The 288,358-nt window shown below is 37.5% G+C and overlaps 1 protein-coding gene across 2 annotated transcripts; it reads right to left on the reverse strand.

Annotated features, from left to right (window-relative positions):
• Nucleotides 1–3,789: 3,789 nt before the first annotated feature.
• Nucleotides 3,790–220,933, reverse strand: LOC149851219 (calcium-transporting ATPase 5, plasma membrane-type-like). Of its 2 annotated transcripts, XM_089999263.1 has the most exons (34): nucleotides 220,462–220,933; nucleotides 189,945–190,061; nucleotides 189,813–189,858; nucleotides 186,806–186,921; nucleotides 186,589–186,720; nucleotides 186,372–186,461; nucleotides 160,892–160,961; nucleotides 88,443–88,513; nucleotides 88,281–88,364; nucleotides 87,981–88,058; nucleotides 87,833–87,904; nucleotides 78,906–78,989; nucleotides 78,728–78,810; nucleotides 78,535–78,643; nucleotides 78,397–78,452; nucleotides 78,243–78,285; nucleotides 77,611–77,694; nucleotides 77,280–77,417; nucleotides 55,014–55,079; nucleotides 54,832–54,930; nucleotides 40,381–40,491; nucleotides 40,132–40,302; nucleotides 36,024–36,083; nucleotides 13,898–14,062; nucleotides 13,698–13,814; nucleotides 13,503–13,601; nucleotides 13,267–13,404; nucleotides 13,095–13,195; nucleotides 12,875–12,920; nucleotides 12,649–12,783; nucleotides 5,139–5,246; nucleotides 4,964–5,055; nucleotides 4,149–4,237; nucleotides 3,790–4,041 (listed from the first exon to the last, which is right to left on the reverse strand). In XM_089999263.1, exons 1-34 carry the CDS (start codon nucleotides 220,609–220,611, stop codon nucleotides 4,001–4,003), a joined length of 3,261 nt encoding a protein of 1,086 aa, XP_089855389.1. In that variant the 5' UTR covers nucleotides 220,612–220,933; the 3' UTR covers nucleotides 3,790–4,000. The 2 variants fall into 2 exon arrangements, 1 of the variants encoding a protein (XP_089855389.1); XR_016430781.1 differs by lacking the exons at nucleotides 3,790–4,041; nucleotides 4,149–4,237 and having other exon boundaries at nucleotides 5,016–5,055; nucleotides 12,741–12,783.
• Between the last annotated feature and the right edge of the window lie 67,425 nt (nucleotides 220,934–288,358).

The following is a 288,358-nucleotide window of genomic DNA, read 5'->3' on the forward strand; positions in this document are numbered from 1 at the left end:
TTATAATTATTTGCATTCCTTTAGTTAATATTTGTTGTTCTTGTTTTAATATAATAGGGCTAGGGTTCACTGTGCACAAGCATTGAAAGAGTTAAAGTACACTATTGTGTTGGTATAATGGAGCTAGGGTTCAGTGTAACTGCGAGATCGATCATAGGCTTCGTATCGTTGTCAGAGGCAATGTACTACATATATACATATTTATTGTGTTTTTTTCTTCAATTCATCTAACTTTTTTTTACCTTCGACACCATAACACTTGTCATATGCTACACCGCAATCTTGCTTTTCTCAAAAAGTTTCATCAGCATGAGACGAAGTTTATCAATAAGTAGAATTAAGGACTTGTTACGTATGGCGAGAATCTACAAATTGAAGCTCTCCACTATATTAGATATTAAGCAGTCATATTTTTTCACTAAAAAGTGACAGTTATCCCAATGTTTCAGATCCACGTCATTGGCAGCATAATTCTATGTTTTGTTCCTTAATTTTGTCAAGAAAATAACTGCATTGTTCTCTCCTAGCTGTACTCCACCAAAGTGCACTAAATGGTGAACCAAATTTTTTTGAAAAATTCTTTGTCAAATGCATCATACAAAATCTAACATGACACATAGGCCATGTGTAGGAAATAACATACTTTAAACTTAGATGTTTATCTAAGATAATTGTCAATACTCCTCTCTCTAAACTCGTCGAAGTATTTCACTTTGTGCTTTAGACGCTCTAAAAACCATGTCCATGAATCATTGAACTGCTTATCAACAACTGCAAATGCTATAAAAGATATCTCACCACAAAGATCAAAAGTTTGCAATAATTATAACCTCAATAAACCAATAATTATATTTTATTCACCTAACCTTCATTGGCGTAAAGCTAAGCTATTTGGAGTCAACAGTTCTATAGTTTCTATACTTATTATGTTTCAAGAAAATTAAGCCGATATTGTTAGCCTCATCAAGATGTTCGACATGTTAAATCTCCATCTCTCATTATCTATTTGACATCTAGGAATTGTGATGGGTGTTAATGCATTTGGCAAAAAGTTGGTCAAAACTTTTGATCCTTGTGGTGAAATATTTTTGGTAGCATTTGTAGTTGTTGATAAGGAGTCCAATAATTCATGGGCATGGTTTTTAGAACATCTAAAGTACATATTTATACACTTTGACAAGTTTAAAAAGAAATGAGTATTGACAGTTATCTCAAATAAGCATTCAAGTTTAAAGTATGTTGTCCTCCCCACATGTCCGACATGTTATGTTGGATTATACATGAAGCATTTAACGGAGAACTTTTCGAAGAAATTTGGTTCACCACTCGGTGAACTTTGGTGGAGTGCAACTCAGGCAGTCAGGAAAAAACAATATAATTATATTCTTGACAAAATTCAAGAATAAAGCATAAATGCATACAATTATGTTGTCATTGACGTAAATCTAAAACATTGAGTTAATTGTTACTTTCGAGTGAAAAAATATAGTTGCTTAACATCTAGTATAGTGGAGAGCTTCAATTCATGAATTCTTTCCATATATGAAAAGACCCTAATTCCACTTAGTGAAAAATTGTCTCATGTGAGGCAGCATATGACAAACATGTAATGCATTGTCTTCGACAATGGTATGAAACCCGTGACCGATCTTATGGTTACATTGAACCCCAACCCCATTACACCAACACAATAATGTATTTTAGTCATTTTAATGCTTATACATAGTGAACCCTAGCCTCATTACACCAATACAAAACAACAAATATTAACTAAACAACAAGCAAACACGTATAAATCATCTACAACAATATACATTTATGTGAAAAAAAATCATAAACATAGTAAAGTCTAAATGGTAAATCTAGTTGATGGAGAAATCGATGACAATACAAGAAAACATAAAAAAAACATCTATAACAACAACCAAACACAAATATGCATGAGAATATTCAATGATCGTGAATTGGATTTGTTCACACCCCTGATTGTATGCTGCCATATTAAACAAAAATATGCATGAGGATATACATATATATTATATGAAACTCACATTTCAAACCTGTAGACGAAAAAGTCTATCACAAGGATGAGGAGTGATACCGCAATCTCCTCAAAATATAGACCTAAATTACATGAAAATCACAATAAGAGTTCAACAAAGAAGTTATTTACCGATACAAACAAAAAGAAAAAACCCTTAAATAAAAAATGAGTATATATATGATTTAAGAACTTTACAAATATTAAGAAAAATCACATATATTAAAAAAAATCACAAATATTTGAGTAAGATATCTGTGATTTGGTTGTTTCCCTTTGAGTGGAGTTTTACACATAAATTTATGTGCTTTCATGAAGTATATGAAAAAATGTAAGATATTTGCAATAGGTGTTTCACAAATATATTTATGTAAAATATTAAGATATATGCAAAAGAGTAAGATATTTGTGATTTTGATGGTTTCAGTTTCACAAGAAAATCGCAAATAAATTTATACAAGTTCATGAAGTACAACTTTAGATTTAAGTGAAAGTTCATAACAAATGTGTGATTCTAAATTTAAGTGAAAGTTAAACCTAACTAACAAACCGTACAATTTTTATCACAATAAGGCCTCATTTGGCAATTGTGAAGGGTAAAAGGATCCTGCCGATGTCAAATATTTGTAATTTTAGACATCGAAAGAATATAAAAAATTGTCAGGTCTTTAGAAAATCGTGTCAAATCAACCATACAGTATGATCATTTTCCGCATCAAATAACCAATGTTCATAGCATTTTTACTGACCCTCTTGCAACAAACTAACCATTTTAAGAAATTCAAAGAACTATTCTTTAATCGTTTAACTTGCAAATCAAGCTGCTGCATTTCGACAGCGGTCATCAGATGAACTTTTTTCAGTCTCAGCCTAATTGTAGCAAGAACTTGAGCACATCTCTAACAATAAATTTAAAAAAAAAGAAATATAATAGTATTTACTAGGCAACTCATCGACTTGAATGATAGAGAGAATTGATGTTCCAGTATGCTGTACACTCATTAGTTAAGCCTCTAAAATCCTTTCCTCAGAGGCTCCATGAATTCGCAAGTCGCTGCCCAACTCAGCTTGCTTCCTTTTAAGCATTGCTGTAAGAATCGTTGCAAGTTGACCTGAATCAGTGGATTCGTACCTACAAGGGGTCAATTTGGTTTAATATTTTATATTATTTTTAACCTTTTAAAATTATTTCTAATGTCTTATTGTTTTTCAATTCTTTCAAGGACATGTATCATATTCTGGAAAAAAATTGGACCCATTCTGATCGATTAGGCTTCCTTTTAAAATCTATTCAGGCCCAAAACCTATTCCGACAACGTTGTTTTTAAGAGCTGATGCTAGTGCACCTTGGCCTATTTTGACAAGGATGGGATAAGCCAACACAATTCACACCAATGTTGTCACTTGCCAGAATCGGATTCTGAACAGAATTGGATCGAATAAGTTTGGATCAGATTATTTTAAGATTTGTTCTAAGAAAACAAAAAATCATAAAAAAATAAGAAATAAAAATCTTCAGCAGAAATAAAGTATAAGACATCATAGAAATGGAACATTCAAGTACATAGTTAATACTTCGATTTTATCCGGTTTTAACAGCTTTGATTCACTATTTGAACATGGAAGGATAAAGGGAAATACCAGTTGGAAGTTTTCAGGTTTTTATCACATGAACCACATCTGAAGAGTTGACAAGAACGATGGTTAAGTGTGGAAGCACCCATGAGAAGAACTAAGGGAACCCAAAATTGCCTAAAAGCCAGAATTATGATTTAAAGGATAAACAACACACGATTCCGTGAGAGATCTACAATAGATATACATATCGACAGATCAGAAGAATCAAACAGAAATAGGAAACAAGAAACTGCATGTAGATCTTATGCATCATTTCCTTCTTGATCTGCATGAAACCTGGCATCGGAACTCCAAAGCAAGATTTTACGGTGAGGCACTCCTTTAGTTGCCTTCTTGACCAGCCTCCTGAAAATCCCTACGTCCTGAAACATAGGGACATGACACATATTTACAAAATCAAACTGGAAATGTTGATACATGATTTACATAAGCTTGAAATATCAACACAAGCAGAGAATATAGTGAGAACCTCGTTTGCAACACCATATCCGCTTGAAATACACAGCAAACGGGGTTTCTGGAACAGGTATAAGTTTACCAAGAAATGCCAGAGGCCAGCTGCACTCACAAGGCAGCAACGTTAGTTCTCAAAGCCTGATATATGATAAAATTAGAAATCAGTAGTTAGAATTTCTATTCCTTTCATAAAGACCATAGGAAATGTGCACACAATGAAGAAATGGCAAAACTGCATGTTGGAGATGAAGGCCAAAAACAAAATAAGCAAGTAAATCTGGTCACGTACAACAAATTTTGGTTTTGCATCTGTATAAGAGCAAAACTTACAAGAAAAAACACGCATGATCAGGAACATCTGTCTACTTATGGGCGCCCCACTTAACTCCATGTACATTTTTGTTGCATTAAAGCAAAAAGAATCAAAAGCACTTTGACTTCCCCAACATCAGTTGAATTATCTATCATTTAAAGCAACATAACTCAATGCAGTTCTCACGAACTTCCACAATAAAGGAAAACAACCTTCTCTGAGACTTCAGAGAAATCTGGGTCCATTGGAATTCCATTATCTCTTCATATAGCAGTAGGACAGAGCTCATGACAACTATTGCAGATGAGCAAACAGGTAGTTCTGGCAGTGTTCGAGAATTTCATGACAATGCATATTGTGTTGTATTTTTTTTATAACAGACCCTTGGAGTAAATTGAAAAGTTGGACATAACATATCCAGAAAAATAATTGACAATCTGTGGTAAATGATCAAAATAAAGAAATAGTTGGTTCGCTGACAACCATCCAGCATACAAAAATATAGTATCACCAACCTTATGAAACCAAGAGCAATGGACGCAAGCCACAACTGCCAAGTCAACTTGACAGTGGAAGCAAATTTCCCAAGGAATTCAACAATCAAAACCTACAAGAGGTTCTGCCGCTGTGAGAAAAATAGAAAATACAAACATGGAAACATATGAAACAAAAAATCCCACAAATACTTGCCTGAAAAATAACAGTAATCGCAATTATCCCCATGAAGAGGGAGTTTCTTGTGATTCCAGAAAAGATATTTAGCTCTTCAGGTTTCCGACTATTGAACTCATTGAACACCTGCAACACACAAAGCTTGCTAACAACTTTACCAGACAATTGCTCAATGACCTTGAGAACAGAAGTTATGCAGATAATTGATGGCAAACAAACTTCGAGATTCATGATTAATGCCAAACAAAAGGTTAGTTGATATGCCTATCAGTGTTTCATGCATATAATGCTATACTAGACAATTTCTTTTTTGTTTCAAATGATTCAATATGGAATGTGAAAGAGGTCATACCCAAGTTTCTCATGCTCACCACCTAAACATGACAGAAGTAAGCAATTTCCAAAAACTCTTGCTAAAACAAAACCAAGTTTAGACATGACCAACTAGAACAACCGCAAGTTATCCAACAACAGGAAGTGGCTGAAGTTTAGGCATTCGGTGGATATCAACATCTTCATCAAATGTTTTGCTCCTAACAAACTATGAGGCACCATGGTGGCTCTTTTATTAATTGTCACCACAAAAGAGAAAAAGAACGCACATTAAAATATGCCTTTCCCCAATACACAATTAAAGAATGCTTACTCTTGAAAATCACATTGCTCCCATTGATGAAAAAAACAGCAGTGGCATTTCAAATTTTGTTCACAGCAAAAAAGCTGTGAGTGACTGTGTTTGTGTTTGTTCGCGTGCGTATGCATGTGAATGTGCTTCTTGAGTTAATCACACCTCATGAAAGAATAAGTTGCCACTTGCTAATTATTCTTCAATTTCAGCCACATTGGTGATGTTTGAGAACATTTATGTCATGCACTAATTGGACATTCATAGGAATGATTGTTCTGCGAAAACAGTAGGGCAGGGAAACGAGACAAGCAGCTCGCTGTTCGGATCGGCTCGGAAATTGAGCTTGGCGAGCCAAGCTACAAGCAGGCTCGTTTAGGTAAATGAGCCGAGCACAGACATCCCAAGCTTTAAACCACCATAAAAACTAACTTTTAGAAAACAAGGCAGCTCTTGATCAGCTCATAGCGAGCTCAGACTCAGGTCAGCTAGTGACAACCTCACGAGCTGAGCCCGAACAGCCCAAACTCAGTTCGTTTACCATCCCTACATACCACTAGGAGAAGACATTAGAGGCATGGAACAAACACAGCACAGCCATGTTAGAAAATAATACATATATGTATATACTTGAATATATATATATATATATATATATATATATATATATATATATATATATATATACATACTCTTCTTAATACAAGAGTATATATATGTATAAGTATATGTATATAAATACATATTTAAAGTATATACGTATATTCTTGTAATTTTTATTTTCTTATTTCTATAATTTCTCATTTTATTTATTTTGCTTTTTCAGTTTTTGTTCTCTTTCTGTACATAGTCAGTGGCTGACTGTGTACAGTGTACAACAGTCAGCCACTGACTGGAAGAGCCGTTGAGCTGTTGGGAATAGCCCAACAGCTCTTTCAAACTGTAATGCATTATAAATAAGGGCAATGAGCCCATTGTATGTACATATGAATGAAAGGGTTTTATCCCCTCATTGCAATAACACATGCATTTGAAGCACTTGTTCTTTCTTGAATATAAAGTTATTTGGAAACTTGATTGTGTGTGAGACTTTTCACATGGTATCAGAGCTTGGTGTATGATCAACCGTGCATTGGTGGGTTGCCTCAAAAAGCATGCTTATTCTCCTTTGTGGTGGTGATTAGTTTTTCTCTTCTAATTCACTATGGGTGAATTTTTTCCACACAAACCAAGCAACTCCAACTTTATTCCGCCATTCAAACTTGAAGGAAGCAACTATAACATTTGGGCGGGACACTTTGAGACACTTATCAAGGGTCAAGGTTTGTGGGGATTTGTAAGAGGTACTATTCTTGAACCTACTCCCAAAATTACATTAGGTGAAAATAGGATTGAGACTAGTCTTGACGAAAGAAACAAAGCCATGGAAGAATATTACAAAAAATTGGATGAATGGGAAATGAAAAACGCTAAAATTCTTTCATGGATGCTAAGTGGAGTTGAGACAAAAATTGCCTCAAATCTATTAAGCTATAAAAAGACAAATGAAGCATGTGAATATCTTAGAGGTATGTTTACCGAAAAAGATATGGCTCACAAGTATTATCTCCAAGAAAAAGTTAGAAATATCAAACAAGGAGATAAAAATGTAAGAGATTACTTTATGGAGTTATCTTCCATATGGACCCAACTTGCCCAAATTGAACTCAAATGAGAAGGTAAATGTATAAAATTGCGAAGAGTTCAAGTTGAAGAAGATAGACTATTCGCTTTTCTCTATGGTTTGAGACCCGAGTTTGAACAAACAAGGGCCTCCTTGCTATCATCTTCGTCTCCTCCTCCTATTCATGAGATTCTCACTAAACTTAGTGGAGAAAAAACTAGACTAAATATGAGTAAAAATGTTAGTGTGCTTGCTACTTCTAGCAATGATCAAGAAGAGGAATGCGCACTTGCCACATCAAAACCAGGGCATCATATAAAGTCATATAAACCTCCTCATTTTAGCAAGAATAGAAGAGAATCAAAAATCATTTGCTATAACTGTAATGAACCTGGTCATGTTAGGCCTCAATGTCCTAGATACAAATATAGGCCTCAAGAAAAACATGTTGCCGCTGCACCATCAAAACAAGACGAGGATACTTTGAATCTCAAAGACCTCACCAAATCATTATCTCAACTAACGGAAGCATTGCAACCATTACTCAAAGGAGCTACTTCAAGAGCGTCCATTGCATCCTCTTCTACTCTTGGTATGTGCTCTTGGCTTCTTGATTCAGGAGCTTCTTTTCATATGATCCCACATAAGTCTATATTATCCGAATGTCAATCTAATTCGAATGCATCTTTTGTTTCCACTGCCGATGGCACTGCCTTTGAAATAGAGGGTGTTGGAACTTTTAAAAATGATTTGTCAAAACATAACAAATTTTACATTTCAAAAATAAGACATACCAAAACTTCATCTTAACCTACTTTCAGTTTCTCAAATCTCGGATCATGGATATGACGTCATTTTCTCATCAAGTAAATGTTGAGTGCAGGATCGTCAGTCTGAGAAATTGATTAAAGAAGGTTCTAGGCAAGGAAATCTATATTATATGGATTTTCTTTGTATTCCAAAGAAATCATTTTGTAACACTGCCCAAACAAAAGATATACAGACTTGGCATCATAGACTTGGGCATCCAAATATAAGAAAATTAAATTTTGTACTGGTTACCAAGAATCTTTGTAAAGATAATTTTGAATGTAAAGAATGTTAACTCGGTAAAATGACAACCTTGCCTTATGGTCAAAGAACATTTTATTCTTCAATGCCTTTCGAATTAGTTCATTCGGATATGTGGGGTCCTGCTCCTGTTGCTTTTAAAGGAGGATTCTCCTACTACGTTGTGTTTATCGATGACTTCACTAGATATCGTTGGATTTACTTTCTTAAGTTTAAATCAGATGTATTTGTAACCTTCAAAACATTCCATAACATGATTAAAAATCAATTTGAAAGTAAGATCAAAATTCTCAGAACTGACTTTTGAGGAGAATATTTGTCAAATGAGTTTAAACAATTTTTAGAAAACGAAGGAATTTTACATAAAAAATCATGTCCTAGAACCCTACAACAAAACGGAATTTCAAAAAGAAAACACAGACATATTATGGAAACTACAAGAACCCTTCTTATTGCTAGAAATGTTCCTATAAAACTTTGGGCTGAAGCTGCATTAACTGTAATAAATCTCATAAACAGGATGTCTTCAAAAACTTTGTCAAATGAGATTCCTTTTGAAAAATTATTCAAATATCAACCTGACTATCAGAGACTGAGAATCTTTGGTTGTAAATGTTATGTTTTAAATGATAAAGGAGATAAACTATCCTCTAAGGCTATCCCCTGTGCGTTCATTAGTTACTCTGAAACACAAAAAGGATTTAAATGCTACGATATCAAAAATGATAAACTTCTTGTCTCAAGAAATGTTAATTTTGTTGAAAATGAAAGTGGATTTGAAGGAAACACGTCACAAGACAAATTATGATTATTCTTTTTTGTTTAAACTGTTGTCTAATGATGAAAATAGTTATGTAGAATCTCCTATTGAAGATAGAACAACAATTGAACCAATAGTATACACTAGAAGAAATCAAAATGCAACCAATGAAAGTGTAAATCAAAGTAACAATGAAGCATTAGAAATTCCTTTAGAACAAACCATCATTCGTAGATCTGAACGAACCTCAAGAATTTCAAATAAATTTGTGTCTTATGAATCATTCTCTCCTAGACATAGAGCATGCCTTATAGCTATTCATTCATATTTTGAGTCTTCATGTTACAATGAAGCAAACAATTTACCCGAATGAAAAAAAGCTATGCATATAGAATTAGACGCTCTTAAAGAAGCTAACACTTGAAAAAATCTAAATTTACCCATTAGAAAGAAGACCATAGGATATAGATGGGTTTTTAAAGTAAAAACCAAAAGTGATGGATCATTGGAAAGGCATAAAGCTAGGCTAGTTGCCAAAGGATATTCTCAAGAATATGGAGTGGATTACGAAGAAACTTTTGCTCCTATTGCCAGGATGACCACTGTTCGAATGCTTGTAGCTATTTCAGCTATTAAAAATTGGAATATATTTCAAATGGATGTTAAAAATGCCTTTTTGAATGAGAATCTTAATGAGGAAGTATACATGGATGTTCCACCCGGATTGATAATTCCTTCAGGTAAAGTACTTAAATTAAAAAAAACATTGTATGGTCTCAAACAAGCAGCTAAAGCTTGGTTTGATACTTTTTACAATGTTATTGCAAGATATGGTTTTAAACCATACTACACTGATACAACTTTATTTATCAAGAATTCTTCTACAGGTATTATAATTTTACTTTTATATGTTGATTACAGGGAGTGACAAAGAAGGAATCAAGAAAGTAAAACAGTTTTTAAAAAATTCTTTTGAAATGACAGATCTTGGGTTCCTAACATACTTCCTTGGTATAGAAGTATCCTACTCTAACAAAGGGTACATATTGTCACAAACAAAGTTTGCTTCAGATATTATTGTCAGGTCAGGACTATCGGATGATAAAGTTGTTGACACCCCAGAGACTGTTGGAATGAAAATGTGAGCCGATGATGGAGTTCCTTTAGACAATCCAACTCCCTTTAGACAACTCGTGCGATCTCTTATGTATTTGAGTATTACAAGACCAGACATAGCTCATGTTGTAAATATAGCAAATCAATTTCAACACGCTCCAACATCAGCTCATATGAGTGCAGTGATGAGAATTATCAAATACATTAGAAGTACAATAAATAAGGGAGTTTTTCTATCCTCTTCTTCCTCCTTAGATCTTATTGCATATTCTGATGCTGATTGGGGAGGGGATCCAAATAATAGATACTCAACAACTGGTTTTTGTATGTTTCTAGGTGAATCTTTGATTTCATGGAGGTGCAAGAAACAACAAAAGGTGTCACTATCATCTACAGAAGCTGAATATAGAGCAATGACAACTAGTATCATGAAAATTGTGTGGCTCCAACAACTAATTTCAGATATGGTAATTCATCTTCAGAATCCTACAAGATTATGCTGTGACAACAAGAGCTCCATATACATTGCTCGAAATCATACATTTCATGAAAGAACCAAGCATATAGAGATGGATTGTCATTTTGTTCGTGAAGAATAGTTAAAGAAGACTATTGATCTTCCCTACGTGACATCAAAATATCAACTTGCGGATTTTTTCACCAAGGCACTGTGCTCACCAAGATTCAACTTTTTACTTGACAAACTTTCGGTGATGTCACCATAAGTTTGAGGGAGACTGTAAGAAAATAATACATATATGTATATACTTGAATATATATATATATATACATACATACATACTCTTCTTAATACAAGAGTATATATATGTATAAGTATATGTATATAAATACATATTTAAAGTATATACGTATATTCTTGTAATTTTTATTTTCTTATTTCTATAATTTCTCATTTTATTTATTTTGCTTTTTCAGTTTTTGTTCTCTTTTTGTACATAGTCAGTGGCTGACTGTGTACAGTGTACAACAGTCAGCCACTGAGCCGTTGGGCTGATTCCCAACAGCTCTAAGGAATAGCCCAACAGCTCTTTCAAACTGTAATGCATTATAAATAAAATGAGCCCATTGTATGTACATATGAATGAAAGGGTTTTATCCCCTCATTGCAATAACACAGTGCATTCGAAGCACTTGTTCTTTCTTGTGGTGTGAAGCTTTTTAATGTTATTTTGTATTGGCATATGTTTTGAATATCAAGTTATTTGGAAACTTGATCGTGTGTGAGACTTTTCACAAGCCATATATGGAGGCTCTAAGGACGATCTTAGAAGATTTTGAGACTTTTCTTGTGCAAACCTCCGAGTTTTTACACATTGTTTTGGCATCTGTGAGCCTAAAATATGTTTTGATGATCATGATTGAACTTCTTCTGCATGTTGAGTTAAACTTTCCATGCATAAGAAAAAAGGTCATAGACAGATTAGGCAGATGATCAGTCGAAAATCCTTTCACTAGTGGATAGCAGATTTATAATTTATTATGGCTAAGGGGTATAAATATTCTGTTACAAAAAGTTTTATTTCTTTGTTAGTACCTTTCTTATTCTGAGCAAAATCAAGTAATAAGGCCTGAACCTTAGGCCATGATCATGGAATTCTGAAGCATTCTCGAAATTTCAACCTTTGGCAGTTCAAATAGAATATGAATGAGGGTGCAACTTAAATCTGTGTGCTACTTGGCAATGCACAACTTGAATGTCTTAGCACAAATTGCACCTGCCTGAACCTAGATGACCAAATCAGACCTGAATCATGCACAGTTCCGGTTCATTTTTGACATCAAGAAGATTAAACTCGTAGCTACGAGCCACATCAACAACTCGATCAAAATCTAAAAGAAGGTCATGCAACCTCCTCAAAATCATCTCAAGTCATCGTGTGTTTACACTTTTTTAGTATCAAATATGGGTCACATCAGTTTGGATAACACCAAATCTTTTTATTGAATCGTCTAGTGTCACCTGAGTCTGTTGTTCTAAGGAGACAGGCAAGTCCAGATCCAGAAACAGGTAATACTGAATGCGGATGCTCTTCCTCATAGACTTTTGAGAAAAAGGAGGCAGTTATTCATTGTGACAGCACATGAGTATTCTAAAGAACATAAACAGTTTCTATATTAACTGTTCATTAACTTGTGAATATTATGTGGCAGCACAACTGCATAAAAATGTTATTCATCATGTGCTAGTACAAACGCAATAAGAATAATCAATCCTGCCTGTAAATCTGATAAAGCATATGATACATTTCAATATAAGAGTTAATTAACTTACTTGGCACATAACGAATGTGTTAAAGATAAAGGTATTCTTCACATTGTTAGCATCAGTACTTGGCTTATTTGTAAGGTGCAATATGTGTATACCAGCAAAGTTGAGAGCAAGGAGGACTGTGACTTGATACAGTGCCTGAAACTCCAACATGCCAATAATCACAACCAAATATAAGAAAATAAAACTATTCGAGCTTTCAGCCCTTCATAAATACAAGTTCACGTACTTGGATGATGATGTTTCTCCACATAACATTGGTAACAAGAGGATCCCTGAGAAAACGATATCCACAGTATAGGATTACACAAGTAATTGTGGATGTCTTTGATAGATCCAAAAACAAAACAATGGAACTATTATGATTATTCTAACTATTTAAGCTAAGTTAATAACTGCCAACAAATCAAGGAATAATGAACCAATCAGTCAAAGACAAGTTTTGTCACCTTCTACCAACTGGGCCTCTGCGCATAAGTTCATCCATAGGTGGTTCAGTAGCCAATGCAAGTGCTCCAAGAGTATCCATTATGAGATTAACCCACAGAAGCTGGAGATAAAACTTTGTAAAAAAATCATAAGACAAACAACCAACATGAATGAATTCGACAAAATGAAAACCTGCACAGCTTTTAAAGGCACATTCCCATCAGAAATCGCAGCAACCACATTTATTACAAGAGCTGCAACATTGACAGTGAGTTGAAATTGTATGAATTTCTGAATATTCGCATATACAGAACGCCCCCAACGGACAACCTGAAGTACAAAGGATAGAAAATTTATCCATTAGGAATTCACAGTTCAACAAAAAATGAAGATTCAGCATCAAAAATTTGATATTACACCATGCTGACCTTTACAACTGATGAAAAATTGTCATCTAAGATAATGATGTCAGAGCTTTCCTTTGCGACTTCAGTTCCCTGAATACCCATTGAAAGACCTATATCTGCCTACAAGCCATAAATGGGATACTGTGAACATGAGAACATGAGACCACATCTGATAAAGTTGAGTACTGAAATATCAGAAAAACAGAAATGTCTAACCTCATGCAATGCAGGAGCATCATTTGTACCATCACCTGTAACAGCCACAACATCTCCGTTTTTCCTTAAAGCTTGTACAAGTAGAAGTTTGTCATTAGGGGAAGATCTTCCCATTACCTGTATCAAATGTCAAGGCAATGACTGATCACAGGATGGAGAAACGCAATGAAAGATTCAAAAGAAACTAATCAGGGAAATACAGATATTTGTGTTGCAACACGCTGCCTTTCTGTTTCTGAAAGGGTGCGAAATCTTTTTCCCTCAATAACAGTTGGCTCCACTGCAGATGCCTCCGAGTCAAGAATACCACATTCCAAAGCAATAGCTTTTGCTGTTTGAATATTGTCTCCAGTAACCATACGTACCTACAAGGATGCACATCATGTTATACAAAGAATGAAAGCACAGCATACACACACACATATACACATTTGACTGTACCATACTCTCCAGTAAAAACTGCCTATTTACAATGATTTCTTGATTTTTTTGTGGATCAAGCCCTATAGGATAAAACTACATGATTTGATTAGCAAAAATATGTTTTAGATCATCCACGTGTGTTTCCTACAAAACACACCATGTTGAATGCATATATGGATTCATATTTAGCGAAGAAGCTCACACCATTGATTTCCCACTAGTTAGTGTCGTACTAATGACATGACCGCATATTACACACATATATATATATATATATATATATATATATATATATATAATATACACGAGCAAAACATGGCTACAAGTGAATTTTTAACTCATAAGAAGTGCTTATATTATAAAAGATGGGAGTATTTTTCTTCACCCTCTCAATATGGTACCATCTCAACTCTCAAGCACTTTAGATCATTAAATGATGAGGATGATAGTGTGTGTGTATCTATGTCACATGGGTAGGGGTGCGGGTTACAGTAAGGGTTCGAGGTTATGACACGGAAAATTGAAAAAAATGTGAGTTCGGGGGCACGGCTATATATTATATATATATATATATATATATATATATATATATATATATATATATATATATATATATATATATATATATCAGATATGGGTTTTGGATTGGGTTATAATCCAAACTCATGTTTTTGGACATAAAAGATTGGGGTGGAGGGGTCAAAAAGGATTTCGCACCCATCTCACTCTCTCTCTCTCACCACCCCCCTCCTTCCTCTTTCTCCTCCTCTTCTTCTTCTTCCTCCACCCCCTCTTTCTCCTCTTCATGCTTCACTTCCTCGTTTATCTTATTCTTCCTCCTCTGCCTCTTTCTCCTTCTTCCCCTCTTCCTTCTCTTCATCACGCCGAAGGGAATGGAAAAGGAGAGAGAGGGAAAAGATGCCACAACCCCCTTTTGGCGTGAGTTTGGTCATCCCTGCCAGTTGACCAAATGAAAAGTTATATAAAAAAAAACTTTTCAAGTCAGGAAGGGCAAGGTTTAGACCTGACCCGACCAAAGGGCACACCTGGTGCGTGGGTGGTACCTGCTCCCATCCGCCACAGCCATGTGTGTGTGTGTGTGTGTGTGTGTGTGTGTGTGTGTGAACATACATTCATCTTGGACTAGTTTCAATTCCATCTAAACATGCTGGCAAAGGTCAGTCAGCTAACCATGCTAAGAACCAAGCACTTAGCTTAAGTCATTTGGTTGCTCAAAAGAAAATGGCAAGTTCATCTATGCCTGCCAACATCCTATCCCACGTGATGTCAGCCCCTTGAACTTAAAGACCCACGTCTGAGACCTTTCATTTTGGTCAACAAAGCTCAGAACCCATCAAGAACCATACAATCACATTTCTGGTATTCAGCATTGATGTTTGACTTTGAAGAAATGAGACCTCTAAGCATGTGGGCATGCTCATCTCCAATATGTTAGCTGCACGCACATTTCCTTGGGTCCTTCATTAATATCTTGTACGCTGGCATGCTTCTATTTAATTTTCACTTAGAAACTGCAAAATGTAAGCTGCTTACCTCTTGGAGCAAGCTCAGATTTATAGTTTTTCCCTACTCCATGGAATCAGCAAAAACAAATAATACATTGGAAAATTGTAAGAGGTCCACTAAAGCACAATACACAGAAAATCATATTTTGATACCCAACCATCTCCATGTTTTAGTTTCTCTAAGATTTTTTATTTTCCTTTTTTCAGAAATATAAACCAATAAGAAGAAAGGATTTTTAATCCCTCTGGAGCCACCAAAGTCATCTTGTTATACTATTGTGCTTAGGAGTTTGGAGGTATACTACGTCAAAGACTATGTCCCATGAGCATGCCATTTTGGCCACGTGTCCCAGGGAACACCAGTCAAACACTGACACAAATGGGATATACAGAAACATTATTTTAATATTTTTAATACTTTTTAATTATATTTTAACAAAATACATTTGATATTTTAAAATATTTAAAAAACATTCACTGATTAAAAAGTTAAAAAAATCTGTCATAATGTCCTTTTTTTTCTGAAAACTTATAAATTTGTGTCAAGCATTGGGTCATGTCCATATCTTTGACACATAGGTCACAGATAACATCCAATGTCAACAACTATCATCTATCTCTTCTTGTTCCAAGGATTGATCATCAAAAGATAACAATGGAAATTGATCCCTTAACTCCCCTATATGTTTGGGCTGTCTACTGCACATGAAAAGTCATGAAGTTTCACAAAAATTGTGTTAATGTTTATGAAAAAAAAAAACGATGTTGATTTCATAAAACTGGAAATATGCCATGTTGGACCTTGATCGCGCTCAAGAATAAGGGCAATATAATCTTAACATAAAATGTTCATTTTGCCTTTTTTCGTTAAATTTTCCACAGGTGTTTTGGTCATTTATGCATGTAACCCTTGTAATAAAAGTGTAAAAATGTCTTCAAAGAGACAATTGTGCACAAAGGCACTAGGTCTTCAATATGTAATGTGTGCACAAAGGCACAAAACTAGAACTTGAAATAAGTGTGCACAAAGGCACAACACATAAATGAGAACACAAATGCTCAAAGGCATACAAAATAAAAAGAATCTTTATTGAAATGAATAGTAGCTTTTGCTAAAAAGTGTGAACAATACAAAGGGGGTTCACCCATATATATAATACACAAGGAGCAAAGGAGGGGCTCCAAAATAGTCGTTGTACGGTTAGAAATCTAACCGCTGGAGGGGTCCCAACGTCTATTTGTGGGGTCCCTCAAAGATGAAAAAGAAAAAGAAAAAAAGAAAAAGAAAAAAGAAAAGAAAAAGAAAAAATTAAATTAAAAACATATTCAAAAAGATGAATATGCGCAAAAGAAAGTGAAAAGACAAAATTACCCTTATCAGGTATTACAAAAGGAATGCACTTCTTTTATATATATAGAATATATATGCATATGTATCTTATATATTGTTGAGAATAGGTGGTTTTAAGTTAAGTCTTTTTATATTAGAGGCTATTTGAAATTTTGTTTTCATAATGGGCTTTGATGTAATTATTCTTTTTAGCCTCTCTCTATTTAACATAGAGAGAAGCCCTAATAACAAAGTTAACGAGTTTTCTCTTCCTGTACAGCCGTCTCTCTCTCTCTCTACCTAGGGTTCGGTGCATCTTTCTACATGGTATCAGAGCAGTCGATCATGGGAGCGTGATCGATCGTAATCAAACTACGATCCAACGAAAATCTTTTTCCAATCAGGTCAGCGGTTTATTTTTTTTTCTGTGTAAGATCTGTCATCAAATCTAAGGGAGCAGGATGCGTGCTGCTGGTCATGGATGCTGGCTGTTGGTCTGGTAGCTCCTCGGTTTTTGTTTTGGCTTTGCCGTGACTCCTTGTTGCCGAGTTTTTTTTTCTCTTTGCTGTGAGTTCCTGCTGTGATTCTCTGTTGCCGAGTGTTTGCTTTGCCGTGATTCCCTGGTGTCGAGTTTTATTTCAGCTGTGATATCCTGATGTTTGGGCCAACTGCAATCTCCTTGTCGTGGGTTTTTTTGTTCTGTTTCGTGATTTCATGTCGTGACTTCCTGGTATTTGGGAGAAACAGCAATCAAACTCGTAGTGGTGTTGCCCGTGATTGAAATATGACTGACTGTCGAGCTATATATGTCTAGGGAGCAGCCTCTGTTATGATTCGGGTTATGCGTATGCAGAGTTATGTTGGTCGTGATTCACTGATGTGCTGAAAAAAAAAAAACTATTATTCATGCTTGTGGGCTGCTGTTCACTACTGTCGTGGAAACTGCAGGCTAGATTCCCTGCTGTGCTGCGAAAGTACTCTTGTTGTGGGCTGTTATTCCTTACTATCGTGGTCTTTTTGTGTGTGTGAACATCTGTTGATTGTCATATCGGTTGATGTGTGAGTGTAACACACGTTTTTCCCTGTGTTGATTGAAGTCTGTCCAGTTTCTTTTTGCCGAAACAGAAGTATATCTTCAGTATGGCTGAAACTTCGAAATGTGAATCCAAATCGGAAAATATTGGAGAGTATAAGGCATTTGTCAATCCCTTTTCGTACGGCTCTTCTATAAGGTTGAATGAAACTAACTATGCCAGGTGGTCCAGAACATTTATGATGTCGGTATCTGGACATCGTAGAAAACATATCTTGTTGGAAGACGAACCCACTAAAAACGTGGGAAAATATGTTACCTGGGATGAAGATAATGACATAGTTATGTCATGGATTATGAATAGTGTCGAACCCCATATTGCAGATGGTTTAATTTACTATAATACAGCCAAACAAATGTGGGACAATCTTCGAGATACGTACTCACAAGAGACTAATGTGAGTCGTATCCTGCAAGTTGAACATGAAATATATAATTTACAGCAGGGAGATCAGACCTTGGCCCAGTACTATGCCTCCGTCAAAGCTGCCTTTGAAAGACTTAATGCTCACAGACCCCTCTGTTGTTCGAAACAAAAGGATCATCAAGAACAAACTATGGTTGCTTGGTTTCTTACAGGTTTATCTTCAGAATTCTCTGTTGCAAAAGTCCAAATGTTGACTGGTTCAGATGTACCTACTCTTGCTGAGGCATATAATCGTCTGAGTAGACTTGTGATCTCTCTTCCACAATCTCAGCCTGTGACTCAGTCATCTGCTCTTGTTGTCTCATCTGGTTATGGGCGTGGAAATATTCAGAATATCAGAGGACGAGGTCGTGGACGTGGTATGGGAGGCAGAGGAAAGCTTCAATGTACATTCTATGGAAAATCTGGACATTTAGAAGATCGTTGCTGGGATAAGCATGGTCGGCCAACCTCTTCTTCATCAAAGTCATATACTCCTAAAACAAATATTACTACTATCGAGGCAACAAATGTACAGGATAATATCTCGGCAAGTGACAGTAGTATCACCCTCAGTCGTGCTGAATATGATGAGTTGATAGCTCTTCGTCCTTTGAGTTCCACCCCTCCTGTAGCTGATGTTGCCTATTCAACCGGAAATCATCTTCATCTGACTGACAGTAAGTGGATTATTGACTCTAGTGCATCTAGACATTTGTGTGGAAATTCACTTGTTTTTTCAGATATAAAGGATATTAATGCTCATCGAGGAGTCTCATTAGCCGATGGGAGTTCCTCCCTGGTTGTTGGTCAGGGAAATATTTCTATATCCTCCTCATTACAGTTGCAAAATGTTCTTCATGCTTCAAACTTTCCTCAAAGTTTACTCTCTGTTAGTTGCCTTATAAGAGAACAAAACTGTAGAGTAATATTTGATCCGATGGGTTGTCATTTTCAGGATTTGCTGACAATGAAGAAGATTGGTGGAGGCTATGAAGAAAATGGAGTTTACTACCTACATCATCCAATGGGTAATGTTCATGCTGCAGTGGAACACTCATTCAGTCCTGTTCAGTGGCATCGTCGTCTTGGTCATCCTTCATTGTCAAAGCTTCGTTCGGTCTTTCCTCAAATTCCTTCCACCACATCATTTCAGTGTGAAGCATGTCAGTTGGGAAAGCATCATCGAAGTTCGTTCCCTTCGAGTCAGAGTCAGTCTAGTAATAAAGTTTTTGAACTTCTTCATGCAGATGTATGGGGTCCCAGTAAGATTCCTACTAGGACTCAGTGTCATTACTATCTTGTTATTGTTGATGATTTCTCTAAATTGTCATGGGTGTTTTTAATAAAGGAACGATCTGAAGTTCCAAGTATTATCAAATCCTTAATTCTTGAAATAAAAACTCAGTTTGAATCTGTTGTCAAGATTGTTCGCACTGATAATGCTCTCGAGTTTAAATCAAAAGGTCTGTTACAATTTTACCAAGATAATGGCATCTAACCCCAAACTTCCTGTGCCTATTCATCTCAACAAAATGGGTGGCTGAGCGAAAACATCGGCACTTGCTTGATGTTGCCAGGACCATTATGATTCAATCCAATGTTCCTGCGTTATACTGGGGTGATGCGATTACCACTGCTTGCTATCTGATCCACCGTATACCTTCGTCTTCTGTGGGTGATCAAATTCCATTACATATCCTAAAACCCAATACCCCACTTTTCTCCTTCTCGCCCAAAATATTTGGATGTGTTTGTTTTGTACACAAACTTGGCCCTGACCGTGATAAATTAGTTGTTCAAGCTACAAAATGCATATTTATAGGTTATCCCAAAAATCAAAAGGGATATCGATGTTATGATCCTATTTCTCACCGAGAGTATGTCAGTGCGGATGTATCTTTCTTGGAATCCACTCCATATTACTCTAGTACCGGTTCCCCGCTGCAGGTTGATCCAGCTGAGTCTTTTCCATTACCTATACCTCTTTTTCCTTTGGAATTTGTGCCCTCATTACCAAACCAAACTTCATCATCTTCTAGATTTCATAATCCTCCATTGGTATATGTGCGTAGAGCTCCACCTCCGCAAGTGCCTTCATCTTCTTCTTCCCTTGAGGTAAGTTCTACTGACAATAATGATCTTCATGATGATGATAACAGGCCTATTGCTCTACGAAAGGGGACACGACAATGTAGCTTATATCCCATATCTCATTTTGTCTTCGATGCTAGAATTGGAAATCAGATGAAGTCTTTTATTTCAGCCTTATCTGCTGAAACTATTCTTCTGAACTATCAGCAGGCAGAGCTTGATAATCGTTGGAAGCTGGCTATGCAAGAAGAAATGGATGCTTTAGTATCTCAGCATACATGGGATCTAGTTGATTCCCCAGCAGATGCTGACATTGTTGGATGTAAATGGGTATATACAATAAAGAACAAATCTGATGGTTCTATTGAAAGGTACAAGGCCAGATTAGTAGCAAAAGGGTATACTCAGACATATGGTATTGATTTCTTTGAAACCTTTTCTCCTGTTGCACGGATGGGTACCATTCGCCTTGTTCTCTCAGTAGTTGTTCAGCATGGTTGGAGCTTATACCAATTAGATGTGAAAAATGCATTTTTATATGGGGATTTATCTGAAACCGTTTACATGCAACAACCTCCAGGATTCGAGGTTGAGGGGAAGTGTCAGAAGGTGTGTAGATTGAGAAAGGCGATTTATGGCTTGAAACAAAGTCCTCGTGCATGGTTTCAAAAGTTGTTTGAAGTGATGTCACGCTTTGGCTTTAATAGGTCAGCAGCAGATCATACACTATTTATAAAGAAAACTAGCTCTGGCATAGTTGTTATGGTGTTATATGTGGATGACATCATTCTGACAGAAGATGATGTGAAAGCTATTGAAGCCACAAAGGCTCATCTTCAAAAACACTTTGTTACAAAAGACCTTGGTTCACTCAGGTATTTTCTAGGTATAGAAGTTGCCAGGAGTCGTGAAGGGATGGTTTTGTCTCAACGGAAATATGTTCTTGACTTATTAAAGGAAACGGGAATGTTGGGAGCTAAACCAGCAAATATTCCCATGGACCATAAAGTTCAGTTGTTTGAAGAAGGGTCAAAACCGGTTGATAGCAAAAGCTATCGCTCCCTCGTAGGGAAGCTACTGTATGTAACTGTGACCAGGCCGGATGTTGCTTTAGCAGTAAGCAAAGTTAGCCAGTTTATGGACAAACCAACTGAGGTACACTGGAATGCAGCTATTATGATTCTCAGATATCTAAAATCTTCTCCTGGAAAGGGGTTATTGTTCAGGAAAGGTGGAACTCTTGAGATAGTGGCCTATTCTGATGCTGACTATGCAGGATCTGTAGTGGATAGAAAATCTACCACAGGATTCTGTGTGTTTCTGGGAGACAACTTGATTTCTTGGAGAAGTAAGAAACAAAATGTGGTTTCTAGGTCGAGTGCAGAATCAGAATATCGGGCTATGGCCCAAACAACTGCTGAATTGATGTGGGTTTGTACTGTTCTTCATGATCTTCAGGTGAAGGTTTCCGCTCCCATGACCATGATGTGCGATAACAAAGCTGCAACATACATAGCGAACAATCCTGTATTCCATGAGAGAACAAGGCACATTGAGGTTGATTGCCACTATGTAAGAGATATGGTTCAAGCCGGTCATATCACTACCAAATAACTAAAGTCGGAAGACCAAGTTGCAGATATGTTTATAATGTTAAAATGTAAACTGTAATATATATATATATATATATTATTTAATATTATTATATTTTCTTTTATTATTTTCTTTTTATATTTTTCTTTATTTTCTTTTTTAGCATCTAGTTCAATAGAAACTAGATATTTGATGGAACTTGACTGTGTAAATAGTTGTTGGACTGTAGTCCAACAACTATAATAAATGTTGTTGGACTATAGTCCAACAACTATAATAATAAATGTTGTTGGACTGTAATCCAACAGCTATATTAAGAGACGTTGGTCTTCCAACGTCTCTTTTGGAGAGCTCAAAATGAGCTCTCCTCTCTCTTCCACTTTTTTGTATATATAGGGGTGAACCCCTTCAATGTAAACTACTATGCTTCTTAAGCATTTTGTTCATGAATAAAGTATTATTTATTTTTCAAGTGTTCTTCCTTTTATACCCTTTCAAGGGTCATGCTTGTAGTGTCTCCAATAGACACTTGTTTGTGAGTTATTCATGCATTTATTGAAGCCCACCATTTCATTACATGCTATCAGAGCTACGAAATCCTTAGATCTTGAAGTGCTTTCGCCTCGATTTCCGTGCCACATTTACAAAAGGTGTTTCATCACCTTGTTCTTGGCTCAAAAAGATTTGTTTGAACAAAGGCGAACTTGTGCTACAAAAATTTTTGGTTTTATATCCTCTCTTATTCCTTTGTCTACTCTTTTTCTTTTCTTTTTATTTTTCTCTCTCTCTCCTCCTATTTATTCCTCTCTTACCCTTGTAAAAGATGGATGACAATGATAAGATCACCATCATTCCTATGAAGCTAAATGATACTAACTATGTAATGTGGGCTTCGATTATGAAGCACCACATTTGGGGAAAAGGTTTATGGGGTATAGTGGATGGTTCTGATTTGGAACCTAAACTATCTCTTACCAAGAAAGAGGGTGATAAAGAGGTTCCTCTAACGGAAGAAGAAAAGAGTAAGGCGTTAGCCACATATGAAAAGAAATGGAAAGAATGGAGGATAGGGCATGCAAAAATTATGTCATGGCTCATCAATAGCATAGACATTAAAAAATGCTCTAGTCTAGCTAAGTTTGAGCATGCCGATAAGGCTTGGGAATACCTCAAAAACATGTATTCCCTTAAAGATATTGCACATGTATGCAATTTACAAGATAAAGTTCGGACAATGACTCAAAAAGATAAAATTATTCGAGAATATTATAATGAGTTGTCCGAACTTTGGGAAGAGTTGGCTCTTCTTGAGCCCAAATGGCATTGTGCCGAAGATATCGAGCTTCGCCAAAAGCAACTCGATATGGAACATTTCTATCAATTTGAGAATGGTCTAAAGCCGGAGTTTGAATCCACCAAATCGACCCTTTTACATCGTGGAAAAATTCCTTCTATTGTTGATACTATAGAAGAGCTCACTAAGGAGGAAAATAGACTTAGAAAAAGTACTCCAAAAGTTGATGATGACTCTGTTTTAGCTGTATCTAGACCGGGGAATCATACTCGTACTTACAAGTCGCCTCATTTTGGAAGGCAAAATGGCGACTTTGATAAAAGAAAAGTTATTTGTCATCATTGTCATGAACCGGAGCACTATAGGCCTCAATGTCCAAAGTTAAAAAGAAAAGAAGAAAAAAGAGTTGCATCTGTTGAATCCGAGTCAAAAGATCAAGATGCACTTGTGTCTATGGCTCAACTGATGGAAATCCTTCCACCTCTTCTCAAAGGGGTATCCTCCTCAACTGAAGCCTCAACTGGAGCGGCAGTTGCATCTTTCTCCGGTCCAGGTAACTTTCCTTGGCTTTTAGATTCTGGTGCTTCTTTTCATATGACCCCAAATGTTAATAGTCTATCCGAATGTCTTAAAAATAACTCAAGTGTGTCAAAGGTTTTTACAGCCAATGGCACATCTCTTGAAGTAAAAGGAATAGGATGTTTTGAAAATCTTCAAAAATCCAAAAGATTTTTTATCCCAGAAGTTAGATATATCCCTAAACTTAATTTGAATCTCTTATCTGTCTCGCAAATATCTGATTATGGATGTAATATCTTTTTCTCTTCTCATGGTTGTTGGGTACAGGATCGCCAGTCAGGGAAGCTGATTGGGGAAGGCCATAGAGAAGGAGGACTTTATTACATAGACTTTTTGGAATTACCCAAGAATGCATTTTGTTATAATATTCAGAAATTAGAATTGGATTTATGGCACAAAAGGCTTGGCCATCCTCATATGTCTAAAATTCAATATTTTCCAAGTTTGGAAAAATTTTGTAATTCTGAAAATTTTTCTTGTAAAGACTGTATTCTTGGCAAAATGAAAAGGTTACCATTTCTTAGTAGAACTTTTGTTTCCTCACGACCACTTGAGTTAATACATTCGGATGTTTGGGGCCCCGCACCAGTTATTTCCAAAGGTGGTTATACATATTATGTCATTTTTGTTGATGACTTTTCTAGACATACTTGGATTTATTTTCTTAAACATAAATCTGATGTCTTTGCTAACTTCCAAATATTTCATAAAATGGTTAAAATAAGTTTCAAAATGATATTTTTGTTTTTCGCACTGATTCAAGGGGAGAATTTATGTCCAACGAATTCAAAGACTATCTCAATTCACATGGTATTACACATCAAAGATCATGTCCACACACTCTACAACAGAATGGCCTAGCCGAACGCAAACATCGGCACATTATGGAAACTACTAGGACATTGCTAATTGCAAATCAAGTTCCAAAAATTTTTTGGGCTGAAGCGGTCCTAACTGCCACCTACCTCATTAATAGGATGCCATCTTCCTCATTAAAGAATACAATTCCAATAGAAAAGCTTGTTAATTTAACTCCAGATTATTCTAGATTAAGAGTCTTTGGATGCAAATGTTTTGTTTTCACCAACAGAAATGACAAACTCTCTCCTCGTGCAATCCCATGTGCCTTTTTAGGATATGATGATAATAAAAAAGGCTACAGGTGTTTCGATTTTCAAAATGACAAATTATATGTGTCAAGAAATGTATTTTTTTTTGAAAAAGAAAGCTTCTTTGAATTTGAAAAATCCAAGGATGTCACTGAATACTCGTTTTTAATTGATCCAACTTCAAAATCCAATGAATGTGATGTTGGATGTGACCTTGACCTTGATCAAAGTCCTATTGTTGTTGAAAATGATGATAATGAAGAGCAAATCCATAGGGATGTTAGTCTACAATATTCAAGACGTAGAGAGCAAAATTTTCTATGTGCATTACAAAAATACTCTGAAGTCTCACCTAGAAGAACGTCTAGAATCTCTAAACCTCTAGAAAAACTTGTGTCTTATGAACCTTTTTCACCCACGTATAGGGCCGCCATTACATTAATACAATCATATGTTGAACCATCATCCTATTCTCAAGCCAAAAATCATATAGAATGGATAGAAGCCATGAAAATAGAATTGGATGCACTAGAAAAGGCCAATACTTGGACGATACAAGATATCCCTCCGGGTAAGAAACCTATAGGTTGTAGGTGGGTATACAAAGTCAAAACCAAAAGTGATGGGACCCTGGAAAGATATAAGGCCCGTTTAGTAGCAAAAGGATATGCCCAAGAGTATGACATCGATTATGAAGAAACATTTGCTCCTGTGGCCCGTATGACCACTGTTAGAACTTTAATAGCCTTGGCCTCCATTAGAACATGGCCTATCTTTCAATTAGATGTCAAAAATGCTTTCTTGAATGGGAATCTCGTTGAATAAGTATACATGGAAGCCCCACCTGGTATTAGTATCCCTAAGGGTAAAGCTCTTCGTCTAGAAAAAGCTCTTTATGGTATTAAACAGGCTCCAAAAGCCTGGTATGACCGATTTAGTCATGTTATGCTTGATATTGGTTTTCAACCTTGTTTAACTGACACTGCTTTGTTTGTTAAGAAATCTGATGCAGACATCATTATTCTTCTTCTCTATGTAGACGATATGATCATCACCGGAGGCGACAAACAGAGAGTTGCAAATATCAAATCTCTTCTTAAAACTCACTTTGAAATGACTGACTTAGGTTTATTAAGATATTTTTTAGGCATTGAAGTTGCTTATTCTCCTCGGGGGTATTTGATATCTCAATCTAAATTTGCTCTTGATATCGTTTCCAGGTCTTGAATTACAGATGATAAGAAAGTAGACACTCCAGAAGTTGTCAATGTTAAAATGAAAATTGATGATGGAGAACTTCTTGATGATCCTACTCCTTATAGACAGCTTGTTGGAGTTCTTTCTTATCTTTCCATTACTAGGCTATATATAACTCATGCGGTTCATACAGCCAGTCAGTTTCAGCATGCCCCCACCTCCGTGCACATGGAAGCAATTTTGCATATTATTAGATACTTAAAATCCTTTCTTTCACGAGGACTCTTCTTGTCTGCTCCATCTTCATTAAATTAATTGCATATACTGATGCTGACTGGGGAGGTGACCCCAATAATAGACACGCAACTACTGGTTTTTGTGTGTTCCTAGGTGAAACCTTAATTTCGTGGAGGTGCAAGAAGTAGCAGAAAGTCTCTCTTTCCTCCACCGAAGCTGAATACAGAGCCATGGCAACCACCACTATGGAGGTTGTTTGGCTCAGACGATTGCTAGCGGATATGGGAGCTAAAGCAACGTAAGCTTCAAAGATGTGCTGTGACAACAAAAGTGCGATCTACATTGCAAGCAACCGGACATTCCATGAGCGTACTAAACACATTGAGATGGACTGTCACTATGTCAGAGAAGAATACTTACATGGAACCATTGATCTGTCATATGTTACATCAAAATATCAATTAGCAGACTTCTTCACCAAGCCTCTCGCTGCTCCCAGATTTCACTTCCTCTTAGACAAACTTTCGCTCATTGTACCGTAAGTTTGAGGGGGGAGTGTTAAAATGTAAATTGTAATATATATATATATATATATATATATATTATTTAATATTATTATATTTTCTTTTATTATTTTCTTTTTCTTAGCATCTAGTTCAATAGAAACTAGATATTTGATCCAGTCAAGTTCCTGTTGGAACTTGACGGTGTAAATAGCTGTTGGACTGTAGTCCAACAGCTATAATAAATGTTGTTGGACTATAGTCCAACAACTATAATAATAAATGTTGTTAGACTGTAGTCCAACAGCTATATTAAGAGACGTTGGTCTTCCAACGTCTCTTTTGGAGAGCTCAAAATGAGCTCTCCTCTCTCTTCCACTTTTTTGTATATATAGGGGTGAACCCCTTCAATGTAAACTACTATGCTTCTTAAGCATTTTGTTCATGAATAAAGTATTATTTATTTTTCAAGTGTTCTTCCTTTTATACCCTTTCAAGGGTCATGCTTGTAGTGTCTCCAATAGACACTTGTTTGTGAGTTATTCGTGCATTTGTTGAAGACCACCATTTCATTACATACAAAACCTCTTGCTAGACCAAATTTCTCAAAATGTTGTGACAAGCTGAGCATGATTGAAATCTATGCTCCAGCTTGAGGGTGAGTGTTGAGAATAGGTGGTTTTAAGTTAAGTCTTTTTATATTATAGGCTATTTGAAATTTTGTTTTCATAATGGGCTTTGATGTAATTATTCTTTTTAGCCTCTCACTATTTAACATAGAGAGAAGCCCTAATAACAAAGTTAATGAGTTTTCTCTTCCTGTCCAGTCGTCTCTCTCTCTCTCTCTCTCTACCTAGGGTTCGGTGCATCTTTCTACATATATATATATATATATATATATATATACTTTAACCCCCCCCCTCAAGCTTACAGTGCAATGACCGAAAGTTTGCCAAGGAGAAAATGGAAGCGCGGTGAACACAACGCCTTAGTGAAAAAATCAGTTAGTTGATATTCTGATGTCACGTGAGGCAGATCAATGACATTCTTTAGATATTCTGCTCTAACATAGTGACAATCCATCTCGATATGCTTCGTGCGCTCATGAAAAATATGATTCTTTACAATATATATAGCACTCTTGTTGTCGCAGCATAGCTTTGTAGGCCCCTGAACACCAACCCCCACATCTTTCAATAACTGCCAAATCCAAATAATTTTCATGGTGATGGTTGTCATGACTCGATACTCAGCCTCTGTGGAAAATAACAACACTGTCTGTTGTTTCTTGCATCTCCACGAAACCAAAGATTCTCCTAAAAAAGCACAAAAACTAGTGGTGGAGTGACGGTTATTTGGGTCACCTTCCCAATCAGAATCAGTGTAAGCAATTAATTTTAACTCAGAAGACGATGATAGAAATACTCTTTTATTTATGGATCCCTTCACATATTTGATGATTCTAAGCACAGCACTCATATGAACTGCTGTAGGTGCATGTTGAAATTGACTTGCGACATGTACTGCATGGGAGATATCTGGCCTGGTAATACTAAGATACATTAATGAACCAACAAGTTGCTTGTAAGGAGTAGGATTTTCTAGAGGAATCCCATCATCAATCTTCATTTTTGTTCCTACTACTTCAAAAGTATCACAAGTTTTGTCATCTGAAATGCCTGACCTGTCAATGATCTCACAAGTAAGTTTAGTTTGAGACAAAAAATACCCCCTGTGAGAATAGGCAACTTCAATGCCCAAAAAAAATGTCAGAAATCCTAAGTCTGACATTTCAAATTTTTCGGTTAGAGTAGATGTAATACTTTTTATCCCTATTGCATCATCCCCTCTTATTAACATATCATCAACATATAACAACAAAATTATAATACCTGCATCAGAGTTCTTGACAAATAGAGCAGTGTCAGTGTAAAATGAGACAAAACCATTTTCTACCATTACACTGATAAATCGATCATACCAAGCCTTAGAGGCTTGCTTCAATCCATAGAGAGCTTTTTGAAAACGAAGAACCTTACCTTTAGGCACATTCATACCCGGAAGAGCATCCATATAAACTTCATGTAAATCTTCATTTAAAAATGCATTTTTAACATCTATTTAATATATGTTTCATTTTTTAATAGATGCAATTGTGATTAGGCACCTAACAGTAACTATTTGTGCAACCGAGGCAAAGGTTTCATCATAATCAATACCATATTCTTGACTATACCCATTCGCAACAAGACAGGCTTTATATCTCTCAAGAGACCCATTACTTTTGGTTTTAACTTTGAAAACCCACCTACATCCTATGGTTTTCTTTCCTTTCGGCAAATCTAGGAATTCCCAAGTTTTGGCTTTCCTAAAGGCTCTAAGTTCATTATCCATTGCCTCCCTCAACTCTATCATTTTATTAGCTTCTTCAAAAAAATTAGGTTCTATATAAGAATGAATAGCACTAAGACATGCTCGATATTTAGGCGAGAAGGATTCAAAGGAGATAAATCTAGAAGGATTTCTTCTAATTCTCTTGGTTCTACGAGAGTTATTTAAAGAAAGAGATTCACTAGATTCACTGTATTTTTCAATTGCACTTTTAAAGTTATTTTTATCTCTATGAATATAAGTAATAGGCTCACTAGATGTTCTTTCGTCTATGGGAGGATCAGTAGGTCAATAAGAAGGATGGTTGTCTTCATCTATATTTTCTTTTTCACTAAACTCATTGAATTCATCATCACTAGAAATATCATCATCTCTAGATAGTAACTCAAACAAGAAAGAGTAATCCATATTCTCTTTATGGGATTCATCCTTCTCAAAACCACTAACGTTTTTTAAGAAAGTCACATTCCTAGAAACATACAGTTTGTCGTTCTTAATATCATAGCATCTAAATCCTTTTTGAGTTTCGGAATATCAAAAAAAATACAAGGAATGACTTTTGGTGAGAGTTTCTCATTTTTGTCAGTAAGGACAAAACATTTACATCAAAAAATTCTTAACCTATTGTAGTCGGGTTACTTTTGGTATAAAATTTCAAAAGGTAAAGTTTTGTTTAGATTTTTTGAAGGAAGGCGATTTATAGGATAAACGAATGTAAGAGCTGCCTCTGCCCAAAAACTTTTTGGAATGTTTTGAGAAATGAGTAAAGTTCTAGTTGTTTCAATAATATGAATATGTTTTCTTTTGGCTAAACCGCTTTGTTGTGGTGTTTTTGGACAAGATATTTGATGAACTATTCCATGGTTTTCAAGATAGTTTTTAAAATCATTTGAAAGATACTCTCCTCCGGAATCGGTTCTAAAGGTTTTTAAATTACCATTAAATTGATTTTTGAACATCATATAATATGTCTTAAACGATGCAAAGACTTCATGCTTATGTTTAAGGAAGTATATCCAACAAAATATTGAATAATCATCAACAAAAATAATATAGTAAGCAAATCCTCCATTAGATACCACGGGTGTCAGTCCCCATACATCCGAGTGCACAAGTTCAAAAGGTTTGTTTGTAAACATAGATTTTTGTTTAAAAGGCAAGCTTCTCATTTTTTCAAGAATGCAATCATTATAATTGAAATTACTTTTACAAAGATCCTTAACAAAATGCAAATAAGAAAGCTTGACGACATTGAGATGTCCAAGTCTTTTATGCCAAACATTTATATCTTTATGTTGGGCAATAATGCAAAAAGAATGTTTTAGAATTTGTAGAAACTCCATATAATAGAAATATTTTCTAGAGCCTTCCCAATCAACTTCTTGGACCGACGATCCTGTACCCAACATTTATTTGATGAGAACTTAACATCACATCCATGGTCCGAGAGTTGAGAAACCGAAAGCAAGTTTAAATTCAATTGTGGTATAAATCTAACTTTTTGAATAAAGAAATCTTGTTTTTTAAAATATCCAACTCCTTTGATTTCAAGAGAAGCACCGTAAGCGGTTGAAACAAATGATGAAAAAACATTTTTTGAATATTCGGAAAGTGCACAAAAAATTGGAGTCATATGGAAAGAGGCACCCGAATCTAAGAGCCATACCGGGAGGAGAAGGCATAGCGGCACCAGAGATAGATCCTTTGAGGAAGGGTTGAAGAGCCTCCACGATTTGATTTAAGGACAATGCCCCATTATTGAAAGTAGATGGACTCTCTTCTCTTTGTGGTTGAAATGTAGTAACATAGCTACCTTCTTCTTCAACTTAGGACAAACCGGCTTAATGTGTCCCGGTTCTTTACAAAAGTGACAAATGATTTCTTTATACTCCCTTCGCCGATTTCATCTTTTACTTTGTCCTCCTCTTTGAATTTGATCTTTGTTGAAATAAAGAGGCTTATATGACTTTAAATTGCTTATAGGTCTAGAGACGGCATAAGCACCTTCATTTTCATCTTTTTTTGAAGGTATGGCAAGAACACTTGGGTTTGATTTACTTATTCCCAAACGAGTCTCCTCTCCACTTAATTTGGTAAGAATATCTTCAAGAGGAGAAGTAAAGGCCGATAAGAGAGAAAACCTTATTTGTTCAAATTTGAGCCTAAGTCTATTAAAAAAGTTAAAGAATTTGTCTTCTTCTAATTGTTTGTGGCGAAGCTCAATGGCTTCTCCACTTCACTTAGGTTCGAGCATAGCAACCTCATCCCAAATGGAAGACAATTCGGCGAAATACTCTATAATGGTCATTTTGTCTTGTTAGAGAGTCATTTCGCCAGTTGTCTTCTCCTTTATGACAACCAAAGTTCTATTCAGATATCTCTTAATCCTAATCATCAGAGCAAGACCAAGCACATTGAGATTGACCAACATTTTATCAAGCAGAAAATTGAAGAAAAAGAGATTGAGCTCATTATGTTCGAACAGAAGATCACGTGGCCGATTTGTTCACTAAGGGGCTAAACCCCTGAATGTTCTTTTCTGTTACGGTTGCCTTGGCCTGTGTGTGCACGCAGGATAATTAAATATAAACATTTGAATTAGATCACCTTAGGTATCACATCTGAGTAGGTAGTGACAGACTTACAATTGTACACATTAACAGTTACTTTTGACATGCGGGCATTTACTTTTAGAATGCAATGGAATCTATGGTTATGAGATGTTTAAATTCTGCTAATGATGTTATATGTTAGTTAGTTTTCATAAATCGTTGTTGTCATAATATAGATTCTTTACTCGTTCTTGTATATGCTGAAAATCACACACGGCACCTACATCACATACTTGACACATGATATACCCGCAAGAAAAATTACAGTATTTCCTACTTAGACAATTGTAGTCTAATTCATATAAATTTACCATTTTTCAGGCGAAGAATAAAGTTTATGAGCGGCTGCGGGATTAAGCTTCGATCGAGATTTGATTTACTGTTCCTAGGATAATTTGATTTTCATTTGATTTATTGGTTCATGTCATTGAAACTGTGATGTCATTATTTATTTGATAATGAAATAAAATAAGTAATGTTGCTTGATTATAGTATCTTGTTGTAGATATTTTTACAAAAAAAAAACTCTGATAAAATATAATAATTTATTCATGTATTGCACTGAAATCATGCATATTCCTACTATGCATTAGACCATGCATCTTTACTTGTTTTCCTTAATTGTGATATATTGGTGAATGCATGATGTTTGTTCCCTAATGCATGTTAAATGTCCTTATTGCTTAAATTGTAGTCCTTGTTGTTTATTAAATTGTTCCCCCATGCTGAATAATTGTGTCCTATTGTATAAATAATTAATTGAGTTATGAAATTGTTATAATTGCATCCCTCTAAAATATTGCATGAATCTTATATATGTTTTTTTTACATATTTGTTTCATTAGAGGGATTTATATACAGGATTCTTTGGATTCAGACACCCTACTTTTGTGTTTTTCACAGTCTTAGATGCCTAGTGAGGCGACTTGCTTTTAAGAGAAGCTATGAGGGGACTACACGATTTCTTGACAGCTTCTTTTGGATAGTGTGACTTTTCTTTTTTTTTATTTATATTTTATTTACTTATGTCTCAGACTCCATGCACTGTAATTAAATAAAGTATGGTTTGGTTTGGTTTGAAAGAAGAGTATAAGATCCCTTGTGGTGGTGGTTGTGTTTAACTGTAAGGGCCCTGGGTTTCTGAAAATGTTTTCACACTTGTTTTAAAAAAAAATTGTCACTTTTTCATGGATACGAGTTAGGGTCGTTACAGGAATCTCTGTTGAAATTGTGGGTCGGTCGCTGGAAGCAGGGAGGTGGATGAGGAGAGAAGGAAAGAAGAGAAGTCAATCAATGGCTCCCCTTCTCGTTTTTTATGAAAACATCTTTTTTAATAACATTAAAATGGTCCAATAGGGCCTTTGACCCTATTTGACCAGATCATATAACAGGTGTGTGCCGCATCTGTGAGGTGCGCCTTGAGGCACATGAGGTGCACGCTTCACACATCGCAACATTGTTTTGGTGTGCGTTAAGGCATAATGTGTTTCACCTATCTTTGATGCGCGCTTTTTATGCCTCAAAGCACGCCTTTAACAACCTTGCTATAAACTTTCACAACCTCCTCAAATTGATTTACCATGTTCATACATGTCTTGCAATCCTTGCACTTCTCACGCTTCTGGTTGTTATCTATCAAACCAAGAGAATTTCATACATGTTGCATTTCTGAGTAAAAGTCTTGAGTGGACTTGTTCTCTTGCTTAATCGCCCTCAAATCTTGCATGAATTGTTACTGGTGAGCCTAAAATCTTGCATCCTTAGATTCTAAAAAAAAAATCATGGCAATTCTTTGTCCCACCGATCCAAGAATCCAAGATTTCACCTTTTACATTATTCATCTTCCACTCCATTAAGGTGTCATGGTTTGGGTCTCCAACCTTGAGCTTCATACTTGTTCCACCTAGGTGTCCTCTCAATCTCCTACCATCAATCACAACTATCATAAAATCTAACCAATATGCGTAGTTGGTCTCATCCAACTTCACTAAAAATAGTTGAATAGGCTCGCTTTTCTCAATTTTCATACCAAACCCCCAACTACAATATTAAAATGCTGCACAAAACCACAAATAGCACAAGAAATATGCTGCAGACCAACCAGTAGCATAAGAACAAGAGTAATAGGGAACACGACTCCAAAGGAAAAGATAATAACAAACTGCCGACCCTCAATACTCAACAAACATCAACATAAACCCTATCAAACGTGTAGACCAAATGCCAAAACAGATATATTGACACTCCGAATAGCACAGCACAGAACTTCAACTATCAACATCCGATTCCCAAAATATGTGAAATCTACGTGTGTTGTATCCTTGTCAAAACCACATCAAAGCTTCAAAACTGCAGCAAATCTGGCCAAGAGAACACTATCAAAGTGTTCTAGACTTAAATGTGATGCAATCTCACTCAATAAAAGCATTCTAATAGTTCAGAAATGAGATTCCTAAACTCAGGCCATAGAAATCCATGATATCCCTAAAACAGAAGAAAAATCCTAGAAAATCCAAAACACCTATTTCAATGAAATTTGGTTAATAAATCTTTTAAATCAAACTTCAGTGAATCCCCAAGTCAGATATCAGAAAGTCGAACCTTCAGAACCAGTAGTTCCAGTAAGGATGATGTCAGCTAGCATGACCCAAGACAAGAATGAACCCTCGATCTTCACCCTACAACGATCAGATCTCCTTTCTCCTATGCTAATATGGCTCTGATACCATATTTGTATTCAGATGCACCATGAAAATGAATAAAAGAAGCAGAAAGAGAGAACTCTACAAGTTTCACTAGAAAGAAAGTAAAATGGTTACACTCGCGCTTCAGAAGCGCGAAACGTCGCGCTTCCGAAACCCGTGGGGAAGCGTCCCCCTTTTTTGGGAAGCGTGATTCCCTTTTTTGGTAAACACGCTTCCCCATGCTTCCTCCTGGCTTCCCCCATGCTTCCCCATTTTTCATTTTTTTTGCTTCCTCCTCGCTTCCGGTTCGCTTCCTAGGTCGCTTCCGAGACGGTTCGTAATTTTCTTCTAAGTGGTCCCACGCTTCCTAAATTTTTGAAAGTGCCCCGCTTCCCGCTCCCACTTCCTTGACTGGTAACTCTGAGTTAAACTCCCTTTGCTCACAAAAAGACAAAAATGGTTGACTACAAAACCTTATGGCTAAGTACAAGAATACCCCTCTATAATAATAATATGTACAAGAGAAGAAGGGTAGCACAAATACTAGTACACAGGCTACATTAATCTCTCTACAAATGATCATGGATATCGAGCTGCTATTAAGTCTCTTTACAATCAGTTTTTCCTAGAGGCTAGAATTTATACCAGAAAACACTTCAGAAACTTATGCTCGCCCACTTGCTACATTTTATATTTCATGAAATTAAAGTTCTTTAAAAAAATATCAAAAGATATCACTTGCTACAATTTTATTTTTCACAGAAACAAAGAACCTGCGCTAAGGACTCAGCCAAGATAGTCTTGGTGAAGGATACAAATAAACTAACAATTTCATATTTCATAAAATCAGAGTTCTTTAAAAAAGTATCACTTGCTACATTTTACTTTTCCCACAAACAAAGAACCTGCACTAGGGACACTACGGCATGATAGTCTTGGGTTACCAAGCTCCAGGGGATAGTACACACTATCCAAGCTCTTACAAGAATACGGGGGATTTAAACAGGCAAGATTCACTTTCTCATAACCAGGACAACCATAGTCTCCTAGTTGAATAAGGTCATGATCACTAGCTTTCAATACCTTAAGACTTCAACCAACAAGGTCAAACACAAGAAAACACTAACAATGCCAATGTTCAAGATTGATAAAGATGGACAAGCCATCCTATACCAAATATCAAATGCTGCATACCAAATCCTAACCATTGAATGTCAAATACTGTTAATCAACAGAAAGAGAGCATAAAATTTACCTTCACTCCAGCATTTTGACAAAGGTTAACTGCTTCTTTCACACCTGGACGACAAGGATCCTGCAAGAAAATAAAGCACATTCAGGTTAAATACTTGAGGACCATTTCAGCAGCAGCAGACATAAGAAAGAACCATGTTGAGTTTATTTGGCTGCAAACAAAATGTTATTCATATGGCCAAGTGTTAAGAGGAAGAAAATATGAAGTTATCCATTTATTGTCATTTTTTGTTTCAAGGTTGCAAGAAGAGATATGAAGCTTAAAATTTCATATAGTCCATGAGTGGGAATGATTATGCATGGGCAGAGAGTAAAAGCTAGATCCTTTGTCTATAGCTTCTATTCGATTTATGAATTTATTCCTTAAGTTATCTCTTTGTTTTTTAGTGGTTGAAACCCATTCATTAGACAGGTCCTCCGCAGGTAGTTTTTCCGATGTGCGAAAAAACATCCTTTTTTGTATCATTTCCAAAAAAGTAGACAAACTGGGTGGATATGTGAAAGATATTATTTGTTTTCCATCACCTGCGCATGTGTTAAAAAAATATAGAGGCATTTCATTTCTTACAGCCTATGTCACATGGGTGCGGGTGCGGGTGCGGGGATTCGGCACTTCCAAAAAACTCGGGTGCGGGGGTGTGGCAGGGGCAAAAATGTAATATATATATATATATAAAAGGGGTCGTAAGCTCATCCATCACTATCGCAAATAGGAAAGGGCTTAAAGCAGATCCTTGATGAGTCTAGAGCTGGGGTTAATGCTAAGTTAGAATTATGGAGACAGACATTGGAAGCTAGAGGTTTTAAGTTGAGTAAGAGTAAGGCTGAATATATGGAATGTCGATTTAGTAAGCAACCAAGTAGTGATGGGAGTGTAGTGAAGCTTGGTGAGCAAGAAATACCGGTGAATGATTATTTCAAATATTTAGGATCCATCATTTAAAAGTATGGAGAAATTGATGGAGATGTAAATCATAGGATAAAGGTTGGGTGGATGAAATGGAAAAGTGCAACTGGAGTGCTGTGCGGTCATAGAATGCCATTGCAGTTGAAGGGAAAGTTTTATAGGACGACTACTAGACCCGTTTTACTATATGGTACGGAATGTTGGGCTGCCAAGAGACATCATATTCAAAAAATGAGTGTAGCTGAGATGCGGATGCTTAGATGGATGTGTGGAAATACAATAAAAGATAAGATTCGGAACGAGGAGATACGTAATAAGGTAGGTGTTGCACCCATTGAAAATAAGATGCGAGAGAATCGTTTACGGTGGTTTGGACATATTCGGCGAAGGCCTAATGATGCTCCAGTTAGAAGGTTGGAGAAATGTGAAAATATATTAGTTAAAAGCTATGTCACACGGACTCGGCTAAGGAGGTGCCGCACCCGAGTCGACACGCCCCGACACGGGTGCGGACTCGGGTGCGGCTTCGGACTCGGCCCGGACTCGGTCAACGCCGAGTCGGACTCGGTCAACGAGTCCAGGCCGAGTCCGTCCACATTTTGGACTCGGTCAACTTTGACCGAGTCCAAAAATGTCTCTAAAAAACTAATTTTTTATATTTTTTTTTAAAAAAAATATATAAAAAAGGCACTGTGACTGTGCAGTCTTTGCAGTGTGCACAATCACAGACTGTGCACAGTGCACAGTCTTTGCAGTGTGCACTGTGCACAGTCTGTGACTGTGCACAGTGCACAGTGCTGTGCCTGTGCACAGTCACAGTCTGTGACTGCACAGACACCTGTGGCATTTTAAAAATAAAATAAAATTATATATATATATATATATATATATATATATATATATATTTTTTTTTTTTTTTTGCCGAGTCCCCGTGTCCAAAAATTTTAAAATTGTGCCGCACCCGTGTCGCACCCGCACCCGCACCCATGTGACATAGGTTAAAAGAGGTCGCGGGGTAAGCCTAGGAAGACTTGGATGGAGATGATACGAAAGGATATGAATGCTTTGAACCTCACCGAGGACATGGCATTGGATAGAAATGATTGGAGGAAAAGGATTCATGTGGAAGACCCAAAATGAATTTCTTTTTTGGTTCATATCGCTGACCCCAATTGTTTTGGGATGAAGGCGTAGTTGTTGTTGTTGTGTTTGTTGTATAAAGGGGGTAGGGGGAATAGGCGGGTTTTTTTTTCAAATTTTGCAGTTGTCAGCAGCTGACAGACAGCTGCTGCAGCTGACAGAACAGCTGTTGTCGGCAGCTGACAGACTGTCAGCATAATTTTTTTTTAAAAAAAATTCGAAGCCCATTTGGGCAAATTTTTTTAAAAAAGAAAAATGGACCTTAATGATCCTGGGTGCGGTCAACGCACCCAGGATCGGGTTGACCGCACCCGGTGCCGCACCCGCACCCGCGTCGAGTCGCGTTGACGCGGGTGCGGCACCCTGCTAGCCGAATCCCTGTGACATAGCTTACAGCATTTGAAAATCGATCGTTTTCTATATATCATTGCCCCAAGTGCAAATAGGATTCAAAATGAAATTTCTGACCTCCAGAATTTGAACTCATTCTATTGAGATTCAAATTTTGGAATGCAACTTTTTCCCACTCATTAAAATAGCTACCAACAACCATAGTATGCCAGCTAATTTCATGGCAAAGCCTAAATTTGAGGTGAAACAGATGATCAATGTTTGGTTGGTTCATAGTAAGTGGATTACAACCTCAAGCATTTGAGAAGGGTGGGTTAAGGTTTTGAAAGTGTTCAAACATGTGGTATGAAGCTGTGCAGAAGTGAGCTTATCAAATTGTGGGATGATCTACAGATCATCAAAACACACCACAAATAGACATTCTCAAGGCTATATGTTCTGGCCACATCTAAATTCTATACGACGGCCGATTTTTTGGAAGATGTGGGGAGTTGGCAAGTGAATATTAGAAGAGGGTTTACTCAGGTGAATTTGCAGAATGGCTGAAACTCATGCATGCATTGTGTGTGTGTGCATGTATTTGCATTCACAACCACTCCACTTTCTAAATCATGATAATTTTCGTGGTGAGGCTCCAATTTAGTTTCAATGTGCTTGCCCAACAAGCTGAAGACATTGCACATCTTCTTAAAGCCAATTGAACCTGTGTTAAGAAAGCCATAGCAACAAGATACTTTCAAAGAGACTTTTGCCTCTGAATTTCTTTCATGGAATAAAGGGCCTCTGGTGCCTGCCTTTGACTCTGATTATCACATCACAGGTTGCTTCCAAAGAGTTCACTTCCAAGCAACACATGCCATCTTCAGAAGGGAAGCGGCATGAGAAGCTGATTTCATAGAGAAGCTGTCCCCATTCAATCATACAGATCCTGAATCTATGTTGTGGAGATGGATGCACCGATCATACTCACCAATATCAATCTTGGCAAAGGTTTTTCTTGGGGGTTTTCTTTTCAAAAACTTGTTTTTCTTGGGAAAATATCAGAAATTTTAACATTTAAAAAATACAAAATCAATAAAAAAAAGAAATAATTCATTTTATAGCATTTTTCTTGCAAAAATATAAAAAACAATTAGAACAGTTGTTAAAATTTAAAATAAGCACAAAAGAAAAAAATACTCAATATATATAAAAATAGAAGTTTTTCGAAAATCTTGAGAATATCTCAGGAAAAAACTGCGATATTGTATTTTCTGGCAATATTTTGAAAATTATCACGAAAATATCAGCTGACATTGAAATACCGCTAATGCCACAATATTTTCAGAATACCAGCAACTATGGTTCCAATATGTGCACACCGCACTAAAACAAAGATCACAATAGGTCTTAAGCCACTCAAAACACTGGAATGGTCCACAAGCCTTTTCCAACTTCATTTTTGGACAAGGTTCACCTAGGCAAAACATGCTTTATGAAATGCTATCAAGGGAAAACAGTAGCTTCAGCAATAGGATAGGTATCAAATAACCATCACAAGTGCAACCACATTCTATGTTAACAAATTCATTTCAACAATGGCAATATTTTTTTGCTAACCACTCACTATAATCTTTTCACAATGATTGATACTTCTGTTATATAGTGAGAACTGAGAAAAAATAATGGATGAATTCAGAAATAGTTACCACTATAAAATTTCTCGCTTTACCTTAATTCCTACAATTGCCAATAAAACAAGTTCATTTTCTGGTATCACCCACTGTTCCCGCTGCTCTGTGCCAATTGGAATATCTTTTACATCATAGTATCTGAAAGCAAAGGCAACACAGCGCAGGCTCTCTCCTGACATCCTTTCAATGACATCCTTGAATTCATTCACCTGCAATGAACAAAAAATTGATCTTCTTAAATTTGTCTCAAATAAAACCAATTTAATGAAATGAAAAAGGATTTTGACCTTATCATCAGTACACTGCTGAAATGAACCATATTCGTCAAGCCAATGGGTGCAGGAGGCAAGCACCAGCTCTGCAGCACCTTTCCAGTGTAAATGCACATCTGACTCAGACTGCAGCTCACAATAAATGTGTTATGTAGAGGACGATAAAAAACACCCTATCTGGAGAGCAGGAAAACCAATAAAGATCACAGGCAAATTTTGAAAGACACTCCTTTACAAAAAATCATATTTGAACCAGAACATATTACCTCAGAAAGTCAGTTATACCATACAAGTGGAAGATCAGGCAGCACATATCACACAACACTACCTAGGAAAAGAAAGTTACTAAATCGTACCACAATGGCACACATAGATCAGAAAGATCTACACGTTATAGCAACCATTTATAACATAGCTGAGCACGAGCATATATAAACTTGCAAGTTCCACATTTAGATGTGTATCCTTCATGTTCCCACCATTCTTTCCTTGTTGTGAATAGATCTTAAGAAGCAAAATGACTATGACACATGTTAAGAAATGTGTAATATTGATACTGTCTTGTATTTTTTTGTATATACCTAAGTATACTAAAGTATACTTATAAGTATTTTTCATGCATTTATTTTGTATTTCTGCTGTATTCAAGGTATACTAGAGGTATAGCTAGAAGTAATTCTGTTTATATAGTTTTTGTATGCTCATGTTATACATGCTACATTAGATGAGGTATACTTGAGGTATACCAATGTGATTAGGCAAGCATTAGGTTACTTGTAAATAAGCTTACCCTAGGGTTATTTATGGAATAATGCAACTAGCTGTTAGGATTGTGCCTAACGGCTAGTTGGAGGAGATCCAACTAGCCATTGGATGTAGCCTTATATAAGAGGCAAAACAAAAGCCTCATTTGAATGAGTGAGAGTGATGGGTGGGTGTGTGTGTATAATGTAAACATGAGATGTGTGTGTATGACGTGTAAGTGTAAATATGTTATTTATTATTCATTTTATTAAATCAAGATATATATTTTATTCTTTATTGTTTTTAAACCAATTTGTAATTTTTTTCTGCCCTTGTTAAATAGAGTGTGATAATGCATTTTTGTATTCATTTGCAATCCTTATCACAAAAACTTTATTATATTTAGTTTATGTTTCATGCCTCGGGTTCTGTGCCATTTCATGACATGATATTACAGCCAAACTTTTAGATCCTTTATACTCATCTTTTCTTCTCTTCGTGAGCTGAGATTTGTGGAGTAACACTCATCTGACACACCGGATCTCATATAAACTCTGCAGTCAAGCGTGCAGATGGATGACCTCCTGGTAAGTTCACTTGGAACCTATTCTGGTATGTTAATTGATAAATTTTCCTTTTATATCAGTACTCATGCATTCTGCATGAGAGTTCACTGTTTTTCTTATACATTTTTTATTTTTTTAGAAATTAATAAAAAAAAATTATTTCTTGTGTTTTATGTCCTTTTAGCCTTGTTTATGTAAAACCCCATTTAAAAAAAAAAAATTGTTCTTTTGGACCCGGACGCAGGATCCCGAGCGCCGCACCCCCCCCCCCCCCCTCTTCTCCCCCCTTCGTTTTCGGGTAGATTGGGGAAACCCACCGAGGTTTCCCCTTTCATCGCACCCCGAGCTCTTTAAGAGCATTGCAGGAGGGTGAGGGGAGGCACGCCTCCCCTCTCGAGCTTCCTCCTCCTCGTGCCGACCTGCTGTCGCTGCGCCCCGCCGCCGACGCCGGCCACCACTCCCAAGTACGTCGCCCTCTTCTTCTCCCTCTTCTCTTCTCCTCCCTCTTCTCTTTTTCACCCCCCCTCTGTCACCTCGCCGGGAGGCCGACATGCGGCGCACGGCCCCTCCCGCGTCCCCTGTGCCTTTCGGAGGGTCGACAGGGAGCCCTCAGGCCCTGTCGCCATTTTTTTTTTCTTCCCCTTTCTACCGGGGCTGTAGAAGGGCCGGCAGAGGTCCAGTCACCCCTGCGGCACCTGTTGCCGTCATCGTTTTAGGGTCGCCAGGACTCGGTCTGGCAGGGGCTGGGGCCCCTGCCATTCGTTGACTCTTCCAGGCAGGGGCCGAGGCCCTGCCACCTCACCGCCATCGGCAGGGGCTGGGCCCCTGCCGGCAGGGGCTCAGCCCCTGCCACTTGACGTTTCTGGCAGGGGCTCAACCCCTGCCACTCTTCTTTTGCCGGCAGGGGCTCAGCCCCTGCCACTTCATCATTGCTGGCAGGGGCTCAGCCCCTGCCACTTCATTGTTGTTGGCAGGGGCTCAGCCCCTGCCACTTCATCGTTGTTGCCTGCCACTTTCATTTTGTCGGCAGGGGCTCAGCCCCTGCCACTTCATTGTTGCTGGCAGGGGCTCAGCCCCTGCCACTTTCATTTTCTGCAGGCAGGGGCTCAGCCCCTGCCACTTGGTTGTTTCTGGCAGGGGCTCAGCCCCTGCCACATTTATTTTGCCGGCAGGGGCTCAGCCCCTGCCGCTTCTTTGCGTTTGGCAGACGCTGACCCCCCTGCCGCCTCGGTATTATTTTTTCGACAGAGGGCTAAGCCCCTGTCACCCCGCGGTTGTCTGCAGGCAAGGGCTCACCCCTTGTCGTCTTTCTGATTTCGGCCAGCAGGGGCACACCCCTGCTGCCTCTCTCTTTTGGCAGGCTTGTTTTTTCTCTCTCTCCGCATAATAATTAACGTAGCTCTGTTGCAGACCTCGCATCGGACCCCCGCTCTGGCTCCGCGGCCCGAGCCTCGTATCATCTACACGCGTAGACGCACGCAGCTGCACGACATCCCGAGGTAGGGGAAAGTCACACGAAGGGTTTGAAAGAATGAAATAAAATTATAAGGATTCTGTGATAGAATAGTTTATTTGGCATGCATTCTCACTCGTAGAATTTCCTAACTGGTGATTGTCTGTGTTGTGTTTCTGCATCCGTATTCTTTTGAAATTTCATGCTTATTGTTGAGCTCTACGAGTAGACTCATTGCTAGAAAGACCTTATTTCTGTATTTTCGCCTTGCTCACTGTTATAAGTTACTATAAATGCCTTATTGATTATTGCCTGATGAATCTTGGATGCAACTTCTTGATTCTTAGTATTCGAACATGCCAAGCATAATACAGACATTTATAAAACCTTGTGATGGGTTATCTATCGAGAACCCACAAATTTACTTTCGTAATTAGACCTGAAGATAAGTATGATACAAATAGTACGGGAGGTCATTGAGTACCTCAAAGTGATTAAGAAACTCCTTATTGATATCCATGAGAATAATACCGGCCTCCACAGGCCCATCTGCTCAGAGAGCAATTCATGTCATGCATGAACCAAAAGAATCATAAAACTTTATATTGCCCTCTCATCGTAGTTGTACCTCTAGGAAGGTACGATCGTACTTTTGGACAAGTACGTCCCATGTGGGTTACGATGGTGGGATGATGAGGTTGTAGAAACCTCGAGAAGTGCAATTAGCACAATGCTGAGATCACATAAATAGTGACTTGTCGCCTTCACAGGCAAGATGCTCGAGTGGGTCTAATAGACCAGAGCATGCAGGATGGGGCGGCGGTTAAGAAACCCCCGTCGTACCCATCCGATCTTCACGGTTCATCAAGGGAGAGGATGGATGGTACAAAGACTCCGATGGACAGGTTGTTAACAACCACCCCACGGGCAAAAGACTCGGTTTCCCCAGTCATCGGAGTTAGGGGAATTGGGATTACCATAAATTATCTTAGGTGGTAACTCCCAGGCATTTCTGCAGAAGTTGGATGCATCCATGGGCCACGAATGCCTTTGGGGATTTATTCTCTTTGTCACTGACCGTCCCCTTAGGAGCGGACTCAGTCAGTCATCCGGGTTAATGAAAACACCTGACATAATAAACCCCTGGATCGGTCTCGGTTGTTTCTACGTTTCGCGTCTGTGCGTACCCACAGGCCAGTTAATATCAGAACTTAAAGAATATTTTCATGAATAGTTGTAGATGACTGAGACTTACACTGCTTCAACTAACAGCTCTTTGCACTTATTACATTTGTTAGAATAGACTACAATTGTTTGAATTGCTTAATTATCATAACTGCTTATCTCATGAATGTCCTGTTTTATTTTCATTCTACTTATCTGTTCGTGCACCTACTGGTTTGTTATGAAACTGACCCATTTTATGGGCAGTGAGGAGTAGGACTTCACTGGCGGCCGATGGCGTGGTGCAATATGGATCAAGATTTATCTTCTTTCTGCTGGTGGCTTGGCTCTGAGTCTTTTTGGAGTTTTGTTTAGATTTATTGAACTTTGGAATAAAATGTTCATTTTGTAATAAACTGCAGATTTTAATCTATTGCCTTATTTCTTAAATTTCTTTAAGCTGTTGTAAATGTGAATGATGGTTTTTCAGCTAACGTACCCAGAATTGTTGACTTGTGTTCCTTTCTAAATGTCTTCCGCTGTCGTTTTTAAAAGTTAAACTTTAAATCTTTGAAAGGTTTTCGATTAGATTTTCGAAATCACAAGTCGAAATTTTGGGGCGTTACAACTTGGTATCAGACCCAGATCAGAAAGAGGTGAAATCTTGACTATGGAGCACCCCATCGCGCTGTAAGTAAGTCTTTGATATTTTATAGCATGTTTAGATTGAGTTATGTTCTTGTTTTATTCGTAGTACCTTTGGATAGATGGACCCGTTTACTAGTGCTAGTGGTAGTCGCGGTAGGGGCACGCGTAGAGTGCGTGGCCGTTCCGTAAGGGAGAGGGGCGGACATGAGATGTTCTGGGCTGGTTACTGGGCTAACCGCCCTCCTCTACCCATTTTTACGGATGAGCAAGGCTTCCCACTACCGATCACCTACCAGATACCCTTTGCAGCAACGTGGGCTGAGGTGCATGCTCGAGAAGGTGGTTTTGCGCCTTCACACGTTCGGGTGCACCATCAGACACCACAGGAGTCATCGGGAGATTTTGTTCCCCCGGAGTTAGCAGAGGGGTGTGGTTTCTGCGGAGAAATAGGGCACACCATGGATGCTTGCCTCCACAAGGCCGAGCATGACGGCAAGATCGCAATTTCGACTGCAGGCGAGCAACCGCCCCCTCCAGCAGACCCAGTTGGCGGTGTATCACCCACATACACACCTGCGACGGATTCTTCAGATTATAGTCTTGGCTCATCGGAATATACTCCGGCAACGCCCCTTTACGGGCAGGAACCCTCCTACGAGGAGTCACTTCCCTTTACCCCTAAGCGCAGATTCAGGCGCACAGGCAATAGAAGAGAATATCTTAGGAAGTACTCTAGCCGTCCCTAAGGGGAGGTAGCACTTACCCAGTTTTGTTGGAGTCTGTGAACTCATTTATAATTACGAAATAGAACTTTTGCTTATGTACCAGCACAGCTGGATTCTAAATATTTGACTTTCGTAATAAAGATCTATGTTTTTTTGCCTTTGCTCCTATACTTATGCCTGCGTGTACGTCTTCAGTATTTTTTGACCTTAATCTTGGTTGCTTTTTAAGGATGGCGGGAAACTCAAGCAACAGCATGGCCGATGAGTTGCGTGAGCAGAGGGGATTCATGATGGATATCCTCAACTCCTTAGCTGAGGCGATTCGTAACTAGGGTCGCCCCCATCAGGATCCGGGTTCCCTTGTTGGGAATGCACCAACTGCCACCTATGAAAAATTTCTGAAGCTGGACCCTCCTACTTTCTCTGGCAAGGTTGATCCTGACTTGGCGGAGAGTTGGGTTAAAGAGGTGGAACGGGTGTTCCAAGTGTTGTCCGTCCCTGATGATAAGAAGACGATGTTCGGGTCCTTTCGATTGAAGGACGATGCTTGCGAGTGGTGGGACACTACGCGGGAGGTGCAGTTTCCAGGTGCTGAGGTGATTCCGTGGGAGGCCTTCCGAAGGGTTTTTCTCGGAAACTATTTCCCTCCTCATGCGAGGGAAAAGAAGAAGGTGGAATTTCTGGAGCTGTGCCAAGGCAGCTTAAGCCTGAACGAATATATCGCCAAATTTCAACGGTTGGAGCGCTATTGTCCTCACCTATTCGAGGATGATCATGAGCGGGCCGGGAAGTTCATTCGCGGACTGAAGGAAGGACTCAGGCATAGGGTTCTCACCAGTATGCCCGCGACTTTTTCTGCAGCGGTAGCAGCAGCCACCTTACTGAACGAGGATTGGGAGCGTTCAAAAAGTGTGCAAGCCAAGAAGTCAACCACGTCCGGTGGTGATCAGAAGAAGACCTTTCCCGGTGGCCCAGGGCAACGACCACCATTACCAGTGAAGATTGAGGGAGGGAAGAAACAGTTCTCTCCGGCAAAGCGCCAACGACAGCAGGGTCATCCACCGTCCAGGCAGCCGTCTGGTGATAACTGCCCCAGGTGCAAGAGGCCACACGTGGGACATTCTTGTCCGCGGGACACTGGCGGATGCCTGTACTGTGGCAAGATGGGTCATTTCATACGCGACTGCCAGAAGAAAGCAGCAGATGACCTCAAGCGAACCGGCAACGTATCTCAGCCTCCTCGACCACCTCATCAGCAACAACAACGAGCACAACCAAGCAGTGGCAGGGAGCAGGGTCGAGTTTATGCAGCCACGGTCGATCAATTGACCAAAGGGGATCTCGTTCAAGGTACCATTCTTGTTGCTGATCAAGCAGCTTTTGCACTCTTTGATTGTGGTGCTACACACTCGTTTGTTTCAAAAAAATTCATAAGACAATTGCACCTAATTGTAAAACCACTTGATAATGCTTTAGACGTGTATAACCCCGTTGGGAAGAACACAGTTTGCACCACTTACATACCTGAATTGGATGTAGTGGTGGCAGAGCGGCACTTGCCTGCTTGTGCTATCCTGCTGGAGATGACCGAATTTGACGTCATCCTAGGCATGGATTGGTTGCACAAGTATCATGCCAAGATCTTTTGCCGTGATGGCAAGATCGTTTTATCACCTCCAGGCTCTTCGAGAGTAGAATTCAGAATTCCCAGACCTGTTCGAGCAAGCCGGATGATCTCGGCGCTTAAGGCACATAACTTTTTGCGGAAGGGATGCACTGCCTTTTTGGTTAGTGTTATCCAGTCAGATCCAATGCCTATTCCCATCAGTGAGCTGGAAGTAGTTCGCGATTACCCCGACGTTTTTCCTAAAGAGCTGTCGGGACTTCCCCCGTCTCGTGAGGTAGAATTCAATATCGAATTGCTACCAGGTACGACGCCAATCTCCAAAGCACCCTACAGAATGGCGCCAGCTGAACTTGAGGAGCTGAAGAAGCAGTTGCAGGAGTTATTGGATCAGGGATTCATTTGCCCCAGCGTTTCTCCTTGGGGAGCTCCTGTGCTCTTCGTGAAGAAGAAGGACGGGACCTTGTGTCTGTGCATCGATTATCGAATGCTCAACCAGGCCACGATAAAAAACAAGTACCCTTTGTCGCGTATCGAAGACTTGTTCGATCAGTTGCAGAAGGCTAAGGTTTTCTCGAAAATCGATCTTAGGTCTGGATACCATCAACTCAGAATTAGGAATGATGATATTCCTAAGACAGCTTTTCGGATGAGATACGGTCATTACGAGTTCACAGTCATGCCGTTCGGAGTGACCAATGCCCCCGCAGCCTTTATGGACTTAATGAATAGGGTGTTTAAGCTATTTTTGGATACCTTCGTGATCGTGTTCATCGATGACATCTTGGTGTACTCAGAAAGTCGAGAGCAACATCGAGAGCATCTAACGATTGTTTTGAAGACTTTGCGAAAGGAACGTTTGTATGCCAAATTCTCTAAATGTGAATTCTGACTCGAGGAAGTTATGTTTTTGGGACACGTTATTTCTAAGGAAGGAGTGTCCGTGGACCCCGCAAAGGTTGAGGCTGTGCTTAGTTGGCAGCAACCAAAGAACGCACGAGATATCAGAAGTTTTTTGGGACTAGCAGGCTACTACAGAAGATTCATTCAGGATTTTTCTAAAATTGCATTACCCCTAACGAAGTTGCTGAAAAAAGAGGCTAAATTCTTATGGGACGAGAAGTGTGAGGCGAGTTTTCAGTTATTGAAGGAGCGACTTACCAGTGCTCCTATTTTAACCTTACCTTCTGGTAAAGGCGGATTCGTGATTTATACTGATGCCTCTGGGTCAGGCCTAGGGGTTGTACTGATGCAGAATGGGAAAGTGATCGTTTACGCTTCTCGGCAACTTAAAATTCACGAGAAGAACTACCCAACTCACGATTTAGAGTTAGCTGCGGTGGTGTTCGCATTGAAGATTTGGTGACATTACTTGTATGGGGAGCAGTTTGAAGCATTCACCAATCATAAGAGCCTTAAGTATTTATTCTCGCAGAAAGAATTGAACATGAGACAACGACGTTGGCTTGAATTCCTCAAGGATTACGACTTCACCCTCTCCTACCACCCAGGAAAGGCGAACGTAGTGGCTGACGCCCTCAGCCGCAAAGCACCAGAAGTTTCGATCAATGCCTTATTAGCTGGATGGAGGTTGGTCGAAGACCTAGCCTCATGGGAACCTTTCACGATCACTCAAAGTTCAATCGGCTTATCCCACCTTGTTGCTCAGCCTGAGCTATTAGCGAGGATCATCAATGGGCAGAAAACTGATGCACGCTACGAGAAGTTGAAGGCTCAAGCGATATTGGCATAGACACCTTTTCGTCTGAAGGAGGATGGAAGTATATGGTTGAAGGAGCGCCTTTGGGTTCCTGACGACCCGATCCTTCGAGATGAAATTTTGGCAGAAGCCCACAAGTCTAGGTACACAATTCACCCTGGTAGCATGAAGATGTTCAAGGACCTACAACGCAGTTATTGGTGGAACGGTATGAAGCGAGACGTGGCTGAGTATGTCTCGAAGTGTTTAACGTGTCAGCAAATCAAGATCGAGCACCAGAGACCCGGTGGGGTCATGCAGCAGATAGAGATCCCTCTATGGAAGTGGGAAGATGTTACCATGGACTTCATAGTCGGTCTTCCGAGGACGTGGAGGAAGCATGATGCGATTTGGGTGATCGTCGATAGACTCACCAAGTCGGCTCACTTCCTACCTATTCGTCTCAACCAATCGTTGGATAGTCTCGCGGATCTCTATGTTAGAAAGATTGTGAGATTGCACGGTGTTCCAGTCTCGATTATCTCAGATCGTGATCCTAGATTCACTTCAAGGTTTTGGGGACAACTTCAATTGGCGTTGGCACAAAGTTGAAGTTCAGCACTGCGTTTCACCCTCAGACTGACGGGCAGTCTGAACGTACGATTCAGACCTTAGAAGACATGCTTCGAGCCTGTATGATGGACTGAAAGGGAGAGTCGGATTCCGACATCAGTCTGGCGGAGTTCGCGTATAACAACAGCTATCATGCGAGCATCGGGATAGCCCCATACGAAGCTTTGTATGGGAGGCCATGTCGATCACCTGTTTACTGGTACGAGGTTGGCGAACGAAGTTTGGAGGCACCTATAGTCTTGCAACACTATACTCAACAAGTGCAGATGATTCAAGAACGACTCTGTACCGCTCAAAGTCGGCAGAAAAGCTATGCAGATAGACGCCGATGAGAGCTGACCTTCGATATTGGCGAGATGGTTTTTGTTAAGGTATCTCCGACGAAGAGCGTTTTTCGGTTCGGGAAGAAGGGAAAGCTGAGTCCTAGATATGTCGGACCGTTCGAAATCCTAGAGCGGATTGGAGAAGCAACTTACCGTGTGGCGTTACCTCCGCAGTATGCTCAGAACCATAATGTTTTCCACGTATCCATGTTGAGGAAGTATGTTCACGATCCATCGCACATCATTCATTATGATGATTTGGACATTAGAGGGGACTTGACATTTGAAGAAAGACCAGTGGAGATCGTCGACCGTCGTGACCAAGTGCTAAGATCAAAAACCATTTCCTTTGTAAAGGTTCGGTGGCAACATCATGGAATTGACGAATGTACTTGGGAACCAGAAAACGATATAAGGGAAAAATATCCTGACCTGTATTTTGATTCTTCAAGGTAATAAATATTTCGCGGACGAAATTCTTTTAAGAGGGGTAGGATGTAAAACACCATTTAAAAAAAAAACAAAAAAATTGTTGTTTTGGACCCAGACCGGGTCGGGTCCGGACCCGACCCGAACCCATTTTCTTTAGGGTTTTAAGTAACCCGACGCAGGATCCCGAGCGCCGCACCCCCCCCCTCTTCTCCCCCATTCGTTTTCGGGTAGATTGGGAAAACCCACCGAGGTTTCCCATTTCATCGCACCCCCGAGCTCTTTAAGAGCATTGCAGGAGGGTGAGGGGAGGCACGCCTCCCCTCTCGAGCTTCCTCCTCCTCGTGCCGACCTGCTGTCGCTGCGCCCCGCCGCCGACGCCGGCCACCACTCCCAGGTACGCCGCCCTCTTCTTCTCCCTCTTCTCTTCTCCTCCCTTTTCTCTTCTTCACCCCCCCTCTCTCACCTCGCCGGGAGGCCGACAGGCGGCGCACGGCCCCTCCCGCGCCCTCCCGCGTCCCCTGTGCCTTTCGGAGGGTCGACAGGGAGCCCTAAGGCCCTGTCGCCATTTTTTTTTCTTCCCCTTTCTACCGGGGCTGTCGAAGGGCCGGCAGGGGTCCAGTCACCCCTGCGGCACCTGTTGCCGTCATCGTTTTGGGGTCGCCAGGACTCGGTCTGGCAGGGGCTGGGGCCCCTGCCATTCGTTGACTCTTCCAGGCAGGGGCCGAGGCCCTGCCACCTCACCGCCATCGGCAGGGGCTGGGCCCCTGCCACTTGACGTTTCTGGCAGGGGCTCAACCCCTGCCACTCTTCTTTTGCCGGCAGGGGCTCAGCCCCTGCCACTTTCATTTTGTCGGCAGGGGCTCAGCCCTGCCACTTCATCGTTGATGGCAGGGGCTCAGCCCCTGCCACTTTCATTTTGTCGGCAAGGGCTCAGCCCCTGCCACTTCATTGTTGCTGGCAGGGGCTCAACCCCTGCCACTTTCATTTTCTGCAGGCAGGGGCTCAGCCCCTGCCACATTTATTTTGCCGGCAGGGGCTCAGCCCCTACCGCTTCTTTGCGTTTGGCAGGGGCTGACCCCCCTGCCGCCTCGGTATTATTTTTTCGACAGAGGGCTAAGCCCCTATCACCCCGCGGTTGTCTGCAGGCAAGGGCTCACCCCTTGTCGTCTTTCTGATTTCGGCCAGCAGGGGCACACCCCTGCTGCCTCTCTCTTTTAGCAGGCTTGTTTTTTCTATCTCTCCGCATAATAATTAACGTAGCTCTGTTGCAGACCTCGCATCGGACCCCCGCTCTGGCTCCGCGGCCCGAGCCTCGTATCATCTACACGCGTAGACGCACGCAGCTGCACGACATCCCGAGGTAGGGGAAAGTCGCACGAAGGGTTTGAAAGAATGAAATAAAATTATAAGGATTCTGTGATAGAATAGTTTATTTGGCATGCATTCTCACTCGTAGAATTTCCTAACTGGTGATTGTCTGTGTTGTGCTTCTGCATCCGTATTCTTTTGAAATTTCATGCTTATTGTTGAGCTCTACGAGTAGACTCATTGCTAGAAAGACCTTATTTCTGTATTTTCGCCTTGCTCACTGTTATAAGTTACTATAAATGCCTTATTGATTATTGCCTGATGAATCTTGGATGCAACTTCTTGATTCTTAGTATTCGAACATGCCAAGCATAATACAGACATTTATAAAACCTTGTGATGGGTTATCTATCGAGAACCCACAAATTTATTTTCGTAATTAGACCTGAAGATAAGTATGATACAAATAGTACGGGAGGTCATTGAGTACCTCGAAGTGATTAAGAAACTCCTTATTGATATCCATGAGAATAATACCGGCCTCCACAGGCCCATCTGCTTAGAGAGCAATTCATGTCATGCATGAACCAAAAGAATCATAAAACTTTATATTGCCCTCTCATCGTAGTTGTACCTCTAGGAAGGTACGATCGTACTTTTGGACAAGTACGTCCCATGTGGGTTACGATGGTGGGATGATGAGGTTGTAGAAACCTCGATGAGTGCAATTAGCACAATGCTGAGATCACATAAATAGTGACCTGTCGCCTTCACAGGCAAGATGTTCGAGTGGGTCTAATAGACCAGAGCATGCAGGATGGGGCGGCGGTTAAGAAACCCCCGTTGTACCCATCCGATCTTCACGGTTCATCAAGGGAGAGGATGGATGGTACAAAGACTCCGATGGACAGGTTGTTAACAACCACCCCACGGGCAAAAGACTCGGTTTCCCCAGTCATCGGAGTTAGGGGAATTGGGATTACCATAAATTATCTTAGGTGGTAACTCCCAGGCACTTCTGCAGAAGTTGGATGCATCCATGGGCCACGAATGCCTTTGGGGATTTATTCTCTTTGTCACTGACCGTCCCCTTAGGAGCGGACTCAGTCAGTCATCCGGGTTAATGAAAACACCTGACATAATAAACCCCCGGATCGGTCTCGGCTATTTCTACGTTTCGCGTCTGTGTGTACCCACAGGCCAGTTAATATCAGAACTTAAAGAATATCTTCATGAATAGTTGTAGATGACTGAGACTTACACTGCTTCAACTAACAGCTCTTTGCACTTATTACATTTGTTAGAATAGACTACAATTGTTTGAATTGCTTAATTATCATAACTGTTTATCTCATGAATGTCCTGTTTTATTTTCATTCTACTTATTTGTTCGTGCACCTACTGGTTTGTTATGAAACTGACCCATTTTATGGGCAGGTGAGGAGTAGGACTTCACTGGCGGCCGATGGCGTGGTGCAATATGGATCAAGATTTATCTTCTTTCTGCTGGCGGCTTGGCTCTGAGTCTTTTTGGAGTTTTGTTTAGATTTATTGAACTTTGGAATAAAATGCTCATTTTGTAATAAACTGCAGATTTTAATCTATTGCCTTATTTCTTAAATTTCTTTAAGTTGTTGTACATGTGAATGATGGTTTTTCAGCTAACGTACCCAGAATTGTTGACTTGTGTTCTTTTCTAAATGTCTTCCGCTGTCGTTTTTAAAAGTTAAACTTTAAATCTTTGAAAGGTTTTCGATAAGATTTTCGAAATCACAAGTCGAAATTTTGGGGCGTTACAGTTTAAGCTCTTCGAGCTTTATGTATTTTTGGCTTCTATTTACGTTTGTTGTGCATTTACTCTCATGAATTGCACATGAGTCTTTATTTTATTGTGAATTTTTCAAAAATAATAATACAAAAATGTTTGCCTTTTGAGGCCATTTTGGATGCATGCATTGTGAATTTTCTAAATCACTTTAGTTTTAAGTGATGTACGTGCTTTTGTGCCCTTTTGTCAGCTTCTGTCCTTATGAGTTCCATGTGATTCTAAGGATATTTATCGGTTTTTGGTGTCTAATCATGACTCCTGAATCTATGCATTCTTTTATATGTCATGATTATCTTTCTAGTGAGGGTTCTTTATGATCAATCTTTTATGAGCATGTATCTTTATTTGCAAGAAAGATCGTTTTTATTATATTCATGAGGTCCTGTGAGTTTCTGAATCATTATGCTGGTATTTCTTCATGCATTATATTACTTACCTTATACATGCATGTTATTGCATTTCTTTCCACTACATGAATTTGCTCAAGTCTATTGTTTGAAGCCTATTTGAGTTTTTCTAAAGATACTTTCTCGAAACTCTACTTGATTTGAAATTTTTAAGATTAAATGACATTTTAAATACACAATGACAACATCTGCTCACATAAGATGGTAAACATAGAGCACAGAATAGGACAAGCATTTATTGAGAAAATGAGATCCAAAATAAACTGCAAATTTGAAATTCCCAGTATGAAAGACCTGTTACAAGACAGGTCTTCAAGAACCCAGGCAAGTGAAAGACGCAAAAAAAAAAGAAGGTACCAAGAGCAAACACGGAAAAGTTTTTGTCATCATCATTAGGATACCTAATATTACACTCAAGTAGAATGTGCAGCTGAGAAGCTTTTTGTGCACCAAATCCTAATCTTAGACTATTACTTATTCCTTGCATCAAATTCAGGGGTCATCCTGGTATTAAACTTGTTAATATATGCCCATCCCATGTTAGCAATGTTTTAAATGGATCAAATGAAGCCACAATTTTCTGGCAGTAAAATGAAGATACAGAGAATATGCACGCAGATGTATCAGTAAAGCATGGTGTAAAAGCAATGAAAAGAAAAAAACATAGATTAACCTGGTATTATATTTTATTCTGCACCCAATGGAAAAAAGGACATTATTGGAGAACAAACTATATCCACAATAAATAGCACTAACACGCATAGGCAAGAAACAATCTAGTAAAACTCAATAAGAAAAGCAAACCAAAACTACATGAAGATACATGTCAATCATGCAAGAGGATGGTTGGGGGTTAACACAAAAACCCTAAGAAATATGCACAATTCCAGTAAAAGAATAGTATCAATTTACCAGTTGTATGGCAACCCCACCACGCTTTTTCTCTGAATTAAAAGGGAAAACTTGGATAACTGATGATTTTGAACGCAACTCCTCAAACTTCATACCAAGCTTAAAAACCAATTCAGTGGACACAAGTGAATATCAAAATGCAAATAAGAAAAAGCTAAAACAAGAAAAAGAAGCAATCAAACCTCAAGTCCCCAAGAAAGAAGAGCCTTTTCAGTAGGTGAACCAGTTACTTCGACAGTCCCACCATCCTATTGAAGACATGATGTAAGCAACTGTGTAAGAACGCATATTTCACAATATAAAAACATGCCATTTGCACTAAAAAGCTTGTATCCAGATTCACGTGATAAATCCAAGGATAGTGGTTGTACAGCAACCAAGCCAAGTAACTTATACATGTAATACCAAGCTGATCAGAATCACACCTAATGAGAGAGAGAGTTATATCAATTAGAGATAGTGGTTTAGAAAGTGAACTTATTTTACTAACAGCTTTGAATTCAGATATATAAAAGGGAGAGGGCATTAAACTATTAGTTCAGTGTACCAGAGTGAGAGACAATAAAAGGCCAGCATTGCATTCCTATAATTCTTGTTAAATTGTACATATAGACATCTATATATATGTGTATATATTTATATTTGATGTATATACTTTTTATTTTTATTTAATTTATTTTTCTTTATCTAGTTCATTTAGAACTAGATCTAATCTAGTTCTTTTTGAACTAGCTCTTGACTAATCAACACTTTGCTGACTGGTCAAAAGAGCCATTGGAGCTAGTCCAATGGCTCTATTTAGAGCCGTTGGACTAGCACTAACGACTCTTTGAGTCTCCTCTCCCTTACCCCTTCATTGTATACAAATAAGGGTGATTCCCCTTTCAAGGTATACTTCTTGCATTCTATGATTTGAATAAAATATTTGTTTTTATATATTGAGTCTTCTTGTGTATGCCCTTTTATGGGATTTGTTGATATGCCATTGGACCGTACTGCCTTCCCTTTATGCCCATAATACCTTAGTGTGATACTTATAAAGCCAGTCCATACCCAAGATGGCATCGTACTCAGTCATATTAAGTAGGATTACATCGGCAGGCAGACATTGCCCATCTAATACTACGTTAATGTTAGGTACATAATTTACGCATATTTTTCTATTTCCCAAAGGGGTGTATACTTCTAGTTCATGACTTAGAGATTTAGTGAGTACACAACATTTTATAGAATTCTATAGAAATAAATGAATGTGGCAACACAATCAAATAAAATCAATGTTGCTAGGTTAGCGACTAGCATGGTACATTGCACCAGGTCGTCTTTAATGAGTTGTTCGACCTTGGCAGTATATACGCGACCAGTTGTTGCCAGTTTTTGTTGTTGTTGCGGCTGGGGCTGTTGCTCGGGCTTGGATCCACCAACACCCTTCCTCCGGCCATCTATAATCTCTTTGCAGCAATCTTTGATATAGTGGTCTGTCTTGCCACAATATAAGCAACTTTCAGTCTCTCAATAACAAGGTAATCCTAGATGGCTGTGATTACAGGTACGACATAACTCGGTCAACTTTTGTTGTTGCAATTGTTGTGGTTGAGCTTTGTTTTGTTGTCTCTGCCTCTTGGTAGGAGTAGCAGACTTCTTTTCTTTAGATCTCTTCTTGGGTTAGCTTTTCTAGCCCCACTAATGGTGGTTCAGATCGACGAGATTGTTGTTTCTATGTCTCTTTTCAGTCATCCTGAAGTATTGTGGCCACTTTAACGACCTTGTCCAGTGTTTCTGACCCATGGGTGAGAACTTTAGTTCGGAGGGTTGGTTTTAGACCACAGGCAAATTGCCTTGTCTTCCTCAGTGGTGAATACATGGGGACAGTACTTTTCCAAGTTTTGGAACTTCATAATATACTTTGCCAATCTTAGTCTCCCTTGTTGCATCTCGAGGAACTCCAGCATCTTGCAGTTCCTCTCGTGCTTAGAGAAATATGTAGCATAGAACACTGCAATGAATTGATACCATAGTAATGGCTTGTTGTTGAATTTAATTTCTAAGGTGGTTGTCCACCAATGCTCCACATGATCTCATAAACTATAAGCCCCGAAGTCTACCTTCCTGTCTTCGGGAATGGCCAGTACTCAAAAAGTCTTCTCAATCTCGCGGATCCGTGTTTCGGTGGCCTCATATGTAATTATTCCAAAGTTATGACATGCCTCTGGAGCCTGCTTGGCCTATGTCTGTTCTCTGGTTGTGGTAGCCAGATTATTGAGGGTCTCCATGATAAACCCTTTCTAATCATCCCGCTCGTTAGGCGGATTCTGATTCCTTCTCGTGTAGCAAATCATCCTTCACGTTAGAATGACCTGAAAATAAACAAATATTTGCAAGGTAATATCAAAATAGTACATCATATCTGCAACAGTTACAAAATTACTAGCAGGTCTGGTTAACAGTACAAAAAAGGTCATCTAACTATTTGGAGTTCAACAAACAAACTCCAAAACAACCCGTCATATTTCTTCCTAAGGTATCCCCCCTGAATTTTGCCATATACTTTCTTGTATTTCCCGTGCATCTTGGGATTGGAGACGGAGGATATCTAGGAATTGTCGTTGTGTATTTCAGCGAAATAAGAGGAGAGTCAGATGAAGATGAAGCTGGATGATACTCACGAGATGCCGGTATCGACGAATATGGATGTTAGTCAAAAGCAACAGGTAACTCTAGATTGTAAATCGGTAAAGTCGAAGTATAGACATGTGATATAGGTGTCAAATCCTCAAAGGAGTCTGAAAAAAATTATATCAGCTCAAAGGTGGTTGTTGGGGGTCATTGTCAGGTAATGCCTCGTTAGGGAGGCATTGGTTTGCAGAGGGTGACCTACTTGAGGCCTCATCCGAGAGGACGTTACCTGCTTGTTGTCTTCTGCCATGACAGTGCTTGATTTGGCATTTGTTGATGATATGCCCTAATTCTCCACAAAACTCACAGATCTCATAGTCTATAGGACAAAATTGTGCTATGTGCACCCGATGGCACCTACAACATTTTCCCATTCGGGGGTTGGTATTCATATGAACCAATTCCTGAATTTGTCGCCTCATTTAACGTGTTTTTGTTCGTTGTTAATCGATTGCCTTAGTAAAGGCATTGATAACCTCAATCATGTCGTTGTATAACATTTATTCAAAACAAGCATCAGTAATAGACAACCTACTATTATTTTATATGCACAAAAATTTAAGCAAAAACTTTGGACCAGTCCTTTCGGACCAGGGCTCTGATACCAACTTTGTGATGCCCCGAAATTTAAAACCATAAAATTTACTGAAATTTTTGAAAAAAAAAAATTATTTTTAAATATTGACAGCAAAAAATGTTTTAATATTGAGTCCGGATTTGATAATTTCGAACGAGCCATAGGGGTGAAATAACATAAAGTTATTATCAGATTGAAAACCAAAATATTATTTACATCATTTTTGACAAAAACTACAGAACGTTCAGAACTTGGGAATGCAAAATATTATGAACAAAAGTCCCAAGCGGAGCCCTGGATCCTTCAGAGAGTACTAGTCCTCAATGTTGCTCCTGCCCCTCTGCATTCATTGTCCTGTACCTGAACAAAACCCATTAAAGGGTCAAACTTCTGACAATCTAGTAAGTCTATCAATTCCGGTAAATCAAAATATTAAACATATTCAATCAATTCAGATAGAGCATTTCCACTGAAAAGTAAGATAAAATACAAAATAAAATTGTTTGCATAATTAAGGCATATTTTCATTTCAGATTGTGATTAAAAAGGTATTTGTTTCGATAATTAACCATCCACCCTGATACATGGGAGAAGACAATTACAGACAGCTGAGGCATTCTGAGGGTGTATTATTCTCAGAAGTTTTAAACCCAAGTACCTGACTGTATCGAACCCAAAGCAGGTGGTTTGTAAACGTCAGAATCACAGCTAAGGCAGAACAGAAGGTAGGATGCATCATGGACTATTGCAGTACTTGGGAATCTATCATGTAAGACACGTGGATAGCCTCGGCCTCTGAAGACCTACGAGTCAGTGGAGACCACTGGGATGCTTCGCTCTAAAAAATTAGAACAGAATCACTCGATGTTGTACCATCTACCGTCTCCAAGGTAGAAATCAAGACATAATGGGTCAGAAGGGTTATCTTTATTACAGAGATTATTTTATGTGCCTTATACTGTATAGGCCAGAATAGGATTCAGTAATCCAAGTACCTGCTTCTAGGGTAAAAACCAAAGTATTGTATATGTACCCAACCCAATCAATACTTGCTTTGTATACATGATTACTTCGCCAATGTGGCGAATTAATATCTTAAGTTTTGTGTGTAGGCATGTTTTATTTATCAGATAGTGATTTGTTTTGCACTTTAAGAGTAAATTTATTTCAAGCTCGTATACGAACTAATCCTAGAACGAAAATATGCCCTATACACTATTGTGTACTTGTGACACCGAAAAAGTCTCTCCGAACCTTAGCCTCATTTGGGCCGCAACCATTTTCTTTTTGTTCAGAGCAGTCTACTCTATTGTCAATAGGGTTCTCTGAACCCAGAGCTCTATTCTTAAGCTAAGCAGATACGCACGTTGTTTTATACATGCTTCAAATATTTTATCTTTGAAGAGGTGAGTATGCATAAAGTCTTACTTTATCTGAAGTATAATGTGTGCATCTTCAAAATATTTTATTTGAAGTATGATGCGTACCAAACTATTATTTTATTTAAAATACGATACGCATATGCTATTTTATTCAAAAAGAGCGTATGCAAAAACCATTATTTTATTCAGAAAAGGGTCTGCAAAAAGTATTATTTTATTCGAAGAGGTGTATGCAAAAACTATTAATTTATTTGAAAAGGTGTAAGCAAAACTATTAATTTATTTGAAAACCATATATATATATATATATATATGATTAAATCATAAGCGAGCATGTATGTACTAAAGCTATATTTAACTATGCAGAATTTAAACGCATTTGACGATAGAACTTACTTTGGAAGCGCGTTGGTAAAAGACGGAAAAATTCCCAAAAAGTCCTTGGGGAATTTTTCCTCCAATATAATCTTTGAGGCATGAACATGAATCGGACCGCGTTGCTGGTTGCAGTTGTTCCGAATAGAGTCAAGGTGGCGAAGAAAGCAACCGAACCGAGTTGCTTGAAGAGAATAGTTAGAGAGAACCGAGTCAGCAATCGTGCTGGGACAGAGCCGGGCTTGGTACCACAAGGATAAGGTGCAGACTGGGTGGAGTTGTAGTGAAGTGGTTGCAGCCACCAGCAAAAGAGCCGATGGTGGTGATAGGAGAGAAGAAAGAGGAGGGTGGCTAGTGGCTGGGTTAGCCAAGAAAACAAATGGTGGTTTAAGAGGAAGAGGAAGGGCCGAAGAGGAGAAGAAGGAGAGAGTGAAGGAGGGAAGAGAATAGTGAGAGGTGAGAACGAGTTTCAAAGGAGGGAATGAGCCCTATTTATAGGAAAGAGAGGAGGGACTTGTGAGCTATGGTGTTGCCAATTGGCAACACCAAAGACCTCTCACTGAGACCTTGGCTATTACAAGTGTTTGAACTTAGTTCAACACTTGTAATAATAAAAATACTATAGGCTGAAAACGGTGGGCACCCCTTGCTAGGATAATATGGGCCTTGGGTTGGATAAATGGTGATCCAACCCAACGTCCAAGGCCCATCTAGTTCAATTGGCTGAACTGGAATAACCACCAATTAGTTACATTGACTAAGCCTACTTAGTTAATGTAACTAAGCTCTCTCTCTCTCTCTCTCTCTCTCTCTCTCCCTGTGTGTGTGTAATAACCTCTTTTTTTTTTAAATTTACCGTAATAGCTACGTAAAATTTACCGAAATACGTAATAGCCTGAGATACGTATTTCGGATCCAGGATTCATAAAGGGATCCATATGTAATATATATATATATATATAATATATATCACATAAATAAATAAAAAAATTAACGGGTGAAATCCGCTGTTGGATCCATTTGGATCCGACCTACGGACCCACTTCAGTAAGTCATCACGGATCCAACTCTAAGGGGGCTTTCGGGTTTCGGGTCCGGACCCGAGCCACCCCCCGTGAAATGGAAAAAAAAGAAAAGAAAGGTAAAAAGAAAGGCCCGATAAGTGGGCTGTTCGATAAAAACCTGTTGGGGTTCTTTTAGAACCCTAGCAGGAGTCCATAATGTTGTTGGGGTGAGGGAGCGTTGCGCAGCCGCCGGGGAGGGTTCCTCTCTTTTCGGGCAACCCACCTACAAGTAGGGGTCCCGAATCCTTCATCCTCCCTCACTCTCCTCTGCCTCTCTACCCTTCGGATCACCCTCCGAGCTGCGGCCTGCTGCTCGAAGCCCTCGTTGGAGACGCCGACCTCATCTCCACTGGTGGTGCTGTCAAGGCTGGCCGACCTTCCCTCGTAGTTGTCGCAACCTTTTTGCCGGAAAATGGTAGGATCAGTGTACCTGTTCTTTCGGGTATGTCATGATGCTCGTTTGTGTGTGGGAGTCCAAGAAATCCAAAAAAAAAAAAAGGGGTTCAAGATTTTCCATTAGAAGGTTTCAGGTTTTTAATATGAAGGGGGTTTGCATGTGGACATCAAGGGGTTTCAGGGTTTTAATTAAGGAGGGTGCTGCGAGGGTTGTTGGAAAACCCCAAATCGCTCGATTTGGGGATTCCGACTACCAAAGAAAAAAAAAACCCAATTTGCCGATTTGGGGGTTTTCCAGATTCGGTTAAGAGTAGATACCTTTGATGTTTGGTTGTTAATTCTGTTCGAGTATTACCTTGATCTTGTTGTCATGTGTTCAGGGTTGAACTGTGCAAACAGTAAATGCTGAAATGTGGGTATGCGTTTTAGCTGATTCTCGTATCTGAAATTTCTGTTTAGATTGTGCTTATCATAAATATGTGGGTGTAAAGTTCTCTGATTTAAGTAGTATGCATATGACTGAGTGATATGCATGTTAATTACTCTTCATGGTTGCAGCACACTCTGTTCCTGTCCTATTGCTTTAGCAGTGTGATATTGCTTGGCACCGTGATTTAGTTTGTGTAGGGGTTTTCAAACAATAGCCCTTGTGCAGTGCGGTGGAACCTTTTAGCAAATAGCATATTTGTCTTACAGTCGCCTCACTCTTAGATTTGTCTTACAGAGTTCAGATTAGTTCACGCCAACTGTATACCTTGTTATATGCTGAGTAGATAACGTGATTAGCATACCTTATTTTATTCAGAGTAGATGTCGTTAACTGTATTCACAATACTGATTTTATTGTACCATTATGATTTATTTTCACAGTCCATGGCTTAATCTAAGTAGTCTTCCTTGTATATAGTAATAGTTGTTTAAGGTCATCTCTGTGGTTGGCTGAAGGTAAGTGTGATACAGATGGGCTGTGTGCCAGCTAAAGAATCACAGGGTCTGAAAGTTATGCTACAGTAGTGCGGCTAATACTCACATGTTCAATGCAGTTACATGCTTGAGTAGCTCTGAAATTGTAACCTGCTATGTAGTTGCTGTAATCATCATTGCATTCATCATTGTACACTTGCAGCTTGTTGTATCACACACGCACAATAGATTGGCTATATCAGGATTGCAGCCTCCAGGTGTTAGTTATTTAAAGAGCATTTGTTGGTGACAATACCCTGTACATTATGCTCAGCATATGCTGATGTGCTGGTTATGTTTTATTAAAAAGACCCACATGCATGCGAATGTTTCTAGTTACGGGTTACATTATGTCTTACACATAAGGGGTTTTGATTTTACCATAGTTCTTGCTCATTATGTTTAACCTTGGTTAGTGTCCAACATGTAAATAAATATATGGAAATACATTTCCGTTTCAGGGCTGGTATAAGTATATGTTTTGAGTGGTTTGGGAAACCCTGCCTAATGGGCAATATGAGTGATTACCCGATGCGGGTACTTGGGTTGTTAGCATGTGTGCTAAGGCAATAAAACTGATAAAAAACTTAATATTAAATGTTGAGTGCCCGACTGGTTTAAAAGTATTGAGGTCTGTGTGCTTGACTGGTTTAAAGGCACCAGAGCACTCTGAGTGGGTTTGTGCAAATAATATAAAAAAAATTTGAAGGTATGTGTACCTTAGTAAAATGACTAAGGTTGAGAACTTACTACTATGGTAGTAGGAGGTAGATGGGGAAACGCCCCCATACTTCGACAAAATAATTAAATGAAAAGATTAACTCGCTCAAATTCGAGCTTACCTTGGAGAGGGTAGGTGGTACAAAACTCCGGGGACGTGTTTAATTGTTTCGAGCTAAAATGAATCGTTGGTCCCCAGTCCTCGGAGTTGGGAGACCCAGACTACCAATATGTCCTATGTGGTAGCTCTTTGTACTTCTGCAGAAGTTAGAGATGCATCATGTTTTGGTTTTAGCCTTTGGGAGGCTCTCTCGGTCACTGGCCGCTCCCTTAGGATTTACAGTTTCGGTTAGAACGTTCGGGTTAATAAAACACCCATGAATAATAAACCCCCGAATGTTCTCTTCCGTTACGGGTGATTCGCCCCGCGTGTACCCGCGGGATAAATAAAGATAAACATTAATTAGCACAATTTAGGTATTACACTGAGTAGTATGATTGAAACTTGTAGTTACAGTTCAATATTTCTTCCTGAATGTAATTCTTTACCTGCAACATACTTTAGAAATTGTAACATGCAAGAGGTTTAAATCATGTTGACGTGTAGCTAAATGTTATCCTTGCAAATGTTGTGGTTGTTGGTTGACTGATATACATGTTACTGTTATTGTAGAGTTTCTTTATTTGATCTTATATATGCTGAAAATCACTCACGACACCCACATCACATACTTGACACACGATATATCTGCAAGAAAGGTTACAGGAATTCCCACTTAGACAGTTGTAGTCTAATTCCTATAATTTATCATTTTTCAGGTGAAAAGTAGAGTTTGTGAGCGATTGCGGGATGAGGCATCGATCGAGACTTGATTTACTTGTTCCTGGGCGGTCCTCACTTTCAAATGTGATTTTGTTTGACCCATAATGTGGAAACTCTGTTGTTTGAATTTACTATTACTGAAATAAAAATAAATGGTGTGGTTTGCTTTTACCTTCCTGTATCGTTCCAGAATGCTTAACCTTGGAATTATTATTTGTTTTCGTTGTTTTAAAAAAAAAATCCTCAAAAATCTGAGTTAAAATTTCAAGGCGTTACTCTCTCTCTCTCTCTCTCTCTCTCTCTCTCTCTCTCTCTCTATCTATATATATATATATATATATATATATATATTAAATCAGGGTTGACTGAACTCAGGTGGCTGGACGAGTATGAGCTTTTGACTATAAATATTATTGTGATATTTATAAAATAACCATTTTACCCTTGAAACTTGTCAAGCATATTTTAAATGCATTACAACTTTGATTTCAACAAAATCAAGATCAACTTTCTTAGAATTTTGATATGAATGCAGCAATGTGTTCGAAACTTATAAAATAAATCTTAAAATTTATGATTTTGCCCTTTGGGTTGTTGGGCATGTTTTACGAGTGTACGAGCTCCTTTTTACGAAATCACTTGCGTTCTTCTCGAAATTTTGATACGGTCACAACCACATATTTGAAAATTACAAAATAGGTTATAAAAAATATTCATTGCCTTAGATATTTATATCCAAACAAAATCTCTGAAAATTTGTCAAGTATTACAGTGGTCTTGCTTCTCTCCTACACTACTTTCTTTCTCACCTCATCTTGTCTCTCATTTTCTCTTTATTCCTCTCTCTCTCTCTCTCCTCTTTGTAAGAATGGATGACAATGATAAAGTCACTATCGTGCCCATGAAACTCAATGATACAAATTATGTAATATGAACTTCAATTATGAAGCACCATACTTAGGGAAAGGGGTTGTGGGGATTAGTGGATGGTTTCGATCCGGAACCAAAACTAATCCTCATTAAAGTAGAAAATGAGAGAGAAGTACCTCTCACGAACGATGAAAAAACTAAGGCATCAGTTACATATGAGAAAAAATGAAAAGAATGGAGAACGAGGCATGCCAAGATTATGTCTTGGCTAATTAATATCGTTGATATCAAAAAATGCTCTAGCCTTGCAAAATTTGAGCATGCCAATAAGGCTTGAGAATCCTTAAGAATATATATTTCCTTAAGGATATTGCACATGTGTGTAATTTGTAAGTGTAATAACCACAAATTTTTAGGCATTTATTTAAATATATTATAATATAAAATTTCATAACAATGTGATTTGGGCCTGGGATCCAAGTCGCGGATCCGGGACCCATAAAGGGGTCTTTACATATATATTTATCTCGTATAAACTTATATGTACATATATAAGTGCAAAAATTTTAATTAAACGAATTATTCAAGTAATAGGTATGTATATAATGCATAAATGGGCTTGGGACCCACATTCCGGATCAAAGACCCAGATAGGATCCTTAGGAATATAGGTAAAATACCCTATATATACGTATAAATGATTAAATATATATATTATACGAGTAGTTTTAGGGGATCCATGATTGGATCCATTTGGATCCAATCCGTAGATCCATACCGAGTGGGAGGCGCGGGTCCAGAATCGCTACCGGGTTTGGATCCCGAGTCACAGGTCGTAGACCCGGACCCGACCCTCTCGTTAAAACGATAAAAAAAAGGGGGGGGAACTCTTAGACCCGGGTCGGACCCGACCCGGATCCGTAACCCAGTAGGGTTTTTAAAAACCCGATCTCGGGCTACAGTTTATAAAAGGGGGGAAAACAAGAATCGTGCCTAGGGCACGATTCCTGCAGTTACCAAAAGGGAGGAGGGGGGAACGGTTACAGAGGGAGTAACTGAACCCCGTGCCTCTCGGCAATAGGGAGGGGGGTTTGGGCGATAAAGGGGGAGTGGAGAGGGGGACTCGCCCTCTTCCCTTCTCTTTCTCTCTCTCTCTCTCTCTCTCTCTCTCTCTCTCTCTCTCTCTCTCTCTCTCTCTCTCTCGTGTGCGCGCGACGTGAAGGGCGCACAACCCTTGTTCGACAGCAGGGTCACCGGAGGCGGCGATATCAACCCCTCACAGTGTGCGATCGGGGTCTGCGGGATCAACCTCACGCTGTTGCAGCAGCCACCTAACGCCGGATAGAGGTACGGGTTTTCTCTCTTGAAATCGGGTGAGAAAGGGGGTATGGATTGGATTCTATGTAATTTTTTTGGGGAAATCTCATCTTGAAATTCCTGTCTTTTTCTCTTTTGGGCTTTCGGTGGGTCGAATCACATGGGGTTAAATTGCGAGTTTTTCACATGCTCATATCTTCACATGTTCCTTGAGAAGGATTTAGTTTCAGCAAGCTAGGGAAATTTCAGCTCGTATGGGTTTAAGGTTTCAGGATGGCTTTTTGAACCTATTAAGAACCTGGTTCTTGAATTTAAAACTTATTTTAAGTTCGATCGGTGATTTAATATGAGTTTGGGTATCATTTGTTTTGTTGGGAGTTCATAATTAAGATATGGATACATTGATTTTTTCTTGTTGTGTGATGTCCAAATTTGTGGATTAACCCTAATTCCAATTTAAAGTTATTCAGATTTTTTTTATTTATTCAGCATGTTTCAATACATTTTTATGGGTTCACGATTTGATGTTGTTCAACAGACCAAATTTTTGATTCATTTGTTCACCTGTTAGTTTTGGATCCCCTGTTGCATAAGGGATTTATGGTACGTATGAGTAAGGTCTGCCAAGAATGTGATGTAATTGGATGCACGCATGGTAGGATCCTGTTATGTCAGGACATACTGATTTTTTTTTATTGCATGTATCTCGGTACAAAGCTCTTTACCCAGAATAGTGATCTGTGGTTTTGGTAATGGAGCGATTGTTGTCATAAGCTCTCTACCCTAGCAAGTTACCGTGACTATTTCATCTAGATATGCATGTTTATCATACGTAATGAGCATTCATCGGATTTAAATTACGCTTTCTTGTTAATACATTTATTTTATTGCTTAAGATGCATATAGATCTATTTATCATCTTCATATATGGGGTTCTATTATAACCATGAGTGGTCCAGTAGGTGTTATTTAGCACAAGCATGTAATTAAATTGATTCTGAACTTCTGGTTATGTCTATATATATTGACGTGGAGCTTTGGGGGTTTAATAAAGGTTACTTCAGATTTATTATGTCAATCTGAATCAATTATTTGAATCTAATTTGTTAGAATGAATCGAGCTTGCATCTATTCTTAAATCTGATATGTTTTGGTTAACTAAATAATGTATTGAAAAAATGATTTTTTTATTAGAAACTGTTAAAGCTTAATCGTTTTGAATATTTAATTAAACCTGAGACTAATAGGGGTTGTGCCTAGTAGTTGTCAAACGACTCAAAGGTTTTATCTGAATTACGTTTAAAAAGCCTATTATGGTCGAGATAGGTTTTGTTTAGCATAGGCAATTTATATTGGAACTGTGAAAAAAACCAAACATATGAGATTGTTAATGCATTTTTAAATCTGCCTAAAACTCTGCAAATCCCTTGACGTGAAAAATCGTGTTCCTTTAAAACCCATGGCAATACCTGCCAAGAATGCACAGAATGTGAGCACTGTGCACCCTAATATGATCTGACTTTTCTGTTATCATGGGTGCAGCGATTCTTTTACAAAAAGGGGAATATATATAATATGCAATTTGGAGTGGATCTGTCCAAATTTTTTTTGCTTATGAGGGCATTGATGGTCAATTGGATCATCAGGGGCTGGGTGAGCCTCGAGAACCAGTTGTTCCCTGCTTTAGTTATCTTCAGGTATTGCGCAAATCAGAAGTGATATTATGGTTTCTACTGCACTGTTCTGTGTTGCTACGGACTATGGTCCCGTGAAGAGCTTGGGCAAGCTTATGTTATTAATTTTTACATGTTGATTTGCAAATGTAAAAGAGATGAATTAATAACAAGATAAAAGAAAGTAAAGAACAGTGTAATTCATATTCTCCTTGATGTCCCTTCTTTATTGTGGGAATCTTGGAGGTTGCGGTTTGGGGGAAACCGTAAAGATACAAAAACTCTGTGCGCGTTGTTGTTGCCCCTGAACCCAATATTGAGGTTCTTCTCCTGACCACGGTTTTAGGGAGAGTCAACCACTTTGCCTGGGGGTGGTGTGCTTTGACACAGCTGTTATTGTTTTGGTATACCAAGAAAGTGGCGTCAGTGGATGCTGTTTTTCATGGTGTCTCCGACATTGGATGTTGTTTTCCAATGTTCTGATGGATGGTGTTGTTTCCTGATATCGGTCGAGGGCTATGTTTGAAACCCGGTAATAAAATACAAATTTTGTGCTAAGTTACCACGGGAACCCTACTTGACCTAGGGGACTGTACCCGTTTGGTATATCCGCGGGCAATGGTAAATTAAAAAGAGAAACTTAAAGTTATGTGCATTTAATAAGACATGCATATGGAAAGAGAGAAGCTTAAATAAAATATAATAAAGGGTTCATGCATTGCACATATAAATCATGCATATTCCTGTTATGCATTAGATCACGCATATTTGATTATTCCTTTAGTTGTTATATATTGATGATTGTATGTTGTCGTTCTCTAATGCGTGTTAAATGCCCTTATTGCTTAAATTGGGATCTATGTTGCTTAGTTAATGTTCTCTCATGCTTGATATTTATTTTCTTCTTACAAGAATGGTTAATTGTCTTATGAATTGGTTATAACGGTATCCCTCTAAACTATTACATGAATCTTATTTATGTTCTTTTTCTTATTTGATTCATTAGGGGAACCTGTACGCAGAATTCTTTGGATTTCTGACCCTCTACTTTTATTGGTTTTTCCCAGACACAGGTGATCAGTGAAGTCGACTCGCTTCTGAGAGGATACGAGGGTCACATTTTCTTCAGACTGCTTCACTTACGGACAAAGTGGTTCTACTTTTGTTTCTTTTAGTTATTTTTATTTTCTGCAGTTGTTACCTCACTTTTGAGTTGAGTATGAGACTCTTATTGATTCATTAATAAAAGGGTATGAGTTGGGGTCGTTACAGCAAGACAAGGTTCGTACTGTAACCCAAAGTAACAAAAGTATTAGGGAAATATTATAATGAGTTACCAAAATGTTAGAAAGAGTTGGCTTTTCTTGAGCCAAAATGGCATTGCCCTGAAGATATCGAGGTCCGCCAAAAACAACTTGATGCAGAACACTTCTATCAATTTGTAAATGGTTTGAGGCCGGAATTTGAAATGACCAAATCGGCTCTCTTACATAGAAGTAAAGTTTCATCTATTGTTGACAATATGGAAGAATTAAGTATGAAGGAGAATGGGTTAAAAAAGTGTACTTCAAATAATGAAGATGATTTCATTTTAATCGTCTCTAAATCGAGAAATTACATGCGTAACTATAGACCACCTCATTTTGAAAGGCAAGGAATGATTATGACAAAAGAAAAGTTATTCGTATCATTGTCATAAACTGTGACACTATAGACCTCAATGTCTAAAACTAAGAAGAGAAGAAAAGAAGTTGGCTTTGGCTGGCTTACAACAATTGTCAAATGATACAAGTAATCAAGACGCACTCGTGTCCATGGCTTAACTAATGAAAATACTTCAACCTCTTTTTGAAGGGGCATCTTTTTCAACCGGAGCATCAACTCAAGCCGTAGTTTCGTCCTTGATCCCAGTAAATCGCTTGGGTTTCTTGACTCGGGTGCTTCTTTTCATATGACCCCTAATAGAGATATTTTATCCAAATGTCATTAACAACTCAAGTGTGCATATTTTTATAGCCGACGGTACATCTCTTGAAATAAAAGTGGTAGGAAATTTCGAAAGTTCTTTTTAAAACTCCAAAAAGTTTACTATTCTAAAAGTTAAATATATTCTCAAGTTAAATTTAAATCTTTTATCCATCTCTCAAATATCTTACCATGGATGCAATGTCTCACTCTCTTCTAATGATTGTTGGGTACAGGATCGCCAGTCAGGGAAGCTGATTGGGGAAAGCCTTAGAGAAGAAGGTATCTACTATATGGACTTTTTTTTAGATACCCAAGGATACATTTTGTTATAGTGTTCAGAAATTAGATTTGGGTTTATGGCACAAAAGACTTGGTCATCCAAATACATCTAAAATCACAAGTTTGAAAAAAAATTGTAGTTCTGAAAATTTTACTTTTAAAGACTTTATTCTTCATAAAATGAAGAGATTAGCATTAACTTTTGTTTCTTCTAGACCACCTGAGTTAGTACATTTGGATGTTTCGGGTCCGACACTAGTAATATCAAAAGGTGGATATGTATATTATATAATTTTTTTATGACTTTTTTAGGCATACTTGGATTTATTACCTTAAACATAAATATGAGGTTTTCTTACATTTTCAAATATTTTATAAATTGGTCAAAAATAAGTTTCAAAATGATATTGTTATTTTTCATATTGATTCAAGGAGGAAAATTTTTATCAAAAGAATTTTAAGGATTATCTCAATTTGCATGGCATCATACATCAAAGATCTTGTCCTCTTGCAACCACAACGAAATGGTTTGGCCGAACGAAAACATAGATACTTTATGAAAACTACTAGAACCTTACTAATAGCAAACCAAGTACCAAAAGTTTTTTGGGGCTGAAGCAGCTTTAACTGCTACTTATCTCATTAACAGAAAGTCATTTTCTTCATTGAAAAATATGACAAGAATTGAAAAACTTGTTAAATTAGTTTCTAATTACTCCAAATTAAGAGTTTTTGGATGCAAATGTTTTGTTTTCACTAACAGTGAATGATAAATGTTCTCCTCGTGCCATTCCTTATACCTTTTTATGTTATGCAGATAACCAAAAAGACTACAAGTGCTTTGATTTTGATAATAAAAAATTGTGTGCTTCCAGAAATGTACCATTCTTAGAAAAGGAAAGTTTCTTTGATTTTGAAAAAACTAAAGTAACTGAGTATTCCTTTCTATTACATTTGACTTCAAAGTATGATAATAATAGATGTGGTTATGAATGTGATCTTGATAACGGTCAGGATATGATTGATACAAAACAAAACCATGATGATATTAGTGAAGAGCAATCCCATACGGACAGGAATTATTTGCAATACTCTAGGCGCAGTGATCCCAATCACCCATGTGCACTCGAGAAATATTCTAATCAACCTAAGATTATCAACACCAAGATGCAAATTGATGATGGAAAACCACTTGAAGATTCTACTCGTTACAAACAACTTATTGGAGCACTCTCTTATCTTTCAATTACTAAACCTAATATAGCACACATTGTACACACAGTTAGTCAATTTCAGCACAATCCCACTTTTGTTCACATGGGAGCAGTTTTGTGTATTATTAGTTAATATTAAGACTTCTCTTTCTCGAGGCCTCTTTTCATCTGGTTCATCTTCATTAGATTTATTTGCTTACACTGATGTTGACTGGAAAGGTGAACCCAATAACAAGCACTCAACCAAGAGTTTTTATGATTTTTTAGGTAAATCTCTTATTTCGTGGCGATGCAAGAAACATCAGAAGGTTTAACTTTCGTCAACTAAGGCAGAATATCGGGCCATGGAAACCACAACGATGGATGTGGTCTGGCTCAAGAGGTTGTTGGCTGATATAGCAGTTCAAGTGACTGGAGCCTCCTACATGTATTGTGACAATAAGAGTGTGATTTAAATTGCCAGCAATCGTACTTTTCATGAATGTACTAAACATATCGAAATTGATTGTCACTATATTTGAGAGGAGTATCTATATAGGACCATTGATCTGCCTTATATTACATCAGAATACTAGTTAGCATATTTCTTCACCAAACCTCTGATTACTCCCAGATTCCATTTTCTTTTAGACAAACTTTCGGTTATTGTATCGTAAGTTTGAGGGGGAGTGTTAAATTGTACATATATGCATCTATATATATGTGTGTATACATATATATTATATATGTATATATATTTATATTTATATTTGACGTATAAACTTTTTCTTTTTATTTATTTTCTTTTTCTTTATCTCGTTCATTTAGAACTAGATCTAGTTCTTTTTAAACTAGCTCTTGACCTATGTCACAGGGATTCGACCAGCCGGGGGCCGCACCCGCGTCGATGCAACGCGATGCGGGTGCAGGTATAATAACCGCAAATTTTTTTTTTGGTATATTTTTATTTGGGTCTAGAATTCCAGCTTTGGACCCAGGATCCGTAATGGAGTCCACATAGAATATCAAGTATAGTTATATATGTTTATATATATATAAGTATGAAAACTAGTATGTGGATCCGTTGTTGGATCCATTTGAATCCGACCCCCACCCGGACTTGCAATCGGACCCGGCCCGCACCCTGCAAAATGAAAATAAATAGGGGTTAAAAAGGGCAACCCGATATGGGTTGCCCGATAAAACAGAAAGGAGAAACCCCCCTCCCCCGATAAATCGCATGTTAGGGTTCCTTTGAACCCTAACACGTTGAGTGTGAGGGAGATAGGGGAACCGCAGCAGCCGCTCTTCAAAAGGCTGGTCCGATTCCTCGCGTGACCCCACCCACGACAACCACTTTCCTTCCATCGTCGGAGCAGTTGGGCCACCGGAATCGGCGACCATCGCCTCGCGACCGCCACCTACAGAGTGCCAGACGAGGTAGGATTTTTGTCTCTTCTTTTGGGTATTCTATGGGTCAAGCATCGACAGGGGGTTGTTGTAAATCCATAGTGGATTAGGAGTTTGGGGGTTTGAAATGTCGGGAAATCCCCAAACTTCGGATTTTCGACAGCAAGAATGGCCACAGTTTTCTTTTTTCTTTTTTTTTGTGGGAGTCGAAATCCCCAAACTCCCGATTTGGGGGTTTCAGACTCTGTTAAGAAGGGGGGGGGGATTTCGGATTCTGCTATGGTTCGGTTCCTACAAAACTACTTGTTAGTCTGTTGCCCATCATATGGTTAGTTGCCTATTAGGATGATATTCTACCTGTTAATCTGGTACTTGTGTAACTGCACATAAAGCGGAGGTCCAGCTTCATACAAGACTGCATATTAAGCGGATAATTAAAAGGTTTTTTTTAGATGCATATTGAGTATTATTCAAGTTACGATTTAGCTGCATTTAAAACTGATATATATATATATATATATGGGGTTGTAATATTATTGAAATAGAGTTTTTGCATGATACGTTCTTGCATATATAAATAGTAACTAATATGCAAATCTTTTGTTACTGAATATGAAGCGTCCATACTGAAAACTTTCCACTTCACAACCTACTGCGAGCTAATTAGTTTTTCCTGTATGTAGTACGAATTATTTAAAGTTACCCCTTGTGTCGGCTGAAGATAAAAAGTGGTACGGGGTGAGATAAATCGTGTGCCTGTTAAAGAATCGCAGGTTCTGAAAATTTAGGCTACCATAATACGGTTAATACTCACTTGTTAAACTTAGTTATATGTCTAAGTAGTTTTGAATTTTCAATACTTAATCTGTTAAATAGTTGTTGAATCCATCATTTGCATCCAGTAATGTAAACTCGCAGCTTGTTGTAACACACACGTACCCTAGGTTGGCTATATCATGGTTGCAGGTCTGTAGCCTCTATGGGTTTGTTATTGTAGGAGCATGTGTATGTGTTAATACCCTGTACATTATGTCCAGCATATACTTGCATGTTGGTTATGTTGTAATTAACGGCCTACCTGTGTGTGATTGTTTCTACTTATGGGTTACATTATGCCCAGCATATGCTTGCATGCTGGTTATGTTGAAATTAACGACCTAAGTGTGTGTGACTCGTTGATTATGCTGCCATGTCAAGTCTTTTTCTCAGCCTCAGCAACATATACTGCTACTGTCTTCGTGCTGTAACATTTATGATTGCTTGTGTTTCAGATTTTATAGTGAATAGTTGGTTGACTCTTATAGTGATATGCAGTTCGTTCATTAGAACTTTATTTATTTCAGCTTGCTCAATAACAAGATAGTCGTCGGTTAGTGAGGGCATTCTATTTTATATAAAGTTGCACATGGATATGATGCTACTGTCCATTAGGAGAATATTCTGTTTTCATAAGAAGCTGCATATAAATTTGATGCCAGAGTATTTGGACATTTTAGTAGGCATTTAAATTCATGATAGGCTGCATGATAACCCTATAAAGTATGCCTGTTTAGAAACATATTAAGTGGTTATTTGAATTACTATTTAGTTGTGCATCAAATTTATATGAGTATAAATTGGTTATAACACCATTGAGATTACATAGTATGATTCCAAAATGAATCAGTTGGCTCAACATAACAAATCGGTACCCGATGCAGATACTTGAGACTGATAAATTGTTTAAAATAGAAATTTGATATGACAAGAAAAACTTAACTCAATGGTTGTGTGCTTGACTTGTTTAAAGGCACCGGAGCACTCTGTGTGGGCTCATGAAAATCAATATGAAAAAAGGTTTAGGGTTTGTAAATGACTAAGGATGGAATCTACTACTATGGCAGTGGAAGGAAGTTGGGGGAAATGCCCTGTACTTCGGAAAATAAATTAAATGAAAAGATTAACTCACTCAGTTCTTGAGCTTACCTTAGAGAGGGTAGGTGGTACAAAACTCTAGGGACATGTGTTTTGGTTTCGAGCGTAAAGCGACTTGTTGGTCCCAGTCCTCAGAGTTGGGGGACCCAGACTACCGAATGTGTTCTAGGTGGTAGCTTCATATTCTTCTGCAGAAGTTAGGATGCATCCTGTTTTGGTTTTGGCCTTTGGGAAGTTCTCTCGATCACTGGCCGCTCCCTTAGGATTTTCAGTCTCAGTTAGAACGTTCGGGTTAATAAAATACCCTTGAATAATATACCCCCGAATGTTCTCTTCTGAGATGGTTGTCTTGGCCCGTGTGTACCTACGGGATAAGAAAAGATAAACACTAATTAGAACAATTATGTATCACAGTGAGTGGAAATACTGGAGAGATATGTTTATGTTCTTTAACATGCTTTATATTTTGAGCTTGTGATGATATAAAATTATGAAGCATGTAGATATGAGATGGTTGAAGAATTATCTAAGAATTGTACATGTTATTGTTATAACTGTTGCAATACACATTCACTTGCTTATTAATGTTGCACACGATGTTTTATCGGCTCAGTTAAGGTTGTTAGATAATTATTTAAATGCTCATGTATAAGAATGTTGGTTTATATGGCATGAACTGCTTACTTGTTTAGACACATGTTGAGAATCACATTTGACACCCACATCACATGCTAGATTCATGATATACCTGCATTGAAAGTTTCAGTTTTCCTACTTAGACGTGGTAGTCTAATTCCTATCTTTTTAACATTTTCAGGTAAAGAGTAGTCCAATGAGCGACCGCGGGGAGGCGCTGACCAAGACTTGATCTACTTGTTCCCGGGTTGTTTTATTTTTCTTTCAGATTAGATTTTGCTTGAGGCTCTTAATGTGGAAACTCTGATGTTTAATTTCATTATTTTGAAATGGAAATAAATGGTGTGGTTTGTTTTTACTTTCATGTATCGTTCTGGAATGCTTAACCTTGACATCATTATTTGTTCCGCTATTCAAAAAAAAACGGGGTTAAAATTTCGGGGCGTTACAGCAGGTGCGGCACTCGGTGCAGTCGAACCGATCCTAGGTGAGTTAACCCCTGGGTGCGATCAACACACCCAGGGTCTTAATTGTCCAATTTTTGGACTTAAAAAAAATATATATTGCCCAATGAAATGGGCATGGAGGAGGATTAGGGCAAAAACAGTTTGCCCCCTAATCCCGACCATGACGCCTCCTCTGCTCCGTCTCTAACCCAGCAGCAGCAAGGTGACCGGTCCTGCATGGCGAGGAGGTATGTTTCCTCTCTCTCTCTCTCTCTCTCTCTCTCTCTCTCTCTCTCTCTCTCTCTCTCTCTCTCTCTCTCTCGCTCGCTCTTCTCGGCTAAACCCCTACCCCCCTCTCTGTGTACCCTCGTCTCTCTCGCTCTTCTCGGCTAAACCCCCACCCCCCTCTGTCTATGTACCTCTCTCTCTAAATCTCTCTCCCCTCGCACACTTTTTTTTATCATGTGGTTATTTCTCAAGTATTACTAATTTACGATGTTATATACCGCAGTCACCCCCTCATTTTACTAAATTTGGCCACTGCATGCTGATCTAATTTGGATGATAAAAATTTTCATTGTGTAAAAAGCTACAAATGCCTCTATTCCGTGGGGTGATTATGTTGAACTCATCCATTTTGTATGATTTATAAATAATGTTTAACCATATAATTTGTGTGTGTGTATTATGCCTCCCAACCACCTAGTGTTGGGTCTTTTCTTGACCAATACTTGGTCCATATATGTGTGATTCAGAAGCCCATTAATTGATGAAAATTTTGTAAACTTTCTTCATCTTTGTCGTGCGATTTTTGTGGATGCATGATGATGAATTAATTTGATGATATTATGATAATTGTTTTTTATTTCATTAGTGTTACTGTTAACTATTAAAAATTATATATATAATTATATATATACCTTCCCGCACCCAAGTTTTTTTAAAGTGTCGCATCGCCGCACCCGCACCTATGTGACATAGCTCTTGACTAGTCAACACTTTGTTGACTGGTCAAAAGAGTAGTTGGAGCTAGTCCAGCAGCTCTATTTAGAGTTGTTGGACTAGCTCCAACAACTCTTTGAGTCTCCTCGCCCTTACCTCTTCATTGTATATAAAAAGGGGTGATTCCCCTCTCAATGAATGCTTCTTGCAATCTATGGTTTGAATAAAATATTTATTTGTATATATTGAGCCTTCTTGTGTATGCCCTTTTATGGGCTTTGTTGATGTGCCCTTAGTGAGTTAGTGGACACTTGTGAACTTTTGTGTTGTTTGAAGGCCCCTGTTTCATTACAATTCTTTGATTGATAAATGACGTAAAAAAAAAAATATTAGAACTTCAATAAGCATGCAGTTTTAATGTAAGATAAGAAACAATAATCATAAAATATATGCCTCAATTCAGAACCATAAACGAAAACCTGACACTAAGATCACAAAAAAATGTGTCCACATGTGCCCATATAAGGGTCAGAAACATATGTACTGACATGAAATGTTTAGGTGGCCTGTTGGAGTGTCCAATCAAAATAGCTAAAGGGAACATTATGCTACCAAAAATATAAATGCAAAAAAATAACACAATATAAAGAAATTGCTTCATTTCTCACTCTAAATACCAACCAAGTACATCAGCTTGATAAGTTAAGCTTGGAGTGCAGATAATTATAAAAAAGGATAAACAATTTATGTTATCGTGGAAACCTAATATCATGCTAATTACTTCCACATCTTAATTACACTAACTGATTATGTATGAATATTACCTCTGAAATGAAAACACTTCCGGTAGTATTCTGTGAAATTCCTTCAGTTAAGAGAGAGGAAGCTTTAGCTGACAACAATTTTATTCTGTCAGGTGCTTCTAAGGTTTTCCCACCAACAAAAGCCTTAACAATGGTCATCTGAAATTTTAATAAAAAATTGAAAGATAGATCCTTCTCATTAAAATAAAGGAGATAAATATAAACTAGCAATAGACAGTATATGATTGTCAGAGCAGAAAAAAACTGAATGATTTGCATTCATGCCATAGTTATTTTAGTTTTTCTCCAATCAAGCACCAACTTAAATATAGCTGAAAGGAGAAAAACTGACCTGATTCAAGGTAAGTGTTCCAGTCTTATCACTGCAAATTGTTGTTGCAGATCCCATAGTTTCGCAAGATGAAAGCCTGCGCACCTGTATTCCCACAAGTCAAAAGGGAAACTGATCATCTCTCTTAATTCAAATCTCTGTTATCAGGATATTCCTAGAGTTCTAGAATGTCCACATCCAGCTGTATCTGACACCGACACTGCACTTCACGACACAGCTTGAACATGTCTATTTCTTAATTTCAAAGTGTTCAAAACTATTGGACATAATGGACATGGCGTATCAAATGTTCAGACACATCCAGAATAGTGTATAGACATTTTAAAAATAAAGTGTGATATTTTATAAACCACCTTTTGTTTTCTCAAGTATTAACTATATGCTGAACAGTGAATACCTCTAGCACCAAATAGCTTTTTGAGCTTCATTCTCTAAAAGAGCCTAACCATTTTTCATCCAACGTTAAAGGATTTTACAAACAGCTGCCCAATCCTCTAGCTGAAAATTGATGGCTTTCCTTCTCTTTTTCAAAGTGTGTTTGACACTTGGTACCCATGTCCCACATCAATACTCGTATCACTGTCCAGGTAGCATACATTCAGTCACTAAACATTAACATAAAATATACATACCAGGGCTTTATCCATCATCATTTTCCTCATTGAATATGCCAGGCTGAAATAAAGTAATATAAGAAAGGGCACACCCAAATGCAGTTGGTCAATATAGGAGTATTAAAAGCACAATAGTCCCAAAGTACATGGACGACATGAAAATAAAACTTACGTTAAGGTCACAGCCAGTGGAAGACCCTCAGGAACAGCAACAACCACGATAGTCACCTAAGAAATTCCAACTAGCCCTTAGCAATACGGTGTAAAACAGAGAAAATAACAGCTATAGTGCTCCAGATTTGTCACAAACCGCCATCGTTATGATCTTAACAATCCCATTTAGTGCACTATCCACATCGTTCTTTCCAAATCTAAATTGTACTGAACCATCTGGATTTCTCGTGTGACCAGATAGGTATCTGTAACATTCAATGAGATAAAAGTTAACAAAAGAGTTAAAGAGTAGAATTCCTCCTCTTACAAACAAGAACAGTTCATCACACCTGGCCAAAAGAACCACAAGAACAATAAAAGCCACAGCAAGCCCCACAGTGCCGATAAAGGTGGCCACACCATTTAAACGTACCTGTTAAGTCCTTACATAAATATTAAAAAGTTAATAAAAATAAACCATAGCACGCAGCAGTCACACAAAAGGAGAACATGTGTAACTACAAAAACCTGCAAAGGTGTTTCTTCACCATTATCCTCTGATATACTGGCCATCAATAATCCCCATTCAGTGTTCAATCCAACACCAGTTACCTGTAAAATGGTTAAAATAAAATAGCAAAACATAGTTGGGAAAGTCAAAACTCATATATATAAGTTGTTCAAATCAGAAACAGCAAGTAAACAGGCACATTTAAAAGAAACTAGTGACACCACATTCTTTCATGTCACATCAGCTCAAATCAGTATCCCTACATGTGGCCAATCATCATCAAATCTTCATTTGTCAATAGGACTGCAAAAAAAACAAATTGCTGGCAATTTGAGATGGTTCGCTTTGGCACCAACTTGTTCAGTTTTATAAAATATGGTTGCTAGGTCAAACAAGGCCTGTTTTACAAACTCCTCAAGTTTAATGAGCTGAGTTCAAGCAAGGGCTACTCAGCTCAGTTTAGCTAAACTAAGCTCATAAAAGGATACAACATGTGGTTCATACATCACTTATCAATGTGTAGAGTAGGTAACTAGGGTGTGTAAATCTTCAACATGCAAAGTAGCCGATTAAGGTCTATGAATCATCTCCGCATCGCTCTTGTTCTATAACATCAAAAGATAAAACTTAAGAAATTCATTTAACTTTATCTATATATATATATATATATATATATATATATATATATATATATATATATATATATATATATATTCCTCCTTCTGTCCTCTAGGAGCCTGATTTAGGGGTGTTAGAATATGATAAATCGTTGTTTGAAGGTTATATAACCTAATTGCAATGGTACTGTCCTCAGGTGGCCTGGGAGCAAGAGATATTACCAATTTCTGTTATACTTGGCCAGTCTATTCTTACCCCTAGGAACCTAAGGTGACTGTTACTACATAGATGTGCATCACTGAGTGTTTGTCCATATAGGATTTAAGCAATGTGCAGCACTAGAGTAAGGGTGGTGAAATACTAATCGAGAAATTTGAAGAGGGGGAGATAAATAGAGAATTTAGCCAAGCTTTGTTCAGACTCAACTTGTCTTGACTCAATGCCTGCATGGCCTTGGGCTTGGCTTACCACAAGGTTGAGCGAAGCTTGAACCAGCCCAAACTCACTCAAGATAGTGCATGCCTGTTTTTTCTGAAGTAAATAAAGCAGGCCCTTCGACTCCTTGCACGATCTATATAAGTAATGAGTTATAAAGGATCAACAGCTTCACAAACAAATCCCTCTATAATACATTTCCTCACACCTTACAATTTCGTCCAAGAGAGGGATCAAATGGTCATAAGTGTGCTCTTTATTCTCGAAGCCTTTGTGTGGGGTCAAAACAGCAGAAAGCACTGGTTCAAATCCAGCTAGTGGCAAGAGAAAGTTTTTAATGCATCAATGCCTATTGGATAAAACTCAGTCAGATCCCAATATGTGTGTCTGTGTGTTTTTTAATATAGTCAGTTTTCTTATGTCTCAAAAGACTGGTCTAGTGTAGATCTGACAAAGCACATAACAACAATGACGATGATCAGGAGGCAGATATAAACACAAGTGTGTGCATTTCTTTTAGCATCTCATTCATGATCACAAACGCTCATTGATAAAGCTGTTTTCCAGTAAAAAACTCAAAAGCCTCAACTCATTGGCAATTTAACTGCTTATAGATATATCACAAAAAAGACCATGACAATGGAAATAAATAAATAAATATACAAATAAATTTCTGACCAAATCATAAACACAAGGTTTATGTAAAATATATCACAATTTTCTTTTATAGAAAATCTTATTAGATCTTTCCTGAGAAAATCCCAGAGATAATTCTTGGATTCTACCAAGCAATCACCCCATAACACCGAGATTGCTAGACCATTTTCCCAATAGCACATAACACATTTGAAGAACAAAGAAGAACATGGTTATAAAAAAGTGTGACTTTTTCCAAAGTTCTAAGATGATGCCAATATAAGATTTCTATATTCTCAGGATTTTGTCATTATGGAAAATTCCAGCAAAATAGTACATTATTTTTATGCCATCAAAAATTCTGTTTCTTATTGTATATTTGCATGGAGCAAGGTTGCCAGGAAGGGACACTGATAACGGAAATGTATTGAGAAACAGAAAGAAAGGATACCCTTTTAGGCTCATGTAAAATGGGAAACATGAGAGGGAGAGAGAGAGAGAGAGAGAGCAAAAGAGCAAATATGGTCATATGCATAAAAGGTATTATATGTTTACACAAGCTTCACCATTTTACTAGCATCATGATTAGTAAGATTTAACAAACTAATTTCTTTCATAGAATATGTGAATAAATCTGTTACAACTATAAAACAATTACACAAGTTCTTTATACTTCCAAGTGAATGAGTGTAGAGTTGGTTATTTTTAATAATTTAAATTGGCTATTTTTAATCATTTAAAAAGTGTCCAAATTCAACAGAGTTTTCGAGTTAGAATGGATTCAAGAAATAAGGAAGAAATAGCATGGTTACATTAAATTCTTATGAGATTTCTCCATTTCATCCAATACAATCTGTAACATAAAAAATATGTAAAAAAAAATACATATATTTTTCAAAAAAAAGTAATTAACATTTTAAACAACAAATGTGACCCCATTCTTTTACAAAGAAAAGAAAGATTTCTTATCTAAGGGAAACATGTAGGAACATATAAGAAACAGGTTTCCCAAATAAGGGAAATGAGTTTTCTCAAATGAAGTAGGTTTCCCATGTGATGTGAAATGGGTTTCCCATGCATCCGTTACAAATTTCCCCCAAGCTTTGCAAACGTTAAGTTTCAGGCTTTGAAAATGGTTCCACAGTTTCCCACATATAAGAATAGTTTCTGGTAAACCCAGGCCCAAAGCAAGGAGGGGTAATGACATGCAGTGGGTTCAAATTTTACCACTTACTAATTCAAGCACGACATGCAATGATTTTCAACATATCCATATGAAATGGATAAACGTAATTAAATAATTCAAACACATATTTCAAATGGCGTACACAAATATGCACAAAATGAATACTCCTAAATTAAATATGCTTTTTGGACCTTAGATCCCACACCTTTTTCCTCCCAAAGGCCCTATTAGTCTAATTATCTTTCCAGTTTGTGCCTATCATAGTTCATCCAATTTTATCAAATCTTTGATTTGCACATACATAAGTTGGTGTGTCATCATTTTATGGTGAGGTCACTTATAATCCTTTAGTACCAACTGATATTGGATACAATTTAGTTTTAGACCACAACAATTGTAACGCCCGTGAAAAAAAAATCCGTGTCGGACACGCGTCAGACACGTGTCACGGTCGGCCCGTCGTGTCGAACCCGGATCCGAGCTGGACCCGGACCCGAGCCCGAACTCGGACCCGGCTTCTCGATCGTTCGAGAAGCCTGTGACTTTTAAAAAGTCACAGGCATCTCGAGCGAGGGGCAGAACCACTCGCCCCTTCTCTCTCCTCGTCTGTTCTCATCTAATCTGTCTCCCTCAGGCTGCCACCGGCGATTGGAGACGCCGGTGAGCAGCTCAGTCCGGCGGACCTCCCGACGACCAGCGATCCCCCACCTCTCTGTTGTATCTCCCTACAACCGCCACCGTGAGGCACTGTCTCCCCTTCAGCCGCCGGCCATCGTCGCCACTCTTCGCCTCTCACCCTTCGAGCGAGGGTTCGTCACCATCGGCCTTTCCCCTCTTCGAACCGACGCCGACGACTCACCGCCGACCACTGCCTTCGTCCTGGGTGCTGCAGCCGCCAGCGAGCGTCGCCACCACTTCTCTGCCTCCTGTCTGGCTGTCGGCTGAGCCTGAACCCCGACGATGGAGCTGCCGGTGACCCTCCACCCTTGTTGCTGTCAGTGGCAGCATCGACGGCAGCTCCCCTGTTCCCGGTGTCTCCTCTCTTCACAAGCCTCCTGACGTCGGTGAACCCGAGAGCTCTTCCCGGCGGCCTCCATCGTGCTGACGACCTCGTTCCCCGGCGACTCCCCCGTTGCGGTCTTTCGAGGTATAAACCTCTTCTCCCCTCTCCTTCTCTTCTGTGTAAGGGTTGATCGACAAGGGGGCTGAGCCCCCTGTCGTCACCTCTTGTCGGCAGAGAATTTACCCCCCTGCCTTCCTTTTGGGGTTCAGTCGGCAGGGGGCTCCACCCCCTGCCTCTTTCTGTCTCGGCGGGGGCCCCTGTCCCCCCCCCCCCCCCTGTCCTTGTGCCTGCCTGCAGGGGGCGAAGCTCCCCCTGCATTTGTGTCCCAGTAGGGGGCGAGCCCCCTTGCTTTTGTTGTTTCTCGGTAGGGGGAGAGGCTCCCTCTGCCCTCTTTTTTGTTCTGCAGCGGTGGGGTATCCTATTGCTTCTCGGCAGGGGGTTCGGCCCCCTGCCTCTTGCGCTTTGCCGGCAGGAGGCTCTGTCCCCTTGCCATTCCTTTTGTCGGTAGGGGGCTCTGTCCCCCTGCCATTTGCCTTGTCGACAGGGGGCTCCTCCCCCCTGTCCCTTTTTGTGCTTTTGGGCAGGGGGCGAGGTTCCCCCTGCTCTTGTTGTCCCAGGAGGGGGCGGAACCCCCCCTGCGCTCTTGTTCCTTCTCGGCAGAGGGTTCTGTCCCCCTGCCTCCTGCATTTTGCCGGCAGGGGGCGAAGCCCCCCTACTTTCCTGTTTTCGAGCAGGGGCTTGCCCCTGCGTTCCATCTTTCTCCGACAAGGGGCTTTGCACCCTTGCCTTGTTCTTGCTGCCGGAAGGGGGGCAGAGCACCTGCCTGTTTCGTTCCCCGCAGGGGGGCTGCGCCCCTGTCTCGTGTTCTGACAGGGGGTGTTGCCCCCTGCCTTGTTGCGGCAGGTGTGGCGGGGAGCCTCTGCTCCCTCCCCTGCCTTTCTTTGTGCCGGCAGACAGGGAGCTCCTGCTCCCTGCATCTGCTGCTGTTGCCAGGCAGGGCTGAGGCCCCTGCCTTTGGAACCCTTGTCTGCAGGATGCAGAGTTTCTGCATCTGCCTCCTGCAGGCAGGAGACCTTGCTGCGTCTGTTGCTTCTTGTTTATCTTACGACATATACTAACGTTCTAAGCTCTCCAGGTTGAACGGTGGATCTAGCTCGCCTTTGTGGCTCGAGCTCTTGCTTGCCTACGTCGCTGGCGTACGAGGACCCGCAACCCCTTAAGGTAGGAGATTCTTACGTGAAAGGACAATGAACGGATAAATGCTAAAATAAGAAAAGATAACTAAAAGAGGATGATATATATATATATACGTATAATATATATATATATATATATATATATGTCTTTACCTTCAAGGACGCGGTTTCACGATCTTTGTCCTCTTTACTTTCTCGCACTTTCCTTTATGTCGTCATCGCGCTATATGTGCCTAGGCTTTTCATTCCTATCTTTACCTTTCATGTCTTTAAACTCAAGGACGCGGTTTCGCGATCCTTGTCCTCTCTACTTTCTCGCACTTTACTTTCTTCCTGCCCCGCGCTTTGCGCCCTGGCATTTACTGTTTATGTTTGCCTTGTTCTCCAGGATGCAATCCTGGTCCTCCTTTACGTTCATGCACTTTACTTTCTTGCATTTACTTGTTGCCCCGCGCTTTATGCGTCATGGCCTTGCTTCTTGCTTTACTCTTCGTACTTTATTTTCCTGTGTTGTCGTGCTTGCTCTTGCACTTACCTTTTGCATGTGTTCATCCTTACCTTGTTGTTGCCCTTCGTGCATGTATTTCTTATCTCTGTTGTATGCTTCTTTACTCGCTTACGCTTATTGTTTAATCGAGGTGCAACCCCATGGCTTGTGAGTCGTCCTCTGCACGTGCTTAGTCAGTATAGGATCTCATACCTCACGAGTTGCTTACGTAGTTGCCTACTTGTGTGTTTCGATGATCGAGGTATGATCTCATACCTCATGTGTAGCTCTAGCATTCTACCCTTGCGGCGTAGCTTCTCCCATCGAGTCTTGCCCCTCGATTTAATATTGTATTAGTATATGCACGGGTTTGTCCCTTGTCAGCTTGCACTCCCTGAGTGCAGCTTCGAGAGTATAGTGTATATCGTTTCACTTGTCTTAAAGGTCACGACACACACTTATGCACTTCGATTCTCCAAAGGTGATGGTCTTAGGTGCGAACCTACTTTCAAGGATGTATAGCTATGTAAAGCAGAGATAGCAGTTGAATCTTTCAAACCAATGTATTTAGGAAAGGTGTGTTACAATCTCAGTTCGCCTATCTGATACGACTCAGATAACCTTGTTTAGGAGCCTATGCACGAGTAGGACGGGGATCCTAGTGAGGTACTTGCGTCATCGCTAGATCGGCGTTACCTCGCCTCTGATGCGAGACCTAGTTTCTAGATTTTCTGGTTCAACCAAGATTGTAGCGCCTTCCTTCCTTCTTGAAGGTATTGTTGGGCCTCTTATGAGGGATCCATGTTCTGCCTCTTGTAGTTGTACCCTTAGTCACGTATGATATGTTTGGACTACGAAGAGCAGGACGAAAGGTCTATAGTAACCTCTAAGCGTGTATTGACACATTAAGTTAAATCATGTTACGTTGATATTCGCCTTATAGGCAGAATGCTTGCGATTGTCTAAAGGACCCGAGCACGATAAGTTGGAACTTGAATGAGTTCACTGTGGGCTTCTGTAAAGCAGATGCGTTGAGGGATTTCCTGCGAGATATTCTTTCCCCTCTCATCGTGGTTGTACTTTTGAACAGGTACGTTGCTTACTACGATGAATAGGATGAGAGGTCTATGTCTGCCTCGAACATGCAATGGCATGCGCTTGAGATCACAAGAGTGATGTTTCTACCATCACTACGGATTGACCCTTTTCATCGTGGTTGTACATTTGAATAAGTACGATGCGTACTGTGGTGAGTAGAATGAGAAGTGTGTGGTTGCCTTGAACGCGCAATGGCGCGTATAATTCACCTAAATAATAATCATGTGCCTTCACAGGCAAGATGCTCGATTGGGTTGAAAGACCAGAGCATGTAGAAAAGGACGGCGGTTAAGAAACCCTCCATCGTGCTCATTCGGGACGGTTCATCAAGAGAGAGGATGGATGGTACAAAACTCCGATGGACAGTCATTAATGACAATCTCGGGCAAAGATCCGACCTTCCCCAGTCATCAGAGGTTAGGGAAAATCTTTTAGGCCACTTCTGCAGAAGTTCGAATGTGCATCCATTTGGGCCTTTGTTTGCCTTTGGGCATTTACTCTCTTGGTCACTGGCGGTCCCCTTAGGAAGCGGACTCAGTCAGTCATTCGTGGTATAATAAAATACATAGCATAATGGACCCCGAATCGATCTCGGTTGTTTCTACACTTTGCCTTGTGCGTACCCACAACGGTCTGCTCATAATGAGACAAGATATAACTTACACACATGATCATGAGATATGCGTGTTGTGACGTGAATCGATTGCTTGCTTGTTAGCTCGGTAGTTTGGCACGCTACTTGTTGAGCTATGTACGCCTGTCGAGGCGTTATTCTAGTTGGTTAAACTGCTTGCGCAGTTCTCTGTTAGATAATAACTAGCTTCTCATACTAGTCAATTACTTATACTATTAACATTATGCTAGTTATTACCTTTTGTGGTATAACGGCTACCGTATGATTGCTTATCATGTGTAGCTTATGAATTGCTTGTGATGCCATAGCTTGTGCTTTACGATTAATGTAGCTACTTGCCGATAGACTGAACCATATAATGGTAATGGTATGTATTCGAGCAACGTCCTGAATGCTTGTCTTATGCAATTGCTTTGCTTGACTGTTGGATAAAGTTAGTTACTCTTCACCTATAGTATTTGTGGGATTGCTATAGTTGCTTGTTTAGAACTATGATTCTTATCGCTCTTGTATGTAGTTGTTCGCTTTACTAGAGCCTTGCTTACTCCACAACTCTCTTTGTTAGATCTGCTAAGTCTAGCGTTTATTTTGTTGCTTGATCTAGCGATTATTTTGCTTATAGTAGCATTTGTTCTTTCTTGTCTTTTGCACCCCTACTAGTCTATTGTGGGACTGACACATTTCATGGGCAGGTGGTGAACAGGTTTTACAGCTTGTGATGACACAATGCGTTCAAGGCAAGGCCCTTTCCTGACGTTGCGCTCCGGAGGATACTTTTGATAGATGTGGTATGAAGTTTCTTGAAAGCATCTCTTCTGATTAGAACTCTGGATTTCTAAAACTGTATTACCAAAACATGGTTTTTCATTTCATTTCAATAAAATATATATATTTGAACTGCAAATCGGTTTGCAAGGAGAAGTCTGCATTTGTGTTGTAATGCGCCCAAGGTCTAGGGACTTAATGTTTTGAACATGATCTTCCGCTGAACTTTTGTTTCAAACTCTGATAAATGATTGATTTCAAAGCTTTCAACCTTTCTCATAAAAGGTTTCAAGTCCACGATTTTGGGGCGTTACAACAATTGTACTAAAAAGATAAAAATCAACAGTTATGGGCTTGCCTTGTGCAAGCAGATAATGATGCTTCATGCCAAATATGAATAAAACAACAAAAGAAATTTTAACTTTTTGTATCTTCTGAATTAACCCAATGCACATCCGATACATGAGAAAAGAGCTTTCTTTAGGGGCTAAGAGGTGGACTGATCACCAATGATGGGCATCCACCATGCGTCTTCATTTTTATATATAAAACATACTAACATTTACAATATTACCCTCAGTGAGTGTGAAGAAAGGGAAAAATAACAAAGCAATCCCTATTGTACATGTCTCATTCAAAATACAATATGAAAACATTAATATAAGCAATAACAACATCGTAATAACAATGATGACATAAAAATGTCCCTAAAGGAAGTATTTTGCACACAACTTTATGCAAAAGAACATCATTAAGCAAGATTCAATTACATACGCTAATTTGCTGACATGAACTAAGAGTGTATCAATTAAAAAAGAATGCTTACCAGCAAGTTACCATACCCATCAGCAACCTTGCAGCCAGACATCAAAAATGGATCCTTCTGATCCTTGTGAACCTGCAGACAGTGGCACGACCCTTATGTTATCGGCGATGCACCAGCAGAACAGAATTATGTAAAGAGGCATCCTTACAATTTTGCTTTCTCCTGTCATACTGGACTCATCAATTGCAAGAGAATGCCCAACAATAAGCACACCATCAGCTGGAACCTAATCAAAGGAAAGTTGTGAACAACAATTATTAAAATATATATGTCAACAAGAAAACCAAAAGCTCCAGCCATTAAGGGGTAACAGCCGAAAAAATCAACCTTTAAGTTTTTTTCAAATATAAAATGTATTTTAAATTCAATTGATACAGGAAGCTTCCATTAAAAAAGGTATGTTCAATAGTAGACTAATATAACCTTGCAATATAAAACTTCTACTCACCTGATCACCAATTTTCAAGGGCACAACATCGCCAACCACAATATGAAATATTGAGACTTCAAGCCTTCGACCACTCCTAACAACCTAGATAATAGACCATGTTTTAACAAGTGTTATCATTACACAAGATCACAAATGGAAGCAGAGAAATGTAGTAAGGACCTCGAGCTTTATGTTTCTCTTCTCCTCATTTAAATTTTGGAACTGGAGAGACTGTTTGTAATCACTAACAGCTGAAGATAAAAAGTAATCCTCATGAGTAACCATATTAATTTAAATAATTGAAACTTATTATATCTGCTCCAACAAAACAGAGGCCTACACCCATGATCAAAGGGGTGAGTCTAATTAAAAGCAAACTAATGTCTTATGGTGATGTTAGCAAATGACGTGTAGAATAAGCACAACATAGGCATTTAATGAAATGGCTGTAGCATGCCTAAATAACAAAGAAAAACTATAAGTAGATAATTTGAGAGAACTGTTAAGATATATGTAGCATTTCCTTATGTTGTTGTATTTGTCTTGTATATACCAAAAGTATACTTGTCTACTTTAGGCATTTTCTTTCTTTCTTTTGATGTGTATTCTTGCACATTCAATTTGAGTTGTATTCATGGTATACTTTAGGTATGTTTTTTATGTATTTAGAATGGGTATACAATTAGATTAGTAAGTATAGTTATGGTATACTTTAGGTTAGATTATGGTTTTTGGTCATTATTAAAATGACAATATTTTATTTTGTTTTTGTTTTTCTTTTTTTTTGGTTTTTTTAATGACCAACTAGTCATTGGGGTTTGTAACGGCTAGTTTGACTAGTCAAACTAGCTAGTTTGAAACTAGCCGTTATGTCTTCCTCTATATATACCTCATCCTTTTGAGAGAGGATGGATGTATATAGCAGAGTTACCGGAAGCGCCTAGGCAAAAGGGGAAGCGCGCTTCGGAAGCGCGAAACGTCGCGCTTCCGAAGCGTGAGGGGAAGCGTCCCCCTTTTATGGGATTATGGGAAACGCGCTTCCCCCACGCTTCCCTCACGCTTCCCCCTCGCTTCCCCACGCTTCCCCCACGCTTCCCCCATTTTTTTCATTTTTTTCGCTTCCCCCTCGCTTCCGGTTCGCTTCCTAGGTCGCTTCCGGTTCGCTTCCTAGGTCGCTTCCGAGACGGTTCGGAATTTTCTTCTAAGTGGTCCCACGCTTCCCCGCTTCCTAAATTTTTGAAAGTGCCTCGCTTCCCGCTCCCGCTTCCCGTATCGCTTCCCGCTCCCGCTTCCTCGACTGGTAACTCTGGTATATAGTTTGTGTGCATGAGTGTTGTAGTGAGGTTGGCTTGTATATTTGTGTGAATATTTTTTATTAATAAAATATTTAATTTTTATGTCATGTTTTTCTTCATTGCTATGTATGGTTTATTGTATCTAGCCAAATGTATTGTGAGAGTGCATTTGAATTTCATCTATGTGACATGGACTCTTCTAACAGGGCACCACACTCGCGTCGCACATACTTTAACACAGCTTCCTTTGTGTCAGGTGAAGTCAACCACATTGAGGTTCATTTGTCCAAAAGTAGATTCAGTTAACCCTAACCAAGTCCAGTTTTATATATATACCCACCCCGCACCCTTGCACCCAAGTTTTTTTAAAGTGCCGCATCCGCACCTATGTGACATAGAATTTCATTTATGTTTGATAAAATTATTGATATTCTTTTGTATTTCTTGTGTCTCGGATTCCATGCTATTTTGTGACATGGTATCAGAGCCAAGAAAATTTTCTTGGTTTTTTGTTTCTTTGGATATTGAGATTCTTTGGTTCAATTTCGTGCTTTGTGAAGGAGTCGTGATTAATGTATGGCTTGGATTCAAGGGAGATCTTGATCCGGTATATATCTTAAATTTTTATATATGGTTATTCTGCTTAAGTTGTTTATCCCATGCATTATGCATGAGAAATTGCTTACTTATACTATCTTTGAAACATTATTAAAAATTATTTGTTATTTTAAGACTCTTTTTTGGAACTTCCTCATTTTATGATTGTTAATTAGCAAATGATTGAGCTCTTTGAAATCTTTTTGGTATATGTCTTCTTTGGCGTTATTTAAAAAAAAAATTTAATGTTTTTTTAACTTATTTAAGTATTGTCCTTTTCTTGAGTTTAAATGCATTCATATTTGTGCTGATTTAAAATTTTATTAAATATTTTGATATGATTTATAATATTTATTTGATTTTGTGAAATGATATTTATACATGCATGTGCTTCCATGAGATGTAGTCTGGTTCTTATGTTTTGAGCTATCTTAAGCATATGTTTCTTATTACTTTTGTGGCATTGAGATACTTTATTCGAGTACCTTGTAGTTATATGTGCCAAAGCATGTCTTCTTTGTGTATGACTTCAAATTCATGCATTTTTTTTGTTTTGAGGGTTGTGATCTTTTGTTGAGGAGCTTGAGGCTAGTTCTTTGTGAGCATGAGTTAGAAACTTGTGGAATTTGTATGTATGAATACTCTTAAATTATCTTTTGTGTGAGGTCTTTAATAGCCTTATTTGATAATGTATGATGTTATGAGATTTTTGTATATGCATGAAGATATTTTCATGTGTGGGCACTTTATAATACTTAGTGATATCATGATATTTTGATATGCTTTCTTCAAGCATGACATGTTTTCTTGTAAACAACCACTCTTTTCATAGATTGTAAGGCATGTTTTTGTATTGAGTATTAGGCACATTTGCTTGTATCTTCACACGAATTAGATCTATATGATCGTATTGTGATGCATGTGTTCTTCGGATATTATATCTTTTTTCATACATAGTTTGTGTATTTGTGAGAATTAATAAATTTAATATTTTAAGTATGTGCTCTCTTGCTCCTAGTGGCTTGTTGGCTTTTGCCTCAGTGGCCTTGTGATTTTTTCCTCTTTTAATTGTCTTTTATTACCTTCCTTACAAGGTTTTATGCCTTTAGAAATTTTGTTACATATTTATGAAAATTATGCATGTCTTATATGTGAACCCTCACGAGTATTTAAGTGATATGCTTATATCTTGTCTTATTATGTTGGATGTTTGTATTGACTGTAATGGCTAAGCTATTATTTGTTTGTGACCATGTTGGTCCCTATGGATTGAATAACATAATATTGCAAAAGTTATTTCTCTTGCCATGATTTGAATATTGTTTTCAAATTTTCTTGCCTATTTCTGTTGACATAATTTGTTTTCGTTACAGTATTTTTACCTTTTGTTTTTACACCCCTCCCTCTTATTTGAGTGAATTTTCTTTGGACAAGGGATCTTATTTGTCAGTTTTACAACCATGTGCGGTGAGTCATGTGCAGCTGTTGCAGCTGATTGTGTAATTTACAGTTTTACAACTATTTACGAGGTGAGATGTGTGTACCTCTTGTGATTGTAGTTGGTGAATATTGTCAGTTTAGATAGCCGGTATTGCTAATGCATAGTCACTGGTATGGTTATTGTTGACACTGGTTTTTTATCTCTTCCCCCTTGTTAAAGTATACATATATATATATATGCTATCATATATATCATAGTCACAAATATCGGTATCAGTTATTTCTCACGATATTATTGGTTTGGCGATAAATCTCAAAAAAATATCGAAAAAATCTCGAGACTTAAAAAATAACAAAAATAAGAAAGAAAAATTCATGTTTAGACAAAAAAGTACATAAATAATAAAAGAAATAAGTAAAATATGTAAAAGAAAGAAGAAAAACATATTTAAAATGCAAAAACTAAATATAGAGTAAAACTAATTGATAATATGTGACAATATCATGATATATATAAATTTCTGATATTTTGAAAATATTGTGATATTTTACCTTTAATATTGTTTTTCCATCATATCGCGATATTTTTTAAAATATCACCGATATTTGTGACTATGATATATATATTAATATATATATATATATATATATATATCTTTATCTAATAAGTGAAACCCATTAGGGGTATTTTGGTCATTACATATTATGTAATTAGTAGTGTTCCTAGAAGGCACTTTAGGGTTTTTCTTTTAAATGTATTTTATTCTTTTCCTCAAGGACATTATGCTCCTTATAATGCCCTGGTAATGGAGACGTTGAGAGTGATCCCAACAACTATATTTCTAGTTGTTGGGAGCACTTCTCAATGGCCCTTCTTTGCATCTTTTTGTATAATGTTAAGCTTGTTCACAAGCATTCTCTTAATAATATTCCTATATTTTTTACTTGTGTTTTAGCCCCTAAGTGACTTGTGTGGTGGTCTTGATTTTGTATGTTCTTGTGTTCATGTATGCCCATAAGAGGCACCCACTTGTACTAGTTTTGTATTTTCAATATATGGTATTAGAGCATGTGAAAATGTCTACAAAGAGACAATACGCATACAAGCACAAATACTTTACAAAAGATGTGCACAAAGTCTCTCACACAACACTTGAACAAACATGCACAAATGTGTAAAAATAAGCAAACATGCACAAGGGCATGTATCTATTGAAAGAGAATAATGCTTGAGACTCTCAAGCTTAAGATTACAAGTGGAAAACACCCCTATTTATACAAATGATAATAGGGCCACCTTGGGGCTCCCAAAGGAGTTGTTGGAGGGCCCCAATGACTCTATTGGGAGGCCCCCAATGTGGTGAATAATCAATAAAATTAAAAAAGAAATTAAAAAAAAGGAAAAATAATAAATAAAAAAGTACAAGCATATTCCAAAAGGAATATGCATAAAACTGAAAATTACAGAAATACCCTTTTCGGGTATTATGAGCAATATATATATACATATATAATGTATATGTCTCTCTCTCTCTCTCTCTCTCTCTCTCTCTCTCTCTCTCTCTCTCTCTCTCTCTCTCTCTCTCTCTCTCTCTATATATATATATATATATATATATATATATATATTCGTACAATGGGATTTTTGGGTTTACATTTTAACACCCCCCCCCCCTCAAACTTACGGTGTGATGACCGCAAGTTTGCCAAGAAGGAAGAGAAATTGGGGCAAACAAAGAGCCTTAGTGAAGAAGCCCGCCAATTGATATCCAGACGTGACGTATGGGAGATCAATGACCTTCTTCAAATATTCTTCTCTGACATAATGGTAGTCCATCTCTATATGCTTTGTTCGCTTATGGAAAGTGTGATTTTTGGCAATATAAATTGCACTTTTATGGTCACAGCATAACTTTGTTGGTTCTTCAATATAAACTCCCATATATTCTAGAAGATGCTGAATCCATATAATTTTCATGGTTGTGGACGTCGTGGCTCTATATTCTGCTTCGGTAGAGGACAGAGAGACTTTCTGTTGTTTTTAGCATTTTCAGGAAACCAAAAACTCACCTAAGAAAACACAGAAACCAGTGGTGGAGTAACGATTATTAGGGTCATGCCCGGCTTTGGGAACCTGTTTCAAACCATAGAGAGCTTTCCGAAGGCGAAGAACTTTATCTTTAGGAATTTTCATGCCCGGAGGGGCATCTATATACACTTCTTCATTAAGATTACCATTTAGAAAAGCATTTTTTACATCTATTTGAAAAATGTACCATTTTTTAATAGACGCAATAGTGATAAGACATCTGATTGTAACCATTCGAGCTACGGGAGCAAATGTCTCTTCATAGTAAATGTCGTATTCTTGGTCATACCCTTTCGCGACTAAGCGAGCTTTATACCTCTCTAGAGATCCATCGCTCTTAGTCTTGACTTTAAAAACCTAACGATTGAAAAAGGTACAAAGAGCCCCGATCCCATGTAAACATTATGTACCGTCTGGGTACTGGGTTTGTACCCAAGCCATGTAAATGTAGTCTTGCATTTACTAATCGGGTATTTACTAATCGGATCTGGATACACCAGACCCGGATCCATTTCCCTGTAATGCAAAATATAAATATATTGTTTAGGTCACGATTTCTTTTTAGAAATCGTGACAGCCGCAGTCGACCTTTGGATTCCCCTTCTCGTCTCTCTCTCCCTCTCTTTCTCTGTTTTCTCTTTCTCAATGCAGGTACAGATGAAAATCTAACATGGAATCAGAGCATAGATCCATCTAGAGGCAAAAATTCTGGCATGTGACAACGATCAGGAATTTGAGGTTTTCGTTTCTCTCTCCTTCTGTTCTCCTTCGTCTCTTTTTTTTCTGTCCCTCTCTCTGAAACTTCCTGTGTACTCACACCTCACGTGAGTTTTACCTTTGTGAATCTGTGATTCACGTGAACCCAGATCGTGGATTGACAGCATTTCACGTGAACTGGTTCACGTGAAGCATCAAATTTTTCCCAGATCGTGGATTGACAGCATTTCACGTAAACTCGTGAACTGATTCACGTGAAACATCAAATTTATCTTTATTAATTGTTTGATTCCCTTTTATTCTACCTTCTCCAAAGTTTATCTCTGCATATTCGAATGCTATAGTGTTTCCCTTGATTCCTTGTGTTTTGTTGTGCATTCTAATCCTTAATTATTCCTTATTGTACCAGTCAAAAAAAAAAGGGGGAAGGAATACTTAACGTGTGAATTTTTTTTATCGCGTAAGCCTCCTTTTTGGTGCATAGAAAAGTTCCAGTTCCCTCATTCTCTGAATTTAACAGTCTGTGATCCTCTGACAGCCCCCCCCCCCCAAAAAAAGGGGGGGGGGGGGGCGGGGACGAGGGTTGAACATTTGTGTTAATTCTTATTCTCTATGGATCCCTATCACTCTCAATCAAATCTTTCTTCAAGTTTTCTCAACCAGCTTGTTTCTAAGAAGTTGAATACCTCAAATTTCTTGATCTGGAAGAGGCAAATTATTCCTTCATAAGGAGTCAAGGTCTCTTAGGTCACCTGGATGGAACCACTCCAATTCCACCAGAATTTATTCCGAGAGAAGAAAAAGATGATCAAGGAGCGAGCTCAATCGTGTATGTCAAAAATGCTGAATTTCTCAATTGGGAAAGAAAAGACCAATCAGTTGTTGCATACATCACATCAACCCTGTCTCAAGAGATCCTTCTTGTCATTCCTGACAATTGTACAGCTCTACAACTTTGGAAGCGATTGGTTCAGACGTATTCGCAAGTTTCTCAAGCAAGAGTAGTTTTTCTAAAAAGAAAATTTCAATTGTTAAGAAAAAATTCCATGACCATCATGGAATATTTGAACAAGATAAAAGTCATCACAGATCAACTTGTAGTTATAGGGTGTGTCGTTAGTGACAATGACATGGTGCAACAAACCCTGAGTGGATTGGGATTTGACTACAATATGATAGTCACTTCACTATTGTGCCTCCCTGTTCTTCCTACCTTTGATGAGCTACGAGCCAAATTGATCCGGTATGAAATGACTCTGAAGAAACTCATAATCATCCAAATTCTCAAGAAGTTTTTGCTACAGGAGTGACTTATGGTAGAGGACGGAGACGAGGAGGACAAGGGCGAAGTGGACACGGAGGGCGTGGTCTACTTCCCACTCCAAACGTGTTTACTCATGCGCAGAGAACAAGATCCATCCCTACTTGCTTCCTTTGTAACAAAAAGGGACACATCAAGGCGAATTGTTGGCATAATCCAGAGAATAAAGGAAAGAGTGCACAGACAGAAACTAAGAGAAAGTTCACAAATACCAGAGACAGTGGAGAGATTAAAGATTTGCTAATATCTACCTTGTCAGACTTGAAATTGAAGCAGAGTGATGAAGGCACTTGGTTTGTCGATTCCGGGGCAGCGACTCATGTGACAGACGATGCAGGTAAAATTTCTAATCCTATTCCTTATTTTGGAAAAAGTAAGATTGTCACTGAAGATGGATCCCATCATCATGTTTCCCATGTTGGAAAACTTGTCATTCCCATGTCATATTCCACTCTTACTCTTTCTGACGTTCTGCATGCTCCTAACATCAAGAAAAATATTGTCTCTGTTTCTAAACTTATTGATGATAATAATGCTTCAGTTGAATTCTCTCCCTTCTCTGTGCAGGTCAAGGACCTACGCACGAGGAAAACATTCGCTAAAGGAAAGAGACGAGGCAATATGTATGTTTTTGAAGAAGCTCCATGTCATGTTGTCTACCCGGTTCATCTGAATTCGAAGCCTTCACTAGAGTCATGTCCATCCTCTTCTGCTAATGTTTTTAGAATTTATGAATGTAATAAGCCATTCTTATGGCATAGTCGATTAGGACATTGTGGGAGTCATTTCATTGAAAAACTTGTTTCTAGTAATCTCATTCCAAAAGAAAGTCTCAATTGGGATGAGAGCAGTCATAAGTGTTCCAGTTGTCTTTCATGCAAGAGTCATGTATTGTCTTTCCATTCCATTAATAAGAGAGCTTCAAAACCTTTTGAGATAATTTGTTCTGATGTATGGGGACCCGCCCCAATTGCCTCTGGATCTGGGAGTAGATACTATCTAATATTTGTTGACAACTATTCTCGATACACTTGGATATATTTTATGAAAAATATGTCGGAAGTCTTTTCCCTGTTTCAAAATTTTCTTTCCTTGGTCAAAAATCAATTTTTTGAGTTCATTCAATTTTTCCAATGTGATGGAGGTGGGGAATTTTCTGTTAAATTGTAATTTATAGGACAATGTATTTTCTATATATATTTTATATATATAAAAGAAGATACATATACATATATATTTCATATATGTATATGTATTCATCTAATTGTATATATAAAATATATATTTCTTTATTGTATTGGTTGTATGGGTATTTTAGTCATTTCTATATTTTACGCATATTCATGTTTTTGAATATGATTGTAATTCCTCCTTTTTATTTTTTTATTTTTGTAATTTTTTCAATTTCTTATTTTTTTTTTTATATAATGTTTTTGTACACAGTCAGTGGCTGACTGTGTACAGTGTACAACAGTCAGACATTGACTGTGTACACAGTTTTAAAAATATAGACGTAGGGCTGATTCCCAACGTCTCTAATAAGAGTTGTTGGGAATAGCCTGTCTCTTAAGTTTGCTTATAAATAAGGGCTATGTGAGCCCATTGTATGTATGTATTAGAGTAAGGAGTTGTCTCCTTAAGCTTATAAACATTGTGCATTTATTGCACTTTCTTTGGTGTAAAGCTTATAAACACTGTGCATTTATTGCACTTCTTTTGTGGTGTAAAGCTTATAAACACTGTGCATTTATTTTGTTTATCGAGTATTTGAAGTATCAAGTTATTTGAAAACTTGATTGTTTGCAAGGATTCTTCACATGGTATCAGAGCAAGGTTGGAGAAAAAAAAAGGATCGTGTGGATTCTCACTTTTTCGGGTGCCTCGAAAAGCGATTTTTTCAATTTTTTTGGTGATTGAAGTGGATTCACTTGTTCATCCAATATTTTAGAAGACTCTTCTATCAAGAAAGGTCTAAAAATCCTTTGTGGTACGTATTCTTTTTCATCTCTCCTCTCTAATGGGTGAAAAAGACTCATTTTTTTCTCGACTTCAAACTCAATGGGTCCAACTATCACGTCTGGGCCGGAAACATAGAGACTCATATTAAAGGAAAAGGGCTTTGGGGTTATGTTCAAGGCTCGATTGCCGAACCAGAGCCAATGATAACCTTGATGGAGAAAGGAGAAATAAAAATCCTTGAAGGCGAAGAAAGAGCTAAGGCTCTTGAAGACTACACCAAAAAGCATGAAGAATGGGAGATGAGGAATTTTAAAATCCTCTCATGGATTTTCTCATCCGTAGAAACAAGAATTAACGCCAATATTATCAAGTTTAAGAAGGCTTCTCAAGCGTGGGAGTACCTTGAGAAGATGTACACCTCTAGGGACCTGTCTCGTAAATATTACCTCCAAAAGAGAGCTCTAACTCTTCGTCAATGAGAGATGATTATAAGGGAGTATTTTGCCGAACTCACTTCTATTTGGGATGAGCTTGCTATGCTCGAACCCAAGTGGAGTGGAGAAGCCATAGAGCTTCGTTATAAACAATTGGAAGAAGATAGATTTTTTAATTTTTTGAATGGGCTTAGGCCTGAATTCGAACAAATCTGATCTTCTCTTTTATCCGCCTTCACTATCCCCTCTCTTGAAGATGTAATAACTAAACTAAGTGGGGAAGAGACTCGTATGGGTATAAGCAAGAACAACCCAAGTGTTCTAGCTACACCTTCCTATAATGAAGAAAATGAATGAGTTAATGTCGTCTCAAGACCGGAGAGCAACTTAAGGACCTACAAGCCTCCTCACTTCAAGAATCAAAACTCAAGTGGTCAAGGAGGGAAGAAGGATTATAGCAAGCTTTTATGTCATTTTTGTAAGGAACCGGGGCATATCAAGCCTATTTGCCCAAAGTGGAAAAAATTACTTGCCATGGCTACTACATCCCAACCTCAAAAGGAAGAGTGCTCGTCATCTTCAAATGGAGTTCTTTCATTGCAACAAATCGTGGATGCACTTCAACCTCTTTTAAAAGGGGTTATTTCTGGAGCCGCCATGTCAACCTCTTCTCCTCCCGATAAGACTTCTTGGCTTTTAGATTCGGGTGCTTCTTTTCACATGACCCCAAGTTTTAGTTCTTTTTCCGAATACTCAAAAAATCCATCTCCATCTTTTGTTTCAACTGCGGATGGAACATCTCTTAAAGTAAAAGGAATAGGAAATTTTAAAACAACAAGGGTTCTTTATTCCAAAAATTAGATTTATACCCAAATTAAACTTAAATTTGTTTTTTGTTTATCAACTCTCGGATCATGGGTGTGATATAAAGTTTTCATCTAACAAATGTTGGATACAGGATCGCCGGTCCGGGAGATTGATTGAGGAAGGCTCTAGGAAGGGCGATCGATATTATGTTGATTCCCTTCAAATTCCAAAGAACCCATTTTATAATGTTGTCCAACAAAAGAATATTAATGTGTGGCACAAGAGACTTGGACATCCAAATATTGCAAAAAATTCTCATTTACCTTTTGTTAAAAGTCTATGTAAAAGTGATTTAACTTGTAATGACTGTATTCTTGGGAAAATGAAAAAATTGCTTTTTTATGAAAGATCTATGTTTATAACAAGACCTTTTGAAAGTATCCATTCGGATGTATGGGGACCGGCACCCGTCCTATCAAAAGGAGGTTTTGCATATTATGTCATTTTTGTTGACGACTACACGAGATATTGTTGGATTTATTTTCTTAAACACAAATATGAAGTTTTCTCAATTTTTAAAACCTATCATATGATGATTAAAAATCAATTTAATGAGGATCTAAAAATTTTTAGAACTGACTCTGGTGGAGAATACCTTTCAAGTGAATTCAAAAAATATCTTGAAAGTCATGGTATTCTTCACCAAAGATCTTGTCCCAAAACCCCTCAACAAAATGGATTAGCCGAAAGGAAGCATAGACATATAATAGAGACAACTCGAACATTACTTGTTTCTCAAAACATCCCAAAAGGTTTTTGGGCTGAAGCGGCTTTAGCATCTGTTTATCTGATAAATCGGCTACCTTCTAAAAACTTGAACAATATCTCGCCTTTTGAAAAATTGTATACCAAAGAACCCGACTATAGTCGGTTGAGAATTTTTGGTTGCAAATGTTTGGTTCTTACAGACAAGAATGACAAGCTTTCGCCAAAAGCCATTGTCTGTGCTTTTCTTGGATATTCTGAAACCCAAAAAGGGTTTCATTGTTATGATATTGAGAATGACAAGCTATATGTTTCCAGAAATGTGAGTTTTCTGGAAAATGTTAATGGTTTTGAAAGGAGTGAACCCTTTGAAGAAAACATGGATTACTCCTTTTTATTTGAAATGTTAGCACATGATGATGATAGTGATGATAGTGATGACGATTTCATTCATAATGACGTCAATGATAAAGAAGATGGCTCTTCCCATCCACCTATCTCCCAACATAGAAGTGAAGGAGCATTGAGAGATCCTATAACATATACCCATAGAGATAAAAACAGTTTTAGGAGTGCAATTGAAAAATTGAGTGAACCTAGTAGGTCCAATTCAACAAATGATGAAAACCTACGAAGAACTAAGAGAAGTAGAAAGATGTCTTCTAGGTTTATTTCATATGATTCGTTTACTCCTAAACATAGAGTCTGCCTTGGTGCCATTCATTCCTATATAGAACCCAAAAACTTCGAAGAAGCCAAAAAGAATGATGAATGGCTGAAAGCAATAGAATGTGAGCTTTCAGCTCTCAACAGAGCAAAGACTTGGGAGTTCCAAGATCTTCCTAAGGGTAAAAAAGCAATAGGGTGTAGATGGGTATTTAAGGTAAAAACTAAGAGCGATGGATCTCTTGAGAGATATAAGGTTCGATTAGTTACAAAGGGATATAGTCAAGAATACGGGATTGACTATGAAGAAACTTTTGCCCCTGTAGCCAGAATGGTCACTGTCTGATGTCTCATTACCGTTGCCTCAATCAACAAATGGAGCATCTATCAAATGGATGTTAAAAACGCCTTCTTAAATGGTGATCTGAATGAAGAGGTATATATGGATGCTCCACCAGGAATGGAGACTCCCAAAGGGAAAGTGTTTCGTCTTCGAAAAGCACTTGATGGTTTAAAACAAGCCCCTAAAGCTTGGTATGACAGATTTAACTCCGTAATGTTAGAAAATGGTTTTTCTTCCTGTTTCACTGACACTGCCGTATTTGTTAGAAAAACCAATGCAGGGATTGTCATTCTGTTCTTATATGTGGATGATATGCTTATAAGCGGAAGTGATTCTAAAGGGGTTAAAAGCATAAAATCAATTTTGAAGGATAGGTTTGAAATGTCTGATTTGGGATTTCTAACTTATTTTTTGGGTATTGAAGTAGTTTACTCTCATAGAGGGTATTTTTTGTCTCAAACTAAGCTTGCCTCTGAGATTATTGACCGGTCAGGTATTACAGATGATAAGGTTTGTGAAACTCCTGCTATAGTAGGAGACAAAATGAAGATTGATGATGGTATTCCTCTCTCTGATCCCACCCCCTACAAATAGCGTGTGGGATCTTTAATGTATCTGAGTATTACTAGACCATATATCTCTCATGCAGTTCATACTGCAAGTCAGTTCCAACATGCACCAGCATCAGTTCATATGACTGTCATCTTGCGGATTGTGAGATACATAAAAGGCACACTAAACAAAGGAGTATTCTTATCCTCTTCTTCTGAATTAAAAGTAATTGCTTATACTGACTCTGATTGGAGAGGTGACCCAAATAACCGTCACTCAACCATTGGTTTTTTTGTGTTTTTAGGAGACTCGCTGATTTCATGGAGATGTAAGAAGCAGCAAAAAGTGTCTCTATCCTCAACAAAAGTTGAATATAGTGCCATGGCGACTACTACCATGGAAATTGTATGGATTCATCAGTTATTAGAAGACATGGGGATCTCAATAGAAGGGCCCACCAAGCTATGTTGTGATAACAAGAGTGCAATATACATTGCCAAAAATCATACTTTTCATGAGCGGACTAAACACATTGAGATGGACTGTCACTATATTCGGGAAGCGTATCTGAAAGGAGTTATAGATCTTTCATATGTAACTTCAGAATATCAGTTGGCAGATTTCTTCACCAAAGCTTTGTGTGCTCCGCGGGTCAATTTCCTCCTTGGCAAACTTTCGGCCATCTTGCCCTAAGTTTGAGGGGGGTGTTAAATTGTAATTTATAAGACAATGTATTTTCTATATATATTTTATATATATATAAGAAGATACATATACATATATATTTCATATATGTATATGTATTCATCTACTTGTATATATAAAATATATATTTCTTTATTGTATTGGTTGTAGGGGTATTTTAGTCATTTCTATATTTTACGCATATTCATGTTTTTTAATATGATTGTAATTCCTCCTTTTTATTTTTTTATTTTTGTAATTTTTTCATTTCTTATTTTTGTTTTTTTTATATAATGTTTTTGTACACAGTCAGTGGCTGACTGTGTACGGTGTACAACAGTCAGCCATTGACTGTGTACACAGTTTTAAAAATATAGACGTTGGGCTGATTCCCAACGTCTCTAATAAGAGTTGTTGGGAATAGCCCAACGTCTCTTAAGTTTGCTTATAAATAAGGGCTATGTGAGCCCATTGTATGTATGTATTAGAGTAAGGAGTTGTCTCCTTAAGCTTATAAACATTGTGCATTTATTGCACTTTCTTTGGTGTAAAGCTTATAAACACTGTGCATTTATTGCACTTCTTTTGTGGTGTAAAGCTTATAAACAATGTGCATTTATTTTGTGTATTGAGTATTTGAAGTATCAAGTTATTTGAAAACTTGATTGTTTGCAAGGATTCTTCACATTTTCATCCCATGATTTTATTTCTTTTCTTCGAAATAACGGAATAGGAAGAAGGGTGTCGTGCAGTCATACCCCTCAACAGAATGGGATTGCTGAACGAAAACATAGGCATATTGTTGAAAATGCCATAAGCATGCTTCATGACAGTAATCTCCCCATCAACCTATGGACAGAAGCCTTACATTCTGCCGTGCATGTGATAAATAAACTGCCCATAGTTATCCTGGAGAATAAGTCCCCTCATCACTTTCTTCCTGGAGCTCATCCTAGTTATCAGGATCTACGTGTTTTTGGGTGTGTTTGTTATGTGCATATTGATCAGTCCTTGAGAAACAAGTTTCAGGACAAGGCCCAGAAGTGAAGATTTGTGGGATATGCAGATGACTACAAAGGATATAGGTGTTATGTGTTAAAATATATGTAATCTATATATTTATATATATATATATTTATCATACACTACCCGATAAGGGGTAGTTCTGTAAACTCGCCCAATAGGGGCATTGTAGACTTTTTCTTTTTCTTCTTTTTTCCTTTTTTCTTTTCCTATTTTTTCTTATTTCTTTTTTGTTTTTTTGTTCCTTTTGTGCATTAAATGCACAGCCATTGGGGGGCCCAACAAAGAGTCGTTGGGAGCCCAACGACTCCTTGTTGGGATTTCCAATGGTCCCTCTCTCTTTCTTTTCTCTAACTCTCCCTCACTCCTCTCTTGCCTATAAATAAGTGGGGTCTTCCCCTTTGTAAGTGTGGCTTCTTCAAGCCTTTTAGTGCCTTTATAAGATTTTATGCTTTCTAGCCATTATTGGCTTTTGTGTATGTCCTCTTTTGGACTTGTTCTTTGATTTCTATGTGCGAATGTCCATTGTAGGACATACATTTCTTTTCCGCATATTTCATTACATGGTATCAGAGCCTTGGTTGTGCTCTTGATTCATATAGCTAGTTGTCTAGTTTTACCTCTCTCTTGGTTTGTCCTTCATTCTTGATTATATGATGAAAGGAGAACAAAAGATTGATCTCTCCTTCAAGCTTAATGGTACTAACTACATGATGTGGGCCGCCGCCATGGAGAACAACTTCAAAGGTAAAAAGCTTTGGGGATATGTTATGGGCACCATTAGGGAACCTCAACTTCAACTTACGAAAATGGATGGTGATCAAGAAAAAGCTCTAGAAGGAAATGCTCGCATGAAGGCTATCGAAGATCACCAATCCAAGGTAGAAGATTGGGAAAGTAAGCATGCAAAAATTCTTGCATGGTTCATGAACAACGTGGAGCTAAAGATTTGCGCTAACATTGCTAAATTCTGCCTAGCAAATGAAGCATTGTTCTTTATGAAAGGTATGTATACCCAAAAAGACCTTGCTCGTCAATTCTTTATCCAAGAAAAAATCTGTACCATTAAGCAAGGTGAAATGAGTGTAAGAGATTACTATAGCACTCTTGGACCTTTATGGGATGAGCTATCCCTTCTTGAACCTAAATGGGTATCTAGTGAAGATGAGGAAATGCAAAGAGAACAAATGGAAAAAGAACACTTTTTCCAATTTTTACATGGGCTTAGGCCCGAATATGAACAAGTTAGGTCCTCCCTTCTTCATAGATCAAAACTGCTTCCATTGGAAGATGCCATAGCCGAAATATGCCAAGAAGAAACGCGTCTTGGCATTATTAAAGGAGGAGATGAAGTTCTTGTCGTGTCTAAACCCGACAATCATATGAAAGCTTATAAGCCTCCACACTTTGGGAGGCAAAATAACTATAATGGCAATTATAAGAAAGTCATTTGCCATCATTGTCAAGAACCAGGTCATATAAGACCTAATTGTCCAAAGATAAATGAACCTCCAAAAGGTAAAGTTGCTATTATTAAAGAAATCCCACAAAAGAAGGAGGAGCCAATGAAAGGGAAAGAGTCATTTTCCCTTGCTCAACTATCCGAAGCACTTCAAATTCTACTCAAATCGCCGTCAACTTCGGGAGCCGCCATTGCCTCTTCTTCTCCTCCAGGTACGCCTTCTTGGATTCTTGATTCTGGAGCATCTTTTCATATGACACCTATTGAAAATGGACTATCCAATGTATGTAGCAACTCCAAAAATTCTTTTGTTTCAACCGCCGATGGTACCTCTTTACAAGTTAAAAGTTTTGGAACCTTAGACTTTTCAAAAGATTTTTTTGTACCAAATGTAAGAGTAGTACCTCAACTTAATTTAAATCTTTTATCTGTCTCTCAAATATGTGATCATGGATGCGAAATCTCCTTCTCAACCAAGGATTGCTCTATACAGGATCTCCAGTCCGGGAAGCGGATTGGGCAAGGCCATAGGAGGGGAGATCTCTACTACATGAACAATTTGAAACTTCTCACTAACTCATTTTGTAATCATGTCCAAGATAAAAATATTGAAACTTGGCATCAAAGACTTGGACATCCAAGCTTCTCAAAAATGTACTCCTTTTCTTTTGGAAAGAAATTTTGTAATGAGAAACATTTTGTTTGCAAGAGTTGTATTTTTAGAAAAATGAAATCCACCCATTTTCCAAAGAGAACATTTGTGTCCAAAAAACCCTTTGAATTAGTCCATTCGGATGTTTGAGGTCCTTCTCCGGTCATATCAAAAGGAGGATACTCATATTATGTTACTTTCATTGATGATTTCACTCGATATGTGTGGATCTATTTTCTCAATCTAAAATCCGAAGTTTTTAATTTCTTTAACAAATTTCATATGATTGTCAAAAATCAATTTTCAACTAATATCTCCATTCTTCGATCCGATTCCGGTGGAGAATATCTATCAAATGAATTTCAAGAATACTTGAAAACCAATGGCATTTGTCATCAAAGGTCATGTCCTAGGACTCCCCAACAAAACGGTCTAGCTGAAAGATGTGTCTATACACATCTTGGAAACCACTAGGACTCTTCTCATTTCCAAAGAAATTCCAAAATGCTATTGGGCTGAAGCCGCCTTAACTTCCACTTATTTGATAAATAGAATGATATCCTCATCCCTACAAAATATATCTCCATATGAAAAACTCTTTGAAAGAACACCTGATTTTAATAGATTAAGAATTTTTGGGTGTAAGTGTTTTGTCCTTACACATAAAAGAGATAAGTTATCTCCCAAAGCTATCGAATGTGTGTTTTTAGGATACGGAGAAAATCAAAAAGGTTTTAGGTGCTTCGACCCCAAAAGCAACAAACTATATGTATTCAAAGATGTTACCTTTTTAGAAAATGAGAACGGCTTTGAGAAAAATAAAGATATTGATGAAAGTGAATATGCTTTCTTATTTGATTTTCTCTCTCAAGAAGATGTGACTCCTCACGAAGAGGATGTTCCTCATGATTTAGAGGATACTCCTCTTATTAATGTTGAAAATGGAAGTAATAATTTTGAAAATAGGTCAATTCAAACCTATGCTAGGCGTGGTTAAGAAACTCCCATAAGCACTCTAGAAAAATATTCTCAAAATTCCAACATAGAAGAAACCTCTTTAAGGAGATCTAGTCGAATCTCCAATCCGCCTAATAGGTTTGTTTCCTGGGTCCCTAACACCTAAATATAGGCATGCCTAATTGCATTACACTCTTATTATGAACCATCACACTATAATGAAGCCAAAAACATTCCTCAATGGGTTGAAACCATGAAACTAGAACTTAGTGCCCTTGAAAAGGCTAAAACTTGGGAAATAACTTCATTACCCACTGGAAAGAAGTCTATTGGATGTAGATAGGTCTTCAAAATTAAAACTAAAAGTGATGGGTCATTAGAACGTTATAAAACTAGGTTGGTAGCCAAAGGATATGCTCAAGAGTACGGAATAGACTATGAAGAAACCTTCGCTCCCGTAGCTAGAATGACTAGTGTTAGGACTCTTATTGCGGTTGCATCCGTTAAAAAATGGCCTATCTATCAATTGGATGCTAAGAACGTATTTCTTAATGGCGAACTAAGTGAAGAGGTCTATAGGGATCCTCCACCAGGAGTATCTATTGGTGAAAATAAAATTCTTAAAATAAAAAAGGCACTATATGGGTTAAAACAAGCTCCAAAGGCTTGGCATGACAGATTTAGCAATGTAATGACTAGCTTAAATTTTCGTTCATGTTATACTGACACTGCGTTATTTGTGAAAAGTGCAGGGTCCTCTGTAGTTATTCTACTACTATATGTTGATGATATGATCATCACTGGAAGTGATGAGCAAGGAATCCGTGATATTAAGAAATTTTTAAAAGAAAATTTTGACATGTTTGACCTTATTTTCTTAAGATATTTTCTAGGTATTGAAGTTGCATATTCTCCCCGAGGGTATATTCTCTCTCAGAGGAAACTTGTTGCTGACATTTGTTTCAAGTCTCGAATTTCGGATGATAAGAAGACAGAAACCCCTGAGGTTATCAATGCAAAGCTAAGGCTGAAAGATGGGACACTTCTCGAGAATCCTACTCCCTACCGTCAACTCGTTGGGTCTCTAACATACTTATCCATCACTCGGCGAGACATAGCTCATGCAATTCACTCCGTCAGTCAGTTTCAACATGCACCTACAACTGTGCACATGAGTGCAGTCTTAAGGATTGTTAGATATATTAAAAACACCATAACTAAGGGAGTTTTTCTTTCCTCTTCATCATCCATTGATTCAATTGCTTATATAGATGCTGATTGGGGAGGAAATCCCAATGATAGAGTCTCAACCACTGGTTTTTGTGTTTTCTTAGGTGACTCTATGATTTCTTGGAGATGCAAGAAGCAGCATAAAGTGTCATTATCCTCAACTGAAGCGGAATATCGTGCAATGGCCACTACAACCATGGAGCTTGTGTGGCTTAGAAGTCTCCTCTGTGATATGGGCATCGTCATCTCAATTCCTTCGAAGATGTGTTGCGATAACAAGAGTGCTATCTATATTGCAAGCAACCACACCTTCCATGAGCGTACTAAACATATTGAGATGGATTGCCACTATGTTCGAGATGAATACCTAAAAGGAACCATAGTACTGCCCTACATCACATCCGAGTACTAGTTGGCGGACTTCTTCACCAAAGCTCTTGCTGCTCCTCGTTTCATGTTTCTTCTCAACAAGCTTTCTGTTGTATCCCCGTAAAGCTTGAGGGAGGGTGTTAAAATATATGTAATCTCTATATATATATAGAGAGAGAGATATATAGATATATATATATATCATACTCTGCCCGATAAGGGGTAGTTCTGTAAACTCGCCCAATAGGGGCATTGTAGACTTTTTCTTTTTCTTCTTTTTTCCTTTTTTCTTTTCCTATTTTTTCTTATTTCTTTTTTGTTTTTTTGTTCCTTTTGTGTATTAAATGCACAGCCCATTGGGGGGCCCAACAAAGAGTCGTTGGGCCCCCAACGGTCACAATTGTGACCGTTGGGAGCCCAACGACTCCTTGTTGGGACTCCCAATGGTCCCTCTCTCTTTCTTTTCTCTAACTCTCCCTCACTCCTCTCTTGCCTATAAATAAGTGGGGTCTTCCCCTTTGTAAGTGTGGCTTCTTCAAGCCTTTTAGTGCCTTTATAAGATTTTATGCTTTCTAGCCATTATTGGCTTTTGTGTATGTCCTCTTTTGGACTTGTTCTTTGATTTCTATGTGTGAATGTCCATTGTAGGACATACATTTCTTTTCCGCATATTTCATTACATTATGATCCCACCAACAAACGCATCAGAACCTCAAGGAATGTTGTCTTTCATGAACAAAATTTTGATCGCGGAGCCGACGCAACGAATATGCCAACTGAAGTTTACTATCCTTGACTAAGTTCAGAACTTTTTGCTGGCTCCAATGAAGATTGTCCCTCAGATTGCGTACAGCAAGAAGAAGAGATGTTTGAGAACATTGGGACGTCGAAATCACATAATACAGTGGAAGTACCAGGCAGATACAAAGGCATTGTCTATTCTAGACAAAGACCGACCGCATCAAGCCACTCGAACCATATATCAGTCGCCAATCCTACTCTTGAGGTCAGAAAATCAAACCGCATACGACATCCTATTGACAGGTGGGTCAGTTATAACAACTTCTCCTTGGATCTTCAACTGTTTTTAACTGTCATCAATAAGGAAGATGAACCCATTATGTACTATTAGGCAGCCACTTCTACCAAATGGGCAGAAGCCATGAATGATGAAATGCAAGCTTTACATGAATGTGGAACTTGGGAAGTTGTTCCCAGACCACTTGACAAAAATGTTGTCGGATGTAAATGGGTTTACAAAATAAAGTACAAGCCGGATTGAACCATTGAACGATATAAGGCAAGACTTGTGGCAAAAGGATTCACTCAAGAAGCAGGGCAAGACTATGATGAGACCTTTAGTCCGGTTGTAAGAATGGGCACGATTCGAATTATCATTTCCCTGGCTGTTGAACATAGATGGAAGTTGAGTCAACTTGATATAAAAAATGCATTCTTGCACGGGGATTTGAAGGAGGAAGTATACATGGAACAACCCCCTGGATATCAAGAACAAAATTGTAAATCACATGTGTGCAGGTGAAAAAGAGCTATCTATGGTCTGAAGCAAGCATCTCGCTCTTGGTTTGATAGCTTCTCGCTAGAGGTTCAGAAACATGATTTTCACATTCCATGCTGGATCACTCATTATTTATTTTTAGAAGTCAGTCAGTGACCACTCTATTATTAATTTATGTCGATGATATTATCATCACAGGAAACTCTACGGGCCACATCCAAGAAGTAAAAGATTTACTAGGTCAGAGGTTCAAAATGAAAGACCTTGGAGTTCTACGTTATTTTCTTGGTGTAGAAGTTGATAACCAGGCTCATGGCTTGACACTCACTCAGCACAAGTACACCGTAGACGTTCTCAGCAAGGCAGGCATGAAAGACTGCAAACCTCTAGGAACTCCGAGTGCGCTTCATCAAAAACTTAGTGCTCATGATGGAGATCTATGTGATGACCCCACCAGGTATCGAAGCATAATAGGAATGTTACAGTACCTCACTTTTACTAGACCTGATATTGTTTATTCAGTCAATCAAGTGTCCCAATTTATGCATGTGCCACGTACTGGACATATGGAAGCGGTCAAGAGGATCCTTAGATATCTGAAAAGGACTATTGGAGATGGATTGATATATTCACCACAGTCATATGGCAGAGATGAGCACGAACTTACTATTTATTGTGATGCAGACTGGGCAGGAGATCCTGACGAACGAAAATCTACATCAGGATATTGTGTCTTCATTGGAAGAAATTTGGTCTCTTGGAGCAGTAGAAAACAAAAGGCTATTGCTAGATCAAGCACTGAAGTTGAGTACAGATTCATGGTTGTTGCTACTGCCGAAGTCACATGGGTCAGGCATCTACTGACTGAAGTAGGAGAAAAGATATCCCACACTACCTTGCTGTGTGACAATCAAAGTGCTATCAACATGTCATTCAATCCCGTACATCACAGTCGTGCTAAGCACATTGAGATCGACCAACATTTTGTAAGACAGAAGGTTGAAGAAAAGGAGATTGAGCCTGAGTTCGTTAGTACTGAAAGACAAGTTGCAGACATATTTACCAAAGGGTTAACAAAGGATCGTTTTTGGATGCTTAAAAGCAAGTTGTTCATGGTCCAAAACCATGATCAACTTGAGGGGGGGTGAAAAAGGTACAAAGGGCCCCGATCCCATGTAAAGATTATGTACCGTATGGGTACTGGGTTTGTACCCAAGTCATGTAAATGTAGTCTTGTATTTACTAATCGGATATTTACAAATTGGGTCTGGATACGCCAGACCCGGATCCATTTCCCTGTAATGCAAAATATAAATATATTGTTTAGGTCACGATTTCTTTTTAGAAATCGTGACAGCCGCAGTCGACCTTTGGATTCCCCTTCTCGTCTCTCTCTCTCTCTCCCTCTCTTTCTTTGTTTTCTCTTTCTCAATGCAGGTACAGATAAAAATCTAACAATGATAACCTATAGTGTTTTTTTCAACAGGTAGAGTTTGAAATTCCCATGTCTCAGCTTTCCTAAGAGCTTTGAGTTCATTTTTCATAGCTTCTTGTCATTCTATACATTTTTTGGCTTCCTCAAAGTTTCTTGGTTCAAAATAAGAATGAATGACACTAAAACAAGCCCTATATTTAGGTGAAAAAGAGTCAAAAGAGACAAATCGCGATGCAGGTCTCCTATTTCTTTCAGATCGTCTATGATCGTAAGTGGGAAGAAACTCACCATATTGGTCAATAGCACTTCTGAAAGTACCTTGATTTTTACGTGAATAGGTTATTGGGTCATTTAAGGTTCTATCTCCTTGAATATTGGGTGAGTTAAATTCATCAATATTCACTTCATTATCATGATTTGATGATATTTCATCATCACTAGACATATTATCACTAGACAGTAGGTCAAATAAGAAAGAATAATTAACATTTTCGTGATGAGAATCATTTCTTTCAAAGCCACTCTCATTTTCCAAAAAAATTACATTTCTTGAGATATATAACTTATCATTTCTAGGATCGTAACATCGAAACCCTTTTTGAGTTTTGGAATATCCAAAAAAGGCGCACGGAATAGCCTTGGGAGAAAGTTTATCATTCTTATCTTTAAGAATAAAATATTTGCAACCAAAGACTCTTAATCTGTTATAATCAGGTTTCATTTTATATAATACTTCAAAAGGAGAGATTTTACCCAAATTTCTAGATGATAAATGATTTATAAGGTACACAGAAGCAAGAGCCACCAAAACCCAAACGTTTTTAAGAATATTTTGGGATATAAGAAGAGTTTGAGTGGTTTCAATGATATGTCTAGGTTTTCTTTCCGCCAACCCATTTTGTTGAGGAGTTTTAGGACAAGAGCTTTGGTAAACAATTTCACTATCTTCAAGATACTTCTTGAATTCATTAGAGAGATATTCTCCTCCATAATCACTTATGAATATCTTTAGGTTGTTGTTAAATTGATTTTTAACCATCACATGAAATGATTTAAAACATGAAAAAACTTCGTGTTTATGTCTAAGAAAATAAATCCAAGAATAACTAGAAAAATCATTCATAAAAATCACATAATAAGAAAACCCTCTTTTTGAAACAACCGGTGTTGGTCCCCAAACATCCGAATGAACGATTTCGAAAGGTTCAGAAGTAAACATGGATCTTTGTTCAAAAGGCATACTTCTCATTTTTCCAAGAATACAGTCATTACAAGAGAATGTATTTTTACAAAGGTTTTTAGCAAAATGTAAATAAGATAACTTAGTGATATTGGTATGACCAAGTCTTTTGTGCCAAACATTTATATCCTTATGTCGAGCAACATTACAAAAGGATTTTTTTTGGAACTTGAAGAGAGTCCATATAGTATAAGTTTCCCTTCCTAGAGCCTTCCCCAATCAATTTCCCAGACCGGCGATCCTGTATTAAACATTTATTAGAAAAAAATTTATTATCGCAACCATGGTCCGAGAGTTGAGAAACAGAAAGAAGGTTCAAATTTAGTTTAGGTATAAATCTAATTTTGGGAATAAAAAAATCTTGAATTTCAAAATTACCTATGCCTTTAATTTCAAGAGAAGTCCCATCCGCAGTAGAAACAAAAGATGGGGAAATATTTTTTGAATATTCGGAAAGAGAATACATGTTTGGGGACATATGAAAAGACGCACATGAATCCAAAAGCCAAGAGGTTTTACCTGGAAGAGAGAAGGTGGACACAGCAGCTCCTGAAATTGCTCCCTTGAGAAGAGGTTGGAGAGCTTTCATAATTTGGTTAAGAGAAAGAGATTCACTCAAAGAAGTCTCCTCTTTTTGCGGTTGAGCAGGGGTAGCCATGACAAGGAGTTTCTTCCACTTGGGACATATAGGTTTGATATGCCCCGGTTCTTTACAACAATGACAAACAAGCTTTCTATAATCCTTCTTTCCTCCTTAGATTATTTTCGGGTCTAAACACCGCATTGACCCCATCATTCTCTTCGGAGTTAGAAGGAACCGCAAGCACATTTGACCCTTGCTTACTTATACCCATACGGGTTACTTCCCCACTTAGTTTAGTAAGAGCATCCTCAAGAGAAGGGGGAGTAAAAGACGATAAAAGAGAGGACCTTATTTGTTCAAATTCGGGCCTTAGCCCATTCAAAAAATTAAAGTATTGATCATCTTCTAATTGTTTATGGTGAAGTTCAATCGCCTCTCCGTTCCACTTTGGTTCAAGCATAGCAAGCTCGTCTCAAATGGAAGAAAGCCCGTCAAAATATTCCCTAATGGTCATATCGCCTTGAAGGAGAGTAAGAGCCTTCTTTTGAAAGTAATACTATGTGACAAGTCCCTTGAAGTATACATTTTTTCAAGATAATGCCAAGCTTCCCAAGCTTTCTTGAATTTAACAATGTTGGCATTAATCTTAGTTTCAACCGATAAAAAAATCCAAGAAAGAATCTTGAAATTTTTCATCTCTCGTTCATAATGTTTCTTTGAATAATCCTCAAGGGATTTACACTCTTTTTCACCTATTAGAGAAGAAAGATGGAAGATGAAATATGTACCACAATGAGATTTTGGAGTCTTACTTGTTGTAAAGCACTACTAAAATATTGAAGGAAGAATATCCACCACTTCAATCTTCAAAAATCCAAAGGCACGCTATTCGAGGCACACGAAAAAAACAAAGAATCACACGATCTTCAATCTCCAACCAAGCTCTGATACCATGTAAAAATATCTACAAAGAGACAATATGCATACAAGCACAAATACTTAAATACTTTACAAAAGATGTGCACAAAGTCTCTCACACAACACTTGAACAAACATGCACAAGGGCATGTATCTATTGAAAGAGAGCAATGCTTGAGACTCTCAAGCTTAAGATTACAAGGGGGAAACACCCCTATTTATAAAAATGATAAAGGGGCCACCTTGGGGCTCCCAAAGGAGTTGTTGGGAGGCCCCAATGACTCTATTGGGAGGCCCCCAATGTGGTGAATAATCAATAAAATTAAAAAGAAATTAAAAAAAATAAAAAGGAAAACTAATAAATAAAAAAGTACAAGCATATTCCAAAAGGAATATGCATAAAACTGGAAATTACAAAAATACTATGAGCAAAATATATATATATATATAGAGAGAGAGAGAGAGAGAGAGATATGTATACATACATATATAATGTATATCTATATGGAAATGCTTGGGAGAGAAATGTTTAGAATGGTTGTGGACAAATCTTTTTAACAAGATTTGGCAGACAAATAAGATGTCTAATGAGTGAAGGAAGAGTACTTTGGTGCCTCTATATAAGAATAAGGGTGATATACAAGATTGCACAAACTATCGTGGTATAAAACTCATTAGTCATACTATGAAACTTTGGGAGAGGGTGATTGAGTATAGGTTGAGGAAGGTTGTCATGATATCGGAGAATCAATTTGGTTTTATGCTTGGAAGATCAACTATGGAAGTTATACATCTTCTTAGACAACTTATTGAGAGATATAGAGAGAGGAACAAAGATTTGCATATGGTTTTTATTGATTTGGAGAAGGCATACGATAGAGTACCTAGGGACGTTCTCTGGTGGACAATGATAAAGAAATGTGTTTCTCTCAAGTACATTAGTATAATTAAAGATATGTACGAAGGAGTAGTAACCAATGTCTGCACTTGTGGAGGGGTGACAATCAATTTTCCTATAACGGTTGGGTTAGATCAAGGATCTGCTTTAAGCCCTTTCCTATTTGCTATAGTGATGGATGAGATTACGAGATCAATTCAAGAAAATGTGTCGTGGTGTATGTTATTTGCTTATGATATTATTTTGATTGATGAGTCTAGAGTTGGGATTAATGCTAAGTTAGAATTATGGAGACAGACATTGGAAACAAGAGGTTTTAAGTTGAGTAAGAGTAAGACAAAATATATGGAATGTCGGTTTAGTAAGCAACGAAGTAGTGATGGGAGTGTAGTGAAACTTGGTGAGCAAGAAATACCGGTGGATGATTGTTTCAAATATTTGGGATCTATCATTCAAAAGTATGGAGAAATCGATGGAGATGTAAATCATAGGATAAAGGTTGGGTGGATGAAATAGAAAAGTGCAACTGGAGTGTTGTGCGATCGTAGAATGCCATTGCGGTTGAAGGGAAAGTTTTATAGGACGACCATTAGGCCGGCTTTACTATATGGTACAGAATGTTGGGCTGCCAAGAGACATCATATTCAAAAAATGAGTGTAGCTGAGATGCGTATGCTTAGATGGATGTGTGGAAATACAATAAAAGATAAGATTCGAAACGAGGAGATACGTAAGAAGGTAGGCGTTGCACCCATTGAAAATAAGATGAGAGAGAAACGTTTACGGTGGTTTGGACATATTCGGCGAAGGCCTAATGATGCTCCAGTTAGAAGGATGGAGAAATGGAAAAATATATTAGTTAAAAGAGGTCGGGGTAGGCCTAAGAAGACTTGGATGGAGATGATAGGAAAGGATATGAATGCTTTGAACCTCACCGAGGACATGGCCTTGGATAGAAATGATTGGAGGAGAAGGATTCATGTGGAAGACCCAGAATGATTTTCTTTTTTGGTTCATATCGCCGACCCCAATTGTTTGGGATGAAGGCGTAGTTGTTGTTGTTATATATATATATATATATATATATATATATATATATATATATATATATATATATATATATATATATATATACACACACACGTACAATGGGATTTTTGGGTTTACATTTTAAGAGAGCATTGGTGCTCTTGGGTTGTATCTCATACATGAAAATCAAGAGGAAGATCATGAAGAGCGGTGAAGTTTTGGTTCGATGGTTCGTTGCCTCAAGAAGTGTGTTATCAAACTTGTTCAATACATTTCTTGCCTTCCCCTTTTCTTCTTTTTTGTCTATCTTTTATCTTTCTCAACTCTTTCTTTTCTTGGTGCAATGGCCAAAAAAAAAGTAGTTACGGTTGTTCCCATCAAATTTGATCGAAAAAACCATATGTGGGCCACCGACATGAAAAGAATCTTAGTTGGCAAAGATTTGTGGGACTATGTTGATGTCTCCATATCGGAACCTCAACCTATTCTCACAAAATCTATTTGTAGAAAAGATGGTGAAATCAAAAAAGAAACTCTTAAAGACAAAGAGAGAAAAAGCTCTCTTAGACTACAAAAAGCTCTTAAAGCATGGGTTGTTAGCATAGTGACAAACATCGCGAGATTTACTAAAATTGTGCGATAATATTACGAGAAATTGCTTGAAAGCTTAAAACGGCAATTTCTCGTGAGAATTTCAAAATATTGTGAGATTTATGAAAAAAACATAAATACCGCAATTTAAACATGATATTTATGTTTAAAATGGCTATTTATCAAGAAAAAACCATGTATTTTTATTTTTAAATAATTTTTATTAATATTTTCTTATAAAAAATAATCTTTATATTTTTTAATTTATTTTTTCCTTGCCAGGATTTTGCCAAAAAATGCGAGATTTATGAAAAAATTTCAATTTCAAGCGAGTTTTTGAGAAACGAGATTTTGTCGATAAAAACGTTTATCACTATGGATGTTAGTCATGCCAAGGTTCTATCCCTATTTATGGAGAGTATGTGTGAAGAACCTAATGAAAATATATTGGAATTTGAGAGGGCCAATGAAGTGTGGGTTTATATCAAACAAACCTACACCCAACATGATGGTGTCCATAAATGGGACTTGCAAGATAAGATTCACAATTCTACGCAAGGTGAAAAAAAGTGTCAGAGAGTACTACGGTACTCTTTAAAGACTTTGGGACCAAATGGCCAAAATGGAGCTAGAGAGATGAGAGAGAGAGAGAGACGAGAACAAAGTAATTTTTTGATTAATAGGCCCGATTGTTCAAGAAGAAAAGAGAGAGAGACGAGAATACCTTCTTCTTCTTCCCCCTTCCGACAGAGATAGAGACATGAAAGATGAGAGAGATAGCGAGAGGGAGAGACAAAGACGAGAGATGGAAGAGAGACGACGAAAGAAAGAGGGAAAGGGAGAGATGGAGAGAGAGAGGGGGGGTGAAGAGAGCCAGAGAGAGGATGAGGGACGAGAGACGAGAGAGAGGAGAGGGAGAGACAAAGATGAGAGAGGGGAATGCCCTAATTGGGGCCTCCTACAGCCTGAAGAGCCTATGAGGCGCACGCCTCATGGCATTCGCGCTTTTTCAGTGCACCTTAACAACATTGGTTTATTGTACCTAGTCGAATGCATTATGAGAGTGCATTTGAATTTCATTTATGTTTGATAAATTTGTTTTTATTCTTTTGTATTTCTTGTGTCTCGAATTTCGTGCCATTTTGTGACAAAAACAAACTCATAGAAAGTGTGTTAATATGGGAAGAACCAAAGAATGGAGTGTCTAGAAGTGTAAACGTGTTTGATTCCGTCAGAAATAAGGGATGCAACCTAATCTAATCCAAACATGGATCTGATTGAGCCTACTCATTTTGAGTTTCCATGTAATTTAAGGGCATCTCCCTCTTTCTCCACACACACACACACACACATATATATATATATATATATATATATAATATAATATAATATAATATAATACAATATAATATAATATAATATAATATAATATAATATAATATAATATAATATAATATAACGTACACATATGCTTCATCTAATGTGAAACCTTTTATATTAACATTAGCAGCGTTCAACTGATAGAAATCACCAAAACACCATTAAAAGCAATGGCATTTTTGTACACACATGGTCACTTTTGAGTTAGAAAAATTCATTTCACTTTTCAAATTCAAATTATTAAACTAATCTTACTTTTTGAAATGTATATTTGACTTTTTTTCCCACCAAAATAACTCACTTTTCCCCAACAGATAACCATGTATTTTGAACAACGTGATTGCTTTTAAAGGTGTCCGGTCATTACAATAATTGTGTTCAACCATAGCGGCTTAAACCAGTACCTTTCATTAAAAACTTTGTTTCATCAGATGATTTGATCTCAATGACATCAGAGGCAACAGAAAAAAGTTGGAATGAAGCGAAAGATTAAGTACATATCTAAGTACTCACAAACATACCAAGATTGAGCACTCTGAATGACTGCTAGCAGCATCAACCAAAATTAGGTGTGGCCAATGGGCTGAGCAGCTTGTGGACTGGCCCGGCCCTCTAGGCCGAGCTTGGGCCAAGATTTTTTACCCCATCCCAGCCAGTAATTTAATGAGACTTACACAAACCGACCTGCAAGCCGGCCTTAATACATACATACATATATGGGTTTATCTAAAATTAAACTAGTTGTATTCAAAGTTAGATGCATTCAACTGATTGAAATGACCATAACACCCCCAAAAGCACTGGTATTGTTTTTAAATACAAACGCTTTTCAGGGTAAAAAAAGTAACTTCCACTTTTAAATTCAAACATGTAGAGTATACCTTCTTACTATTTTGAAAAGGTATGTGACTTTTTGTGAAGAATCCTTGCAAACAATCAAGTTTTCAAATAACTTGATAATTCAAATACAGACACAAAATAAATGAACAGTGTTTATAAGCTTTACACCACAAAAGAAATGCAATAAATGCACAGTGTTTATAAACTTTACACCACAAAAGAAGTGCAATAAATGCACAGTGTTTATAAGCTTAAGGAGACAACTCCTTACAGAAATTCACACTTTACAATGGGCTTACAGCCCTTATTTATAAGCTTTAGCAACTCATAAGAGCTGTTGGGCTGATTCCCAACAGCTCTAATTAGAGCCGTTGGGAGTCAGCCCTACACTACTGACTGTGTACAGAAATAGTACATAAAAAAAGGATAAAATAAAAAGAAAAAGTTACAAAAATAAGAAAAATTAAAAGGAAGAATTACAATCATATTCAATGACATGAATATGCATAAAATGACTAAAATACCCCTACAGCTAATACAAGAAAGAAATATATTATATATATATATATATAAGTAGATGGATACATGTACATATTTATGAAATATATATGTATATGTATCTTCTTTTATACATATAAAATATATATTATAAAATACATTGTCTTATGGATTACAATTTAACACTTTGTTTTCCTCCAAATTAAAAGACTCACTTTGTCCAAAAAAGTGATTATATACTCTCAAAAATACCATTGCTTATGCATCGCAATCAGATGATTCAAGAGCCTGTACCTTTAAAACCGAGCATGTAGATTGCATCCGTTCGGCCAGATTTAAGAAGGAAACCAAAAAACCCGTGAAAATCATGGCTCACACTCTAATTCTCATATTCTAGTTATATATACATACATATATATATATATAGAGAGAGAGAGAGAGAAAGAAAGACACACACTGGGTTAGGCATCAAGCAATGGGGCAGCCTAAAACATGGTTAGGCCAAGACAGCCTGTTGCCCAACCCTAACCACAACAATATTATGAGGCAAAGAAAAGCATCTATGAGACTAACAGCATGAACCAATAAATGTTCAATCATTTCCATCAAGCATAGCTTTTAAACCACATGAAAACCCACTTCACACCACAAACAAAAGACACTGAATCAGATAAAAGATTTCAATATTTGACTTCCCCATGCTATCGACACATATATAGAGATTAGAGCTGCTCTTTGGGAAAGGGATATTATGTTAACCTTCGGTCCACTGTAACATCTGAAACTTTGACAGAAAATGGTGCTTACACTTCTGGTCCCATATTTCATAACTCAAGCATACAATCCATGGTTGCTAGGAAGGAAAGGGAAATAGAGAAGCAACATAGGAAGCAGGAGGAAGTAAGGATTTCTTAAATTCTACAACTCTACGTAAAGTATAGTTCTATGGGTTTTCATAACGGTTTCTTACAAGCAACATAGGAAGGAGGAGGAGGAACTAAGGGTTTCTTAAAATCAATGACCGGAAAAGAAATCAACAGATGCAAAATGAATTAGGAAGTTCATAGACCCCAAAGTAAAATGAATCGAAATTATCATATCATGCATGATAGTACTATTATGATTTCATGACTAACATATGTTACAGGGACACTCCTAGACGTCCAACATGTTAGTGTCTAGCTGTGTCCAACACTTCCCATGTAAACTTAAAGGATTTAACAACTTGAGTATTTTTCTTCCCTTATTAATCATGCAGTGCTTTTTCTTATGATTTTTTTTCCTTCTCTTTTCTAATGATTTTTTTCCTTCTCCTGGCTCTCAACATGGCTTTTTCCCTCCATCTCCTCTCCTTTTTTCACTTGTGTCTCTTGGATTGTGTGATTACACACACATGCATGCATGCGCACACACATATCCGTGTCCACATATCTAACTTTTCAATGCCCAACCTATCCAACACCTTCAATATCACTGACACTAACACTTGTATCAGTGTCTAGGTAACAATAATTAACAAATTAAACCCTTGATTTGCTAAAGAAAACGTATAGCACAAAGCAAATGTCAAATTATTGCAAAAAAAAACATTCATATTTATCAACTAGAAAAAAATGAATAAATGTCATTTTACATAAAATCTAGAAATTACAAGTGTATATTACATATACATATTCTGCTCATAACAAAAACGAATACTAACATTTTTGCATAGACTTGTTTCTAAAGAATGAATTGCTCAAAGGCCTTAAATAAAAATATCTAGTCTATGTTTTATAGTAAAATGGCTTGACAATATTTTTAAAAAACTATCAAAATTGGATTCGATTTCCACAGAAATCACAAATAATTAATTTTTCAAAGCATGTTTTCATTTATAGAAGCGTGGTTCTCAAGTGTAGAATCACAATTACCATGTTGTGGGAAGCATGTCCCCAGAACTTACAAAGCAGATTTCAAAAGCACCAAGCATCATGATTTGGAAGTGGCTTATGACCAAGCAAGTTATCATAGACAATGGTCAATCCTGCTTTGGAAGTGGCATCAAAAGCACCCATCTTCCTCTTTTTGTTGCTGCCAATAGGCACGCATTAAATAAGCAGTCATGTTTTGAAATGTGAGAATCCAAATTTAGCAATGCACCATGATGATCAATACTCAATTACTCATAAAATGACTAATGTCAACTCTAAAGGAAAACTTGACTACCAAAATCCTCAATATGTATTCCTTAAAAGTTTTGCTTGACCAGGATCCACTAAAACAAAACGAGTAAAAAACACGAAATAGGTTGCTAGTTGGTAGAACCAGATTGTGTGCATAAATTGGCCAAATGAATATTGTGGCATGCAGCCGTGTCATGAATTAAACTTGTGGAATCGAGAATAGCCACACAAATGAGTTGCTTTTGCAGGAATACAAATTACACAAAAACCTGGTTGAAAACCAACTTTTTATTATTAACATACCTGGTTGAACACCCGGATGAGTTTTCAGTATGTCTAGGTGGCTCTGAAAATTTTGTTCTTGAAAAACTAGTGTCTATTAAAACCAGGTTTTCCCATTTTTTAAAAATTCACTATTTTTTTCATTTTCAAACTTTGTTTTACAGGATTGGTAGACCTGTAAGTCATCTCACCCTCCACCCTCAGCCTTCTCTCACCGGAATTGTGAACCTATTCTGCATATTCAGCACCAATGGATTATTTCCAGCCCTGTGTCTCTGACTGCAAGGATACACAATTGTATTTTCAGGATAAAAATACCTTTGTATGTTTAAAAAAAATAAAGGAATATTGCAGTATTCTGAAATATTATAGGTATATACATGAGCATGATGTCAATAGTCATAGGTGCCCAAAAGCACACAAGACAGAGAAAGAATAACAGATACAGTTGATCAATATGTGCTCGACAGCACCAGAAAGGTATGTAACTGTGAAAAAACACTTGATTGAATAATCACACCACCCACACAAGGGTCAAATGTGAAAGTATATTGCATACAAAACTCTCTTGAAAAAGAGATGAAATAATACAAAGGCCATGGGGCCTATTTATAATACAAAAGGCTAAAGGGGGAAGTCAATATGGCTGTTGGGCTGCTCCCAACGGTTATATTTATGACTGTTGGGAGCAGCTCCAACAGCTATATTAGAGCTTGCCCAACAGTCAAAAACAAAAAATTATAAAAAACAAAAAATAAAAAAGGTGAAAAAGGGTTTTCAGCTCCTAATGGGCTGACGCCTATTACAGTAAAAAGACTGAAATACCCTTGCTAGGTATTTCAGTTACAATATATATATATATATATTAACACCTCACCTCAAACTCATGGTGGAACAATCGAGAGTTTGCCAAGTAAGAAGTGAAATCTTGTAGAGGGAAGTGCTTTGGTGAAGAAATTTGCTAATTGATATTCAGACGGAACATAGGGCAATGAGATGGTCTTTCTCAGAAATTGTTCACGAACGTAGTGGCAATCCATCTCAATGTGTTTTGTCCTTGTAGACGATGGCCTGGACCCTAGAGATAGAGAAGAGAGAGAGAGAAGAGAGAAAGAGAGAGAAGAGAGAGAGACGGCTGCAAAGAAAACCTCAGAACTCATAATGTCGATTAGGGCCTCTCTCTAGGTTAAATAGAGAGAGGCTTAAAGACCTAATTACAATACAGCCCCATTATAAAGAACTAAATTACAAAAAGCACCTTAATGAAAGATAACTCTACTTAAAACCACCTATTCTCAACACTCCCCCTCAAGGTGGAGCATAGATATCGATCATGCTCAGCTTGTCACAACATTTTGAAAAATTTGGTCTGGCAAGAGGTTTTGTGAACATATCTGCAACTTGGTCTTCCGACTTTAGATATTGGGTAGTGATATGACCTGCTTGAACCATATCCCTTACATAGTGGCAATCAACCTCAATGTGCTTTGTTCTCTCATGAAATACAGGATTGTTCGCTATATATGTTGCAGCTTTGTTATCGCACATCATGGTCATGGGAGAAGAAACCTTCACCTGGAGATCAAGAAGCACAGTACGAACCCACATCAATTCAGCAGTTGTTTGGGCCATAGCCCGATATTCTGATTCTGCACTATACCTCGAAACCACATTTTGCTTCTTACTTCTCCAAGAGATTAAGTTGTCTCCCAGGAACACACAAAATCCTGTGGTAGATTTTCTATCTACTACAGATCCTGCATAGTCACCATCAGAATAGGCCACTATATCCAGAGGTCCACCTTTCTTGAACAATAACCCCTTTCCAGGAGAAGATTTTAGATATCTGAGAATCATAATAGCTGCATTCCAGTGTACCTCAGTAGGTTTGTCTATAAACTGACTGACTTTACTCACTGCTAAAGCAATATCTGGCCTGGTCACAGTTACATACAGTAGTTTCCCAACTAGGGAGCGATAGCTTTTGCTATCAACCAGTTTTGACCCTTCTTCACACAACTGAACTTTATGGTCCATGGGAATATTTGTTGGTTTAGCTCCCAACATTCATGTTTCCTTTAATAAGTCAAGAACATACTTTCGTTGAGACAAAACCATCCCTTCACGGCTCCTGGCAACTTCTATACCCAGAAAATACCTGAGTGAACCAAGGTCTTTTGTAACAAAGTGTTTGTGAAGATGAGCCTTTGTGGCTTCAATAGCTTTCACATCATCACCTGTAAGAATGATGTCATACACATATACCACCATAACAACTATGCCAGAGCTAGTTTTCTTTATGAATAGTGTATGATCTGCTGCTGACCTATTAAAGCCAAAACCTGACATTACTTCAAACAACTTCTGAAACCATGCACGAGGACTTTGTTTCAAGCCATAAATTGCCTTTTTCAATCTACACACCTTCTGACACTCCCCCTCAAACTCGAATCCTGGAGGTTGTTGCATGTAAACAGTTTCAGATAGGTCCCCATATAGAAATGCATTTTTCACATCTAATTGAGACAAGCTCCAACCATGCTGCACAGCTACTAAGAGAACAAGACGAATGGTACCCATTCGTGCAATAGGAGAAAAAGTTTCAAAGAAATCAATACCATATGTCTGAGTATACCCTTTGGCTACTAAACTGGCCTTGTACCGTTCAATGGAACCATCAGATTTGTACTTTATCGTATATACCCATTTGCATCCAACAATGTCAGCATCTGCAGGGGAATCAACTAGGTCCCAAGTATGCTGAGATATTAAGGCATCCATTTCTTCTTGCATAGCCCTCTTCCAGTGAGTATGAATCTCGGCCTGCTGATAGTTCCGAGGAATAACTTCAGCAGATAAAGCTGAAATAAAAGATTTCATCTGATTTCCAATTCTGGCTTCAGAGACAAAACGAGACATGGGATATAAAGTACATCGTCGTGTCCCCTTTCGTAGAGCAATCGGCATGTTATCATCATCATGAAGATCATTATTGTCAGTAGAACTTACCTCAGGGGAAGAAGATGGAGGCACTTGCGGAGGTGGATCTCTACGCACATATACCAATGGAGGATTATGAAATCTGGAAGAGGATGAAGTGTGGTTCGGGAATGAGGGCACGGATTCCAAGGGAAAAGGGGGTATCGGTAATGGGCAAGACTCAGCTGGATCAACCTGCAGCGGGGAACCAGTATTAGAGTAATATGGAGTGGATTCCAAGAAAGACACATCCGCACTGACATACTCTCGGCGAGAAGTAGGATCATAACATCGATATCCCTTTTGATTTTTGGGATAACCTATAAATATGCACTTTGTAGCTTGAGCAGCTAATTTATCACGGTCAGGGTCAAGTTTGTGTACAAAGCAAACACATCCAAACACTTTGGGCGAGAGGGAGAAAAGAGGGGTATTTGGTTTTAGGATATGAATTGGAATTTGATCACCCACAGAAGAGGAAGGCATGCGGTTGATCAGATAGCAAGCAGTTGTAATTGCATCTCCCCAGTATAACGCAGGAACATTTGATTGGATCATAATGGTCCTGGCAATATCAAGTAGGTGACGATGTTTTCGCTCAGCCACCCCATTTTGTTGAGATGAATAGGCACAGGAAGTTTGGGGTTGGATGCCACTATCATGGTAAAATTGTAACAGACTTTTTTATTTAAACTCGAGAGCATTATCAGTGCGAACAATCTTGACACTCGATTCAAACTGAGTCTTTATTTCACGAATTAAAGATTTGATAATATTTGGAACATCAGATCGTTCCTTTATTAAAAACACCCATGATAACTTAGAGAAATCATCAACAATAACTAGATAGTATCGACACTGAGTCCTAGTAGGAATCTTACTAGGACCCCATACATCTGCATAAAGAAGTTCAAAGACTTTATTACTAGACTGACTCTGACTCGAAGGGAACGAACTTCGATGATGCTTGCCCAGCTGACATGCTTCACACTGAAATGATGTGGTGGAGGGAATCTGAGGAAAGACCGAACGAAGCTTTGACAATGAAGGATGACCAAGACGACGATGCCACTGAACAGGACTAAATGAGTGGTCCACTGCAGCATGCACAGTACCCATTGGATGATGTAAGTAGTAGATTCCATTTTCTTCATAGCCTCCACCAATCTTCTTCCCCGTCAGCAAATCCTGAAAATGACAACCCATTGGATCAAATATTACGCTACAGTTTTGTTCTTTTACAAGACAACTCACAGAAAGTAAACTCTGAGGAAATTTTGGGGCATGAAGAGCATTTTTCAACTGTAATGAGGAGGATATAGAAATATTTCCCTGACCAACAACCGGGAGTTACTCCCATCGGCTAATGAGACTCCAAGTTGAGCCTTAATATCCTTCAGATCTGAAAAAACAAGTGAATTTCCACACAAATGCCTGGATGCACCAGAATCAATAATCCACTTACTGTCAGTCGGATGAAGAAGATTTCTGGTTGAATAGGCAACACCAGCAACAGGAGAGGTAGAGCTCAAAGGACGAAGAGCTATCAGCTCATCATATTCAGCACGACTGAGGGTTATACTACTGTCACTTGCAGAAATATTGTCTTGTGCCTTTGTTGCCTCGAGAGAAGTAGTATTAGCTCTAGGCGCATATGACTTTGATGAACATGAGGTTGGTCGGCCATGCTTATCCCAGCAACGATCTTCTAAATGTCCAGATTTTCCACAGAATGTACATTGAAGCTTTCCTCTGCCTCCCACACTTCGGCCGCGACCTCGTCCTCGGATGTTCTGAAGATTTTCACGTCCATAACCAGATGAGACAACTAAGGCAGAAGACTGAGTCACAGGCTGAGAATGTGGAAGAGATATAGCAAGTCTGCTTAGACGGTTATATGCCTCAGCAAGAGTAGGCACATCCGACCCAGTCAACATTTGGACTTTTGCAACAGAAAATTCTGAAGATAAACCTGTAAGAAACCTAGCAACCATAGTTTGTTCTTGATGATCCTTTTGTTTCGAACAACAGAGAGGTCTGTGAGCATTAAGTCTTTCAAAAGCAGCTTTTACGAAGGCATAGTACTGGGCCAAGGTTTGATCTCCCTGCCGTAAATTGTATATTTCCTGTTCGACTTGTAGGATACGACTCACATTAGTTTCTTGTGAGTATGTATCTCGAAGATTGTCCCACATCTGTTTGGCGGTATTATAATAAATTAAACCATCTGCAATATGGGGTTCGACACTATTCATAATCCATGACATGACTATGTCATTATCTTCATCCCAGGTAACATATTTTCCCACCTTTTCAGTGGGTCCATCTTCCAACAAGATATGTTTTCTACGATGTCCAGATACCGACATCATAAATGTTCTGGACCACCTGGCATAGTTAATTTCATTTAACCTTACAGACGAGCCGTACGAAAAGGGATTGGCAAATGCCTTATATTCTCCCATATGTTCCAATTTTGAATCACCTTTCGAAGTTTCAGCCATACTGCAGGTAAAAAAAATTGGACAGTCTCCACACTAACCAAAAAAAAACCCGCGTGTTACACCCACACGCCAACAGATATTCCAACAAACAGTTGTTCACTTACGAACAATAATAAAAAAAACCCACTACAGTAGTGAGCAGCAGCCCACAAGCAGACAGATAATTCAGCACTTCAGTGATTCACAGCTAACACGACTTCTGCATATGCAGAAAAATTTTTCATAACAGGGGCAGCTCCCCAGACATATACAGTTTGACAATACGTCATTAATTTTTCTCGAGCAACACCACTAAGAGTTGGATTGTTGGAGAAAAAAAAAATAAGCAGGAAGTACCAGCACCAATCAAACTCCACACAGCCACGATATCAAGATACACAAAACATTTTCAGTGCAAAGAGTACCAGCACCAATCAAACTCCACACAGCCACGATATCAAGATACACAAAACAGGCCCCCAACCATATGTAAAATCACCAACAGTAATCAGACTTCCAACAGCAACTATAGCAATATCTCACAACATGTTCAGTGTATACTATACCAACAGCAATCAACTCCCAACAGGTAGCCACGAAACCGAGACAGTAGGCAGTCATGAAATGATAAAACAAGAAGCTGCGAACTCACAGCAAGCATCCACGACAAGAAGCTGCGAACTCACAGCAAGCATCCACAACCAACTGCGTGATCAGATCTGTCAACAGATCCAGAAAAAAAAAATTTCATCGCTGACCTGATTAGGTATTTTTCCTTTTACTCATTAGATCTGTTGACAGATCTGGTGGCCTCCACGATCTGATGGCCTCCACGATCGATCGAGCCTTGATCAGACTCAATCACGCTCCCACGATCACGCTCCCACGATCACGCTCCCACGATCACGCTCGATCACGCTCCCACGGTCGGTACAGCTCTGATACCATGTAGACGATGGCCTGGACCCTAGAGATAGAGAAGAGAGAAAGAGAAGAGAGAAAGAGAGAGAAGAGAGAGAGACGGCTGCAAAGAAAACCTCAGAACTCATAATGTTGATTAGGGCCTCTCTCTATGTTAAATAGAGAGAGGCTTAAAGACCTACTTACAATACAGCCCCATTATAAAGAACTAAATTACAAAAAGCACCTTAATGAAAGATAACTCTACTTAAAACCACCTATTCTCAACAGTCCTCTCATGAAATGTATGATTGCTTGCAATGTATACAGCGCTCTTGTTGTCACAAGATAATCTTGAAGGTTCTGCAATATGAACCCCCAAGTCTTGGAGAAGTTGTCGTAGCCACACTAACTCAGACGTAGTTGTCGCCATGGCACGATACTCAGCTTCGGTAGAGGAGATTGACACCTTTTGCAGCTTTTTATATCGCCAAGAAATTAGGGAGTCTCCTACAAATACACATAAATCAGTGGTTGAGCGTCTATCATTGATATCCCCTCCCCAACCAGAATCAGAATATGCAACGACTTCTAGTGAGGAGGAGGATGATAAAAACAAGCCAAGATTAATAGATTTTTTAATATATCTAACAATTCTCATTACAACGTGCATATACACTGTAGTGGGAGCATGCTGAAATTCACTAGCAGAATGAATAGCATGAGATATATCAGGACGGGTAATAGAAAGATAAGACAAAGCCCCAATCATTTGTCTGTAAGGCATTGGATCTTGCAAGGGCTCTCCATCATCTTTCTTCATTTTGGCATTTATGACTTCCGAAGTATCGACTAATTTTTCATCTGAGAGTCCTGATCTTTCAATGATCTTTATTGTGTATTTAGTCTGTGACAAAAAATAACCACGATGTGAGTAAGCAACTTCTATTCTAAGAAAGTATCGTAAAAAACCAAGATCTTGTTAAAATGTATCTAATATATATATATACTGTATATTACATCAATACCCGATAGGGGTATTTTTGTAATTTCACATAGTTGTTTTAGAAAACAACTATTTTTCTTTTTTGAATAAATGTAATTTTATTTTTTATTTTTTAAATTCTTTTTTTATTTTATTTAAGGACCTAAAGGGGCTCCAACATTAGAGTCGTTGGAGCCCCCAACGGTCACAAATGTGACCGTTGGGGGCTCCCAACGACTCTATGGGAGCCCCCTTTTGGCTCTCCTTTTGAGGCCTTTTGGACACCCCTTTGCTCCTCTCCTTTTGTATAAATAGGGGTGAACCCCTTGTATATTATTCATTCTTGAGAGCTTTCTCTCTTCTCAATAAGAGGCTTTTTATATTGTTGCCCTCTTAAAGGCTTGTGCTTGTATTGTCCCTTTGTGGACTTGTGATATTGTCTCTTTTATTCTTCATTGTAAGTGCTTGTATGCGCTCTTTATATTTCCGCAATATCTCATTACATGGTATCAGAGCCACTCGATTCTTGAAGGAAAGGTGTGGTTCGTGTATCTCATATTTAGTGAATATCTTCTCACTTCTTGGCAACATCATGGAGACAAAGATTGACCTATCTTTCAAGCTCAATGGAAGGAATTATATGATGTGGGCATCGGCAATGGAAAATAATCTCAAAGGAAAGAAGCTTTGGGGTTTTGTCATGGGTACCATTCCGGAACCTAAGCTTATGCTCACGAAGGAAGAAGAAGGTCAAGAAAAGGCTCTTGAAGGAGATGCTCGCCTCAAGGCCATTGAAAGTCATCAAAAAGAAGTGGAAGATTGGGAAAGCAATCACGCAAAAATCCTTGCGTGGTTTATAAACAATGTTGAGCTTAAGGTATGTGCTAATATAGCTAAATTTCGTAGAGCCAATGAGGCTTGGTCCATTATGAAGGGTATGTATACCCAAAAGGATCTTGCAAAAGCATACTTCTTGCAAGAAAAGATTAGAACCACCAAGCAAGGTGATTCTAGCATTCAAGGCTATTATAGTGCCTTAAACCCACTATGGGATGAATTGGCTCTCTTGGAGCCAAAATGGGTTTTTATGGAAGATATTAATTTAAGGCAAAAACAAATAGAACAAGAGTGATTGTTTCAATTTCTTTTCGGGCTACGTCCCGAATTTGAGCAAGTGAGATCTTCACTTCTCCATAGATCTATTTTTCCTCCTATTGAGGACGCTATTGCCGAAATCACTCAAGAGGAGACAAGGCTTGGCATGAGTAAGCACGTTGATGAAGTCCTGGTCGTATCAAAACTGGGTAACAATGTTAGAACCTATAAGCCTCCTTATTTTGGAAAACAAGGAAACTATGATGGAGGAAGAAAAATGATTGTTTGTCATTATTGCAATGAGCCGGGTCACATTAGACCCGCTTGTCCAAAGTTTATTGGAACCTTCAAGCCTAAAGTGGCCTCTCTTGAAGAAACCACCACCAAAGAACATGAAGGCAAGAACAATGACATCAAAGAAACTCTTGGACAAATATCTATGGCTCTCCAACAAATGCTAAAAGTTTCTTCCTTCACATCGGGTGCGGCTATTGCTTCAACATCATCACCCGATACGTATTCTTGGATCCTTGACTCTGGAGCTTCTTTTCATATGACCCCTCATGAAAATGCACTTATTGATGTTTGCACCAATTCAAAGGACTCTTGTGTCTCTACGGCCGAAGGAACTTTTTTAAAAAATTCAAGTATTGGCTCTTTCAAAGATTCACAAAATTTTTGTGTTCCAAAAGTAAGAGTTGTTCTCAAACTAAATTTAAACCTATTTACGGTTTCTCAAATTGCCGACCATGGATGTGAAATAGCTTTTTCATCTAATGGTTGCTTTGTGCAGGATCTCCGGTCCGGGAAGCGGATTGGGCAAGGCCATAGAAAGGGAGACCTCTATTATATGGACCATCTTGATCTCCCTACAAACTATTTTTGTTCTTATGTCCAAGAAAAAAACATGGAAACTTGGCATAAAAGACTTGGTCATCCAAGTTATTCCAAAATGTATCTCTTTCCTTTTGGAAACAAATTTTGTAAGGAAAAAGAAATTAATTGCAAAGATTGCATTTTTGGAAAAATGAAGTCTATTCCATTTCCAACTAGAACTTTTCTTTCATCAAGGCCTTTTGAATTGGTGCATTCGGATGTTTGGGGGCCTTCTCCGGTTATGTCTAAAGGGGGCTATTCATATTATGTTACGTTTATTGATGACTTTACTCGGTATGTTTGGATTTATTTCCTTAGTCATAAGTTGGAAGTATTTACTTTCTTTAAAGATTTTCATAAAAAACTTCAAAATCAATTTCAAAGTAACATATCTATTTTAAGATCCGATTCCGGTGGCGAATACTTATCTCACGAATTCCAAAACTATTTAACCCAAAATGGCATTTGCCATCAAAAGTCATGTCCTAGGACTCCCCAAGAAAATGGCCTAGCGGAAAGGAAACATAGGCACATTATAGAAACCGCTAGAACATTACTTCTTTCTAGGAATATTCCAATGAAGTTTTGGGCCGAAGCCGTTCTAACCTCAACCTATCTAATCAATAGAATGGCCTCTTCTAAGTTAAAAAATGCTTAACCCAATGAAAAACTTTTTAAATTTTCACACGATTTCAACCGTCTTCGTATTTTTGGTTGCAAATGTTGTCTTACTACATAAGAGGGATAAGTTATCTCCAAAAGCAAATGATTGTGTTTTTCTAGGATATGGTGAAAATCAAAAAGGGTATAGATGTTATGATTTTAAGAATGATAAACTATATGTTTCAAAAGATGTAACATTTCTAGAAGAAGAAAACGGTTTTGATAAAATAGAAGAAACAAATGAAATTGATTATATATTCTTATATGATCTTATTGATGACATACAAGAAGATTTTCTTGAAAACATAGACGATACTCGTGAGGTATCCCCTCTTGACATAACACCCTCAAATGATAGTGATTTAAATATAAATGTTCATGATAGTGATACCAATATAAATGTTTACTCAAGAAGAAATCAAGAAAATCCTATTAGTGCCCTCGAAAAATACTCTCAAATTTCTGAATCCACTGAGGAACCACCAGTTAGGCATTCTTCTAGAATATCAATACCCCCAAATAGGTTTGTATCCTATGAATCCTTAACTCCCAACTATCGGGCATGTTTGATTACTCTACACTCTTATTTTGAACCGGCCCATTATAATCAAGCCAAATCTATACCTCATTGGGTTGAAGCAATGCAAGTTGAACTAAAAGATTTAAAAAAGGCCAATACTTGGGAAATAGTTAATCTACCCTCACACAAAAAACCTATTGGTTGTCGTTGGGTCTTCAAAGTTAAAACTAAAAGCGATGACTCTTTAGAACGATATAAAGCTAGATTAGTTGCTAAGGGATACTCCCAAGAATATGGCATTGATTACGAAGAAACATTCGCTCCTGTAGCTCGAATGACTAGTGTCAGGACCTTAATAGTTGTCGCATCAACCAAAAAATGGCCTATTTATCAACTTGACGTAAAAAATGCTTTTTTAAATGGAAGTTTAAGTGAAGAAGTTTATATGGATCCGCCACCCGGAATAAATATTAATCAAGGTCAAACACTTCGGCTTTTGAAGGCATTGTATGGTCTCAAACAAGCTCCTAAGGCTTGGTATGATAGTTTCAGTGATATCATGATAAAGTTAGGATTTCACTCTTGTTATACTGACACTGCTCTTTTTGTTAAAAATGCAGGTTCTAGTATCGTAATTTTGTTGCTTTATGTTGATGATATGATTATCACAGGGAATGATCAAAGTACAATTGTTAATGTTAAAAATATGTTAAAAGATAATTTTGATATGTCTGATTTAGGTTTTCTCAGATATTTTATTGGAATTGAGGTTGCATATTCTCCTAGAGGATATATTTTGTCACAGATGAAGCTTGCTGCAGATATATGCTCTAAGTCTGGGATTTCTGATGATAAGAAGGTAGAGACTCCCGAGGTTATTAATGCCAAATTGCGATTAGAGGATGGGGTTCTTCTGGAAGATCCCACACCTTACAGACAACTCATTGGGTCTCTTACCTATTTGACCATCACCAGACCAGACATCACTCATGCGGTTCTCTCCGTCAGTCAATTTCAGCATGCCCCTACAACTGTGCATATGAGTGCTGTTCTCCGGATCATCCGCTACATTCGGAATACCATCAATAAAGGGCTATTTCTATCCTCCTCTTCTTCCTTGAATCTTCTTGCTTATACTGATGCAGATTGGGGAGGTAATCTCAATGATCGAGTCTCAACTACTGGTTTTGTGTCTTTTTAGGGGACTCTTTGATTGCCTGGCGATGCAAGAAGCAGCAGAAAGTCTCACTATCATCCACTGAAGTTGAGTACCGGGCTATGGCAACCACGACAATGGAACTTGTATGGCTTCGCAGTTTGCTTAAAGACATGGGAGTTGATATTACTGAAGCCTCAAAGCTATGTTGCGACAACAAGAGTGCCATCTATATTGCGAGCAATCATACTTTTCATGAGCGTACAAAACATATCGAAATGGATTGCCACTATGTTAGTGACGAATTCTTACGAGGAACTATTGTTCTGCCATACGTCACTTCAGAATATCAGTTGGCGGACTTCTTCACTAAAGCTCTTCCGGCTCCTCGCTTCATGTTTCTGCTTGGCAAACTTTCCGTCATTTCCCTGTAAAGTTTGAGGGGGTGTTAAAATGTATCTCATATATATATATATACTGTATATTACATCAATACCCAATAGGGGTATTTTTGTAATTTCACATAGTTGTTTTAGAAAACAACTATTTTTCTTTTTTGAATAAATGTAATTTTATTTTTTATTTTTTAAATTCTTTTTTTTATTTTATTTAAGGACCTAAAGGGGCTCCAACATTAGAGTCGTTGGAGCCCCCAACGGTCACAAATGTGACCGTTGGGGACTCCCAACGACTCTATGGGAGCCCCCTTTTGGCTCTCCTTTTGAGGCCTTTTGGCCACCCCTTTGCTCCTCTCCTTTTTGTATAAATAGGGGTGAACCCCTTGTATATTATTCATTCTTGAGAGCTTTCTCTCTTCTCAATAAGAGGCTTTTTATATTGTTGCCTTCTTAAAGGCTTGTGCTTGTATTGTCCCTTTGTGCACTTGTGATATTGTCTCTTTTATTCTTTATTGTAAGTGCTTGTATGCACTCTTTATATTTCCGCAATATCTCATTACAGATCTTTCATATCAAAGTTGACTTTAAGCATATCTTTGATATGGTTAACTCTCTATTTATCATATCCTGTGATTATCATATCATCTACGTAAAAAAGTATGATCACCATTCCTTCATTAGAAGACTTAACAAACAATGCAGTGTCAATAAAGCAAGATTTAAAATGAAGTTGTGCCATCACATTACTAAACCTATCATACCAGGCTTGGGGGGCTTGTTTCAAGTCATATAAGGCCTTACGTAACCGAAGAGTTTTTTCATGTGCTAAAGTCAAGCCTGGTGGAGAATCCATGTACACCTCTTCATCCAGATTACCATTTAAAAATGCATTTTTAACATCCATTTGAAATATAAGTCATTTTCTAATCAATGATATAGCAATGAGAGTTCTAACCGTGGTCATTCGAGCGACTAGGGCAAACATCTCATCATAGTCTATCCCATATTCTTGATTGTATCTTTTGACCACTAACCTAGCTTTATATCTTTTTAATGTTTCATCGTGCTTGGTTTTTACCTTGTATACCCATCTGCATCCTATAGTTTTTCTTCCTTTAGGTAATGTTTGGATTTTTCAAGTTTTTGCTATTTTTAATGCTTCTAACTCATCGTTCATGGCCTTAACTCATTCTTGATGATGTTTAGCCTCATGGTATGATTGAGGTTCAAAATACGAGTGAATGGTCATTAGACACGATCTATACCTTGGTTCAAAAAAATCATATGATACAAATCTACTAGGAGTTTTTGAAATTCTTATAGATTTTTAAAGCTAGAAGAATCTTTTTCTTGGTTTTGAGAGTATCTTTCTAGGGCACATGGTGGGTGACCTTCGATAGGTCGAGCATAGGTTTGTAAATTATTATGAGATAGGTATATATCATCAAGATTCCTTCTCACATTCTCATTTGCCTCATGCATATGTTCACTTTCATGAATATTTTCACACTTATCATTGACTAGGTCAAAGAGGAACGAATAATCACAACTCTCTTGGATTTTTTCTTTGCTAAAACCATTTTCATTTTCAAGAAATGTAACATTTTCATAAACATACAATTTGTTTCTTTCAATGTCATAATACCTATATCCTTTTTGGTTTTCGGCATAGCCTAAAAACACACAATGAATTGCTTTAGGAGAGAGTTTATCATTCTTATTGGTAAGAACAAAACACTTGCACCTGAAGACCCTCAACCTTTTGTAATCAGGATACACTTTACAAAGTTTTTCAATAGAGACATTTTCAATATTTTTTGAAGGCATTTTATTTATCAATTAGACCGTCGTAAGGGCGGCTTCGACCCAAAAATCTTTTGGAACATTTCTAGATACTAGAAGTGTTCTAGTGGTCTCAATAATGTGTATATGCTTTCTTTCAGCAAGTTCATTTTGTTGAGTGTATGAACACAATTTTTGATGAACAATCTCATTTAGGTCAAGATAATTTTCAAACTCTTTTGACACAAATTCTCCACCGGAATCAGTTCTAAAGATTTGAATATTGGTTTTAAATTGATTCTTTATATAACTATAAATTTTTTTAAAACAATCAAATACTTCTGATTTATGTTTTAAAAAGAATATCCAATAGTGTCTACTATAATCGTCTACAAACACAACATAATAGAAAACACCTCCTTTGGACATGATCGGAGTCTGTCCCCATATATCTGAATGCACTAATTCAAATGGATTCTTAGTTATAAGGTGTCTTGGTCCAAAAGGTAAAGACTTCATTTTGCCAAGAATGCAACCTTTGACATACAAAATTTTTTTTATACAATTTGAAAGAAATGAAAACAATTGTAATTTGGTCACATTAGGGTGTCCTAGTCTTTTGTGTCAAATTTCTATATCTTTCTTTTCCACAAAATTACAAAAAAATTGTTTTGGTAATTCAAGATTGTTCATAACATAGAGATCTCCTCTTCTATGGCCCCGCCCAATCGGCTTTCCGGACTGGAGATCCTGTATTAGACAATCTTTAGATGAAAAAACTATTTTGTAACCATAATCTACAATTTGAGAAACCGATAAAAGATTTAAATTTAATTTTGGTACTACTCTAATGTTTGGTATGTGAAAGATAAGTGTTTTTTGATAAATACCAAAACTTTTAATTTTCAAAGATGTGCCATCGGCAGTTGAAACACAAGAATCATTTGGACTAAACTTGCATTCGGTCAATATAAACTCATTAGGGGTCATATGAAATGAAGCACCAGAGTCAAGGATCCAAGAGGTCTTACCATGGTTGTCACTTGTAGATATGGCTGCTCTCGAATAAAAAGTAACTTGAGCTTTAAGCATAGATTATAGTGCCTCCATTAGTTGAGCTAAAGAGAGCGAGTCGATGCTATTTGAGTCGTCAATTTCACTCCTTTCAACCAAAGTGTAACGACCCCAACTTAAACCCCTTGAAAATGCAGATTTTTTTTTTAAAAAACAATTACGGAAATATTTCTAGAGACCCGAGGCCTTTACAGTTTCACACCAAATTGAATAACCAAACACACCACAAGGAAATCTTACATTTACCATCTCAAACAATAGCAACTCATTATTCATTGATTTGAAAGAAAGAATGTTTAAACAATAATTGCTAGAGACATATCAGAGTTATTTAAATGACATAAAACTAAAATAAAGAAAATTGAATCACGTTGTCCCTATGTGAACTGTCTAGCAAAAGTATGACACTCGTAACCCTCCCAGAAGCTAGTCGCTTCACTGATACCCTACGGTTGCGAAAAACCACAGAAATAGGGTGTCAGAATCTAAGAAATTCTGTGTACGAATCTCTCTAATGAAATAAATGAGCATAAAGAATACAGATAGGAATCCATGCAATAATTTAGAGAAATGTAACTATGGCATTTACATAATTTCATTAAGCATTCATGCAGCAAGAAACATTAATCAATAACAGGGATCACAATTTAAGTAAGCAAGACATTCAACATACATTAGAAATTAAACACCAAGCATCCACCAACATGTAATAATTAAGGGAACAAGTAAAATAGGCATGTTCTAATGCATAGTAGGAATATGTATGATTTATGTACAATGCATGAACACTTTATTATTTTTCCTTAAAGTTTTTTTTTCATATGCATGCCCTATTAAATGCATATAATTTAAGTTTCTCTTGTTAATTAGCGTTGTCCGTGGATACACTAAACAGGTAAAATTTTTCGAGGTAAAATAGGGTTTCCAAGGTAACTTATTACACAAGTTGTATTTTATTACTGGGTTTCAAACTTAGCCCTAGACCGAATCACCTTCGCAACATTAGACCTCCATATCTAATGTTGGGACACTAGGGACCCTCCATGCCCACAAGTGTCACTTTTTTGGTATACCAAAACAACAACTGTGTCTACACACCACCCCCAGGTAAAGTGACGGATTCTGCCTAAAACCGTGGCTAGGAGAAATAACCTCAATATCAGGTTCAGGGGTAAACATTAGTGCACACAGAGTTTTTGTATCCTCGTGGTCCCCCAAAACCGAATCTCTAAGATTCTCATTCTTCTGATGGGAGATCTCAGAACGTATATTACATTGTTCTTATCTATTATCTTTTTATTAAAAAACACTTATTAAGTTTTGTAATTCAGCATGCAAAAATAAGTCAAAAGCTCGCATCTACCCCTACAAGAGTCATCACGGGACCATCGCCCGCGGAAAAGCATAGAACAGTGTAAACATAATGCAATAAAAATAAATGGGATTGGTTTGCGATGCATTTAAAAGTAAATAAAGAGAGAGCGAACCATAGCTTGAGGCCCACCAGACCCACGATGATTCATTTTGATCATCGTTGCACCCTATGCAAAAACCTTGAATAACATACCACAATGCATTACCTTTAAATGCTTCACAATGCACATTCATGTATGCCAACTAAAGATGTGCATAGAACCATGATAAACATATGTACGTGTATGAGTCCACAATTTTATATTTATTGCCTACCTTCATTGGATTCGCACATTCATGTCAAAGGTATGATTCCATTGCATGTACATATTTATTGCATGCATTCACTTACTATTCAAATTCATGTTAATGCATACTTCCTTTGAATATGTGTGTTCATAATAAAGCATATTCCCAACCAGTGAGCATCATCCTACCAATTGCATGATCAATGCTTATACTCATTTAATTCTGCACAACATAGTAACATGTATGACCAAATCATATTCTGCATAACACAGCAACATACATGGCTAAATTAAATTCTACACAACACAGCAACATACTGTAATGAAAAGAGGTGGAAGCTCCAATGGAGTAAAAAGCACTCTTTAAGAGTGACCTTAAGAGCCAAGAACACAAACACTATAAGTGCACACACAAAACTCTCAAAAGTAGAAAATGACTTAAAGTCATAAGTTGGATTTATTGAAGAAAGGAAGAGAAGGGTGAAAACCCCATGCTTACAAGAGGAGGGAGACTCAAAGAAGGGACCACAAGGGGCTCCCTTGTAGTCGTTGGGAGCCCCAACGGTCAGAATCTGACCGTTGGGGCCCCAACGACTACAAGTGTGGGGCCCTTGTGGTCTTACAAAAAGGAGAAAAATAAAAAAGAAAAAAGTAAAAAAGAAAAAGAGAAAAAGGAAAAAATACATTGTGGTTTTACAAGAATAAACCTATCGGGTATTTCACTAAAAAGGAAACTGTATATATATACATATATGTATATATATACTTATATATATACGAATGTATATATATAAGTATATGTATATATATACATATTTTAACACGCCCCCTCAAACTTTATGGGGAGAAGACCGAAAGTTTGCTAAGCAGAAACATAAATCGTGGAGTTGGGAGCGCCTTGGTGAAGAAGTCAGCTAGTTGATACTCTGAAGTAACATATGGTAATGAGATAGTCCCTCTGAGATATTCATCTCGAACATAATGGCAATCCATTTCGATATGCTTGGTCCGCTCATGAAAGGTGTGATTGTTGGCAATGTATATCGCACTTTTGTTATCACAGCAGAGCTTGGTGGGAGTGGAGATGGGAACGCCCATGTCACCAAGGAGACTCCTGAGCCATACGATTTCCATAGTTGTCATTGCCATGGCCCGATATTCAGCTTCAGTGGATGACAGTGAAACCTTCTGTTGCTTCTTGCATCTCCACGAAATGAGGGATTCACCTAAAAAAATACAAAGGCCCTTTATTGAGATATGATCATTGGGATTTCCTCCCCAGTCAGCATCAGTAAAAGCAGTTAAGTCAAGAGATGAGGAAGAGGATAAGAAGAGTCCCTTGGATATAGTATTTTTGATATATCGCACAATTCTCATTACGGCCGCCATATGAACCGAAGTAGGTGCATGCTGAAACTGGCTTGTTGCATGAGCTATATCTGGATGTGTGATGGATAGATAGGTGAGAGATCCGATTAATTAACGGTAGGGGGTTGGATCCTCAAGAAGAACACCATCTCCAAGTCTCAGTTTTGCATTAATAACTTCGGGAGTCTCATCTTTCTTTTCATCAGATATTCGTGATTTGGTACAAATTTCTGCAGCTAATTTCATTTGAGATAGGATGTATCCTCACGAGGAATAAGCCACTTCAATCCCTAAAAAATATCTCAAATATCCAAGGTCAGACATATCAAAAGTTTCTTTTAACATAGACTTTACATCATTTACTCGCTTTTTGTCATTCTCAATGATGATCATGTCATCAACATACAGTAGAAGCATAATAATGAAGTCACCTGTCCTTTTAACAAAAAGAGCAGTGTCAGTATAGCAAGAAGAAAATCCTAAATTGATTAATACATTATTAAACCTATCATACCAAGCTTTAGGAGCTTGCTTAAGTTCATATAAAGCCTTTTTTAATTTCAAAATTTTTTCATTTAAATTCATACCTAGAGGCGGTTCTATATAAACTTCTTCATTTAAATTACCATTTAAAAAGGCATTTTTGACATCAAGTTGAAAGATTGGTCATTTTTTAACAAAGGCTATAGCAATAAGAGCTCGAACACTAGTCATTCGAGCAACGGGGGCAAAAGTTTCATCATAATCTACCCCATACTCTTGGGCATATCCCTTGGCTACCAACCTAGCCTTATATCTTTCCAATGAACCATCACTCTTATTTTTTACTTTAAAAACCCATCTGCATTCAATGGGTTTCTTGCTATTGGGAGGATCAATGATTTCCCAAGTTTGTGCCCTTTTAAGAGCATTAAGTTCTAGTTCCATAGCTTCATTCGAATGAGCATATTGTTTAGCATCATTGTAATGAGATGGTTCATGAAAGGAGTGAAGAGCAAGTAGGCATGCTCGATAGTTAGGAGAAAAAGAATCATAAGAAACAAATCTATTGGGTATTTTGGAAATCCGATTTGATTTTCTTTGAGAGGTCTCTTCCATTGACTCACTTTGAGAAAAATTTTCAAGGGCACACAAGGAGGATTTCTTTCATTCCTTCTAGAGTAGACTTGTATTTGTCTTTGAAACATTTTCTTCTAAGTTTTGATCATCATTTGGATGTTCAAAATGATTTTCACCAAGGGGTTCACTAGGATCAATATGATCATCTATGATGTTTTCTTGAGGCAATAAGTCAAATAAAAAAGAATAATCAATATTTTCATTTGGTTGGTGCGAAAAACCATTTTCTTCTTCTAGGAATGTGACATCTTTTGAGATATAAAGTTTGTTTTTTAGTATGTCAAAACATTTATAACCTTTTTGTTTTTCGCCATATCCCAAGAAAATACATTCAATAGCCCTAGGAGAAAGTTTATCATTTTTGTGAGTTAGAACAAAGCATTTACATCCAAAAATCCTTAGTCTTTTATAATCGGGAGACATATTGTAAAGTTTTTCAAATGGAGAAAGATTTTTCAAAGAGGATGAAGGGGTTCTACTGATAAGATACGTTGAGGTTAGAACCGCTTCGGCCCAAAAGGATTTTGGGATATTTTTTGAAATTAATAATGTTCTTGTAGTTTTTATTATGTGTCTATGCTTTCTTTCCGCAAGACCATTTTGTTGCGGATTGTTGGGACAAGAACGTTGATGACAAATTCGATTTTCTTTTAAATAGCTTTGAAAATCATTGGACAAATATTCGCCTCCCGAATCGGACCTAAGAATAGATAGATTTCCCAAAAATTGATTTTTAACCATTGCATGGAATTCTTTAAAGAAGGAGAAAACTTCGGATTTGCGACTTAGGAAGTAAATCCACGTGAATCAAGTGAAGTCATCAATAAAGACTACATAATACGAAAATCCTCCTTTAGACAAAATAGGGGAAGGTCCCCACACATCGGAATGAACAAGTTCAAATGGCCGAGTGGTAAAGTAACTTCTTCGAGGAAATGGAGTAGCTTTAGATTTCCCAAAAATGCAATCTTTACAAGTCATGTGATTGTCTTTACAAGTATTGTTCAAAAATGGAAAAAGAGATATTTTTACAAAATGTGGATGACCAAGTCTCTCATGCCAAATTCCAAAAATTTTGTCTTTTACAAGATTGCAAAAAGATTTAGATGGAAGAGTCAAAAAGTCTATAAAATAGAGATGACCCCTTCTATGGCCTTGCCCAATCAGCTTCCCTGACTGGAGATCCTGCACGGTGCAATCTTTAGGTGAGAAAGAGACTTGACATCCATGATCGGTGATTTGAGAAACGAAAAAAATATTTAAATTAATTTTTGGAATGATTCTTACTTTAGGAACGAAAAAATTTTGAGAAATTTTAAAATCAAGTGTTCTAATACTTTCAATTTTCAATGATGTTCCATCGGCCGTTGAAACATAAGAGGATATGGGTTCGGAAAAAACATTTGAAAGAGAGTTTTTATGAGATGTCATATGAAAAGAGTCTAGTATCCACATACCTGGAGATGATGAAGAATAGATGATGGCGGCTCCGGATGTTGAGGAAGAAGTCTTGAGAAGATGTTGGAGAACTTCGGAGATGTGATTAAGAGTCTCTTTGATATCTCCCTCTTTGGCATTTTCTTCTTCCTTCTTTGGAGAATTTTCTCCAACCGCGGCTATTTTTCCTTTAAGTTTGGGACAAACCGGTCTAATGTGTCCCGGTTCATTACAATAATGGCATATTATTCCCTTTCAAGGCCCATTACTATTTTTGTTGAAGTGAGGAGGTCTATAGACTTTAACATTTGATCAGGGCCTAGTAACGGCCAAAACTTCATCATTCTTAATGCTTAAGCCAAGTCGAGTTTCTTCTTGGCATATTTCGGCGAGGGCATCTTCAATAGGTAAGGCTTTGCTTCTATGGAGAAGAGATGCCCTAACTTGTTCAAATTTCAGGCGAAGACCATGAAGAAATTGAAAGAAGTGCTCCTTTTCAATTTGTTCACTTCTTAATTCAATATCTTCCGGAGCCACCCATTTAGGCTCAAGAACAGCAAGTTCATCCCAAAGAGGGGTTAGAGAGCTAAAATAGTCCCGGACACTCATATCCATTTGTTTGGTGGAACGGATTTTTTCTTGACAAAAAAATTGTCGAGCAAGATCCTTTTAGGTATACATACCCTTAAGGAAAAACCATGCCTCATTGGACCTTCTAAATTTGGCAATATTAGCACAATTTTTAAGGTCAACATTGTTCATAAACCATGCCAAAATTTTGGCATGGTTACTTTCCCAATCCTCAACTTTGGATTGATGGTCATTGATAGCTTTGATGCGTTCATCGCCATCTAAAGCTTTTTCAATCTCATTTTCGATTTTAGTGAGAACAAAAGAGGGTTCGGGAGTAGTTCCCATAACATAACCCCAAAGTTTCTTACCTCTTAGATGATTTTCCATCACGGAGGCCCACATGAGATAGTTGGACCCATTTAGCTTAAAAGAAAGCTCCACTTTAGAATCACATTCCATCGGCACTAAATCCTTCATTTCTTCTCAAAATTTGAGAGACACACGTTCCAAGATAATAAAGAGAAGCCCAATCACCAACCGAGCTTTGATACCATGTAATGAAAAGAGGCGAAAGCTCCAATGGAGTAAAAAGCACTCTTTAAGAGTGACCTTAAGAGCCAAGAACACAAACACTATAAGTGCACACACAAAACTCTCAAAAGTAGAAAATGACTTAAAGTCATAAGTTGGATTTATTGAAGAAAGAAAGAGAAGGGTGAAAACCCCATGCTTACAAGAGAAGAATACATCCTCTATTTATAGAGGAGGGAGACTCAAAGAAGGGACCACAAGGGGCTCCCTTGTAGTCGTTGGGGCCCCAACGACTACAAGTGTGGGGCCCTTGTGGTCTTACAAAAAGCAGAAAAAGAAAAAAGAAAAAAGTAAAAAAGAAAAAGGAAAAAAGGAAAAAATACATTGTGGTTTTACAAGAATACCCCTATTGGGTATTTCACTAAAAAGGAAACTGTATATATATATATACATATATGTATATACGAATGTATATATATAAGTATATGTATATATATACATATTTTAACACATACATGACTAAATTAAATTCTGCATGACACACTGTTAAATACTCTATCTTTTTTTTTGTCTGAAGATTGCACCCAGCCGACCCAGTCGGCTGGGGTTCCAAACAGGCCCAGCTGACCTTAGTCAGCTGGATCGGGTCTGGTAAACCCTGGGTCGGGCTGCCTGCCAGGCCGGGCTAGCAAAGTCAGCCCAGCCGACCCTGTCGGCTGGGCCTGACAGCCCATGCACAGGCCCAGCCCAAGCCTGTGTGTGTGTTGTCAGGGTTAGACAGCCACCCCACAAGTTCTTTACCCTTTTTTTTTAAAGCAAACTGCCCAGCCGAACGAACTCGGCTGGGTTTAGCCAAGTCGGCTGGCTTGGGAAGCCAGGCCAATTGAAACCAGTCCAGCCAGGCCTGACCGGCCGGCCAGCTCTTGAGGTTGGCCTGGTCGGTTGGCAGGCCAAGCAGTGGTCGACTGGTCTGTCGACCAGACCAGCCAATGGCATCCAGCTGAGAGTCATCTTTATGTACAGCCGACTGCACCCAGCCGACCCCTCGATATATGCATACAAAAACGAAATAAAACCTATACCTGTCCAGAAATTGTAATGAAGTGGATTGAATCCGATACACATGCAAGAACACACTTTCAATCAAGTAAAAATACTTGATTGAATCACAAAACCACCCACACAAGGGTTTACAAAACTTGTTATTGCATAGAAGTACTCAAGAATGAATTGGGAATACAATACAATGGATCCAATAAGGTGCAGCTCCATATGGCTCTTGGGGCTGCACCCAACGGTCATAAATATAGTTGTTGCGGCAGCTCTAACAGCTATATGGAGTTGTCCCATCAAATCTGAAAAAGACAAAAGGTGAAAAAGGAAAAAGACAAAAACTAAATACATTAAATAAAATACAGAAAGGGGTTGACGCCAATTACAGAGAAAAGACCGAAATACCCCTAATGGGTATTTTGGTTAACAATAAACACACACACACACACACATATATATATATATATATACACACACACACACGTATATGTATATCTTAACACCCCCTCCCAAACTCATGGTGCAACAACCGGCCAAGTAGGAAGTGAAATCTGGGTGAAGGAAGTGTTTTGGTGATGAAGTCCGCGAGTTGATACTCTGATGGAACATAAGGCAGTGTGATAGTCTTCCGCAGAAATTCTTCCTGAACATATTGACAATCCATTTCAATGTATTTTGTCCTCTCATAAAACGTATGATTGCTCGCGATATATATGTTAAAATGTATCTAATATATATATATATATATATATATATATATATACATATATATTAGATATATACATACTGTATATTACATTAATACCCGATAGGGGTATTTCTGTAATTTCACATAGTTGTTTTAGAAAACAACCATTTTCTTTTTTTTCAAATGTAATTATTTATTTTTTGTTTTTTTAATTCTTTTTAGTTCGGTTTTTGAGGACCTAAAGGGGCTCCAACATAGAGTCGTTGGAGCCCCCAACGGTCACAAATGTGACCGTTGGGGGCTTCCAACGACTCCATGGGAGCCCCCTTTTGGCTCTCCTTTTGAGGCTCTTTGGGCCTCCTTTTTCCTCCCCTTCCTCTTGTATAAATAGGGGTGACCCCCTTGTGTATTATCATCCTTGAGAGCTTTCCTCTCTTCTCAATAAGAGGCTTTTTATATTGTTGCCTTCTTAAAGGCTTGTGCTTGTATTATCCCTTTGTGGATTTGTGATATTGTCTCTTTTATTCATTGTTGTAAGTGCTTATATGCACTCTTTATATTTCCGCAATATCTCATTCCATGGTATCAGAGCCACTCGAGTCTTGAAGGAAAGGTGTGGTTCGTATATCTCATATTTTGTGTACATCTTCTCACTTCTTCGCAACATCATGGAGACAAAGATTGACCTCTCCTTCAAGCTCAATGGAAAGAATTATATGATGTGGGCATCGCCTATGGAGAATAATCTCAAAGGAAAGAAGCTTTGGGGTTTTGTCATGGGGACCGTTCCGGAACCGAAGCTCATGCTTACAAAGATAAAAGAATGTCAAGAAAAGGCTCTTGAGGGAGATGCTCGCCTAAGGCCATTGAAAGTCATCAAAAGGAAGTGGAAGATTGGGAAAGCAATCACGCAAAAATCCTTGCATGGTTTATGAACAATGTGGAACTTAAGGTATGTGCCAATATAGCTAAATTTCGTAGAGTCAATGAAGCTTGGTCCTTTATGAGGGGTATGTATACCCAAAAAGATCTTGCAAGAGCATACTTCTTGCAAGAAAAGGTTAGAACCACCAAGCAAGGTGATTCTAGCATTCAAGACTATTATAGTGCCCTAAATCCACTAAAGGATGAATTGGCTCTCTTAGAGCCAAAATGGGTTTCTATGGAAGATATTGATTTAAGGCAAAAACAAATGGAACAAGAGCGATTGTTTCAATTTCTTTTTGGGCTACGTCCCGAATTTGAGCAAGTGAGATCTTCACTTCTTCATAGATCTATTTTTCCTCCTATTGAGGACGCTATTGCCGAAATCACTCAAGATGAGACAAGGCTTGGCATGAGTAAGCATGTTGATGAAGTCCTTGCCGTATCCAAACCGGGTAACAATGTTAGAACCTATAAGCCTCCTCATTTTGGGAAACAAGGAAACTACAATGGAGGAAGAAAAAAGATTGTTTGTCATTATTGCAATGAGCCGGGACATATTAGACCCGCTTGTCCAAAGTTTATTGGAACCTTCAAGCCTAAAGTGGCCTCTCTTGAAGAAACCACCACCAAAGAAGATGAAGGCAAGAACAATGACATTAAAGAAACACTTGGACAAATATCTATGGCTCTTCAACAAATGCTAAAAGTTTCTTCCTTCACATCGGGTGCGGCTATTGCTTCATCAACATCACCCGGTATGTATTCTTAGATCCTTGATTCCGGAGCTTCTTTTCATATGACCCCTCATGAAAATGCACTTAGTGATGCTTGCACCAATTCAAAAGACTCTTGTGTCTCTACGGCCGATGGAACTTTTTGAAAATTTCAAGTATCGGTTCTTTTAAAGATTCACAAAAATTTTGTGTTCCAAAAGTGAGAGTTGTTCCCAAACTAAATTTAAACCTTTTTTCGGTTTCTCAAATTGCTGACCATGGATGTGAAATATCTTTCTCATCTAATGGTTGCTTTGTGCAGGATCTCCGGTCCGGGAAGCGGATTGGGCAAGGCCATAGAAAGGGAGACCTCTATTATATGGACCATCTTGATCTTCCTACAATTTTTTTTTGTTCTTATGTCCAAGAAAAAAACATGGAAACTTGGCATAAAAGACTTGGCCATCCAAGTTATTCCAAAATGTACCTTTTTCCTTTTGGAAACAAATTTTGTAAGGAAAAAGAAATTAATTGCAAAGATTGCATTTTTGGAAAAATGAAGTCTATTCCATTTCCAACTAGAACTTTTCTCTCATCAAGGCCTTTTGAATTGGTGCATTCGGATGTTTGGGGGCCTTCTCCGGTCATGTCTAAAGGGGGCTATTCATATTATGTTACGTTTATTGATGACTTTACTCGGTATGTTTGGATCTATTTCCTTAGTCATAAATCGGAAGTTTTTACTTTTTTTAAAGATTTTCATAAAAAGGTTCAAAATCAATTTCAATGTAACATATCTATTTTAAGATCCGATTCCGGTGGCGAATACTTATCGCACGAATTCCAAAACTATTTAACCCAAAATGGCATTTGCCATCAAAAGTCATGTCCTAGGACTCCTCAACAAAATGGCCTAGCGGAAAGGAAACATAGGCACATTATAGAAACCGCTAGAACATTACTTGTATCTAGGAATATTCCAAAGAAGTTTTGGGCCGAAGTCGTTCTAACCTCAACCTATCTAATCAATAGAATGCCCTCTTCTAAGTTAAAAAATGCTTCTCCCTATGAAAAACTGTTTAAATTTTCACCCGATTTTAATCGTCTTCGTATTTTTGGTTGCAAATGTTTTATCCTACTACATAAAAGGGATAAGTTGTCTCCAAAAGCAATTGAATGTGTATTTTTCGGATATGATGAAAATCAAAAAGGGTATAGATGTTATGATTTTAAGAATGATAAACTATATGTTTCAAAAGATGTAACATTTCTAGAAGAAGAAAACGGTTTTGATAAAATAGAAGAATCAAATGAAATTGATTATATATTCTTATATGATCTTATTGATGACATACAAGAAGATTTTAATGAAAACATAGACGATACCTGTGAGGTATCCCCTCCTGACACAACACTTTCAAATGATAATGATTCTATAAATATTCATGGTAGTGATACCAATATAAATGTTTACTCAAGAAGAAATCAAGAAAAACCTATTAGTGCCCTCGAAAAATACTCTCAAAATTCTGAATCCACTGAGGAACCACCAGTTAGGCATTCTTCTAGAATATCAATACCCCCAAATAGGTTTGTATCCTATGAATCCTTAACTCCCAACTATCGGTCATGTTTGATTACTCTACACTCTTATTTTGAATCGGCCCATTATAATCAAGCCAAATCTATACCTCATTGGGTTGAAGCAATGCAAGTTGAACTAAATGCTTTAAAAAAGGCCAATACTTGGGAAATAGTTAATCTACCCTCACACAAAAAACCTATTGGTTGTCGCTGGGTCTTCAAAGTTAAAACTAAAAGCGATGGCTCCCTAGAACGATATAAAGCTAGATTAGTCGCTAAGGGATACTCCCAAGAGTATGGCATTGATTACGAAGAAACATTCGCTCATGTAGCTCGAATGACAAGTGTCAGAACCCTAATTGCTGTCGCATCAACCAAAAAATGGCCTATTTATCAACTTGACGTAAAAAATGCTTTTTTAAATGGAAGTTTAAGTGAAGAAGTATATATGGATCCGCCACCCGGAATAAATATTAAGCAAGGTCAAACACTTCGGCTTTTAAAGGCATTATATGGCCTTAAACAAGCCCCTAAAGCTTGGTATGATCGTTTTAGTGATATCATGATAAAATTAGGATTTCATTCTTGTTATACTGACACTGCTCTTTTTGTTAAAAATGCAGGTTCTAGTATCGTAATTTTGTTGCTTTATGTTGATGATATGATTATCACAGGGAATGATCAAAGTAGAATTGTTAATGTTAAAAATATGTTAAAAGATAATTTTGATATGTCTGATTTAGGTTTTCTCAGATATTTTCTTGGAATTGAGGTTGCATATTCTCCTATAGGATATATTTTGTCACAGATGAAGTTTGCTGCAGATATATGCTCTAAGTCTGGGATTTCTGATGATAAGAAGGTAGAGACTCCCGAGGTTATTAATGCCAAATTGCGATTAGAGGATGGGGTTCTTCTGGAAGATCCCACACCTTACAGACAACTCATTGGGTCTCTTACCTATTTGACCATCACCAGACCAGACATCACTCATGCGGTTCTCTCCGTCAGTCAATTTCAGCATGCCCCTACAACTGTGCATATGAGTGTTGTTCTCCGGATCATCCGCTACATTCGGAATACCATCAATAAAGGGCTATTTATATCCTCCTCTTCTTCCTTGAATCTTCTTGCTTATACTGATGCAGATTGGGGAGGTAATCTCAATGATCGAGTCTCAACTACTGGTTTTTGTGTCTTTTTAGGGGACTCGTTGATTGCCTGGCGATGCAAGAAGCAACAGAAAGTTTCACTATCATCCACTGAAACTGAGTACCGGGCGATGGCGACTACGACAATGAAACTTGTATGGCTTCGCAGTTTGCTTAAAGACATGGGAGTTGATATTACTGAAGCTTCAAAGTTATGTTGCGACTACAAGAGTGCCATCTATATTGCGAGCAATCATACTTTTCATGAACGTACAAAACATATCGAAATGGACTGCCACTATGTTCGTGACGAATTCTTACGAGGAACTATTGTTCTGCCATATGTCACTTCAGAATATCAGTTGGCGGACTTCTTCACTAAAGCTCTTCCGGCTCCTCGCTTCATGTTTCTTCTTGGCAAACTTTCCGTCATTCCCCCGTAAAGTTTGAGGGGGGGTGTTAAAATGTATCTAATATATATATATATATATATATATATATATATATATATATATATATATATATATATATATATATATATATATTCCGCAATATCTCATTACAATATACAGCACTCTTATTGTCAAAGCATAATCTGGAAGGTTCTGCGGTGTGAATTCCCAAATCCTCTAGTAGTTGTCGCAATCATACTAACTCAGACGTAGTCATTGCCATGGCGCGATAGTCAGCATCAGTTGAGGAGAGAGACACCTTTTGTTGCTTCTTTCATCGCCAGGAGATTAGGGAGTCACCTACAAAAACACACAAACCAGTAGTTGAGCGTCTATCATTTACATTCCCTCCCCAATTAGAATCTGAGTATGCAATGACTTCTAATGAGGAAGAAAATGATAAAAACAATCTATGACTTATAGAATTCTTAATATATCTAATAATTACCATTACAGCTCTCATATGTACTATAGTGGAAGCATGCTAAAATTGACTGGCAGAATGAATAGCATGAGAGATATCAGGACGAGTAATAGAAACACAGGACAAACCTCCAATCATTTGTCTGTATGGGGTTAGATCTTGCAGAGGTTCTCCATCATCCTTCTTCATTTTTGCATTTATGACCTCTGGAGTGTCAACCCATTTTTCATCTGAGAGTCCTGATCTCTCTATGATCTCTGCGGCATACTTAGTTTGTGACAATAAATAACCACGAGGTGAATAAGCTACTTCAATTCCAAGGAAATACCGTAAAAAGCCAAGATATGTCATATCAAAGTTGTCTTTAAGCACATCTTTGATATGATTTACTTCATGCTTATCACCCCCTGTGATTATCATATCATCTACGTAAAGCAGCAGTAATACCATCCCTGCATTGGAAGACTTAACAAACAATGCAGTGTCAGTAAAACAAGATTTAAAATGCAGTTGAGTCATCAGATTACTAAATCTATCATATCAATCTTTGGGAGCTTGTTTTAACTCATACAAGGCTTTTCGTAGACGAAGAGTTTTCCCATGTGCTGAATTCAAACCAGGTGGAAGATCCATGTAGACCTCCTCATCCAGATTACCATTTAAAAAGGCATTTTTCACATCCATTTGAAAAATTGGTCATTTTTTGGATTGATGCTATAGAGATGAGAGTTCTGACAGTCGTCATTCAAGCAACTGGGGCAAAGGTCTCATCATAGTCAATTTCATATTCTTGACTGTATCCCTTAGCTACTAGTCTAGCTTTATACATTTCCAATGTCCCATCCCATTTTATTTTAATTTTGTAAACCCATCTACATCCTATAGTTTTCCTTCATTTAGGTAATGTTTGAATTTCTCAAGTTTTTGCCTTTTCTAATGCTTCTAATTCATCGTTCATGGCTTTAATCCATTCTTGATGATTTTTAGCTTCATAGTAGGATGATGGTTCAGAATATGAGTGTATGGCCATTAAGCATGCTCGGTATCTTGGTTCAAAGGAATCATATGATACAAATCTACTAGGGGCTTTTGAAATTCTTATCGATTTTCTAATACTAGCATAATCAATATCTTGATTTTGAGAATATCTTTCTAAAGCATATGATGGGTTTCCTTCGGTCCGCCTAGTATATGTTTGTATGTTACAATGGGATGGGTCGATATTGTTAAGATTGTAGTCTATATTTTCACTTGTATCATGAGAGTCTTCATGTTCACTCTCATGCTCATTATGAAGATTTTCATACCTTTCATGTTCATTGATTAGATAAAAAAGAAACGAATAATCATAGTTTTCTTGGATTTTTTCCTTGCTAAAACCATCTTCATTTTCAAGAAATGTAACATTTCGTGAAACATATAATTTGTTCATTTCCTTGTCATAACATCTATATCCCTTTTGATTTTCGGCATAGCCCAAAAAAACACAAGGGATTGCTTTTGGGAAAAGTTTGTCGTTCTTATAAGTAAGAACAAAACACTTACATCCAAAGACTCTCAATCTTTTATAATCGGGGGGAATTTTATATAATTTTTCAATAGGGGATATATTTCCAATAGCTTTTGAGGGCATTCTATTTATCAAACAGACTGTCGTAAGGGTAGCTTCGGCCCAAAACATTTTTGGAACATTTCTTGATGCAAGAAGTGTTCTCTATGTCTATGCTTTCTTTCAGCTAGTCCATTTTGTTGAAGAGTGTAAATGCAACATTTTTTATGAATGATGTCATTTGAATTAAGAAAATTTTTAAATTCTTTTGATACAAATTCCCCCCCCCCCCACGGAATCGGATCTAAATATTTGAATATTGGTTTTGAATTGAGTCTTTACGTAGTAGAAAAATCTTTTAAAACAATCAAATACTTCCGACTTTTGCTTAAGAAAAAAGATCCAAGAATGTCTACTATAATCATCTACAAATATAACATAGTAAGATACCCCGCCTTTAGATATAACTAGAGTCGGTCCCCATACATCCGAATGTACTAACTCAAATGGATTTTTGGATATAAATTGTTTTTGCCCAAAGGGTAAAGCTTTCATTTTGCCAAGAATGCAATCTTCACAAACCAAATTCTTTTCTTTATAATAAGTAAGAAATGGAAACAAGTGTAATTTGGTCACACTAGGATGTCCTAGTCTTTTGTGTCAATTTTCTATATCTTTCTTTTCCACAAAATTACAAAAAGATTGTTTTGATAACTCAAGATTGTCCATTACATAGAGATCTCCTCTTCTATGGCCTTGCCCAATCGGCTTCTCGGACTGGAGATCCTGTATTAAACAATCATTAGAAGAGAATAAAACTTTACAATCATGATCCGTAATTTGTAAAACCGATAAAAAGTTCAAATTTAATTTTGGCACAACCCTAATATTTGGTATGTGAAAGTTTGGTTGTTTTTAAAAGATTCCAAAACTTTTGATTTTTAAGGATGTTCCGTCGGCGGTTGAAACATAAGAATCATTTGAGTTAGAATGACATTCGGATAATATTGACTCATTTGGAGTCATATGAAAAGAGGCACCGGAGTCCAAGATCCAAGAAGTTTTACCAGGGTCACCACTTGTGGATACGGCCACCCCCGAAAAAGAAGAAGCTTGAGTTTTGAACATTGGTTGTAGCGCCTCTATTAATTGAGCTAAAGATAGGGAGCCAATGCATTTGGAGTCGTCAACATCATTCCTTTCCACCGAAGCAACTCTCTTATCATCTCGGTGATCTTTTTCTTTTTGGACAAAACGGCTTGATGTGTCCCGGTTCATAACAATGATAGCATATGATTTTGCCACCTTTTTTGTCATTCCTCTCATAGTTGTTAGGATTTCTCCCATTCTCATTTTTCATAAAGTGATGAGGTTTATAACTCTTAGTATGATTATCGGGCTTTGACATAGTAAGCACGGTTTCTTCATCCTTTGAAGCGGATGGCTTCTTCAATCTATTTTCTTCCATAGTCAATTCTTCAAGAGTTTCTACTATGGATGGCACGCCTCCTCTATGAAGGAGCCGATTTAGTTTCCTCAAATTCGGGCCTAAGCCCATTCACAAATTGGTAGAAATGCTCTGTTTTAATGAGTTTCACGGAGTTATACATCTTGAGGACAATGCCATTTTGGCTCAAGAAGAACCAATTCATCCCAAATGAGAGAAAGTGCATTGTAATATTCTCTAATACTCATTTCTCTGTGGGTCATGGTTCTCACCTTGTTTTGGACATTGCATATGTGTGCAATATCTTTAAGACTATACATGTCTTTAAGATATTTCCATGCATCACTAGCGAAAACAAATTTAATTAAGCTAGAAGATTTGTGGATGTCTACACTTTTGATGAGTCATTCAATTATTTTGGAGTGGCCCATCCTCCACTCTTTCCATTTTTTCTCATAATCGGAAACGGCTTTCCCATTTCCTCTCCTTGATGAGCAACCTCTTTCCCGTTCTCAATTTTCGTAAGAATGAGCTTGGGTTCTTGTTCAGTACCGTCCACCAAACCCCACAATCCCTTTTCCTAGATTTTGTGTTTAACCATGGATGCCCATATCACATAGTTTGTATCGTTTAGGCGTACGGGAATGGAGACCATTACCTCCCTTTCATTCTTTATTTCCTTATAAGGCTAAGAGAAAAGGTAGAGAACGAAGAAGAAAGAAAAAAGAGTGAAATACAAGACTTATTTGAGAGATGACACGCTTCCCGATGCAACAAACTCGATTTGTTGAATCCCCTAAGTGTACGATTCTCCTCTTGATATTGTCACGAACTTTCTTCAAAAAAATTGCCTTTGGACCACCAAAGCTCTGATACCATGTAATGAAGTGGATTGAATCCGATACACATGCAAGAACACACTTTCAATCAAGTAAAAATACTTGATTGAATCACGAAACCACCCACACAAGGGTCTACAAACTTTTTATTGCATAGAAGCACTCAAGAATGAGTTGGGAATACAAGGCCACAAGAGGCCAATATATAATACAATGGAGCCAATAGGGTGCAGCTCCATATGATTGTTGGGGTTGCACCCAACGGTCATAAATATAGTTGTTGGGGCAGCTCCAACAGCTATATGGAGCTGTCCCATAAAATCTGAAAAAGACAAAAGGTGAAAAAGGAAAAAGACAAAAAATAAATACATGAAATAAAATACAGAAATGTCAGCCCCTAATGGGCTGATGCCTATTACAGAGAAAAGACCGAAATACCCCTAATGGGTATCTCGGTTAACAATGAACACATATACATATACATATATGTATATGTATATATACATATATATATATATATACACTTGTATATGTATATCTTAACAGAAATATCCATGAGCAATGAACTTGCTTGAAGATACTCATTTGATAATGCATAAATAACCAATGGGTTAAATAGGCACCCCATTGCACATACGTTTTATGCGAAAATACATACATACTACGTGATTTCAACACATATTTCCATGCATATAAACCACCCATATCAAGATCCATCCAATAAAAATCGATTCTCACCCAATAGGATTCTAAAAAGTCACTCCTACCACCAAATAAAATTTTGTTTTCTTGTGTAGAGAATTTTTTTCATGAAAAAGATGCAAGAAAAACAAGAATCCAGTCATGGGGAAGATCCATGGATCATCCCCCATGTGTTTTGAGAAATCAACCATAAAAACGTTTTTCCCATAGATTTTATCCAAGAGATTATACAAAATCGGACCGACATTCGATTTCCCACTTATTTACAAAAGAGGAGACTCGTACCTTTGTGTGGATCGAGAAAAAGAACAAGGTTGATGGTGGAAAATCGTTGGATGATAGAAGAAGATGGCCTTCTTCTTCTCCTTCCTCCTTCCTCTCTTTCCTCTCTTCCCCTTTCTCTCTCTCTCTCCTCTTTTCCCTCTTTCTCTTTCTCTTTTTCCTTCTCTCTCTCCCTTTTTTTTCTCTAAGTAGTGAGTGGGAGAGGGGTGACTCCCCCCCTTTTCCAGCCATCTCTAAGAGAGTTTCCAAAAAGATGGAAACACTCTCTCTCCCTCTAGTTTCCTAATTTTTGTGAAACTCTAAAAAAGTTGACTTTTCTTTTTCTTAAAACTCCCAACCCTTTTAAAACTCTCCCTTAACCTCTCTTAGGTAAGAATAAAGACTCTTTTAGAGAGTCCCACTCAGACCAAAAATAAAAAATCGGAATTAATATTATTTGATTAATTAATTAATTAAAAATATCTTAAAACTTTCAAAAAGAACCAAATTAACCCAAAAGGCTTCTCAACCTTAATAAACTCCAAATTAAGGCTTTATATTGAATTTAAAGCTAGAAAAGTGTTGGGCTTGAATTTGGATCCGGATCCAAGATCCAAACTCATACCCAAAACAAGAAAGGGGCAGGGGGGTTACGCAGGGCGTAACCGACCCCGTGCCTCTCGGCAAGAGGGGAGGAGGTTAGCCGATAAAGGGGGAGTGGAGAGGGGGGTTCTTGCCCTCTTCACTCAGTCTCCCTCTCTCTCTCTTTTGGTGCGCGCGTTGGAGGAAGGAGCCATCAGCAGCAGAGCTTCGGCCATCTGCAACCTTCAAGGGCTCCTCGAGCAACCCTCTGTCACGACAGCGAGTGGAGCAACACCAGTCGTCCCTACCCACGCGATTGCAGCCTCCGATCGTCGGAAAAACTTCAAAAAGGTACAGGTCTTCTTGGAATCGAGGTGAGGGATCGAATATGGGTTCGAGTCCATGCGTGGGTTTGAGGGGAGGTCCCACGAAAAATCGGTAGTTGGGGATTTTTCGTGAATCCCACATGGGAAAACCCCAAATCTTTGATTTGGGGGTTTCGGTTGGCATGAATAAAGGAGGGGGAGGAGGTTATGAGGGTTGACGGAAACCCTAATCAATCGGATTTGGGGGATTCGGCTGCCATTATCAAAATAAAATAAAACTTTATTTGGGGGTTTTCGATCTTGGAAATGATAACTCGAATCCATGTGGTTTCGAATTCAGTTTGGGTATAAGAATTTATGCATGGGGTTCTTTATTTTGAAAGTGCATATGGAGAGTAACGTATAACCTGATTTAGGCAGGTTACACTCGTGCAGTATAAATCAGTATGAAGTGTTCAGTCAGATCTTTTTATGCTATAGGGTTAAAGAAAAATTTCATGTCTTTAGGAGGTAGAACAGCCTGCGTAATTGGGTTCTGTTATAATAAGGGTGATTAATAAATTGTTGGTTTTATGGAAATGTTCTTACTAGCCCTGTACATTGATGTGGTAGGTTGCTGAATATCATTCCTTCATATTTTGATAAGTATGATAATGTACTGCTATACTTGCTGCTGAATACTCAAATTTGAAATCATAACACCTAGACTTATGAAAGGCTGCATGATATAACTGAAATTGGGTATTAGAATGAGAATCTAAAACTGAATGTTGGATTTCCAGAAATTGAAGTCATAATTTCGTTTTGATATTGGTTATTTTGATATCAAAAGGGACTCTGTGATTATATGCATGTAGGCAATTTCTTGTTAATGGATTTTTGAAATCTTGCTATCCTCAAAATGGAACACTGTTGGGTATACTGAAATAGGGAATAGATGGGTTTGATGATGCAGCACCATTCGATGTTTTGAATTACTAAAAGTCAGTATGTGTTCCAGCTGACTGTGTGTATATGTATGTATATATATATTTACACATGTCCTGATTTCTATTGGCATGGCTGATTTCCATATGTTTTCATAGTTAGCCGAATGATGTTAATCGGACTTCCTATTTTCATAAATGAATATACAAAATCCTAAACCATTAAAGCATGAATAGTGTGATACATTGCTGCTAGGTTCATGAACTGTTAAGGTCCAACAGGATCTTGCATGCATTACCTAATGTGATGTTGTAGGTTGTCTATTGGCATAAGATGGTGCTTGAGCGTGGTTTAAGCTTAAAATTTGTAAGATGTAGCGTGGGATCATTGAAACATAACCTTAAATTTGTTAGCCGTTTATAATAGTGTTCATTTTATACTGTTTAGGGAGAATGGACACCTGAAACTGAAATTTTGTATGTAATGTATCTTGTTTTGTCGTCTCTAGCTGAACATTATACTTTTGTCCAGAGACCATGTATTATTTAAAAGCTTGTGTATTGGATTGCATGAAAACACTTGCCACGGAGGTTTATGCTTTCACTTGACTGTTATGATTATGGTACGCATGAGTGTGAGCATGATTCAATCATTAGTAATTCTTCTTGAACATGTATGCTTGATTAATATGTGAAATGGTAATACCCGTATGTGATGTAGGTAACACACACATAGTGGAAATGCATATGAATGAGTAATGACATGCATATATTTGGGTTTATGATTTCATAAGTGCACATGCTTTTGGCACTTTGGCTTAGTGTTATAAATAAAACACTACTTTTGTTTTGAGATGTGATGCCTCGTTGGCCTAAATGGACCATCATCGGCCTGGAGAGCCGTGGGTTTGGTTTTCTTTTATTTATGTTTTTAAATGCATCACTTAAACCACATATGATGGTTTGGCACATTACTACACTGTTCTAGTGGTTTATACAGGCTGAGTCCCGAATGGGTCCCCGCAAGGGAGGATGCGGGTTTTCACTTTACTTTTGCATATGGTGTTGCAAACTTAAAGAATAAACTTTAATAAAAATATAATGAATAAGAACAGCGTAATATACATTTTGGGATATCTCATCTGGAGTATGAGGATCTTAGAAATCCGATCTTGGGGAGACTGTGAGGATACAAAAACTCTGTGTGCTGTAATTTGGTCCCCTGAACCCGATATTGAGGTTCTTTCTCCTGGCCACGGTTTTAAGGAGAGTCCGCCACTTTACCCGGGAGTGGTGTGTTTGACACAGCTGTTGTTATGGTACCAAGGAAGTGGTACTTGTGGGCATGGGGTGTCCCTTGTGTCCCCGACATTAGATGTGGAGGTCTAATGTTCCGAAGGTGATTCGGTCGAGGGCTAAGTTGGAACACTGTAATAAACTACAAATTGTGTGTTAAGCTACCCTGGGAACCTACTTGACCTCGGGGATTGTACCCGTTTGGTGTATCCGCGGGCAACGGTAATTAAAAAGAGAAACTTAAGGTTGTGTGCATTTAATAGGGCATGCATATAAAAAGATGGAATTTAAATGAAAGATAACAGAAGAAATCATGCATTGCACATAATTATGCATTTTCATGTTATGCATTAGATCATGCACGTTTGAATCATTCTCTATATCATGACATGGTTTGGTGGTAGCATAGGATTTACTTATTGAAATCATGTTGCAAGGTTTGGTTATTTAGTTCTTGATATATGATATTGTTTTACTGTTCTTGACTGGTGAGATATGTAATTGTTGGTAGGTATGGATATTTGAATGCTGCAAATTTTATATTTGTACTCACTCAAATCATTGCATGAAATCTTATCCATGTTCTTTGTCTCACCTGGTTTCTTTAGAAGTAGTGCTCAGAATTTTGGTTCTAACACCCTACTTTGTTGGTTTTTCAAAGGACATGGTGAACAGTGAGGCTGGATTGGCTATTGGGGATGGATGAGAGTCATACTTGGGCTTGTCAGCTTCAGCAGAGGACATAGTGGCTCTTTCTTTTGTCTTAGTTCTTCTTGCTTCTTTTCAGTTGTCGTTTTATTTTCAGTTGAATAAAATCTTGTCTTTGAAATTTACTCTTACTCATAAATAAAAGAATTGGTTTGGTTCTTATGGATGATGATTGCAACTTCGTTTGTGGTGGTTGGGCTATCCAATGGAAATTGGAACTGTGAGGACCCCAGATCTCTGGGAAGGTTTCCGCAACTCTTAAAATATATATATATATATATATATATATATATATATATATATATATATACATATATATATATATCGCATTTTTAAAGGGTATGGATTGGGGTCGTTACACTTTCCTTGACGTTTCTCTCCTCAGGACATTTTGGTAAAATATAGTATAGAGTTTCTTTGAAAGCCTCTCTTTTGAATTAAACTCTGAATTATTAAAATTATGTAACCAAAACTCTATTTCTTCTTTTTATTTCAATAAATATATTTAAGTTGCAAGTCAGTTTATAAAGCGAAGTTTGCGCTGAGATGTGTCCAAGGTCCAGGGACTTGCTATTCCAAACATGATTTTCCGCTGACTTTTGTTTCAAACTCTGATAAATGATTGTTTTCAAAGCTTTCAAACTTTTCATAAAAGGTTTCAAGTCCAGGATTTTTGGGGCGTTACAATTTCTATGCATCACTAGCGAAGTCAAACTTCGTCAAACTAAAACACTTGTGGATGTTCACACTATTGATGAGCCATCCAATAATTTTGGAATGACCCATCCTCCATTCCCTTCATCTTTTCTCATAGTCGAAAACGGTTTAGCCATTTCCTCTCCTTGAAGCGCAATTTCTTTTTCATTCTCGATTTTTGTAAGAATGAGTTTAGGCTCATTTTCGATGCCGTCAACCAATCCCCAAAGTCCTTTTTCTCATATTTTATGTTTTACTATGAGTTCTCACATCACATAGTTTGTGTCATTTAGGCGTATGGGAATGGGGACTATTACCTCCCTCTCGTTCTCTATTTACAAGTGGATAGAGAGAGAGAAAGAAAAAGAAAGAGAGAACGAGGAAGAAAATACAAGACCTTTTTTTTCGAAATGGTTCGCTTCCCGATGCAAGAATTCATGATTTGTTGTATTTTGCCAAGCTCACGATCCTCCTCTTGATATTGTCACGATCTTCTCTAAAAACGGCTTTTGGAACACCCAAGCTTTGATACCATGTAATGAACTGGATCGAATACGATGAATATGCAAGAACACACACCTCAATCAAGTGGGAACACTTGATTGAATAATCACACCACCCACAACAACAACAACTATGCCTTCATCCCAAAACAATTGGGGTCGACGATATGAACCAAAAAATAAAATCATTCTGGGTCCTCCACATGAATCCTTCTCCTCCAATCATTTCTATCAAATGCCATGTCCTCGGTGAGGTTCAAAGCCTTCATATCCTTTCCTATCATCTTCATCTAAGTCTTCTTAAGCCTACCTCAACCTCTTTTGACTAATATATTTTACCAATTGTTCATCCTTCTAACCGGATCATTAGGCCTTCGCCGAATATGTCCAAACCACCGTAAACGATTTTCTCTCATCTTATTTTCAATGGATGCAATGCCTACCTTTTTACGTATCTCCTCATTTCGAATTTTATCTTTTATTGTATTTTCACACATCCATCGAAGCATACGCATCTCAGCTACACTCATTTTTTGAATATGATGTCTCTTGGCAGCCCAGCATTCCGTACCATATAATAAAGTGGGCCTAATTGTCGTCCTATAAAACTTTTCCTTCAACCGCAATGGCATTTTACGATCGCACAACACTCCAGTTGCACTTTTCCATTTCATCCACCCAACCTTTATCCTATGGTTTACATCTCCATCAATTTCTCTATCATTTCGAATGATAGATCCCAAATATATGAAACAGTTATCCACCGATATTTCTTGCTCGCCAAGCTTCACTACACTCTCATCACGAATGCGTTGCTTACTAAACCGACATTTCATATATTCTGTCTTACTCTTACTCAACACAAAACTCTCTTGAAAAACAGATGAAATAATACAAAGGCCACGAGGCCTATTTATAATCCAAGAGGGGCAGCCAATGTGGCTGTTGGGCTGCTCCTAACAGTCATATTTATGACTGTTGGGAGCAGCTCCAACAGCTATATTGGAGATGGCCCAACATTCAAAAACAAAAAATTATGAAAAACAAAAAATAAAAAGGTGAAAAAGGGTTGTCAGCCCCTAATGGGCTGATGCCTATTACAGTGAAAAGACTGAAATACCCTTGCTGGGTATTTCAGCTACAATATATATATATATATATATATATATATATATATATATATATATATATATATATTAACAATAGGTGCCCAAAAAGTGCACAAGACAGAGAAAGAATAACAGATCCATTTGATCAATATACGCTCGACAGCACCAGAAAGGTATGTAACTGTGAAAAAACAGATTAAAAAATATCAAGCCTCAGACATGGAAAAGAAATAGATTGTGGAACATATTTCTACCAATACAATATCACAAAAACCATAGGATATGAAGAGTTCCTCGTATCAATCAGGGCCAACCAGAAAAAAACATTTGTTGGGAAGATTTAAGCTTCACACCTGTGAAAGAAATAACAAGAAGAACAGCAAATGCAATGCTTGCACCATCATACCATCCTTCCTTAATGCCCTACAAAAACCAAAAAACAAATAAAAAGTAAAACATTAGCAAATTATGAAGGAAGAAAAAGACTAAGGAATTTACCTCCATGAATGTGAACGATGCGTGTTACCAAAAAAAACCTCAACAACATTTCATGAATGGAGAATTATGCTTGTCCAAAATAAAAATAATTCACCATCATAAAAATGACTCCAAATCAATCAATGGTATCATATTTGCAGTTAATAAGATTATGCACACAGGTGGGCATAATAGAAGCTATGTAACAGGGATGCTCCAGCATACCTCTGTGATGTGTTCCCCTATATTATATTCTTACTGAAAAATTACACAAGAATGATGTGACTTGTCCTTCTAGTTGTGTTCGTGAAACATAGAACAGAAGGCTCATGTGCACCGATAGCAGAAAACGTGCGGCAAGTAACAATATGCCATATGCAGAAGAGAATAATGAGCATCAAGCCAGATGATCCAGAAATTTGTCACCAATGTGTGCATTATTAGATGAGGGGCACAATGTTCTTTTCACCTTTGTCAGATATTATGTGAGTTTGTTTGACATTTCTGTTGTTTGTTGATAAATTTTTTTGATGTTTAATGAGTTCTATGTTTGTATAGTATGTGATGCCAAATTGGTGTGCATGTATGTTTGGTTCCTTGGTATGCGAAGCCTTGTTTGCTTTGGGTTAATTAATGACCGGAATGTGTTTGACGAGTAAGATTAGAGTGGCTTCCACTGGCTGGTTCAGTTTGTTCTATTTTTGGGACTCATTTGATATGGTTTTGGGAAGTTTTTGCATGATGTAGGGTTGGCAGCAGCCTTTAAGATGATCAATCTTGCTGGTATTCTTGGTAAAAGTGGGTGTAAACCTTTGATGTTAATCCTTCTAAGTTGAAACTGCATATTTACGAGAAAAAAAAAAGGAAATGGGGATTTTGTAAAGAGTAGTTCAGGTGCTTGCGAGATGGAGAGTGAAGAGAAGGAAAGAAAGAGCCACAGTGAGAATTTCAGCAATTTTAAGTGGTTTGGAAGGGTTCTAAATCAGTAAGATAAAAATAGTTTTAGAAGTGCAATAGAAAAATATAACGAATCTAGTGGAACTACCTCTTTAAATGAGAAAAATCCATGAAGAATTGAGAGAAATAGAAAAGTCCCTTCTAGGTTCATTTCTTATGATTCATTCACACCTAAACATAGGGTTTGCCTTAGTGTCATTCATTTATATGTAGAACCCAAAAACTTTGAAGAAGCCATAAAAGTATTGAATGGATAGACGCTATGGATAATGAACTTAGAGCGCTCAAAAAAATGAAGACCTGAGAATTTCAAGATCTTTCTAAGGGTAAGAAAACCATAGGGTGTAGATGGGTGTTTAAGGTCAAAACCAAGAGTGATGAATCTCTTGAAAGATATAAAGCTTATCTGATAACCAAAGGATATAGTCAAGAATACGGAATTGACTATGAAGAAACATTTGCCCCTGTTACACGAATAGTTACTGTGAGATGCCTTATTATCATCGTTTCTATTAAAAAATAGAACATTTACTAAATGGATATTAAAAACGCCTTTTTAAATAGCAGTCTTAATGAAGAAGTGTACATGGATGTTCCTCCAGGAATGAAGACTCCTAAAGGAAAAGTACTTCATCTCCAAAAAGCACTTTATGAACTAAAACAAGCCCCTAAGGCTTGGTATGACAGATTTAACTCTGTAATGTTGAAAAATGGTTTCTCCTCATGTTTTACTGACACAGCTTTATTTGTCAGAAAATCCAATGCAGGAATAGTAATATTGCTTCTATATGTAGATGATATGCTAATAACTGCAAGCGATTCTAAAGGAATTACGAGCATAAAATCTATTTTAAAAGATAAATTTGAAATGTCTGACTTAGGATTTCTGACCTACTTTCTGAGAATTGAAGTTGCATATTCACATAGAGGTTATTTTTTATCTCAAACTAAACTTTCTTCTGAGATTCTTGATAGGTCAGATATTACAGATGATAAAATTTGTGAAACTGCTGCAATAGTAGTAACCAAAATGAAAATTGATGATGGAATTCTTCTCAAAGACCCCACTCCCTTCAGACAGCTTGTAGGCTCCTTGATGTATCTGAGTATTATTAGACCAGATATTTCACATGTAGTCCATACTGCAAGTCAATTTCAACATGCACCAACATCCGTTCATATGAGTGCAATTCTGCAGATCATCAAAAACATAAAGGAATCGTTGAATAAGGGAGTATTCTTATCCTCTTCCTCTGAATTAAATTTAATAGCTTATACTAACTCTGACTGGGGAGGTAATCCAAATAACTGTTACTCCACCATTGGCTTTTGTATGTTTTTAGGAGACTCATTAATTTCATGGAGACATAAGAAACAACAAAAGGTATCGATATCCTCTACTGAAGCTGAATACCGAGCCATGGCTATTGAGATTGTAATATATGACCCCCGTTGTATACGGGTCTGCTATATATTGATATATGGGTCTGGGCTGACAGACCCGACCCACATTGTATCATATATGTAATACTGAAGATAGGGCACGCTCGATTACGAAGAGTTGCTCCAGTCATTGTCGCCTCTTCTTCTTGCAATATTTCTCTCTTCTACAGTGGATGAAGAACAAATCGAAGATGCGTGATTTCTTACATGGTATCAGAGTAGGTTAAGTGAATACCAGGTCGGGTTCTCCTCTTTCTCTTTCTCTTTCTCTTTCTCTTTCTCTTTCTCTTTCTCTTTTTCTTTCTCCCTTCATATTTTCTTTACCCTCTTCCTCTCCTCTTTTCTCCCTCTCTTCGATCCTAAGTCTGATCTTATCATATCAGACTCTATTCCTCCCCTGTCGTGAAAGTTGATCTCACCATATTAGATTAAAAACCTCCTTTTTTCTTAACATTTTAGGTATCTTTCTTCTTCTCTAGTTTTCGATCTCTTATATTGAATCCAGTCACATCACCTAGTCTGGTGATGTCAAACTAGATCTACTTCTCTTAAATCTCATTGGATTGGATTGTTCCAGCCCATTAGTTTCATTCCCAGTTGTGACACATTGATTCTTTTCTTCAACAACGATTACAATCAAATCTGATCGTATCTGATCAGATTTGTGTTTTCTTTTAAAGCTTGATCGTTCTTCTACCTTTCAAGTCAAATATCATTCTCCAAATTGTTTTGCTTAATCATTATTTCCTGTTCGTATCAACGAATCAGATCTAAATCAGATTTCAACATCTCAACGTGAAATCTGATCTGATCTCATATCTTGCCCAACGTGAACTATCCTCTCTCGTTTTCACATCAGTCGCTTCCAATATCATATCAAAGTGTCGGTATAAAAAAACACATCTTTCAACCCTTACTTTGTTGTGTCCTGTTGATTCTCTTTTATCTGTTACAGTAATACTATTTTCGCAAAAAAAAAAGGTATTCTTTGTTGGGAACTCCAACTGCTGATCAGAGTGCTCTTTTGTTGTCCTTTCACATGGACTATCCTTCCCTTCCGTCCAGTTTCCTTGGACAACTCATATCTGAGAAATTGAACACCTTAAACTACTTGACCTGGAAGCGGCAAATTTTGCCTTTTCTTAAGAGTCTGGATATCTTGATGGAACGATTCATGCACCACCAGAATTTGTCCAGCAAGAAAAGCGAGATGATAAAGGAGAGGTTTCCACCAAATTGATTCGAAATTCAGAGTTTGTAACATGGAGACGCAAGGATCAGGCAGTTGTGGCTTACATTACCTCTACACTTTCACAAGAGGTACTAGTGGCCATCCCTGATGAATGTTCCGCCCGAGAGTTGTGGCAACTATTGGCACAGACTTATTCACAAATTTCAGAAGCTAGGAATTTGCATTTAAAGAGAGAATTTCAGGCTTTTGAAGAAAGAGAGTTTATCAGTGACAGAGTACATGAACAAGGTCAAGAGTATTACAGATCAAGTAGCCATGGTGGGTTAGAAAAGGTTCAATAGGCATTGAATGGCCTGGGTTCGGATTACCATATGTTAGTTACCTCTCTTCTATGTCTTCCTTCATTGCTTAGTTTTGAGGATCTACGGGCTAAATTACTGCAATATGAAATTACTATTAGGGGCGAGGAGATGGCCCTACATTCAAACAACCATGAGGTACTTGTCACAGGCGTCGTGTCAGGACGAGGACACACGAGCTTTCGAGGTGGTCGTGCACAGGGAAGAGGTAATCAGCGAAGCCATGGACTTCTTCCCACTCCAAATATGTCACCTAATTTATGTCTGAGGAATCCTAGAAACATTCCAACATGTTTTCAGTGTAATAAAAGGGGGCACATTAAAGCAAATTGCTGGCATAATCTACAAAACAAAGGCAAGTTTAATGGCGTTGGGCCTTTCACTAGGGGAGATGGCCCTAAAGGCGATGAAAAGGAAAATGTGAAGAATCTTCTGATTTCCACTCTTTTAGAATTGAGCTTCAAGTAAACTGAACAAGGGACGTGGTACATTGACTCTGGAACCGCTGCACATGTGACAGGTGATATTGGTAAGATTTCGAAACCCGTTCCTTATCGTGGTAAATTTAGCATTAAAACTGGAGATCGTGCTCTCCATCCTATCTCTCATGTTGGAAATATTTCTCTTTCTCTTCCTAATTCCTTATTATCTTTAGTTGATGTTTACCATTCTCCCAGTATTGTTAAGAACATTGTTTTCGTTTCTAAACTTGTTGATGATACTAATTCTTCTTTTGAATTTACTCCTGTATGTGTCAAGGATCTTCTTACGAAGAAGACGCTCATTGAAGGAAAACGACACGGGAACATGTACGTCTTCAAGGAGTCTCTTCCAGTTCGTCATGCATCAATAAATTCACAGTCAATTTGTTCAGTGTCGTTCAAAGATTGTTTTAGTTTATCCCAATGTAATAAGCCAGAGATTTAGCATCGTCGTCTTGGTCACTGTAATCATTTATTTATTAAGAATCTTGTGTCTAGTGGACTTCTGCAGTAGTCTAATTTAAATGTTGAGACTGATTTTCCTCTTTGTTCTAGCTGTCAATTATGTAAGAGTCATGCTCTCCCATTTCATCCAATAAATCAAAGAGCTTCTGTGCCTTTTGAAATTGTCTATTCTGATGTCGGGGGACCTGCCCCACAACCCTCTTTATTGGGCAATTGTTATTATGTTATTTTTATTGATAGTTACTCTAGATACACCTGGATTTATTTTATGAAACATAAATCTGAGGTTTTTAAACTTTTTTGCTCATTCTATGCCTTAGTCTGTAATTAATTCTTAACTAAAATTCAATATTTTCATTGTGATGGTGGAGGAGATGTGAACACCCCAAATTTTCCAAAAAGCCAAAAAATTCCTTCTTTGCCGCTGACCTCCGCCCTTTGAATAATCGGGTAAATTTTTAACCAAAAATTTCATTCATCCCTTGGATTCGTTAGAATTCGGACCCAAAGTCTTAGCTCTGACCCAATTTTGATCCAAATCGGATCTGAACCCCTCTTGGAGAAAAATTTCAAAAATAAAAACCCGAATTCTCAGAAAACTCTCTTTTGTAAATATTTTTGCAAAAACACAAAAAATTAGTTTTAACCTTTGTTTTCTCACAAACTTTAGGATTTTATTCTAAAAATAAAAAAAAAATGAAAAATAAAACAAAAACCAAAAAAATGGAAAATTTCAAAGAAAAATGAATGAGTTTAAACTTTTTAAAGTCGATTTTGCTAAAAAAATCATTCTTAAACCATTTTTTATGAAAAATTTTGTTAAGGGAGCCTCTTTTTGGAAAAACCAAAAAGTTTTCACAAATAAACCCTAATCGCCCCCCTCTCGTTCACGCTCGAAACCCTCATCGCCCAACCGCCTTCTTCCTCTCTCGGCTCAGCCTTCCCAAACCTTCTCCAGAACCTTCCTCCTCCATGTGCGACCTCCTCGACCACCGTTGATCTTCAACGAACACCTCTTCCTCTCTCCATCGCACCCTCTTGCTTCCCAAGATGATCGACCATTCGATCATCTCCCTTCTTCTTCAGCCCTCGATTACTAACTAACACTCTCTCTCGATTCTTCCCTTTATGCTTATAAAAAAGAGGCATCCATCGCCTCCTTCGCACCGCTTCTCACCCCCGCACCCTTCTTCATGCATGATCCATCTTCTACCGCTCCACCTTCTTCTCCTTCGACGATCCATCTTCACCCCACCATTACCTCTCTGCTTCTTCTTCTCCCCTCTTCCTCCTTCTCTCCCTGAGAGCTTCCCCTTTGAACCACTGAAGGAGCCCCGAATCCCTCTTCTGAGTCAGGTAAGTACCCTTCTTATCTTCTGTTTTTCTAATTTTCTTCTGGTTTTCCTTGTTCTTGGCCCCACTGACACACTCTTTGTAATTTCGATTTGCTTATAGCAAATGGATTTACAGATTTGCAACATCAAAGGAATCACTGTGTTCCAACATTTCATTCTTCCATTTCTATAATTTAATTGCTTGAATTTCTTTAGGTTTATTGATGTTCACGATATTTTTCTTTTCTTCTTTCCTGAAACTCGTTTGAAATCATTTTCAACATTGTCATTCTCGTTTTTGTTTTGTTCCTCTCCACTCGCAATATTTTCTTTTTTTTATTTCTCTTGCTCTGTATATACTTTTTTTTACAACCATTTATTTTGCATCGTGAGATCCTATTTAGATTGAATTTTATTGCGAGATCTATTTCAAAATCGATGTGCAAGTCATTTACGACAAATTTGTGGCATTCAATCACCTGTGATTCATTGTTTCAGGATTTTAATCTGTTGAGTTCCTGTGTTACCCATGATTTCCTGCACATCAATCCAAACCCATGTTTGCGTCTCTTTTCTACATAGCTTCTGTAGCATGATTATCCCTGTTTTAATTGATTTCTCAAATTTATGTTCCAACTTTCTGATTCAATATTGTGGTTTATATCAACCACTCCATGTTAGCTTTAGGTGTGAGTTCTGTATCATGAATTTGTTAAGCCACTTGAGTCCCTGAGTGCCATTACATCTTCCAGTATCCAAACCTCCTGTACAATCATGTGATTGAAACTAAACTAAATTCTAAAAAAAAAAAATGATATCGTGGGTTTGTTTATCAAATGCAAGGCGATGGGCTCCCTCTAACATGAAAGTGTCTGATAAAATACGCCCAACATTGGCTAGTGGGGTGATCCGACCCAAGCAAAAGACATCCAGGGATGAGGAACGAATAATGAAGTTGAGGAGGATCGTTACAAATTCTTTGCTAACGGACAACTCCTAATAACACTCTCAGCACCCGACCATTACAGTAAGTTTTAATGATGTAGGTGCTACGGGGTCTAAATGCTACTACAGCAAATCACCTACTTTCTTCATGGCGCAAAGTTATTTCCTTTCATTTCTTTCACTATTAAATATTCAGGTTATTGGTTAGTGGAAATTGGTTTAATGTCCACAGCTACCACAAGGTCTACCATACCAACTTGAGCTAAGCATTAGCTCTTCATAAGTCATTTTTAAAGAACAACGTGCTTGGTCTTTCAGCTGAAGATAGCTGGTTTTCGTTCGCCCTAGAGCCGATTGAATCCCCATCCCCCTGCTACCTGCTGCTGTACACTTGCTAACAACATTTCCTGGGATATCGTCAGCCATCTGATCAATGATTCTTGCTGCTAGCAAATCCAATCTGCACCTCGTCAGGCATGACGATTAGTTGGTCTCCTTGACCGAATTTTAGATAAGGACAAGAACAAAAGGGTTTATGCGAATGATTTCCTGCCAGGAGATAGCATCCACTGCCATTGGAGCCATTCAATACTCAATGTGAATTCCCAATCAATCAACAATGACTACGCAGGTGGTCTTTCTGTAGAGAGGTGACAGGCCACACAGCAACATCAGATGTCCTCTGCGTGTCAAGTGCACCCTCTAGTAAAAATCATCCATATAGAAGCCGGCCTCTTGGTGATGTTTTGAAAAATCCATCGCCTGTTGATGATAGCGACCTTGATGCGATTCTGAAGGAAAGTAGATAATAAATCTTAAATGGCATGATCCCCATCTCACAGTAGCAATTTCATAATCTGTCCATGTACATACTCTGCATTACTTTCCTTAATATTGATGTATTAGATTTAAAATGCTTTGTAATCATTTGTTGAATTCTTTTCTTTTTAATGTTAATACTGCAGTAGTACAAACTTTCAAATTCATGTGTTGATAAAAAGGGAAATAGCTAGATGTTCGTTTATTGTTAGCGTGGTAACATGGTTGTTGTAAGCCTCATTGCTTCATCCCTATTGCACCCATCTACCTCCTTTTCACATCCATTGCACCTTACTCTCCAGCTTTACCCCCATCTTATCTGCCAGCATGAATAAAAAAGTACCTGAAGGGGGGGGGGGGAGGAATATGGTCTGGATCGCCAGGTATTGTGGTATCTACAGGATGCGAGTTCTGGACTCGTTTTGAAGGTCACAAAGAAAATGATATTATCAGCATCCAAATGAGTGGTTAAAGAAAGAAGTTGAAAAGAATCCATTTTAGCAAGTATGTTGCCAGGGTGTTGCAATAGCATGCGGCATTTGCCAATGCCTTTATGACCTCTGCCACCCTCACCCACTGTTCATTATACCCTCTGGTATATTCAAGGATTAAGCTTATCACTGGACATTGACATTCATAGAATTCGTTTGGCAAGCCATCCTCTGCATAACAGGACCACTTGTCAATATCTCATTACTGCTCATGCTCTTATTTTTCTCTCTGTATCTTTCCATTTGTATTTTCAATGTCACCTATGTTTACATTTTATTACATTGATCTCAGATTTCATATTTATGTTTCATCAGATGATACTTACAAGAGTGTAGGGCCCAGAAATTTGTGTGCAATCGGCCTCTGCGCATCACCAAAGCTCAATCTACAGGGCTAACACATGTTACAGCCACTCCAGTTCATCGCAGTACAGGGATACCCCTCTTTTGGATTCCATCGATGGCAGAAAGGTGTTGTTTCCTTCTCTTGCTTATCAGAGTTGGAGGTTGTGAAAAGTCCAGTTTGCTGAACAGATGTTAGAAGTACTGTCTCATTCATCACTGTGTCTGGCTACGTGCATATATTCATACATCGGATTCTAGAAGGTAGATCATTTTCCCTATCAACTGCGCCCAGGTATGTCAGAATACTTTTTTTTCTTTCTTGCGTAGTTTTGTATTCAGATTTTGAGATAGTTGTTTCCTTAACATTAAAAGATTCACAATCTATGATTTCAACTGTAAAAGCCATTTGCTCCTCATTTTATGACATCCAGTCCATATTGTATATTTGCTATTAGACAACTTTTCTTTCTTATGAGACTGTTTATCTATAGTCCATTACCCTGAATATCATTACTTTACAAAAAATCACCTTTCAGAGTTATAGTTACAGCCACACCATCATCGCTTACATGTACCTTTTGCATATTACTTTTGAATTACTGCACATCAATATAATATACTGCTGCAACGCTTCAGTTCACCCTATATGTACAAACATTTCATAGCATTTTCAATTTTATATCTAAAGGACCATTAATCTCCCAGAACTTGTATCTCCTATGTCACGGTTGTTACATACAGCCAACTCATTTGAATAGTTACTTCAGGAAATCCAGTTGCAGAAATTGATCTGTCAGTTGATCTTATGGTGTTTTGTGTCATCAATTGATACAATCAACATGTTTTGACCGGCTTGCTGAAATTATGCAGACCTGTGGCATCGAGTTGATTGAATTAACTTGTATATTTGATCTTTGAGTTATGTAATTAATTCAATTTGCTGGTTAAGTAACTAAGTTAGGGAACCTATTATATTTTTACAGTGGTTCACAATGAACCACTGTCCCCTTTTCTTCTATGGTAGTTTACTAAGAACTACCATAGTTGCTCCGTATTCACGGTGGTTCACCGTGAACCACCGTGGTCTCCTTTCTTTTATAGTGGTTCATCAGGAACCACTACATTAGTTATCCTTCGCAATGGTTCACAAAGAACCCCTGCAACCCTTCTTTATTATAGTAGTTCATTAAGAACTACTATAATAGTTTTCCTTTCATAGTGGTTCGCAATGAACCACTGTGTCCCTTCTTTCCTATGATGGGTCATCAGGAACCATCAGATTTCAGGTTGATTCATCTTGGACCATCCTGTCTCTTGGCTTCACCCATTATATACAACTTTCTCATTCAATATGAGCATAGCATCTTGCCTTAGGATTAATACAAACACATGCAATCTAGCTTTCGAGAAAATATTTTCTTCTATAAATATGCTAACTCATTTCTTTGCAGGGAAGTCATGGAAAACTTGTATTGCTTTCTTAGACTAGAGATGTTATTACTTCAAATTCTAGGATTGTAACAACTTGGATATCAATAAGAATCTATATTTCCTGTCTTAGATAGAATGAATGAGCATTGCAAATATCATAAATTACTTGTTTTCATACATTTTTGCTTTTTTTTTCTCAAATCCTCACAATGGTGAAGCACGAATGACACATGCACTATTTCGTAAAAGGTAAATTAATTCTAAGTTGATGATTTACATCAACGGCCATAGTCGGGGTGTAAACAAAACTTAGCATTTTTATCTTTTACAAAATAACACTGGATCCACACTGGATCCATTTTCAAAAATCATCATATTTTCCTTAAATATTTTCTTCTTTTATCAGAATTTAACTTAAAATTAACTCAAAATATATACCAATGGCCATAGTCAGGGTATATTGAGAGTTAATTTTATTTTAAATTCTATAAAAGCACCAAAATGTATTTCATTCTCCTCTTGAATTTAAATATAGATTATTATATAATGCATTCAATGACCATAGTCAAGAATGCATTATATCTTCAATCTTATTTTAATTCACTTAAAGAATGGAATAGCTTTTCAAAATCCAAAATTCAAAAATTTAAATTCATTTATCATTTAGATAGAATTGCATCATATTTCTAAATTCTTTTTCGTAAAATCCAAGTAATTCTTTCCTTCATTTCTCAGATCAAATCCTATTCATAAATTCAAAATCAATTCTATTTCTCAAAAGGATTCAAGAAATCAATTTCAAAGTCCCATTTGACTTTGAAACTTCAGAATCATCTTGTATTTCAAATTCCAAATTCTATCTTAAATTCAAAATCCAATTTAACTTTGAAATTCATTTGTATATTCAAGATTCAATTTCTAAAATTTATTTTCCAAGTTAAATTAAACTTGGAAGTTCTTGATTCATCTTCTGAATTTAACTCCAAATCCATTTTAGGATCCAGGATTCAACACTCATATTGGATCTCAGACTTCAGATCCAATTCCTCTTTAGGATCCAAACTCCAATTCCACTTTCGGATCTCAGACGTCAGATCCAATTTCCTTATAGGATCCAGGATCCAATTTCACCTTGGATCTCAGACTTCATATCCAAATCCATTTCAGGGTCCAGAATCCATCATACTTTGGATCTTAGACTTCAGACCCAAATCCATCTTAGGATCCAGAACCCAATTTTACATCGGATCTCAAATCCCAGATCTTAAATCCATTTCAAAGATCCAATTTCATTCCCAATTCTAGATTTCAAATCCAAGTCCATTTCCAGATCTCATTTAAAGCTCCCTAGATCCATTTCTATACCATTTGAGTTTGTCAGACTCATTCTAAGATTCAAATTCAATATCACTTCAAAACTTCATCTTCTTCTCTTAAATCCATGGTTCAAATTCAAAGTCTATCTGTGACTTTGAAACTTCATTTCCTTTCATTTTTCAAAGCTTCAAGTCATTCTTTCTCATTTATTCTCCCAAACTCTGATTTACTTCAAAAACTGAGAACTTCTCTGATCTATCTCAAGTTCTAAAGTTAGATTCAAACATTTCTTCACTCCCTTATCAAAGTTCATCTCAGAACACTTCGGAATTTTCAAAATATCTTTTCAAAAGAAGCATACATCTTCGCATAGCACAAGCATGACTCTTTGTGCATTTAGAGTTAGAATAAATTCTTAGATTATATTTAGGCAAAGCAAAAGGCATAGATTCGATCCTTGGTTCGATTACCCCTGGTAAAGGCGCCAGGAACGGTCAAACCTCGTACCGACGAGCGGATCCCGTCTCCCAGTTTTCCCGCAAATATTTCAAAAACGGAGGCGAGTAATCTTTTAAAACCTTTTCAAATCAAGGTCAAGTGAGACCGCGCAAAAGAGTTCCTCTCCTTTTTTTCGCTTCTTTTTCTCTTCTCTCTTTCTTTCTGTCTTTTATCTTTCTCCCTTCAAAAAGGAGGAAAATAAGAGGTTAGAAAGGAAAAGAGAAAGAAGAGAGAGAAATACACAAGAGAGGAAAAATTTTGCGATGATCACAGGAGAGTATTTATCACAGGAATTTACTGAATTTCTCTAAGATAATGGAATAGGTCGTCGAATATCTTGCCCACACACACCACAACAAAATGGTATGGCGAAAAGAAAACACAGGCACATTGTAGAGAGTGCACTGAGTATGTTACATGACACTTTCGTTCCTCTAAACTTATGGACGAAAGTTTTTCATTCAGCTGTCTATATCATAAATCGACGGCCAATGAAATTACTATCAGATCAATCTCCTTATTTCACTCTTTGGGGTTCACCCTGACTATAATGAGTTGTGAGTGTTTGGCTGCATCTGCTATGTTCATATTGACGGTTCTCAACGTGATAAGTTTCAAAACAAAACATGCAAGTGCAAGTTTGTTGGATAGACGGATCAGTACAAAGGATATCGCTGCTATGACCCTACTACAAATCGTGTCAAAGTCTCACGAAATGTTGTGTTTGACGAAGCTCATAATGATGATTTAATAAATGCAGAGAGACACAATAAAGATGATGAAAGTTATCAACCATGGCTTGTTGCGGAGGTGCTTGATCACATGGGAATGCATGTTGCACCCTCATGTCACACCCTATCGGCAGAACGGAGTATTACAGATGCCCACCCAGCAAAGGAAAGGTCAGCAAACACACTAGACATTTCTATTCCTGTCGTTACAGATGTTACCAAGTTTCAAGGGATTACTTATGTATGGCGAAACAAAGACAATGTCCGGCAACCTATCGTTCAACCTAGGAGACCTGAAAGAATTTGTTATCCTATTGAAAGATGGGTAAGTTATGACAATTTCTCTACAGACTTGCAGTTGTTTATTTCCCAGATTGAAAAGCATGATGAACCCGTCAGTTTCTCTCAAGCATCTATGTCAATCAAATGGGTTGAGGCCATGAATGAGGAAATGCAAGCCTTACATGAGTGTGGAACTTGGGAGATTGTTCCTAAGTCATCATACAAGAATGTGGTAGGCTCTAAGTGGGTCTATAAAATCAAGTATAAACCTGATGAATCCATTGAACGCTATAAGGCGAGGCTAGTAGCGAAAGGATTCACTGAAGAATACGTGCAAGATTATGACGAAACATTTAGTCCTGTGATCAAGATGGGAACTATTCGATTAGTTTTGTCCTTATCAGTTCAGTATGGATGGGTTCTAAGTCAACTTGACGTCAAAAATGCATTTTTACATGGCAGCCTCAAAGAAGATGTGTATATGGAGCAACCCTTTGGCTATACAAAACATATCCCCAACACACATTTGCAAGCTGCAAAGAGTCATTTATGGCCTAAAGCAAGCCTCCCGCTCATGGTTTGATAGTTTCTCCATTGAAGTTCAGAAACATGGGTTTGTTCGATCTCATCTTGACCATTCGCTTTTTATTTTCCGAGATCGTCACGTACGCACCTTGATTCTTATATGTAGATGATATCATCATTACTGGGAACTCTAATGAACACATAGAAGCTACCAAGATCTTATTGAGTCGACAATTTAAGATGAAAGACTTGGGGGTTTTGCATTATTTTTTAGGGGTTGAAGTGGACCGACAAGATGACACACTTTCATTATCTCAACACAAATATACTTTGGATTTGTTGGACAAGGCAGGCATGAAGGACTGTAAACCGCTATCCACCCCTAGTGTCCTTAATCATAAACTCGGATCCCAGGATGGAGATGAATATGAAGATTCCAAGCAATAGCGGAGTCTTGTGAGTATGCTTCAATATCTCACCTTCACTAGACCAGACATTGTGTATGCAATGAATCTAGTTTCATAATTCATGCATGAACCCCGAACAGAGCATATGAACGCTGTCAAGAGAATTCTTTAATATCTAAAAGGAACTCTTGGAGATGGTCTAGTTTAGCATCAGTCCAAGACTAAAGGGGAGAAACATACACTAGACGTATACACAGATGCAGATTGGGCTGGAGATCCAGATGACAGGCGGTCAGTTTTTGGATATTGTGTTTTTCTTGATGGAAACTTGATAGTGTGGAGTAGCAAGAAACAACGTGCAGTTGCACGATGTAGTACAGAAGCTGAGTATCGGTCTATGGAGGCTGCTACAGCAGAGGCTACATGGATGAGATACCTTTTGACTGAACTTAGCAAATCTATGCTACCTATCACTCTCTTGTGTGATAATCAAGGTGCCATACAGATTGCCTTTAATCCTATTCACCATAGTCGCACAAAACATATAGAAATTGATCAACACTTCATTCGGCAAAAGATTGAAGATAGAGAAATTGAACCTGCTTATGTTCCTACGACTGATCAAGTGGCAGACTTGTTCACTAAGGGTCTTACGAGTATGCGTTTTTGGTTCTTGAAGAACAAGTTGTCCATGTTGCAAAAACATGCACAACTTGAGGGAGGGTATTGAGATTGTAATATACGAGCCACGTTGACAGACCCGACTGGGTTGACAAACCCGACCCACGTTGTATACGGGTCTGTTGTATATTGATATATGGGTTTGGGCTAACAGACCCGACCCACGTTGTATCATATATATAATACTGAAGATAGGGCACGCTCGATTATGAAGAGTTGCTCCAGTCATTGCCGCCTCTTCTTCTTGTAATATTTCTCTCTTCTACAGTGGATGAAGAACAAATCGAAGGTGCGTGATTTCTTACAATGGCAACCACTACCATGGAGATTGTATGAATTCATCAGCTATTAAAAGATATGGGGATTAATGTAGAAGAGTCCACCAAGCTATGTTGTGATAACAAGAGTGCAATTTATATTGCCAAAAAACACACATTTCATGAGCAGACCAAACACATCCAGATGGACTGCTACTATGTCCAAGAAGCAAATCTGAAAGGAGTCATAGATCTTCCATATGTAACTTCAGAATATCAGCTGACAGATTTCTTCACCAAAGTGTTGTCCTCTTCGCGATCCAACTTCCTTCTTGGCAAACGTTCGGTCATTATGCCCTAAGTTTGAAGGAGGTGTTAAATTGTAATTCATAAGACAATGTATTTTCTATATATATTTTATATGTATAAAAGAAGATACATATACATATATATTTCATATATATATACATGTATCCATCTACTTATATATATATATAATATATATTTCTTTCTTGTATTAGTTGTAGGAGTATTTTAGTCATTTCTACATTTTACGCATATTCATGTTTTTTAATATGATTGTAATTCCTCCTTTTTATTTTTTATTTTTTATTTTTTATTTTTATTTTTATTTTATTATAAGTTGTGTACCTTGGGGGGGACACACTCTAGTCGTTGGGCCCCTCCAACTGTCACATTTATGACCGTTGGAGGGGCTCCAACGACTAGAAGTGGAGCCCATCCAAGGCCCACTTTGTTGCTCTATAAAAGGGGCTCATCCCCTTGTATTTTGTTAAGGCTTTGAGTCAAAGTCATTCTTGTTTAATAAAGCTTTTTCATATTCTTTTATGCTTTTGTGCATTTGGGAGACATTGTGGGTAGTGCCTTTGTGCACAAGTGTTCTAAGTGTTCTTATTGTGTATTCATCAAGAACTTAGTGTCTTGATCATAGTGACTTCTTTGGAGATACTTTTACAAATATATGGTAGTTCGATAACTTTTTTTAGATATTCATCTCGTACATAATGGCAATCCATCTCAATATAATTGGTGTGCTCATGAAATGTGTGATTGATGGCAATGTAGATAGCACTTTTGTTGTTGCAATACATCTTTGAAGATTTGGAGATGTCTATACCTATATCTCTGAGAAGATTCCTTAGCAATACAAGTTTCATGGTTGTCATAGCCATGGCCTGATATTCAGCTTCAGTATAAGATAGTGAAATATTTTTTTCATGCTTCTTGCACCTCCACGAAATCAAGGAGTCTAGTAAAAAAACACAAAAACCAGTGGTTGAGACCCTATCATTGGGATTTCTTCCCCAATCAGCATCGATAGAAGCAAGTAAATCTAAAGACGGGGATGAGGATAAAAAAAAGCCCTTTATTTATAGAATTCTTTATATATCTCACAATTTGTAAAGCAGCACTGATGTGTAGTGTGGTTGAAGCATGTTGAAACTGATTACCACAGTGAACAATATGAGCTATGTCGGGTCTGGTGATGGTCAAATAGGTGAGTAACCCAATCAATTGTCCATATGGAATAGGATTTTCTACAAGTGTCTCATCATCAAACCTTAGCTTTGCATTGACAACTTCAAGAGTCTCCACTTTCTTGTCATCTGTAATCTCAAACTTAGCATAAATATTAGCGGAAATCTTGATCTGAGAGAGAATATAGGTCCTAAGAGAGTAGATGACTTCAATACCTAAAAAATATCTTAAAAATCACAAATCAAATATATCAAAACATTTTTAATTTCATTCACTCCTTGTTCATCACTAATCATTATTATCATGCCATCCACATATAGTAGAATAATAATAATATTGGTATTGGTACTTTTGACAAAAAGAGCAGTGTCAATAATAAAAAGAATAAAAATCCAAATGAATCATTGTTAAAAAATGTAAAATCACTTGTATAAAAACATTTATAATCTCTTTAGTTTTTTGGTTTAGTTATGTATTCTAGTTAGAATGTAATTAGGTTAGGTTGTAGTTTTTTTTTTTTGACATTCATAGACCTTTGCTTTTTAACTAAAAGTCAAAAAGCTTTTTGTTTTAGAGAGTCGTTGGACCTCCAACGGCTCTATTTAGAGTCGTTGGGAGTCCAACAACTCCCTCTTGGCCTCACCTTTTATGTTATAAATATGGGGTGATTTCCCCCTTGTAAGATAGCTTTTGTGTGGGTATTTTCCCATTGAAATAAAGATTATTTTTTCATTGCTTTGCATACCCTTTTTTGGATATATTTGTATGAACCCTCGTGGTTCTTCTGAGAGTGTGTTGCTTATGAACCTTCGTGGTTCTTGTTAGAGATTTTTTTAGTATCATTTGAAGATTCGGTCGTGGGTCTCATCTTCTTACATGGTATCAAAGCTTGGTAGTGATCAAGCTATTCTTATGGGCGATAAAATTGTTGATGAACCGACGTGCTCTGTTGGAAATACAAGAAAGAGTAAGGAGGAAGGAGAGAGCTTTCAGAAATCGACAACCTGAATTTTCTTAATGGTTGCGGTAATGCTTCATTAGTCTTAATAGGGTAACAATACTTTTTACATGGACGAAAGTGCCCTGTATTTGTAATACATATTACATTAGAATACAAAACTCGTGAATGGATATGAATGATATCGATCCTTTATTAGATCCATATCCGGTCCATATTCTAATACCCTCCCTCAAGTTGTGCATCGGAGTGAACCATGTGCAACTTATTCTTCAGATACCATAAACGGTGACTTGTGAGACCTTTTGTAAACATATCAGCAACTTGGTCTTTTGAAGACACATAAACTGGTTCAATCTCTTTGTCTGTTATCTTTTGTCTGATGAAATGTTAGTCAATCTCAATATGCTTAGTCCGACTGTGATGGATAGAATTGAATGTAATTTGTATAGCACTTCTATTATCACACATAAGTGTCAAACTTGAGATATTCTCTCCCATCTTTGTAAGTAGATGTCTAATCCAGGTCACTTCTGTTGTAGTAGCTGCCATAGATCTATACTTTGCCTCTGTACTAGATTTGCCACAGCCTTATGTTTTTTTCTACTCCATAAGACAAGATTTCTCCCAATAAAAACACAGTATCCTGAAACAGACCTCCTCTCATCTGGATCCCCTGCCCAGTCTGCATCTGTATAGGCCAATATGTCATGTTTTGGTGTCTTCCATGAAGATTGAATATATATGAGTCCATCACCCACCGTTCATTTTAGATAACAAAGGATGCGTTTGACAGCATCCATGTGACCAGTCTTCGGTTAATGCATGAACTGAGATACCTGATTAACAGAATATACAATGTTTGATCTAATAAAAGTAAGGTATTATAACATACCCACTAAACTACGATACTTGACTGCATCAGGATATAACTCACCATCACAAATAGTGAGCTTTTGGTTGACAACACTAGGTGTGGGTAGAGGTTTATAATCTGTCATTCCTTCTTTAGCCAGAAGATCAAGAGTGTATTTGTGTTGAGTTAATGACATTTTTTCATCTTGTCTGTCCACCTCTACACCAAGAAAATATCTCAGTTCCCCAAGATCTTTCATTTTGAACCGCATACTCAATAAAACTTTAATTCGTCGAATGTGGTCTAGAGCATTACCAGTGATCACAATATCATCAACATATATAAGTAAGAAAACCATAGTAGTACCATTCCTATATATAAACAGAGAATGATCTAATTGGGAACGAAAGAAACCATGGTTCTGAATCTCTAAGGAGAAACTTTCAAACCATGACCTGGAGGCTTGCTTCAAACCATACAAAGCTCTGGTTAATTTGCATACATATTCTTTTGGGTCTCCCTCTGCATAACCTTGAAGCTTCTCCACGTAGACCTTCTTTTAAATCCCCATGAAGAAATGCATTTTTAACATCAAGCTGACTAAGGGTCCACCCATGTTCAATTGTCAGGCCAAGTATAATGCAAATAGTTCCCATTTTCACCACTGGGCTGAATGTCTAATCATAATCTTGAGCGTATTCTTGAGTGAAGCCTTTGACAACAAAACGTGCCTTGTACCATTCAATGCTACCATCCGGTTTATATTTAATCTTATATACCCATTTTGAACCAACAACATTTTTATCTGGAGGACGGCCAACTATCTCCCATGTTTGACACTCATGAAGTGCCTCGATCTCCTCATTCATCGCTTCAATCCATTTGTTGGATTAGATAGCTTGATAAAAACCAAGTGGTTTATCGTGTTTTTCAATCTTGGATAGAAAAATCTGAAAATCCATAGAAGAGTTGTCATAACTAACCCATTTTTCAATAGGATGCCTTATCCTGCCTGATCTTCTTGGTGCTTCTTTATTATTAGACAATGCCACGTGTTCTCCAGTAGGTACATTTGTCTGCTCTCTGGGTCTCCTGGTATAGACATTATCTTTGTATCTCAAACATTCTGTTTGTGATGCATCATATTAAATTGTCTCACCATGTATGCTTTCAGGGGCCAAAGTAGTATGTTCGAAAGCATGTGAAATAAGTTCAGCACTGATCCATGGATAATATCAATTAGCAACTGCATCAATATGTTCACGATTGACGTCAGCTTTATTTCCCAGAAAACTATTTTCATGAAAAATAACATTTCTAGAAATTCTAATCTTCTTATTGGCAGAATCATAGCACCTGTAACCCTTGTGTTCATCTGTATAACCTACAAATTGGCATATAGAGGCCTTATCCTGAAATTTGGTTCTCATGGATTTATCAATGTGTACATAACATGTGCATCCAAAAACTCGTAACTCAACATAATCAGGATGTACACCAAATAGAACATAATAGGGAGACTGAGCTTCAAGAATAGGCAAAGGAAGACGATTTATCACATGAGTAGCAGTATGAAAAGCTTCTGTCCAAAGATTAATAGGCAAGTTACAACCATTCATCATACTCATTGCACTCTCCACAATGTCTATGTTTACGTTCCGCAATTCCATTTTGTTGTGGAGTGTACGGGCAAGAAACTCTACGTTGTATCCCCATTATCTTAGAGGAAGTCTAAAAGTTCTTAGGAGGTGCAGTCACTTTAAGAATGAATGGATCAAGACTTTCTGTTCGAAGTTTAGGATTCATCATCATTTCTCGGCTCCGTATTATCCTCAAGGGAATGGTCAGGTAGAAGCCACCAACAAGATTTTGATCCGCATTCTGAAAAGAACGATGGAAACAGGCCATGATTGGCACGAGAATATGCACGATGCACTTTAGGCGTATCGAACCACCATTCGGACTTCAACCAACGCTAGTCCTTCAGAACTTATTTATGGGATCGAGGTAGTATTTCCTCTCCACGTTCAGAAGCATGCATTCAAATTCGCATCGCTCATCGAGCTCCCACTTGATCAGTATCAACAACAAAGGTTGGTACAGCTTGACCTGCTAGACGAGAAGAGACTCAAGGCAGCAGAACATGCTCAAGTTTATCGTCAGAGGATAGCTCGAGACTATGTCAAGTCTGTCTTTGAGAGAAAATTCTGAGTTAATGATTTGGTGCTCAGATCGGCAGCTCATCTCAAGCATCGACCACGGGGCAAGTGGTCACCCACGGGGGTTCCCCTCTTACGCAGAAAAAGGGGAACCCCCGACTCGCTCTCTCTCTCTCTCTCCTCATTGTTCTCTCCCCGACCTCGAGCTCCCCCTCTCCCTGGCGACACCCAGGCGACCTCCTCTCAGAGCTTAGCTCTCTCTCTTCTCTCTTTGTCCTTCGATGGGGCTGTCGGCCCTCCTGCCTCACCCCCTCTCTCGGTCTCTTTGGTCTGCAGGGAGGGGCGTTGCCCCCTCCTTGCACTCTTTCCACTCCCCCCCCCCCCCTCTCTCTTTGACCTTTTAGTAGAGGAGGGGCTCAGACCATACCTAACCCTCTTTTAGTAGGGAAGGGGCGCCGCCCCTCCCTACTCCCTTTTTTCAGCTAGAGGGCAGGGGCAATGCCCCGCCCTCCCTATTTCCTCTTTTAGGGTGATGCCCCCCTGCCTCCTCCCTTTCCGTCCTGAGGGCAGGGGCGCAACCCCTGCCCCCTTCCCCTTCTTTTGTCAAGCCGATAGGCAAGGGTTGTACCCCTACCCCCTTTTTCTGTCAGACCGATGGGCAGGGGCGCAACCCCTGCCCCCTCTTCTTTTTTGTAGTCGGGCAGGGGCGTGACCCCTGTCCTCTTTCTCCTTTCGAGGATGGTGGGCAGGAGCGCAGCCCTGCCCTCTTCAGGTTCGGCCCCTCGTAAGTATCAACACTTTGTCTTTTATGAGGAACGCCCTTGTGCCATTTACGTAGTACAACGAACCTTTTAGCGCACCCCATCGACGCAACGAACTCTATGTGTGCACCGAGGCCAGAGAGAGGGGTTACCTGAGGATCGCCGACGACAGGGTGATTGTGGCGAGCAACAAGAAGGTAGGGCGAGCGGGTTTCGACGTCGGAAAAAGGAAGAGAGACTGGCGAGGGCGAGAAGAAGAGGGGAAAAGAGGTGTTGCGCTGCGACAAAGGGCGGTTTCTCGATGGTCGGTGGTCGGACATAGGGAATGGGAGAACGACCGAGGGAGGAGAAGGGGAGGTCGACAAGGTCGCGTCGACCTGGTCGACGAGAAGGTTAGGGTCTGTCGGTCGATGGGTCACCGAAGCTCGAGGGCGGAGGGGGGAAACCGAGCACCAGGAGGGAGAGAGTTACACGAGAGAGAGGGGGGGGTTAGGGTTTTCTCGAATGAGAAAACCCTGCCCCCCCACCCCCCGTGTTTCTTAAGTAAACACGGGAGGAGGGGTATCGGGTACCCAGCTCGAGTCCGGGTTAGGTGCTCGGCTCAGGTCCGGGTCGGATCCGGATCCTACAAAAAAATAGATTTTACACAAATGACTCGGTGTCCTCAGTTATCGGAGTTAAGGGACAGGACTACCAAAAATTATCCTAGGTGGTAGATCTCATGGACTTCTGCAAAAGTTGGATGCATCCTTGCTACGAATGCCTTTGGGAATCCTCTCTCGGTCACCGACCGTCCCCTTAGGAGTGGACTCAACTGGTTCCCCGGGTTATCAAAAATACAAAGAATAATAGACCCCCGGGAAAAACCCAGTTATTTCTATGTTTCTCCTGTGCGTACCCTCAGGACAGTTAATATCGAAACAAAGTCATTTTGTTCATTTCATTTCATTTATTTCAACTGTTTGTCATGTATAGAATCTTGTATGCAAATCATGTATTTAGTCGTGTACGAAATAAAGTATGTGTTAGTACTGTCTTTTTCTGCTATATTTGTGCACCTACTAGTTTTTCATGAAACTAACTAATCTTATAAGTACAGGCGATGATCAAATCTGAGCGACAGGCGATGGCATGATTGCAAGATGGCATCAAGATCCCACTGTTTCTTCTGGCATTCCGTATCTTGGATACATCTTTTGGTTTAAAATTTTATATAAGGATTTCTTCAGGAAATCTCATTTTGTATCAACTTGAAGTTATCTTTTAATGCATATGGTTTTAAATACTATTTCACAGATGTAAATCTATTGTAAAATGGAAGCTTTACAGTAATATGCCTAATGTTTGTCGACTTGTGATTTCGAAAAGCGTTTTTGTTGTTTTGCTAAAACAAAAACTCTGAAAAATAAAAAAAAATCTAGTTTCTTCAAATTCTTCTAAAAGTTTACAAGTTTAAAATTTTGGAGTGTTACAGTAGTGGTTAAAATCCAAACCCGTACGGGGATGGAGGTCCAAATTTTAAGACGGGGCGGGGGTGGAGACCTTGTCCCCTGCCCCCGCCCTGGTCCATTGCCATCCCTATATTGGACCGACCTATTTACATGAGTTGAAATGACCAAAATGGCCTTGTTGGGCATTATATATATACAATTTAAGAGGTGCCTACAACTAACCGCTTCTGAATCTTTGCCTAGGGACTTAGGTCACCTAGGCACTTAGGTGAGCACAATTTACTACTAATTTGAAAGAGCAACACAATTTCTCAAGTTGATGTGACCATACTCACAAATATCGGTCTCGGATAATATAGGTTTAGTTGATAAATCTCGAGAAACACTCAATGTTTTGATTTTTTAATATAAAATGGTAGAAATAAGTAAGAAAAATAACATGTTTAGAGAATAAAATATGCATATGATGAAAGAAACAAGTAAAATATATAAAAGGAAGAAGAAAAAAGTAGTTAAGAAAGAGAAAAATAAAAAAGTAAAAGGTAACTCATGGTATCGTGATATTATTAGGTGTGGACATGGGGTTGGGCCAGGCCCGCCCGATAATGGGCCTGCAAAGGCCTAACAGGCTCGGATGCTCCGAGGAGCCGCCAAAAGCCCAACCCGACTATAATCGGGTTGGGCTCCTTTGAGGGTGTTTGTGACCCGCCGACAGCCCGCATATGCCTGATATTAACTATGCCCGTTATTGAGTGGGCTTAGCCCAATGTCCATCCCCTTTCCAGCTTTGAGAGAGAGAGAGAGAGAGAGATGCTAGTTCCAGTCTCACCCCCACTACCATCGTTATGGTCACTGCCTGCCACCGGCTGCAACCTTCTCTTCACTACTTATACTGCTACATAGAGAGCAATAGAGATGCTTCTTCCGGCAACCATTTTCACTACCACTGTCCCTTCCCACAGTCAACCCAGCACCCCCATTGTCCACCTTCCTGCTATCAACCCACCATGTTCAGTCCTCCACCGATGTACCATGGAGAGAGAGAGGAATAATGGAGGTAACTCAAAAAGAAAAGGAAAGAGGGGGACATGGAGAAGACCAGCCTGTTGCAATTGAAAGGTCAATCATGACAGTTGTCAATCAGGCCAGTCGTCTTGCCCTATTTGATCTAAGATTTTGAGGTTTAACGTATTTGAGTTTTTTTTAATTGGGACAGTAAAGCTCCAAGTCAGGCCGAGACCCCTGCTCAGGCCCGACCCAATAAGTCGTCAGGTCGGACCATGCCCAATTTTATTCGGATGGGGTTCCTTAAATTTGGGCCCAAGCCCAATCTAAGTCAAGTTGAGTACCCAAAGCACGACGGGCACCCAGATCCAATGCCCAGCGCCAGATATGAAAATATCACTATATCTATAAATGTTTGATATTTTCAGAATATCGTGATATTTTGCCTTTAATATCGTTCTATGAATTTACAACTATATTATTGCTATATTTTCAAAATGTTGCCTATATCTATGACTATGGATGTGACACACCAAATCAATTATTTATGGTGAAAGCTGACAATTTTCTTTCACCAGGAAGCAAGAATCCCATTCTTTTTTGGTAAAAAAAACCCGCAACAATATAAGTCAAGTTCCTCGTGTCTATAATCATTCACAACCCATTATTTGGTTATACATTTTCAAATTAGTGCATCATATCCAAAGAACAAAGTCTAACACCAAATCCTTGACACAAATATAGAACCAGTACCTTTTCAAAGTAATACGATTAATACTGAAGAAAAACCATGATATCTACAAAGGTCATGAAACAAAGGAAAGTATAATCAGTGTTTTAAAACTCGCCGAGTCAACTCGTTGACTCGGCTGACTCGGCTCGGCTCGGCCCTCCAGCGAGTCAACCCGGCAAGGCAAACTCGGTTTGCCAAAGCTCGGGCTTGACTCGGCCTGACTCGGGCGAGTTTTGGGATGTTTGAAATTTGTTTTTTGAGTTTCAAATTACAGTTTCGAAATATATAAGTACATATATTTTAACAATTGTTACCCCCAGATTTTGTATAAAAAAGAAAATAAAAATCATTTAAAGATAAAAAAGCATTTAAATCCATAGAATAAAATCGCCATGTTGTTCGAACTACTGTTCACCCTGTGTTATCAACTTATTCTAGCAAAATATTTTAAAGAAATGATTGTCACTATATATGGTGGGTCAACTGTGCCTATGGTTGGCCATTTTAGGAACCTTAGGTAGTAGCAGACTGAACTCATGGTGACCAAATCCTCTAATTCAAGTCATGAATTAGTCAAAGTGCTTGTATAGATATCAAATTCAATTATTCAAGCAAACCTCTATAGCTCTTTGCAGTTGTTTTTATATTCTTACATACGTTTGGAGACTATGTTTACTCAAAAACATGGTTTCAGACAAATTATATATTGTTTTTCTTTTAGAATCAAAAGTTAACAAAACCCAGTCCGAGTCACCGAGTTGACCCACCGAGTCACGAGTCAATAAAGAACGAGTCGAGTTCCGAGTCACGGGTTTTAAAACCTTGAGTATAATTATAAAATTCAGAAAAAGATGAGAAAAAAGGAAGCTTCCTCTTCTACAGAAGCAAAAGCAATACTCTCATAAGAAATATAAAAAGCAAACAAAAAGAAATACGCAACTTAAGAAAGAAATAGAACAAAAACAATATTACCTCAGTCTTAATGCCTAATCCAAGTGAAACTGCAGCAGCTATCATTAGGATGATAAGCGTTGTATCTTGACAAGCTTCCCAAAGAAACATCTAAAAGAAGAGAAAGAAACAAATAATGAACAAAAACAGGAAATTTACTAGTTTAAAAAAAATGAAAAAATGCCATGCATGGCAGAAAGAAGCGGCGGAAGTATTAAAGTATAACTAAGAAACATACCAAAAAACTCCTCCCCTTTTTATGAGGATATGTATTTGCACCAAACGCCTCCCTTCGCAGCAATATATCACTATCATCTCCAGAAATTCCCTTGTCTAAGTTAGTTTTTAGCAAATTAGCTAGCCCTTCAACCTAAACACACTCTGTATAAGCAGCAGCTATAGAAAGAATAAAATATAGGAGCATCTAAAATAAGTTTTATGATTCCAGAACTTGCCCCGCCATGTTCTTGTAAGGAAGAGATATCATGCTCCCTAGTAAAAGCAGCAAGCCGCTGGCATCCAATTCCAAAGCCATGAGCAGCAGGGGGAAATTCTTCTGAAGGACCTGGTACTGAAGAAAGCAAAGGCAGATATAACAGAAAATTCACATTCATCAATTTTTGGACTGACAGAAAATTTAATATATGAGTGTATAATCTGTCTGAGACTATGCAAAGCAAAGCCTTAGAACCTATGTCACATGGGTACAGGTACGGGTGCGGGTACAGAGGGTAAGATACGGCATTTTAAAAAAATGCGGGTGCGGGGACATGGCTATATATATATATATATAATTATATATAGTGTGGGTCAATGTAAGATCCATATAATGGTTTATAGATCGAATGCAGTTTAGTAAAAAAATAATTTTATTGATGTTTTTAATAAATGTGAGGAGCAGAGTCAGCAGACTGATTTTTTTATAAAGAAAAGGGTTAACTGATATTTTCAATAAAAAAAAGGTAAAAAAGATAAAGTTATAATATCAAAAAATAAAAAAGAAACATGGGTATAAGAAAGAAGAGGGAAAGGGGAGCATTTGTCCAACTGCCTCTCTCTCTATCTATCTATCTTTCTCTCTCTCTCTCTGCGGGTCTGAAACCGAAGAAAAAGAAGAGAGGAGTCCGAAGGAGGAGAAGAAGAAAAAGGCGGAAGAGGTACACATCTCTCCCACCTTTTTTCTTTCTCTTTCCTCCTCTTCTTCTTCTCTATCTCTCTCTCACCTTCTTTCTTTTTCCTCTTCTTCTCTTTCTCTCTCTCGATGAGATAGAGAGAGAAAGGGGGAAAACGAGATGGGGAAGACGAAAGAGAGAGAGAGAGAGAGATGGGAAACCCTAAGAGAGGGAGAGAGAGATTGGAGAGGCAAGTCAAGAGGGACACAGAGATGAGAGAGGCGAGTCGAGAGGGAGACAGAGAGATGGGCAAAGCAGAGAGAGAGACTGAGTAGAGTGAGGTTGTGAGGGGGTTAGGGCACAGGGAGAGAGAGTGAGGGTTTTCATTGGGCCAGGTTAAAAAAGACCGGAATGGGTTGGGTCTTCGTTGGACCCAACCCAGCACAGCGCGGGACCCGATCCGTGGCATACCCGCACTACGCCCGGTGGCAGTACCCATGCCGACACAGGTTCAGCACTCTTTTAGGCGTGTCTTTGTTACTTAGGTTAGAACTATAAGTTTCAAATCTTAACAATACTAGAATTTTTATTTATGTTTTAATAATATTAGAAGTGTGTTTTTCAGCCCTACCAACCTACAGTCTCTGTTTTTCAGCCCTACCAACCTGCATTCTCTGTCTTTCTCTTCATACTTCATACCTTCTGGTACTATGGTGAAACTTATGATCGTATCAGAGCTTAGGATAAAAGATTGAAACTAAACAAGGTATGTTTGGTGAAATTTGATTTCTTTGTCTCAACCAAATTTCCAAACCCAATTCTTTCCCTCTTTTTTTTCTTGGGTCTTAAATCTCCTTTTCTTATATTTTCCTCTGATTTCTTACTAGGTTTCCATAATAATGTATGTTTTTTATTCTCAATTGTGTCTTTTTCTTCTAGTCTGTTGAAATTAATGTATGTTTTTTATTCACTGAAATTTCTAGATTTCGTATTACCCTGTGATTTTTACCTACCTTCTTATCTTACCTGTCACATGGGTACGGCTGTGAATACGGGGATGCGGCCATTTTTATCATATATATATATATAGACACCCACACTGAACCAGTCTTTTACAAATTCTCATGTATCTGAATGTATACCATACCTATGTCATATAGCACGTCTACCTACTGTCACTCATGAGAGCATTATTGTCATAAGGTCCACACAAAGGAGGCCCCTGTTAATGTTAGATCTCATATCGTCACCTGCTAATCTTGCTACCCAAGAGTCACACCGTCTTGGGTTGGATTCAATGAGAGGACAATCGTGACCCACAAATAACTAGCTAGAGAGGCAATGAACGCTCTTTTGGTGGTGGCCACCACCTCCATAGACCAGCCTTGCCCCTAGCACCCAAAGGACTACATCCACACTCAAGATCCCTAAATATGCACAAAGCCCCAAACCTCTAAACATTCCCCAACAATGGCCTTTTACTAGAAAATGACTCTGAAATGCTACACCACCACCTAACTCTAGCTGGCTATTGTAAGGCCATCATCACCTACAGCTTGCCCAGAATGGCATTGCTAAAGCACCCCAACAACCAACCCATAACCAAGCTTTAAGGTGTTGTTCCTAACTGTCTCTCTATACATGCATTCTTTATTTAACATTTCTCAAAATTTTATCATGACATCATTATGAACTCATCAGGCTGCAGCTTAATTTGTATTTTCTTCTATAATTTTTCTTTCCTGTCCATGTGCCTTTTATTTTACTATTTCATCCCATCAATGTTTTCTCAAGAATATCAAAATTATCAAAAATATCCCTAGATATTCCCTTGCCAAGAACATCCAAGATCAACGTTTGTGACACTCGCTTGTTGTGCCTTCATGTTTATACTCTACACACACAAATGTGTGTGTTTGTGTGTATATCTTAACATGAAATAATGTTTCAGTATGTCTGTGTGTATATCTTAACATGAAATAATAAAAGATGAATATCATCTCAAGTGCAAATGCTTGAGCAACAATTCTAAATCGCTAAAATTGAAAACAACAAATAATAAAACTAAGTTGAAATTAAGATAAAATCTAAATTGATGAGAAATTTTTAAAGGGAAAGTACACAAGTGAATACAAGATCTTAAAAGGAAATAGATAAATTTAATGGCACAGTGTTAAGTGTGTTCAACACCATTTTGCCCATATCCGTGAAGTGTCATTGTGTGTCCGAGTGTCATGTCATGACAACACGGAATCCACATGCTAAGTGCCCGTGTGACATAGTTAACATGACATTAAAGTATATGTCATAAATATAGATAAGAAACTGGATCGCAAACTGCAAACCATACAATGGGGGGCATTTGATTTCCCAGCCTCCTTGAACAAAAATGCTGCCTGACATGTCAAGAATAACAAGGTTCAGAAAGCAGAACAAAGATGTTCATGATGAAAACATATGTTGTTTAAAGATCAGCACTAACTCTTATTGCTTGAGCATGGGCCCTTATTTTTCTTCTTGTGTGCTCCTTTTCTTCTTCCTTTTTCAAATCTAGTGTGTAACGGAACCGGCGGGATGCATTCAACACAAGTGCAGCTTGCTGTTGAAAATAAAGTCAAAGAACAATGGCATTCCTCAAACGAGCACGTAAATATGAGAACTTCAATTGTCTACCAACAAGTAACAACTGGAAAGCCAGCAGTGAAGACCTATTATGCCAACCATCAAGTGGAAATGCACGAATGGAGTTTACATGTACAATCCAATGCACAAACAGCAACATTGAACATGTGTTTTTCAGTAATCACTAAAAGTCCAAAACAAACTTATCCAAAGGACCAATATAATTTTCATTTTCGACACATTTGTGACAGCTAGGGATGCAAATGGTTTGGATCCAGAACAGCTAAGTACATGAGTTGGATCCGATCGGATTTGGAACAGCCAAAAATTGCAAAGCCTCCATCCTGGATCTGACCCATTGGCATCCCTAGTGACGACTTAGATATTTTTGAAGCATCAGCCAATGATGATGTGTTTAACAAGGTGTAACTTCCATAGCTAACGTGCAGAACAGAAATGATAAAAAGAAATAACTCACTTATAGGCCAGAACTAACGTGTAGACTGTAGAGTGTAGACAATTGGTGGAGAATAGAGATGCTGTTTTGAACAAGGCACTACAGTAAGAGAATGCAATGCTAATGATCGACACTATTAATGATATTTCATATGACAGCTACAGATATGATACACCAACACCATTTAGAACTACAGGCACAAGCCTGCGCCTCGGACACAACCAATAGTGAGCTCCTTCCACTGCATTGTCAAGTCTTTTCAGTCTGGGTGCGAGCTTATACCTAATAGCCTAGGATGACAAATCACTTGTTCAATAAACGGACCAACCAATTCAACTATGTCATCTCATAAACATGCAAACAAACACCATTATAGCCTAACCATTTGGCTACATTTCAGGCACAAGGCAAACTTGGACCAGATCCACATATTTGGGGCTGGAGCAATCTGGGTATTACACCTTACGTAGAATTTCAAAAAACATTAATCTACCTCTTAAATCTGCTGAATCCAACGAAACAATTGGGATTATGTAAATGGCTAAACATTTACGAATCATGAAATCTGGAAACAGATTCCATGTAGCCTAACCAATTCAAAAAGCAAACTCTCCATATGATCATTACACCAGCACATATCAGCAGGTCAATTTGCCGCAGCATTACCATGACTATTCACTCATATCATCTTTATGATCTGTTTCTTATAGGATCACAGTACCCTGCATGTACACCTTGAACAGGATGGCAATAGCTAAGCTAGGACCACCATATTCACTCTTTGATGGAGATAAACACTGTTTGAAAATCTTGAAGCAGCTACTGTACATTCATCCCTTACATTCAGAAGAGACTCATGAAATTGCTTCTGAAGGAGTCATGTCATGTTTAATACTAGAACTATCCTTTTGGTATTTAAGTTTCTGATTCCAGTGCTAGATCCACTAATTAGTGTACTATCCAAGTACGGAACCTCAAACTACAACATGTAATGAACAATTACAAGGAGTCAAGTCATGTAAACTACAAAGCTCCAACCCCAAGAAAAGCACTTAACTGAAATGAAATAGGAGAACCAACTATTAAAAAACTAACAGTTTGTTAAAGATCACAGGTTACTATGTACATTGTGGCATATATGATCTTAGTTTGGGGTATGTTAATCACTATTTTTCATTAGTTGTAAGTAGCCTAATAAAGAGGCCAACTCTTTAAACTTGTTAAGATATATATACGTATATGTGTATGTATATATATACATATATATGTGCTTGTGTAAACCAAAATACCAATCAGGGGTATTTTGGTCTTTTCGTGTAATAGGCATCAGCCCCCTTTTTATTTTTTACTTTTTAACATTTTTATTTTTGTATTTTTATCATTCTTTTTCAGAATGATGGAACAGCTCTATATAGCTGTTGGAGCTGCCCCCAACGGTCACAAATGTGGAGCAGCCCAACAATCATATGGAGTTGTCGTCTTTAGCTCTCATTTGTATTATAAATAGGCCAGTGTGGCCCTTGTATTTCTCACTCTTTCAAGAGTGCTTCTATGCAATAACAAAGATTATTTGACCCTTGTGTGGGTGGTTCGACTATTCAATGAAGTATTCTACTTGATTGAAGTGTGTTCTTCCATGTTTATTGGATTGAATCCATTTCATTACATGGTATCAGAGCTTTGGTACTCTTAAAGTCCTATTTCGATAAGCTTCAAGAGAAAGGTCGTAATAGCATCAAGAGGAGGATCGTGCGCTCGGCAAAACAACAAATCGTGGATCGTTGCATTGAGAAACGCATCATCTCTCACATCTTGTATCGTTGCTCTTTTTCCTTTCATTCTCGTTATTGTAAAGAAATGGAGAATGAAAGGAAAGTTATCATCTCTATTCCCGTACGACTCAACGACACAAACAATGTTATGCGGGTATCCATAGTAAAGCTTAAAATATGGGAAAAGGGTCTATGGGGTTTGGTAGATGGCACCGAAAAGGAACCCAAACTCATTCTTACAAAATTGGAGAATTGGAAAGAAGTTGCTCTGCAAGGAGAAGAAATGTCCAAAGTCATTTTCGAGTATGAAAGAAAATGGAAAGAATGGAGGATGGGACATTCCAAGATTATTGGATGGCTTATAAATTGTGGATATCCAGAAGTGTTCTAGTTTAGCAAATTTTGATTTCGCTAGTGATGCACGACAATATCTTAAAGACATATATGGTCTTAAAGATATTACTCATATATGCAATGTCCAAAACAAAGTGAGGAATATAACTCAAGGAGAAATGAGCATTAGAAAATACTACAATGCACTCTCTCTCTTTTAGGGTGAATTGGCTCTTCTTGAGCCAAAATGGCATTGTCCTCAAGATGTAGAACTCTATGAAAATCAAATTAAAGTGGAGCATTTCTACCAATTTATTAACGGGCTTAGACCCAAATTTGAAGGAACCAAGTCGGCTCTTCTTCGTAGAGGAGGCATACCAACCATAATTGAAACTCTGGAAGAGTTAACTATGGAAGAAAATAGATTGAAGAAATCATTTATTTCAAAGGATGAAGAATCTGTGCTTGCTATGTCAAAGCCCAGTAATCACACTAGAAGTTATAAACCTCCTCATTTCGTAAAAAATGAGAATGGAAGAAATTACAATAACTATGAAAGAAGTGACAAAAGAGGAGATCATGAATACAAAAAAGATGGCAAAATTGTCATCATTGTTATGAACCGGGACACATCAAGCCCTTTTGTCTCAAAAGAATGAAAAATTATCATAGAGATGACAATAGAGTGGCTTCGGTTGAAAGAAATGATGTACATGACTCCAAAAATATCGGCTCGTTGTCTTTGGCTTAACTAATGGGGGCACTACAACTAATGTTCAATGCTCAAGCTTCTTCCTTCTCGGGAGCGGTCGTATCGACAAGTGGTGACCCTTGTAAGACTTATTGGATTCTCGATTCCAGTGTGTCTTTTCATGACTCCAAATGAATTTATATTATCCGAATGCCATGTTAACCCAAATAATTCTTATGTTTCAACTCCTGATGGAACGTCTTTAAAAATCAAAAGTTCTGAAATTTTTCAAAAACAACCAAACTTTCACGTACCAAATATTAGAATAGTACCAAAATTAAATTTAAATCTTGTTAAGACTAGTCGTGTTTTATTCTTAAAGTTATTTATTTATTCTTAAAAGATGGTTCTTTAGAATTTTACAAATAATGAGGGACCTTCTTGTAATTTGTCTTTTAGGCTAAACCTCTATTTAAATAAGAGGTGTTTAGCCCTAATAAAGTAAGTTACGATTTTTCCCTCTCAGCTGCTATCTCTTCCTCTCTCTCTCTCTCTTTCTCTCTCTCTCTCGGTTCCTGTGCAATATTGGATTTCTCCACATGGTATCGAAGCAGAAGGTCGTGGGAGCGTGAACCCGAGTTCGATCTGTGCCAAAAAAAAAAGGTGTGTGTTCTACCTCTTTTAATTTCGGTGACATAGATCCGATAACAGATCTATTGCCTGACAAGAGTCAAGGCATAGATCTGTAGTCAGATCCATAGAGCTCGGTAATATCTCTATCAACTGGATAGTGTATCGTCAAATATGGGACACAGATCTGGAACAGATCCATAGAGATCGGTGAGTTGTCTGTCATCTGGAATGTGTATCGTCAACCGTGATGCGCACAAGCTGTGATTTTAGTATTTTCTGATCTGAAAATAATTTATCAACTAGACCTGCATTCAGTCGTGAATCTGAAGAAAATCCTATACTGTTAATCCTGGATCCGGATGAGAAAAGAAATTTTTGTTATTCTGTTGGAACCTTTCGATCGATCTGGGGTTATCGTGAATGGAGTATCGCATGTTTGAATTTTTTTTTACGTCGTGAATCCTGTACCGTGAGCAGTCTTCATCGGAACTGTGTTGTCGTAAATGGAGTATCGCATGTTTCAATGTTTTATATGTCGTGAATCTTGTACCGTGAGCAGTCTTCATCGGAAATGTGCTTCTAACAAAGCTGTGATTAAATACACAAAATTTTTGGTCACGGTCAGAGATGACGTGGAGTTTTTTTGGTTGCTCCTGTAGAGGTGGTTGGAATGGTTCAGATCTAATCTCAGATCTGATGTAGTGATTCTTCAAAATATCGTGGGGTGTTGTAGCTTATGCAGTGTGTCGAACTTACTGTGGGTTCATAACATATACAGATTCAATCTGATAAGTTGTTTTATTTTTTTGGTCGTACAATGCAGCAGTGTTATCATTTCCTGCATAAGCTTTCTTCATTATGGCTGAAGCTCTGAAGGTTGATTCTAAGACTGAATCTATTAGGGAATATAAGGCTTTTGCAAATCCTTTCTAGAAGCATCAGGCAGGACAATCTTCAGATTCAACAACAACTAATTAATATTTTATGATCAAGTAGATTGCTGCTTTTATTATGTTCTACACAATTATATTTTTTGCAGTTTCTTTGTATAAATGCATTTAATATTTTGCTTTAAACTTTACTAACATGACTATATAACAAGGAAGAATTTGGTTTTCTCCTCACACCTTTCCTCTTTGCCTGATCTTTATGAAGGCATAATAGACAAGAAACTGGAACAAAGTCATACATAACTTTGGCCTTAACATCCATAGAGTTCCAACATCTACTTGGTGCTTCTTTCTTGTCCTTTCAGACTTCATATTTTCTTTGTATCTCATATAGGCTATACCCCTTTAATCAGAACCAATTGTCCTCACCTTGCCTTATCACATCCAACAAAAATTTCTCTTTTCTTTATAGGCATGTGCATTTTTAATGCATAAAGGCATTTATGTAACAGGAATAAATTGTGCTCTTTCATTCCACATTTCCAACTTATTGCTCATTAATGAACAATTTATCCACATGCTACGATCTCCTTATTTCAGTTCAACCCAAGATTCTTCATGGAGCCAAAAAACATCTCTTGTTTATTGAAAAACATGGTTTGAGATAAATTATATATTGTTTTTCTTTTAAAATCAAAAGTTAACAAAACCCGGTCCGAGTCACCGAGTTGACCTGCTGAGTCACGAGTCAATAAAGAACGAGTCGAGTCCCGAGTCACTGGGTTTTAAAACCTTGATTTTTATTAGTAAAAATGAAACATTTGCATCCAAAGACTCTTAATCTAGAATAATCTGGAGTTAAATTGACAAGTTTTTCTATTGGAGTTATATTCGTTAATGAGGAAGATAGCATCCTATTGATGAGGTAGGTGGCCAAAAGGATTGCTTCAGCCCAAAAACTCTTGGAAACTTGATTTGCAATTAGCAAAGTCCTAGTAGTTTGCATAATGTGTCGATGTTTACGTTTGACAAGGTCATTCTATTGTTGAGTATGTGGACATGATCTTTGATGTGTAATGCCAAGTAAATTGAGATAGTCTTTGAATTCTTTTGATATAAACTCTACCCCTAAATCAGTGCGAAAAATGAAAATATCATTTTGAAACTTATTTTTAACCATTTTATGAAATATTTGAAAGTTAGCAAAAACTTCAGATTTATGTTTAAGAAAATAAATCCAAGTATATCTAGAAAAATCATCAACAAAGATGACATAATATGCATAGCCACCTTTGGAAATAACTGGTGCGGGACCCCAAACATCCGAATGTATTAACTCAAGTGGTCGTCAAGAAACAAAAGTTCTACTAAGAAATGGTGATTTTTTCATTTTGCCAAAAAATTTTCCAAACTTAGAAAATATTGAATTTTAGATATGTGAGGATGGCCAAGTCTTTTGTACCATAAATTCAATTCTAATTTCTGAACATTATAACAAAATGCATTCTTGGGTAATTCCAAAAAATCCATGTAATAGAGTCCTGCTTCTCTATGGCCTTCCCCAATCAGCTTCCCTGAATGGCGATCTTGTACCCAACAACCATGAGAAGAGAAGGAGATATTACATCCATAATCAGATATTTGTGAAACAAATAAGAAATTCAAATTTAGTTTAGGGATATATCTAACTTCTGAAATAAAAAAAATGGATTTTTAAAAATTTTCAAAATATCCTATTCTTGTTATTTCAAGAAAAGTGCCATCGGTTGTAAAAACTTTTGACACACTTGAGCTGTTTTTACAGCATTCGGATAGACTATTGACATTTGGATCATGTGAAAAGAAGCACTAGAATCTAAAAGCCAAGGAAAGTTACCTGGACCGGAGAAAGATGCAACAGTCGCTCCAGTTGAGGAGGATATCCCTTTGAGAAGAGGTTGAAGAACTTTCATCAATTGAGCTATAGATATAGGTGCATCTTGATCTTTTGACTCAGATTCAACAGATGCAACTCTTTTTTCTTCTCTTCTTTTTAACTTTGGACATTGGGGCTTATAGTGTCATGGTTCATGACAATGATGACAAATTACTTTTCTTTTGTCAAAGTCACTATTTTGTCTTCCAAAATAAGGCGGCTTGTAAGTATGAGTGTGATTTCCCGGTCTAGACACAGCTAGAATTGAGTCATCATCAACTTTTGGAGTACCTTTTCTAAGTCTATTTTCCTCCGCAATGAGCTCTTTTATAGTATCAACAATAGAAGGGATTTTTTCACGATGTAAAAGGGTCGATTTGGTGGACTCAAACTCCGACCTTAGACCATTCACAAACTGGTAGAAATGTTCCATATCGAGTTGCTTTTGGCAAAACTCAATATCTTCGACAAAATGTCATTTGGGTTCAAGAAGAGCCAACTCTTCCCAAAGTTCGGACAACTCATTGTAATATTCTCGAATAGATTTGTCATTTTGAGTCATTGTCCGAACTTTATCTTGAAAATTACACACATGTGCAATATCTTTAAGGGAATACATGATTTTAAGGTATTCCCAAGCCTTATCAGCATGCTCGAACTTAGCAAGACTAGAGCATTTTTTAATGTCTACGATATTAATTAGCCATAACATAATTTTTGCATGCTCTATCCTCCACTCTTTCCATTTCTTTTTATAAGTGACTAACGCCTTGCTCTTCTCCTCTTCCGTTAGAGGAACCTCTTTATCAAACTCTTTTTTGGTAAGAGATAGTTTAGGTTCTGAATCGGAACCATCAACTATACCCCATAATCTTTTTCCCCAAATGTGGTGCTTCATAATCGAAGCCCACATTACATAATTGGTGTCATTTAGCTTCATGAGTATGATGGTAATCTTATCATTGTCATCCATCTTTTACAAGGTTAAGAAAGAGGTAGATGAGAGAAGAGAGAGAAAAAAAAAGAGTAGATAAGAGAGTAAGAGAGAGGAAAGAAACAAATCTTTATAGCGTAAGTCCTCCTTTCTTCAAACAAATCTTCTTGAGAGAAGAACAAGGTGATGAAACACCTTTTGCAACCGAGGCACAAAAATCAAGGTGAAAGCACTCCAAGATCTACGGTCTCTGCGGCTTTGATACCATGTAATGAAATGGTGGTCTTCCGCAAATGCACTTGAATCCACCAAAGAATGTCTATAAAGACACTTCAAGCAAACTCATAAAAGGGTATAAAAAAACACAACAAGAAATAAATAAATATTTATTGATAATAAAAATGCGTAAGAAGCATTCAAAATAATTATCTAAAAAGGAGGGATTCACCCCTATTTATACAAGAAGGAAGAGGGTTTGGAAGAGCGCTTAGAGAGCTCTTCCAATAGAGTCATTGAACCTAGTCCAACAGCTCTATTTCTAGTCGTTGGACTAGGTCCAACGACTATGGGTTTAGTCAAGATCTAAAGAGATCTAGACTATGTAGTTCAATTTGAATTACAAAAAAAAAAGCATAAAAAAGAAAAATAAAAATATATATATATAGATATTATATTATTGTTTTATTATTATATATAATATATATGACATGTTTACATTTTAACACTCTTCTATGTATGTTGAGGATCTTCAAACGAAGGAGACATTCGCTGAAGGGAAGTGACGAGGAAACATGTATATCTTCGAGGAGGATCCAACTTCCCATTCTTCTTCTACCTTGAAGTACTATTTTTTAAAGTGGACATCTCAGAGTCTCAAGTCTTGTTATAAAGATGTTTTTAGTTTTTCTTAATGTAATAAGCCAAATTTGTGGCATAGTCGGTTGGCTCGTTGTAGTCATGGTTTCATTAAGAAACTTGTGTCAAAAAAATTGATTCCCGAGTCCTGTTTACATTTTGTCCTAGATGTTAAAAAATGTTCAAGCTGACAGTTATGTAAGAGTCATGTTCTTGGTTTTAAAATTGTGTATTCTAATGTATGGGGGCCAGCTCCTATATGTTCTTCGTCTGAAAGTCAATATTATGTTTTATTCATTGATAGTTATTCTCGTTTCACCTAGATATATTTCATAAAACATAAGTCTGAAGTTTTCAAATTGTTTCAAGACTTTTGTGCCTTTATTAAGAATCGTTTCTTTTCCAATGTTGTGCATTTCCAACGTGATCGTGGAGGTGAATATTCTTCAAATGACTTTGTTGATTTTCTTCGAAATAATAGGACAAGTAGGTGTGTGTCTTGTCCACACACTCCTCAACAGTATGGAGTGGCTGAAAGAAAAGATCGGCATATCGTTGAAAGTGCCATGAGTATGCTTCATGATAATAGCATTCCTATTAATCTTTGGACAAAAGCCTTTCATATTGTTGACAATGTGATTAATCGTATGCCCATGGGAATTTTAGAAGACAAGTCCCCATAATTTTTCCATGGATTTTCAGTTAGTCATGTCTCAAGTAGAGAAACATGATGAACCAGTTAACTTTCATCTAGCCATTAAATCGCGTAAATGGATAGAGGCTATGAATGAGGAAATGGAAGGTATGAATGAATGTCAAACTTGAAAAATTGTTCCTAGACCTGAAAAGAAAAATGTTGTTGGATGCAAATGGATTTATAAGATTAAGTATAAACATGATGGATATATTGAAAGATATAAAGCAAGACTTGTGGCACACGGTTTTATACAAGAATATGGACAAGACTATGATGAAACTTTCAGTCCTGTTGTTAAGATGGGAACAATACGGGTTGTTATATCTCTCTTTATTGATTATGGTTGGCAGTTAAGTCAGCTTGATGTTAAAAATGTCTTTTTACATGGAGATTTAAAACAGGAAGTTTTCATGGAACAACATCCTGGATATGCTGAAGGAGAACCCAAAGATTATGACTGTAAACTGAAAAGAGCTCTTTATGGATTAAAGCAAGCCTCTCGTTCTTGGTTTGAGACTTTTTCTCTCAAAATTCAAAACTATGATTTTCACAGATGCTCTCTTGATCACTCTCTCTTCATTTTCAAGGATAAGGATGTCACTACTCTTTTGCTTATCTATGTTGATAACATAATTCTTAGAGGCAGTTCTAAGAGTCATATACAGATTGTGAAAGAACTATTGATGTAAAATTTTAAGATGAAAGATCTTGGTGACTTAAGGTATTTTCTCGGGGTTGAGGTGGATAGAAGAGATGATGTTTTAACTCTTACTCAACATGAATATACTCATGATCTTTTGAGCACACCTTGTATTCTGCATCAAAAACTAAGTTCTATTGATGGAGACTTATATGATGATATGACCAAATATCGAAGTATCATTGGAATGCTTCAGTATCTCATCTTTACCAGGCCAGACATCGTATATTCTGTTAATCAAGTTTCTCAATTCATGCATGAAGCAAGAACTGGTCATGTTGAAGTTGTGAAAAGAACTATTGGTGATGGTCTTCTTTATCAAAGAAATTGGATTGACAATAAGGAACATGAGATCATCACTTATACTGATGTGGATTGGGTTGGGGATCCGGATGAAAGGTGATCTGTTTCTGGATACTGTATATTTATTGGAAAAAATTTGGTGTCATGGAGTAGCAGAAAACAAAGAGCCATCGCCAGGTCCAGTACTGAAGTTGAATATAGGTCAATGGCAGCTAGGATAGCTAAAGCTACTTGAATCAGACATCTTCTTGCAGATCTTGGAGAAGGAATCTCACAATCATTTTTGGTGTGTGATAATCAAAGTGCTATTAACATTGCTTATAATCCTATACAGCATGGTCATACAAAGCATATTGAGATAGAAGATTGAAGACAAAGAGATTGAGTCTCATCACATTCGTACAGAAAGCCAAGTTGCAGATTTGTTCACCAAAGGCCTAATAAAGCATCAATTTTGGTTCTTAAAGAACATGTTGTCTATGGTCCATGATCATGCACAACTTGAGGAAGGGTGATAAAATGTGTTTTGATGTCATCGGATATGGATCGAATCATAATCCGTGCATCTTTTTATTCTTAGAGTGTTTTCTTTATCTAATGGCATTTTTGTTATTTGATTGTATTTTAAACCCTTTGTAATATATCTTACATAATAAAAGCATTAGGGCTAGCCATCTCTTTAGTGGCTGTCATTTTTTAGCATCTCTCTCTCTGTCTCTCTCTCTTCTCCTTGCTCCTTCAGCTGAATACTAACTATGGTGATTTCTTTCAAAATGAAGTTTTTGTCTTTTGGACCAAGACATTTTATATCTAAAAATCCATTTGAGTTAGTGCATTCGGATGTATGGGGATCGGCTTGACTTGTATCCAAATGAGGTGTATCCTATTATGTTATATTCCTAGATCACTATAGTAGACACTCTTGGATATTTTTTCTTAAACAGAAATCAGAAGTATTTTATTGTTTTAAAAATTTTCATTACTATATAAAGAATCAATTTAAAACCAATATTCAAATCTTTAGAATTGATTCTTTGGGAGAATTTGTGTCAAAAGAGTTCGAAAATTATCTTGATCTACATGGAATTGTTCATCAAAAATCTTGTTCATACACTCCTCAACAAAATGGACTAGCCGAGAGTAAACATAGACACATTATTGAGACCACTAGAACACTTATTATGTCTATGAATGTTCCAAAAGTTTTTTGGGCCGAAGCCACTCTTACGACAGTCTATTTGATAAATAGAATGCCTTCAAAAAGCATTGAAAGTACCTCTTCTATTGAAAAATTATTTAAAACATCTCCCAATTATAAAAGGTTAAGAATGTTTTGATGTAAATGTTTTATTCTTACCAATAAAAATGACAAACTTTTTCCAAAAGCAATCCATTGTATTTTCTTAGGCTATGTCGTAAACCAAAAGAGATATAGATGTTATAACATTAAAAGAAATAAATTATATGTTTCTCGGAATGTCACTTTTCTTGAAAATGAAATTGGTTTTAGCAAAGAAAAATACCAAAAGAGTTTTGATTATTCGTTTCTTTTATATCTTGTCAATGAACATGAAATGTGTGAAAACATTCATGATGTGCATGAGAGTGAAAATGAAGACACTCATGATGTAAATGAGAATGTGAATGAGGGTCTTAATAGTATAGATCTATCTCACAGTAACATACAAACATATGCTCGACATACCGAAGATCATCCACCATGTGCTTTAGAAAGATATTCTCAAAATCAAGAAGTAGATTCTTCTAGTCTTAGAAAATTCATAAGAATTTCAAGAGCTCTTAGTAGATTTGTATCCTATGATTCCTTTGAACCAAGGTATAGATTATGCCTAATGGCCATACACTCATATTCAGAACCAACAACATACCATGAAGTTAAACATCATCAAGAATGGATTAAGGCAATGAATGATGAATTAGAAGCTTTGAAAAAAGCAAAAACTTGAGAAATCCAAACATTATCTAAAGAAAGGAAAACTATAGGATGTCGATGAGTCTAAAAAATAAAAACCAAATGGGATCGGACATTAGAAAGATAGAAGGCCAGGTTACTAGCCAAAGGATACAATCAAGAATATGGAATAGACTATGATGGGACGTTTACTCCAGTTGCTCGAATGACCACTATTAAAACTCTCATTTTTATAGCATCGATTAAAAAATGATTTATATTTCAAATGGATGTAAAAAATAATTTTTGAATGGTAATCTGAATTAAGAGGTTTACATGGATCCTCCACCAGGCTTGAATTTAGCTCCTGGGAAAACTCTTCAGTTACGAAAAGCCTTGTATGGTTTAAAACAAGCTCTTAAAGCTTGGTATGATAGGTTCAGTAATGTGATGACACAACTTCATTTTAAATCTTGTTTTACTGACACTGCGTTGTTTGTTAAGTCTTTCAATGCAGGAATTGTGATATTACTATTTTACATATATGATATGATAATCACAGGAGGCGAGAGGCAGAGAGTTAATCATATCAAAGATATTCTTAAAGCCAACTTGGATATGACAGATCTTCTCTTTTTATGATATTTTCTTGGAATAGAAGTACCCTACTCACGTCAAGGCTATTTTTTGTCACAGACTAAGCATGCAACAGAGATCATTGAACAATCAAGACTCTCATATGAAAAACGGGTTGACACACTCAAAGTCATAAATATAAAATTGAAGAAAGATGATGGAGAACCTCTGCAAGATCCAACTCCATACAAAGAAATGATTGGAGCTTTGTTTTATCTTTTTATTACTCGTCCTAATATCTTTGACGCTATTCACTCTGTTAGTCAATTTCAGCATGCTCTCAATATAGTACATATAAGGGTTGTAATGAAAATTATTAGATATATTAAGAATTTCATCAAGCATAGATTGTTTTTGTCATCCTCTTCCTCCCTAGAAGTCATTGCGTATTTTGATTCTGACTGAGAAGGGGATGTGGATGATTGACACTCAACCACTGGTTTATGTATTTTTGTAGGTGATTCTCTAATTTCATGGTGATGCAAGAAGTAGTAGTAGATATCTCTCTTCCACTGAAACTGAGTATAGTGTCATGGCAATGACGACATCTGAGTTAGTATGGCTGCGGCAACTACTGGAGTTTTTGGGAATCTATATCGCAAAACCCTCCAGATTATGTTGTGACAACAAGAGCATAGTATACATTGTAAGCAATCATACATTTTATGAGAGAACAAAACATATTGAAATGGATTACCATTGTGTTCGTGAAGAATTCCTAAGGAAGACCATTACATTGCCTTATGTTCCATCGGAGTATCAACTAGCAAACTTCTTCACCAAAGCGCTCCTGTCACCTAGATTTCACATCCTACTTGGCAAACTCTCGGTTGTTCCACCATGAGTTTGAAGGGAGGTGTTAAGATATATATATATGTATATGTATATATACTTTATATATATATATATATATTAGTATATATATACTTGTGTAAACCGAAATACTCATCAAGGGTATTTCGGTTTTTTCCTGTAATAGGCATCAACCCATTAGGGGCTGACCTTTTTATTTTTTACTTTTTTGCATTTTTATTTTTTGTATTTTTATCTTTCTTTTTCAAAATGATGGGACAGCTCCATATGGCCATTGGAGCTGCCCCCAACTGTCACAAATGTAGAGCCGACCAGCAGGCATATGGAACTGCCCCCTTTATCTCCCATTTGTAATATAAATAGGCCTGTGTGGCCCTTGTATTTCTCACTCTTTCAAGAGTGCTTCTATGCAATAACAAAGATTATTTGACCCTTGTGTCGGTGGTTCGATTATTCAATCAAGTATTCTACTTGATTGAAGTTTGTTCTTGCATGTTTATTGGATTGAATCCATTTCATTACAAAACTCTCTTTTTAATGCTCACTAACACATTAGAGGCGAGGTTTCAGCATTGAGTAGAGCATTGGATCATCTTAAGATTGTCTATAATAGATGCAGTAAACGAAAGTGACATCTCCCTAGGGTGAAATCACTGGTCAGTTTGAACTTTGGAGGGGTTTTTGAAGTATATCACTTTTGGGTATCGATATAGGAAAGTAGGAATTTACAAACAGACCCCATGTTGTCCGGAGTTATGGAGAATTAGTTTCATATTTTCTTTGAATTTCTGGATATCGGAAAACTGCATTCTGAAACATCTGGGATGAACTAAATCTTCCAAGGTGAATCTGAATCTTATTTTGAGAGTTTTGTGATACTAAATTGTCCCTAGTAGGGTTGTCTTTGTAAATAAGGGTGGTACAAGGGGTTTGACAAGATGTAGTGAAGATTTTGAGTTTTGAGGAGTTTTGTAAAGGGATACATGGAACAGAAGCCTTTATTTTGCTGTTTTTTCCCCAAAGTCTTGTGCTGAGGAGCATTGGCTGATTATTTAGAGATTCTTTTGGTAAGCTGAAGATTGGATTATTTGTGTTTTATGTTACATGAGTTGCTTTTTATAGGAGATGGATAAGAATGATCATATACAAGTGGTTCCCCATGAAACTTGATAGAACTAACTGTACATTTTGGGACACTGATAAAAGCGAAGATGATTGGAGGTTATCTTTACGGAACAAAATGTTGCACCAAATTGGCGAAGCTAACTATGAGGAGAAGCTCAAATTATGGGATATCAATAATGCTAGGGCGAATTCATGGATGTTACTTGAGCAGAGTATAGCAATTAAAGTAGTAAAATATGAGAATGTTAAAAATGCTTGGAACTTTTTGGCTTAGGTGTATCAACCAGCTTAGGATGATATTGCCATGACCGATACTCTACTTAAGTGCACCTGATGTAATGAATGTAAGACTTGTTAAGCAGAAAGAGGTAAGAAGATTATGTCTTATGTCTCGAGTGATAGAATTTTTTATGGCCTTGAAGCCAGAGTTCGACAATGTGAGGAGTGGTGTGCTTCATAGAGCACAATTTTGTTCCTTTACTTAAAGTCCTAGCAAAGTTTATTGCTGAAGAGACTAAAAGTCACTGAGAACTAAAACCGACAAAAGATACAGTACTTGCATGATCAAGAATTACTTTGGACAGGATGATTGAGACAACAACGAGGGGGATTTTTGCATGGAAACATGAGCTCAATAAAGTACCATTATTGGAAGGAGATGGGGAATATAAAGAATAAGAGCTTTCTGCATAATGGTCCGACTTATGGGCAATTTGCAGAAATATCCTTGCCTTTGAGTTTTAGCAAATCAGTCCTTAGTCCTTACCCTTCCTATCATTACCTCAAACTAATCCTTCTGTCAAGAGGGCACTAGGTTAACCATGGTCAAATGGTGTTCATGGTTAAGTGGTCGTTTATGTCACATGGGTGTGGGTGCGGGTGGGGGGTGCGGCACTTTCAAAAAACTTGGGTGTGGGGGTGCGGCAAAAATATAAAAAATTATATATATAGTCCAAAAGTTGGACATAAATGACCTTGGGTGCATTGCGTTGACCGCACCCAGGGTCAGGTTGACCACACCGGTTGCCGCACCCACGTCGCGTCGACGCGGGTGCGGCACCTAGTTGGCGGAGTCCCTTTGACATAGGTGGTCGTACTAAATGACCATTAAATCCCCAATAAAAAAAACTGCCGTTTTTTGAGTTTTTTGCAAAATTGTTTGTACCTATGTCACAGGGACTCGGCCAACTGGGTGCCGCACCCGCGTCGACGCGACGCAACGCGGGTGCAGCACCCGGTGCAGTCAACCTGAGCCTGGGTGCATTGACCGCACCCGGGGTCATTTATGTCCAACTTTTGGACTTTATATATATATATATATATATATATATATATATATATATATATATATATATATTTTTTGCCGCACCCCCGCACCCGCACCCATGTGACATAGGTCGGTACCTTTTTAGCTCTTTGCAAAAGGGTCTCTAAGTGAGTGCAGAACCATAATTTTATGACTCTTTTTGCAACAAAAGTCTCGGTCTTATTCCTATTTTGCAAAAAGATCCTTTTTTAGAGGCAGAAACATCATTGTCTACTCAATGCCTTTCGTCAAGGGGATCAAACAGAAGTTAATGACTTTATACCAAGAGTTAACAAAAAGGTAGGGATCAACTTACAAAAGCATAAGGCAGGGACATTATTGCAAATTACCCATTAGGCAAGGATGTTTTTGAAAAAAATATAAAGAATAATTGTTTCAATCTCAACAAAAAAAGATAGGACCTTAGCAGCTACAGCACTTTTGGGGGTACCTTAGTTACTGAGAGACTAGACCCTTCAAACTTGAGAGCACTTGCATCAAGTAGGACTTCAGCAGCTACAACATTTGCTGAAAGTACCTTGGCCATTAAGAAACCAGCTTCTTCAGATATGAGAGCATTGGAACTAAGTTCAGCTTATATCTCTGACACTCCTACACTACTCAAGTTCTAAAGTAGATAGTAGATACAGCTTATCAAATAGTCTAGCCTCAACTTTCGTCCTCTTCTTCCTCATCCAGTGTTGCCTGAGCATGTATACCGAATCATTGTTCTAGTTGGCTAATAAATTCAAGTGTGTCATGTCATATGGCTACAAATGACTTATACTAGTCAACTATAAACTTTGTCATGGCTACTTTTGTATAGTAAATTATGATACCATGGCAGTGGCAAAGAATGTCAATTACCGTTCAGTCTAGTCTTAGCACCAAAATTGATCTATCTGAAGTGTATCATCTTAAGTTCCACTTGGAACTTAACCAAAATCTAGTCGTTGGAACTAGTCCAACGGCTAGATTTCTAGCCGTTGGACTAGTCCAACGACTAGAAGGGAGAGATCCTTATGAGCTCTCCCCTTAGCTCTTGTATAAATAGGGGTAAACCCCTCTCTTGTAAAATTATCATTTGTAATGCTTTTTAAGCATTTCATATTGCTTCAATAAAAGAATATTTTATTTCTTTTTGTTTCCCATTATACCCTTTTGAAGGGTTTTTGCTATTGTGTCTTTCTAAACACCATTTCTTGCGAATCTAAGTTCTTAGTTGGAAGATTCTCATTTCATTACATGGTATCAGAGCGACGGGAATATTAGATCTTGGAGAAAAGCTGCTTCAGTTTCCGTGCCCTTTGCAAAAGTGTTTCGCCACTTGAAGATAGGTGTTTTATCACTTCATTAGAAGAGCCTCTACATCTTGTTATATTGTATCTCTTTCTTTTTCGCATTCTCTTTATTGTTCTTCTCTTCTTTACCTTTTTTTTTCTCCCTTTGTAATCGATGGATGACAATGATAAAGTTACTATCATCCCTATGAAATTAAGTGATACAAACTATGTAACATGGGCTTCAATCATGAAGCACCATATATGGGGAAAAGGTCTATGGGGGATTGTGGATGGTTCTGATTCGGAACCTAAATTATCTCTTACTAAAAAGGAGGGAGATAAAGAGGTTCCTCTATTGGAAGAAGAGAAAATCAAGGCCCTAGCCTCTTACGAGAAGAAATGGAAAGAGTGGAGAATGGCTCATGCAAAGATAATGTCATAGCTTATCAATAGCGTTGACATTAAAAAGTGCTCAAGTCTTGCCAAGTTTGATCATGCCGATAAGGCATGGGAATACCTTAAAAATATGTATTCCCTTAAATACATTGCACATGTGTGCAATCTTCAAGAAAGAGTTCGAATAATGACTCAAGAAGACAAAACGATTCGTGAATATTACAATGGGTTGTCCGAACTTTGGGAAGAACTTTCCCTTTTGGAACCAAAGTAGCATTGTGCCGAAGACATCGAGCTTCGCCAAAAGCAACTCGATGCTGAGCATTTCTACCAGTTTATAACTGGAGTAAGGCCGGAATTTGAAACCACCAAATCGGCCCTCTTTTACCGGGGAAAATTCCCTCTATTGTTGAAACTATTGAAGAATTAACAATGGAGGAAAATCGTCTCTGGAAAAGTTCTTCTAAAGCTGATGATAATTCCGTCCTAGCTGTATCTAAGCCTAAGAATCATACTCGTACCTACAGGCCACCTCATTTTGGGAGGCAAAATGGTGAGTTTGACAAAAGAAAAGTGATTTGTCATCACTGTCATGAAAAGGGGCACTATAAGCCTCAATGTCCAAAATTAAAGAAAAGAGATGAAAAGAAGGTTGCATTAGTTGAAGAATCGAAAGATTAAGATGCACCTGTTTCTATGGCTCAACTTATAGAGCTTCAAAAGGCCTCTTCTTCCGTTGAAGCCTCAACTGTAGCGGCAATTGCATCGGTATCCGGTCCAGGTAACTTTCCTTGGCTTTTAGATTTTAGTGCATCATTTCATATAACCCCACATTATAAATGTTTATTCGAATGTCTTAAAAATAACTCAATAATTTCAAAAGTCTTTACAGCAGATGGAACATCTCTTGAAATAAAGAGAATTGGCCATTTTGAAAAAACCAAAACTTTTTGTGTTCCAGAAGTTAGATATATCCCAAAACTTAATTTAAATCTCTCATCTGTTTCCCAAATTTCTGATTATGGATGTAATATATCCTTCTCTTCTGATGGTTGTTGGATACAGGATTGTCAGTTAGGGAAGCTGATTGGGGAAGGCCATAGAGAAGGAGGACTATATTACATGGACTTTTTGGAACTACCCAATAATGTATTTTGTTTAAATGTTCAGAAATTGAAAACGGACTTATGGCACAAAAGACTTGGCCATCCTCATATGTCTAAAATCCAATATTTTCCAAGTTTGGGAAAGTTTTGTAAATCTGAAAATTTTGCTTGTAAAGACTGCATTCTTGGAAAAATGAAAAGATTATTGTTCTCTAGTAGAACGTTTGTCTCTACAAAACCTCTTGAGTTAATATATTCGGATGTTTAGGGACCTGCACCAGTTGTTTCTAAAGGTGGTTTTGCATATTATGTCATTTTTTTAGATGATTTTACTAGACATACTTGGATTTATTTTCTTAAACATAAATCCGAAGTTTTTACTCACTTTCAAGTGTTTCATAAAATGGTCACAAACAAATTTCAAAGCAATGTCTCTATTTTTCGCACTAATTTAAGGGGAGAATTTATGTCTAGAGAGTTTAAAAACTATCTTAATTCATATGGCATTATTCATCAACGATCTTGCCTAAATACCCTACAACAGAATGGTCTTACAGAACGTAAACATCGTCACATTATGGAGACTACTCGAACTTTGCTAATAGCAAGCCAAGTGCCAAAAGGGTTTTGAGCTGAAGCAGCCTTAACTGTTACTTATCTCATAAATAGAATGTCATCTTGTTCTTTAGAAAACATATCTCCGATTGAAAAACTTTATACTTTAGCTCCAGACTAAGAGTGTTTGGTTGCAAATGTTTTGTATTTGCCGACAAGAACGATAATTCTCTCCCCATGCAATCCCATGTGCTTTTTTAGGATATGCTGAAAACCAAAAAGGGTACAGATGTTACGATATTCAAAATAATAAGTTGTATGTCTCAAGGAATGTGACCTTCCTTGAAAAAGAAAATTTTTTTGAAAGCAAAAAATCCAAGGATATTACTGAATATTCCTTTTTAATTGATTTAACTTCCCAATCCAATGAAGAGGATTTTGAATGTAACTTTGACAATGATCAAAGTCCTCCTAGTTATGAACATGGTAATGAAGATCAAACTAGTAGGGATGTTAGTTTACAGTATTCAAGACGAAGAACTGGAGAGCAACGCCCCCCATGTGCGTTAGAAAGATTTTCTGAAGCTCCTCCTCGTAGGACTTCTAGAATCTCTAGACCCCCCGGGGAAATTTGTTTCCTATGAATCTTTTTCACCCTCATGTAGGGCAGCTCTTGCCTTAATTCAATCCTATGTCGAACATTCCTCATATTTTGAAGCCAAAAATCATGAAGAATGGATTGAAGCTATGAAATTAGAGCTGGATGCATTAGAAAAGGCCAACACTTGGTCCATCCAAGACCTACCTCTTGGAAAGAAACCTATAGGTTGTTGATGTGTCTATAAAGTGTTTTAGCTTCTATAAAGAAATGGCCTATATTTCAAATGGACGTCAAAAATGCCTTCTTAAATGAGAGTCTTGTTGAAGAAGTATACATGGAAGCTCCACCTGGTATTAGTCTTCTTAAAGGTAAAATTCTTCGTCTTGAGAAAGCGCTTTATGGTCTTAAACAGACAACAAAAGCTTGGCATGACAGGTTTAGTCATGTTATGACTGCTATTGGTTTTCGTTCTTGTTTGACTGACACTGCCTTGTTTATTAAGCAATTTGATGCAGGTATCATCATTCTTCTTCTTTATGTGGATGATATGATCATCACTGGAGGTGACAAACAGGGAGTTGCTAATATCAAAACCCTTCTTAAAGCTCATTTTGAGATGTCTGACCTAGGACTACTATGATATTTCCTAGGAATAGAAGTTGCTTATTCTCCTAGAGAGTATTTGATATCTCAATCTAAATTTGCTTCTGACATTGTTTGCAGGTCTGGTATTACTGATGAAAAGAAAGTAGATACTCCAGAAGTAGTTAATGTCAAGATGAAAATTGATGATGGAGAACGCCTTGAAGATCCTACTCCATTCAGACAACTTGTTGGAGCTCTTTCCTACCTTTCTATCACTCGGCCAGACATTACACATGCGGTCCACACAACTAGTCAATTTCAACATGCTCCCACCTCTGTTCATATGAGATCAGTCTTACGTATTATTAGATATTTAAAGAGTTATCTTTCACGTGGACTCTTCTTGTCTGCATCATCATCTTTAGATTTAATTGTTTATATTGATGCTAACTGGGGAGGTGATCCTAATAATGGGCACTCAACCATTGGTTTTTGTGTGTTCTTGAGCGAATCTCTTATATCGTGGAGGTGCAAGAAGTTATCTCTCCTCCACTGAAGCCGAATATAGATCCATGGCGACCACCACAATGGAAGTTGTTTGGCTCAAACGTCTGTTAGCTGACATGGGAGCTGAAACAACACAAGCCTCGCGCATGTGTTGTGACAACAAGAGTCAATCTACATCGCAAGCAACCGGACTTTTCATGAACGCACCAAATACATAGAGATAGATTGTCACTATGTTCGAGAGGGGCACCTACACGGCACCATTGATTTGCCATATGTTACATTAGAGTACCAATTAGCAGATTTCTTCACCAAACCTCTTGCGGTTCCCAGATTTCACTTTCTGTTAGACAAACTTTCGCTCATTGTACCGTAAGTTGGAGGGGGAGTGTTAAAATGTAATATATATATATATATTATATATTTTTTCCTATTTTATTTTTTATTCTTTCTTTATTTTGTATATCAAATATTATCTAGTTCAATAGGAACTAGATATTAACCAAAATCTAGTCGTTGGAACTAGTCCAACGACTAGATTTCTAGCCGTTGGTCCAACGACTAGAAGTATGAGCTCTCCCCTTAGCTCTTGTATAAATAGAGGTAAACCCCTCTCTTGTAAAATTATCATTTGTAGTGCTTTTTAAGCATTTCATATTGCTTCAATAAAAGAATATTTTATTTCTTTTTGTTTCCCATTATACCCTTGTCAAGGGTTTTTGCTATTGTGTCTTTCTAGAGAGCATTTCTTGCGAATCTAAGTTCTTAGTTGGAAGATTCTCATTTCGTTACACAAGGCACTATAAATGAGATGATCACTAGGGCAATAACAGAACTGATGAATCTATGGATCTTAAACTCATAGCATATAACCATATAGGAATACTAATCATAAGGCATGAGCATTTGCCTTAATTGTACGGGCACCTTAGAAAAGAAACAGTAAGAATAATTTCCCTGTGCTTTCAAAAAGTGAGTGCAAGAAGTGATTCCAAATGGACTAAAAAGGGCTCATCCTTTAGTAACTGAGTCAAGAAAGTTTTTTCTCCAGACTATAGAAGGATCTAAGAAGTTGTATGATTTTCTATATAGGGGATCGATTTGGTTTTCCAAAAAGCTAGTACAATACATATCCTAACTACTAGGTGTTCATGCACAAGGCTAGGCATGAATCCATGAGGAGGAGGACCTGAACAAGTTAGAAGTATCTTCACCCCATGGCTTCAGCAACAACCAATCCTTGTTCTCTTTGCAACAGCTCCTTTCCTCATTCCCTGATTTACTCATAACCCAAAAAATTATGGAGACAGAGCTTAACCTGAGTCTCAGGTAAGAATGGCGATGATCAATGTTTCACATAGTGCAACAACTGTTAAATTGTAATCCATTATCATTGTAATGCCCATATATATGTTATATATATAAAGAAAGATACATATACATATATATTTCATATATATGTATATGTATCTATCTAATTATATATATCAGCCATAAGGGTATTTTAGTCTTTTTCCTTTTTGCGCATATTCCCTTTGGAATGTGCATGTAATTTTCTTTTTTACTTTTTTCTTTTTCTTTTTTTACTTTTCTTTTATTCTTTTTTGTTTTGCCTTGGGAGGGACCCAATATGATCGTTGGGCCCCTCCAACGGTCACATTTGTGACCGTTGGAGGGGCTCCAACGATCACATTGGGGCCTCTCCAAGGTCCCCTTTTTTGTGTTATATATAGGGGTATTCTCCCCTTTGTAAAGCAATTCTTTTGGAGCTTATGCTCTCCAATTTCTTTAATACAAATTCCTTATATTTTATGCCTTTGTGCATTTGTGAGGTTTAGTGGGTTGTGATTTTGTGCACAAGTGTTCTAAAGAGTTCTTATTGTGCATTGTGTGCACGTGTTTATCATCAAGAATATTAAGGTCTTGATCGTAGTATATTGTTGAAGATACTTTTACATGGTATCAGAGCAAGGTTGGAGAAAGAAAGATCATGTGGATTCTCATATTTTTCTGGTGCCTCGAAAAATGTGCCCTCAAATATTTGGTGATTGGGGTGGATCCTTTCGTTCATCCAATACTTTAGAAGATTCTTTCACCAAGAAATATCTAAAAATCCCTGAAGGTACGTATCTTTTTTCCTCATTTCTCCTCTCCAATGGTTGAAAAAGACTCAAATTTCTCTCTCGGCTTTAAACTTAATGGCTTCAACTATCACGTTTGAGAGGCGCATATTAAAGGAAAAGGGCTTCGGGGCTATGTCCAAGGCTCGATTCCCGAACCGGAGCCTAAGACCACCTTGATGGAGAGAGGAAAAATAAAAATTCTTAAAAGAGAAGAAAGAGTCAAGGCTCTTGAAGATTATAGCAAAAAACATAAAGAATGGGAGATGAGAAACTTCAAAATCCTCTCATGGATTTTCTCGTTCATGGAGACAAGAATCAATGCCAACATTATAAAGTTCAAGAAAGTTTCTCAAGCGTGGGAATACCTTGAAAAAATGTACACTTCAAGGGATTTGTCTCACAAATACTATCTTCAAAAAAAGGCTTTGACCCTTCAACAAAACGAAATGACTATTAAAGAGTATTTCACAGAGTTGTCTTCTATTTGGGATGAGCTTGCTATGCTTGAACCCAAATGGAGCGAAGAGGCTATTGAGCTTAGGCACAAGCAATTAGAAGAAGATTGTTTTTTCAATTTTTGAATGGGCTTAGGCCCGAATTTGAACAAATCTAATCGTCTCTCATATCCGCCTTCACTTCCCCCTCCCTTGAAGATGTAATTACTAAACTAAGTGGGGAAGAGACACGTATGGTTATAAGTAAGAATAACCCAAGTGTTCTAGCAACACCTTCCAATAATGAAGAAAATGGTGTTAATGTTGTTTCAAGATCGGGGAGCAATTTAAGAACCTACAAGCCTCCTCATTTTAAGAATCAAAACCAAAGTTCAAGCGGTCAACGAGGAAAGAGGGATTATAGCAAGTTCTTGTGTCACTTTTGTAAGGAACCAAGGCACATCAAGCCAATATGTCCAAAATGGAAGAAGTCGCTAGTCATGGCTACCACATCCCAACCTCAAAAGGAAGAGTGCTTTTCATCCTCAAATGGAGCTCTCTCATTGCAACAAATTGTGGATGCTCTTCAACCTCTTCTCAAAGGGGCTATTTTCGAAGCCGCCATGTCAACCTCTTCTCCTCCTTGTAAGACAAAATTTTGGTGCTTCATTTCACATGACCCCAAGTATGAGTTCTTTTTCCGATTACTCAAATAATCACTCTCCATCCTTTGTTTTAACCGCGGATGGAACATCTCTTGAAGTAAAAGGAATTGAAATTTTTTAAAAACAAAGGTTTTTTATTCCAAAAATTAGATTTATACCTAAATTAAACTTAAATTTACTTTTGGTTTCTCAACTCTTGGATCATGTGTGTGATATAAAATTTTCATCTAACAAATGTTGGATACAGGATCGCCGGTCCGGGAGGTTGATTGGGGAAGGCTCTAGGAAGGGCGATCTTTACTACGTCGATTTTCTTCAAATTCTAAAGAACCCATTTTGTAATGTTGTCCAACAAAAAGATATTAATATGTGGCACAAGAGACTTGGACATCCAAATATTGTAAAAACTTCTCATTTAGCTTTTGTTAAAAGTCTATGTAAAAGTGATTTCAATTGTAACGATTGTATACTTGAGAAAATAAAAAAATTACCTTTTTATCAAAGATTTATGTTTACAACAAGACCTTTTGAAATTGTCCATTCCAGTGTTGTGAAAAGCGTTGAGGCGTAGCGAGGCGCTCCACCAAAATCTGAGGCGAGGCGTAAAGCGTAAGCCTCAAAGTTTTTTTTTAACTTAAAAAAACTATAAAAAGATATCTAAAATTGTAAATAAATAAAAAAATTCTTTATTGATGAAGCAACAACCAACAGGAAATAAAAAATCTCAAATAAATACTGAAAAAAATATGAGAAAAACAACTGAATTATTCTGGGCATGAACTGCAGAAAAACAAACGAATTTTCATAAAACAATTTTTTGTCAAAAATTATTGTGTTTTCTTTGCCAAGAAAATTATGAGATTTGTGACACTACTTCTTACGTATGTTTCTTGTTTTCGTATGAATTTGTGCAATCCATTTCACCAAGCAACCTGGTCCTACGGAACCCATTGAAGTGGACTGCTGCAACCCAGAAATTACTACAATGCCCTACTGAAAAGGGTCGGGGCATCTGCCCCAATCCGACTCCTTCAGCATTCAAGGAATTCCCGTCTGGTCCTGCCTGCCCCGAATACTACCGGTGATCGCCTACGTGGAGACGTATCGGAGATCGTTTCAAACCAGGGATGTGTTCACAATATGGGACATCCTTCAGCTCCTCCGTCAGTATTCAAGCAGAATTCCGGATCTGGATCTCATGTTCAACTGTGGCGATGTCCTGGTGGTCCCGAGATGGGACTACGGAGATAAAGGGCTTGTGTCGCCGCCCGTGTTTCATTATTGTGTGTCATTACCGTGTTTCAAATAGAATTTATTGGCTCAACCTGATTGGAAAGGAGCTTTGATAAGGTCTGCCTAGTTTTTCAAACAGATCCAGATCTGGTCCAGTCCGACTCTCTGGAACCTGAATACATTATGGCTCAATAAGGGTCAGACTAAGGATCCAGACACAACAAAGACGGACAGGAATTAGGTGAAATCGAGTTAGACATGGCGGTAATTTCAACATATTATATCTTTTTCACTGTCAAACACGTGTATCAAATTTTTCCCCAATGACACCGCCAGCGGTCTCAAGACCGAGAGACAGAGGGGTGACATCGAGAAGAAGCAGGTCCTGCACCTTTTCGTTGCCCTCTCCGCTCAAAATGGCGGCATGGACAGCAGCACCGTAGGCGACGACCTCATTAGGGTGCTCTTGCAGAGCTCCTTCCCATCAACTGCTGCACCTTGGGAATCCTAGTCGCCTGAGAGCCCTGGGGTGCCGGTAATATCTTTCTTATGCTTCCTCTTGAACTCCTGAACAAAGTGGTTCACCATCCGGTTGTTGAAGTCCTCCCCACCAAGATGGGTGTCTCCCGCCGTGGACTTGACCTCGAAGATACCCTCTTCAATGGTGAGAAGAGAGACATCGAAGGTACCGCCACCGAGATCGAAGATGAGGACGTTCTTCTCGCCCGCGCTCGTGGCCTTCTTGTCTAGACCGTAGGCGATAGCAGTGGCGGTGGGATCGTTGATGATACGCATCACGTTCAAGCCAACGATGACAGCGGCGGTGTGCGCCTCAGTCTGAGGCGCGGCTCACCTCAAGGCGTGCGCCTGAAGGCCTATGAGGCGCACGCCTCAGGGGTATTGCGCTTTATACTTGCGCCTCAAGGCACAAAGGCCCTCGCCTTGAGGCGAGGCGCGCTTTTTGCGCCTTGAGGCACGTTGTTAATAACACTGGTCCATTCGGATGTATGGGGACCGCACCTATCTTGTCAAAAGAAAGTTTTGCATATTTTGTCGTTTTTGTTGACGACTACACAAGATATTGTTGGATTTATTTTCTTAAACACAAATATGAAGTTTTTTCGACTTTTAAAACATATCATATGATATTAAAAATAAATTCAATGGGGATCTAAAAATTTTTAGAACTGACTCTGGTGGAGAATATCTTTCAAGTGAATTCAAAAATTATCTTGAAAGTCATGGTATTCTTCACCAAAGATCTTGTCTGAAAACCCCTCAACAAAATAGATTAGTCGAAAGGAAGCATAGACACATAATAGAGACTCTAACTCTACTTATTTCTCAAAACATTCCAAAAGGTTTTTGGGCTAAAGTTGCTTTAGCATCTATCTATCTAATAAATCGGCTATCTTCGAAAAACTTGAACAATATCTCGCCTTTTGAAATGTTGTATACCAAAGAACCCGACTATAGTCGGTTGAGAATTTTCGGTTGCAAATGTTTTGTTCTTACTGACAAGAACGATAAGCTTTCACCGAAAGCCATTGCCTGCACCTTTCTTGGATATTCTGAAACCCAAAAAGGGTTTTGTTGTTATGATATTAAGAATGATAAATTATATGTTTCCAAAAATGTGAGTTTTCTGAAAAATGTTAATGGTTTTGAAAGAAGTGAATCTTTTAAAGAAAACATGGATTACTCCTTTTTATTTGAATTATTAGCTCATGATGATGATAGTGATGATGAATTCAGTCCTAATGAGGCCAATGATAAAGAAGACGAAGCAGATTTTCCCTTTCATCCTCCTATCTCCCAACATAGTGATGAAGGAGCATCGAGAGACCCTATAACATATACTCATAGAGACAAAAACGGTTTTAGGAGTGCCATTGAAAAATATAGTGAACCTAGTGGTTCCAATTCAACAAATGATGAAAATCTACGAAGAACTGAGAGAAATAAAAAAATGCCTTCTAGGTTCATCTCATATGATTCCTTTACTCCTAAACATAGAGTCTGTCTTAACGCCATTAATTCTTATGTAGAACCCAGGAACTTTGAAGAAGCCAAAAAGAATGATGAGTGGTTGAAAGCAATAGAATGTGAGCTTTCAACTCTCAACAGGGCAAAAACTTGAGAATCTCAAGTTCTTCCTAAGGGTAAGAAAGCAATATGGTGCAGATGAGTATTTAAGATAAAAACTAAGAGTGATGGATCTCTTGAGAGATATAAAGCTCGGTTAGTTGCAAAGGGATATAGTCAACAATACGAGATTGACTATGAAGAAACATTTGCCCTTGTGGCCCAAATGGTGATTGTCTGATGCCTCATCATCGTTGCCTCAATTAACAAATGGAACATCTATCAAATGGGTGTTAAAAATGTCTTCCTAAATGGCAATTTAAATGAAGAGGTATATATGGACGCTCTCTCTCGCCTCCTCTCCTCTCGATGTCTCGCAGGGGAGACCGACGCCACCTCCTCTCCCTCGTCGCAGGTACCCTCTCGCTCGCTCTCGCTCTCTTGTTGGGTTGGCAGGGGAGGGGCCAAGCCCCCCTCCCTGCTCCCTCTGATTTCAAAGGAGGGGCCGAGCCCCTCCCTGTTTTCGACAGAGGAGCGGTCCAGCTCCCCACCCTACTCCCTCTGATTTTAGTAGAGGGGCTGAGCCCCTCCCTGTTTTCGGTAGGGGAGGGGCCGAGCCCCCCACCCTGCTCCCTCTGATTTCAGGGAAGGGGTCGAGCCCCTCCATGTTGGTCAGGTTCATTAGACTTTATTTAGGTTGATTTATGTAATTGCTTTACTTATTTTATTGATATTTAGGTTGATATATTGCATGCATGATGAATGATATTATGACAATGTTAACTGTTAAAACTTCAAAATTATATATATATATATATAATTTTTTATATTTTTGTCGTGTTGCACCCAAGGTTTTTGAAAGTGCCGCACCCCCGCACCCGCACCCGCACCCGCACCCGCACCCGCACCCGCACCCATGTGACATAGTGCACAAGTGTTCTAAAGAGTTCTTATTGTGCGTGTGTGCACGTGTTTATCATCAAGAATATTAAGGTCTTGATTGTAGTATCTTGTTGAAGATACTTTTACAACAACAACCAATCCCTAGTCTCTTTGCAACAGCTCCTCTCCCCTTTCCCTGCTTTACTCCAAACCCAAAAAGGTTTGGAGACAGAGCTTAACTTGAGTCTCGGTTAAGAATGGTGATGATCAATGTTTCACATCGTGCAAAAGATGCAACAAACTTAAGATGATTACCACGCTGACAGACTCAATATAGAGGCCTAGTCATCTATACTACTCCTACTTTGATGTACTAGAAGGTTCCAAAATTGCATGTGCTGAAACATATCCACTCAAATAAGCCTCATAGTCACTTGCCATACGCATCAATAAGGTCAATTTTTGGTGACTTAAGCAAAATGATGGTAAAATTCATAATCTTGTCATAATAGTCTCCTTGGGTGAAGCATCCACAGTTAAATGAAACCATTCCTGCTCAAAAACTTTATCATAATCATAGTCAATAAGACGATGACGCTATTTCAAACAGGGCAGGATTGACCAATGATAAGATCATTCCGGAACATAATCAATTGACCATGTTTCAAAAGATGGAAACAAGATGAAAGACAAGCCTTGATTAGCACTAGATGCTCTACAAGTTCTAAGTTGAGTTGATTGTGGCATTAAAGAATAAGGAAAAAGGACGTGTAGAACCCAGAATTAAGTTGATCATATGTTATTCTTTCTTACATATAAGGTAGCCTCCAATTTTGTAAGGCAGATCATGCAATGAAGTTACCATACAAACAAGAAATGTTCAATTTAGTGCAGTTAGGATGGTGACTTCTAACTACAACCAGTAATGGGTGAAGCATGAATTTCCAATAAATATATTGTATTGGTTGTTTCTGCTCCCAATTGTTAGCTTCAAATTATTGAATTCTACTGTTTGTTTGGCCATGTTCAGAATAGTCATACATATCACCAATAAATTGAAAATATCAGCCTCAAAAGCCTTTTTTTTTGGGAAATGATTTAAAAGAGATAATATCATGATACATGATATGTCCAGCTACTTTTACTTTTTTTCTTTTCTATATCTTTAATATGTTTTTTCTTCTTTCTTTTATATTTTTTTACTCATCTCTTCTATTGCATTTTACATGTGTGGATTTATTATCTAAACATATCATTTTCTTATTTTTTCTATTCTTATACTTTTGAATTTTTAAGTGTCAAGATTTACCAACTAAACCTATATTGTTGAGAGATTTTCCTTGCCGAGATATAGCAGAGAGCAATATTTGTGACTATGATGTCCTCTCATACAATTTCCAGACATTTGATCTGCAGCAAACCTGTAACGTTACATTCTTCAGTAACAGTAAAAAGTAATCACATATAAAGATGAGGTTGAAATATACCGCAAGGTGAGTAATGATCACTACTTCAAGCAAGCACCACCAAGAAAAAGAAAAAACTCAAGACATTATCTAATACACAGACTTCCCAATATACAAACGCGCTGAATTTATTTTTTCCTCGCGGCTTAGCATGTATTTCCCGAAAACTTGCCGTGGGAAACCAAGTCATAAATCAGAATTTCTGCCTTCCAACAGAACCATGTGATCAAAGCAGAAGTAAAGCATTGCATTATTTCTTTGAAAAACAAGCATATAGCGAAACACTTTTCTCAACTTTGTCTCTAATCCGCAGCGAAGTCGCCCAGGCAGGCTTGCATTATGACATACACCAAGAACAAAGCAAGAACTTCCAAATGTGCATAGTCTTTATCAATTCAACACTTCAGCAACCATACATCAAGGGAATCGGCACCGAATTAAACCGACGAAACGACGCGAAAGAATCGGATTAACGAGACGTTACCCTCCATCGTTTGAGCCGCTCGAGCGACGCCCGCTTCGGCGGGATATCGAACGTATCGGAGTCGTCGTTCGGATCCTCAAAACCGCCATTGGAAGGACCGCCGGCCTCCTCGTCCCGCCGGTGCCAGCCTGGCGACGCCGAGAAACTCATCCTGGAGTCGGCAACAGGAGAGATGACACCGGCGGTTAAGTCTGAAGCCGCGAACCCTCAATACAAAGCTGACCGGAGAAACCCTTCGGATTTCCGGCCAAACTTTAGGGTTGCGCGAGAGGGAGGAAGCTAAACGCGCTAGGGCAAAAGCAATGGAAATAGATGCGAGCGAATAAAAACTGCCAGGGTTTTCCACGCCAAACTTGTTTGGTAGAGATGGAAATTCGCAGGAAAAATCGCTCTCTCTTGGAAATTTGCCGAAAAATCGCTCTCTCTCTCTCCGAAGCTTCGTGGGAGCTTCCTCCCGCTAAAAAGATCTCCTTTCGCGAATTTACTGCTTCCTGCTCGTAACGGTGGGCAAAATGAGCCGGGCTCAGGCCGTTAGCAACCAGGACTAAACCCGCCAGGGTCGGCCTCAGGTTCCCACGGACTAACGATAGAGCTAAGCTACCTAATTATAAGAAGGCCGAGGAGAATGAAAAGCAAACGAAGATAAAGAAAATAAAGAAAGAGGAGGAGGAGACCAAAATGCAAAGAAATAATAATGAGAAGGAAGAAAAGAATGAAAGGCAATTGAAGAAAAAGAATAGTGAAAAAGAAAAGGAAAGGCAAATGATGAAGATGAAAAAGGAAAGGCAAATAATGAAGATGAAAGAGGAAAGGCAAAGAAAGAAGCATTAGGATGAGGAAGAGAAGGAAAGGCGAAGGAAGAAGCACGAAAAAGAGAAGAAAAGGCAAAGGAAAAAAAAGGAAGACGAGAAAAAAAAGAAAAAGCAAAAGAGGGAGAAGGAGGGCGAGGAAAATAAAAAAAGTAGAAGGAGAAAAAGAATGAAAGAGAAAGGAAAAAGCAAGAGGAGGAAGAGATGAAAAGGGAAAGGAAGAAGCAGGAGGAGGAAGAGAAGGAAAGGACAAGAAAAAAGCAAGAGGAGAAAGAAAAGAAAATAAAAATAAAGGAAGAATTGAAAAGCAGAGGAGGGAGGCGAAGGGGCGAAGAAAGAAAGAAGAAAGGCAAATGATGAAAAGAGGGAATAAAAAAGAGAAAATTGTGACCAAGGTACGTAAATTGATCTTGTCTGTCACGATTTACTGTGATAAGTGTTATTATGTATAGTGATTATTATGTATAACGATTAATTTGATAATGGTTACTATGTATAGCGATTACTGTGAACAATTTACTATGATAGGTATTATTATGTATACTGATTACTATGTTCACGATTAATATGTATAGCGATTATTGTGATAACGATTTACTGTTATAGGTATGATTATGTATAGCAATTACTATGTATAGCAATTAATGTGATCGCGAGTGTGCAACGATTAATATTGTATGGTATGGATTCCAACAAACTTTGAGGCAGAGTTGATGAAGCTGCATATGGTATGGATTCCAACAAACAAAGAAGATGGAGCCCGCACGACTGTCGTATATTTGTCATGAAGTATATCGAAAATTAGGCAAATATTTTCCAACTGCGAAGGATGTTTTGCGAATGATGGAGGGTTCGACAGTAGAAATAGATCAAATAGATGGTCATCAACATCACCCCCTATCTATCATGCAGAATATATGTGCTTGCTCTGGTATGACGGCAACGATTGATGATGATTATGATCATTATATTCTACATAAGCTTCGATATACTTCATGATAAATACGCCACAGTTGTATGTGTCATGAATATATAAATGTATACACAGAAGATAACCACCATAATCAACATCAAAGATTATACAGATCTTTTCTCATGGCATGAAACAACTAGGGTATCAGCATCAAACCCCATCTATCAAGCACAAGTAGAAGTAACACATAAGAACAAATAAGATAGAAATATACAAGGAAGAAGAAGAAGATGAAGGCGGAGGAGAAAAAAGAAGAAGAAGTCGAGCAACCGCAGAAAAGTGGAAGATAGGTTAAATAGATTAGGTTTTTAGACCTAGACAATGGGTCGGGTAGGGTAGGGTTTTGCATAGAATAGGGTTTTACACAGATCTATATTAGTGTTTTACAAACATATCGATATCATTCACAAAGACAAACAAAGTCATATCGTTATCACGGTAACTTCATAAATACAAATCAAGGTCCTGATAATTATTTGTTGGGATTCTATAATTCTTTTCTTTAATGTGACAATCTATAAGTGTATAAATCTATTTTAATAAGTGTAGCACACAAATGCCACTAAACAAATTATTCTAATGATTGGCCTTCATAAATAAAAATTGAACAAGAGTTTAGCATTGTGTACTGTGAAAATTATGATTTGCTTTTTTGAGCTATGTTCCTATCGCGATTTACACATTGATTGATAAAAGGCTAAAATGATTTGCACAAACATTGATAAAAGGCTGAAACGATTTGTGCATATAAAGGCTATGTGCTATTGCGATTTGCTTGATATAGTTTGGCTTGCAACCAGTTCTATAAGCGATCTCGATTTATTGTTTATAAAAGGTGTTCTATCACGATTTATACACCCATTTTTAATAGAATTTAGGGTTTAGGGGTTTATGGTTTAGGATTTAAGGTTTTGTGTTATAGGGATTCGGGTTTAGGGTTTAGGTTTTAGGGTTCAGGGTTTAGGGATTATGGTTTGTTGTCCTATCACGATTTTCTTTTATGAACGTTGTCTACGAGAATCATATGTCGTATCGCGATTTGCACAATGACTGATTCATAAAAGGCGAAAAGGAAAAATAACAAACAAATCAACATGATGTTGAGACTTAGTAAACTATAAATTGAGGTAACTTTACATGTAAAACCTGTAAAATTTCAATAATTATCAAAATAAATAAATGTTAAAATTCTTCAAAATAAATACGGTAACGTGATATAGGGTCAATCCAAATGGATCTTGAATCTAAACAAGATCAAATGGATCCAGTATTTGGATTCGGATACGACGTATGGATTCAAATCCTGGATGGATCTGAAACACAATTAGAATCTAATTGGATCTTAATGGATCCAAATATGGTCGAACTTCAATCAAGATCCGAAAACGTAGTTAGAAAGTTCAGAAGATCTAAAATATATCTTTGAGCCAACTCATATTTGAGATTCGTCAAGAAACAAATTCGTATATAAAGAAATTAAACAAGACCAATATTGCAACAAGAGGTGAAGTTGTGTAATGTCATGAGGTATTGCCTAGTTATGAGGCAACCTGAGTTCAAATCTCATTAGCCCTATACATGGATTTTAGCAAGAGGATGTGTCTTTTTGCCAAAAATGTCATTTTTGGAATTTCTGCCAAAACTTTAATAAAGGTTAAAAATAATAATGTTGCAAGAATATGAAACGAAATGTGCAATAGCGCATTGGTGGGGTTTGTTGCCCTTGAGGGAGGAGAACTCTAGTTTAAATCCCCCTATGCACCGGGTAAGTTTTTGCCAAAAATAATTTAATTTCATTTTGGATTTCGTAATTCCTCATTTAAGAGGGCTTAAATGAGGAAAGCTGTTTTTCAAGAGGGAGGTGGTTGACTGACTTCCCAAGGTGGAAACCCAATAAAGAACATTGAAGAGGGTGAAAAAAATGTTTTGGGAAGACCACCATGCCCACGATTTTAGAATTGGGAGGAGTCTTAAATGAGAATGGTGGTTCCAGGGAAAGAAAAAAAATAGATGTTATTTTTGGAAAATCCGCCAAACGGCTATAAGAGGTCAAAAGAAATATCATTGCAAGAATAAACAACGAAATTGAATATAGCACACTGGTGGGGCTCGTTGCCCCTTAGGGAGGAGAACTCAAGTTGGAATTCCCCTGTGCGCCAGAATGAAGCCTTTTTAAAAAAATATATATAAATAACTTTTATTTGGATTTTTGTTTGAAATTCGAAATGACAATAAATGAGGACGTAATTGAGGAGAGGCGACTTTCAAAGGAAAGAAGGCTGAACGGTTGGGCCACATTGGGAGCCCAACCGTCCATTTTAGGAAGAGCCTCCCTTCCATGTTTTCGAAATGGAAGGGAGTTTCAAGATGGAGAGTAATGGGCAGCCATTTTGGGAAGTCCGTAATGAAGGAAAAATTTGTTTTTTTTTTGGAGAGACTTTACAAAAAATGAGGTGCATTTGAAGCTCCTTCTCTTTCCTCTCCCAACCTTCCCTCTCCGACGTGTAGACCTCTTTCACCCTATTGCTTGCACGATTTTCTTTTTTCATCTTCCTTACCACCATTGTTTTCGGCGAGGAGCTTGCACGAGATTACCCGACACACGTGAGAAGAAGAGAAGCGGTTACGCCGGACTTCGTATCTTCAACGAGGTAAGGGCATAACTTCTCTATGCATGTGCGCAGTTCCATGGAGCACATATATGAGTATGGCCATACGAGTATATGTATCATGATGGATATACTTCATGCAAGTAGCCATGAAGAAGAAAAAAATATACAGAACAAAGAAAGCAATGAATCTGCACATGTAGATAAATCTATGTATTAGCATGGCTCATGACATCCTTTAAATTCTGTTGACCTATATGATGTCTCTGTTCAACCATGAGGAGTAGTCTGCAAATTTTTTTCCGGAATGTGCACCCATTAACACACTGATTAGTAATTTATATTCAGTTGTATTCACTAGGTGAAGACACACACATGTGTTCATCTACCATACATGCCTCACGGTGAGTTGAAGTGGTTCAGTCCATGTATTGTTCACAGAAGTTTTTTGTGTACACCGTTGAAACATGGGAATGATTATATTTAATCACTATAGGATGAATAAAATATCGAACCAAAAAGGAAGATACATCTTTTAAATGTTATAACCAAAATCTAAGCTTATGAATGCATATGCCTGATCTCTAGATTTGCATACATCTCATGTAAATGATCAAAAGGATGTTTCAACATATAGATACCAAAAACAAAGAAATTTACATCCTTTCCTACTTTTAGTTACTGTTACATGTGGCTTTAGAGGATTTATGTATGAATCAACATATACCATTTTTCTCAAAATCAAAATTATTGGTCCCATCCCTAGCGATTCGAAAATATGATTCTACTTACTTTTCAAAACACCCAAACTGTTATTTAAGAAGGGCCACGAGTGCAGATCAGTGGTGATACCGGCAAGTGCCGTATTGAGGTAGGTGAAAGGTCTACTTGGAACATATCCCAACCATTTCATATGCCAAAACCATGCTGAAATATACACGAATTTGCTATGAGTAGGTTCTGATTTTTTCCCTTGTTAACTTTATACTGTTCAGGTAATTTTCTGTTCTGAGTATATCCCCATACTTACATTAGTACATGTTCTAAATTTTTAATACTCAAACTATCATGTGTTCCAAATTGTGGGTTAACACATGTCAATGGGGTTAACATACAAACATGCTATGTAGAATTGAATTAAACTGGATACACAACAGAAAGAGAAGGGATGTTCCAAGCACTGAACATCCTAAACGGCATGTCTGCCTACCGTAATAAATGCATGCTTTGGAATTTGGATTTGCATTTGCATATCGTTCCAGAATCATGTTTGTTGCTATATTTTATATTAGAAGCTTTAGAAATGAACCTATGGCATGGAAAATTTGGGTCAGTCTATCCATATGGCCGAAATGTAAGAAAAAAAATGATAAAATAAAACTATAAATAAACCAATAAATGTGTCTTGTAGCAGGTGTTGTATCTGTATACTTCTGGACTTTGACAAATGGTAGGGTTTCAACTATGTGCATTTTGGAACAAAATTTTCAAATGCCTATGACTAAATAGGTCTGTCTGATTAAATGTTCAATTATAGTGTTGACTACATGAATAAATTGGGAGCATGTGTGAACTCTAAAATCTGGGGACTTTAGGTCATATGTATAATTGCTGAATATCTACATGCTGAGGGTGAATCCACACATTTGCTGAAATTATGCATTTACGTTAAGTCTAAATATTGAGTATGAGTATGCATCAAATGCATATACCGAAGAGAAATCATTTCATTGAAAAGAAAATATTTCATTGACTGTTGAGTATTTACTTAATATATCTATGCATTTATATGAATTCCCCATCTTCAAGAAAAGTATGCAAATGCTAAATGATTGAGATTGCACTTACCATGGACATGCATAATAAACAATTTTATTCACGTGCACACCCACCCACATGGAGTATGCCTTGACATGGATACATGTGTATGGATGTAGGAAATACACATGACAAAAAAATGCATGTGAGGTGGGAAATTACATGCGTATGATTGACTTTGTTTTGTATGGGTGCACGTGCATTTGGCACAATAGTTTGATGTTATATAACACATCACTTTGGTTTTGTTGTGTGATGCATCGATGGCCTAATGAATCATCACCGGCCCGGAGAGCCGCGGACTTGGTATTTTTCTTATATGTTTAATTGCATCACTTAAACCACACAAGTTGGTATGACACACTACTACACTGTTTTATGTTGTCTTCATGGGCTGGAGTCCCGTAAGGATCCCCGCAAGGGAGGATGCGGGTTTTCACTTTACTTTTGCATATGATGTTGCAAACTTAAAGAATTGACCTTAATAAAAATATAAGAAATAAGAACATTGTAAATTATGTTCTGGGATCTTCCGTCCGGAGAATGGAGATCTTGAAAATCCGGTCTTGGGGAGACTGTGAGGATACAAAAACTTTGTGTGCTTAAATTTGGTCCCCTGAACCTGATATTGAGGTTCCTTCTCCTGGCCACAGTTTTAAGGATAGTCCGCCACTTTACCTGGGGGTGATGTGTTTGTCACAACTGTGATTGTTTATGATAACAAGAAAGTGGCACTTGTGGGCGTGAGGTGTCCCTTGTGTCCCCGACATTAGATGTGGAGGTCTAATGTTTCGAAGGTGATTCAGTCGAGGGCTAAGTTGGAAACCAGTAATAAGATACAAATTGTGTGCTAAGCTACCCTGGAAACCTAACTTGACCTCGGGGATCTTATTCATTGAGTGTATCCGCAGGCGATGGTAATTAAAAAGAGAAACTTAAATTGTATGCGTTTAATAGGATATGCATATGGAAAATGGAACTTAAATGAAAGACAATAAGGTGTTCATGCATTACACATAAATCATGCATAACCTTGCTATGCATTAGGATTTGCATAATTTACTTTTTCTCTTAAATGTTATATGTTGTTGGATGAGTGATGGCTAATCTTTAATGCATGTGGAATACCTTGCTTACTTAAATTGAATACCTATTGTTGATTAAGGTTTTTGCATACTTAATAGATGTTGCATGAATGCTTAAATTGGATTGAGTAATTGTCATAATTGTTTTCCTCAAAGAAAATTGCATAAAATTGTACCTGTGTTCTTTATGCTTACTTATTTTTATTAGAGGGATCTGTACGCAGAATTCTTCGAATTTCTGTAAGCTTTATTGTGGTGTGTGATTATCCAATTATGAGTGAGACTGTAAAGGCCCCGGATCTCTGGGAATATTTCCGCAACTCGTTAAAAAAAATCACATTTTCAAAGGGTATGAGTTGGGGTCGTTACAGATCCACTAGCCGCATAGGAGTTTATTGCTTAGAAAAAAAAAGAACGTTTAGACTTTTTGAAGAGTTAAGATCATCCTCCCTTTTCTGGATAGAAGACATTTTTGTCCTTTTCTCAAACCATTGTTTCATGACGAGAATGATGGGAAAAGGTACTTAAGTCTTTACAATCGCACTAGACTCCGATGCTAAGTGATGCCGACACACATGAGGATACAAGCCCCACGTGTTTATATATGTGGCACTCATTCAGACCCTCGAACACGCACTGTAGCAAACAATGCATCTTCGGGGAGAATAAGCAACACCCTCTCGCATCTCGACCATCTTTTTTTTGCCTAAAGAGCATTATCGGTAGTCATGACCACTACTAAAGGCTGTTTTCACGACTCTAGCGCACAACCATCATATTGTATCGTTGTTTAGCTCCAGAAGGCGTTAGGCAACTACCACCTTATATATATATATATATATATATATATATATATATATATATATATATATATCGAGCATACTATTGGCTACCCTTGAGTATACCGTACTGTCTAATAGAAACAAACTGTTCACATTTTCATAATTTTCTTTGTGGATTAAGCAAAAAAAAATGAAATTTACGTCTGGTTGCATTATATATATAGAAATAAAAGTCCTTCGAATTTCAACCGTCCACAATGCATCAAAATCTCATTTATAACAAAATCGAACTTTTCAAGTATGGCAGGGTGGTCACGGAACCTCACCTAGGGTTTTCTCTCCCTTCGGTGAGGGTTCCTCGTCATAAAAAAAAATCAAACCTTGGAATGAAAACTATTTGATCCAAAGCGCATTTTCTAAATGGACCATGTTGAACACCTACCCAAACCGATCAAATAAAGCTTGCACCTATGAGTTTCAGTTAGAGGGTATGGCACCGTAGTACTATATATATGAGTATATCCCAAACAGGTTATGTCCTAGTTGCGTGCTCTTTTTTTACTTAATCCAATCTTGCAGATGCATTCGCTATACTTTATTTAGTAGAAATCATGAATTAGAATAAGTATTTTTTATGTTTCAAAGTATTTTAGAGAAATCTAAAATCAATACCTTATATTGTACGGAGAACTTGATGAAATAAAATTCATGATTTTTATTAAATCTTTAATAAAAAAATATGCTGATCAAAAAATCAATTTAAAACATGGTTTTAGTAAATAAACAATGATGTACACAACTACAACTACAGGTTTGAAATAAAGCAAAAATACATACAACTATGTTTTTAAGATGTCTTTTTGTCGGACAATCTGTCGGGAGGCTGGATCAGGTGCAATCACATTGCACAAAGTGCATGTACCGCTGCACCTGATCACCACTCATTTTTCTGACACAGCCAGTGAGCTGTGAGACCCAACAGCTGATGGGTGGTGGTCAGGTGCAGCGGCACATGCACTTTGTGCAATGTCATTGCACCTGATCCAAATTCATCTGTCGGAGAGTCTCTCTCTCTCTCTCTCTCTCAAAACAACTACCATTCCTTCAATTAAAGTTTACTCTTAACCTTTTTACTTTATTCCTACCATTCTTTCAATGAAAACCTTTTTCCTAATGAATTCCTTCCATTTAAGAACTAAGTTTCATAGAAGGAATGGTAGTTGCTGCTGCTGCTTCCTTCATTCCTAAACTACGGAGAGATTGATCATCTTATTCCTCCTTTTCCGTTTTACGAAAGGGAACCTACTTGGTATCACTTAATGGCCCACTTTAGATAGTAAAACTCCTGTGAGTGGAGGGAGGATCAGGTGCAATGTAATTACACACTTTCAGTGTGCTGCTGCACTTATTCACCCTCCATCATTGTCTGGGCCCCACAGCTGATGGGTGCTGATCAGGTGCAATCACATTGCACACCAAAAGCAAACCGCTGCACCTGACTGCCCTCCATGTTACTGTTTCGCCCCACAGCTGACGGGCTGTACCTAGAGGTGAAGCCCAGTCAGATGCAGCGGCACACTTTTGCTGTGCAAAGTGATTGCACCTGATCTGCCCTCACAGCTGACAGCAGGTATCCCAAAGATGGAGGGTGGCAGCAGCTAGCAAACTATAAGTGTGCAATCACATGTCACCTGATCAACCCTTGGCTCTTAGCCTATAAAGGATACCTATCGGGCAAGCCACCGGTATGATCTTCCAGAAGTCCATCTAAAGTCACCGGTTACACCATCTTTTAAATAACCGCCCTAACCACTTGGGCAACGTGGGACAGCCTTCTTTGATGTATCTCTATCCCCTTGACCTCATCAATCAATTACCTGTGCTTTGCCTTTATGAAAAAAAGGTAATCTTTGAGAAAGACTCATCAACTACCAACAGGTCTTGCCTGTGACAAAGGGCAAAAGCATCATGTTATCATCGTCATCAACATGATCAAGCTTTGCCTTGCCTTATTATCCAAGTAAGGTTCTCTCTGCTAACCATTATATATAGTCCAAATTAAATGCGCAGTTTCCATGAAATTTCATAGACAGATGCACAAACCCCACGTACGTCATTCATGCCATAGAACTGCCAAGTGAATCAGTCAGCTTTTACAAAAAATACACATTGACTCATTTGCTTTTTTATCATAATTAAGTTCAACTTTAAAATCAGTGCGGGCTCACCTTCATCCTTCAACTTGCATATTTCTTTCATAGCGAAGGCAGACCCAAGAATAGTTTATTACTCTGAGTCTCTTGCCGTTCCCATTGATGTCATTAAAATGAAGCAACAGCTACAGATGCCAAGTACATAAATTGGTGTTTCTTTTGAGTGTTTGGCGATCATATATATGAACTTTTATTATATGGTTGTAACATTGGAAATAATATAGAAAGTCCTATTTTTGGAACTACCATGTTGGTTCCTTGTGAGAGAATGGTCTTTCACGAGAAAGGGCGAGGGTTTCTAAAGACAGAAAATGATTGTACTCTACAAAAAATATGACATGTTTTCATAAATGCCCTGTAATTGCCCAAAATTGTAAATACCCAACTTTACTATTACCTTTTTAACCGTGGCGCAAGAACCTTAAAAGGAGTTTCACATATTTTTTCTTGCAGACATCACGAAGGTCGCATAAAATTTATGTGCAGACTTTCTGTTAATCTTGAACTTCTGAAGATCACACATATGTCATAAAGTTCACAAATAATTTTATGTGACGTTTTACTCTCAATCTTCGAAACATTGCAAAAAACTCACAAAGTTCATGAATAATTTATGTGCGAACTTTGGAACATTGCACATATTTCATAAAATTTGCTCATACTTCAAGAAGTTCGCATATAATTTATGTGCGAACGTCGTGAGCATAAAAACTGAAACACCGCAACCAAGAATCTTTTCACAGAATTTTTTAGGATTATCTATGGTCCCCAACTTGCTGACCATAGATAATCCTATTTCAGTGGGACTTCATCCTCAAGTATTCTATGATGTTTTTTTCTAGTAAGCACATATTTAACTACTGAACCAATTATCTTTCTAAACACAATTTTTTTCTATTTTTTCGATGATTCGTATACCTATATTTCATCCTTCACTTTTGTTGTATATATTTTGCGGATCTTGTACACTAAACATGGTATGGGCACAATGATTTTTTTTTTGTTTCCTTAATAATTTGGGTTTTTTGTCTGCATATACCTGTTGCACGTCTCTTTACCTATATTACATGTCTTGGTATTGTAGGAAATTCTTAATTTGTTTAATACAATATGCAAATTGAGAGGACTTTGTCGGAGGGATCTACATCTAGATCTTCTTCTATTGTTAGTGCACAATATAAAAATATGAACTGGCTCATGAATGATACTATGAAACAAGGAGCTTGCTTGACTCGTGGATAGAGGGGGAACCATATCCAATGCCAAGAGTTTGGGTGTCCAGCATTTTTCATGGAAAAAACACCTTTTGTAAACTCAGAAAACTACACTCAAACACTCAGTAGAAAATGAAAAGCAACTTGGCCAAACAACTAGTCATTTCACAGAGACCCATATCTAAGAAAGACTGTATAGAAAAAGTTAAAAGGATTGTGGCTACAATCTTGTCTCCCATTCCAGAAGTATCTAAAGAGCGGGAGGGTCACTTAGTGGTAAAGAAGAGTAGCCCATTGGCTCACTCTAATGTTGTTGCGAACCTGAATGCCTGAATAGATAAGGCTGGAGATGCAGTCATCTGCTATGGCAGTGGCGAGATAAGGATGAAAGTACCTCACCAAGTGGTTGATGAGAAACACAAGGCTAAGTTTTAGGAAGTAGATGTATCTCAGGGTCCTGTGGCTATCTTGGATGTTGAGGGTGATGATTAGGCTGAGATGAAAAGTGTACTAAATGATCGTAAGGGGGCTCAACATCATGAGTCAGAGCATCCGATCATAGAGGAGAAAGTGCAAGCTCAAAAGAAGATGTTGAACCAGAGAACAAGCTTTGGTGCTCCTAGACAGGTATCAATTATATATTTATCTTCTAGTTTGATTCAATGTTTAAAATGCTATATATATAGTGATTGGTAGTTGCTCACACGTTAGGTGTTAAATGGGTTTTTCAGTCTTTTTTAATTTTATTCATAAATTTTGACTATACATATGCGATCTATGTACTTGATTTTATAGGGATCAACTCTTGAAGTGTTCGATTCCAACACATGGGTAAGTTTTTATAAGGTTCAAAAAATCAATGGTCTAAAATCTTTGAAATTTTTTGAGGCTCCAAATATCATATTTTTCATAAAAAACACATGATCCAAGTGTAAATTCCTCATAAATCGACCATGCCCAACACATTCATGGGGTCAAAACTACAAAAAAAACACCAAAATGGCAGAAAATCCATTTAGCACCTAATGTATGAGCAACTACCAATTTCTCTCTCTCTATATATATATATATGTGTGTGTGTGTGTGTGTGTATAAATTATGAACTATTATTTTATCGTTGATTCATGTATGTGTGAAACTTGTTAGGATAACTAGTATGATTCTTGTAGTACAATATGTAAACTACTATATATATTTCGTAAAATGATTCATTTGACTGATTCTAACAAAATCAATTGTGATTGCAGGATCTGCAACCAAAAGATTCAAAGGATTCATTATATCACTTTCATCGGTTCTGCTGGTTCCAAGCACACTAGTGGTATGTAAGACTTATAGAGGAAGTGAAGGAGTTGCTGTATGAGATGCATTTCTGACAATTCTTTAAAATCACACTATGGAACATCAACCGCCCTCTCTTAGAGGCCGTTGTGCAGTTTTGAAATTTGTCGACCAACATATTCTATTTCAAAGATTTTGAGATGACCATCATGTTGGAGGATGTGACACGTATCGCCAGGTTGAAGTGCCATAGGGAGCTAGTGAGTGGACATCAGTGGGAGATTTTAAGCATTTATGTGATACTCATTTCGGAGCGAAGGAGGATGCATTCGTCGGAGAAAATGATTAAGTTGTCTTGGCTGAGGGACCTTTTTGTTCCTAGAAGGTGGGGGGGGCAAGATGGAGAAGCTACCATGTGTGGGAGGGAAGGCCAGTAGTAGGGTGAAGAATGAAGTGAGATCATTTCTTGATCTACTTTTTTGGGACATGCTTATTTATCGACATTGGTGGAAAGTCGATTCATGCATCATATATGTAGTTTTTGCAAGACCTGGATTGCATCAATCAGATGTGATCTATGAACTTGATTTTATAGGGATCAACTCTTGAAGCATTCAATTACGACACATGGGTGAGTTTTTATAAGGTTCAAAAAATCAATGGTCCAAAATCTTTGATTTTTTTTTTGAGATTCCAAATATCATGTTTTTCATCAAAAACACATGATCCAAGTGTGGATTCCTCGTAAATCGACCATGCCCAACACATTCATGGAGCCAAAACTGCAAAAAAACACCAAAATGGCAGAAAAATCCATTTAGCACGTATCATTTAGCACCTAATGTATGAGCAACTACCAATATATATATATATATATATATATATATATATATATATATATATGTGTGTGTGTGTGTGTGTGTGTGTGTAAATCACGAACTATTATTTTGTCATTGATTCATATATGTGTGAAATGTGTTAGGATAACTGGTTTGATTCTTGTAGTACAATATGTAAACTACTATATATACTTTGTAAAATGATTCGTTTGACTGATTCTAACAAAATCAATTGTGATTGCAGGATCCGCAACCAAAAGATTCAAAGGATTCATCATCCCACTTTCATTGGTTCTACTGGTGAAATTCCTCTAGAGGGGGGGTGAATAGTAAAATACGATGCAAATTGATATAATAAAAAATAAGACAATAAGGCACAACACAATAAACACAGGATTTATACTGGTTCGGTCAAAACCCTGACCTACATCCAGTCCCCAAGCAAACCACTTGAGCTTTCCACTATAACATCCTAGTCACCGGATAAATATTACAACACCCTCTTCCTCAGAGGTCTTCTTCTCTCAACAGAGAAGGGGCACACCCTCTTCCACAGAGGTCTTCTCCTCTCAACAGAGAAGAACAACACCCTCTTACACAGAGGTCTTTTTCTCTCAACAGAGAAGGGCAACACCCTCTTTCTTAGAGATCTACTTCTTTCAACAAAGAAGGAATAAAGTGAATAACAGAAAGTTACAATACTTCCTATAGAACCTTCAGAATGATATGAATGCACGAATGAAGGATTCTCAGAATGTTCTGTTCTTTTCACTCAGAAGATACTCTTTGTCAAAGAGTTATTCTTGACTTTTTCTCTTTCTTTTCTCTTTCTTTTTCTAGTCTCTCTTTCAAATATCGAATATGATTTTTTCTCGTTGTAAGCTCACATATCCATTCCTTGTCATGAATAGTTCATTTGAGTGTGTTTATATAGCTTTAAAAAAGTAGTCGTTACTTTTTTTAAATCGTAGCCTTTTTGAGATGTGAAATGTCATGTCATTTCAAAAAACATCTTTAGAGAAATTCGAGAAAGTCTTCTTTCCATAAAAGTAAAATATAGGGTACACTAGTCGTTGTAATATTTTAGGTAATATATATTTTATGTAAAAAGTCTATTTCTTACAATAGTACATTGAACGTTAGATTGTAGGCTGTCATGTAGTTTTGTCTTTATCCTAATTAATGATTTGTTGTACATAAGTACTTCTTTACTTAAAATGAGTGTAAGTACAATAAATGGTTTGAGATATTTATTTGTACATAGTCATGTCAAGAGTTTTCTTTATGTTGTGTTTTTCAAAGTCTACAGAGAGAATGAAGACTACAAGTAAGTCGACATTCTTGAGAAGGATATTAACAAGGATTTCTTACAGAAGGTATTTAATGCTATACAAAGAGAATGATGACTTCAAGTAAGTCGACATTCTATGGGTTTGTAAAAAGGTAACTAGAGTCTTTTCAAAACCAATATTATATTTGTTTTCTTTGTGTAGCCGATTTCATGTTTTGTCTTTTTCCTATATTTGAAATCATTTCTTTAAAGAAGGTAACTAGAGTCTTTTCAAAACAATATTATATTTGTTTTCTTTGTGTAGCCGATTTCATGTTTTGTCTTTTTCCTATATTTGAAATCATTTCTTTAAAGAAGGTAACTAGAGTCTTTTCAAAACAATATTATATTTGTTTTCTTTGTGTAGCCGATTTCATGTTTTGTCTTTTTCCTACTTTTAAAATCATTACTTTTCAAGTTGTCTTGTATATGATATAAGGTACAATTATTACATTTTGAAATCATGTCAAAATACCTTTTTCATAAAGGGTTGTAAGAAGGTACAATTATTTGTTTTCAAAAAGGAGCTTTTTGAAACTATCGTATACTTTTATGAAATAGCTTTTATGAATGAGTATGTAATATGCAATATGCATGCTTCTGAAGGTTCTGTTACATATGACTCTAAAGAAGAAAAAATCTTCAACTTGAGGTAGCTGATCTCTTTAGATGGTCTTTAGGAGTACATGACTCAACAAGCTTTTTCTTCAAGGAGTATGATTGCACCATAGTTGTACTTGAACATGAGGTCTCCATCCTTTTTGAGTGAGATATCCTTGCATCAAATACTCGTTAGATATATGGCAAAGCATATCCAGTCATAATATAACATTTTTCAAGAAGACATATTATCATATTATATGAAATCAAATAAGACAATGTATCATATTATGTGACATCAAAATAGAGTTTCTCAACAACTGGTTCCAAGTACACTAGTGGTACGTAAGACTAACAGAGAAAGCGAAGGAGTTGCTGTATGGGATGCATTTCTGACAATTCTTTAAAATCACACCATGGAACATCGGTCGCCCTCTCTTAGAGGCCATTATGCAGTTCTGAAATTCGATAACCAACACATTCCCTTTCAAGGATTTTGAGATGACCATCACGTTAGAGGATGTGGCACGTATCACCAGGTTGAAGTGCCATACGGAGCTAGTGAGTGGATATTGGTAGAAGATTTCATGCATTTATGTGATATCATTTCAGAGCGAAGGAGGATGCGTTCGACAGAAAAAATGATTAAGTTGTCATGGCTGAGGGACCTTTTTGTCCCCAGAAGGTGGGGGGCAAGATGGAGAAGCTACCATGTGTGGGAGGGAAGGCCAGTAGTAGGGTGAAGAATGAAGTGAGATCATTCTTGATCTACTTTTTTGGACATGCTTATTTATCGACATTTGTGGAAAGTTGATCCATACATCATACATGTACTTTTTGCAATACTTGGATTGCATCAATCAATGTACATGAGGAGCAGCCTCACTTGCACACCTGTATTTAAGTTTGAGTAGCGCGAGGAGTGGAAGAAAAAATATGGCAGGATGTTGGTGTTGTTGGAGGTATTCATTTCTATGTATTATTTTGAATGGCAAAAAAAAATATTATTTTAAATGGTTGATTACTATATTGTGTATTAATCCTTGCATGTTTTGATATGGGAACACATAACCACTACAAGGCTTCCAACATGAATGAAGTGGTTAAGGGGGTGAAGGACATCGTGAGGGTTTGTGTATTAATCCTTGCATGTTTTGATATGGGAACACATAACCACTACAAGGCCTCCAACATGAATGAAGTGGTTAAGGGGGCGAAGGACATCGTGAGGGTTGCACAACATGAATGAAGTTGAGAGCCAAATGGCCAGTCAAGTTGTCCAATAATTTGGGTTTGTTTAGCAACCCTGTCGCTTTTGCACCGTATCCAAATATGTTTTACTACAAACAAAGGATCAGATAAAAGATTACCCCCACTTTATTCTTTTTTGAAATTGAAGAGTCATGTAACAACAACAAAGACATCTAATTGTCATCTATGGTATGTGCCACCGATGATGAGGATGTGCCTATTATATCCCTGCAGGTTCCAGTCAGTCCCTCCATAAAGAGGGCCTTTAAGGAGGAGGAGAATGTTGCGAAGTAGAGAAAGATTGATTCTATAGTGGAATCTCAGTTAGCACTTGCACTAGACAAAATTTGCATATTGAAGTAGATGTTATAAACTCAAGCTGGCCTTCTCAAAAACACAAATAAGGTCAGCGAGAAATTGCAAGCGCATATAAGGCATTTACAACAATAGTGACTGAATTTTTTGATTGTTTTGTATTTTTTGAGTGTAAATTTTATGTTTTTATACAAACAATATTAATATTCATGTATTATTTATATATATTCACAATTTGATATGATCTATAAATTATACAATATGTTAAATATTCTATAAATTCACAATTGATTTTGTAAATGATATATTCTTTTGAGCAGGTTTTGATTTGTATAAATTTGAATTGTAAATGTAAATTCAGAGTTGATTTTATTATATATATTCACAATTTTAATGATATATTCTCTAAATATGTTGAATGTTTTGTAAATTCTGAGCAGTTTTATTTCTGTATTCTGAGTTTTGATTCTGAGCAGGAAGTTTGTAAAAAAATATATGTGAAAATAGGAAGTCCACAACAAATATATGCGAAAAAAGGAAGTCTGCAAACAAATATATGAAAAATTAGGAAGTATGCAAACAAAATATATGTTGTTACAAACTTCATTCTATTCGTATGTATTTTGTTTGCAGACTTCCTAATTTAGCATTACAAACTTCTTGTTTTCACATATATTGTGGTACAAACTTCATTTTATTCGCAACAAATTTGTTGCAGACTTCTTGTTTTCGTATATATTTGTTGCAAACTTTCTGATTTCACATAAATTTATTGTGCACTTTATTTTTTTAGAATAAAAAATCAAAATATAGAAAACTACTCATAATTTACAGAACATTCAACATATTTACAAAATATATCATCAAAACTATAAATAGATATTAAAATTTGTGAAGTGTAAAATTACAAAATCAAATGAATTCATTTAGAACATTTAAATATTTAAATTATAGATCATATGAAATTCAAATTCATGTAAAATCAACTATGAAATTTACAAACTGTGTTCCATGATTGAATTTATACAAATTAAAGTGACATTTTTTGAGTGTTTTGTATTTTTTGAGTGTAAATTTTATGTTTTTATACAAACAACATTAACATTCATGTGTTATTTATCTGTATTCACAGTTTGATATGAGCTGTAAATTATACAATATGTTAAATATTCTATAAATTCATAATTGATTTTGTAAATGATATATTCTCTCACCACAAGAAAATAGCCAATTAGCGACGGATTTTTTCTGTCGCAATGTTGCGGCGGATAAACGAGAGAAACTAATCAGTCTCAAAGATTTATAATATTTACGAAACTAGCGATGAAAAAACTTCCGTCGCTACCTGCATCGCTAGTTAGCTACGGCTTAGCAACGACAGGTTTTTGTCGCAACACACGTGATGATTAGCGACAGATTTGGCGACGAAAGTTTTTTCGTCGCTATATAGCGACGATGTTAGCAACAAAAATATTCCATCGCTAACTGGTCATCTAAATTTACGATAGAGTTGCGATGAAATTAGGCCATCACCAAATCCGTCGCTAATTTCCTCGTAAATCTCTAATCATAGCCCTTTTTTCTCTTTCCTGTTTCGTCTCTCCTGCCCGCTCGACGCACTCCTCCGCCACCCGATGCACTTTTCCACCGCCTGACGCACTCCCCGACCCACCGCCCGGCGCCCGTCGCTCCCCGGTTCGCCGCCCGGCCCGTCGCCCCCACCCGCCGCCTGACGTCTCCTAGGTAAATCCCTCTTTATTTTTTTTTCGGCAGGGGGGTGGGGGGTGACTGCCCCTTTTATTTTTTTCGGCAGGGGGTCGCCTCCCCTACCTCGTTTGTATTTTTCGACAGGGGGGCGACCCCCTGCCGCGTTTTATTTTTTTCGGCAGGGGGCGACCCCCTTGCCTCGTTGTTTTATTCGAGCAGGGGGTCACCCCCCTACTTTTCGGGCAGGGGGTCACCCCCCCTGCCTCGTTTGTTTGTTATGGCAGGGGGCGACCCCCCTGCCTCATTGTTTTATTCGAGCAGGGGGTCGCCCCCCCTACCTCGTTTGTTTTTTTCGGCAAGGGCGACCCTTTGCCGCGTTTTGTTTCTTCCAGCAGGGGGGCGACCCCCCTGCCTCGTTGTTTTATTTGGGCAGGGGGTGGCCCCACTGCCACTTTTTTTTCTGGCAGGGGGGGGGGGGCGACCTCTGCCTCGTTCATTTTTTCCGGCAGAGGGTCGCCCTCTACCTCATTTTTTTATTCGGGCAGGGGGTCGCCCCTGTGCATCTTTTTTTTTGGGTAGGGGGGGCGACCCCTGCCTTGCTTGTTTTTTCCCAGTAGGGGGTCGCCCCCTGCCCTATTTTTTTATTCAGGCAGGGGGTCACACCCCCTGCTTTTCCGGCAAGGGGGCGACCCTGCCTCATTTTTTTTTCGACAGGGGGTCGCCCCTCCTGCCTCATTTTTTTTGGCAGGGGGGCGACAGGCCGGGTGGCGCCTGACGATTGTCGGGTTCTTGAACCAGAGCATCACTCCGTGCCTGCCGCTCCAGAGGATGATCACTGCCTCCGGAGACCTTGTGCTACTATCGTACATCGCTGGCCTACTGACTTGCCGACCGAACTCGAGGGCGGTCGAGCCGAACAGAGAGGTGGTCAACGCCCGAGAGGCATTCTGCCTCGCTGGAATCCCATCCGACTTTGATATTTATTCTATTTTTTTTCCTTTCGGCAAATGGTGACTTCATTTTAACACAGTGTCTTTTGCAGATTTCTCAACGGATCTCGCTTATGCCCCATCACCCGTGGTAAGTAAGTGAAAAGAACAATGCAAATCGGGTAAATACCCGTGGTGAGTAAGTGATGCAAACACATCACATGTTATTTAATTTATTGGATGCAACACTTTATTGTTCACACACTCACTTAGTTGTTGATATCTAGGACTGCTTTGTTAGAGTTTGGAGATCATGCCGAGCAATGATGTGAATGATTTGTAGGTATTCCAATGATTTGAATGTATTGCAATACTTGATTTGAATTATTTGAATGTATTGAAATCAATTGTATTAATGTGAATGATTTGAAATAATTTGAATGTATTGCATGACATTTTTTATTTGTTAGAATATGGTTCGTGGAGCTTACAGTGGTCGTTCATCCAGTAGTAGCCAGGCTCAGCCTTCATCTTCACGGGCTCCTTTGATAGGTATATCATTTAACTAATTGGATGCTTGATTAGTTGAAATGCGCATTCTGAGAATTTCTAACGTATGTTTTTACAGATGATGTTTCGCCTGTACATGACCCACCTACACCAGTTGATCATACAAGTCAGGAGCCAACATAGGATGCAGAGTCTTCTCAGTCTGGCACAAGAAGACTCATTCGAATAGTGTATATCGATAATCGATCATAAGTATTTCGTTTTCACTTATTGCATATCTTATAAATATTGTATATTGATATTTACTGTGTACCAATTCATGTGTAGCACAAGGTTTGAGCCACAAGAAGTAGTACGCGATATTAAGAATTCACTTCACCAATATCTACCAGGACCGACCGCTCAATGGAAAGAGTATCCAAAAGAGGTGATAGACAGATTGTGGTCTTCATTCACGGTATACATTGTTTGTCATAGTTAATGTGTTTCATATTTAATTTTTTGTTATAGTCATGTCTACTAACTTTCTGAAAATATATATAGGCTTCAAATTGCTTCGCGACTACGATGGAGGAACATGATGCAAGGAAGACGTGGCAGAAGGTGGCTGCCAATCGATTTACAGACATGCTGCACAATATGAAGATTGCAGCAAAAAAAGCATTTGGCGAAATAGATGATCCACTATAGTGGAAGGGCCATGACCCTATTACTATCAAGAGAGATTATTGGGAGGGAATGTGCGACAAGTGAGCGAGGGATGCATTTCGAAACCGCTCAGTGAAGGCTGTACAAAATCGAGCAAAAATGCCCGAAGCCCATCTACACACAGGTGAATCTAGGACTTTTGGGAGCCACCTGAAGAAAATGGTAACTCATCAATATATATTGTCAATTTTATAAGTATTGTTGCAAACTTGTTAACTAAATCTTTTATCATTTCACTTCGCAGGAAGCAAAAAAAGGAAGCATTGTGGAATATAAGGATGTGTTTGTTGAAACACATAAACGTAAGACCACAAAAGAGTTCGTATCAGAGAAGGCAAGAACGACAACGGTATGTATTTATTGTATTAATAATCATTATAATATACAAGTTATCATAAATATTATAATTCTTAATTATTAATACATATTGTAAACATTATTTTGTAGGAGGCATATAAGCAACAAATGGTAGAGCGATATGACGATGACTCTACTCAGCATCCATCATTTGATCCTGCAGCATGGGTGACTGCAGCAGGTGAACCCAAAAAGGGTCATGTGTTCGGGTTTGGGAGTAATATGAATACCTCACCAATCGTTGCTTCCTTCAGTTATGGCTCACAGAATTCTCCCGTCAACATCAGCTCCAAGCATCCTATTTTTTTCGGTGATGATGTACACCAGATCGTTAAGGACACAATGCGTGACTACTTCCATGAAACAATTGTCGAGGTTCTCCGAGATGAGTTTAATAGTTTTTTGCAGAACAGGGGGAACTTCGATTGCAGGTGCCTCTCAAGTATGAAAGTTTCATGTAATATATTGCATGTCATTAGATTTCATATAACGTTGATTGCCTTAACTTAGGTGCATTAGATATAATTTATTTTAGTATATTTTGTTTATCAATACTGACCTTTTATATAATATTTCAGTATAATATTTTTACTGTCTTTAAACACATATGAGCATGATATAATCACATATACAGTTTTTTTACTGCCTTAGAACACATATGAGCATGATAGAATCACATATACAGTTTTTTTACTTCCTTTGAACACATATGAGCATGATAGAATCAGAAAAACAAATTTTTTACTGCCTTTAGAATACATATGAGCATGATTGAATCACATATAAAGTTTTTTAACTGACTTAGAACACATATGAGCATGGTAGAATCACATATACATTTTTTTGACTGTCTTAGAGCACATATGAGCATGGTAGAATCACATATACATTTTTTTGACTGCCTTAGAGCATATATGAGCATGATAAAATCACATATACAGTTTTTTGACTACTTTAGAACAAATATGAGCATGATGGAATCACATATATAGTTTTTTTGACTACCTTAGAGCACATATGGGCATGATATAATCACATATACAGTTTTTTGCCTGCCTTTGATAGAATCACATATACAGTTTTTTGACTGCCTTAGAGCATATATGAGCATGATAGAATCACATATATAGTTTTTTTGACTGCCTTAGAACACATATGAACATGATATAATCACATATACAGTTTTTTGCCTGCCTTAGAACACATATGAGCATGATAAAATCACATATAAAGTTTTTTGACAGCCTTAGAGCACATATGAGCATGATAGAATCACATAGAAAGTTTTTTTTACTGCCTTAGAACACATATGAGCATGATATAATCACATATATAGTTTTTTGTCTGCCTTAGAACACATATGTACATGATATAATCACATATAAAGTTTTTTGACTGCCTTAGAGCACATATGAGCATGATAGAATCACATATACAAATTTTTTGACTGCCTTAGAGCACATATGAGCATGATTGAATCACATATAAGTTTTTTTACTGCCTTAAGAACACATATGAGTATGATAGAATCACATATACAGTTTTTTTACTGCTTTAGAACACATATGAGCATGATTGAATCACATATAAAGTTTTTTTATTGCCTTAGAACACATATGAGCATGGTAGAATCACATATACATTTTTTTGACTACCTTAGAGCACATATAAGCATGATTGAATCATATATAAGTTTTTTTTACTGCCTTAAGAACACATATGAGCATGATAGAATAACATATATAGTTTTTTACTGCCTTAGAACACATATGAGCATGATAGAATCACATATACAGTTTTTACACTGCCTTAGAACACATATGAGGATGATAGAATCACATATAGAGTATAATTTATTTCAATATATTTTCTTTATCAATACTGACCTTTCTTTTCTTGTGTAGGTTGCTGGCGATAATCAACGCAGTGGAGCTTAAGGGACATATCAAGACAATGAACAAGAGAACGCACAAAATCTTGGCGATGATTAGATTCATGTGTTGAATTTTTTCTACCTTTTTTTTGTTTCAAAAATGTAAATGTGGAATTATAAATAATTAGAACTTGCGAATTTTACAATGGATCGATTAATTGTTTTAGTTTCCTTTTATATGTATTTTGATATGTACTTTATTTTTTATTCACAGGAAATATAAATTGTATTACGAGATTTTTTTCTTGATATTTAATTTTCAAATATTTTTTTTATTTTTTTCCTTGTTTGCGACAGATTAGCGACAGATATACCCGTCGCTAATTACTCTTAGCGTTGAATGTAGCAACAGATTATCGACGACTATAAATCCGTCACAAAACCAAAGTCACTGTATAGTAATGACGACCTTGCGACGGATGTTGACATTCGTTATTCCGTCACAACTTAGCGACGAAACTGGCGGCAGATACATTCTGTCGCTACTTAGCGACGAAATGGGTGACAAATATATTTTGTAGCTAATTAGCGTCGAAAAATTCGTGATGGAAGTTATCCATCTCTAATTTGATGCTAATATGTCGCTAAGCTATTTAGCGACAGATTAGCGATGGATTTAAGTCATCGCTAATCCACAGGTTTCTTGTAGTGTCTTGAGCATGTTTTGATTTGTATGAATTTAAATTATAATTATAAAATCAGAGTTGATTTTGTTATATATATTCACAATTTTGATGATATGTTCTCTAAATTTGTTGAATGTTCTGTAAATTCTAAGCAGTTTTGTTTATGTATTCTAAGTTTTGATTCTAAGAAGGAAATCTACAAAAAAATATATGTGAAAATAGGAAGTTTACCATAAATATATGCAAAAACAGAAAGTCTGCAAACAAATATATGCAAAATTAGGAAGTCTGCAAACAAAATATATGTTGTTACAAACTTCATTGTATTCGTATATATTTTGTTTGCGAACTTCCTAATTTAGCATTGCAAACTTCTTGTTTTCACATATATTGTGGTACGAACTTCATTTTATTCACAACAAATTTGTTGCAGACTTCTTGTTTTCGTATAAATTTGTTGCAGACTTCTTGTTTTTGTATATATTTGTTGCAGACTTTCTGATTTCACGTAATTTTTTCATGCACTTCCTTTTTTTAGAATCAAAACTCAAAATATAGAAAACTTCTCATAATTTACAGAACATTCAACATATTTACAGAATATATCATTAAAACTATGAATAGATATTAAAAACTATGAAGTGTAAAATTACAAAATCAACTGTGGATTTATTTGGAACATTTAAATATTTAAATTATAGATCATATGAAATTCAAATTCATGCAAAATCAACTATGAAATTTACAGTCTGTGTTCTATTATTGAATTCATACAAATTAAAGTTCTTTATTATCAATTCAAAAATGATGCAAGTGTCTACAGTTAAGCTTCTGTGACCTCACCAACCAGTACCTCATTGACCGTATCATGTTCGTTCTGTTGTGGTACCTCATTGACTGTACCATCTTCGTTCTATTGTGGTACCTCAACCTTCTTCTTTAGGTTTTGATAAAATTTTGTCATACACCGATGAGACTCTATCATAATTTTATGAGAAAAATGTTATTATTAAATAGCAAACTGTAGATTACATCCCAAAGAAGTGAAGACAACATGACATATAAATATGTACAAGCGTGAAGTTCATTGCCAATTTTTGGATGTATACTTCATGTATGTGAGGACGAATATACCACAATCAATCCTGTAATAGTCATATACAAATTTATAAACAACACACGATAAAAGTTAATACACATAAAAAAAATTATCCATTTTTCTGTTGAGGAATACCCTACATGACCTCGACTGTCCAATCATTCATGCCAAACTATGAAGTAAAAAATGTAACCTACAAAAAGTGCATAATATACAAGCAAGTTAACAATCTTTTGCAACATAGAGCAAAAACAAATAACTTACAACAAAAACATACTAGTTATATGATGTTAATATCTGCATAGTCTTGGGACCCATGGAATTGTACAACTTGAACAGATTTTCATGCATGTCCATTTTCCATAGAACCCAGTGGTAGTTTCCCCAGTTGGCAGGAATTAAGACCTGCAACATAAATCTAGTTTAAGGTCATTGTGTATTATCAAATTATGCAAAGTTGTCGAACGAATACCTTGTCAGCATCACAGAATTGATATGACAAGTCGTTTATCTTCAAGCACACAATTGCCCCTTCTTGTTTCCCTTTAGTTACAATCATTTGCTATGAAAGAAATGTCGTTTACCAGTTAGTTTGAATTAGCCGGCGTAAAAAGAATAGAAAACTTGTTTTTCTAACTCACAAATAAATACAGGGTAAGAAAAAAGGTCTTTGGTAGTGTCATTCATTTTCCATGTCCTCGTTGTGGGCCAATTGAAGTCTTTGTACAACTCTTGCTAGATGCTACATTGTAAAAAAATATTTTACATTCATGTCATATTCAAATTAGTCTGCATACAAACATACGAACAACTATGAAATTGAGCAAACCTAATACTTACATCGCTTACTAATAGAGTTTCTTCGCCAAAATCATACTCTTTTATGGGCATAGCTGCTTCTTCCTCATTACCATGTTCTCATCATTAATTAAAATTGTATGTAAACACATATCCTCAAAGTAGGACAAATATATATAGATGACTCAGAACATTGATTATACCAGAGTCACTACAATTAGTTCCTCGCACCGAGATAGAGATTTGGTTCCTCCCTTTCTCAACAGAGATTTGGATCATCGCTTCCTTGACGAAGATTTGGTTTTCTATCTGCCATGTTTCCTACGTTGATACATTCTTGCTATAACCTGCCATAAATAAATAAAAGACATTAGACTAATTCATTAAAAATTATTAGATAAATACAAATAAGTAATTCGTTAAACAACTCTTAACAAATCCATATGAGAAAAGGACATCTATTTATCAATATATATCATTTCCATGAACCATGACCTTCAGATGATATTTTCAAACCAAGAAAATGGAGAATATCCATAACATTAAAGAAAATACGTCTTACCTGCAAGATAGTTGTTATGCCTCTTTACATGACCTGATTCACACATTGTTTACTGCAACCACATTTACTCCAGCACTCCTTAATAAACTTCCTGACTAAATGTCCCTTATAAGAAAAATCTGGCTTAGACCTCTCAAATGGATAGTCTTTACAATAGAATTGTTGATATTTTTGTGGTTCACTCATTCTCAACAAGACCATCCAGTGTATACGCATATTCACCACATGTTTCATTAAACAACTCTTACAAATCTTACATTGTTATTCGTGCTTTCGCCTGTTGTAGCAATCCTCACCATATACATTGTACTTGTATAGCATGACATCTTTGTGTTATATTCTTTATCTATTCACCTTAGGTCGCACTCCTTTATGAACCACTTTTAGTAGATACACATGTATAAGAGTCCATGGATCGATATGAGGGACATTGTTCGCCATAAAAAAGAATGAAAATGCATTGTACACCGCTCGAGACAATTCAACTGTGAAGAACTTGTCGCAAATAATCTTCTAGTAGGTTTCCCTCGTACAAAATGCATGTGATCGCATGTTCGCATGAAATACCTCTAACCCGCCACTCTTGACAAGAGCATAAGTGCCTTTGAAGATCAACATTGTAACTGTGAGATCGAATGCATGCTTCGTACTACATTTCGTGACAATGCACTACTTGCACACGTACTTGTTGTGCCTTCTTCAAGAGTTCCTGTAACTTTTTTTTACCTTAGACACCACAACACTTGTCATATTTTGTCCGACATTCTTTCTTTTCTCAAAAAGTTTTATCAGCATGAGATTGAGCTTTTCAATCAGAAAAATTTGGAGCATGTCATGTATGGCAAGAATCCATGCATTGAGTCTCTCTGCTATATTAGATGTTAAACACCCATATCTTTTCATTGAAAAGTAACACTTTTTCCATCACAAGGTTACCCAATAATCCACTGCGTGTATGCTCACTTTGATACTTCTTCACTTGAAAGAACTCAACTCCACACACTATTGTGTAATGGATTTTGCATGTACAAACAACTATACTCTATGGGTTTGGTCTCGTTCATACGACAATGACTCTATTGTCGCAACTCTTTAGAAATTTTGTTTTATAGTTATTTTTGATGACACAATCTTTCAGAAATTGGTGATAATGCTAAAGATAATTAAACATTTTGCTGATAGCAATTTCTCAATCATTTGAGCTTGTTGTTAGCTACTGAAATTGTTCACATTCATTAAGTGGTTTATGATGCAGTTGTTCATGTAAATAAGATGTCTTCGCTTCAATGATTTTTAATTACACTTCATTGTACGAGAATCTATTGAACGAGAACTTATTCAACAATGTCTCACTAATGTAAAAGCATAAAATAGTTCTTATGCCTACCAATATTCATATAAATTTTATAAGATACCAAGGCTTCAACTTCCCAAATATCATTCATGCATTGCTTTTACCCGCCTCTATTTGTCCCATGTCATAATTGTCTTCGGCCTCTCCCATCAATATAGTATAGTCTTTATCATCGATATCATCCAATTCTCTGCTACTACCACTAATTGATTATTCGGTTGCACAAACTAAGTCAAGATTCATCATATCTATCACTTTTAACTCATCTATGCGTTCGACATTCCTGCATTTTCAATATTCAAGATTAAGTATATATGCAAAAATACAATAATGTACCTGTATCTAAAGTATAAATTAAAACTTGTACCTAACTTTATCACTGAGACTAGCTTGCCGACATGGTTCTCCATCCTCTGCATTGAACCTTTGAGCGTGTACAACCTCAATTGTTTATTCTTCATTGCCTGCACATCAAAGATCCACATTTTCCAAAGGACTGAGCTCACTCGATGGTTTTTGAGATGTACATTCACCAAAGGATCCACATTATTCCATTCATTAACTACTTATTAAACTCCCAAAGCAACAACTTTTCTTCAATTTTTTGGGCAATACATAAATGTCACCAATAATTAACATGAATTCTACGTCGTCACCATCCAAGACATCTATCCAAAAATGTTGGCTATCTAATTTGGCATCTTCCCTAAATCGAAGGCTAATTGACTCTTCCACATATCTGGTTTTATGAGACATCAAAGCTATAAATTCCTTATAACTACTGTTTTTGTAGTCTAGTATAGATATCCAAGTAGGGTGATCATTACTACAATATTATATTTTAACCCTTTCAAATGCCATCATTACGTGCCTATAACAACCATACAACATATATCATTTATCTTGAGAAACTAGCATGTGGGAAAATGACATCCATATATATATATATATATATATATATATATATATATATATATATATATATATATATATAATCTTAAACATAGTAAACCTTAAACACAAAGAAACACACAAAAATGCTCATCAACAACAACAAAAAACAAATAAATATATACATATAAACATCCACAACATGTCATCATTAAATCATGTTTCAAAAAATTTATACTTAAAAAATAACAATAATTGATTCAACAATTAAATAACCGAAAAAAATATCATCGAAGATTCAAAAGTACTTTAAGATGAAGTTCCACATAAATAGTTGACAGAATAGTTGCAAGAAAAGTTGCTGAAAAAGCCACCATCGGGAACCAGGATGGGAACCACTAGTTGGAGACCACAAATAATCCTAAAATTTTTGGATTGTGGAGTTTCATTATGTATGTTCAAGTGTGTACACATTCGGATATAGCATACATTGTTGGGATGTTAGGCATATATCTTAGTAACCCAGGTATGGATTATTGGAAAGCAGCTAAACGGGTTATGTGGTACTTGCAAAGAACAATAGGTTATATGCTCACATACAAGAAGTCAGATAAGTTGAAGATCATTGGGTATTCTGATTCTGACTTTGTTGGATGCGAAGACACTCGCAGATCCACATCATGTTATATTTTTCTGTTGGTCAGGAGAGCTATTTCTTAGAGGAGTGTCAAGCAGACACTCATTGCTTCTTTCACTATGGCAGCAGAGTTCGTAGCTTGTTATGAGGCATCCAATCATGAAATATGGTTACACAACTTTGTCACAGGGCTGCAAATTTTGGATAATCTTGAAAGACCGCTAAAGTTATTTTGTGACAATAATTTGGCAGTACTATATTCCAATAACAACAGGAGCTCATCAAAGTTAAAACATATTGACATTAATTTTCTTGTTGTCAAAGAAAGAGTGCAGAATGATCAGATATCTATAAAACATATTGGCACAAGCTCCATGATTGTGGATCCGCTTACCAAAGGTTTGCCACCCAAGGTCTTTCATAAGCACACTGCTCGAATGGGTGTTATATCATTTAATGATATGCTGGTTTAGTGGGAGTATGTATTTGGATGTTCTATGATATAATAAAGTTTTATTTTACTGATTCAGTATAAAGTTCAGGTTTCAGTTTTATTCTATACTGATTTGTTGTGATCTCACAAAAGATTAAGGCAGGACTAGCTGGAAATATGCATGTTTGGATCACATTACATGTAATTTCCATGCTTCACATCCATACTTGATCTATGTCGTTTGGCTATGTTAATATACGTGATCATTGATGGGTCTAATTACGATATTTGTAATGAATACCACTTTGGTTCTATGTAGACAAGATCAATGAACCAAATTGTTAGAGATATCAATTGATAAGACAATGGTTTTTGAGCTCATAAGGTTATAATATGTGATTATAAGGTGACATATGTGGCCCAAGTGGGAGATTATTGGGAAAAATCATGTAGGCCTACATATGTTTAATCATACATTATAGGCTATCTAAGATTCAGGCCCGTATTATGTGATCTCATACAGTTGGGCCATGTGATATCTAATATGGTATGGTCTTATTATGTGTAGAGACCTCATATGCCCTTATCTGTCAATTTCTAATTTTATGATAGGCTAAATTAGAAATAGACCCTAAGATGGTTACAATTAGGTTATGGTCCCCAAACCATATATAGTGGTTATTCTCTTTAGGCTCCCCATCATCATCAAGAGAAAATTGTAACTCTCTCATTAGGTATAGAGAAAGGCAAGGCCGAAGATCATACCCATCACAGATCTACCGAAGCACCAATGGATTCAAATATACTTCCGCATCAAGATTTGGTTTTTGTTTGTTCTTTTCAATGATTTAGCGCGAACAAGATTAATGATCTATTTAGTTTTTTGGTGGATTCAAAATGCAACATCTCTCTCTCTCTCTTAGTATAGTCGACCTTCCTTCTTCCTCTCTTCTCTCACATCCTAAGGAAGTCTGGTTGTTACCATTAAAGCTTCAACAATGAGGTTGGGTATGCGAGGGTGTAGTGCATCGAGAAGACAAAGAACCCAAGTTCTCTTTCACATTTGTGTAAGATAGGTTTACCTTTGTTGAGTGTATATGCGTAGGTTTAGGCTATATGTGCAATAGACTCTTCATGCTAGGAGGATTCTTACATTTCTACGCATGATAGTATAAAAAAAAGAAAGCAATTTTCATGTTGTTATATATATATATATAGTTTCAAAAATCAAATTTTAAAAGCAGACTGCATTTATTTTATATGTATGATATGCAAATTTTGGTAGGCAAAAACTGAATCGTAGAGGATTCAAATTTATGCGATTTGTGTATATTTTATAGTTAAACTTTTTGTGGTTTTCCAGAATCTGTTTTGCATGAATTGTCTGTGTTCCTTTTAAATGCATGATATTCATGTTCCTTAAGCATGAACTGATCTGAATTTTGCTGTATATTTGAAAAGATCTGTAGTTGTTTATATTTAAACTAAATCATAGTTGGGTTTACATTTAAACCAATCCGCATTTTTTGTTAAAGATATTGTTCTACATTTTCAGTATGAGTTTCCATTGCAACTTTATTGATAAATGTTGAACTTTTGCTTTGAATATATGCTAAAAGTTGGAATGGATTGATTCAGTAAGATTTGAGTTGTTTTTATTGTTTGAAATCAGGATTTGATGCGTAACCAAATTTGTATATTGTTTAAGTATGGTTTGCGATGTTCGTAACTCAACCTTAGCAGAGTTAGTCATAGTCTGCAAGGCATAGGAGTCGATCCCTGCCCTCTGAGTATGCCCCAAAATTTTATCCCAAAAATCATAGATTTTTTTTAAATGATTTAGAAATCACAGAAAAAATTCAAAAATTGGATAAAGAGTTTGGGCAAGTTACAGATCTATCACACCATTCAACATGTCAAATTAAACTTGTCTCAGGTCCCACCGCAACCTTCCACCATTGCATTGGTCATCTATTAATTACCTGTAAAATTTTATAATAGGGTCATACTCAACAAGTTCTCAGATAGAAAGTGTTATTCAATTCTCGTTAATTAAAATAAGTATGCAAAAAAATATTTCTACAATTCACACATGCAAACAACAATCATCAATTCAAAGATATACTCATTACAATGCCTCACATAATTTTCAATCATAAACAATTAAATTTTTTTATGCATGAGCAATTAAATATACATAAACAGTTAAACATGCATGAGCAGTTAAATATGCATGCACTTATCATTATAGAAGGGTGAACATTTATGCATGAGTGGCTTAATTGTCTTTAATTAGATTTTCTTTTTAAATGATGTATGCCATGACTATCTAAATGCACAATCAATTTAGATTCTCACTTTTTAGCCTTGTAGGTACATCATAGGCAATAACCTGGATCAAGACCATAGTGCGGGGAGTGCATTCATACAATTTATGACTTTATATTTGGATGAACACCTTTCACCAGTCCTCAGGTGAGGGATGACCGTATCGAGAAAGCACTCCCAACACCGTCATCCTGATGTATCAAATTTTCACTCATGAGTTTCTAACCATCCACCCTGGGGTCTACTGTGGAGGCTTCCTCTATCTTTGTGGCTGAGGAGGAACAATCTTTCATGTTCAAAAATAATATCCACGAAGCCAATATGTACCACTTGCCCTCTCCTTGTAAGCATCAATAGTTTAATGTCACATGGTTAACCTTTTTAATTCATTAAGTCCATGTAGTTCATAATATGAATCTAATTAAAGATTCAAGCCCCTTCCATGTCCATGGATGCACAATTTCAAATGTCAATCAATAGTCATGCATCATTGCACATTTTTATATTTTGGATTTTAACATTCGTTCATCAATAGGCATTGATCATACATAATTAGATTTATCCATATACATTCTCATTTAATGCATATTTCATTCAATTAAATAGCAATTTGCAATAAAACCAATTTATGCAATGCACACCTTATTCAATTCATACCCCTATTTGGGCACTCAACACCTGGATAAAAATAGTGTTAGAATTGTATTTACAGTATCAACAATCTTAGAACAAATAAAATTTGAAAACCAGTAATGTATTGTATTCACTGTTGTCCCGGTCCTTAGCCGGTTAGGGACTCGCTAGACCTCCAAACTAACCTTCTATTACGACTATCGCAATATTGTGTACATTATAAGAACAACGCTCACCTTTTGACAAAATATAGAAAATTTTGTCAACTTTTTAATGGCAAAAACCGCTCATAAAAATTCCTCCGAACGAGAGAGATACGATCAGTTTAGTGTTTACCTATATATTTCTATTCTGATTGTCACTGTTTTGTGCACATTCTGAGAGCGAAGCCTAAAATTTCATAGATTTTATGAAATTTTGTTAACTTTTCAATATAGCAAACCATTCATAAAAAATTCTCCGAACAAAGGAGATACAAATGATTTACTGAATGTGTGTCAGGCCGGTTATGCACAATAACAAGTAAAGTACATTCGGGTGAGCAGAAACAAGCAAACCAAATTAGATTTTTACACAGTTATTTATTCATAACACATATTTCACGAAAAGAATCATATTCACATACTAACATCATATACACTTTTACATATTAATCACATAGCCTCAACCATTTAATTGGATAAATGGCCCGTTGACTCGAAAACTATTTTCTCAGAAATGTTTTTGGTATTTTCAAACTCACGTGTGTTTATTTTGCACAACAATTATTATATATTTTTTATTTTCTTTTATTGATAGCATATACCACCAATGAGAGAAATAACAACAAGAACATCAGTTTATTTTATGGAAAATAATTATACATCCCCCTACCTAATCCGAAATTCCCTTTTTTTCAATTACACCAACACCCATATGATTTTGCATATTTTTATTTATTATTTTTTTCTAGGGACTAAACTGACCCCCACTATGGAATTTGATCAGTCCCCCTGATTCATGAAGGTTTTTCGTTTGAAATCCTTCATGCATTGGTTTCGGGCTAATCGGCTATGCCCGTATATGGCTAAAACACATAAACATTTGCATCTTTTTTTTTCCTTTGATCTAAATCAGATTTTTTTTTCACACGTATATGTGTGTATACATATATATATATATATATATATATATACAACCTGAATTCTATACTATTCTTGAGACCAATTCGAGTGGGAATTGAGTCCTAGAAGTTGTTTTCAATTTTAAAAACCATTTCTAGGCTAAGTATGATAGAACCAACAATGAATCCTCATATGAGAGGTTCGATGCAGGGTTTTACCTATTCGGCATCTGATCTTGTAATTGATTAATTAATGTTTAAGTATTTATGTCAAGAGAATTAACTAAATAATAAGTGATGTTTATGATTCTCTTATAGCTTACAATATGAGAGTAAGCGATACACTAAGCTTCATAGGGTTTTGTTAATCATGGAGGATAGGGGATAGCTACCACTAATACCACAGGGTGGTAGTGAGAATGTTTCTTTAATATCTGGCAATTTTTTTTGACTTTTATAGTTTCTGTAAAATGGCAATATAGATGGGCTTTTCATGCAATTTTCGTATCTAGTCAAGTTCTTATGATTTTTTTGAGAATAACGGTCTTCTTTTTGTCAAAATCGGCGTTCAAATGAGTTCAGAGCGCGACCAACAAGTTTTAGGGGTAGTTTGGTTATTTTGAGTAGTTTTGAGGGCATTTTTGTCTTGAAGAACATATTTGTCCAACTCTAAGTTGACCGAGTCAGTCAACTGTGTGAGGAGATATATTTGAATTGGTTTAATGACATTCTTGTGATTTGTTATGAAGAAAGGGTTAGATTTGGGCTAAATGATCACTTTTTTCTTTTTGAGGGCATTTTGGTCTTTTTTGCTGGGACAGCAGCTGCAGCTACCGCCCATCTCAGCCAACCTCAGTAGGTGAGACCTGCCAGGGTCAGCTGGACCTTGCCACTTGGTTGTTTTGCTTTTGGGGTTGTTTACCTTTTAGTTAGGTTAACTAGGTGGGGACCTAGTTAACCCAACTAGTGGGCTAACTAAGACCTCACACCCCTTTGTGGTTAGGATCTTATTGGTACCCAACCAGATCTAGACCACTTAGATCCATATTTGCCTGGACTCATACTCTGATTTTTTTAGGAGCCTATTTAAGGAGACAAGTTTCTCTTTTTCCTCTCTTGTGCTCTCTCTCTCCCCCTCTTTCCCTACACACTCACACCTTCTCCCTCCTTTGGGGGATGACCCACCAGCTTCATCACCACCTTGTGGTTGAGCTGCACCATTGTTGGAGTTGTTGCAGCTAGAGCAGTGTTGGGAGTTACCTCAGTGCGTGCCTGGGGCTGCTCTCTTGTTCATGTGTGGGGTAGCTGAGAGTCTGTGTTGGTGTGTGCAAGTTGCACATAGTGCATTTAGTGGACCTATACCTATCAGATAAAGTGATTCAAGGTAGGTGATCGATTTCTCATTTTGTAGGTAGTGAGCATGCTAGGATTGCAGATTTTTGTGAAAAAACATGCTTTGAATGTTTGGATGTGTTTTTGTTGAATAACATGCTTAGGATCTTGTTTAGAATGCTTTTAAATTGTTGAAAAATTGGTTGCTGATGTATTTAGCATTTTGAAACAACCCTCGATGTGTTGGGGTTGAGTTTCAAGCAAGTTGGGTGCTTCCAACCTCAAGTTTTCATAGTTGCGAAAGTGTGAAACCAAACTAAAATACCTTAAGGGTCGACTTCTGCGTTTCTAGGATCAACTCTTGTGCATTTTCATGTTTTGGTTAGTTCAAGAGTCGACTCATTTGTGAAAGAGTTGACTCCTTTGCAAAAGGGTTGATTCCTTATAAAAAAAGAGTCGGCTCCTTTGTGTATGAGTTGACTCCTTTTGTAAAAGAGTTGACTCCGGTACTAAAAAAGTCAACTCCTTTATGCAATGAGTTGACCCCCGGGGTAGAGAGTCGACTTCTGAAACATGAGAGTCAACTTGTTTATGTTATTTATAAAGCTATTAGCCGGAGGGTTGACTCTTAAGTCAGAAGAGTTGACTCTTGGGCATTGTTTATGTTCATTTTAGCTCAGAGTCGACTCGTGTGCTTGAAAGAGTCAAATCCTTGAGTGACTTTTGTGATAAATATGTGGAATATATGCAATTTTTTGACTGTTATGCTTTGGTTTTGGTGAAACCAGCCCAAAGCATTTGTGCATTGGTTGGTTGGACCAATGGTACTATATCTTTGATTTTAACTCATGTTTTCATAGATTTTCAACTTAACTATGTATTTTGACAAGTTTTTCCTTGAGTTATGTTAAAAATAAAAAGATACGTTTTTGTAGCTATTAGAAAAAGTGTATGTGTAAATCTGTATTTGTTTTTATTGCATAAAGTGTTCACAAACTAACTTTCTGTAATAGTTTTATGAACTAACTTTTTTTAGCTCTCTCTTATCTCTCTAGTGTTTATAAATATCATTATGTACATGTTAGATAAATAAAATTTTTTGTAGCTCATTTCCTAATACAACGTATATTTAAAAATATAGTTTTGTACCCAAGATATGAATTAAAACTATTTTAACTTGATGGCTATTTTCAAGAGTGTTTTATCTTAAATCAAGATTGTTGTTTTTAAGGAAAACCCATGTTTTAAAAATAAATTTTTTAAAAACTGAATGTGCAACAGATTTCATGTGAGAATAAATGTTTGAGTCTGTTTCTTGGTTTTATATGCTTCTAGTGGTGTTGATGTTTAGGCTTTTGTGTAAAAGCTATATTGGTTTGAAATATATATGCTTTAGCTTATGCAGATCAAGTTCGCATTCATGCTATGAATGTTTAAGAATCTGTTTTATACTTGAGATTTTATTAACGATATTTATTGGATCCTTTGTTCTAACCCCCTACATGTTAGGTTGGAGTTGCTGGGGGTAGAACTACCTTTTTTGTGGCGTTTCTTAGCTCATAAATGGATTTGAGGGAGCTACCTAATTTTGCAAAGGGTTTGAGTCGACCCCTACTATTTGCAAAAGGTTTGGGAAGACCCCTACTTCTGGGTGTCAACTCATCTCTCTTTAGATAGGATCAACCCATGTGTTTTAAAACAAGAGTCGACCCCTATTCAAAGGAGTTGAGCCTTATTTTGGAAGAGTCAACTCTCTTCAAAATGAGAGTCGACTTGTATTCCTATTTGAGCTGACTCTATTTAGAAGAGTTGACCCTTGCAGACCAAGAGTCACCCTTGCAGTGGGGAGTTGACTCTTTCTGAAGAGTGTTGACCCCTTCACCATGTGAGTCGACTCGTAAACTAGGAGAGCCAACTCCTGAGAGTTGTATTTGATATGTTTGGCATATGAGTTAACTCGTGTGCTCAGAAGAGTCGACTCATGTGCCCTAGAATTCGATATATTGATGTTTTAAGCTCATGTAAAGGCTGTTAAGCCTGTGATTCAAGTGAATTATCACAATAACAGGTAGGTAGACCTAAGTTTGTTTTAGTTTTAGCTTTATGCACTGATATGTGTTGGATGGTCTAAGGAGAGAGCTGATTTGTATTGAAATACATAAGTGTATTTGCATGCTTGTATGAGAAGGTTATAGATATGTACGTTCATACTCTTTTTCTTTTAGTTTAGCTGATAAGAGTGGTTGTAAGTACATGACATTGTGTAGTTTAAGCATGCATAGTCTTGTTTGGCTCGTATTTACAAGGGTTGCAATATGAAGTCGTGGTGTTGATGGGGGCACTGCATAGTTGTATACATGACATGATGTTCATTAGGGTACAAGAGTGACCTCATATATGCAAGGGTATTTGCACAAAAAGAATGACTATTGTATAATAAAATTATGTATAGCTGGTTGGGCAAAGGCCAAGGGTACTGGTGTGGGTACCTTGATAACTTGCATTAATGTACATGAATTAAATTTTAAACAAGTTACATAGAAATTAAAGGTTACGCCCAAAAAGATGGGGTGACCTATAAATGGACTTGCTTGTTGAGAGAGTTAGCATCAACCCCGTGGACTGATGGTTGACATGTTATGGATGAAGTCCCATCTTTTAGTCACTGAGGGTGGACCAGTCCCCAACCACTGTGGCTTAGGAAACGAGGGCTCCTTATGGAGGACGCCAAGCTACGTATGCTAGTGGTAGTGCATTATGACTTTTTCAAAGAAAAGAATATTTGACGAAGGGTTCTGGACTTTTGGTTTCGATGTAACCGTGTGTTCTTGGGGTTAATAAAATACTGAAATCACCTATGTTTGAAAATACACCCCCATATAGACCGGTGAGCCTATAGTGTGTCAGGCAATGATACCCCTTGGACATAATTAATTAATAGCCGAACAAGTAATTGAATTTACATCATGTAAAAAGCAAAATAAAAACCTAAATGAAAAAAGTAATTAAAATATGTGCATGCATTTAGGATTATGCATGTCTTGGTCTGTGTGACCCGAAATTAGATCCAAATTTTCTGGGACCCAAAATTAGAGATCCAACCCCAAATCCAAATTTTAAGATCCAAAATTTGAGATCCAAATTTTAAAATCCAAAGTGATATCAGAGATCCAATCTTTGAGATCTGATATCATAGATTCAATATCATAGATCCAAATAAAATATCATAGATCCAATATCAAAGATCCAAATAAGATATTAGGGATCCAATATCAAAGTTCTGAATAAGTTATTCGAGATCCAACATCAAATATAGAAATAAGATATCACAGATCCAATTTTAAAGATCCAAATAAGATATCTAAGATCCGATATCAAAGATCCAAATAAGATATCTGGGATCCAATATTAGATTCAAAAGTAAGAATACCCCCATATAACATCGAGGCCATATAAAAAAATCAAAATTCATGTAACAAAATTCACATGCATTACACTCCAAAGAAATCTCTTTCAGACTTTTAACCAAGAGAAGAGTTAAAGAGGAGATTACCAGCTTTTCAATAAACCAAAAACCACCTTAATCTGGCATCAGAATCAAAAGTTATGACCCAACTTTTTAGTCTCTAATAATAAGTTATAGTGTCATTAGCCCATGTTGAATTGTCATCAGAGTCTCTTGAATTGTTGTCACAGTCACATTGCTATCATCACAGTCTTTGAGTTGTCATCATTGTTCTTGAATTATCGTTTTAAGACCTTCCACCTCAAATAGACGATGTCATCCTTCCTTGACGATACCTTGAGTTATCGTCAGGACCCCATCGATTGTCGCCATAGCAGACTTGAGCCACCTGTTGTCATCACTGGCTAGCTTTAATGACAACCTAACTTATCGTTAAAACTAAAGTTGTCATTAGCACCAATTGTCGTCAGCGTATCCCAAAACCAACTTTTCGTCAACGTGTCCCATTTTTGCATGCCTTTGGAACGAGATTTGCCTTCTTAGCCTTCCAAATTCAAAAATGGAAAACCATCCCTTCCAAAATTCTCTTTTTCTTAAACCAAACATCCATCCAAGGCAATAAACCATTCTCTAAAACTCAAACATTCATTCGAAACAACTCGTCTAACAATCGTTCATCTAGAGAAACATTTGGCCCTATTTCAACATTTGGTATCTGTCTCTCCTAGCACCATTACTCTGCAAAAATCCCTATAAGGCCTAGCCTATCTAGCCTAGTCGACTTAGCCTACCTATCTAGCCTAGGATTCACATCAACCTAGTCTTATCCATTATGGAGTTTGCGCCCAACTGAAGTGCTGCCCGTTCTACTCTGTGCTCATCAACCGCAAAAAGGGCTACCTAAGCTCAAGGTGAGATTTAGTTCTAATTTCTGTTGATTTTATCTTATTTCTGCATTTCTTTTAGGTTTTGATAATTCTAGTGTTTGTATGTTGCTTGTCTTGGTGTCTTTTTTTTGAGTATCGGTGGCTCCCGCTTCTGAACTCGATTTCTTTTTGGTCTCGCATACGAAGGTACACAACTTCACAATGTTGCCACTCCAAAATGAAGATAGAGGATTCCTGGTTCAGTTGATCCCTGCTCAATGAAAGAGGAAAGGCTCTTTACCTTGAAGAATGGTCTCCACACTCTCTCAAAGTTCGAATCCGTTTTAGATCTATTTTATAGAAAGACATTTTTTTGGTGAAAAACTCGTGTTTTTGAGCCTTTTAAAAATTTAGGGATCCACACCTATACCTATCAATATCCTCAACATGCAAATATTTAGGGAGTAGTATGAGCAGCAATTTTCCCATTACATCGAGTACTTTGGCATTCTTGTGAAACTTGACCATTAATTGCAGAAGGTCTCCTTTAACAAAGTCCCATGCTGCTTTAAAAAATTTCATCCAGAATCCATGTGTACCTAGAGATTTTCCATTCGGTAAGCTCCATACCGCTTTCTTGATTTCCTCTAAAGAAAATGTTAGTACTAGTCACTCGGTCCTCTTCATTCAATGACTTGAACTCCATGGCCGACATGTCATATTGCATCCATATGTACATCGTGAAGTGATTTAAAAAAAAAATATTGAATTTGATGAAATATGCAAACTTTGGAGTGTCTGCCCATCGATCACCATAGATGCTATGTTGTTGGCTCTCCTTGTGGAGGCAAACATGTGAAAAAATCATGTGTTTTACTCTTCCGATTTCAGCCAATGTGCCTTGACACAATGTCTCCACCTAATGCACTCTCGCTTCCTCCATTCATTAATACTTTAGACCAGCTGTTGTCGCTCCATTTTTATATTAAAGCCCCTTGTGTCATCAATTACACTTTCCTCTTCTCTGTTAGAGCACATTGAGTTTGGATTCCGATTCCTCAATGTTTTTAAATTTTGCAAAACACTTGGATCTATTCCATTCAACCAGCTTAAGTCTCATAAAAAAGATTTTAGAATGTAGTTTCTATGCAACCCACCTCCCTAAGCAAGGTGATGTGTTCCACCATTCATGCAAGGAATCTAATAAACCTAGTTTCCTAAACCACCAAAGTTCCATATGGAAGTTCTTTAGGGTACGTGGTCCACTTAACCCCAGGACAACCAAATCATTGCATGATCTATAACTCAAATCGGGTAGGCAAAGACATACATATTGTGTAACCGCTGCAACATTGGTAATGAAACCAAGTACCTGTCTAATTTCCACATCACTCAGAGAACTCTCTTGTTTGACCAAGTGAATATGGCCCCTTGCATTGACAAGTTCGTGTAGGCCGACGAACTTGCGCATAAAAGCTGGGTTTTATTTTAATCCTCCATACATAAGATGAAATTGAAATCACCTTCGATGCACCATTGGTCTGTAAGGCACAAGACCAACTCATCTCCATATAGGATTTTTGCATTCTGTTTAAAGGGTTTATAGGCTTTTGTATATGTTTTGGGCCGGTTAAGTCCCTTAGTTGACCGGTTCGGAGCCGTTTCAGAGCATTTTTAGACTGGTTTCAGCATGAGGACCAAGGGTTTTACTCAATGAGCATGTTTTTGTTATTTTTTTCATGCTTTATAAGTATTTATTATCATGAAAATATGTCTTTTTACATACATTTGATGATTATTTAAAGTTATGCATGGTATTTAAGCATGAATTATGACTAAATTCATGACATTTGTGATGTGTTTTCATCAAAATTTAGTTATGCATATAAGTTGAATAATAAACCTGTATTTTTTATGATATAATGCATATTTCGTTATGAATATACATGCATTATCATGTGTGCATGAGCATTCTCCATAATATGAATATATTTGCGGTAAAAGATCTCGATCAATTGACTCATGCAATCACTAAAGTGATCTAAGTTGTGTTGATTGAGGATTCTTCCGACCATGTTAAGATTCAGTATTATGATTATGTGTGACTTTATGAAACAATTATTCTACCCAAAGGTAGGTCATTATGTTCCAAATTCACATAAGGTATAATAGTAGATGTGTATACTAGCCCATGAAGCATGTTCGAACTCAAAGGTACAATACTGAATTACCTCTGGTTATATCATCTACTAGTTTCACCAACTGTAGTCAATTCCTTGTGAATTGAGGGGATGAAGCAACTATGAGTATTATCGTTTCCATAAAAGTGGAACGATAATGACCTAATTATGCTTGTCTCAAAAAAGGTAAATAATAAAGGGTCTCAATTTTTACTTTTTTAACATGAGTCTCGTTTGAGCAATTATAAGTTCTTTTTCTTTTGTTTCTTGCAGTACCAGATTCTTTCATCATTGACGGTTCTAATAACATCCCTATTTTAGACGAATCCAATTTCTTGGATTGAAAAAAAATAGTTTTATTCACTCTGGGTTATATGGACCTGGATTTGACTCTTAGAATTGATGAACCTCCTGCTATTACAGAACAGAGTAAAGTTGTGAAGAAGGCAGCCTGGGAGAAGTGAGAGTACTCGAATAGACTTAGCATGTTGCTTTTACAATCTTGGGTGGATAAGAACATTCAAGGCATCATCCCTCACAGCAGGACACTAAAGGATTTCTTGGGAGCCATTGAGGCTCAGTTCATCAGTTCTAATATGGCTAGAGTTGGTACACTGACGTCAAAGTTAGTGTCTATAAAATATTCTGGTGATAGTCACATTCAATAGCACATTTTGCCGATGAGAAACATTGCATCTCAGCTGAATGACATGAAGTTCGCCATTTTGGACTCATTTTTTGTCCATCTGATTTTGACCTTATTGACTATTGAATATAGATCTTTCAAGATCTTCTACAACATACATAATGATGAGTGGTATTTTAATGAACTCTTAACTAAGTGTATTGAAGAAAAAAAAAGACTTAAAGGTAAGAGGGTGTCAAGTGCACATCTGGCTTCTCATCATATAAAACATAGGCCGCAGGCAAAGAAAAGTTTCTTCATAAAGAAGAACAAGAATAAAACCTTTGGGGAGAGTTTAAACTCGCAGGCGAAAGCCAAATCTCAAGGAGGAGGTTTTTCTATAAAGTGTATCTTCTGCAAGAAGAAGTGACATAAGAAGGTGTTCTGCAAGCAGGAGGTTTGGATTGTCTGAAGCATAAGAAATGACTTAAGAATAAAGGTAATAAGTCATTTATTTCTCATGAGTGCAATTTAATCCATGTTCCATTGTATATGTGATGGATTGATTCTGGTGCCATAGTGCATATTGTCAACACTTTGTAGGCATTTCTGAACAAAAGTTAACCAACAATGCACACTACAAGAAAATTGTTAATTAGCGACGGAAATTAGCGACGGATTTTTTCCGTCGCTAATTAGCGACAGATTAGCTAGAGATAGAATCTGTCGCTAATTCGCGACGGATTAGCGAGGAAACAACTTTTATTGCTAATCTGTCGCTACTTAGCGACGGATTAGCGACTGCAATTTTTGTCGCTAATTTTTATTACAAGAACACCATTTTAGCGATGGATTTAGAGAGGGAACTCTGTCGTCGCTAATCCGTCGCTAATTAGCGACGGCGTAGTGACAGAATATATTCCGTCGCTTTTTTGTATTTTGATTTAGCGACGGCTTAGCGACGGAAACATGCCGTCGCTAAATGTCGCGTAAATCCCTAATCCCATCCCTCTTTCTCTTTTTCCTGTTTCGCTGTATTGCTCCCGCCCGCCGCCCTCTCCCTCCCGCCGCCCGTCGGCTCTCGCCACCGTCCGGCCGCCGCCGCTCGCCAGCCGCCGCTCCCCGTCCACCGCTCGCCAGCCGGCGCTCGCCAGCTGCTGCTCCCCGTCAACCTCCCGCCACCGCCCGGCGACGCGCAGATAATCACTTCTTCTTCTTCTTCTTCACGCTGTACGCCCCGGCGATGGCCGATGAGGTTGAGCCCGGGCTATCGGCGGCGAACCTCGCCTGAGCTTGCCTTGCCTCAAGCTCATGGCCTGAGGTGAGGCTTCGCCTGAGCCGGGCTTGCCTCAGGCTCATAGTCTGAGGTGAGTCCTCGCTTGAGCCAGCCTCATGCTCGAGCCATAAGGTGTGCTCATTGAGGCCAGGGTCGAGCCCTCGCCTGGGCCAGGTTCACGTCTGAGCCTCCCCTGAGGTGAGCTCACCTCACGTCTGAGCCTCCCATGTGGTGAACAGCAATAGACAACAAAGATGTACTCTGCTCTAGAAAAAGCAAGCTCAAGAGAAGCTTACAGTAAATGAATCTCCAGGCAACAAACAGAGAAAACAAGAGAGAGAGAGAGAAGCTAGACATAGATACTCGAAGCTTCTTGCTACCTGAGAAAGCTCCCTTCAAGCAAGCAACTCTTTGCTCAACACCCACTTCTCTGCTTCTGCTTCTCATATCCATTTCATTTCCTGGTAAGTGGTAACTATGTAGCTAGATAAAATTCAGAATTCCTAGTCCCGCATCAGAATAAGCCAGCAAAACATGGCAGATGAGAAACTCTTCTCATCAACATGAGAACAAGAGAAGGGAAAGAAGCCAGAACAAATATTTGAGCAGGATTTCCTCGTTTCAAATTAAGTAAGGAAGAGAAACATTTTCCAGAGACATGAATTGATAAATTTGTTGTGTGAATCATTGAGAAGATTGCACTTGAGCAGTGAATCAGAACAAGAAAATAAAATAGAATGGAGACAAGGAGTTTACAGGAATTAGTAGAACTAACATGCAAAACTGGGATTTCCAAAATAAGGAGCTAGAAGGTTTAACACTCTCGGTTTGGTATGCATTCCATGTTCAATGAATGTAACTTGTGGAAGAGGAGAGGATAGCACTCTGAGCAATATTTCCACAAAAGACAACATGAAAAGATCTACCAGTGAAGCTATTCCACAAAAGTGGATAGTTTATTTTTTCTTCAATAAAAAGCAAACCTTGGCATATTTTAAAAATTCCAGAAACCGTGGTTAGATATTATTGTTTCTTTTCTTTTCTCTATCTTGTTTTTTGGGTAGTCAAGCTGGTGATAGCCTTTGCAGGATTTGTACCTGAGTGCCCACCATTGCAGATAGTGCAACCTCGACATCTTCGGCCCTAATGAATACAGTTAACAATAAAATGACTATTAAAAAGAAAAAGCTAACAATGAAAAAGTATAGCAGGCTCCAGGCAACACTGGAAGACTGTGTATTGTCATCTAACAACCTGACTTCATCGCATTTCATCATTAGATATATCATCAACAGTTTAGTTGTTTTTTGCATTGCATAAGTGTTTGTGTTTCCCTAATTAGCTTCAATATTCATTTTAACACAGTGTTTTTTGCAGATTTCTCAACGGAACTCGCTTGTGCTCCGCCACCCGTGGTAAGTAAATGACAAAAAAAATGCAAACTGGGTAAATACCCGTGGTGAGTAAGTGATGCAAGCGCATCACATGTTATTTAATTTATTGAATGTAACACTTTATTGTTCACACACTCACTTAGTTGTTGATATCTAGGACTGCTTTGTTGGAGTTCGGAGATCATGCTGAGCATGATTTTAATGTATGAGAATAGAAGTGTTCTTATTTTTGGAGTACGGAGTCCATGCTATGCATGGTAGTAGTTAGTGGGATATTGAAGTGTGTTTGCTGCAGGTACATGTTTGACATTTGTTTGATATGAATTATTTCGATGTATTGCAATGTTTGATGTGATTGTATCCATGCTTACATGTAGTTACTTTCAATTTGATTATGTCTTCCATGTGAAATTGTATACTGAAAGCATGCTTCAAATTAATGTATCATGTCATGAATAGTTTGCACATGAAAATATTAAGTTATCAATGCATGCATCATAATTCTTGTGATTGTATGACATCATATATTGCATGATAAATTTGATATTTTCTTCATCATAGCATTCTGATGGTTCTCTTTTAACTGGTTAGGATACTATTCGTAATATCATACGACAGAATGACTGCAAACCATGAATGGATGTACCGTAGGATAGTGAACAATGAGTTATCGCATGAATATATGGATGGTGTCGATAGTTTTATTGAATTTGCAACGGCAAGTGTCAGTACGGTAGATCCCACTGGTCGGATTAGGTGTCCCTGCAAGATTTGTAAGAATAATCGATTTGTAGAACCTCATGGTGTTAGACATCACCTATACAGGAAGGGTTTTGTGAGTGATTATCAGAACTGGACGTTTCATGGAGAAGAATTTAGAAACGATTTTGATGCATGGGTGAATGTGGTGCACGATAATCCATATACGAATTTGATATTTGATGCTGCAGGAACAGAACTGGGTTCTGCTATGAGTTCTAGTGATATAAGAACTGCCATAGATAAAGAATCACCAAACGATGCAGATAGTAGATTTTATGATTTACTTAAAGATGCTGATGAGCCACTTTGGAACGGTTGTGAGAGTCACACTATCTTGTCTGCAGTTCTTCAACTAATGAATTTGAAGTCCGAGTATAATTTGAGTCAATCATGTTTTGACCGTTTGTGCATGATTGTGAAGAGTATGTTGCCTAAAGATGAGAAATTGCCACAAAATTTCTATCGTGCGAAAGTTATGGTCAACGCTCTAGGTATGGGTTACAAAAAGATTGATGCTTGTCCAAATCACTGCATGTTGTATTTCAAGGAGCAGGAAAATGACATATCATGCCCGTCATGTGGGCATCCTCGGTTCAAGCCAAAGACAAGAGGCAATGGTAGCACGAGATCAAAGGAAGTTTCATACAAGTCACTCCGCTACTTTCCTATCACTCCTAGATTGCAGCGATTGTATATGTCTTCAAAGACAGCTAAACACATGAGATGGCATGCAAATAAAGTTCGACACGATGAAAACAAGATCACGCATCCTGTTGACGCTGAAGCTTGGAAGCACTTTGATCGTACTCATCAGAACTTCGCAATGGAAGTGCGAAATGTTAGACTCAGTCTATGTACAGATGGATTTAATCCATTTGGGGGTAGATCAACTCCATACTCATGCTGGCCAGTATTTGTAACTCCATACAACCTTCCACCAAGCTTGTGTATGAAACGTCCAAATCTTTTCTTGTCTCTGTTGATCCCTAGTCCGACCTCACCTGGCCAAAATCTTGATGTATATCTAAGGCCATTGATTGATGAATTAAAAGTACTGTGGGTTGACAGTGTTACCACGTATGATGCCCACAAAAAACAAAATTTCAATATGAAGGACGCTGTTCTATGGATAATCAGTGACTTCCCTGCATATGGTATGTTATCTGGTTGGAGCACACATGGGAGGTTGGCTTGTCCGTACTGCATGGAGAATTCCAAAGCTTTTAGATTGAGGCATGGAAGGAAGCCTTGCTGGTTTGATTGTCATCGTCGATTTCTACCCAGCGATCATCCGTTCCGACGTCAAAAGAATGCATTTAAAGCAGGCACAACTGAAACAGAAGGTCCATCCTCAAGATTGTCTGGCATAGAGATTCTAAGAAGATTGCGATACTTTCAAGATGTATTAACAGATGCCCGCAGTCCTACACCCTTCCGTGGATTTTGGAAGGATCACAATTGGACGAAAAAATCTATTTTTTGGGAACTACCGTATTGGCCGACCCTATTGATACAACATAATTTGGATGTGATGCATGTAGAGAAAAATGTGTTTGATAATGTGTTCAATACAGTAATGAATATTAAAGGAAAAACGAAGGATAATCTGAAGGCCCGTATGGATTTAAAATTAATATGTAAAAGACTAGAATTGGAACTCAAACAGTATAATGGCAAAGTACTGAAACCAAAGGCGAAGTACATGCTCGGACCTGATCAAATAAAACATGTATGTCAATGGTTGAGACAACTTAGATTTCCAGATGGATATGTCTCTAACATTGCTCGGGCTGTGAAGATTGACGATGGACAGTTATATGGGTTGAAGAGCCATGATTGTCATATCTTTATGCAACGATTGATACCCCTAGCATTCCATGATATGTTAGACAAACGTATATGTGGGGTATTGTCTGAGTTGAGCGGATTTTTCAGAACATTGTGCGCACGGGAGGTCGTTGTATCAGATGTAAAGAATCTCGAGGACTCTGTCATCACCACTGTTTGTCTGTTAGAAAAGATCTGCCATATGAACTAAGGGTTGGTGGCCCTATGCAATATCGATGGATGTACCCATTTGAAAGGTATATGTTTTGTTATATTTGTCTCTTTAGTGACAGATATTTAAAATTTGAAATGTATATTCTTGTCAGATGCATGTTCGACCTAAAAAAAAAGGTTCGTAATAAAGCAAGAGTAGAAGGCTCTATTTGTGAGGCGTACACTTTAGAAGAGATTTCAAATTTCTCATCTATGTACTTCGAACCTCACATTCCAACACGTTACACATGCCCGCCCCGTAACGATGATGGAGAACAAGTAACTGTAGCTGACAAGCTGTCAATATTTCAACCACTTGGGCATGCAATTGGTAGTTGCCGATCAAGGCTATTGACAGATCGAGAGCAAGATGCAGCACACATCTATATTCTTTTTAATTGCTCAGCGATCGACCCATACATTGAGTAAGTATATGTATATGCAACTCAATTATAAATCCTTTTATGTTCTATATGTGGATACATGGCTTGGTAATATAAGTATTTGTGGTTTGTAGACGATTTGATCTGGAGTTGCAAAACGAAGTTTCACATCTCACTGATGCAGAAGTACAAAAAGAACGTGAAACTAAGTTTGTGGAGTGGTTGAAATAGTTGGTAAAGAAGCTAACATAAATTTTGTACTTATAAATAACACTAAGTTACTTAATTGATCGTGATCACAATCATTGTTTATGTTTGTGCGTAGGTTCGCAATGGTGATGTTAAAGATCAAGGAATATGTGATTTAGAAAATGGTTCGGCCAAAGTTGTGCAATGCTACAACGGGTATATCGTAAATGGTTATCGATTCCATACAAAAGACTACGGTATAAACAAATCAACGATAAATAGTGGCGTGTGTGTCAAGGGTAGCAGCTACGGTGAAAATGAACATGATTACTACGATGTTATAGAGGAAATAATGGAGTTGACTTACTTAGGCATGAATAACAGGGTTACGATATTCAAGTGTCATTGGTTTGATCCAACTGCAACAAGACTCGACAAAGCTTCAGGCATTGTGGAGGTGAATCATAAATCCAGGTTTGGAACATATGAACCATTCATATTAGCCTCGCAAGCTCAACAAGTTTATTATACTTCATATCCGAGTATAAAAAAGTCAGATAGAAATGAATGGTGGGCAGTTTGCAAGGTGAAATCCAAACTATACCCCGAGTATGATCAGTTACAGGAAGATGAGTTAGCTGAAGACAGTGATTACTATCAATCAGATGATGTCTATGACTTCGCTTATGGTCACGATGTTGCGCATGATATGCATGTCATATCTCCATTGGCCGATGAAACATTCATAGAGGAATGTGATCCAAATGATGTACCAAGTGGATGGGCAAACAATGAAGAAGAAGAAGAAGAAGAAGAAGAAGAAGAAGAAGAAGAAGAAGAAGAAGAAAGTCAAACTAGTGACGAGGAAGAATTCTCAAGCTAGTGAGCAAAATCTTATACTACAAACCTCTATTTAAATGCATTGTAATACTTGATGTGAGTTGTATTGCAATACTTGGTGTGAATGATCATAAATTTTATTTGAATGCATTGCAATGCTTGATGTGAATGACTTGATTGCATTGTAATACTTGATGTGAATGATTTCAATTATCTGAATGTATTATAATTTATGCAATTAACGAATGATTTGAATTAGTGCAATACTTGATGCCAATGATTTGAATTATTTGAATGCATTGCAATGCTTGATGTGAATGACTTGATTGCATTGTAATACTTGATGTGAATTATTTGAATTATCTGAATGTATTATAATTTATGCAATTAACGAATGATTTGAATTAGTGCAATACTTGATGCCAATGATTTGAATTATTTGAATGCATTGCAATGCTTGATGTGAATGACTTGATTGCATTGTAATACTTGATGTGAATTATTTGAATGTATTGTATGACATATGTTATTTGTTAGAATATGGTTCGTGGAGGTTATAGTGGTCGCTCATCCAGTAGTAGCCAGGCTCAGCCTTCATCTTCACGCGCTCCTGTGATAGATATATCATATAACTAATTAGATGCTTGATTAGTTCAAATGCACATTCTGAGAATTTCTAATATAGTTTTTTACAGATGATGTTGCGCCTGTACACGACCCACCTACACCAGTTGATCACACAAGTCAACAGCCAACACAGGAAACAGGGTCTTCGCAGGCTGACACAAGAAGACTCATTCGAATAGTGTATATCGATAATCGACCGTAAGTATTTTGTTTTAAATTATTGCATATCTTTTAAATATTTTATATTGATATTTACTGTGTAACAATTCATGTGCAGCACGAGGTTTGAGCCACAAGAAGTAGTACGGGAGATTAGGAATTCACTTCTTCAACATCTACCAGGACCAGTTGCTCAATGGAAAGAGTACCCAAAGGAGGTGTTAGACAGATTGTGGTCCTCATTCATGGTATACAGTTGTTCCTCATAGTTAATGTGTTTCATATTTAATTTATTTAAGCAATGTCTACTAACTTTCTGAAAATATTTGTAGGCTTCGAATCGCTTCGCAACTACGGTGGAAGAAAATGATGCAAGGAAGGTGTGGCAGAAGGTGGCTGCCAATCGATTTGCAGACATGCTGCACACTATGAAGACTGCAGCAAAAAAAGCATCTGGCGTAGTAGATGATCCATTACTGTGGAAGGGTCATGGTCCTATTACTATCAGGAGAGATTACTGGGATGAAATGTGCGATAAGTGGGCGGGAGATGCATTTAAAAATCGCTCTGCGAAGGCTTCACAAAACCGATCGAAGATGCCCGAAGCCCATCTATACACAGATGGATCTAAAACATTTGGGAGCCACCTAAAGAAAATGGTAACTCATCAATATATAATATTAATTTTATAAGTATTGTTGCAAACTTGTGTACTAAATCTTTTGTCATTTAACTTCGCAGGAAGCAGAAAAAGGAGGCAGTGTACCATATAAGGATGTGTTTGTAGAAACACATAAACGGAAGACCACGGGAGTCTTCGTATCAGAGAAGGCGAGAACGACAACGGTATGTATTAATTCTATTAATAATCATTGCAATATATATGCAAGTTATCATAATGTTATCATTAATTATTAATGAATACTTTAAACATTATTTTGTAGGAGGCATATGAGCAACAGATGGTAGAGCGATATGGCGAAGACGCTACTCAGCATCCATCATTTGATCCTACAGCATGGGTGACTGCAGCAGGTGAACCAAAAAAAGGGCACGTGTTCGGGTTTGGGAGTAATATGAACACTTCACCAGTTATTGGTTCTTCCAGTTACGGCTCACCGACTTCTTGCGCCGACATAAGCTCCAAGCAGCCGACTATTCTTTCTGGTGATGATGTACGCGAGATCATTAATGAATCACTGAATAACTACTTTCAATACACCGTGTTGAAGAGGACTGTGTTGAAAAAGTTCTATTTTTTTTATTTTTTCTAATTGTAATTGTTGAATTGTAAATAATTAAACTTCTTAATTTTAAGGTGGAACGATTAATTGTTGTAGATTCTTGTTATATGAATTTTTTTGTGTGGTTTGTTTTTTATTTACAGGAAATATAAATTGTACAGGAAATAGAAATTGTACAGTTCCCGGTAATTAATTTTTAAATAAATTTTTTTAAATTTTTTTTCGTGTTTGCGACGGATTATCGACGAAACCATCCGTCGCTATTCATATTAATCTAGCGACGGCGTAGCGACGGAATTAAATCTGTCGCCAAGCGGTGGTCGACGTTGAGTACCGGCGGATTGGCGACGGAATATAGCGCTCGTTATTCCGTCGCAATTAGCGACGGATCTGGCGACAGAATAATTCCGTCGCCAGTTAGCGTCGAAATATTCGCGACGTAAGCATACTGTCGCCTCGTTGTCGCTAATCCGTTGCTAACCATGTTAGCGACGGAATGTGGTCGTCGCTAATCTACTGCTTTGTTGTAGTGGCATGAAAGAAACATCTTCTCAGGAAAAAAAATGTGTTCGCATGTCAAGAACGTTGGGACTTGCAAAGTTGTGTAGGAGTCAGGATTCATTTTGGATTTAGTTGATACATTTTATGTTTCATCCTATAGTCGAAACCTTATTTCAATTTTAAAAGTTGATAAGTTTGATTTTGTCTTTAAATTTGAAAACTCCAAGCTTATTATTGTTAACAATTCTATTACTGTAGGTTTTGCATATGTGTGTGATGGTTTGTATCATTTGAAAACCAAATTCAAAATTCAAAAATCTCACTTTATTGAGAACATAATGATTGACAATAAACGTGGCCTAAAGGAGAATCAATCTTTTTTGCTTTGGCATCAAAGGTTAGGACATATCTCCAAAGAGAGAGTCCAAAGACTTGTGAAATAAAGAATTCTTGGATCCCTTGATTTTATAGATCCAGAACCATGTGTTAACTGCATAAAGGCTAAACAGTCTAACAAATATAAGAAAGATACCAAACGCAACAATGAACAATTAAAAATTATGCAAACAGTTGTTTACAGGCCTTTTTCCCCATGTTACATAGGTAAAAAATATTTTGTCACCTTTATAGACGATTATTCACGGTATATGTATCTCTACTTATTATTTAAAAAATCAGAAGCCTTTTAGGTTTTTAAAGACTTCAAGAAAGAAGTAGAGAAACAAACCAGTGAAGTTATTAAAGTTGTTAGGTCTGATAGAAGTGGCGAATATTATGGGCGTTTTTCTGAGATGAGAAAATAAAGGGTCATTAGCGCGATTTCTAAAAGAGAAAGGTATTGTACCTCAATATTTTATGCCTGGTAGTGCTTACCAGAATGGTGTAGTTGAAAGAACAAACCATATGCTTAGTGAAATGATTCGACCGATGTTGAATCACTTACACCTTTCCTTGATCTTGTGGAGTGAAGCTCTTAGGACATCAATGCATATTTTGAATAAGGTTCATACGAAAGTTGTTCAAAAAACTCCTTACGAATTATAGACTCGTAAGAAACCTTTGTCATATATGCCCATATGGAGATGTCCAGTTGAAGCTAAATTATATAACCCATATATAAAAGCCTTTGATCTTAGGACAACTAATAGATTTTTCATTAGTTACTAGAAAGATGAAAGAGATTTAGGTTTTATTGTCCATCTCATACTCCACAGATAGTGGAAACAAATGAAACAAGATTTCTTGAAAATAGTTCTGTTGTGATAAATATATCTCAATGTTTCGAATTTAAGGAAATGCATGATTCAGGTTTCATACCTGCGAATGATAAAGGCCCAATTTTTCATATCATTGTCCCTTTGGATAATGCTAGGGAAAATCCGGTCATTCAACATCAATCCTAAATAGAACAAGTTGTTGATGAGGATATACAACAACAACAGGATGCAGAGGTTCATTTTGAACCACCTGTAGCACCTATATGGAAGTCTACGAGGACTAAGAAATATGCTACTCATTCAGACTATATAGTGTATTTGCAAGAATCTAATGATTTTATCGACATTGATGATGATCCCTTCACCTTTGCAGAAACCATTGAAAGTGATAGAACGACATATTGGATCAATGTCATGAAAGAAGAGCTTGACTCTATGACAAAGAACCAAGTGTGGAACCATGTCCCTCAACCTGATGGAGTAAGATCTGTTGGTTGTAAGTTGGTCTTTAAGATCAAGACAAACTTCAAAGAGTAAATAAAGAGGTACAAGGTCAGGCTCCTTGCAAAGGGTTTCACACAAATTGAGGGCATTGATTATAATAAAACTTTTTCTCTTATCTCAACTACGAAATTGTAGAGGATAATCATGGCCCTCATAGCTCATTTTGATTTAAAGAAACATCAAATGGATGTGAAAACTACTTTCCTGAATGAGGATCTGGAGGATGAGGTATATATGTAACAACCTCATGGTTTTATTGTAGATAATTTGAATCATTTAGTTTGCAAATTGAAGAAGTCAATCTATGAACTTAAACAAGCCTCCCGCCATTGGTATAAAAAGTTCAATCAGGTAAGTTTAAACTTTGGATTCACTGAAAACATTGTTGATCAATACATATATCTTAAGACTAGTGGGAGTAAGTTCATAATTCTGGTTTTATATGTTGATGATATTCTTCTTACAACTAATGATTTAAGTATATTACATGAGACAAAAGATTTTCTTTCCTCTCATTTTGACATGGACATGGGTGAGGTCACATATGTCCTTGGAATTGAGATCTGTTATGATATAACTAAGGGTGTCCTTGGACTCTTTCAAAAATCCTATATCCTTAAGGTTCTTAAAAGATATAGGATAGAAAATTGTTCTCCTGGTTTGGCACTCATACTAAAAGGGGATAAATTGAGTCTAAAGGACTATCTTCAGGATGATAATAAAAAGACTGAGATGTCAACTATCCCATATGCTTCCGCGGTTGAGAATTTACAATACACATAGACCTTCACCTGACCAGATATTGTATTTACTGTGGGAATGCTTGGTAGGTATCAGTCTAATCCAGGCACTGTGCACTATAAGGTAGCGAAGAAGGTCATATGTTATTTACAAAGAACAAAAACCTATATACTGTCCTACAAAAATTTTGACCACCTAGAGGTCATTAGATACTTTGATGCAAACTTTGGAGGATGTCTCGACAGTAGAAAGTTTATTATTGAATGCATCTTTCTACTAGCAGGTGGTGTCGTCTCATGGAGAAGCGAAAAACAATCTACAACTGTTGCTCATACCATGGAGGTAGAATTCATTGCTCTATACGAGACTTCATCTATGGGTCTTGGAATTGTAGACTCGATTGAGAGACCACTAAAGATCTTCAGTGATAATGGAGTTGTGTCCTCCTCGAATAACAACAAGAGCTCAACCTCGTGTCGACACATGAAGTTAAAATACTTGATTGTTAAAGAAAGGACTGAGAATCATTTAGTATGCATTGATACAATCAGTACAAAGAAAATTAAATGATTGTGGATCCCCTTACTAAAGGGCTAGCACCGAGATTATATTCTCAACACGTAAAGGAGATGGGTCTGTTTGATTCCTTTTGATGTATGACAATATATTATGATTATATGTGATCATATTTGTGAAACTAAAGTGATTCTCTATGACTTTGTGTATTGTTGATTATGCATAAATGATCGCTCATTTGGGTAGAGAATAGTATAATAACAATGTTAAAGGACCAATATAATGGGTCAAAGACCAACCTGTTCATAAAAGTAATTTTAACATGCTAAAACACTGAAAATGAATCATATTATAGTGCATGAAAATATGACATTTCATAAAGAGGTGTTCATCTTCATGACTCATATGATTCATTCTTGTGATAAAGGATAGCATGTAAATCCACGTGAAAATTGAATCAAGATAACAGTACAACCTTTTTTTCATTTCAATAGCACTACAAGAAAAATGTGTAATGGTGACGGATGGTATCCGTCGCTGTACATGTTTACGACAAATTTTGCGATGGACTAGCGATGGATATCATCCGTCGCATAACCCTAGTCGCTAAATTATGACAAAATTTATCTATCGCCAATCCATCGCTATGTTGTGACGACTTAGCGACAGATTATGTCCGTCGCAAAGTCATCGTTAAATGATGACCAAATTGGTTAAGCGACGAAATTCAATTTCTCGCTATTTTCGTCGCTGCCATTTATCGACGGATTAATATCCGTCGCTAATTGGCGATAGAAATTAGCAATGGCTTAAATTCCGTCACAAATTGACAACTACTTCAAATGTGTGATGGAGTAGCGACAGATAATATCCATCGCTACTCCGTCGCTAATTTGTAATAAAAAATTTAAAATATTTTTTTTGAAATATTTTGCAAATCAAGAAAAATTTCTCCTACAATTCATATATCCTGCTTATAAAAAAATAGTTCAAATAAAAAATGCATACAAATTAAGCAGAAATGCTAAGTTAAGCAAACTTTAACTACCAAGTACAATCCTTGCGAAGTTATAATTAATTACAAGTTTGTAAAACAAATTAAACAAAAAAATCTAATCATTGCCAAGATTTTGGGCATCATCCTCTTCATTTTCTCGATCTGCCCCTTCCTCCATGCCTCCATCAGTTCCTCTACATTGATCATCTCCATCATCCTACAAAAGAGAACCAAAATGTTAGTATTTATAAACAAAACATAATGACATAAATTATATGCAATCCAACTAATCTAATGCAACAAAGTAAATAGCTGAATGACAAATAAACTAGTAATAAACTGAAGAACATTAACAAAGCTATAAGGAAAAATTTATAGCAATTCAATCATGCATACCTGACGGGCACCTGAGCTTATGTTTATTGCAGATGAAGTTCTCCTGTCCTGAAAAAAGTTGCATAACTCATTACGGACAAGGTTGGGAATGACTTCATTTAAAAAGTGTTGCATTTTGTCCTCAAGACGATGACAAACACCATCCCAAGATATAACAGGGTTATTAGGACGTTGGGAGTTGATGCTGGCGGGAGAACTCTGTTAGCTCGGGCTGCAGGAGGCAACGACTGGTGTGGTGTTTATGTTACTCTCAAACCAGAACATATGACCCTTTTTAGGTTCACCTGTAGCAGTCACCCATGCTGCAGGATCAAAAGATGGATGCTGAGTGGAGTTATCGCCATATCGTTGTATCATTTGCTGCTCGTATGACTCCTACAAAGTAATAATTAGAATATGAATTAATAATTAAAAATTATAATGTTTATGATAACATAATTCAAAGTAACTTGTATATTTCAATGTTTATTAATACAATAAATACATACCATTGTCGCTCTCGCCTTCTCTGATACAAAATCTCCCGTGCTCTTACGTTTATGTGTTTCAACAAACACATCCTTGTAAGGCACAATGCTTTCTTTTTCTGCTTCCTGTAATGTGGCATGATATAAAAAATGATTAATAAGTATGCATAAATATTTACAAATTTGACAATATATATATATATATATATATATATATATATTGATGACTTACCATTTTCTTCTAGTGGCTCCCAAAAGTCCTAGATCCACCTGTGTATAGATGTACATCGGGCATCGCTACTCAGTTTTGTGCATCCTTTGCTGAGCGGTTTCAAAAATCATTGCTCGCCCACTTGTCGCACATGCCCTCCCAATAATCTCTCCTGACAGTAGCCGACCCATGGCCCTTCCACTGCAGTGGATCATCTATCCCACCAGCTGTTTTTTTTGCTGCAGTCTTCATATTGTGCAACATGTCGACAAATCGATTGACAGCCACCTTCTGCCACACTACCCTCGCGTTCTTCTCCTCGTTTGTACTCGTGAAGCGATGGGAGGCCTACAAATACTTTCAGAATGTTAGCACACATAAATATAAAATACTGCTTGTTATAATAAATGATTGCATACCATGAATAAGGAAATTAAGTTGTTCAACACTTCTCTCGGGTACTCTTTCCATTGCGCTACCGGTCCTGGAAGATGATGCAGTAATGACTTCGTAATTCCTCGTATTACTTCTTGTTGCTCAAACCTCACACTGCACATGAAAAAATACACATTAACAATCGACCGTCAATATACATTTTTTATAAGTTAAATATTGAACAAATAACAATAAAATACTTACAGTCGACCATCGATATACACTATTTGAATTACTTTTCGTGGGTCACACTGAGAAGTCCCTGCATCCGGCGTATGTGGGTCATGTGTAGGCGAAACAACACCTACAGAACAATGAGTTAAAAATTCAATTAATGTAAATTTCAACTAATCAAATATACAATTATTTAAATAATATACATATCGAAGGAGTCCGTGAAGATGAAGGCTCGGACTGGTTACCACTGAGTGCTCGACAACTGTGTCCTCCATGAACCATATTCTAACAAATAAAAATATACTGGCAATACATTCAAATATTATAATACATTTCAATACATTCTAATCATTCAGATCAAATTGAAAAAAACTTCATGCAAGACATTCAAACATTGCAACACATTTCAATATATTCAAATCAATACAATACATTTCAATACATTCACCGCCATCCTAATCATTCAAATCATTCAGATCAAATTGAAAAATACTCCATGCAAGACATTCAAACATTGCAATACATTTCAATATATTCAAATCAATACAATACATTTCAATACATTCTAATCATTTAGATCAAATTAAAAAAAACTCCATGCAAGACATTCAAACATTGCAACACATTTCAATATATTCAAATCAATACAATACATTTCAATACATTCACCTCCATCCTAATCATTCAAAAAAAAATGAAAAATATTTCATACAAGACATTCAAACATTGCAATACATTTCAATATATTCAAATCAATACAATATATTGTAATACATTTCAATACATTCTAATCATTCAAATCAAATTGAAAAAAACTCCATGCAAGACATTCAAACATTGCAACATTTTTCAATATTCAAATCAATACAATACATTTCAATACATTCACCTCCATCCTAATCATTTAGATCAAATTGAAAAATACTTCATGCAAGACATTCAAACATTGCAACATATTTCAATATATTCAAATCAATACAATACATTTCAATACATTCACCTCCTTCTAATCATTTAGATCATTCAGATCAAATTATACTACAAGTTGTATTTCACTAGCTAGTGAATGACTCATCATCACTTGTCTGACTTTCATAGTCTTCTTCTTCCTCCTCCTCCTCTTCGTCATCATTTTCTTCTTTTTTATTTAGCACCCATCCACTTTGTATATCATTTGGATCATATTCTTTCATGCATGTGCCATCAGCTAATGGAGATATGACATGCATATCATGTGCGACATCGTGACCATGAGAGAAGTCATACATATCATCTGATTGATAGTATTCATTCTCTTCAGCAATCTTGTCTTCCTGTAACTGATCATACTCGGGGTATAGTTTAGACTTCACCTTACAAACTGCTCACCATTCATTTCTATCTGACTTCCTTGTACTCGGATATGAAATATAGTACACTTGTTGAGCTTGCGAGGCTAATATGAAGGATTCATATGTTCCAAACCTTGACTTACTATTCACCACCACAATGCCTGAGACTTTGTCGACTCTAGTTGTTGTGGAATCAGACCATTGACACTTGAATAAAGTTAAGCTATTATTTGTGCCTAAGTAAGTCAACTCCATTATTTCTTCTATAACACTGTAGTAGTCATGTTTATTTTCACCAAAGTTGCTACTCTTGATGTACACACCACTATTCATCATTGACTTGTTGACACTGTAATCTTTTGTATGAAAATGATAACCATTTACGATGTACCCGTTATAACACTGCATAACTTTAGATGGACCATTTTGTAAATCACATATTCCTTGATCTTTAACATCATCATGGTGAACCTACAAGCACAAACAAGGACTATGATCACGACAAATTAAGTATCTTATTGTTGTATAAAGGGAAATAATGTATACAATCGTCCTTACCAGCTCTTTCAACCATGTCACAAATTTATTTTCACGTTCTTTCTGTACTTCTGCATCAGTGAGTTGTGGAAGTTTTCTTCGCAACTCTAGATCAAATCGCCTACACTTAACATAAACTTATTTTTCCGAACCATGTACACACGTATAGAACTTAATATTATGTATTAACTATACTTACTCAATGTATGGGTCGATTGCTGAGCAATTGAAAAAGATATATATTTGTGCTGCATCTTGCTCTCGATCTTCCAAGAGTCTTGACCGGCAACTGCCAAATGCATGTCTAAGTGGTTGAAATATAGACAATTTGTCAGTTACAGTTAATTGTTATCCATCTTCATTATGAGGTGGGCATGTGTAACGTGTTAGAATGTGAGGTTCAAAGTACATAGATGAGAAATTTGAAATCTCTTCCTAAGTGTACGCCTCACAAATAGAGCCCTATACTCTTGCTTTATTTCAAACCTTTTTTTGAGGTCAAACATGCATCTGTCAATAATCTAGATCTTGGATTATAATAAATTTCTCAATAGTATTAAAAAGAAAATTTTAAATAAACATATACCTTTCAAATGGGTACATCCACCGATATTGCACAGGTCCACCAACCCTAATTTCATATGACAAATGTATGACCACATATTCCATAACATCAAAAAATATTGGTGGAAATATCTTCTCTAGCTGACAAATAGTAGTTACGACAGATTCCTCGAGATTCTTTACCTCAGATACTACAACTTCAGTTGCGCACAATGTTCTAAAAAATCTACTCAACTCAGACAATACCCCCTATATAGGTTTGTCTAACATATCATGGAATGCTAAGGGTATCAACCGTTGCATAATGACATGACAATCATGGCTCTTCAACTCATATAACTGTCCCTCGTCTATCTTCCCAGCACGAACAATGTTAGAAAAATAGCCATCTGAAAATCTCAACTATCTCAACCATTGACGTACCGGCTTTACTTGATCTGGACCAAGCATATACCTTCCTTTGGTTTCAGTACTTTGCCATTGTACTCTTTGAGTTCTAATTCTGATCTTTACATACCACTTTTAAATCCATACGTGCCTTCAGATTATCCTTCGTTTTCCCTTTCATGTTCATTATTGTATTAAATATATTATCAAATACATTTTTTTCCACATGCATGACATCCAAATTATGTCGTATCAATAAGGTTGGCCAATATGGTAGTTCCCAAAATATAGATTTTTTTGTCCAATTGTGATCCTTCCCAAATCCAATAAAGGGTGTTTCCCTACGGGCATCTGTCAGTGTACATAAAAAGTATCACAAACTTCTTAAAATCTCTATGCCAGACAACTTTGTTGGTGGACCTTCCATTTCAGTTGTGCCTACTTGAAACACATTCTTTTGTCATCGAAATGAATGATCGCTGGGTAGAAATTGACGATGACAATCAAACCAGCAAGGCTTCCTTCCATGCGTCAATGTAAACGATTTTGTATCCTCCATACAGTACAGACATACTAACCTCCCATGTGTGCTCCAACCAGATAACATACCATACACAGGGAAGTCAGTGATTGTCCATAAAGCAACCTTCATATTGAAGTTTTTTTTTGTGGGCATCGTACGTGAGAACACCGTCATCCCACAGTATTTTCAGTTCATCAATCAATGACCTCAAATATACATCTAGATTTTGGTCGGGAGACATCGGACTAGAGATCAATAGAGACAAGAAAAGATTTTAATGCTTTATACACATGCTTGGAGGAAGGTTGTATGGGGTAACAAATACCGGCCAACACGAGTATGGGGTTGATCTACCCCCAAATGGATTAAATTCATCTGTACATAAACCTAGTCTAACATTTTTCACTTCCAAAGCGAAGTTATGATGAGTACAATCAAAGTGCCTCCAAGCTTTTGTATCAACAGGATGTGTGATCTTGTCTTCATCATGTCAAACTTTATTTGCATGCCATATCATTTGTTTAGCTGTCCTCGAAGACATATAAAGACGTTGCAATCTAAGGGTGAGAGGGAAGTAACAAACTGACTTATACGACACTTCTTTTGACCTTGTGCTACCATTTCCCTTTGTCCTTGGCTTGAACCGAGGATGTCCACATGATGGACATGATCTGCTTTTTTCTTGATCTTTAAAATACAACATGCAGTGATTGGGACAAGCATCTATCTTTTGATATCCCATACATAGAGCATTGACCATAACCTTCACACGATAGAGATTTTGTGGCAATTTCTCATCTTTGGGCAACATACTCTTCACAATAGAGCACAAACTGTCAAAACATGATTGACTCAAATTAAACTCGCACTTTAAATTTAGTAGTTGAAGAACTGCAAACATGATAGTGTGAATCTCGCAACCATTCCACAGTGGTTCATCAACATCTCTAAGTAAGTCATAGAATATATTAGCTGCATCGTTTGTTGCTTCTTCCTTTACCCCAATTGGTGCATCACTATGTCCCACAATATAACCCATTTTCGATCCTGCGACATCAAATATCAGGTCCACATATGAATTATCGTGCACCACATCCACCCTTGCATCATAATTATTCCAAAATTCTTCACCATGAAGCATCTAATTTTGATAACCACTAACGAAACCCTTCTTGCATAGGTGATGTCTAACGCCACCAGGTTCTATAAATCGATTGTTCTTACACAACATGCAGGGGCATCTGATCCGACCGGTGGGATCCACTGTACTGACACTTGCCGTTACAAATTCAATGAAACTGTTAACACCATCCATATATTCATGCGACACCTCATTATCAATTATCCTACGATACATCCATTCACGGTTTGCAATCATTTTATCCTAAAATATTACAGATATTTTCATCACCAGTTAAAAGAAAATCTTAATAATGCTATAATGAAACAAATATATTCATTTGAACAACAAATTCATGATACAATTTCACATAGAAGGCATAATCAAATAAAAAATAACTTCATGCAAGCATGAATACAGAAACATCAAACATTGCAATACATTTCAATATATTCATATCAAAACAATATCAAACATGTACCTGCAGCAAACACACTCCAATATCCGCTAACTACTACCATGCCTAGCATGAAATCCGTACTTCAAAAATAAAAACACTTATATTCTCATACATTAAAGTCATGCTCAGCATGATCTCCAAACTCCATTAAAGCAGTCCTAAATATCCACAACTAAGTGAGTGTGTGAATAAAAAAGTGTTGCATCCAAAAAATTAAATAACATGTGATGCGATTACAACACTTACTCACCACGGGTATTTACCAAATTTGAATTGCTTTTGCTTTTGTATTTTTTTTATTTCTTTTTGCAATGCATTTTTAGTTACATGCGATGCTTAGCACTAAACATCGCGCAATTAGCTCAACCACGTACTTGCAACACACACATATACAAAACAATACAATACAAAACTATCTACTCCCTCACATCTCGTAAGACAAGGAGACAGGGAAGGGCCTCGGCCCCTCCCTGGCAAAAAAAAAAACAAGAATGGGGATGGGCCTGCTAAGCTCCCTGACTGAAAGTAATCGTGGAGGCAGGGGGCGAAGCCCCCTTGCCTGTCAGAAAGACAAGGAGGCATGATATTTGCCCCCTGTCCACCAATAAAAATAAGCAGAGGCAGGGGGCTCCCCCCTGCCTGACGACAAGAAGAAGGGGCGATGGGGGCTTGGCCCCTGTTGGCCTTGTCTGCGCATGCAGACGGCAGGGCCTTGCCCCTGTCGTTCCACCGAGAACATCCGCAGGCGGCAGGGGCTTTGCCCCTACCGGCCTGTCAAAAAGAAAAAAGTGGCAGAATGCCCCTGCTGACCAACAAAATGGTGCAGGAGGCAGCTCGGCTTCCTGACGAAAAAAGAAAAAAAATTGAGGAAGAAGACAGACGGAGGTGGGAAAAAAATTCACCTGTGGTCCGCAAAATGATGGATGTCGGCGTCGTGGTTGCTCTGGCATCATCGAGGCGGGCCGGGGGGCGATGGGAGGTGGGCCAAGGGGCGGGCTAGTGGGCGACAGGAGGCGGGCCGACGGGGGGACGTGAGGCGGGTCAGGGGGAACGTGAGGCGGGTCGGCGGGGTAATAGGAGGCAGGTCAGAGGGAACAGGAGGCAGGCCGACAGGGTGACAGGGGGGGGGTCGGGGGGAACGAGAGGCGAGCCGGGGAGAAGTGGCGGAGACCAAACAGAAAAGAGAAAGAAAGGGGAAATAATTAGGGATTTACGGGGACATTAGCGACGACCAAATTTCATCGCTAAGTCATCGCTATTTGGCAATGACTTAAAGACATAATAGTTTTGTCACTGATCCGTCGTTAAGTTGCGGAGCATGTGGCGACAGAATAAAATCTATCGTTAATCTATCACAAAGTAACGATGGATTATCGATAAATTATTTTCTGTAGTTAAAATCATAAATAAACGATATTTTAGCGACGACAATCTTTCTCTCGCTAATCCATCATAAATTGGTGATGTTTTTTTTCTGTCGTAAATGTCCGTCGCTAATGAGCATTTTTCTTGTAGTGTAGGTCAAGTGGGAGAATGTTGGAATATATATAAGATCTAACCTGATATGAACCGGTTTGACATGGGCACATCATGGGATGACATAACTCATGGGAGTTACAGAGCTGTTATTGCAACTGCCCATGCAGGGTAACTACTGATAGTGGTAACCGCCCGACTACAACCTCCTACTATAGGCTTCTCTCAGAAGTCTATAAGAAGGGGCATGGTTGCTTGATGAGAACAACCAAGGGGTATCCTCTTTTCTTCATTTTGGGTTCAGGGTCCTGCTCACCATCGACTTGACGACCTAACCTCATTGTGGGTGTCGATAGGCTGAGGAAAATGTCGAACACCTGTGCACACAAATTTCATCAACGATGTCTACCAGTATGGATTCCTACTTTTACATTTTGGTTCTGTTTTGGTGAACGCCAACATGCAAATCATGTGATTTCGAAGTGAGATGAATTGTAATCTGCCCATGCTCCAATGAAACTCACCATCTAATGGTTGGTTCGTTCGGTAGCCGACACTATGTGCTTCCGGCATGCTCCAGGTCTAAGACCAAGCTCCAGGAGGCTTATCTTAGGCCCACCATTATTCGGCTGCTCTCATCGGAGAAGAGAAGTTGACATCTCGATCCAAGTCAAGCTATAATAGCTATCTAAATGAGCTTATACGATCCAAGTTGAGATGAACACCCCTTGTTCATGCTCAACTCATCTATCTATAACGAGAGAGCTTGTGTTCAACTCACCATCTAAAGGAGCCAAACAGGAAGGTTTCCTGGATGAGTTGAACTAAGCTAAACCATGAGTTGCTCAGTTCATTTCCCTACCCTACTTCTATTCATAGTGACAAGAGTTTTTATCGACAAAATCTCATTTTTCAAAAACTCATGAGAAATTGAAATTTTTTCATAAATCTCGCAATTTTTTGGGCAAAATCTCGGCAATAAAAAAATAAAATTATTTTTAGAAGAAAATATTATTAAAAAATAAAAATACATGATTTTTTCATGATAAATAGCCGTTTAAAACATAAATATCACATTTAAATCACGGTATTTATGTTTTTTTCATAAATCTGGCGATATTTTGAAAGTCTCGCAAGAAATTGCCGTTTTAAACTTTCAGGCAATTTCTCGCGATATTTGTCACTATGCTTCTATCTATAGGTAAAGTTGCCTTGGTTACTAACACCAACAGGTGTTTCCAGCAAGTCTAGTTTACTCTCTATCTCTTCGTTGCTGTAATATCGTGACAATCCAAGAACTTGGTGCCTCAACCGAGTGCCTACCACACATGGCACTACACATTGGCAAAAGTTGATAGCATCCTACCGAAGGGGGCTCCGCGTGGTTGGTAGGAGCTGTCAGTGCACATCTCCCTATGGTGGGATGTTGCAAGTTCAAAACCGAATAATAACTTATAAGAGTGCTTAACACCAGTTTGCCTTTTAAAAAAAAAAGTTGATAGCATCCATTATTTGGTTCTATTAGAAACGTTGGTGTGCTCCTAGTGAAGGATGGACGAAGGTGAATGATTATGGTGTGTGTATTCGAAACTCCAAAACCTGCCAGGTGGGTCTCACAAATAGGGACCATGTTGGAGTGACAAACCTCCAGACAGGTTTCCATCACAATCTGACTTGTAATCAGTTTGATCTATTTATATTTAACTGGTAGGGGTCTGCCTAACCCCAGCCTGCCAATAAAAAATAATAAAAGAATATAAAATAATTTATGTGAAGTCTTTAAAAAAATTATTAACGTATAAAAATTAAGTGGCTGATATATTATGATAGTGAACCAATTGCAGAATATTGCATTTCTTTATAAAAAAGTATGATAATTGCCATCACGGGCGACCATGCACACTTACGTGACCACCATGCTTTAATTGAACAAGTCCCACGAAACATCGTTGACAAAGACAACCTCATCAGACTTGTAACAAAAGGAAGACTGAATGAAAATTAAAGGGCTCTCAATCTCACGCACAAGAACACTCAAAAGATTAGCGATTTAAAACATCAATTTATTGGATACTAGAGTTTGGGGACCTTTCTATATGCTTTTTATATATAAATGACAATTTTTAGCTACTAATGACATGCACAACTATAAGCATTACTTGTAAGCCTTAACACACATAATTCATCATTCATATAACTTTCCTCCAGACTCCATCTCAATGACTTGGCATTTGATGCATATCCCACTATATAACCCACCATATCTAGTTAACACATTTTTCATGTCCATGCAATCTATATTATATTATGAAAATACCAACTTTGCTCGTAAAATCTCTACAGGTACACGAGACAGTTACCTAAGAATATTTGCATTTTTTTTGGAAAGTGCAAAATCTTTGGAAATTGTCCTATAACTAAGTACATGATCTCATGATGATGCTGATTGGTGATCTCGTGATGATCCTATAACTATTCAGAAACTTCCTTGATGTTTCTGAATAGTTACAATCTTCTGCTTATAACATATAAAATATCCAACAAAGAAAAAAAATAGGCAGGGCCAAAAACTATGTCAATTCATGGGTACGGCTAAAAGGACCCAGGACCATTATTGTGTAGTTTAATTATTAACAATAGTAAGCAAGAGTATTATTGTACTCGTGAATTAATGAACTGTTAGGCTGTCATATAGTCGAGAAGGTTGGTTTTGGCAAGTGTTTATTATTTTAATCTCCATTAATTATTGTACTTCTTTGTCTTTTAGATACAAACTAGTAAATTGTTGTGGTGTTAGGGATATATAATTGTGTTCTCTCTCTGCGTATTCCGTGGTTATTACTTCATTATCTATAGCATCTACTGAAAGTGAGTACAACCGTGAAAGCAAGCATGTGACTCTTCGGGATTTGTTAGTTTATTCACGTCCTACCCACTGCTGCATCCCTGTTCCATATCGCCTTCAAATTTCTTTTGGTCATCCTATCCAAGCTCACTCTGGTGGACAATGTTAATTGGCTCACTCAAAAGTGCTTTGAGAGATGCGATTTCATTCCATCGTAGGACAAACCATAGATTTGATTGCAGTCTCTCTCTCTCTCTAACCCAATTTTGACCAAACTATCCTATGGATTTTATCCAAATGTCTTCTAAGAAACACTTATGTTTCTTGTCCAAAACTATTTAATCTACTTTAAATGCATTTTTATTTCAGAAAATGATGTTAGTGAGAATTTCATTGAAAGAGATAATTGAAGAGGACAACATAATCTTTCCAACACACAAAAAATCACTTTAAACAAACATACGGATCCAAAGTAACAGCCAAAACAAGGTTTTCAACTAATTTGGATATGGTTTTAGATCTAGATCCAATCTGAACTGTCATTTTAGCTTATTTGTCATCCGTACATTGTGTTTTGGGCTTAATTATCGTCCCAAGGTTTTGGATCTAGACCCATGTTGTCATTTCAGGTTTGGATCTGGAACCAAATTGTTGTTTGAACTAATTAGATATGGATTAGATTCAGTTAAGTAATTGTTTGATCTGTTTGGATTTGAATAAAATCCAAACCAAGTTATTGTTCTAACTGAATTGTCATTCTAGTAGTTTGAATCTAGACCGGATCCATTTTCAATTGTCATTCCAGTGATTGGATCTAGGTTAGATCCATATCTAGATAGCATGAGTTGTCGCTTGTGTGAATGGATCTAGACTAGATCCAATCCAAGTTGCCACTTAGAGAGCTGTGTTGTAGTTTAAGCCACTTGAATCTGGATCAGATCCATATACAAATAGCTAGGTTGTCACTCTTATGAGCAAGTGTTGGTTGGACCTCAAAACTATCATTTTGGGTCCAAATCACATTAAGAAAACATTTTGGACCTAGAAACTTGCCAAAAACCCCAACCCTTATGCCTTCCTAAAACACTAGCTTAGCCCCCTTAGTTTGTTAAATCCCTCTTACTTAGCTACTAAGCTCAATCCTTAGTCAACCAGATTATGTTGTCATTTCTCTTCAGATTCAAGAACCTGCATGGCACCTAGATCTAGATCCTTGGCCCATAATCCCTTAGATCTAAGTTCAGGACCTTCTCTACACTTATAAATAAGGGTCTTGTCCCTTATTGTCTAACACTATGATGTAAGTCCATCAACACTCAAATTCATTCTAGTCTAGTGCACCCATACCTTAATAGGGCTCTAAACTATAAGCTTATATTTATA

This window comes from Nuphar pumila, chromosome 1, assembly GCF_984573655.1.
Source record: "Nuphar pumila chromosome 1, dmNupPumi1.hap1.1, whole genome shotgun sequence".
NCBI lineage: Eukaryota > Viridiplantae > Streptophyta > Magnoliopsida > Nymphaeales > Nymphaeaceae > Nuphar > Nuphar pumila.

Coding starts and splice junctions, on each gene's coding strand:
- LOC149851219 (XM_089999263.1), bottom strand. CDS start 220,611: ATGAGTTTCTCGGCGTCGCCAGGCTGGCACCGGCGGGACGAGGAGGCC. Junction 88,514..160,891: donor TCTTGTTATTTCTTTCACAG/GTGTGAAGCTTA, acceptor TTTTATCTTCAG/CTGTTAGTGATTACAAACAG. Junction 4,042..4,148: donor GATATGGTGTTGCAAACGAG/GTTCTCACTATA, acceptor CCTATGTTTCAG/GACGTAGGGATTTTCAGGAG.